Genomic DNA, 285,285 nt, shown 5'->3' on the forward strand with positions numbered 1-285,285 from the left:
ACGTGTCACACAGGAGGGATGCGGCTTTGTCTGTGTACATCGGTACCCGGGGATATCTGTCTCTGTGTGTATACACACATCCAGATTTGTTTACAAGTGGCTACGCTGGAGTCACTGTCATCCATATTTGAGGGTTTTTTCCCCATGGTATGTGTCAGGAGCGTAAGGAGGAAGGCCCTTCGTCTTCCTCCCCGCCGTCCCTGAGACAGGGCTGTGGCCGTTTCTGAGCTCCGGAGAACAGTAGGGTGAAGCAGCCGAAGGTGCTTCCCTCCTTCCCCACCAGCAATATCCCCGTGAATCCGCTTCATACAGCTATATTCTGATTCGAGCTCCCTCTGAGTCGGGCTTTGGAAAAACAGTGGTTGTAGCACTCCAATGACATTGTCTTTCTGCCTCTGGGCCGGCAAGACTTCACTGACTTTTTAATTATTATTATTTCAGCCTGGGCTCTAATTGTTTAGATTTTTAAAATATACAGTGAGAGTCCCCTTGTCTGAGCATTTCCAAGGACTGTCTCTCCTCGTCCTGGCAGCTGGATAGATCCCAGACCGATCCCTGAACCTCTTCCAGGCACGAAATTGTGCAAGGACAGAGGAAGCAGGCAGAGCGCGCATCCCTCCGAGCTTCCTTCCTCATCCTCCTCGGACCCCTCTGCCCTGCTCAAACCCAAAAACCCCACCCTTTATACTGCTTATGGGGGGTCATTTCTGTTAAAACCAGCTCTGCTTTTGCAGAAGAGTTGCAGCCGTAAAACGAGGCAATCTCTGTCAACCTTCTCCCGGAGGGGTAGCGTTATAGTAAAGTAATAGCAACGACCTAGCTGGAGCTTATGTGGGGGTGGTTCATAGGGAGATGCCAAGGACTTCGGGAGAAGCAAGTGCCACCAGCGCCTGGGTGAGAGCAGGGAGTCGAGGCACGGCGGAGGGAAGACGGATGCCATCGGTTCGGGGGTCGGGAGGTGAAAAGCATGGTGATTTCCCCCGTTAGGCTGAATCCAGCCCAAGATCTAAGCAGAGGCAGGGAAACAAATCATTGGCACGGAAGACAGAAAGGGATGAAAAAATGGTAGCTGCTGGAAGGAAGGTCTCTGTCTGCAGTGGCACCAGAGAGCAGGGCAGAGCTTGCTGCCTGGCTGGTAACAGTGTAAATGGAGAAAGAGATAGGTTTTGCCAGCAAGCAGGAGAAAGGGCTGTAAGAGAGCTGCCTTCCTAATGAGCGCATCTAACGTTGTAAAGGGTTTCAGCATTTTATGCTCTTCAAGAGACGACTATCAGCAAGAAGGAAAAAATAATACGTAAGTTTAGCAAAAAATGCAGCCATCAGAAACTGTTCGTTACACTCTGGTAAACATCCCCGCATGGTGAAATTGTTGGTGGAGGCTGAAGGCAGGGCAAGAAAACGCATCTTCTACTATGTGCATCTCTCTAATTAACGAATCTGACAAACTGAAAGGTCTTTTATCTGGTTCCCGCGACTTCTTTTTTCTTCTTCTTCTTCTTTTTCCCTCTCCTTTAAAAACAACAATCCTCCTGTCTTTATTTTTAACCCGCTAAAGATATTTGAAACGGGAAAGCATACGGTTTAAATATGCAGAATAACAGAGGTGACACGTTATCTAGGACTTATCTTAAAGTACATCACCAAGTACAGCCCTTTCCCCCTTTTTTTTTTAGGCATTGCATATTCTGATGTTGAAATACACATCATTTTTGACAGCTTCGGAGTTACAAAACCAAAGAAACTTGTAGGTGTCATGTGTCAGGAATAATTTTTCTTCTCCCCCCCGTTACAGCCCGTAGATTTAATGTTGTTCTTTCTATTCATTGTTTGTGCTATTAAAATAACATCTAAATCAAATTATTCAGTATTTATGCCCGATGGCCTGTGGACCGCTGCCCTCAGCTTCCTCAGTGTCATCAGCTTTCGGTCGAAATATTCAAATGCACATCCAGAAGAAGGAGACACATTAACCTCAAAGTTTCTGTCTCACTCTATGACTCTCATACAGAGAGTCATAAACAAACGGGTGGAGGAAGGGCACACTTCAGGCACACGCATACAGGAGGGTTTGCTCTTCCAAAACTAGAAGGAAAGAATCCATCCGTGTTTGATTATTTCCATCAGGGTTTGACATTTGGCGGGGCCGTTTGTTCTTTTTGATAAGCTGATTTCCTTAAGTTATTTGCGGAATGAGCTCGTCTTAAAATCGTGTTTGAATGAAGCTGCACTCAAAAGATCGGAGTCCAACTACCTCCCGCTTTTGTGTCACTGGGTTTGAACTTCAATTATGATGCTCACCGCATAGGTGTTTCTGCCTGAGAAAGGTGACGTGTCACCATTGTGTTTAACTCCGTGTTCCGAGGTATTTGAATTAAAAATCGAGTGTTTACATCCAGCTACGGCCGAGAAGAGGTTTTCAACGGCCTGTGTTAGCCAGACCAGCTCCCCGGGCTTTGAGGCTCACTCATGTACAGCAACTGCTTTTGAGGGGCTGCAGGATCGGATCCTCTGCAAGTGTAACACCACGTGGAAGAAATACTTAACTTTCAGCCATCCCTTATGAGCCTTCTGGGCAGCTTTTCCTCCGGAGACACAGGCTAGTCCCCGAGGTACCCGCACGCCCTTATACTGGGCACCCAAAGCTGCACCAAGCTGTCTGCGCCTGCCCGGGAGGAAACCTCCCCTACACCTGGCAGTGTTGCTTTGAGAAAGGGCAGCCCCATCCTACACCCTGGGAGTCCCGTAGCCCCTGTGTTGAGATTTTTCCACTGATGCCGTACCTTGGAAAGACCAAAAACACCCAAAAAACCACAAAAGAAAATAAACAGCCTCTTTTCTTTCTTAAACTCCGAGAGAGCAAAAATACGCCTGTCCCCTGAGATGAGCTCCCAGCAGGTGAAATGTCTGGATTTTCGTCACGGCACACCTGAAGCTGGTCACAGCCATCCCAGCTCCCCGTATCCCTCAATTCCGATGCCTGTGAGCCGTACCGGCGCTCCTCTCGCCATCTCAGCGCCGGAGGAGAAGCCGGCCAGGTACCGCGGCTGCCGCGGCCCCAGCATGGGATGTGATGGGATGGGATGAGATAGTATATGATGGAGGCAGTCGAAATCTGGGGCGAGAAGATGGCAGTTTCTCCAAACACCCTTTGGGATCCCTCAAAACTGGATGGAAAAAGAAATTTCACCCATAGCAAACCCACCCGGGGAAATATAGACACGGGAATATAGCGCGGCAGTGATGTCTTTTCTCTCCTCGGTTATATGGTTTTCCCTCACTCACATACTTCTGGGTTGGAGACAAACCGTTTGCTACCAGACTGAGGGAGGCGGCGAAGCTTCCCTTCGGAAAACCGCCTCTCAAGCGTGATCCGGCAAAGATGCAACTAATTAATTGGCTTCTCTGTTTTCCGCTCATTTCTCTCCGGTAATGTCAGGGGCTTATCCGGGGAAGATGCCTTTGGGGGGGTGTCTCCTCGGGCCAGGCTCCGCCGTGAACATCGGGAAGCCGCAGCCCCTCTCCCGCCTGCCGGGTTGCTTTAAGGTTATCCGATACCTTCGCCAAGTCGTGCAGAAAACCCTGTTCCCGAGGTCCCACGGGACCACGTCAAGCAAGCAAATACGTGCTCTTAATTGTATTTGAGTTAATAAAAGCGACACAACAGGTTTACAAAGGCAGGAGGCTCAGGCTGAAGGTGGAGGAGATGCTCTCCAGGGGAGGGGGGTAGAGCAGGGGTTTTTTTGAGTGCAAACCTGAAGAGTGGGAAAAGGAGAAGTCCCGGGGAGGTGTGCACAGCCCCTGTGCAAGGTTGGGGTGGAACCGGAGCGTCCCCGGTGTCCTGCGGAGGCGGCCGCGGGCTTTGCTCATTTTGCGGCGCATTCTTTCCTCTGGAGGGACCAAGAGCTCAGCGCAAAATCCTACACCTTCGGGGCAGACTCGCTTTCTCCAGATGTTTAAGGTTCAGAGGAGTCCCCCGAGGCACCCAGAGGTGCAGATGCAAGTAGAGAAGGCTCCTGCCCTGAGCTGGATGAGAGCCTTGACTTCTCAGGACGCCTTTCATCGACCACAATGGCTTTTATGAATTACTATGTCTAAAATGACGTATTTTATTAAACAACATTTGCAAAGGGGCAAGAGAGAAATAAAACTCTCCCTGCGAGGAGCAGGCTATTGCAGAGCTCTTCCTCGTGTCGCCGCGGAGGTCCCCATCGCAGTCACCCTCCCGCTGTGATCCCGCAGCCGTGACTCTGCTCAGCGCTGGCATTTGCCGAGTCCTGAGGGCGGGTTTCGGGGAGAAGGGGGACAATCTTCTAAATACCCTTCCAAAGGGGCTGAATCTCCAGGAGAAAAAGCCCTCCCTGATGGGATACATGCCCTATGTGAGTGGAGGGACAGCTGGTGTCTGAACTGCAGGGCTCCCAGAGGCTGAAGGACAAGTTTTCCACCCCTCACCTCATCCTGGACCGGCTGTGCTGCTCAGGATCCGAGCCCTGACACCTGGGCTAAGGCCACCCCCTTCATGGAAACCCTGAGCCATGGGTGTGGAGGATGCATTGCCAGCTGATCAGAGCAAAAAGACCCCAACCCCACAAACCCAGACACTCAAACTAACTTAACACTGACTCGATGCTCTATCCTGCATATGTTCCCACTGCCTGTGTTTTACTGAGAGGAGATGGGCTTAAATACCAAAGTGCTCATGCCCCAGAAAGGAAAACCCCTTGAAAAAACAGGCCACAGTGTGTGGGAACACTAGTGGTTTTTAGAAATGATTTTAAGTGCAGGTTGGTAGGAGGTGGCTGGAAGCATCTTCCTGAAGCAGCAACCCTCACCAAGGAGTTCTCACAACAGAGCTGATGCATTTAATAACGCCTCTGCCTCTTGTCATTTACCCTCATGTTGTAAACTGAACCATTCTAAAGTCTTTCCCTCAGCTAATGAAATGATCCTGAATGTCTTTTATACAGAAATATTAAGTGATTGCCTTTGCAAGGGCCTCTGTGTGTGTGTGTGTGCACTGGGGGGTGTGTGCGTGGGGGTGCTTCAAAGAAAACAATTCTCCAATGTAAATCCTTTGCCCCTGAAACTGTCAATCAAGAACAACAGGATCCTTATGTTCAAATATATGCTACTGAGCAGCTGATTTTTTTGTTTCACATGTATAAACATGATCTGTGGATAACCATTATTTGTGGATACTTCCCACTGGTTTGACGTGGGGTCACGTCCAAGGGTCACCACTCCTCCAACCCCACCTCCCTCGTAGCAAAACATCGCCTAAAAGACCACCATTATTGGGGAAAAAAATATCAGACAACTGTCACATTACCTAACTTAGTGAAATCATAACAAAGGCTTCCATTAGAAGTGACATAACATAAGCTGGAAGGGGTTTTCAATTCCACTTACACTTATTTCCCCTGTTCCTTCCCTTGAACATCTCACGTTCTCGGCATGTTTTGTGGAAGCTTGATTAAAGTCAGGAGATCTGGTTTTGTACCACTCATTCGTTCCCTGAGGGGATATTAAACAGAAGATGGCAAACAGGAATGCTTATTGTCAGATCTGTGAGAAGATAGGCACTGTTTACAGTTATTAGATGAATATGTAAACACATAACCCCCCCCTCCCCAAGAGTATTAGGAAAGGGCTAAAGGAAATGTTGTCTTTTGAACAAATAACCTGCATTTGCATCGTGCTTCCATCATTTTAAATGCTATTTATAATACATGGATTGGAAGAAGCATATATTTTGAAGGGAAAAAACCCAACCCCTATCCAAGTATCCTGTGTATATTTATATCTAGAGATGGGCTACTAAGTATATTCAATATGTTTGTGATGGCTTTTATTAGGGGGGCAGAGGGGGAAGAGATCAGCCAGAGCTGACAGATAATTTCATCTCACAAACACGACAAAGTATAATTTTACCTGCAGGTTCTTGGCTCCAATTTTTTCATCCTCTGTCTGGATGTCCCTCAGAGCAGCAGCCAGGTCGTGGGCTGAGCAGGAGACACGGGCACACACACACAGAGCAGCGTTGCACATCTGCTTCATGAAATCTTCGTTTGCCTGTTTTGACAGAAAGGCACAAGGGAGGACATGGTAAATCAAGTGATCCTCCACACAGCTCCTGCAAAAGAAATGCTGCAAAGCAATGTCAAGGGGAAAAGCTCTGCCCTGTCTGTCCCCCACATGCTACTGACCAGGAAAGCACCTCCTAGCTGGGCCTCCAGGGAGAAGAAGCTGTGGCAGCATCCTCTGAGAAGCACAGGACACCACACATGGGCATCAGTTCTCCTGTCTCCACAGCAGCCACAGGACTCCCAGCTTGGCAATGGGCAGCCTCAGCATGCCACAGCAGAGAGCAGCCTTTGCCCCTTTGCTCAAGGGATGCTGCAGGGCTGGGAAGGACCCTCCCCAGCACTGGAGCGCCATGCCACAGGGAGGATCTCCATCCAGCACAGCAGCATGTCCCTTTGTAGGGCGTTAGGAGGGTGGCTGAGCAGGGCAATGTGCATCCCAGGGTGTCTTTGCTTCTCTCTGGGTCTATGGGGCAGGGAAGGTTTGCTCCTGCATCGCTCTGGTACTGATGTGCTCTGCTGCTGTATTGTGAAATGGGGTCATGCATTACGAGGCCCGTCCTGCCAAGGAAAAAGGCAGCCTGGGAGTGGGGCTGGCAAGACCCTGCAGTGCCAGATGCTCCCAGTCCAGCAGTGTTAGACAGCCTCTGTGGTGCCAGGTGCAGGGCAAGCAGAGATGTCCCCTGTGCCCAGTGTGCAGTGTGGCAAAGGTATTTATCACAGCTATGGCAAGTCTCCTGCCCAGCCCCTGCTAATTATTTTCTGCCCCAGTGCAGCATGCAGAAACAGAAATCACCAATGTGAGGAAACAAAACACAGGTAGCAAAGCAGAGCAAGAAAAAGGCAAGGGGACAGGTAGAGAAGGATGGTGAAACAAAGAGACGCCTGCCTGACATGATAAGCAGCGGCATGAGGTCTGCTGCTATTTCGGTTACTCTAGGATGTTCAGCGAGGCAATGACAGGCTTCTGTGTTGTAAAGCAGCTTTTGTCTCTGCTGGCTCCTGGGTGCTGTGCTAAGCTGGGTGGGATGCAGTTGTAGATGGCTGTGATCCAGACACACATGCTAGAAATCTAGTTGCCCTCTTTGTAGCTGTGACCTTTGAAATAGCGGAATAAGGATTTTCTTGTTTGAGTTTGCACACGCTCGGCAAATTCTGCAAGGTCTGGAGGGCTTTGTGGAGAAAGGTGTCAGGTTAGAGAGCCTCCACAGAAGAAAGGGAAAGTAAAGGAAACACAGAGAGGATCTGCAAGTTCTTTCTTCCCAGTCTCACCCCTCATCCTCACATTCTTACTTATAAATGGGGTCTCAATCCTAGACTCTCACTGATGTGTCAAGAAAGGTGCCTCATTCCTTCAGCAAAGCCATTTAGAAACACTATTGTCTCCATCCTATCCCATGCATTTCCCCAATCCACTTCATAGTTATCCTCATGCATCTCCAGCATTTTAGCTACACCATCAACAGCAGAGTCCTGTAGGACTGGGTCCAAAATGCCTTTAAGGAGTACTTGGTCAGCCTGAGGACAAGCATTGGATGTTCCTCACTGGTCCTGATACATAGAAGTACTTGATCTACTGCTTCCAGTCCCAAGTCCTTGCCAGTTTCAAGGCAAATCTCAAACAAAGCACTCATTGTATGCTACAGGAACAGTGAGGAATATTCACAGACCATCTTTGTCATAACAAAATTGAGATAGCTCATGCAGTTCAACGAGGACAAGTGCAGAGTCCTGCAGCTGGGAAGGAACAACCCCATGCACCAGGACAGGCTGGGGTTTGAACTGCTGAAGAGCAGCTCTGCAGAGAGACACCTGGGATTGCTGGTTGATAATAAACTGATCATGAGCCAGCAATGTGCCCTCGTGGCCAAGAAGGCCAATGGCAGCCTGGGATGCATCAAGAAGAGTGTGGCCAAGGGAGGTTCTGCTCCCCCTCTATTCTGCCCTGCTGAGGCCTCATCTGGAGTCCTGTGTCCAGTTCTGGGCTCCCCAGCTCAAGAAGGACAGGGAAGTGCTGGAGAGAGGCCAGCACAGGGCCACCAAGATGATCAGGGGACTGGAACATCTTCCTGATGAGGAAAGGCTGCGGGACCTGAGGCTGTTTAGTCTGGAGAAGAGGAGACTGAGGGGGGATCTTATTAACATTTATAAATATCTAAAGGGTGGGTGTCAGGAGGTTGGGGCAGCACTTTTTTCTATAGTAGCCAGCAACAGGACAAGGGGTGATGGGATGAAGCTGGAACACAAAAAGTTCCACTTAAACATAAGGAAAATCTCTGTCAGTGTTTGAGTGAGGGAGCCCTGGCCCAGGCTGCCCAGGGAGGGTGTGGAGGCTTCTTCCTTGGAGGTCTTCAAGACCCTTCTGTACACATTCCCATGTGACCTGATCTAGGTGACCCTGCCTCTGCAGAGGGGTTGGACTGGATGATCTCTAAAGCTCCCTTTCAACCCTACCATTCTGTGATTCTGTGACAGCATTCAGCATCCTCTACACAAACACATACATGTATTTGTGTACATGTATACACACCTGCATACTTCTAGGCTCATCTTTGCCTAACACAGTACCAAATATATTCATATACATATGTATATGAATGTGTGAATAACCCAAGAGATACTCAGAACTACAGTCATTACGTTCTTGGTGATTTTCTTGTTAAACATGCAAAAAGCTCCTATGTTAAGTTTTGCTGAATGGAATGGAGCTGCTCTCTTGCTTACTGGTGACACTGGTTTTCACTGCCCTGCAGAATATTCACTTCTGGCTCTGCAGGCAGCCTCTCAGCACAGGCTAACAAAGCTGTGGGAGATGTTGGAAATGGTGGACAGGAGATGGAGAGAGTTTGCCCACTGTGAGGAGAATATCCAGGGAGCAAGCAGGCTGCTCTTCACATGACATACTTAAATGTCAGAACAAATACATTTTATCAGACCATGCAAAAAATAGTCCTCATGTGCTCATAGGTCTTGCCAACCATTAGCACCAAGCACAGCCTTTCCAGCAGGGTAAAGCAGGAGTCCTACCTCACCTTGCCAAGGATCAGCCCTGTGGGACTGCTTCTTGCTGCCACTATCACTGCAGACAGATTTGCTTTAATGCAAACATCCCTTCCACTGCATCCATGCTGGCACACCACACACCAGCTCCACGTGCCAGGGCCCCAAGGACACCCACAGCCCTGGCTGTCCTTGCTCACCCTCTGGGACTCCCCTCACCCTGCTCACAGCCCAGGACACCATCTCAGTCCTTTGGGGCTTCCAGGCACTGCTATGTGCTGCCAAATGGAGTTAATGAGCCCCCTCTCCAAATCTGGAGCGGGGCTTTAGCCAGGATGTGATAGGAAATTAGATACTTGGCCTCTTGCAGCTTCAGTCTCTGCAGCCTTGCTCATCTTTAAGCACACACTGCCAGACCTGCCAGATGTCAGGCAGGTTTGCATGGCTGGGAGGTGATGGCTGGTATTCAGATAGATTCCTTCAGACTTTTTTAGATGCATCATTTTTGCTGCAAAATTCAGGTGTGTACCTCCCCTAGCGACAGTGCTGCTTGAAGAAACAAAAGCACTGCCTCTCCCTCCATGGCTCCTGCCTGGATGCAGCCTTCCCAGCAGTGCATGGATTAATGCACCTCAGATCCTGCTCTGAAGCTGTGATATGTCACCACAGGAAAGAGAAGCCTAAGAAAGCTTGCAAGGGCTTCAGGCCTAGGTTCATCCAGTTAAGCTTGGGGAAAAAATGACCTCCAGATTCTCTCTCCAATGAGGAAAATTGCAGTGTGGTGTGAGCAGAGCCCTGAAACCTCAGGAATGAGTAAGGTAAAGATGGAGATGGGGCCAGCAGTTATTGAGACCACTGATCTATGGCCCTAACTGGGACCTTAGTGGGAGCAGACCAGTACTGCATTTAGACAGCAATGGTTTCACACCGAATGAAGGCACATTTAGGTTGGGCATAAGGGAGGAGCTGTCTACAGTGAGGGTGGCAAAACAGGTTGGCCGGAGAAGCGGTGGGTGCCCCGTCATTTTCACTGTGTTGGTCACGGCTTTGAGCGAGCTGATGAAGGGAAAGACGTCCCCGCTCACGGCAGGGCGAGTGGAACTTCCACTCGGGGCCACCGAGACACCGCCGCTCCCAGCAGGGCGGCTGCACCGGGCGCTCTGTCAAGGCTCCAACCGCCCCGCGGCCGAGGGCAGGCTCGCACCGGCGGCGGGGTCTGCGGCGGCCGCCACGCTCCGTGCCCCCGCGCCTCAGGGCCCCAGGGGCCGGCTGTGCTCCAGGAGCCGGGCGAGGGCTGTCCGGAGGCGGCGGCGCGGCGGTCCCGGGCGCGGGCGGGCGGGCGGAACGCGAGCGCAGGGGAACGGCCGCCAGCGCGGCGTGTTGCCGGCCGGCGGCGGCGGCGGCGGGCGCGGGGCGGGGGCGGCGGGCGCCTCCTTCCTGCTGCCGGCGCGGGGGCGGCGGCGCTGGCGCGGCGGGGCCGGGGCGAAGCGGGCCCGGGCGCCTCCTCCTCAGCTCCCCATGGCCGGCAACTTCTGGCAGAGCTCGCACTAGTGGGTGCCGCGGCCGCGGGGAGCGGGGCGAGGGGGCCGCGGGTCGCCGCCGCGCTTTGTCCATTCATTGCCGCGGCGGGGCACGGCACGGCACGGCAGCGCCGGGGCCTGCGGGAGCCGGGCAGGGCTGAGAGAGTGCCGCCGCCGTGCAGCCGGCCTCGCCTCACCCCGCCGGGGCTTCCGAGGGGCCCGGGCTCTCCGGGAGACGAGCCGCGTCCCGGCGCCCGTGCCCGCCCAGCCCGGGGCTCAGGGGTGCGGGCACGTCCGTCCCAGGGCGCGATATGTTTATCGCCGGCGGTACGGCAGCCCAGGGCTGAAAATACCTTGTTGGGATGGCCGTGAGGTGCTAAATATAAACGTCAGCCTCGCTGCTGACCGGCAGCACCCAAGAGCCACACAGCCGGTGTAGTTTACAGCAGGTAAAGGCTAATCTTAGTCTCTGCCAGGGAGTGTGTTTGGAGTTGTCCAGCTTTGAACACGCTCGTTTGCTTTAGAAGGGTCTGTGTGGCGGGGTTAAGGGTCAGCAGCCTCCTCACCTGTGGTGCAGGAGACACGAGGTGCAGCCTTGACAAAGGGTTGCTCAAACTGTTTTCTCTTCCTCTAGCTTACAATGGATTTTAGATAAACAAGATCTGTTGAAGGAACGCCAGAAGGACTTGAAGTTTCTGACTGAAGAGGAGTATTGGAAACTGCAGATATTTTTTACTAATGGTAAAACTGTTTCATTTCTCCTTCTGCTGTAAAAACCTGTACAGCATTTGCCATGTCTCAGTGCTAGTTTGAGTTGGGCAGGGAGTGGGATGATTTCATTGTGGTATTCTGTCTAGTTTCACAACCTGCTTTAACAAACAGCTGGAATATGAATAGGTTTGACCTTTGCTTGTTGCTTGTTGGTGTTAACATAGTTTGTGGAGAACTTACAGGCAAATTAGCTGTGTATACAACACTTCAATCTGTGTCTGGACAAAACAGTACATTTTGCTACTTTCAAATACCTAAAAAAGGGCAGGAGCAAGCAGAATCTGCTAAGCCAGTACATTAACGGTTCAATGTCAAGCAATAACATTCAAGCTGAGATTTTGCTGGGCTTTTAGACTGTGGTATTTTTAGCTGATCTGTGCATTCCTATGAAACAAGCAAAGTGGAGGAAGTTGTTATTTGTGTTCAGTTACATCCTTTGAAAGCTGCACCACAGCCTGTGTCTCGCCTTGTGACTGCAGCTGGCACTGGGTGGCTCTCAGATTGTCTACAAGTTTCTGAGAGCTGTTGGCAGGCAGCCTGTTCTCCCAAAGAGTTTGAGCCTTGTCTGTGAAGTTATCTAAGACTTACTTGATCCTGCAAAGCATTTAACCATATGAATGGCCACACTGGTGTGGATCAGATTATGCAGGCACTTAAAACTCCTTTCTGTTCAATTGTTCAGGGTTTAAAAAATGAAATCACCTCAAGCAAAGGCTGTTGATAAGCAGTGATTTGTTTGCAGACAGCTCTTTAAATATCTTCCACAACAGTCCATTGAAGTACTGGATGCTTATTCAGCTATCTGGACAGACTTGAGACAGAGAAATCACATTCCCAAAGGCCACTGGAAGATCTTATGTCAGTGCTGGAATGAAATCTGTGAAAGATACTTATGTCAGCTTCTCCCTTAGCTTAGCTGTTTTGATAGTAACTGCCTGTGCTGCAGTTGTCATTGCTGTGGGTGCATCTGTGTTATGGCTTACACAGCATCAGGAAATCAAGCTAGCAATGGCTTACTTATCCCATCAGTTCTTGAAGTTCTTGGAGATTGAAGCAAAATGCCATAGCTTCTTAACTCAGAAAGAGAAAAGGGGCTACTGGTATTTCCAGGACTGTAATTGTGTGCTAATTTTCACTGCTATTAATCTGACTTGTGCAATAACACTTTGTTTTCAGACGTTTCAGTTCAGTATTTTTCTCATATAAACAAAGATTTAGAGAGTAGATGAGGTGGTTCCAGTTTGTGGTTCTCAGGCTCCTTTTCCTTGGCATTCTTTTCCTCTCCTGAAAGTACAGTTGTGTGACCTGGGGCAGCTGGAGAGCAGCTCTGCCAGCATCTCCCTTGTGTGTGTACGAGCACAGCCTACCCTGAAGCAGAGAGCAGCACTGGGCTTTCAGCCCTTCTGGAGTAAAGAGAAGCACCTTCATGGAGAGGGCAGTCAGGGGCTGCTCTGTACCAGTGGTGGGAGCTCAGGCAGAGATCTTGCCACGTTCAAACCCTTGATAGATGTTGTATCATCGCCTGCCTCTGCTGCTTTGTGTTCATAGAGCCTCCCACTCTTCTCTCCCACCTCCTGCATTACCTGAGTAGGGGTATGTAAATCTTGAGTACAGCTTGTCACACTTGTCTCCCTGAGAGGTGGTGGTTTCCTAAAGCAACCCAAAGATTGCCTGGAGAGAGGCTGCTTCCTGCTGCTTCCTAAGTGGAAAACAAGTGCAGTAGATCACCAAGTGATTGTATGGCCACACACAACTACTCAGGATGCTGAGTACAGTAGAGAAGGAGAACTCTCCTCTTCTAAAACACTTCAAAGGGAGGAGACTGATGTTGGTTTTTCTCTTTGGATCACCAAGTCTTTGTTTGAAAAGCACATTAATTGATTTCCTTTTCTGATGTAGAAGCTGCAATGTTTGTGTTAGAGGCTACTCAGGATACTGAGATGTAAGCATTTTTTATGTAAACTTAACCACTGAAACCATTCCTTTTGTGAACATAAATGGAATAAACAACCCAGCAGTTTCTTTAAAAAGATTTTACAAATTAATTACAACTATTGGACTCTTTTTTTTTTCCCCAGCATATACAAGCTTCCATTTCATTAGGTCTCTCTAGGCTCTGGTCCATTTTTTTTCCCTAAACCACACTTGATGTTTCTCTGACAGCAGATGGCCCAACCGTTCCTCCAAACCCCATGGGAGTGAGAAACATATTTGTGGAATTCTGTTTAGCTTAATATTTGATTTCTTCTTTTTTTTTTTCCTGATGCCCTGGTAGTAAGACAGCTTTGCAGCCCCATGGTCAAATCCAAGGGAAGAATTCTTTCAAATCTCCCCAAATACACTGATAAATGTTGTAATATTTGTACAGACCTTGCATGCTGGGCTTAACCTTTCTGGCAGTATTGCTTGTCCTACTGCCTGTTACTGGTAAGCTACCCTTAATTTGGCATTCTTCTCCTTAGGAAAAGAGGGATATGACTTAATGTTGCTTTGAGTCATTATAGTGGGTGACAAATTAGTTACCTGCAGGGAGGGGGGAAAAAGAAGAGTTGCCAGTCATCAGTGCAGTTCAAGGTGGTTTCCTCCTTTTCTCCTACGTTCAGCCCTTTTCTAGCAGCAAAGTCCTTGATATTTGTGTGTTTAAAAGTGCTGGGATGCTCATAGAAACCGAGAGTAGTGTATACTCTGACTATTCCCATGGGGTTCAGGGTAAGAACATGGGGGGGAAAAAAACCCCTTTGCTTGCAGAGCGCTTAAGTAGAGGCTAAGAATTCAATGATGACTGATAACAGGGTAGTTTGCTTTTTCCCATCAGTGGTTGCCATCTTGGTCTTGCTTGTATGTGTTTTAAATATATACTTAAGCAGATGTGAAGTTATTGGTTTGGATGATTCTGGTGAGGAAAGGTAAAAAAGAAGGGAGAGTCTTAACACAGGCAAGCCTTGCTCAGAGTGACAGCCGTGAAGAAGTACGGGGAAAAAAGAACAAGTAACAACCTTATGTTTCACTGTGCCATTCTCTGTATCCAACCCCTGCTCTTAATCCCAGCTTGATGCATCTAATTTGCTTGGCACCTTTCCTTTGCCTGGGAGGCCAAACAAGAGCTACCTGCACAGATGACACCAGGGTTGTTTCTTGGCCAACTGGCAGAGGCCCACCGTGATGGAGCAGCTGACTGCATGCTCTGGTCTCCCACCCCTTCTCCCTAGACTAAATATGTCATTTTTTTTAACACCTGCCGTCTCTGCCAAATTTCATGACCATGTTTGTGTTGGCAGCTTTAGTTGTTTGAATACAAAAACCCCCAAACCCTATCCATTTCTGCGTGGCACTAGAAAGCCATAGACTGACTTTTGAAGTGTTTGGATTCGTTTTGCTCTGAAGTGAAACACTCAAGCTTTACCCTCCTGAGATTTGTGTTATCATCTTCTTAAAGGTCCTGCTCACTTGGTACACAATGAAGTTAAGTTACCTTTCCCTTTTTGAAGGTGTTCACAGGCTTCAGGATGCTGCTTCTTCACCTGTAGGTTTACAGCAACACGTTGTCTCACCAGAAGAACGTATCTGAACTCAGGTTGAAGACTGTGCTGCCGCTCCCAGCACTAGTCACGCTTTGGGATCCTTTGGTGTCATACTGTAAAGACTCAACTCAAGCTTGTGTTCATTTTTCTTCTTTTTAAGTTATCCAGGCTTTAGGTGAACATCTGAAATTAAGACAACAAGTTATTGCCACTGCTACAGTCTACTTCAAGAGATTCTATGCCAGGTAGGACCATTTACTATGATGGTATGAGACTGAAAGATTTGCTAGGCACATTTTGGTAGCCCTTTTTAAAATGCAGTATTAAAAACAGTGCCACTTTTTTTTGTTGTTTTCTGGATGGTGTAAAGCTTTTATGCTGATAAAGTTAACTTAAGCTTTGCTTTTTCAAAAGGAAGTGTGGTGCTCTTGATAGCTTAATCGTTCAACGTGTGTGAAACAACGCATTACAATTCTGTTGTAACGTTTCAGATATTCCCTAAAAAGTATAGATCCAGTATTAATGGCTCCTACCTGTGTGTTTTTGGCATCCAAAGTAGAGGTATGAAGTATTCAAATTTTTTAATGTAAAATGATGTGATGTGTGAGAGAGAGAGAAAAGAAAAAAGACCGTTTAGGGCGTTACAGTTTTGTGTCATTCTCGATGCTTTAGGACTTGAAACCTTCTCTTTTATTTTTTTCTGGTAGAGATTTCTGTAACATTTAAGAAAAGGAAACAGAGAAGGCCTTCAAACATGTTTAGTATTTGATCTTTCTCAGTTTGGTCTGAATTACTAACCTCTGAAAATCAGAGAGAGTATTTTAAATGGCCGTTTCCCTCTGATCACTGTTTACATACACACTATATCTTAAGTTGTGCAGTGTCTCCTTTCTGGTGTTGTTTTTCCTTGTATATGTTTACTCAAACTTTAGAAGGTAGTTTGAGTTTTGTTTTCTCCTGACTCTCCTTTTCCCTTTCATATAGTGAGGGATCCTCAGAGTTTACCACATTTTGGTGACCTGAATTAAAGCTATATTGTAGCTCATACACTGTCTCTGAGAAATTCTCCCAAGGGACTGACCCATTAGAGATAGTGGTGAGAAAGCTCCACATCTCCATCCATTAGAAATCCACTTTGCACGTGCCCAAGAGTTAGCACCAGCTGGGTGCTGCTCTTAGTACTCTGGAATACAAGGAGTTTTTCAGCTGCTTGAGAAGCATCCGAGTAATGGGGAAGAAAAATCCAATTGGCCAATTGATAGCTCAGCACTGATGAATTTTACAAGAGGTACTCAAATACCTAGTGGATGGTAGAAACAGTGCTGCTAAGCCAGTGTCTGCATGTGGTGCTGTTATCTGTACAAATACAGTGACACCTTTCAGTGTTTGGAGGAGATGAAGGAGAGAGATTCGGAGTATTGGAGAGCAAATATTTCTACCAGTCTGTTAATTAAGCCTTTAAGAAAATACAGACATAGAGTGAATATGCAGAGATGTATCTTACGTTTCAGAACAATTAGGGGAAGCCTGGTTAGCCTTCCTTATGCTAAAGCTTCTGCAGCTTTAGAGGGCAGCTAGAGCAGTAATGCTTCAGCTATACACTTCTCTGAAAGAATGCTGTATACAGAAGTTTTTCAGCTTGCTGTCAGCAGAAGAGCTGAAGCTTCATGGGAACAAAAAAAAAAAGTAGCTAATGACAGGTGTCTAAAGGCAGTTTTCTCTCCAAGTGGATTAAGGAAAGATACCATATCTTCTTGAAGCCCTCTTGTCTGTTTTCTATAGAGAGTGTGATCCAACTGAGCTTCTGTAGCTTTGGTACCTTTCATAAATGTCTACAATTCCTCACAGCTCAAACAATGTAGCTAATGAATGATAAAACTCTTACCCAAGAGTTTAACCTGTTCACCTTAAGGGGAAAAAAAATAAGGACCAGAAATAAAATGGGGTGTGGGGGGGAAATACTGCATAAAGCCCAGTGTAGTAAGATGCCATTGTTTTAATGTGATAACACTCTGAGGTTATGGTATTTCAGGTGGTTCACCTCATTTACAATTGTTTTTCTTCAGGAATTTGGTGTTGTTTCAAATACAAGGTTGATTTCTGCTGCTACTTCTGTATGTAAGTATTGGTGGTGTTCATTATATTGTAGTTGGGTGTCTCTGGTGGGAAATGAGACATTGTCTTTGTGGGGTTTTTCATGTAATTCTTTTTAAAAGGTACCTCTTAAGTCATGGGAGGGATCTTGTGAGTTGACTGCTAGGAGCCAGTTGACTGCTAGGAGCCAGTTGACTGCTAGGAGCCAGTTGACTGCTAGGAGCCGGTTAAAGCCATTTAGAGCCAATGATTTCTGTTTCTAAATACAGAAACAGAATGGTCCTTTCTCTATTACTTCTGGTTGATTCTACTTGGGACTTATGCCAAACATAAAAAAAACCAAAGTGATAAACTGTTGAGGTTTATAAAGAGTCTCGAGTGGCAAACTGGCTTCTGAACTACTCAAAGATAGAACTGGAAACTTAGGGCTTGTCTGTTTTTGTAACAGATGAGGCTCCAGAGATGTACCTGGTTTGTAGAATTTTTGGTAGGCTGTGTAACTTCTAATTATTTTAATCCATTTTTCCTCCATTATAAAATTAGTCTTTGCACATGGTACCTAATTCTAAAGATACATTTTGTAACCTGTATATTGTTCACAAATAAATGCAATAAAGTCACAGCATAGTTACTTAATTTTCTCTCTTTGCTACTTGCCACTTTCTTGTAACTTGCTTCTCATCCTTCAAGGCTTTAAAGTGATGGCTTCCTTAGCTGAACATTAGAATTTGACCCAGAAGGTCCAGCTGCTCTCAGCAGGCAATTCCTGGCTGTGCTCGTCAAAATGTAGGTCAGGGCTTTCAAAATCCCTCTTAGCTGTTGAGGGGACAGGTGACTGGCTGCATCTGTAGCCTCCACAAACAGTAAGTGTATGAGTCTATAGGGCTGGCTGTGTGACAGTTGCACCACCAGGAACTGAAATGCATCTTCAGTGCCAGCATGACCAAAAGCAGTGCTGGATTTAGCAGTAAGAGTAGTTATTTTTGCATGGGTGGCATCTGAAAGCAGAGATCAGCGTGGCAGTGAGAAGCTTCAGTGGTTTTTGGTAAATATGCAGTAGCTGATTTTACTTGGACTTCTAGTCCTGAGCTGTGCTGCTTCTGAAAATCCAAAGTCTCAGAATCCCACAGAAGAGTCATAGAATCATAGAATGGTAGGGTTGGAAGGGACCTCTAGAGATCATCCAGTCCAAACCCCTGCAGAAGCAGGGTCACCTAGATCAGGTCACACAGGAATGTGTCCAGGTGGGTCTTGAAGCCCTCCAAGGAAGGAGCCTCCACACCCTCCCTGGGCAGCCTGGGCCAGGGCTCCCTCACTGAAACACTGAAATAGTTTTTCCTTATATTTCAATGGAACTTTTTGTGTTCCAGCTTCTTTCCATCACCCCTTGTCCTGTTGCTAGATACTATAGAAGAAAGGGATGTCCCAGCCCCCTGACACCCACCCTTTAGATATTGTCAATATTAATGAGATCCCCCCTCAGTTTCCTCTTCTCCAGACTAAACAGTCCCAGTTCCCCCCCAGGTTTTTCAGATGGAGAAGCCCTGCCTGCATTTCATGGAAGTAGGGACAAAAAGCAACAGGTGTTCTCCCAGCATCTATGTCTGTTATGCTACGTGGTCTTCTTTACCAGAGTTACTTCAGTAGCATGCAGCAATTTTTTGGAAGGCCTTCATACAAAGGGCAGAAAAAGATGAGGTGAGGCAAGTAAAAGAAAGCTAACAAAAGGAGTGCCTAGAGTAATAGTGCTCAGTTAAAAACACTCTGGTTGCTTTCAGTTAGGTAGAACTATTAAGCTAGTAACACATTTCCTTTGCAAGGAAGACAATCTCAGATTGGTTTCTGGCAACCTCTTCAAAAGCTTTTCACTCTGTTTCCACAGCTCACTAAAAGGACAGCTCCATATTGTTGTGTCTGCAGCTTGCTTTGTGGCAAAAATGTTTTGTTTCCCTATCTTCCCACTCAAAAGTGGTTTGTTTTTTTACTATATAGCTCTTCAGTTTGCATGCTTCTTGAGAAACTGCTTTTATTCATCTGACAAGGGGCAATGGGTATAAACTGGAACACAAGAGGTTCCACAGAAACAGAAGGAAGAATTTCTTCCCTGTTGAGGTGAGGGAGCACTGGCAGGGGCTGCCCAGATGGGCTGTGGAGTCTCCTTCTCTGGAGACATTCCAACCCAGCTGGATGAGTTCCTGTGTGCCCTACTCTAGGTGGTGCTGCTCTGGCAGGGGGGTTGCACTGGATGAGCTTTCCAGGTCCTTTCCAGCCCTTGAGATTCTGTGATTCTCTTTCTTGAAATAATTAAAACTTTCCAATCAGTATCCTAGTCTGACTGCCATCAATTCATAATACACTGTCTGTGGTTAATATAAGGAATATTGTCCACTTCCAGGTTGTTAAAGGTTACAGTGTGCCATTTGTACCTGTTGTCTTGTAAAATGTATGAGGATAATTAGGTGTCTAAATCAGGGATCATCATAAGCTAGAACACTGAGGATACATTTGAACATTCTCTTGGAGGCAGCTGTCTTAAATCATACCATGTGCCTAAGCAGGTGTGTGTCTCAAGGAGAGAAACACCCTTGGAGTGTCTGATAATTCAGTGCTTAGGACACTGATGTGCAATGTGGTGAATTGACTTCTTTCTTTGAATTTGAGTCTGTTTTTTATGCAATCAATAGAAAGAGAAAGGAGAGTATTAATGACATCATTTTTAACACCCTGCTCTCTCTTTACTGTAGTGAAAACTAGGTTTTCGTATGCCTTTCCTAAGGAGTTTCCTTATAGGATGAACCATGTAAGTATGCTGTTTGAAATACACCCTTGTGAAATCAATGGAAAGAGAAATCATTGTTACTAGGAAGTCTTGTCTTTTAAGTTCATACTTATATATCAGGTTGCTCACAAATAGTTTTGGCTGGATTATCAGGGAAGTTAGTTTTATAAGCAGTAAATGTTTTATAACCTCCTTCCCTTAAGTTGTTGTCAGGAATGCTAAGAAGAGAACTATGATGCTAAAAGAGATTTAGCTTCTCTTTGGAATGTTTTTGTTCACAAATGCATTGCTCCAGGGAAGGTAAATAGCCCTTGCACCTACCTGGGATGCTTCCAAGCTTGCACCCAGGAGCAGCTGGCTTACAGAAAGCAGTTTTATGTTTGCCTGTGAAATGTAATGGCTGTTGAAAACTCCTTTTCATTTATTATTGACATTTTAGATTCACCAGTGGGGGTTATTTTGCATGAAACCGGTTTTGACCCATGTAGCATTTTGAAAGTTAACCAGGTCCAATTGGTCTTGGGTTGGCTGTGACAAGTGCTAACTTTCTGTTGGTTTGCTTTTCACCTAATCTAGAAGGTCAGATGATACATCAGAATGTAACATATCTGAGACCTTCCAACAAAAGTGCACTGCTGTTTTACAGATAAAGGCAAATGGCAATCTATTTGAGAGGATTGCTTTCTTACAGCCAAAGCAGTCCTTTCCTTGATACCACTAACACGTCACTCTATGGAAAATGAGGGTTGATTTAGTTCCTACCATTGCCCAGAATATTTCATATGGAGTTAACTCTGAAAATACTGTAGAAGGCCATTTTTCATGTTAGTGGCCTGAGGAAGAGGCTCTGATTCCACAAATTCTCTGTTCCTGTTGAGTGTTTACACCCTGGGAACAGTTTGCTGCTGCCAGGTGTTGTAACAAGTCAGACAAGCACTGCTGATGAAATAATCTTCCCTAGTAAACTTGATCCAAACTGTGGAAGTGCATTTCATAGAATCATAGAATGGTAGGGGTTGGATCCATTTCATGTATCACAACCAGAGTGAAGTTCTAATGGTGGTAAGCCAACAACTAACAACAGTTTGGGGTGTTTTGGGGGTTTTGTGGTGTCATACGAAATGCACTTAGGGCTGTTGGAAATAGGTGTTAAGAACTCCTGTGTGTTCATGATGTTAAACTGGGTGCCAGTTAATTCTGCTGCTGTTTAACCATCATTTTACTTCTTTGCAGATACTAGAATGTGAATTCTATCTCTTAGAATTAATGGTAGGTGGGATTTTTTTTTCTGTTTGGTGGGTTTTTTCAGTTCCCTTTTTACCAATGAAGAACAGTTGGAGTTTTGTGCCATGAGATATGCATTAAACTGTCTCTCTTTTTCGCTCCAGTTTTAGAATGATGTCCATGCAGGTCTAACATTTACATTTTCAGCAGAGTGCTTGTCATTAATGTGCTGCCGTTTAGTCAGTGAGGATGTTCTCACCTTGCATCAAAGCTGGGCTTCTCAGCAGAAAGAGGGCAGACTGTGGGAGCAGTGGGGCCAGGAGGAGTGGGTATGGCTCTTTATCTGAGTGTTTAAAGCAGTGTTGGGAAAGGTGAATCATAGAATGGTAGGGGTTGGAAGGGACCTTCAGAGATCATCTAGTCCACCCCCCCCCTGCAGAAACAGGTCCACCTAGAGGCATTAGTTCTGTTTATAAAAGGAAGGTAACTGCACACAAGTCCTGATGCAGAGACTAGGGTGTCAGTGTACTTATTTCCCCAGGTGAATGGCCAGTCAAGAGCATAGAGAGTTGTATTCTTTCTATGCTATTCTTTCTATGCCTCCTTCTTGCTTGTAAGAATCCGGAGAACATGTGTTGCAGCTTCAGCAGAAGGTGTGGGTAACATCCTGCTAGTCTATAACCTGATAATTAAGTCTTCCAGAAAATGAGATGAGGGCTTGAATCCTGTGAAGAAGAAACTGAATTCAGGGCCTCCCATCTTCTGAGATGGTGCTGTAACTGTGAAGCTGTTGGGTGAAAGAAGTGCAATGGTGACATTTTCTTCCAGGCACTTTCAAAGAAAAGAGCTGTACCTGCTTTTTGTAAGGGGAGCTATCCTATTGCTGTGTTTTCTAGGGCAGCTGAAAGGATGCAGCCCAGGCTGCTTAGAGGGCTTGGGTAAAGGGATGCTTAATTTATGCATATTGGTTGGAGATGGTGGCTCACCAAGCTGTCTGTGCCAGAGTAGTTCTGCTCAAATGCAGAGAAGAGGAGACAGAAACCAAGGAGGAGCCTTGTGAGTTCTCAGTTGAACACATTTTAGGAACAGGACACAGAAGAGGTCAAATCAAAGTCTTTTTGTCTCGATGCAGGCTACAGTTGTTACAACACCTTCTTAGATACTCTGCATTTAGTCCTTGATACCTCTGCTATACATGGCAGTAACCCTTGAGTTGTGCCTCCAGGAGTTTTATCATGGATAACTGCATTTACAAGAGGTTAAATTTCAGGTATTGTTATTTTTCCAGTGTGGTATGTGTAACAGATGTGCCTCACTTCAGAGTTCAACACATGCAACTTAACATGGCTTTTCCCTATAGTACCCACACAGTTGGCTGCTTTCAGCGAGGGGGTTTGTTTACACCAACCTGGGCCTGAAAAGATTTGAGCACTGTATTTTCTCCTTTAGCTCTGTTTTTTTTGTCTCTCCAAACCAGTGTCAGTTCTTTTGGCATGCTTTCCATGTATGGTATTTAGTGACAGACTGCTTTCTTGCAGTGTTTTCTGTTTCCAAGTGGGAATTCCGGGTTTGTAAGCAAATGAGGTTTCAGTGTGCTGCAGATGTGGCTTTCTCTGTCTCTAAGGGGAAGGACATGAACAGACTGGCAACCATGCTGTGTAATGGTATTCTAGAGAGAGCACTGCCCTCATTAAAGCAGGGTTAGGTGTCAGATACTGCTTCAAAAAAATAATCAGTGGTTGAGCTGTAAACCAAATCTTTTTAATGTGAACTGACAACACATTCTGCATTGTAATCTTTTACCCTGTTGACATTTTCCCTAGGACTGCTGTTTGATAGTGTATCATCCTTATAGACCTTTGCTCCAATATGTGCAAGATATGGGCCAAGAAGACATGCTGCTACCTCTTGCATGGTAATGAAGATGAACATTAGTGCTTCCTTTCAGCAAGGAAACAAGTGTCTAACAGTTATGCCTCAAAGGTGGTTAAGCAAAAGCAGGCTTAGCCATATTTGAATACAAAGGGTGACCTAGTTAACCTCTGCAGTGACGTGTCCCCAACTTAGTTTGTTCTGTCTTTGACACTAATGATTTTGCTTTGCAGTGCTCTCATTTTTATGTTTAGACTAATAGTACATTTTAGACTCTAATAGTACATTTTTTTATACTACTAAATGATGACTAGAAGTAATTCTTTTTCTATCAACATTGCCTTTCTGTTGCATCTTGTTATAAGAGGTAGGAGCAACGTACAGGGATTTTTAGCTATGTTAGCAGAACTCTTACCCTTGAGCTGTTTTTCAAATGCAGACAGACAGTAAAAGTACTACTTTCATGCTTGCTCTTAATTATTTGTGAAACAGGGATAATGCACACATCAACACGGGCTGTTTAGTCTGGAGAAGAGGAGATTGAGGGGTGATCTTATTAACATTTATAAATATCTAAAGGGTGGGTGTCAGGAGGTTGGGACATCCCTTTTTTCTATAGTAGCTAGCAACAGGACAAGGGGTGATGAGGTGAAGCTGGAACACAAAAAGTTCCATTTAAACATAAGAAAAACCTATTTCACTGTTCAGGTGAGGGAGCCCTGGCCCTGGCTGCCCAGAGGGGTTGTGGAGTCTCCTTCCCTGGAGGTCTTCAAGACCCACCTGGACATGTTCCTGTGTGACCTGATGTAGGTGACCCTGCTTCTACAGGGGGGTTGGACTGGATGATCTCTAGAGGTCCCTTCCAACCCTACCATTCTATGAACACCCTCTGCAGAAAGACATTTATGGGACTATAGTAGTGCTTCCAATACAGTCGTAAAGGTGAATAGGACGATGCTCACAAGTTCTTTCTCGCACAGGAGGATAGTGAATGACACATATAGAACTGATCTTTGTCTGCTGTATCCTCCTTTCATGATAGCTCTAGGTAAGTAACACAAGCAATGTCTCTTGTCACATTTAAATGGATGTATTGGGTGCAATTTCCCATTAACAAGCATTCCTTAGATTGCCCTCCTGCGTTGCTTCAGTTTGTTTCATGCAGCACTGACAGTGTAGCCTTGCAGCTTCAAAAGTCTTGAAGAAAAGTCAGATAATGCATCCCTCATTTTCTCTGTTGAACTGGATAGTCTTTATGAAAAACAGGATGTTTCCAAGTGGATCTTTGTTCAACATCCTTGTCACCTGATCTTTGCAGCTTGCCTACATGTGGCCTGTGTTGTCCAGCAGAAGGATGCAAGGCAGTGGTTTGCTGAGCTGTCTGTTGATATGGAAAAGGTACTCACTCTGGTTTTAATTCCTTGGTTAGACATGGTAGTCATGGTTATAAAACTGCTCTCTCTGATGTCTGCACTGATGTGAACTTCATGCAGTGATCAGTTGAAATTAGGTAGATCCCTCGGGGAGGGAGACAAGGTGGGGTCCTTTAGTTATTGAAGGCCAAGACAGGACCGTTGCATAACAGCAGTGTTGCTGGTGCTGCCATTTGTAGATGGAAATATAAAAGCAATATCCTTTGAATTTGTTTGCCAGAAGCAGCGTTCCCAGTGGTTTTCATCATTCAAGACAGCCAGCACGAGTTTGACTTTTAAGCTGTAGTGCTCGTGATTTTCTGATTCACCTTTCAGCATCGTGCCTATATACTGTTATTGTTCTCTCCCTATAAATGTACTCTAGGTGGTCCTGCTCTGGCAGTGGGGTTGCACTGGATGATCTTTCCAGGTTCCTTCCAACTCTTAAGATTCTGTGATTCTGTAGTATAGCAGTGTCAAATGTTCTTGACACTCAGGATGATCAGGACCATGACCTCAGTTGATGTTAAAAGAGGAGACACCAAGATAATTCAGTTTAGTTCCCTGCTATCACAAGTTTTATGTTGAATATTCCCCTTCATAAATTCCTCAGGTTCCAAAGTGCAGTTTTCTCATACCAGTAACAATCTTCACTGAGTCCTTTTTAGGTTGACTTCTTTGTTCAGCTCCAGCAAACAAGCCAAACTAGTAGTCCTACTCCTTACCACACTGATTTGCTCTACACATCTTTTACAGTCTATCTTTTTTGAGACTGAGTGGCCAGAATTAAAGAGCATATTACAGATGAGTCATCCCACTGTCCTCTGTGCCCTTGGTATTACCCTTTATCCCACTGATGATGTCCTGAGGTTCTATTTGTATTCCAGGATTCATCTTGAGATTTCAGCACGGCCCGGATGCTGTGCTGCGTCACGAGCTCTGCCAGTTATGCTGTCATGCATATAAAAGCAGGGTGTGAATAAATTGGCAGCAGAGGAGAACCAACCTGTATTTGACAGATAAGGTTCTCATAAGCTTGATACTGAACATGTTTGAATGCTTAACATGACACTGATACAATCTAAGCTTGACTTTTTTTGCATTAACACCATGGACCTTGTAGCCAACCAGGACTTTAGTTTGTAGCACTTAGTCTAAGTCCATCTGATAAAAAGAAGAAGTCTATTTCATTAATGTAGAGAATGATGAATCAAATGATGAACCAAATGTCATTTGTGTTTTTAATATGGAACAGTGCACTAGAAATTTAATAGGAAATTGAGGTAGTGCAGGTGTAGTAGATAGAACATGCCCAAACTGGCAGAGAATGCTTATGCTTCCAGAAGTGCAATATCAAAGTTTAATGATTATATGTCTGTAAGAACATATATAGAATATATAGAAAAGAATATACAACCATAAGAGAGGGAAATGGTCTAGTGGTTGATAGGGCTGGGACAAAGGCTGGACTCAGTGAGCTTAAAGGGCTCTTCAGCTGAAACAATTCTGTGATTCTATGATTTAGACACTCCTTGGCTCTTTGTTTCTTGGAAGGAAAAGATTCAGGCAAGTGTTAGAATCACAGAATTGTTTTGTCTGGAAGAGACCTTATAAGATTCAGTCCAGCCTTTACCATTCTGTACTCTTGTTTGAGTTTTTTCCCCCTACACTGTGCCTCTGATGTGTATAGAACATTGATAATCATCAGGTACTGTATTGGTAATCCATGCTGATGGAGCTGCAGTTATGCTGCTAGGTGTCTGTGTTTTCCCAGCAGCACAGTTTTAAGCTGTGGTGGCAGTTGCAAATAAAGGACTAAAAAGCTATTGAGCTTGCAGTGAAGAAGTGATACCCACAGTTGAATGGGAGAGGAAGCACATTCAGTTCAGGCTTCCATTCACAATGAAATAAAAAACCCTAATTACAGAAATGGGTGATTGCCAGACCAGATGAAATGTGAGACAGCCCTGTTTATAATATGAAAACCGTGCTGCTTCATTTCAGTTTGGAACACGTTTAATTAATTACACACTTAAACCGACTGTGACAAAGATAGAAATCACTATTGTGTCTGACCTCAGCGTCTCTTTTCTTTCTAATCAGATTTTAGAAATAATCAGGGTTATTCTGAAGCTGTATGAGCAGTGGAAGAACTTTGATGAGAGGAAAGAAATGGCTACTATTCTTAGTAAAATGCCTAAACCAAAACCACCTCCAAACAGGTACTGTGCTTCCTTAATACACCTTTCAGATGGAAGAACTGGATTACTATGTTAAGAATGACTAAATGTTTTAATCTGAGGTATAGCAGATGTTTTTGTAATGCAGACCTTTCTGTTAGGAGCAGCCAGTGTGACTGTTCAGGACGTAGTGTGCAGTAGAACATGCCCTGTGTTACGGAGAGGGTTGATGTGATTTGAGCATGATCTGCCTGGGCCGGATCCGTTGGAACTGGGCCTGCTTGATGTCCTGTTTAATTACTGTGATTCAGTGTCACTGCTGGGAATCTGCTCATGTAAATTCTTGGGCACATGCTGGTGCAATGTGAACTTTGTAGCCAGTTCAGCAGGCAGCTGCATGAGGATAGATTATTACCCACAGAAATAGACTGAAGTTCCTCACACACGCTGAGAACACCGCAGAGCATCTCAACCTATTAGTGTGGACGTTGAGTTTTCCTTCAAAGGGTTTTTACTACTTTCATAACACCGTATCTTTTAAAAGAAAAAAAGACAATAATGTGATGCTTCTCTTTGAAGACACATGTTTGTGTTTGTTTTTTTTCCAAACAGCGAAGGAGAACAGGGTCCAAATGGCAGCCAGAACTCTAGTTACAGCCAATCTTAAGACATTCCAAAGAATTTCTTTACGGACCACTTTTGACTCAAGACATCCTGGGATCTTTCCTGTGTTCATGAGATGGACAGAAGCTTTTAGTAACATCTTTGACAAAGAACTTGAAGAATAAATAGCTTGTTTGTGTCAAGCATTTGGAAAGCTTTTTATCTGAAACTGCATCATTTTCTCTGACGCTGGAGCAAACGTACTGAGGTTGGGGGTTTTTCAGTGTGAAGAATCAAACCTTAAACCAAACTGCAAAATATTAACACTGTCCACACTCAAACCAAATAGCCCATTATTGGTTTTGTTTGCTAGGAGAAAATTGTAACTTGCCATTGAAGTGCTTTTAAAGCAGCACCAACCTGAAGCCCAAATGTAACTGTATTAACCATTCGTGTGGTCCTTGTTTTGGTTGTGACTGAAGGATGATGGTGCAAGTGTATGTAAAATCAATTCATTACCATGAGCTCTGTTGATTGGTTTTTTTTAAAATACAATAAATACAGATTCTATAACAAGTCACACAGCAGTTCTTCAGAACCAAAACCCTTCAAAGAGCCTGCAAACGACTCTGTTACATGAAAGCTGCAGGAAAGACATTGAATTAATTTCTTTTGGATTAGAGAAACGCTGTTTAGTTCATTAGATGTACTTGGATGTTTTTGCCATGAAGTGTAGTAGCCCAGCTTACCAGAGAAGTGCAATATGTATAGTGATTCTGCAGTTTTCTTAAACATTTCAAGTGTTAGGAATGAAAAAAACCCCACCATACTATTTTTTTGGCAAGTTAATGTACTGTCTAATACAATTGGAATATTTCACAGTCAGTTACAAGTCTGCATATGTTTATTATGGTGGTTTCTGGGTTTTTCTCTGTGTGTGTGCTAAAGACATGCACAGTTCACCTGCCTTCAGTGTTAGTGTGAATTTGTTTGGTTCATTAGAGCGTTTGTTTAAGAGGATCAAGCTTTTGTACTGGCTACTTTGAATTGTGATGTTAGGAACAAATGGGATTCCTTGGTTAACTAATGTTCTGGATTAAAATGAGATTCCTTCAAACAAAAGGCCAGATCCTGTGTTCCTTACTCAGGCAGATATCCCACTGAAGTCAGGAATTGGCCTGAATAGATTTTTTTCCTCCATTTTTAGGTAACTTTGATTAAGTTCTGTACCACTTCATTCTGAATGACAATGCCAGCTTGCCCGAGGATAACATTTGAATGACAAAGTGCTGTAACATTGTTCCACTGGTCTGATACATTGGCTTTCTGATGTGTCTTGGTTCAAAAAACTGGCCATTTCAAACCTCCCCGTTTTGGCAAATAGCTGTCTTTGTAATTGGCTGGTCATTTGGTGAAATGTAACTGCAGTGTGTTTGTATGGAGCCTGTTATGCCACTAGCATTTCTTTCTGGTCAGCTCATTTTTGTAAAACATGAGGGAAATAAGCCCAAATCAGTCTGGGGAGATAGAAAATACATACATTTTAGTCTCTGTTACTTATTTGTTGCCATTTGATCCATACCTTTTCCAGACACTCGATTGATGAAGTGGAATTTGGCTATTTGCCTTTGTTTCTTGAAGTCTAAAATGTGTTATTTGTAATGTGGACTTGGGGAGTAGAAATAAATCAATGCAACTTGTCCACTGTGTGGAGTTCTTACACAGTTCTTTAGGTACACATCAGTCTTTTCATATACACCACATCATCTGTTAAGAAAGCTCTATTGAAATGATGGATTTTACCATACTAAGGAAGAATTGTGGCTGGAGTGATTAAGTTTTCTTGCAGCTCAAGACAAGAACCTTTGCAGACTTTACTTCACTGAAGTTAACTAAAGAGCTAAAATACCAGTGAATTCTTGCTGGTAAATAGAAATATCTTAAGCTGTTTCTCTACTGAGGATGTGAGGATAGTTTTACCACCTGATTCTAGTGTAAACAGGGAAAGACAATGAAGTGCAGTTAAAGGATGGCAAAAAGTCAAAGTGGTGTCAGTCACCAAAAGAAAGATGTAAACTGGAGCAACAGGAAAAGAACATGAATGAATTCAGCTGCTTTGCTGAAAAAAAAAAAAAAAATCACCTTTACTGTGCTTCATTTCAAAGGAAAGAAGTTGTAGAAATGAGGTATCTTGTTAAAAGTAGCTGAAAGCCTTGAGATTATAGGTTTACAGGTGACAGTAGAGTCTCAAAGCAAACACAGGTCTCTATGCCAAAAAGACAGAAGGAAAAATCTAGAAGGAAGCAAATGGAACTGCATCAAGCAAGCTATTTAACTCAAAAACCCATCATTTGAAAAGCAAGTTACATCCACAAAAGGAAGACACCGAAAGGATCATGAACTTTGATGGGATACACAGAGTTTGAGAAAAAGCCTTGCAAAAAAAACCTGTCAAGACTAATTAAAACTAGATCTACCCTGACTAATAAAACCAAAAGAAGCATGCAGCAGCTTTCCTATCCAAGAAGTAATAATCCAGAACTCTTCAGCTCAGAAAAGATAGCAGAGGTCTGGAAAAAATCATGATTGAAACCCACATGGATGAGTTCTTGTGTGACCTACTTTAGGTGGTCCTGCTCTGGCAGGGGGGTTGCACTGGATGAGCTTTCGAGGTCCTTTCCAGCCCTTAGGAATCTGTGATTAATTCATTAGTTAAACTAAACATGTATTTTGGAAATGTGTCTAAATTCTAGTTCTTTAGTTGTTTGGGGTTTTTTTATCAGTTGGAAGTAAAGTATAAAAAGCCAATGATGCTCTGAAGAAAAATGCACTTGTTATGTCAGCTACACTACAGGGTCTCCAACTAGCAAAGACAAGAGAAACCCCTGTGAGATACACCCTTAGGGCAGCCCAGCTAACACGTCTGGCTGTGCCAACTACAGGAGCTCTCCTCTAGAAGCAAATGACTGCAGAGACTGTGGCAGTTAGTAGAAGTGAAATTCTATTAAGATTAGCTTTTCTTCTCTGTTCTCTAAATTTGAAAGGGTGCATTTTGTAGGTAATTCCTTTTCCCAGACATCCTGCGGAGTCCTGAATTTCTGTGCTAGGATGGACATTTTTTATCCACCTTTGCTAGTTCCCCTGAACTCCAAACAACATTAAAAAGCAGACAAAAAACCCCCCAAACCTGTTAAAATTATGACTCTGCAAGTTTATAGGTGAGGGTGGGATAGGTCTGGTTTTTAAAGACCTACAGATTAATGTACATAGAAGGAGGGAGTTCAGTAACTTCCTTGGTCACTGCAAATTTTCCAGCCTAATTCCATTCCACTCTCTGTAATAACTTCAAATATTGACAAGTTCTCAACTCAGCCCTGAGTTGCTGAAGGAACAGAAGTTATTGACTGAATGCTACAGCATTTTTTGTGCTCAGCAATAAAAAATGGATATACTTTTAAAGTAAGGACTCACACATTTTGAACAGCAAGTATTCCAACATCAGGTCTGTTTCCTTCTGTGTTTCCTGACCACTAGTGAAGGTTTTGTCTTACAAACATGTAGTACAAACCTAGAAGTCTGCACTCCATTTCTACTCTTTGATAACACAGCAACTGTTTTAGAACTCCAGCTACACAAGTAGTATAACAAAGGGCAGTTATCTGAATTCCATGAGACTATCTGCAGTTTAATTATTCTAAACAAACTATCCAAACACAATTATTTGGGATAGTTTTATTTGTCCTGTCATCATCATTTTAAACATAAACTACATCATACAAAAACCTCAGTGAACTTAATAAGTGCTTAGGTTCTCTTCACATACTTTCACCAAAAACATAGCCCAAAGTTAAGGTTGAACAAATGTAATGTCCTCTGTCCATGCCATAGACTTTGAGAATACTTTAAAACAAACAGTTGATCTGCATGGCTGTTTGAATGTCTGTTTACCTGAGAAAACAGGAGTGGCCTGTGTTCTCCAAGTGGAAAGCACACAGTTTGAATGATAAAACCTAAAAATCATCCTGAAGCCTTGCTAGGGCAAGGGTTGGGGTAATCATCTTCATTTTTTCTCTGGAGGTTCATGTTTTACCCAGTCCTCAAAGCCACCAGCATATTGCTGAACTCTGAAAATATGCAGAAGACACAATGTTAAGAAGGACTACAAAATCAGAGGAAAAAAAACCCCAAACATACAGAAGTTCTCACTTGTACCTTGCTCCAATGAGCCAGATTGACATTTCTTGTACTCTAATACTGCCTGCTTCCACGTAGTGTGCTCTGTAACTCTTTTCTTCCAAATGACACAATGCTGGCAATCAAACATCAAGTAATAGCAGCTGGATCAATGAAACAGTTTACCACTTCTCTAAGAGAGAACAGACTCACTGTGGTGGGAGATTTAGATGTTATTATGTCTAATAATTCAGATGTCATCAAATCAATGCAGCACACTGACCTTCCTCACAAACCTACGTGCTCTGACGCAGGCCAGCACAAAACTAAACTCTGGAAAACAAAACCCACCAGGCAAAACAATTTTGATTGCTTCAGTTAGGCAGCATGAAAAAAACAGGTAAGGGAAGATATTTTACACTTACTAAAACAACATATTTATAAAACTAGAATGTGGTTCCATAACTTCTCTAGAATTAGCATGGATATTGCAGCTTATGGATTGCAGTTCATCAAAAACTTGAGCAAGCAACCAGTTTTTAAAATGCCATCTGCAGTCTTCAAGCCAATGAGGCACCTTCTAGCATGAGTGTAACAATTCTGCCAACCAAGTGCTGGTTTTGTTTTCACTTAGATCAGGTCACACAGGAACACATCCAGGTGGGTTTTGAACACCTCCAGCGGAGGAGCTTCCACACCCTCCCTGCTTTACTCACAGCAAACAACACAAAACTTCACCTAAAGCAAAAACATCCAGTGAACTGTAGAGGTAGAACTGCAATTTAACAACACTGAGTGTGGTTTCATAAACTATTTCATCTCAAATTGTGTTTCTACCAGCATAAGGAGTTCACTTTTCCAGTCACCCTGTGTCTCAGCACTAGTGCTTGTGAAACTCTGTAAGGAAGCAACATCTCAGCAAGAGAGCCCTGTGAGGTAGGACACTTGAGTGGCAGCATGGCGTTGCAACAGATTCTATGTGCGGATCTGCTGAGGGGTTTTTTCACTTGATGATTGCTGGAACACCCAACGGTGTCTTTCAAGGTTCAGTGGAGACAAGAGAAGGTGTCTAACTCGAAATACTCATTTTGTTCATATTCCACATTTACATTATTACCATTGCTCACAAGAAGCTGAGTATGAGTTCTGCTTCATGGGGGGAGGCCACATTAATCCCATCCTTATACAAGTCCTACCTGCAGAAACCCAGGGACCTGGCAAAACCGAGTGCTTGTTTACTTCTTGTTCCTGCCAAACAGGAGAAAACCACAGGGTCCGACTTGGATGGCATCTTTTGATTGTACTGCTCCTTGAATTCCATTGGGTTCATCTGTAGAGCTTCCACTAATTCACCCACTGGAAAATACAGGGGAAAAAAACCTCTCACTGTCTATCCACAGAAAAGTTTACATGGTGAGGCTTCTCATTCCTCTGGGTAAAAGTTTAGCTTCACAACACACCAGCAGCTGACTAGCACAACTCATCTTTGCTCAGTCACCGCTGCTTGTCCCCAACCTTGCCCATCAAGCAAAGGTGAACACCCCACATCTCCAGGCTGCAGTAACTCACGCGGTATGTTGATAGACGCTGGGATTCTTCCAGATCTGTCGACCTCCCACCTCTCCCGCACGTCTATGTGGAGGACGTTAGTCTTCTTCAAGTCTTTGAGCTCTTGGTAGGAAAGGCTCGGCGCCTCACCGGCGCTGAGGCTGCGGCTGACGGCGCCCGCGGCCCCGGGACCTGGCAGAGGAGCGCAGCCCGTCAGCCCCGAGCAGGCTCCCGCTCGCCCGGCCTCTCGTCCCTAATAACGTTTAACACATTCATATGGGGCTGCACCTGGGTGCCGGCCAACCTCCCCCCGCCGCCCGCCTCCGGACAGGCCCGGGTACCGGCCAACCAACCCCCGCCGCTCGCCTCCGGACAGGCCCGGGTACCGGCCAACCGCCGCCCGCCTCCGGACACGCCCGGGTACCGGCCAACCTCCCCCCGCCGCCCGCCTCCGGACAGGCCCGGGTACCGGCCAACCAACCCCCGCCGCCCGCCTCCGGACAGGCCCGGCTACCGGCCAACCTCCCCCCGCCGCCCGCCTCCGGACAGGCCCGGCTACCGGCCAACCGCCGCCCGCCTCCGGACAGGCCCGGGTACCGGCCAACCTCCCCCCGCCGCCCGCCTCCGGACAGGCCCGGGTACCGGCCAACCTCGCCCCGCCGCCCGCCTCCGGACAGGCCCGGCTACCGGCCAACCTCCCCCCGCCGCCCGCCTCCGGACAGGCCCGGCTACCGGCCAACCTTCCCCCGCCGCCCGCCTCCGGACAGGCCCAGGTACCGGCCAACCGCCGCCCGCCTCCGGACAGGCCCGGGTACCGGCCAACCTCCCCCCGCCGCCCGCCTCCGGACAGGCCCGGGTACCGGCCAACCTCGCCCCGCCTCCGGACACGCCCGGGTACCGGCCAACCTCGCCCCGCGCCTCACCGGGTGCCGCCGCCCGCCGCCAGCCGCCGCTCGCCGCCCGCAGGGCTCCCCTCAGCCCGCCTCCGAACATGGCGGCCGCCCGGCCCAGGCCGTCCCGCCACTCGCCGACAGCCTCCCAGCCTCGGCCACGGCCTCGGCGGCGAGGGAGGAGGCGGCTCCCCCGGAGGCACCGCCCTCTCCTCAGAGCGGGGCCCGAGGCCGTGAGCCGGCGCTGGAGGCTCGGGGAGCACCGCCGGACTGGGGTAAAAACCAAGCTTTTCATTTCTTTCCTTCCCTCGTGAATCCCTCAGGTCTCTGACAATGTCCGTACAGGACAACCAAGCCCAGCCCACATGGCGTTACGACGGGTGGGTCCTGCTTGACCAACTTATCTCCTATGACAAGGTGATTCGCTTAGTGGCTGAGGGAAAAGCTGTGGATGTGATCCTCCTGGACTTCAGTAAGGCCTTCGACACAGTCTCCCACAGCATCCTCCTGAAGAAACTGGCTGCCCATGGCTTGGATGGACCTGCTCTGAGATGGGTGGGAAAATGGCTGGATGGCCAGGCCCTGAGATTCATAGTGAATGGAGCTAAATCCAGTTGTTGGCCGGTCACCAGTTGGTGTTCCCCAGAGCTCAGTGCTGGGGCCTGTTCTGTTTAACGTCTTCAATGATCTGGATGAGGGGATCGAGCGTACCCTCAGTACAGGAGCATAGATCTGCTTGAGGGCAGGAAGGCTCTTCAGAGGCATGTGGACAGGCTGGTGTGAGGTTTAACAAAGCCAAGCACCAGATCCTGCCCTTGGACCACAACAACCCCAGGCAGAGCTACAGGCTTGGGGCAGAGGGGCTGGAAAAAGGCCTGGGAGTGTTAATCGACAGCAGCTGAACATGAGGCAGCAGCGTGCCCAGGTGGCCAAGCAGGCCAAGGGCATCCTGGCCTGGATGTGACCAGCAGGGCCAAGGAAGTGATTGTCCCCCTGTACTCAGTGCTGATGAGGCTGCACCTCAAATACTGTGTCCAGTTCTGGGCCCCTCACTACAAGAAGGACGTTGAGGTGCTGGAGCGTGTCCAGAGATGGGCAACAAAGCTGATGAAGGGTCTGGAGAACAAGTGTGATGAGGAGCAGCTGAGGGAGCTGGGGATGTTTAGCCTGGAGGATGCTGAGAGAAGACATGGTCACTGTCTTACAACTACCTGAAAGAGAGTTGTAGTGAGGTGGAGGTTGATCTCTCCAGTAAAGAATAATAGGACATGAGGAAATGGGCTCAAGTTGCACCAGGGGAGGTTTAGATTGGACATTAGGAAGAACTTTTTCACCCAGAGGGTTATGAAGCATTGGAAGGGGCTGCCCAGGGAGCTGGTGGAGTCACCATCCCTGGAGATATTCAACAGACACATAGATGAGGTGCTGAGAGACATGGTTTAGTTTAGTGATGGGCCTGGCAGTGTGAGGTGACTGATTGGACTTGGTGATCTTGAAAGTCTTTTCCAACCAAAACAACTCTGTGATTCGAGGATTCTAATTTACGAGTCAGTGTTGTTAAAAGTATTGGAATGCTCACATTTATGTCTCGGCATCACATGCAGCCAGGGAGAGCATCCCCTTGGTTCAGAGAAGGCCTGGATTTCACCACAGCTAAAAGCTGAGTGTTCATGGCAGATAAGGCACTGCCACACAATGCACCCACTGGCATCAGAGGGTTAGGCAGCTGCTGCCTTCAGTTCCTAGACATCCGGCAACTGATGCTTTGTCTGGGCAGGGTGACTTCCACAACTGAGAAGCCTTAAGGTACCAAAGGCTGGGGGACTGAAAAGGGATGAGGAATTTTTATGCCAAATCCACTCAAAATAATTCCAAAACAACCCCCTTGGTATTACACCTGAGGACAAAGGCTCATTTTAGCCCTGGTCTGCACCGCTTCCACCCTTGGTACTGTACCCTTACAGTCACAGGCACCATAGTCCAAGGGTAATAACTGCACTTCTTGTTTCAATACACTTTGATTTTGAAAGCTGTCAGTTTTCCAGCCCCAAGGACTGATAGCCAAGACACGTTTTAAGTGCAGAAATTAGAGTGTCTCTGTTAAACCAATTTTAAATCAATACTCCATATTTACTATGTACCTTTGTAGATACATTATGAACCAGCAGTTCCAGTCGTTGAGGCAAGCATGCTGGATCTTTTCTCGTTGTAAAAGGTGCTTTTTTTGAGGAGCATGTACGTTCCTTATGAGGAAAGGCTGCAGGAACTGGGGCTGTTCAGTCTGGAGGAGAGGAGACTGAGGGGGGATCTTATTAATATTGACAAATATCTAAAGGGTGGGTGTCAGGAGGTTGGAGCAGCATTTTTTTTCTGTTATATCCAGTGACAGGACAAGGGGTGATGGGATGAAGCTGGAACACAAAAAGTTCCACTTAAACATAAGGAAAAACTGTTTCAGTGAGGGAGCCCTGGCCCAGGCTGCCCAGGGAGGGTGTGGAGGCTCCTTCCTTGGAGGTCTTCAAGATCCACCTGGTCATGTTCCTGTGTGACCTGATTCTAGGTTGAGCTGCTTTTGCAGGGAGGTTGGACTGGATGATCTTTAGAGGTCCCTTCCAACCCCCACCATTCTGTGATTTTATGTTGTCAAGATTTTAGTAACAAGAGTTTTCCTTCTCAAAATGAGAACAAAATACTTCTCAGTATTGCAAAGTGTGACAAATTGAACTTGGCACATATAACTGGTTCACTAGCTGCCCTTCTGCCAGCCTCTCCATATGGCCTCCTTGACAGGCATTTGCAAATTGTCTCTTTGAAGCAGTGTGTCTATGTATGAGTCCAAGTTGTATGCCTTATCCATTTTCAACAAGGTATGGGTTGAGCATACTGATGCTAGAAATTACCTTTTGAAGTACAATTTACTGTGTATTTTGTCTGTAACACAGTTACTCTCCATTTATTGCATATGTAAGGACCATAAAATGTGCCATGTGGAGACTCAGGATACTTGCTGTATGAAATGCATATTCACTGAAGTTGTATCTTATAAAGTAGGCTTTTAATTTGACCCTGGATCATACAGACAGTCAGACAGACAAAGAGAGAATACAGTAGGTTGCTTGCAGAAATAGGAATGATCCACTAGCCATCTTGTGAAAGACAGACTTTGAAGTCAGAGGGGATCAAGCTTGGCAAACTCCCCCTAGTCAGCGAAAAGGTGAGGAGCAGCACATTCATGTGTCCTCTGATCTTCGTGGCCCTGTCATCCAGCACTTGCTCAGCTCCCCCTCAGCAGCTTTCCTCAGTTCACCTATTGGGACTGTCTCTCCATTTCACTCTCTCTCCATTTCTGCACAGCTTCCCACCCTCATCCCCGGTGCCATCATTTCCCAGCTGATTACCCAGCTACATTTAACCTTGCACATTCCTTATCCTCATCTTCTCATTTGACTGAAACTCTCATTGATTAAAGAAATGGCTCACAGACCTAGGCTTTCATCAAGTCTTACCGCCTTCCTGATATGTTTTTGTTACTGTATCTTTATTTCTGACTGTCATCTGGGGGTTTTTTTGTCTCCACAAACTTTTCAGCCTTCTTCACCATGCTTTACTATTTGCTCTTGGCCTTCCTTCTCTCTCTTTTCTTTCATGCTTCTGAGTGCTGATGCTCTTAATATTTCTTTGCCCTTGAATCTGCTTTTTCTCTCACTAGTAAATCCCAGACATGATTCAGTCTCAAAACTGTCCTTTTTTTTTTGGCTCTGCTTTTGCATTGTTGATTTCTTCTGGAGGAAAGCTGGGGACCTGGCTGATTTCTGTGACAAATCTGTTCTCCTAACACACAACCCTAATCTATATGCCATTTTCTCCAACATAACAAGGAACCTCTGCATGAAGCCTGCTGTCCTCACTCTTTGCACAGAATTCAAACCATTTCCTTTGGGAAACATTTTCTCACCTCCTGTTTTCCACTTCCTTTGCATGCATTCCCTTTTGCCAGTGCCCTGATGTTCCACATGGCTCTGTTCTCCTCTCCTGTGCAAATGAATGGATTTCCCTTGCTGGAGGAGTTTCCAACAGGGCTTCTCCTGCTTAGTTATCAGGTTCAAACTGGACCCCTTTGCTTTCCAAACTCCTTCCCAGAGGAGTCCAGGTGTGGCTGGATCCAGTCTTAGCCCTGACTGTAAAGAAGAGTTGAGGCTCTGGGTTCTGGCACAGTCAGTTTATCATGGCTCAAGATGGATCCCTTCTTATGAGAGGGGTCCTGAACCAAGAAATCCCTGGGTTATTATACCCTTACAATCAAACTTTCTTCTTGTGACAGCTTCAATAGTAATATTTGAGTCTAGGTTCTCCCTCTCCAGATGGTTTCTGTTGCTTATCTCAGTTGTTTTTTGCTCTTATCTTGGAGAACTCTCAGTTTTATGTAGACACAATACCATCTTACTTTCACTTGGGCCTTGTCAGTGTCACTGGTCTTTTGTTAACTTCAGGTAGGATGATTTCCTCTCCCTTCTTCTAGTTAATGCTGTTTAGAACCAGACCACTTTCAGTGCTCTGTCACCCTGAAGTTTGTGGCCTCAGGCCTCAAATGACTGTTCAGCTTTTGCAAAATTCATTCTAAAATGTTACAACCAAGTTATTTTCATTTCCAATACCCTTCACATCACACCATCCTCCTTCCACACATATTCACTTTTCCTTCCTTTTAATCTAGTTATTGCTCTTGAGGTGCTATCATTCTTTAATCTCTCCTGTGCAGAGGATGAAGGACCCACTTCTCAATGCAATTTTTTTCAGATTATTCTCCCTTGTTCTTTCTCCCTTTCACAGACTCTATGAACACGGTGTTCACAGCCCATGTCTGAAGCTCCTCTGTTACACTGCAGATCTTTGTGCTCAGTTGTCACTATTGTCCTTGAAATGCCTAAAGAATTCCTCCTACCCAATAAAACCTGTTACCTAGGCAAACCTGTTAGCCTGCTCCCTCTGTGCACAAACCCACTGCAGGGGTTCCAGGCCTTTCAGCATGACCTCACCAAATTCAGATGTTAAGATAACCCCTTCATCAAGTTTTTAGCCAGGCCTGTGGTGACAGAATGAGAGGTAACGGTTTATGAACTGAAAAAGGGTAGATTTAGGTTGGGCATAAGGAAGAAATTGTTTAAGTAAGGGTGGTGAGATATTGAACCATGTTTCCCAGCCCAGAGAAGCTGTAGGTTACAGTCAGTACTTTAAGGAACCTGGTCTAGTGAAAGATATCCCTCCCTGCCCATGGCAGGAGGGCTGCACCAGATGATCTTTAAAGGTCTCTTCCAACCCAAACCGTTCTGAGGCTTCGTGCGGTTCTTTGCAGCTCCTTCCCTTTGCGTCGAGTTCCTGAGGTGCCCCGCTGCCAGACCCGCCGCTCCCTGCTATCTCTCGGCGAGCCCCGGGCCGCTCCTGCCCTGCCAGCAGCCCCGGGCAGCCCTGCTCCCCCCAGCCCCCTACCCGGGACACGCATTTTGTCCTCGAACCGGCCCCATCCCCGCCCCGATCCCACCGCCTTGCCTGCCCCCGCCGCGGCCGCTCCCTCCCGGCCGTCCCGGGGCCCGCACAGAGCCGTCCGCGCTGGGGCTGGGCCCGAGCCTGAGGCGGGGAGCGGCGCGGCTCGGCCGGGGGCGGGCCGCGCCGGGCGGAGCGGGCCTGGCTGCGGCCCAGCTTCCTCCGCCGCTTCCTGCCGCCGCGCCCGTCTGCCTGCGCCCGCCGGGGCTCCGTGAGTGCCGGCCGCTCGGGGCGGGGAAGGGGGAGGCCGCCGGCCGCGCTCGGAGCATGCCGTGTCCGCCGCGGGCTGCTCCCGCGGAGCCGCCGAGTGTCGGCGCCGCCGCTGCAGGGCCGGGCCGGGCCGGGCCGATCTGCCCCGCCATGGCGGCGGCCGGGCCTGCGGCCTGCGGAGCTGCGTCCCGGGGCCGCGTCGTCCCGCGGCTGCCGCGCAGGTGCAGGCGGGCGGGGCGCGGGGAAGGGTGCGGCGCTGGGGCCGGGCATGGGGCTCTGCCTGGGGACGGGCGGGACGCCTTCCTCGCTGCCGGGGACGCTCGGGGCTGCCCACCGCGCTGCTCCCGCCGTGGGCCGCACCGAATAGGGCTCGCGTGGGCTCATTGTGTGTAGCTGCCGACGAGCTTCTGATGCCGACCGTTGTCGGCCTAAAAGAGGTTAGCCGTTAAGTGACATGAAAACGGCAGCACGGCACCGTTTTGTGACCTGCTGTAAGTTCCGTGGTCTGTTAAATGACAGGCAGTAGCGTTGCCTTTGGTCGGGCTTAAACATAAGCTCTCTTCACTTCGCATCAGGCAAGTTAGCATGCGAGCGCGGTTATGAAATGGTCTTGCAGTTCTGCGTCAAGGGGCTGGCGTGATTATTCCTGCCCTGCTCCGACAGCGTGGCATATGGCAGCCTGGTGATGGCACGGCCAGCCTGCTGCCGCTGCCGCTGCCGCGTGAAGGCAGGCGCTGGGCTCCCCACACCAGGCGTTTCCGCAGGCGTCGCGTGTGGCTGCCGCTCACGCTGCTGCACCGCGACCTGAAGCTTCGTTTGCAGCGAACGCGGACTGGTCCGTGGATGACAACCTAGTGGCAGTCCTCACGATTCATCGGAGACGTTGTAATTTTAGAGCCATAACTGCAACTCTGCGCATTGTGTTTCAGTTAATGTTTTGGTTCTCTGTTTCCTGTATCTTTTTTAGAGCTTTGTTCAGCCTTTTGCTAGCGATGTCCATCACTTTAGGACTTTGTCCTGCTCTTAGAATCACAGAATGGTGGAGTTGGAAGGGACCTTTAGAGATCATCCTGTCCACCCCCACTGCTAAGCAAGTGTACTTTGATCAGGTCACACAGGAACGTGTCCAGGGCGGTTTTAAAGACTTCCAGAGAAGGAGATTCCATACCCTCCCTGGGCAGCCTGGGCCAGGGCTCCCTTATCCTTACAGGAAAGAAGTTTTTCTGTATGTTTAAGTGGAACTTTTTGTGTTCCACCTTCTTTCCATTACCCCTTGTCTTGTCATTGGACACTGCAGAAAAAAGTGTTGCCCCAACCTCCTGAGATCCACCCCTCAGGTACTTGAAAGGTTGATGAGGTTACTGCTTAGTCTTCTGTAGGCTAAACAGCCCCAGTTCCCACAGCATTTCCTCATATGAGAGATGTTTTAGCCCCTTGATTATTTTACTAGCCTCTATCCAGCAGTTCCTCTTGAGCTGGGGAGCCCAGAACTGGACACAGGACTCCAGATGAGGCCTCAGCAGGGCAGAGGAGAGGGGAAGCAGAACCTCCCTTGACCTGCTGCCCACACTCTTCTTGATGCACCCCAGGCTGCCACTGGCCTTCTTGCCCACAAGGGCACATTGCTGGCTCATATTTAGTTTATTGTCAACCAGGACATCTAGGTCCCTCTCCACAGAGCTGCTGTCCAGCAGGTCAATCCCAGCCGGTATTTACCTTGCTATAGATACGCTGCTGCTTGCATGATTAAACAGAGTATACACAACAGCATATTAAACACAGATGCAGAAGACTAAAGATGTCAATAACATAGAAGCAGGAGGCAAAGACTCCATTTGTAGCACTATATTCTTGTTAGAAGTCACTTTCAGCTGTATTTTCCAGTTACCTTAAATAATCCTCTCATACAAGCATGTCAAGCAGAGTTGTGTTTGAAGGATTCTTTCCTCTCTCATTTTCTAGCTTTTTAAATGGAAGCATAGCAGTGGCACGAGCATTTGCCAGGTTGGTAGCAGAATAAGCCTTTGTGAAATTGCTGTGCAGTTTGATAAGGTTGTAAATATTTTGTCAGATTTCTCCATGAAATACTGAAAACCTGGTTCTCTGTAGTTGTGTTTCTGCAAGACTCACAGAAATGCAGCTAACGTCTCATGGGTTCTGTGGTGAGCATCAGTCGTTAATCAAGGACATGTTGTTCCACTTTAGACGTGTCATCAAAACAGACTGGGGCGGTTTGTGTGCAGGAAGAAAGTTGAATGAGATTTTTTGCTCTTGGTGGCAAGCCTTTGACTTTCAAAGAGCTCAAACTAGTTTTCTGTAGTACTTCACACTTTCATCTAGTTTACTTCCATTAATTAACTCCCACAACACTCTTCCAGAGTAGATGGAGAGTCATACTCAGCCATTGTCTTCACCTGCTCACCCCTTTAGCCAGGAATACAGCCTGAGTCTCAATGTGCTTAATGGGGTTGGATATGGTCAGATGTCCCCAAAATTTTCCATAAGACCTTTACTGTAAGATACTAGTAAAAATATGTCGTCAAAATACTACTCCTTTTACCTACTCAGTCCTTTAACTGACTTCAGTCATATACCCAGTTACAGGCTCTTTTCATTCTTTTTTCTGGAATCATCTGGTTCCTGTTTGTCCTTTGAAGTGATTTTTTTGTGGCAGGTGGATTTCAGTATGAAATCTGAGGGGGATTGTGCAGGATGCAAACATGAACGTTGACAGACCATGTTTAGATTCATAGAATGGTTTCAACTGGAAAAGCCCTTTAAGCTCATTGAGCCCAGCCTTTGTCCCAGCCCTATCAACCACTAGACCATTTTCCTCAGGGCAACATCCACCCACCTCTGAAACCCCTCCAGGGATGGTGACTCCAGCACCTCCCTGGGCAGCCTCTTCCAATGCCTCACAACCCTTGCAGCAAAGAAATTCCTCCTCACATCCAGCCAGAACCTCCCCTGGCACAACTTGAGGCCGTTTCCTCTTGTTGTGTTACTTGTTTTTAGGAAGAACAGACCCACCCCAGCCTGGCTACAGCTTCCTTTCAGGTAGTTGTAGAGAGTGAGAAGGTCTCCCCTGAGCCTTCTTTTCTCCAGGTTCAACAGCCTTAGATCCCTCAGATCTTTCTCATGTGAGACATGCTCCAAATCCTCTCCTAGCTTGGTAATCTGGATCTTTAGCTAGCATGAGCATCTTGATAAAGAGGATTAATAAAAGTGAGAAATGCTATGGGATTTTTCCTTTCCCTTGGAAAGTTGTGTCTAGTGGTGCATGCAAAGACTCCATCTCACTCTTTACTCAAAAAGTACATCAATGTCTCACCCTTTCAGGACTGTAACATAATGTCATGATTGGTGTTTGAGCTCCAGTGATGGTATAGGATGTGTGATGTGCCTTTGGGCAAGGAAATCTTGGAGATGACGCTTTCAGAATTTCAGATGACATTTTCCAGGGGAAGAAGTATTGCTGCCACTACCAGTCAGCAGTTCTGGTCCTTTTACTGCTCTAGCAGGCAACAGGGGCTTGTTTGCTGCAAAGGTTTGGGTGGCTGTCAGAGCGCTGAGCCCCCTGGCCTGCTGATGGCTGACACTGCCCAGTTGCTAACCGTGATGGATACGGTTCTTACCCTGATTGGGTGACATTTGATCTAGCAGGGAGCAAGCCAAAATGCCACAGGTAACGCTCAGAACAGATGTCCAAAATATATCAGCTTGCAGCTTACATCAAAACATGTAGCAATTCTGCAGGGGATGTGGCATTACTGACCTGTACAAGGCGCTTCTCTCTGTACTCTGATAGTTAAGAAGAAGCTCATAAAGGCCCTTCATAGATGTGCTACAGAGCATCTTGGCCTTTGGACTTCATCTGCACATCTGTGCTCACAGCCTTGCATTGGTGCAAAGCTGGGACAGTGTTCTTAGGCTACATGAGAGTGCTTTTTTCACCATATCAGAATCATAGAATGGTAGGGTTGGAAGGGACCTCTAAAGATCATCCAGCCCAACCCCTCTACCAAAGCAAGTCCACTTAGATCAGGTCACACAGTAACATGTTCTGGTGGGTTTTGAAAGCCTCCAGAGCAGGAGCCTCCACACCCATCTTGGGCAGCCTGGGCCAGGGCTCCCTCACTGAAACACTGACATAGTTTTTCCTTATGTTTCAATGGAACATTTTGTGTTCCAACTTCTTTCTACTACCCCTTGTCTTGTCACTGGATACAACAGAAAAAAGTGCTGCTCCAACTTCCTGACACCCACCATTTAGATACTTGTCAATATTAATAAGATCCCCCCTCAGTCTCCTCTTACCTAGACTAAAATTCAGTGCATGGTGTGCCTTTGCAGTGTGATGCAAGGGTTTGTGGGTTGGTTATTTTTTGCATTAGAAACATAAAATAGTATCATTTTAACTTGAAAGTTTGACTACAAGTGGTGAAGCATCTGGAATTTAGGGCACCTGAGTTGAATGGAGGGATTGAGATAAATGTTTATGCTGCAGGTTCTTTGAATTCAGGTGCTCACTGATGAAATCACAGAATTACAGCATTACAGAATCTTAATGGTTCGAAGGGACCTCGAAAGCTCATCCAGTGCAAACCCCCTGCCAGAGCAGGACTACCTAGAGTAGGTCACACAGGAACTCATCCACTAGTTTCACAGTTAATGGGGAGTCCTACTGAGAGAATCATACACATAGCCAAAACAATACCTGGAGACTATCTTAGACTCACTTGGCTGTGTTTCCTAGTGCAAGTATGCTTAGATGAGCTGATTGTTATTATACCATTTTTATCTTGTTGTTTCCATTCTTGTAATTCAACAGTGGTCGTCCTATTCAGTCAAGAAACTGGGATCTAGTGGTTGATAGGGCTGGGACAAAGGCTGGACTTGATGTTCTTAAAAGCCTCATCCAGCTGAAATGATTCTATGATTCTAAAAATGTTGTGATAGGCATTGCACAGATGAAAAGAAAAATGTGGTGCTTGCCTAAAAGAGCTGGCACTCAGATTTTAAGAGAAGGGAAAAAATGGCAGATGGAAGCAATGGTATGGTAGCAGTCAGCACAGCAGGTTGTTTCTAGCATAGTGATGATCTGGTTCAGGTGTCTGTTAAACATCATAGTGATGGTGCAGTGTGGCAAAACACACAGAGGTGGTACGTTTCAAAGTTCAGCAAGTGAGCTGTAGACATTGTAGGAAGGAGGGACTCAACTTTCAAGGAAGGAATGCAAGAAGCTGTGATTGGAGTAGGTTTTGAGACATCTAGATGGTGAATACATAGTTTGCTTCCCCACCTCTCTTGCTTAAGCATGCTGTGGAGTGACCTGTTTCATTTTGTTTTGGTAGTTCTTGTTTTTTTCCCTCAGGAAAAGTGAAGTCTAGCTCACACTAGCCTTATATCTTGTATTGTTCCTAGCTCTACCAACTTCCAGTAAAATACAACATAAAAAACCCCTCAAAGCAGTTATTTTAGGAACTACATCCATCTCTTTCTAGTTTCTAAATACACAGTTTATGAAGAGAGTGCATTTCTCCATTTAGAACTATGAGTGCTGTTATATATAGGACTATTTGAGGTGTACCTTACATTGAAAACAAGCTAGGCGTGCTTTAGATTTAACTTCAACAAATTTAGCATGTTGATGCTTGGCACTTTGTCAAAGTGGAAGCTTTTAAGATTAGGTAGACAGATCATTCTGCTGCTTTTGAAGTGATTTGCTCTTTCTAGAGAGGTGGAAATGAACGCTTGTAGCCAGAAGCTTTTGATCTTAATCAGCTTTTTATAGGCAGACTGGCATTAGGAGTCTTTCAAGAAGTAAAAAATACATGGCAAATAGCAAGTACTAATGATTACACTTCAAGCTCTTGTATGCTGAGCTCAAAGAATATCAACATGTTTGACAAGGACTAATTCTTAGTACTGCATTAGATGATTGTTTAAAAGAAAGGGATTTAGCTCTATTTCTTTTCCCCCATGAAATGGCATCATTTCTATGTCATTTTTACTGTGTACCAAATAGATATCAGTGGAGCTAACTCAACTGTTTCTACCACAAAAACCAGGGCATTTTCATTTGTCAGACTCGTTAGTCAAGTATCATTTGCACTGTGACTTGATTTTGTGTATATAGAATGAGAATCTTACAGTATTTCATTTTCCATCACAAAAAGAAACTTCCAAGCAAGGATTCTGCATAGGAAAACAGGGGGAGTCCCATCCCCTTTAGGATACTCCATGTTTGATGGACGTAGCTACAAGTCATTGATTGAGCATGCTCAAAAAACAAGAGAATGGGTTGGAAAGAGGCAATTCATGGAAACATTGCCATGATTTTTAATCTTCAGTGTATCAAGTTCATTAGTGTAAATTGTTCATTTCTCCTCTGCCTGCTTGTCCTGAATGGCTTGTGTCTATGGTCAACAGAAACCTACAGAATTTCTATCTTGTTTTTTTCTCAGCTATATTTTGTGTTTTCTTGGCTCTTTGTTTGGAGTTTTCATCCCAATTAAATCTCAATCTTTTATTTCTCCTAAACTGAAATATTTCTGAGAAGTAATTTCTGTAGCATCTCAGGTTTCTGCCTCCTTTATCTCAATTAAACCCAGTAATCAAATTACTGGTGTGAAGAAGTGCTGGTTGTGTTTTGTAACATTTTCTGTCCCGAAATCTACGGGAAAAAGGCAGATAGTACTGTGTATATACTGTGCTACTTGTATCATAGTAGCTTGTTGCTCTTAGCCTTTCCTACCACTTGTATGCTTTGCAAAATCAAGCACAAACCCCAGCTGGCTAAGTCCTTGATATGCTGTGGCTTTTCCAAGAGCTCACAGGTCAGTAAACATTGTCTGATGGATGCCTATCTCTATATGTGTTCATGAAAACTGACTAATCGAATGGTTATAGAATCATAGAATCATGGAGTGGTAAGGGTTGGAAGGGACCTTTAGAGATCATCCAGTCCAACCCCCCTGCAGAAGCAGGTTCACCTGGATCAAGTTGCATAGGAAAGTGTCCAGGCAGGTCTTGAAGAGCTCCAAGGAAGGAGCCTCCACACCCTCCCTGGGCAGCCTGGGCCAGGGCTCCCTCACCTGAAACAGTGAAATAGGTTTTTCTTATGTTTAAGTGGAACTTTTTGTGTTCCAGCTTCATCCCATCACCCCTTGTCTTGTCACTAGGTACAGTAGAAAAAAGTGCTGCCCCAACCTTCCAGACACCCACCATTTAGATATTTGTAAATGTTAATAAGATCACCCCTCAGTCTCCTCCAGACTAAACAGCCCCAGTTCCCGCAGCCTTTCCTCAGCAAGAAGATGCTCCAGTCCCTTGGTCATCTTGGTGGCCCTGTGCTGGCCTCTCTCCAGCACTTCCCTGTCCCTCTTGAGCTGAGGAGCCCAGAACTGGACACAGGACTCCAGATGAGGCCTCACCAGGGCAGAGCAGAGGGGGAGCAGAACCTCCATTGACCTGCTGGAGACACTCTTCTTGGTGCATCCCAGGCTGCCATTGGCTTCTTGGCCACGAGGGCACATTGCTGGCTCATATTTAGTTTATTATCAATCAGCACTCCCAGGTCTCTCTCTGCAGAACTGCTCTGCAGCAGTTCGACCCAGAGCCTGTCCTGGTGCATGGGGTTGTTCCTTCCAAGATGCAGGGCTCTGCACTTGTCCTTGTTGTTCCATGTTATCTGTTCTGCCTGCCCTTACTGAAAGAAGACTGGGTTGCTTGGTGGGTTCCCAAAACTGCAGTGTGAAGGCTGGCTTCTTGTGCCAATGTTCTTTTCTCTAATGCCATGTTGATTATGGTGGGCTAGAAAATGCCACATTGTCAGTTGTTGTGGACATAAGCTGATACTCTTTATTTTTCACATGTCCTGAAGGACCTTAGGCAGTGAGTTCAGCTTTGGGCTGATCCAGCTTGTATCACCTGGCCTATGGGCCACAGTATTTCACAGGCAGTAATGACATGCTTGTATTTCAGCTGGTTGGGCTCATAATTGTTCTTTGATGAAGTTACCCCAACAAACAAAATATACTGATATGAACATGACTTTTATTTGGGTGAAAGCTGTAGTTTGGACAGTCTTACATAATCTGTCTAAAGAATAAAACTTGTTATGCTGAAATGAACTCACAGATCATTTATGTCAACGTTGAATAACCTAAACACAACTATGTTCCTTTAGGGAGGACAATTTCGCTGCCTTTGCTATTGACTCTTTACATAATGTAGAATAAAATGATGGGTTTTCTAACAGCAGCTGGATCATGAGGAATGTCTCGATGGATCTTGTACTCAGTAAAGCAGCAGCATGACAAGTGCTGATGGGTAGTTTGACATGAAGCTTGAGTGTATAGGATAAGGTGTCAAGGCAGAAACACACCACTGGAGTTGTTTAGATCTGAAGTACCTTTTCACGTTCTGGGGATGCCATGGTGCATAGCTGTTGATGTACATTAGGCATGCTAACATTGGTTGAATATAAATAGTCAAGAGCTGGAATATTTAGATCTTTCTTACTGTGTGAAGATGATTTGTGAACCTACAAAATCAGCAAAGCTGAATTCAGTGACATTGTTCACTTGCATGCCTCAGCATTCGAGGCTTTATACCTTTAAGTATAAGGCATTTCAAACCTGTAATTTAAGAGCATTGTGGTGCTTGGTACAAACTGATTGCTATGTAAACATAGCATTCTTCAATAAATGAAGTGTATCTTGAGGAGATGTGAAGCTGCTGAGGCAAGGAGGCAGAAAAGAAACGTTTCTTTCATATTGCACAGAAATTTGGCTCATCCAAAGTAAATCTCTTATCTGATAGGTGAGTTAATGCAAAAAACCTCCAGCACTAGCAGTACATATGGCAGATGCAGAGATGCCTATCCAGATCTGTAGGAGCCTGGACCAGGAGCTCTGAGGTACAGATTGCCTGCTTCACCTCAGTGAAAGCTCTTTGGGTACCAGTGATGATGGTGCTCTGGTAGTGACATCAGTGACTGTTCTGCTGATTGGCTTAATAGATAAGAAAGGTGAGGGTGTATTGAGTTCAATGTACAGATCAAACCCCTTGTCTCTTGTTTTAGTAGTACAAAGGTCTAAATGCAAATACAGAGAAGATGAAAAAAATCAGGTAGAGAAACTTTTAGAACCTGGGCAAACTTGTCTACTTGATCAGTAGCAGCAACGGTATCTTTTGCTGTCCCCAAAAGGACATTTTAGAGGTTTCCAAGGCATAAATGAGGTGGCACAGTTGAGAATATTTGGTGCTGGTGGCTCAGGTGACATTATTAACCTGTTTGTGGCTCAGGGGTTTGCAGTATATGAATATTTGACTGGTTCAGAGTCATATGTTTTGTGTATGAAAACATACATTTGTTTTTATGAAGCACACTGTTAGAAGACAACATGTATAACCGAGCCTGGGAAGCTGTTGGTCTGACGCACAGCTGCGCTCCTTCAGTGAATTCACATCTGCAGTTTGATGAAAATCCACTCTGCTGAAATCTCTGAGGATATATTTTTTAAGTTTAGTGGCAAATATTTATCCTTTAATTCTGTTCCTTGTAGGACCCCTTGATTAATGTCCCAAATGTCCTGTGGGAGACTTCATCCGTATGGATTCTCTGGTGTTTAATAGAGGGATCAGCTCAGGCTCCAGCCTGTCCTCATTCACAGGAGAGGACAATTTCATGAGATTTTGAATACTTTTGTATTTTATGAAAGTGTTTGGAATTGCTCAAAAGCTTTTAGGAAATGTGCAAGGGTAAACGGTGACTGAAACTTTTCCTAAGGGAGATATTAAGGAAGAGCAGCTTTTATTTTCATCAAGTCTTTCTGGTAAGATATAGCTGGAACTCCGTAGTAGTTTACAGTAACAACAACAAAAATCTCAGTATCTCAAATATTTAACACAGCTGCCTGGAAGTGTGTGTGTCCCCTGTAGCTACAGATACACTTTGTAATGTCATGTAATGTAACAAACCCATCTTGCGGCGTTCCTAAGAGTTCATTCCTGACATATTCATACTCCTTGTTACACAACAGCTGACATTAGTCAAAGCCTAAAACTATGTTTGTGAGGTTTGAATGTGTGATTTGATCTCGTGCTTTCAGAGTTCAAACTCGTTACATTTGGTGACGTGTTTGGACAACACAGCAACTCCTGTTTTTCTTTCCTAGTAAGTAACAGATGCGGGTGAAAGATCCATCAAGAGCCAACCCCGAGAAACCAAAGAGAAGCAAAAGGCCTAACAGGCCACAGGATGAGGACTCTTCAGATGATATTTCAGGTAAATACATTAGGTGATGTTTGACCCTATATATATATAATCACAGATTCATAGAATGGTAGGAGTTGGAAGGGACCTTTAGAGATCATCCAGTCCAACCCCCCTGCAGAAGCAGGGTCACCTAGATCAGGTCATACAGGAACATGTCCAGGTTGGTCTTGAAGACCTCCAAGGAAAGATCCTCCACACCCTCCCTGGGCAGCCTGGGTCAGGGCTCCCTCACTGAAACAGTTTTTTCTTATGTTTAAATGGAACTGTTTGTGTTCCAGCTTCATCCCATCACCCCTTGTCCTGTTGCTAGCTACTGTAGAAAAAAGGGATGGCCCAACCTCCTGACACCCATCATTTAGATACGAAAGTACTATGTGGTACAATGTACTAGGTAGTACAAGGAAAGTACTAAAGACAACAGGGAAAAGTTAAGGCAGGGAAAATCTAAGTATGAGGAAATGTATTTCATTTTTACCATGAAGATGACCAAACAAAAGCCTGGCTTTCTAGTGAGGTGGTGAAACCTCTGTCCTTGAAGATATTCCATGCTCAACTGAACAAATTTGTCAGCAGCCAGCTCTGAGTTTGTATTTGACCTTGCTATGAATGAGAGTTTGGACAAGATGGCCTTCAGATGTGCCTTCAAACCTAGTTTATTCTGTGATCTTACAGTGGAATTTGTGCAAAAATATGACAGAAAAGAACAGTTGTTGATATTCATGTTTAGAACAGGCAGTTATAGTACAGATGCACGGGGCTTTGCAAATCTTTCTTTATGGATAGGAAAAGAGGTAACTGCCTGTGTTTTTACATGCAAAAATAGATTTGTGTAGTATTTTAGTGCTGATAAAGAAAAAAAACCCAACCAAACAAACAAAAAAAAACCCCAGGGAACTGAAGTCTGTACAAAAGTAGTGCTTCATACTTTTGTACAAAGTAGCTTATCTGTTTTTAAGAGGTGACATTTATGGGCTTAAAAAGGATTTTTGTTACCATAGAATCATAGAATGGTAGGGTTGGAAGGGACCTTTAGAGCTCATCCAGTCCAACCCCCCTGCTCAAGCAGGTTCACCTAGATCAGATCACATAGGAACGTGTCCAGGTGGGTCTTGAAGACCTCCAAGGAAGGAGCCTCCACACCCTCCCTGGGCAGCCTGGGCCAGGGCTCCCTCACTGAAACACTTAAATAGCTTTTCCTTCTGTTTAAATGGAACTTTTTGTGTTCGAGCTTCATCCCATCACCCCTTGTCTTGTCACTAGGTACAGTAGAAAAAAGGGATGTCCCAACCTCCTGACACCCACCCTTTAGATATTTGTAAATGTTAATAAGATCTCCCCTCAGTCTCCTCTTCTCCAGACTAAACAGCCCCAGTTCCTGCAGCCTTTCCTCATGTGAAAGATGCTCCAGTCCCCTGATCATGTTGCTTATGGAAAGACCAAAATAGATCCTTCATAAAATTCAGTCTATGAGGAACAACTGGTTGTTTATTTCCTATTTTAACTCTTGTTGATTTTTCCCCCCTAATTCTGGACTTGTTAAAGATTCTCCTCTTTGAATAAACACTCACTCTCTATCCTAACTATGATTTTTAATGGATGAAGGTGAGTATGTGGCATTTTCCCCAGGCTTAACCTGCCAACACGTGAGCCAGGCAGTGGATGTGCATCATGTGAAGAGAGCCGTAGCTCAGAGCGTCTGGTCCATATGTGCAGAATGTCTGAAGGAGAGGCGGATGAGTGACGGTGAGCCCGTGGCACCTTCAGACATATGGCTGTGTCTCAAATGTGGGGCTCAGGTAAGCACATGTTGGAAATATACTGAGATAAGACTGGTGTAGGCTCTGTTTGGCATCTCACTATCTTCAGCGAAGCAGTGTGACCTAAGTGCTTAGTTGTGAGAGTCTGTGCTTCAGTGTCTTCAGTGGAGTAGGATGTGGCCATATGTTCTTCTTGCCTGGTTTTAAGCAGCATTTTGGGTTAATGTTCTGTGTTGTGTTGTGGTTTGGCATCACAAGTAGTAAGTGACAGTCCTGCCTTTTCTGTCTTCTTCATCTGCATGTTCTTGCCACTTCTGGAGGACTGGCTTTTGGAGCTGTATGGTTGCAAAATGCATCCATTCAGCTGGTTCATCTGGCAAAAGATCCCACAAATACATGAGTGAAAAACTAGATATGGATATTGCTGAATCAACTTATGCTATGAACACTCAATTGCTAGATTGCTATCAGTAGGTGGAGAGAGGCTCTCCTCCTCCTCAACTCTGCCCTTGTGAGACCACATCTGGAATATTGTGTCCAGTTCTGGGCCCCTCGGTTCCAGAAGGACTGGGAGCTGCTGGAGAGAGTTCAGTGCAGGGACACCAAGATGATGAAGGGAGTGGAGCATCTCTTTTCTGATGAAAGGCTGAGGGAGCTGGCACGCTTTAGCTTGGAGAAGCTAAATGAGGGGTGACCTCATTCATGTTCACAAATACATAAAGGGTGGGTGTCAAGAGGATGTAGCCAGGCTGATTAAACAGCCCCAGTTCCTGCAGCCTTTCCTCGTATGAAAGATGTTCCAGTGCCCTGATCATCTTGGTGGCCCTGTGCTGGCCTCTCTCCAGCACTTCCCTGTCCCTCTTGAGCTGAGGAGCCCAGAACTGGACACAGGACTCCAGATGAGGCCTCAGCAGGGTAGAGGAGAGGGGGAGTAGAACCTCCCTTGACCTGCTGCCCACACTCTTCTTGATGCATCCCAGGCTGCCATTGGCCTTCTTGGCCACGAGGGCACATTGCTGGCTCATGGTCAGTTTATTGTCAACCAGCACTCCCAGGTCTCTCTCTGCAGAGGTGCTCCCCAACAGGTCAATCCCCAGCCTGTGCTGGTGCATGGGGTTGTTCCTTCCCAGCTGCAGGACTCTGCACTTGCCCTTGTTGAACCTCAGGAGGTTCCTCTGTGCCCAACTCTCCAGCTGGTCGAGATCCCACTGAATGGCAGCACAGCCTCTGGGGAATCAGCCAGTGCTCCCAGTTTGATGCCAGCAGGGAACTTGCTGAGGGTCACTCTGTCCCCTCATCCAGGTGGTTGATGAAGATGTTATTTTTAAAGTGAATGGATATAATTTTAATACTGAATTAGAAAGAATGTTAAACCACCTCAGTCCTTGAGAATGCTGGATAGGTATTTAGGTCACTGTAGCTTCTTGTCTAATTTGGAAAAGTAACATTGTTGTAGTTTATTTATTACTAATACAGTCTTTCTTTTCCTACAGTCTTCCCATTTTAGCCCTTACTGTGTTGGTGTTTCCATTTTTAGGGATGTAGTAAGAACTCAGAAGGTCAGCATTCTCTGAAACACTTCCAAACAGCACGCACAGAACCCCATTGCATCGTCATCAACCTCAGCACGTGGATCATATGGTAAGTATGCAGGTGTTTGTGTATCCTTGTATGTAAGGACTACTCATAATGTAAAGCAGTGTCTTCTCAGGGTACAGAATGACAAGTAAAGTGAATATACAGAGGAAAGGCAGGGTTTTTGGAGAGAAAATTAGATTGTCTTTAGGGCTGTCAGAGGAGTCATGAATCAATACTGAGATAGAAATTTGGATCCCTCGTGTTCTGTAGTGAGTTGGCTGGTTATAGTTGTTTGTCCTGCTTAGAATCATACAATGGTTTCAACTGGAAGAGCCCTTTAAGCTCATGGAGTGCAGCCTTTGTCCCAGCCCTATCAACCACTAGACCATTTCCCTCAGTGCAACATCCACCCAGCTCTGAAACCCCTCCTGCACCAGGTGACTCCAGCATCTCCCTGGGCAGCTCTTTCCAATGCCTCACAACCCTTGCAGCAAAGAAATTCCTCCTCACATCCAGCCTGAACCTCCCCTGCTGCAACTTGAGGCTGTTTCCTCTTGTTCTATTGCTTGTTCCTAGGGAGAACAGACCCACCCCAGCCTGGCTGCAGCTTCCTATCAACCACCAGCCCATGTCCCTCAGTGCAACACCCACCCAGCTCTGAAACCCCTCCAGGGAAGGTGACTGTCTCCATATGATTATTTTCAGGGCTATAAACTGAGTTACTGAAATCTATATGTATCACAGTAAATTAGGACTAATCTATAGATGAGTTTTATTCCTCTTTTTGGTATTAAAAATTGAAACTTAAACTGAAGTACTGTGTGTGAGGTTGTTCAAGAGGTTTATTGGAGCTGGGAGGTGCATCCAGATACCCTGAATTCCAGTTCCTTTCTTCTTTTGTTTAGGTGTTACGAATGTGATGAAGAACTGTCAACACATTGCAACAAAAAGGTTTTGGCTCAAATAGTTGATTTTCTTCAGAAGTATGGTTCCAGGGCTGAACCAAGTAAGTTTACACACACAGTTTTGTCTGGAGACATTTGATCTACCGTCTCGAAAAATTTAGAGTTTCAGATTCCGAGTCGTGTTAAACAGTTGAAAAACTTTGTATGATGCTGATATCATGCAATTTGTAATTGCACAATTACTTGGGCAAGTAATGCCTGTCAAAAGTATCTTCTTTTTCCTTTTCAGTGGTATGATTACATTTAAAAAATGTTTGGGACACTTCAGGACCATTTTTCCAAATTTTATCTTTAATCAAGCGTGTTGATTTTAGAGAAGATGTCACCAGAAATGAATTGCCCTTTATATTAATAAACAAAAGCTATATAGAAGCATAAATGAGTTTAATTTTCCCTGTGTGGATGTGTTACCTCTCAGTATTTTTCTGATGTGGATTTGTTTTTCACAATTGATTTTAAGTCGGTTCTCTAGTAGCCTGTTGTTGGATGCAACACTTTCAGTTCATTTTTGTTGCTGGGTTTTAATTGATAGAATGCTCATTTGTATAAATAGAGATTATGTTAGGAGCATGTATCTTCTCAATGTATGTAATAATAGATAGAAGTTTGTACATATAGTCATCAACTGTCTCCTCTTAATAATGTTTGGTGTTATTCATCCCTACTGCAACACACTCGGCAGCATTTCTGGCTTGTGACTTTGTGTGTTGAGTGCCAGATTTTCTTCACAAATCTCATTTTAAGTCAACTTTTAAAGCAATTGGTTGCAATTTTTAGCAAGGATAATCAACTTGTTATAGGTAAGAATGGAGAAGGATTGCCTTACTGAATTCTACCAGGTATTCTTCCAGCTCCACGTGCATAAATCCTCCTGGTTTTAAGAGATGTGACATATTTTTTAAGGGGAAAAGTGATGGGCCACTGAGAAATACATATTTTATGTTTTGATCCAGTCACAAGTTGTATGTTAAGTTATTTAATTGTCTGAAATGGAAAAATTGCTACTTTTTGCAGCTTTTCACTTGTAGCAATGAAAACACCGTACCTGATTTCACTTCTGTTCACAGTGTCAGTTTGGAGTGTACGTGTAATCATAGGATCACAGAATGGTAGGGGTTGGAAGGGACCTTTAGAGATCATCCAGTCCAAACCCCTGCAGAAGCAGGGTCACCTAGATCAGGTTGCATAGGAATATGACCTGGCGGGTCTTGAACACCTCCAAGGAAGGAGCCTCCACACCCTCCCTGGGCAGCCTGGGCCAGGGCTCCCTCACTGAAACACTGACAGAGTTTTTTCTTATGTTTAAGTGGAACTTTTTGTGTTCCAGCTTCATCCCATCACCCATTGTCCTGTTGCTAGCTACTATAGAAAAAAGGGATGTCCCAACCTCCTGACACCCACCCTTTAGATATTTATAAATGTTAATGAGATCTCCCCTCAGTCTCCTCTTCTCCAGACTAAACAGCCCCAGTTCCTGCAGCCTTTCCTCATATGAAAGATGTTCCAGTCCCCTGATCATCTTGATGGCCCTGTGCTGGCCTCTCTCCAGCACTTCCCTGTCCCTCTTGAGCTGAGGAGCCCAGAACTGGACACAGGACTCCAGATGAGGCCTCACCAGGGCAGAGTAGAGGGGGAGCAGAATCTCCCTCAACCCACTGCCCACACTCTTCTTGATGCATCCCAGGCTGCCATTTAGCCTTCTTGGCCACGAGGGCACATTGCTGGCTCATGGTTAGTTTATTACCAACCAGCACTCCCATGTCTCTCTCTGCAGAGCTGCTCTTCATCAGTTCGACTCCCAGCCTGTGCTGGTGCATGGGGTTGCCTCTGGGGAATCAGCCAGTGCTCCCAGTTTGGTGCCATCAGGGAACTTGCTGAGGGTTCACTCTGTCCCCTCATCCAGGTCGTTGATGAAGGTCAACAACCTGGAATAAATGGGTGTTGCAGCTTGCTTGCAGATGAAAGGGCTGTAGTCTTTGTTTCAGTTAATTTAGTGGAAACAATTGCATTCCCTTTTTGTACTGCTGGGTAAGACTTTCTGACCAACTCCTGCCTCATGGTTTAGATCCTTAAGTTTGTGAAACTTCAAACATATCTGATGTTTTCAGAGGATGGGGATTAAATTGTGAGGTGTCTTCGATTAAGCAACTGAAATTCCTAAGTTAACTCCAGAAAAATAAGTTTAAGATAAGCCCAGGATTTGTTAAAAATTAGGTGTTTATAGCAGAGCAAGGCAGAATCTGTTTCTGCTGTAGATATTTGTGTTTCATTTTGATGCTGTTTTGAAAATGGTTCTGTTTCATTTAAGTATTTGCCTGATGTAACTGAAAATTCTTTTCTATAACTGGAAACAAAACCATATTGGTTTTGTTAAGGACATAAACATTGGGGTTTTTACCCTCCTGTTTGATGTAAAGCAGTTTTCCTTCTGAAACCAGGCATTGACATGAAAAACTAGCTATCATCCTACTTCGGTTTGTGGTCATGGATTTTGCAGTAGCAGTGCAATGATTTGACCCTGCTTGCTTTGGTGCCTTGGAAAAGGAGGTTCACAGTGGTAACCTAAAAGGTAGAGTTGGGTGCCAGCTGTGCTGTCAGCCAAGCAGTGTTATGGGCAGCATGAGGGTCCTCCTGGAGGGCTGTAGGAGGTACAGGACAGTAGGAGTCTTCTTCTCTGGAGACATTCCAACCCAGCTGGACGAGCTCCTGTGTGCCCTACTCTAGGTGGTGCTGCTCTGGCAGGGGGGTTGCACTGGATGAGCTTTCCAGGTCCCTTCCAACCCTTAAGATTCTATGATTCTATGAATCAGTGACAGATGAAGGAATGTGCTTTCCCAGTATCTCAGGCTGCATGTTACTAGTCTGCACAGTTCCTCTTCATCTTTGAGGCCTGGCTTTGAGCGCACAAACAGCCACGCTGTCGACCTTCAGAGCTGAGGAAGTCATGTGCATGCCTTGCAGGGTGGCCACCTCCACAGCAAGAGATCTCCTGTGGAAGTTGCTCCCTCAGGGCAGTCATCTCTCCCTCTCTGTGCCAGGAAAGGGCTGAGGCTCAAGTGCATTCAGAAAGTATTCACTCAAAAAGTGTGTGTGTATGCTTCCAGTCATGTGTTAAAGGTGGAAACCTGTGACCCTCTCTGTGTGGCAGTTGGGATCCTGTTCTTGAGAGCTCTGTGAACGTTGTTGCAAAGATGAGCTGGATTTCCTTACCTGTTAAGGAAAGGAGGAGAAAGGTGCTTCCCTGGCATGATCTGATACTTAGGGCTCCTTACTGTAAGAGATTGAGAAACAGCTGTGTATTGATCAATAAGTGGTGTAGGTGGTCTTGCTCTGGCAGTGGGGATTGAACTGGATCGTCTTTTGAGGTCACTTCTAACCTTTAAGATTCTGTGTGCATGAGAGGGAATTCCCAAGCAGACTTGGCATTCTTGTTTCACTTTGCTAAACATAACAGCAACGTCTTTTCTGTATTATGTCAAATACTTGGGCTGACATCCTTGGTACTTCCCCTAAAGAAATGCAACTTAAGTAAGATTTTTACTGCCTATAAGGCTTTTTAGACAATACAATCTGGAATCAAAATGTAATTAACGTTGTCCACAGCACAAAGGACATGAAGTACAATCATGGAAATTATTTCTAGTGTTGATAATTTAGCTGTAAATTAATTTATCTGTAAGTTAATTTACAGTGTAGCCTTTTCTTTCACATTACAGTGATATTTGCAGTGTGACTGTCATCCTTTAAATTATTAGTTGGCTTAGATTTCTGTTTAATATATTCAGACATTAAAACCAGAGATTAAATAAATGCAAAATAACTTGTGAGAAACAAGTAAAGCTGAAAGCTCACATTTCTCACTTCAAATTAAATCCTATGCATTTTTCCCATTGCTTTTCTGTTTTTCCCTAGAGAAGCAGCCAAAGTGAAGGCTCAGAATTTTCATATCAGAACGTGTCACCGTGACAACAGTTTGTCTTACCTCTGCATCTCTTTCTGTTGTAACAACTAATGGGCATGGTGCATCATTAAAATTCAGCCATCTTTGCGTAGAGATTTCTGTAGGAGTTGAGTATCAACGTGGATATAAGTAACAGATGAGGGATGCTAGGGTTGCTTTTTGTTGTTCTCAAATGTGCAGGAGTCATTTAAAGGTAAAAGAATCATCTTAAACACATGAGGGAGGGCTATATAGATTTCCTAATTAATGCATCTTGGAAAACAAACAAAAGCAAAATGCTTGTCATTTGGTACTAATGTGGTGGAATAGTGTGGCAGCAGGATCCCTGCCTTTCACTCAGCCTCTCGTAAAGACTCAGCTTCACTTGAGCTGTAAAAATGTGCAAATTACATTACTACTACATGACTGACTTTTGTAATTACATTAAGCAATTGAGATAAATCCCAGTGCTGGGTTCCCAAAAGAATGCTTGCAGCTGTGTGATTTTCACATCTGATCCTATGGGTTGTTGTACCCAGCAATGCCTGCCTTTTTTTTTTCCCCCCATAGAGGAGTCTGTTTGGTTAAGAGGTCATGTTGGGCACAAGATGGAAGAATAAAGAAAGATTGCTTTCTAGAGTATACCACCCAGAAATTTGTTTTGTGGAAAGGGTTAGCAGGCCATGATGATTTTCACAGAAAGGCAGGTGCAGTATTGTCCTCGTGGCACACTTGTGAGCTTCACATGGCCATAATGCACATGTAGTACACAGAAACCATGCTGAGACGTTGCAGTCTGTGTGTCTGCTCATTTGCTGGAGAAAATAAATTGTTTTGCAGCCTTAAAATGAATATTACACATATTTTCCTTTACAAAAGCCAAATTAGAGATAAGATTGTGTACCTATTCTTTTCATAGCACAGTTAATTAAAGTGGTTTGTGTGGTGATAAAATGGACAGCCATAGTATTTCCTCACAAATTTTGTAGTTAACTTTATTGTTGATAAGCTCAAGCAGAGGAATGAGATGTTAGTGCTAAGTTCAGCTGGCCAGATTTGCCAACAGATCAAAGTTACAAACTTGATTTCTATTTTAATGGACGTAACTGATGTAAAATAAGGATTAAAACTCCTGTAATTTAACAATACAAGTAATAGATATTAACAAATCATATAACTTATGCATTCCTATGTGCATGTTAGCACTTGGCAAAGGATTGTACTGAAAAAAATAATGTATTATAGATGGTTTCAGCTGGAAGAGCCCTTTAAGCTCATGGAGTGCAGCCTTTGTCCCAGCCCTATCAACCACCAGCCCATTTCCCTCAGTGCAACATCCATCCAGTTCTGAAATCCCTCCAGGGACAGTGACTCCAGCATCTCCCTGGGCAGCTCCTTCCAATGCCTCACAACCCTGTCAGCAAAGAAATTCCTCCTCACATCCAGCCTGAACCTCCCCTGCTGCAACTTGAGGCCGTTTCCTCTTGTTGCATTGCTTGTTCCTAGGGAGAACAGACCCACCCCAGCCTGGCTACAGCTTCCTTTCAGGTAGTTGTAGAGAGTGAGAAGGTCTCCCCTGAGCCTTCTTTTCTCCAGGCTCAACAGCCCCCAATCCCTCAGCCCTTCCTCACATGAGATGTGCTCCAAATCCTTTCCTAGCTTGGCAGCTGCCTCTGGATCCTCTCCAGCACCTCCATGTCCTTCTTGTAGAGAGGGGCCCAGAACTGGACACAGTATTGGAGGTGCAGCCTCACCAAAGCCGAGTCCAGGGGAGCGATCACCTCCCTGCTCCTGCTGAGCTTGGAGAATGAAAACTAGTGCTTGAATAGCTTGCTCTTTCACACTCTGCAGACATGTTTTATAGTTTGTAACATTCTGGTATGATCAGAGGAATAAAACTGGAGTTAGTATTCTGGTAGGATTGTGACAATGCAAGAGAAGCTGAGCTTTTAAAACTGTTTTTCTAAGGGTTAGATTCCCATTGTTGTACAGTGTTGGAACAAACCCTCTGAATCCTTTAAATAAAAAAGGAATGCCAGACAATTTAGTAGCATTTCAAAATAACAGCATGATGAGAACTTTGTAAAAGAAAGGTAGTTTATTCACCTTGCTTTTATTGTGAAGACCTTCGACTTGAAGTACCAGAGTTGTATTCAATAGAAGAGGCTTGACCTTGGAATAAAAGTGCATATTCCCAGAACCCTCCATTGTAATGAATAAAAAAAATGTTGCATTGAAAAGATGAGCAAAAATGCTCACTGCCCTGGCTCAAAGAAAAGCTGGATGTCCTTTATCTTTTTGCTTGCATACCATCTGCACCCCTCGGCACAACTCAGTTTCAGCACGGGCAGTAAAGAGGTCCGTGTGCTCTGCAGATGTTTGAAACACTGGGAAAGCAATAACTGTTCTGAGTGTCTTTGGCAAGTGGATGTGTCAGCAGCATGTGTGTTTGTACACCTTGTCCAGTGACTTACTCTGATTCACAGACTGAACCATTGTCTATGGTAATGTTGGGCTTAGGAATCTCAGTCACATACCCATGAGGCCAGTGCTTTGCAGCTGTGGGACAAAACCATGTTCCCTGCCTCTGTAAAGCTGATGAGACACAGTCCTTTTGCCTGTGGGTCTGGCAGGAGGAGGTGTGCTAGCATGGGAGAGAGCCTGGAGGCATCAGAAAGCTTTGGTGAGCATGAAGGCTGTGCCTGTACACAAATGCAGCTGTGAACAGCTGAAGGAATGAGTGCTGGAGGTGGGTATCACAGTGGGACCAGAGGCAGGTGCTGACCTGGTGCCTAGGAAGAGATGGTCAGTAAGACAGGTGGTCAGTGAGGTGTGGTGAGCTGGACAGAGAGCTGGGCAATGAGTACTTGTGTTTCTGCAGCCAGGTATGATTTATTAAGGGGAAAGGAGGTTGTGATCATCAAGGAAATGAGGTTGTGGTGACCAAGGCACAACTTGGGTGAGAGTTTTCCCTGTGTGACTGGATTAGAAAGGCCACATCTGCAACAAAACTGCAGGAGTGTGACAGAGAGGCACAGTCTGAATGTATGAGCCCCAGAACAGTCACAGTTGGATATATTGTCCCTATCCCCCTGGTTGAGGGTCACCATGTCAGCTCTTTAAAAGATGTAATAATCAACTATGGGCAGAAATCAATCCATGAACTTAATTACTTTTGTGCTTTTCCCCCACCTTGCTCTCATGAACATTACCAAGGCCCTTTATAACAGGTATTACTACATGCAGACAGATGTCTTGGACTAGTTCTTTTCTCCTATTTGGCCAGGAGCTGAAGGCCCTTGTGGAGAGCAGCAGATGACAACCACTTTGATGGAATCCATCTGTTGGAATGCTTGTGTCCACAGTAGCTTAAAAGTCACTTTTCATATCCAAAAGCAGGCCTGTTAAAACATCACAAGGTTGCAAGACTGAGTCCTCAAGAGGCTGAAACAGTTGAGTGCAAGTTCACTTTAAAAAATTACATATTAGCCTTTTGATTAATAACATGCTTGTAGCCTTGGGTTAATCTTGCAGAAGGCCCCTCCAGCCCCAATCTGTAGAAGTATTAGCTATCACAGTCATTACCAGCATCTTCTATTAAGACTGACCAAGTCTTCACATGTCAACTACACATTCAGCTTGGGGCTTGTCTGTCAGTTATCACTGAGCTGGGGACACTGAGTGGAGTTGAATTGAAAAACTGCAGTCCTTCCTCTGGCTCTGTGGATGTCCTTAAAAATATCTGCATGGAATAAGGGAGGCAGCAGAGAATGTTTGTGGTGGCAAAGCAATGCTTTTCTCTCCAGACTTTTTCCCAAAGACAAACCGCCCCCGCCCCCGGTAAACATCCTTGTGAGTTGTGTTTGTAAAATTACTCAAAAGCAAGAAGGCAGTAATGAAAACCTGAATAAAACCAGCTTCCTAGACTTCAGTGACAACATACAAACCTTTCCTTATTTTACTACTCCTTCTCCTTATCCCTGTACTAATTATCCAGCTTTGTGACAGTCGGATGCCTGGTTCTCATTCATTCATTGTGGTTTATAATTGTGTATTCACCCAGCTCTCATCTCAAAGCTGGATACTTTGGCTTTCTTTCCCCCTCCCTTAAATAATGCATATGTAAGGTTCAGCAAATGGAACCTTGCTACTTGTGTGAAGCTGCCATTTAACCATGAAGTGAAATGCTTTTATCGAGTTTGCCCTGCAGATACGGTCTGCTGTGGCAGTGCTGTCCATATTTGGTGGCTGTGCAAGGAGAGCCAGGTGGTGCTGCAAAGCATAGCACAGTGAAGCGTGGACAGATCTAGGTTTGACATTTGTCATCCTGTACTGCTGAAGGGAAGAGAAAAATCTGCTTTTCCATATGCTTATGCTTTAATTTTTGCCTGCAGTTTTGTCCAGATGGCCTTGTGAACATTGTTTACTTTAAGATGCTGTCCCAGATGTTTTTGAATGCCGATGGATAAATGCAACAACTGTGGTACACTAATACACAAATTATTTACACAATTTTGGCTTCCCCCTCCCACTTTTTAACCATCTCTTCTCCCCAGCAGTACTCTGTATGGCACACTTCTGAGGGGAACAAGGCTCCACTTAATAAATTTCTGAGTCTGAACAGAGCCTTGGAGTTGCAGACACGTGGATCTTCCCTTCTGCTGTGATTCTTTTGGAGCCCTGCGTGGGTGGATGAGTCTCAGACACTGTAGCCCATTTTAAACATATCAAGTCAGGTGTTGCTGCAGGTCGCCTGTAAAACAGTGTTTCAGGAAGTGAGCAGCTCCCAAGCTGCTTGTCGTTCGTTGTGTTGAAAACCACTTGGGTTTTCAAGGAGAATTTGGCCTCTATCTTTGCCCTTGTCTTGATTTTCCACATGAATGGAAAGGAGTGTATTTTAAAGCTGTGTAAGCAATATTACCAAGATCATTTATATATATATATATATATATATTTAAGCAGCAAAGCATCTCTAACTGCATTTTGACACAGGTACAATTTGGAAATGCAGTTATACCTTGATAGCACTATAGGTTGCAGTCAGACCGTGCCAGAAGCTTGTTGTGTCTGTTGCCAGAGACAGGAGACATTTTAATGACTTCTTTTTCTTTAATTACATGTTTCCATCCTCTAAGCACGAAGCTACCTTGGAGTGTATGCAGAGGAACCTTTTGGCATGAGCATTTCATTAACGTAAATAGGTCTCTGTTAAGTTGTTCCTTGAGAACACTTTAATGAGACTTCAATGTGAAACTCATTAGAACAAATATCTGAATTCATCTGTCAAGACAGAGATTGCAGCATCGTGGTCCTTGGCATCTATTAAGTCCATAAGTCATTTACATTGACGTGCATTGTTAATCGATATTTAAGACACTGCAGATGTCAGTAATGTTCATATTTAGTCCTGTAACCATGACAGTATGAAAGTTGCTAGTAGAATTCGAGGCTAAATATTGTTATCTCAAGTCTTTCCCTTACCTCTAGGCTACAAGTTAATGACTGTCTAACTTTGCTGCCCCTCATCTATTTGAATAATAAGGGCAACAGGGAAATACATGGCTGTTGTACTGGTAGCGCATTTCCAGCGCACTTCGGTCAAAGTTTTGTGTTTGAAATGAAACAGTAGCACTCAGTGTATTTGGGTTGTGTTAGCAATTCCTCAGGCTATGACAAGGGAAGGTGTGTCAAGAAGCAAATGTGTAAGGTTTGGGGAAGCTGGTGATAACTCCAGGGTGGCCATTGACTGAGTCGTAGGAGGGAATTGAAACAGAGTGTGGCAATGCATAAAAATTCACAGCATTCAGGTGGTAACTTTTCATAGAATCATAGAATGGTAGGGTTGGAAGGGACCTTTAGAGATAATCCAGTCCAACCCCCTGCAGAAGCAGGTTCACCTAGATCAGGTCACATAGGAACGTGTCCAGGCAGGTCTTGAAGAGCTCCAAGGAAGGAGCCTCCAAAACCGCTCTGGGCAGCCTGTGCCAGGGCTCCCTCACTGAAACAGTGAAAGAGTTTTTTCTTATATTTAGGTGGAACTTTTGGTTTCCAGCTTCATCCCATCACCCCTTGTCCTGTTACTATCTACTATAGAAAAAAGGGATGTCCCAACCTCCTGACACCCACCCTTTAGATATTTATAAATGTTAATAAGATCTCCCCTCAGTCTCCTCTTCTCCAGACTAAACAGCCCCAGTTCCCGCAGCCTTTCCTCATATGAAAGATGTTCCATTCCCCTGATGCTCCATTCCCCCTCTAACTTTTAGTTACCTCTCTTCAAATGCACCAAAAAGCAGCCTTTGTGTGGTGTTTCTAGTGTGTCTAAAGTACACCTTAACTGTGTATTGTTAATAAACTAGGAGACCCCATTTTACTCTCTTGGTTGGGTAACTGAAGAAGCTGCAGTCTTATGAGACAGTATGATTACACTGAGAGGTTTGGTTGGGTATGTGTAATTGTTGGGAGGGTATTTTTTTCCCCAGGGGTTTAACTGCTGATGTCATCTCTTTTTTTAAAGATGCTATCTTTCTACCTGTGTTAAAAATGATAAATGTAATCCATGGAAGGACTGAATTGGTTTATGCAATTGTATAGTAACATTAATCTGTAGTTTAATTTCAGGTTCATCAAAAATCATACGTCTCCGTGAAGAAAACAGTGAAACAGGTGAAATACTGAAAGGAAAAAGTTCTGGTAATGGTGCATCAGTTCCAGTTAAAGGAATAAACAATTTAGGAAACACATGCTTTTTTAATGCTGTTATGCAGGTAAGATGGAAAGACCATACAGCTTTCTCTTAACAGATGTGAGAAATGCTTCATCTGTGTAAACTGTGGGCTTCAGAAAAGGTTCTGACTGTTACCAGTCTCCACTCTGCTTTATGAAAGTCCATTTCAAATTCCTTTTCCTCCTTGCTATTCAAGCAATGTTTCCTGTTGTAACAAAAAATAATTCCTGGATCAGTAGCATTTTTCACAGTAGTGAGACAAATGAAAATGTCAAGTGTTTTACACACTGCAGGTGTGTGTGGGCTGGACTGGAGCATATGCTTTTATTTGTAGTTCAGCATTAGGCAGTCATGAGTAATGCACAGTATTTACCATACTGGTGGGTGTGAAAAGGGCTGTTTTATGCATAACATTAATGTCTACACAGTGCATTGTGATGATTTTAAGCCCCTACAATGGATACACTTATAAAAGTACTTTTATTGATTATGGGTGGGTTTTTTTCCTGACCAGCATAAGAGGAATGAGCTGTGCTAATACACTTTTATTGATGTTGAGTGTATAGCTAATCCAACATCCTCAAAAAAAAAGCAGCAGCCTTAGCAGGTTTCATATTGAACCATCCTATTACTTGTCAGTTGTGCAGAGACATCTGTGTATCTGCAGCCAGGAGTGAACAAATGAGAGGAAACTGCTGCAGAAGTGATCTGAGCTGGTTCCTTTACCTTGTGTTGGTGGTGATTACAGTACTCAGTAAATAGTACATTTGTGAGGAGCAGAATTACTGCAAATTGTTCTCTGTCCACATTTACTGTGAGGTGAGGGAGCCCTCGAACAGGCTGCCCAGGGAGGATGTGGAGGCTCCTTCCTTGGAGGTCTTCAAGGACACATTGCTGTGTGACCTGATCTAGGTGAACCTGCTTCTGCAGGGGGGTTAAACTGGATGATCTCTAAAGGTCCCTTCCAACCCCTATCATTCTGTGATTTAGGACACTGTAGAAAGTGAAGTCATCTGCAAAGTTAACCAAAATTAAAGCAACAAAGCTGAGTTGTTTCCTCTCCTAAATTCAGAGAGGTAATACTTTTCAGTGTGCAAAGCTCTTGTGCTTCTTGGGGCATGATGATTGCAGAGTTGAAAAGAAACAAGTGACTTCAGATCCTAATATCCTCACCATAAAAGAAACCTCAACCCAAATGAACAGATCTTGGTGTTCCACAAAAATAACAAAGTTATTAGTAGGAAACTATTTTGGAATTACAGAAACAGAAGCAGAGAGGATTTTAGAAACAATCTGAAATCAATGATCTTGGCTCTTCTAAGGGTGATACCTACTTTTGCTAGTGGTCTGATATAAACCTCAGTTTTACATCATGAAATAGATTTGGTTTTATCTATCCCTGCAGCTAGAATTTCTGACTAAAGAAAAATGTAATAGTTGAAAGGTCAGCATGTGTTTCTTGGGTATATATATTTTTTTTTTTCTTTAAGAACTTGGCACAGACTCATGTCCTAAATGATCTGATGTATGAGATGAAGGAGAAAGGAACCAAGCTAAAAATCTGTCATACTTCGGACTCGCAGTGGGTAAGTATGCAGTGAGAAATACAAATGTGGGGAAACGTGGGAAGAAGCTGGAGGATGGGAAATCACATCACCATTAAAGACACGCTCTTACTGTCCTGTTCCTTTTGATTTGGAGTTGTTGAGCCCATTTATGATATCTGTGAACTCACTGCTTTTACAAAAGTGATTACTGAGCCCTGGAGGAGGATGAATAACCACTTCCTTTCACATTTTGTGACACTGAAGTAGCAAATAATGCCTGACCTTAGGAAAGAGTGAGTGGCTTATTTTTGTTTCCCATTTTACTTCTTCAGGATGAATATATGATACAGGAAATAGTATCTTTGACTCTAGAAAATGTTCATGAAATATTTTATTCTAGCCTGTCGCAGACTTTAATTGAAGAGACTTGTAACATTCATCCAGAGGACTGAACTGAGAGAAGCAAAATTTCAGTGAGGACCAAGTTTATTGTCCTCAAGCTCACTGCAAGCATATGGGAGACTCCTGTGGTTATTATCAAAAGAGTATGCTGCTGTTCCTGGTAGTGTTGTGGAGACTTGGGGTTTGTAATTTGTTGTTGGCAATAAAGGCAACACCCCTTTCTCTGCTAGCTAAAGAAAGCAGTTTACAGAGGACTATTTTTTCTCCTTCTTCTGATGTTGATTTTGAGCTTTCTGGTGGCAGTGAGGGTTGAAATCATCATCTGAAATGATGAAGATTTCTGTATGTTTCCATTGGTGATGTTCATAGTTTCTTCAGGCAAGAACACTGTGAAATTCCCTGCCTTGCTGTCTGTGTTTCCTCCAGTGGCAATTCTGAGCAGAAGCATGTTTCACTAAGTTATCCTGAGCCACAGTCGAGATCTAGAGCTTGTTTGTGCCCAGAGGCTTAGAAAGCCAGGGGTACATTGGCTTATGCTTGATACAAAACTTGCACAGCCATAAGGTTGCAAGACTTTAATGACAATGTTTACAGTGTAAATAAGAACAAAGTGAAGACTCTTTTCTGGTCTTTGTATGTCAACCCAGAATTGAAGGGCTGTAATAATCTAACTAAATGTAGAAACTCCCAGCTTCCCACTTGGTAAAGGGAGCTTTTCCATCTTTTAATAGTATATGTAAAGCAAATACTTTGTGTATATCCATAGTGTTTATGTTTTGTGTGGATCTGCCTTTGGGTTGAGGCAGCCTCTCTCATTGTTTGTCCAGCAGGTGTATCTCTTTTTGTGAGAGTCAGGCCAGCTAGTAGGAAGCACTGTTCCTGGAGGAACAGGGTACATTTCTGTGACTTTCAGATGTGTAGAACTGTTAGTGTGCAACTTACAGGTCAGAGAAGCTGACCACCCTGTTCCTAAGGTTGAGTAGACAGCCTGCTACTGAGCCCTGTCTTATGCTGGCCCACAGAGCACGTTGCCCACATCATCTTTTCAACATGCAGTCTCAGTGACTAAAGCTGGTAATACATCAGGTAGTCTGGTTTTGTCAGAATCAGAATGCCTCATTGACATGCCTATTTCCAAAAGTAGTGATTACCAAGCAATTTGCTTGACAAGAGTTATTTGTTCTTGCAGCTATTATTGCTTAAATAGTAAGCTTTCTCTTCAACTGTTCCAATCATGTGGGTGACAGCAACGTTTAAGAAACCACTCAAAACACTTTTAAAGAGTGAAAGTTACATTGTTCATTGTCATAAATGTACCAACTAGAATTAAGTCTTATCTGAAATCTGATGTGCAATTCACCTTTGCTTTGAAGGATCCTTTGGTGGTAAACCTCTCCAGCCCAGGACCTTTGACTTCAGCGATGTTCTTGTTCCTTCACAGCATGAGGGAGGCTGGAAAAGGGCCTCTTTCTCCCAAAGTGCTATTCAGCCAGCTTTGTCAAAAGTATGTATTGCCACTATCTTTTACTTATTTATGTGGGTTTTATTTCTGGTGATATGTTTCTGGTGATAAATGTGCCATGTCTGTTGTCCTTTCTGTTTTTTGCCAGCTGATAGAAAAAAAGCCTTTCTCATGTCCTGAAGGTGTTTAAGAGATGGTTGGATGTTGGTCTACTGGTTGATAGGGCTGAGATATAGGCTGGAATCGATACGCTTAAAGGTCTCTTCCAGCTGAAACAATTCTGTGATTGTATGATACTGCATTTCAAAGTTGCAGGGCTCCTTGTTACGCTCCAGGGTTGTTCTCTGCTTTTCATGAAAACGTGTGGTGCAGTGCATAATCACTAACTTCCAATAAACTTTGAACTGAGTGTGAGGGGGCAAAAGGAGGCATGGTAAAATGGAAGAAAATTGAATTACCTTTGAGGAACCACAGAATGCTAAGGGTTGGAAGGGACCTGGAAAGCTCATTCAGTGCAACCCTCCTGCCAGAGCAGCACCACCTAGAGTAGGGCACACAGGGACTCATCCAGCTGGGTTGGAATGTCTCCAGAGAAGGAGACTCCACAGCCCATCTGGGCAGCCCCTGCCAGTGCTCCCTCACCTCAACAGCGAATAAACTTTTCCTTGTGTTTCTTTGGAAGCTCTTCTGTTCCAGTTTGTCCCAACTGCCCCTTGTCCTATCATTGGCCATCACTGAGAAAAAGCCCAACTCCATCCTCCTCACACCCACCCTTTATGGATTTGTAACCATGAATGAGGTCACCCCTCAGTCTCCTCCAAGCTACAGAGCCCCAGCTCCCTCAGCCTTTCATCAGAAAGGAGATGCTCCACTCCACCATCTTGGTGTGCCTGCACTGAACTCTCTCCAGCAGCTCCCTTTCCTTCTGGAACTGAGGAGCCCAGAACTGGACACAATATTCCAGATGTGGTCTCACGAGGGCAGAGTAGATGATGCTGCTGCACAGTGGTATGTAGGTATTTTGAAAGAAAGGGTAAGTTTTTAAAACCTAGGAAGAAAAAAAAAGCTTTTAAAAGCTTTTAAACCTCTGCTGTGATGTCTGACCTTGGCATCAATTCAAAATTAAAAAGGGTCTAACAAGTAAGGACTTGAAGCAGTACTGAAATGGCATATGGCTCCAGATTGCAAAGAGCTTACAAGCCCTAAAGAAACTCTTGTTTCTTGGCATGGAAAATGTTTACAGTGGTGCCTTGTAGGTGCCTTCAATTATGATGGAAACAGTGTAGCTTTTTAAAACACCTGCGGAAGACCTATTTAAAAGTTGATACAAACATTTTAAAATAGCCTTGAGGAGTAAAAGAAGCCATAGAGGCAGAGTGACTGGAGGATGATGCAGCTGAGTCTCACCTTGGAAAGGATTAATAATGCATGTTCGTTTATTTGCATGCAGTTTTAAGCATTCTGGAGCAAAAGAGTTAGGAGGAAAGTTGGAGCCTCCTACCATGGAGTTCCAGGGCAAACCTCGCTGTGCAAGCATGGCTTGAAAGTATGGGATAAACAAACAAAAGCTTTTAGACTAGAACAGGAACAACTTATTTCTACTAAAGAAATCGTTCATTACTTTTTTCTTCATGTTAAAAATTCAGAAACTTAGAATATTGTATCTGGTTCTGTTGTACCTGGCCTCCTTTTGATTCTTCTGAGCTGTAAAAGGAAGTGTGTATAAGATGTCCTTAGAGCCATTTTGAGTCAGACAGGGGGGTTCTCTCTTTAGCATTATTTACCTGGAAGAAAAAGATATTGTTCTCTCACTCCTCCTTCTGTTTTGGAGCTGATTCAAAAGTGTGATTATAAGAACAAAATTTGACTGAGAAATGGAAGGGAAATGACTGAGTAAGAATAGTAGTTTTTTCTCTCTGTAAGTGTTAAGAAGGGAAAAGATGGCACAAAACATGTTTGGAAGCCCACCTTAGGAAACTCTTTGTCAAATAATCAAGAGGCAGTGCACTACATATGACATTGTATTTTCCAAGTGACAACTGTGAGAGTGAGGGAGCCCTGGCACAGGCTGCCCAGGGAGGGTGTGGAGGCTCCTTCCTTGGAGGGCTTCAAGACCTGCTTGGACACGTTCCTGTGTGACCTGATCTAGGTGGGATCTGTCCAACCTGCAGGGGGGTTGCACTGGATGATTCCTAAAGGTCCCTTCCAACCCCTACCATTCTGAGATTCTGTGATTTTATGAATACTTTTTCTTTGTCCATTCTCTGGGCAATGTCACATTATAAGTGACTTTGTTGGATGATTTTTTTTTGGGCAACAAAGTGTTTTTCAGACCACTTTGATTGTGTTGACTGTTTGAGGAGTACTTAGTCATACTGTTAGAACATGATTGCAAATTGCACAGATAGTATGGGATGAACTTGTCTGTGATGCCAAGAGTTGGACTCAGTGACCCAGGAATTGTCTTCACAGTCCCAGGCTTAACATAACATTGTTTTGGGTAGTTGCTTGTAGCTTGCAAAACAGGGGGACACACACTGGGTGGTCATGCAGAATGTAGGTGTTCTGCATAGTACAGTCACTTCCAAATCACAATCACAGAATCCCAAGGGCTGGAAGGGACCTGGAAAGCTCATCCAGTGCAACCCCCCTGCCAGAGCAGGACCACCTAGAGTAGGGCACACAGGAACTCATCCAGCTGGGTTGGAATGTCTCTAAAAATCCTTCTCGACTTCTTAGAGATGTGAAAGGTGGAAGTGCTGGAGCTGTCAGCAGATGATGGTATGATGCTGTTCCTTATATTCTTAGATCTATCTGCTTGTCAGGACTGTTACAGTATGCTGTCTAGCCAAAAAGTAACACAGCAGTTTCCCAATAATTCTTTTCTCATGTGTAACAGAGGGCTGATACCTTAAAAGTGGTTACTTTTCCCTCATGACACAATTGGATTCAGGAGCTTGGGACATCCCATTTTTCTATAGTAGCTAGAAACAGGACAAGGGGTGATGGGATGAAGCTGGAACACAAAAAGTTCCATTTAAACATAAGGAAGAACTATTTTACTGTGAGATGAGGGAGCCTTGGCCCAGGCTGCCCAGGGAGGGTGTGGAGGCTCCTTCCTTGGAGATCTTCAAGACCCACCTGGACACGTTCCTGTGTGACCTGATCTAGGTGACCCTGCTTCTGCAGGGGTGTTGGACTGCATGATCTCTAAAGGTCCCTTCCAACCCTACCATTCTATGATTCTGTGATTATATATATAAATTTTGATTAAATTAGTATTGATGAGTTTGGGTGCTCTTCAGTTTTTAATCTCCTAGCTGAATGGTGACATATTTGCATGTTAGATCGGTTGGTACAAGATAAATGTCAAGCTGTATAATTTAGCACCTGACACTTGCCCTCATTTCCAGGTCAGTGCTGGAGTAACTTCTGAATTTAATATCTGGAGCTGCTTTTCTTGATCAGAGGATCCAGAGGCAGGCTAGCAAGCTAGAAAGGGATTTAGAGCACAGCTCAAATAGGGAAGGGCTGAGGGATCTGAGGCTGTTTAGCCTGGAGAAAAGAAGGCTCAGGGGAGACCTTCTCACTCTCTAAAACTACCTGAAAGGAAGCTGTAGCCAGGCAGGGGTGGGTCTGTTCTCCCTGGGAACAAGCAATAGAACAAGAGGAGACAGCCTCAAGCTGCAGCAGGGGAGGTTCAGGCTGATTGTGAGGAGGAATTTCTTTGCTGCAAGGGCTGTCAGGCATTGGAAGGGGCTGCCCAGGGGGATGCTGGAGTCACAGTCCCTGGAGGGGTTTCAGAGCTGGGTGGATGTTGCACTGAGAGAAATGGGCTGGTGGTTGATAGGGCTGGGACAGAGGCTGCACTCCGTGAGCTTGAAGGGCTGAAATCATTCTGTGTCCTTGTTGGAGTCTACCTACTTCAGATGTTGCAGTGTGTAGGAATTTGTTCACTTTTGAATTGGGCATCCTTATTCCAAAACTGAGAAGTACTCAGTGAAAGAAGAGCTAAGAAGGCAAGGAAGGAATTGCTAAAAAGGAGGGAATGAAGGCACATAGGAATGCAGTTAGGTGTGGGCACAGAGCCTGTAAAGAAAGGGAGCAGGTGCTGCTCTCTCAGGGCACTGGATGGGATCCTAAAACCTGCAAGTGGACGAGAGACTCTGCCAGTGGATGGACATTTGCTGCTCAAAAGCAATGAGAGAACTGGGACACCGTGCTTTCACATGCAAACTGCTTCTTTAAGAGTCTGAGGAGATCATGGTGGGAAGCTTCTCTCTTTTTTTGTACCAAAGGGTATTGTGGTGCTTTTTTTTAAGTGAAATAACAAAAGCAAAAAATGATAGTGAGTGTTAATTTTATCAAGTGGTGGGGTAGCCAGGTTGAGGAAGGGGAGAAGAGGAGAAGAAATGGATGAGTCTTTCTCTAGCAACTGTTTAGCGTCTGGTACTAATTCATCCACTGTTAATTTTGTTAGTGTTGCAGCTGTCAGATGTTTTGTGAGGACAGATTGTGAGCATAGCTACAGGGCCCTTCTGTTGGTTTTCCACTGTGCTGAATATCAGGACTGCAGACTTCTGACTTATCTGGAGACTTAGTGACTAATGCTACACTGATGTATTAAGAAGACATACAGTTTATTTCCTTTATTTGTTATGATTGAATAATTTTATTAGTGGAAGAAAGCTTAGATTTGTGTAGCAAGTAAATGTTGCAGCATATAATGTGACTGCTTCAAACCTTCCCCAAGTAATTATTTATAGGGGTATTATATTACTATGAACATGGAGGAAGAAAACCTAACCAAGATTTTATTGGTGGTCACAAAATATACATAGTTCTTCCCTCCCCAAAGAGTATTCATCCTTCCTTCTTAGGTGCTGAGAGTAGAACCCAGGACAGAGTTGGGACTGACAGAACAGAGGTCATGCACAGTTAGGACTATGGATTAGTTTTGGAGGAAAACCTCAGTAATGTGTGGAATATTCCACCTCTGAGAAGAAAGGCTGAGAGAAACTGAGGTAATGTTGCAAAGGATTCAAGGAGTGAAGAGTAGAGGATTTTTCTCATTAATTAGGAGTCTTTTTGAGCCTTTTAAAATGATGTTATTGTAGAGAAAAAGAGACATTTAGGAAAGATCTCCCGCTTGCTTATTTCTCCCAATTGACCATTCAAAGGTAATGGCAGCAGAACACACAGCTGATGTTTCCTTGAGCAGTTGTGTAGAGTTGTTTTTGGGTCCCTGTCATACCTCCATGTGCCTTGCTGACAGTGCTGTGTCCTGTGCAGGAGCTCTCTGGCAGAGGAGATTGCATCTTCTCCGTGTAGCAGCAGAGGGATTGCATGTCTTGGTTTCAGTCAGCTTTGTCAGAGTTTCCCTTATTTTAGGAGTAAGTTAAGAAAGCTGGGTGGATGAGGTTTCTGAGTGCAAAGGAGATGAATTACATATATAAGTGATGTGCATTGGCAGGAGCCATCTGCACTTGTTGCTGAGTTTTGGTGTTCACTTCTTCCACTCAGAGGAAAGACTCATGCAGCATTTTGGACAACACAAATGTTTGCAATGTGTGAGGCATTGGTGAGCTATGTAAGCAATGCTTGTAGGTATAGTGAAGTAGAAACCCAGTGGTGTCATTAGTTACATTGCAGGTGTTTCCTCAGTAGCAACGTTCCCATTAACCAGAATAGAGCATTAAAGCCAGTTGGGAGTTTTAGGGAGAGGTAGCAAAAACAGGAAGCCTTCACACCAAGAGAGACTTGAATATTGGGAGTTTAGGCAGGAGAGGACACGAAAAGAAGGCATGACAGCAAGAGTGGACAGTAAATGATAGAAGATAAATGAGCTGTGCTTAACTGCTCTCACAAGAGTACAAGGAGCTCTTTGAAACTGAAAGACAACAGATTTAGAGCTGGGAGCTAAAAAAAGGGGGGTTTTTACCATTTTATAGAGTTAACCTGTGGAAGTTGCTGTCACAGAGCACTGTTGAAAATCTTGTCAGGTCTTAAAGGAAGAAAGAAGAATTAGATGTCCATATAAAGGGAAAACTTTTTATATAGGGATGCAAGACCTCGTGCATAAAGGTCTTTGTTTGGCTATGAGCTGGTAGTAAGAAATTTCCCTAGACAGATATTTCCATTGCTTGTTAAAAAGAGCCATGTTTTCTCTCTCATGGTTAAGTGGGAAATGGCTTTTGTAGCATGTCAGCTGTTCTGTCCATTCAGAACTGCCTCTAACAAGTGCTTTTTGCTCATGTACCAGAGGTCTGGTGCACTGCAAGAAAGAGATGGTGCAAACCTTTTCATTCTAGCTCTTCCATAGTGACAGTGAATAGATATTTGATGGTTTCACTAGGAAAGCTAAGTGGAAAGGTGATGTCTGTTATAAATTGGCCCTTTTTTCTGGGTAACTTTCATTGGAAATTGATGAGCCTTGAATGATGAACATCTTCCTTATGATGAATATGTTATATCCTTAAGATGAATATATTCCTTGTGAGGAAAGGCTGTGGGAACTGGGGCTGCTTAGTCTGGAGAAGAGGAGACTGAAGGGGGATCTCATTAATACTTACAAGTATATATGTGGTGGGTGTCAGGAGGTTGGGGCATCACTTTTTTCTGTTGTATCTAGCAACAGGACAAGGGGTGATGGGATGAAGCTGGAACACAAGAAGTTCCATTTAAACATCAGACAAAACTGTCAGTGTTTCAGTGAGGGAGTCTTGGCCCAGGCTGCCCAGGGAGGGTGTGGAGGCTCCTTCCTTGGAGGTCTTCAAGACCCACCTGGACACGTTCCTGTGTGACCTGATCTAGGTGGGTCCTGTTTCTGCAGGGGAGTTGGACTGGATGATCTCTAAAGGTCCCTTCCAATCCACACTATTCTGTGACTCTATGATTCATCTGCAGATAAGCCAAATTTCTTCTCTTAAACATGAAACATTTTATTTCTCTGTGGTGTTTTGTGATATTAAAGGGATTCTTCTGCATTTTCCCCTACTGCAAAAAAAGATCAAATAATGTGCTCTATTTTCTATTTTCAAGCACTTACTGTTCTCTCCAAAGTTTTCCAAGGTATTAGTCTAGGTATTCAGTCATACTGAAAGGATGATTTTGGAGAGAGTTTTTATTAGAGACAGTAAAGGGATGGCACTTCTGTGCAGTATGATTGAATGACTACAAATGCATTCCCGTTATGCTTTTGAAGCACAGCTTAATTTCCCTCAGATTAGTGTAAGACAGGAATTAAAGATGTTGATGCTTAGAGAACTGGGGTATTTTTTCCTTTAAAAAATCGTGTGTAGGTTTTGTTGTTAAAACAAAATAGAAGGAAGCAGAGCATCATGAAAAATATGTCTTTAACTGACAGTTGAGCAATTATAACCGGCCTCCAGATGAGAAACGAGAGGCTAGATGAGTAGTACGTGTGTAGATGTCACAGTTGTCCTTCACCACTTATGGCCATTAGCAGGAGTTCAACCTGTTCTGTCATTACCCTGCTGACACTGTACAACAGGTTGTATCGCATTGGCACTGGCTTCCATATGTCAGCACATCTGTGAGCGGTCAACTCAACCAACCATCTTCAAGGCCCCCACTTTTGCCAAGGATCTTGCTTGAAGCATATTTTCAAGGAGACAAGAGTGCACATCTTTTAGTTGTCAGATTTCTGTGTATCAGCATGAATTAATCCCTTTTCCTCCCCCCAATAGTGGCTTAGGAATGTAGGAAGCTCCCAGTAAATGCATTGTGTGGTATGTGAAATTACCTCCTGTTTTTTACTGTTGGTTTTTGGATTACTTTTGTGCCTTCCCCCCAAAAAAGTAATGCAGGAGTCTCAAATGTTTTTCCACAGAACATGAGATAATTAGGATTATATCCAACATTACATAGCATGCTAGGTGCATGAAGGTCAGATTAACTGTGTATCAAGCAGTGTTAACAATGCCATCATTTTTCACTCCAAGTAAATGACTCAAACCTTGCATAGCCACCTTTGCAAATCACTTTCCCAGCAATCACACTTTTAAGGTGGTAGCTGCTACAGTCCCACCATCCTTATTCCCATCATCTATGATCCTTTTTGCCATTAAAATTCAAGCATGTAGATTTATGTGAGTTTGGGAGATATTTAGTACAAGCACAGAGAAGCCAAAATAATCTTGTCCTCATAGGTGCACTGCATGCTGGCAAAATGGAACACTAAGAGCCATGAAAAACTGCCATCACAGATCATAGAATGGGAGGGGCTGGAAGGGACCTTTAGAGATCATCCAGTCCAACCACTCTGCTAAAGCAGGTCAACCTAGATCAGGTCACACAGGAACGTGGGTCTTGTTCCTCGCTTTCATTTAAGCCAATAAAACTGTGTTTAGGTATAAGGGTAAACTATTTTCCCTTAAAGTTACACTGCAAACCATAAACAGTCATGAAAATTACTTATTGGGCTTTTTTTCTGATTTGTGCTGAAGATCAAGCTTCAACAATATGGGAACAACCCCCTGCACCAGGACAGGCCGGGGGTCGAACTGCTGAAGAGCAGCTCTGCAGAGAGAGACCTGGGAGTGCTGGTTGATAATAAGCTAAATATGAACCAGCAATGTGCCCTCGTGGCCAAGAAGCCAATGGCAGCCTGGGATGCAGCAAGAGTGTGGGCAGCAGGTCAAGGGAGGTTCTGCTCCCCCTCTGCTCTGCCCTGGTGGGGCCTCATCTGGAGTCCTGTGTCCAGTTCTGGGCTCCTCAGCTCAAGAGGGACAGGGAAGTGCTGGAGAGAGGCCAGCACAGGGCCACCAAGATGATCAGGGAACTGGAGAAGAGGAGACTGAGGGGGGATGTCATTACTACTTTCAAATATTTAAAAGGTAGCATGTCAGCTCAGGTGGAGGCTCCTTCCTTGGAAGTCTTTTAAGACCCATCTGGACACGTTCCTGTGGGACCTGATTTAGGTGGGACCTGCTTTGGCAGAGGAATTGGACTTTGATGATCTCTAGAGGTCCCTTCTGACCCCCACCATTCTGTGATTCTATAGTTAACTAACTAGATTTCTCAGATTGAACTAATGTCAGTATCTGGGTTTAAAAAAAGGTTTATTTGGCATTCCTGTCCATTCAATGAAAGAAACAAAGAGAAAAATGTTTTAGCACATTAAAAAGTGCAACTGTGCATGCCTGGAAACACATGTGTGCAGGCACAGTTATTTATTTTTTCATGTATACTGAGTGTTTTATTGGATCCAAAATACAGGTTCTGTGCTTTTCAGAACGTGTTTGGGGTTTATAACCAAATCAATTTGCAATAAAACTTTTTAATAGGAGCAAAAAATGACATTTTAATACTCTGAACCCAAAGTAATTGTGAAGAGAACTATTTCAAGTTTGAATTACTTGATTTTTGGTTTTAATTTGAAATTTATTGTTTAGGTTGACCTTCAGATACAAACAAGAAGTCATTTAAATGAATGCTTAAAAAAACACATCATGCTTAAATGACTTTAGGTTTATAGTAAGCCTCAGAGCAGAGCAACATGAAATCTGTTTTAACTAGGGATATTGTCAACCTTGTTTCAAAAAGTAGGAAGTACAAATGTGAAAGTGTTGTATGTATAAATGGGGAACATGTTATTTTGCATATGCAGGTCTAGATTTATTCCATTTAATTTTAGGCACTGACCTTAGATACCTTGTGACCTTAGATCCTTCTCCAGTTACATCCCAAAGTGCTTCCAGTGAGCACTTCAAAACTGAGACCCTTGTATCACTGTCCTGCATGTAGCCCAGGGCTGCTGTGCCCTAACTTGACATCTTGCCCAGGTTTAAGTTTTAAGTTGCATGTCTGATCTATTTTCGCCTTTCATTTCTCCCATCCATAAACACAAACTTCCAAGGCAAACCTGAGCAGCTTTAGTGTATGAGAGGGAAGGGCACCTCACCTTCAGGAGCCATAGAACAGCTGAGGGCTGTGTCTGGGCAAATAAGATTGTGCCTGGAGAAAATACTGATATGAATGTAGAGCTCAGAGTACTGCATAAACAGAGCACATAATCTGAGGCTGAAAATGAAAACTGCATCTGGAATATTGTGTCTAGTTCTGGGCCCCTCAGTTCAAGGACAGGGAGCTGCTGGAGAGAATTCAGCACAGGGCCACCAAGATGATGGAGTGGAGCATCTCACTTCTGATGAAAAGCTGAGAGAGCTGGGACTCTTTAGCTTGGAGAAGAGGAGACTGAGGGGTGACCTCATTCGTGTTTACAGATACTTAAAGGGTGGGTGTCAGGAGGATGAAGCCAGACTGTTCTCAGGGATGGCCAATGATAGGACGAGAGGCAGTGGGTACAAGCTGGAACAGAAGAGGTTCCAAAGAAACACAAGGAAAATCTTCTTCCCTGTTGAGGTGAGGGAGCACTGGCAGGGGCTGCCCAGATGGGCTGTGGAGTCTCCTTCTCTGGAGACATTCCAACCCAGCTGGACAAGTTCCTGTGTGCCCTACTCTAGGTGGTCCTGCTCTGGCAGGGGGAGTGGGCTGGATGAGCTTTCCAGGTCCCTTCCAACTCTGAAGATTCTGTGATTCTGTGAAATTCCATTTTAGATGAATGGGTCCAAGACTGTAGCTAAAAAGCTGAAGTGTAACTTGCCTGCAAAGACAGATGTGATTTGGCCTGTGCCTTATAGTTAGTGAGAATGGAGATGTGTTAATAGTGAATATTTATGCAGTCTCATTTGGGGTTTAATGAAACTGGAGATCTAAATTGTTTGTGAGAAACCTTCTAGCTATGGTTATCTTAGTAAGGGTAACACCTGAAGCATCTGTCCACGTACTCCCATCCACAGTGCTTGCTGTTTGATGCACAGCCTTGAGACTTGCATTTCAACATGATCATTTTTTCCAGTTCAGATTGTAGTGCTGTTTCTGGTTTCCTGCATATGAACTGATTTATGCACTTTTGAGATTTCTTCTTGGGGGAGAGAAGGGTGATATAGCAGGAGGCAGGTTCAGCACTTTGAAAATCTTCTTTCCTTCTCTTCCATGAGGTTGGGGCTGTTTGGTGTTACAGAAATACTGATGTAATTAGCAAAGAGCTGCTAATATGGATGTAACTCTCTTGGTAAAGCTATATTTTAGTCAAATCATACCCAGTAGGGTCAAAAAGCCATCCAGGTTAAAGTGCAGCCTTGTTGATGTAATTGCTGCCACACCAGGAGCTTCCTAAAGGCCCATGAGGTCCAGATGGGACTGTACCTGTTTGTGCTCTGTCATTGTGCCCCAAATCATTCCATGATTCTATTCTATTCAACAAGAGTCTGATGTAGATGTCGTCTCATTAAGAACCTCTATGAAATGACAGAATGGTAGGGGTTGGAAGAGACCTTTAGAGAACATCTAGTCCAACCTCCCTGCTAAAGCTCTTTCCTCTTATTCCTTACTGCTTCTTTCATAGGGCTCCTCGATTTAAGGGGTTCCAGCAGCAGGACAGCCAGGAGCTCCTGCACTATCTGTTGGATGCAATGAGGATCGAAGAAACAAAGGTAACACTTTTGTGTGTGTTTTTAAAGAACTTACTGGACTGTGTGGTGAACTACTAGTCATTGCTTCTGTGCTCTTCATGTTCCCAATGCTTTAAAATGTACTTAGTGAAGTAAAACCAGCTATTTTTGTTATCTATAGAAAAAAAATTGTGGCTTATCTGAAAGAAAATTTAGTTATGTACATGTTGATATGTTAACTTTTCTGTTTGGAAGGGGAGTTTCAGTCAGCAGTAGGAAGAGTATGGTGAAGTACATCATGGTAACTTCAGAAATTGGAATTGTTTGCCGTTATTTAAAAAAAAATAGAAAAGAGAACTTGTAGGGAGTCAAGAAAGTAGAAGTAGGACCTCTGATTTAAGTGACAAAGTGCATCTTAAAGCTTTGGGACAGAAATTAGCAGAAATTAACTGTGGGACCTGCCCACAGCTTTCATGGAAATCTAGTTCCATGAAAAAAAAAAGAAGAAAGAAAATCTTGCAGTTTTTATATCTCTTGAAAGTGTGAAGAGCTGCTTAAAATCTACATCTAAGTATGCTAAGTATATAAGCAGCTGATACTATGTTAAAACTGTCCCTGTGTAGGACTTTTTTGGTTTCTTTTCCTTCCTTATTTCTGCCTCCTGCATTGTTAAAGGCAAGAGGCTGTGTGTTTGAGTGCTTGAACTATTTTGAACATGTCAGATTTCGTCTGCCTGACTTTGTCTTGGACCTTTCTTTTCAGATGATGTTTTGGGAAGTAACCTTGTCTAAGTTTCTTAAAAGGAGGGCCTTAAATCTCATACTGACCAGAGTGCTTCCCCTTCCTTCTCATTTAGTGTTGTGGTTAATGTCGTGATCTTTAACTGAATTATCTTGCAGATAAACTGTGTCAAAGCCTAGTTTCTGGCAGTAGAGCTGAACAAATCCCCATCCTACCAGAATATTAATATATATCGGTCTTGTCAGCAGTATAATTGATCATAAGCAGAACTGAAGTAGCGGGAGAAGCATTGACATTGTCACACTCACAAAATTACATGTTGAACAGAGGCATCTGACTTCAGTTAGAAAATAGTTATCATGTTTTTGCAGTAAACTGTTATTTTCTTCACTGATTTTCGTGTACTAGAAGGTAGAAACTATCTTTGCTGAATAAATGAGGATTCACCAGAAGTGGGGTGATTATGACTAAAATTCTCCAATAAGTGCTTGTGCTTTCCCCTCAAGTCAGTCTCCTGTTTCACCAGAGAATGTGTCACCACTATAATAACATGCATTTGTATTTGCCTTTTGAGTCGTTGAATTGTTTATTAGAGAGCAGTGACAGCTACAGTAGCTACTGCAAAAGAGTAAAGGGGAGAGTTTAAAGTGACCTTTTGGGCATTATTTCTGCTGCCCCATCACCAGGCCGAGAGGCTGGTCCTACCCTGCCCTGCAATCACACCCCTCAGCTGCCCTAAGGGTGCATTACTGCAGACACACTTCTGTCACCAACAGTACTAGTAAAAGCTCTCTCTGGGTTTTAATTACCCCGTGTTTTGAGGCTGTAGACAATGTGACAAATGACAAGCACAGGGGACACAGGCCTGAGTGGCTGACTAGGCCTAGTGCCTGGGGACAGCCTGTGACAACATGGCTGCCACCAGAACCCTGGAGCTAGGCCTGCAGACACTAACCTTTCACTTTCCCACTGCCTTTAAACTTTAAGAGTGAACAGTCATGCTGACAGCCTTGCTGAACATGGCCATCCCACTGCTTCCCTATCCCTACTGGGATTAACTGTTTTTAACCCCTGAAAGTTTTGATGAGAAATACATATGACAGATGCCAATAGGAACTAACAAAACACCCATTCCGCTGTTGCCTCTTCCCTGTGGTTTTATATCTCACAGAAAGGCTTTCCAACACCAGTCTCAAACCTTTTCCTGTCCACATTAAAAGTGCATATGCACACAAGTGGATTTTTGAAGATAAAAGCTTATCAATAGTCCAATAGAGATGACAAAGCGTCTGCCCGTTCGCAGCAATGTGGGACGGAGATGGTTTCACACCGGGGCCTGAAGTGGCTGAACCCTGCTGCTAATTGATTAATGTCTGCTGCCATTGTCCACAGCCCCCTCTGTCCATTCAAAGACTATGTCTTTCTTTGACCTAAATAAATGGTTCAACGAGCTAATCCCAACAAAAGGGTTGCTTATGGCCCTAAACCCATTTATGGTGCTCAACTTTGTGAATTACCTATTGATTAGTCCTTTTAGTATAATTGTTGGCTTTAAGATGAAAAAAGCTGAGCTCGGGGCAGAGGGAGTTAATTCATGAGCCAGGTCACATACTCATAAGGTAGGAGTATGACTTGGTCTGATGGGTGCCTGAACTGGAAACTGAAGTTCCGATGCTGTCTGTCATCCTAATGCTTTTGTAACATGTGGCTCGAAAGTGTATTTTCTGCCTGAAAACAACAGCTAATTACTTCCTGTCAGGACATAGAGATTTGGGTTACTTGCAGAAGGTTTGGTGTCGCCATTTGTCTGCAGAATGGTATTATGCTCTTTGCAGTAACAAAGGAGACTCCTACCTGTTAGAGTTTGTGGATTAGAGAATGAGAAGGATTGAGAGTACATTTGACAGGAAAAAGGGAAGCAGGCTGGAGTGTTCCCTGTCAGGACACCTGGTTTATTTTCCTGCTTCCTTCCCTGCAACACGTTGGGATGTTGGGCTGAGCTGCATTTTGTAGCAGCCTGTACGGTTCTGCTGCCAGGGAATACAACATCTCCTTATCCAAGCTCAACTGAGAAGTAACCTCCTGTATTGAGCTGCAAATGTTGGTGACATTTATATGGATTTGTAAAAGGTTTTGTATCACTCCTAAGGTTTTCTAACATAAATCTGACATATGCAGTGTGAGGAATAAACAGGAGTAATAAATACTTCCCAAACACAGTCACTTGAAGTCTGAAGTCTAAAAGACCTTTAGCTGCTTACAAGTATTTTGTATTGTAGTCAATCAGTATTGGTCCATTCTTCACAGAACCACTGAATCGTTAGGCTTGGAAAAGATCTTTAAGATGGAGTCCAACCTCTCACCTCACAGACCCAGGCCCATCACTAAACTAAACCATGTCCCTCAGCACCTCATCTGTGTCTCTGTTGGATATCTCCAGGGATTGTGACTCCACCAGCTCCCTGGGCAGCCCCTTCCAATGCTCCATAACCCTCTGGGTGAAAAAGTACTTCCTCAAGTCCAATCTAAACCTCCCCTGGTGCAACTTGAGCCCATCTCCTCATATTCTATCATTCACACTATAGAAGGGACAGGACCCTACCTCACTACAAGTCCCCTTCAGGTAGTTGCAGAGAGTGACCATGTCTCCTCTCAGTCTCCTCTTCTCCAGGCTAAACACCCCCAGCTCCCTCAGCGACTCCTCATCAGACTTCTGCTCTAAACCCTTCACCAGTGCCCATCTCTGGACACACTCCAGCACCTCAATGTCCTGTCTGTAGTGAGGGGCCCAGAACTGGACACAGTGTTTGAGGTGCAGCCTCACCAGCACCGAGTACAGAGGAACAATCACTGCCCTGGCCCTGCTGGTCACACTATTTCTGATCCAGGCCAGGATGCCCTTGGCCTTCTTGGCCACCTGAGCACACTGATGGCTCTTGTTAGCCACTGTTGATTAACACTCCCAGGCCCTTTTCTGCCTAGCAGCTTTCCAGCCCCTTTGCCCCAAGCCTATATAGTGTTGACTGGGGTTACAGGATCTGGCCTTGTTGAACCTCATATAATTACCCTCAGCCCATTGCTCAGTCTGTCCAGGTCCCTCTGAAGACCCTCCTTGACCTCAAGCAGATCTAGTCTCCTGCCCAGCTTGGTGTCATCAACAAATTTACTGAAGGTGCACTCTGTCCCCTCACCCAGATCATTGAAGATGTTAAACAGAACAGGTCCCAGCACTGAGCTCTGGGGAACCGGCCAATAACTGGATTTAGCTCCATTCACTGTGACTCTCTGGGCCTGACCATCCAGCCATTTTCCCACCCATCTCAGAGTAGGGCCATCCTTCAGTACACTTTCCCTTCCCCTCAACAGTGGAAGAAATGCATGGCATTTGTTCACTGAAAATCTCATAGTTCCTTGCTAACTTATTGAGTGCCCTACGATGACTAATTTTTTGAGGGAAGGAAATTCTTGGATCATCGCCCACTGAGGTTAATGTCACATAGTTCTGATGCTGTTTACTGAATAACAATAGTAGATTTAAAATACTAAACTGTGCTTCTTTTATGGAAATATGAGGAGATAAATCTACCCATATGTTTATAGTTTTTAGAATGTTTACATAGTCATTAATTGTTTCACTTTTAATTATAGCGGATACAAACCGGTATCTTAAAAGCATTTAACAATCCAACTACTAAGACAGCAGATGAAGAAACCAGAAGAAAAGTCAAAGGTATGCAACTCTTTATTGAAAACGTTTCAAACAGCACAAGTTTTTAAATGCCTTCCAAACTGGCTGTTGCAAACAGCAGGCCCCAAGTACTGTAGTGACGTGCTTTTGTGATGTATTATTTCAGTGCCACCTAGTGCCTGTCTAAAGTAGAGAGAGCTTAGCATGTGCTGCCTTCCCTCTTTGTACCCAGGATAAAGGTTACCCCTGTGTTAAGAATGCTTCTTTTAGTGATAGATAGGTTTTCATTTTGTTTTCTAAAACAGCCTGCTGCATCTTCAGGTTGGTTACAGTGATTGTATCACTCAAGGGAGGCTGCTGTCCATAAATAAAACTGATTCCTGTCAGTTTACTGATACTGCAAGCCTTTCAAATATGATTACAAAGCCAAGATCAGAAGCTCTTGCAAAAGAAGGCACTTTTTTTTTTCAAACCAGGAGTTTTTTACTTGGGGTGGAGGGTTTCTTGTGTCTATGTTTGTTTATGCAAAAGTTCGAATTTGGGGGGATTTTGTTTTCATTAAAGCCTTCATAAAGATGAAACTGTTCCGAAAGTCACCCTTCTGCAACAGCTGAAGCATAGAGATGTATTAGAACAGGCTTTTGTCTTATTTCCTAGTGTTTTTATACTTTCAAAAACCATTTAGAAAGGGTGACAACCTCTCTGCTACTCTCGTGTTTATATCAAGGCAATACAATATTATGCCTTCAAAAGAAAACTGAGGTCCTCAAGACCCACCTGGACATGTTCCTGTGTGACCTGATCTAGGTGACCCTACTTCTGCAGGGGGGTTGGACTGGATGATCTCTAAAGGTCCCTTCCAACCCTACCATTCTATGATTCTATGATTGTATTGAAAAGGCTTCTTCCTCAGAGATACAGTGATATTATTCTGTTACAGTCACTGGGGAAGGGAAGGAATAAAGGGAACCATCTCACTACAGTATTTTAAAGTGTTGTGTAGTATATGATATATTACTGTGTTCAAAATGTTTTGAATGTGTTTAAAAAGTATGCTTTTGTTAAATAGAAAGACTTTTGTTGTGCTTATAGTGTGGCATTGGATCTGTTCTTTTTTCACATTTAAAAAAAGGCAATGTTTTTTCAGCATATGGAAGAGAGGGTGTGAAGATGAACTTCATAGATAGGATCTTTGTTGGTGAATTGACTAGCACTGTCATGTGTGAGGAATGTGAAAATGTAGGTATTCTGGAACTTGGTTTGATGTGGAATAGATCACATACTGGTTTGATTACGTTGTCTCAGAAGTATAAAATTGTTGCCGACAATTTTATACTTATTTGTTTGTTTGTAAAAAAAATCACAAGACTTTCTTGAAAAGTTTCTCATTTCAATTGATTTATTCCTTCTTTAAAGCATTATCCTCCCAAACCTAAGAAGAAGGGTCCTTTGAATTCAAAAAGGATTCAAGTACTGAGCTTGATTGTGTGTCTAACTTAAGGCTGGAGGTTCCAAATTGTGTAATTATCTGTGGTACAACCCAATTTTGTTTGATATTTTTTAAACACTTCCCTATGTGAAGACACAAATCCTCCTGCCTGCTATTCTGTGATACACCTGAAAATTGGGAATTACTTGCTTTGAATTAACATGAGTGGGGAAATGCTGAAGTTAATTCTTTTAACTGACGTGTTTTTGGTAATTAACGTAACAACCTTAATGAACGGCCTGTTCCTGTCATAATTAATATTACTGACATTTCATCATAAATGCTTTCCATGATCCTTATCATTTGCTTTAACTTTAGAAGAGAAAAATCCTATTTGCATGACTAATTGAATGTTACATTTGTGTTTAGTCTAAAACATTATCTTCCATATTGTAGTGATTAAGTAAATCAATCAGGCTGAATATTTAAGCACAGTCCTGCAGCACCAGGTAAACTTCCCTGTGTGTGATGTGCAGATTACACCTCAGTGTCCTACCAGCATCAATGAAGAACTTTTGACTATATATAAACCAGAGGTTGTATGTATTTTGTGTGTCTCATTCAGTTTTGCTGGAGCCTTGCATTCTGCCTGCACAGAACTCAGGACTTTGTTACCTGCAGCCCTTTGAGGAAGGGCTCAGCGTTCATTTTCCTTTGCTTGCATTGGCAAAAGTACTTTGAAGTCGTTTGGTTCATGCAAACTCACTCTTCAGAGGAGGCCCTATTTGAACATCACTCATCAAGCAGTCAGTCAGCATAGTTACAGTAGTTTTGATCTGATTTATTGCTTTACTAGAACCTAAACTATGCTGAGTCCCTCACACAGCAGGTAAAAACAAGCCTGCAGTCAGTATCAAGTGTTCCAGGTGGAAGACAGGGTCACAAACAGAAAAGGGCTGTGATGGCAGTAAGATGGCACAACTGTGTTCAGTAACTTACATATACAATATGATTATCTTTTTCTTTGTTAAGGCTTTGTTTTTCACAGACCTTCCTTCCAGAGGTAAGATAAGTCAGCAGGACTCTAGAATGGTAAGGGAGTGAGCTTAAGTAACAGGCTGGGATGAGATATTGTAGCCAGAAAGATAGATGGAAAGTGCTGAGTGAGAATGTCTTTAGTCACCCTTTGCCAGATATTTCCAGCCTCTGCTTAGATTTTACATGGCAAAGTGAAACTGCAGTACAGAACAGAAGGTCAGGGTTTTTGAGTCCCCTTTCCCCCAGTAATTGGATTTATGTTAACAATTACTAGTGTATGTTACAGTGTGAAAACTTCTAACAAAGCCTGACAGTCTCTTCCGAGAGCGTCATGTTAGAACCTGTCATCTAACTGTCATTAACCAGCCCTTGCTGCTTAACAGTGTACAAGGTCAAGGGTCCAGTATCAGGAAACTCTCAAACATGGCTTTCAGCACAATTGTGCCATCTAGAAGGCCCACATGACTTGAAAATCTGTCTGGAGCTCAGGGAAACTGTGTATCACACTGCTTCTAGGAGGCTGTTTGGTGCCTTGCTCTTCATGTGTGTGAGTTGGCATTTTGTGCAGTGTCAGAAAGAAAAGCAGAGCTAACAAAATCATTAAAACCAAAAAGTTTGTGGGAAGTTCTTCATTGTAGTTTGATACATCTTGTAACCAATTAACTTCTTGTGTAGTTTCTGGTAATAGTTTCATTTTAAAAAGGAGCTATGTGCTTCAATCATACCACGTTCTTTGCATGTAATATGCCTTTTCTCTTTTTTCTTCAAGATCTCAACAGTAAAAGAACCTTTCATTGATCTTTCACTTCCTATTATAGAGGAGAGGGTAAGAAACAGAATAAGTGATCAACTCTTGCTTCCAGAGAATTGTTTATACATTCCTTTATGAAGATGTTCATGTGTATGCACACAGTTTTGATCCCAAGCCTAAAAGTGTGTGCTTGCCTATAAATACATGTACTGTCACACAGTTAGATTTGAGCACCTAGAGAACCTGAGTGCCTTGGGCTGGGGGATGAGACAGTGTAAAAATGGATAGTCTTTGAATAGATTTATTCTGGGGGTTTGGGGCATTTAACAGAAGGCCTCCATTAGCTGCAGTGGAACTGTGTTCTTTTGAAGGCATAGACTCTAGTTTTGCAGGACTTGGGGGTTTCATTTGAGAATGGAGGGAGTGGGTTGGGAGTGGTTCTTCTCCCATCCCGAATACATTCACATATATCAAAGGGAGAGTATTTAATGTCATATTTCATTCTGTATTAAATGCACTCTTCTTCAAACAGCAGATTTGCTCATAATATGTTCTTCATCTTCATTGCTGCAGTGCAGATGCCTGTGGAAGTTAAAGCTTTAAGAGCATTTTGGGTGTCTGGGCCCCTGTTCTTCCTGACTCATACGTGTAACACGGGAACTTCATGGCTTCTGTTTGAGAGAGAGATCTGCTGGCTTTTAGCAATGGCTGCACTTATATGAAGCCATGCATTACTTTCTGATCCTCTCTTTCCTGTACAGCCTAGACATGCTGCTGCCATCCATGTGATTGATGAGAGATGTGTGGCAGCTCCTTCATCACATCACAAGGCTCTCAGACTGCACCAGAGACTGATTTATGGGGAGCTGTGTCCCCTTTGATAACCTCACATCTGATACAGCTGTGCATGTGCTTACACAACACTAGAACAGATTCTTTTTGTATGTATTCTGTACTGGAATTCGGTATCATTCTTATTTCTTGTGGCTCTCAGTTGATCCTTCAAAGGTGTCAACAGTGAGTTTATGATAGTAAAACCCCACAATTCAGGAGCCAGCTAACTGGATTTATGTAGGTTACTGTATTCTGAAGGAAAGGGGAAAAACCCCACCTACATGCCTCTTTTGTGTAGGTAATAAAGAGATAGAAAATTGGCTTATTTCCTTCCCTAATTTCCTGTCTGATTTCTTAGGTTGCAAAGCCTGTGCCTTTGGGAAGAACAGGTAAAGGTAAAAGTGTACAAGAGGCAGATCTTGGTCAGTATAACTGTTCTTCTATCACTGCACTGAATAATCAACCCAAAATTGTCAAGAAACATGCTTTAACAAAAGATAAGGTAAGAACTTAAAATACTGACACTACCTAATCACCTTGAGTTTATTCTGAAGTTTCTAGGCCTACAAGGGTGGGAATTTTGATGCCCATCAACAAGAGCCTTATTCTGTACACATGGCTGACATTAGACTTGTTTTAAAATACATAGGTGTCCTAGTGGCATTTTTCGGGTTACAAGAACTGCAACGCTGGCTAAGAGAACAAACAAGTCTGTGTTGGTGCCATCTAAGGGATTAGTTGGCAATGGGGACAACAAAAATAGTACAGCTAGCAGAGGCTCTTGGAGACTGAGAGCATGATTTATGTGATACACTCAGCCTTTAGCGAGAGGCCAGCACAGGGCCACAAGATGATCAGGGGACTGGAGCAACTTCCTTATGAGGAAAGGCTGCGGGAACTGGGGCTGTTTAGTCTGGAGAGGAGGAGACTGAGGGGGGATCTCATTGATATTGACAAGTGTTTGAAAGGTGGATGTCGAGGGGATGGGGCAACAAATAATGGATTGTGCTAGGCTGCTATATTTGCAGAACTCTTTGCTGCCATCAGAAAGAACTGTATGAGGAAGCTGCAGCGGAGAGACACTGAACTGAGCTTCCCAGCCCCTGGGCTGCTGAATCACAGAATCAAACAACGGTAGGGGCTGGAAGGGACCTTTAGAGATCATGCAGTCCAACGCCCCTGCCAGAGCAAGTCTCACCTAGTTCAGGTCACACAGACACTTGTCCAGGTGGGTTTGAAAACCTCTAGTGAAGGAGCCTCCACACCTTCCCTGGGCAGCCTGGGCCAGGGCTCCCTCACTCTTACAGGAAAGAAGTTTTTCCCTAAGTTTAAGTGGAACTCCTTGTGTTCCAGCTTCTTTCCATTACCCCTTGTCCTGTCACTGGACACTACAGAAAAAAGTTCTGCCCCAAGCTCTTGATGTCCACCTTTCAAAGACTTGTAAATATTAATGACATTCCCCCTCAGTCTCCTCCAGATTAAACAGCCCCAGGTCCCACAGCCTGTCCTCATCAGGAAGATGTTCCAGTCCCCTGATCATCTTGGTGGCCCTGTGCTGGCCTCACTCCAGCACTTCCCTGTCCCTCTTGAGCTGAGGAGCCCAGAACTGGACACAGGACTCCAGATGAGGCCTCAGCAGGGCAGAGCAGAGGGGGAGCAGAACCTCCCTTGACCTGCTGCCCACACTCTTCTTGCTGCATCCCAGGCTGCCATTGGCTTCTTGGCCACGAGGGCACATTGCTGGCTCATGGTCAGTTTATTATCAACCAGCACTCCCAGGTCTCTCTGCAGAGCTGCTCTCCAGCAGTTCAGCCCCCAGCCTGTGCTGGTGCATGGGGTTGTTCCTTCCCAGCTGCAGGACTCTGCACTTGTCCTTGTTGAACCTCAGGAGGTTCCTCTGTGCCCAACTCTGCAGCTGGTCGAGATCTTGGTCAATAAAAATAAGATAATGGGTTTAATTTGCCTTGATTTGGTCACATTTTAAGAGATGAGTCTGTTTCCTGTTTCTCCCCTGTGCTATGGAAACAACTTCTCCATAATTTACAGAATCAGTTGAACCAGGAGCGACGGCTCACCAGAAAAGCTTCGTGCAACGAAGAAGAAAGAAGCCTGGTTATCATGCAGGAAAAAACCAAGAAGCTTGAGCTGGCAGGTAGCTCTGGCATCCTGCACCCCAAAGACACGGGTGCAGACTGCGCTGTGAACGGCAGCCAGACGGAGGGCAGCGAGAAGGAAGCCGCCAGCCGCTCTGAGAGCAGCTTTGATGCAGACAGCGAGGCCTCGGAAAGCGAAAGCGCTCCGAAGCAAATGGCTCTCGCCCCTTGCAGCAAGACGGCAGCTTTGCGCGTCAGCCGCGTCAGCGTGAAAGTGCCGCACGGCAGGCCGAGTGACGGTCACGAGGAGACCATTTCCAGTGCCATGGCTAAAGTCAGCTTCTGCGATACTATCAAGGAAGAGAAGAAACCCAGCCGTGGAGATCCAGCACTGGGTTTATCAAATAACTCCGTGTTCTCAGACAAATCCCCGCTGTCCCAAACCCCTCAACATGCTTTCCAGACGCTTTCCCAGAGCTACATAACTAGCTCGAAGGAATGCTCTGTTCAGTCCTGCCTTTACCAGTTCACCTCTGTAGAGCTGCTGATGGGGAACAACAAGCTTTTGTGTGAGAGCTGCACGGAAAGGAAACAGAAGTATCAGAAGAAAAGCAATTCCACAGGTAAAGTGCTTGGATCTGGCTGGGTGCTATGAAACTGCATCTGGGAACTGGCTGGACTCAAAGGCTGGGCTCGATGATCTTAAAGGTCTCTTCCAGCTGAAACGATTGTGAGTCTAATTGTGATTCTAACTGGTGTGCTCGCTGCTGTTCCATTGCTCCGGCCTGGGCCTCCCTCTTGTGGCTAAATAGAAAATGTCTCCCTGAGCACAACTTGCAACAAGTTCAGACTTCATCCTGCAAAGGCAGCAAGGCTGCAAGTCACAGAATCTCAAGGGCTGGAAGGGACCTGGAAAGCTCATCCAGTGCAACCCCCCTGCCAGAGCAGCACCACCTAGAGTAGGGCACACAGGAACTCATCCAGCTGGGTTGGAATGTCTCCAGAGAAGATGTTAGAACATAATTATAGATGTCAATTAGAATTTACTTGGCCATAAACCAAACAGGTGCATTGTTTGAAATTCATCTGTGCTGCTGCTGCTGTTCTTTACAGTCCAGCTTTGAACTCATTGCTGTCATATTCAGCTCTAGCAACCTGCATACTCAGCAGTGTAGTGAATTGTGTAAGAGGGGCAAAGAAAGACAGTTCTAATGAAGAGGGAAAGGAAACTGACACAGATCTGTAAGAAAGGCCGTGACAAGGGAACTGCCTTCCTGTGACTGCGTTTTCCTCAGTGTTTGTGTAGCCCAAGCACACCATTGGGGTTCACAGAGTAAGAAAAGCAATTTCAATATCATGAAAGAGAAGCTTTTAAAGGGTCTGGAGAGTTTGTTTTTGATGTATAGTAATTCAGAAGGATAAAAAAAAGTAGGCCTCCTGATTGTAGGTAAAATACAAAGGGAGGTCTTACAGGAACAAAGAATTAACCTGTTTGCTGTGCATTTATAGCTATTTGGAAGGATACAAATTAAGCATGAATTAATTCAGGGAAATTCCTCTAAAAGCAGTATTTTATAATCATTCTCTTACCATTGTTGGACTGGGAGTAAGTGCTGTATAAAGAATATTTTGGTTCCATGGGCACAGTGAAAAATGGAGAAGGAAAAGCACAACTGGTCATTATCAATGGTTTCCTTCTAAACCAAAAGATTTAAGAAGCCACCTACTTCTATTTGCAGCGCCCCCTTCTACCTCAAATGAAATCTTTTCCTTTGGACACGTGGTGAACTAGTAAATGAGTCATTTTTGTAAGTGAAAAAACAAGTACTGCTGGCACCTTCCCTTTTACTGTGTGAGGAACCACTGAGCTGCTCTTGCTAAGAGCCCTGGGTTCAATTCCCTCCGCACCACAGTTAGAGTCCACATATCCCAATCCTGTGTGCTCAGCCAGCAGCTTACAAGGCATCCTGAAGCAGACACCACCCCTCAGATCTTAAACACAAAGCATGCAGTCATTGAGAAAGAAGTGAAGAGTGGAAAAACAACCTCTATGTCAGTGATGGGGACATTAGCACAGATAAAGCAAGCAGTGCCTTCTGTTTCTTGCTCATTCCTTTATTCCAGGTAAGATGGTTTTAAGGGGAAGGTTGAGTGCTGCAGTAACAGACAATGCAGGGAACTCAGTGTGCAAGCTGACCTAGGTAGCTTAGATGCTTCCACCTTCTGATGATTTGCAGAGGACAGGCTCAGACAATGCTCAGCTTTGGCAGATGGTGTTTATTAGAAACCAGACAAATGACAATCTTTTTCTGTTACTCCACAAAACATCCTTTGCATTCCATTGCCCCACAAAGCCATTGCAATGTGCATCTAGTCTGTCAGCCCTTTGCAAAACACTTCAGTGCTGTGTGTCTCTCTCCACTTTACAAATGATTTTGATATTCATAAATACAGAAAAGAAAATGGAAGGTGTCTACACAAACGCTCGGAAGCAGTTGCTGATTTCTTCAGTTCCTGCTATTCTTATTCTTCATCTGAAAAGATTTCACCAGGTAAAAAGCCAAAACCCTCTGGTATGTTCTTCTGCCCTGCTGGTGGACAAGAAGCAGTTCTTTACTGGTTGTGTGGTTGGGCTGGAGAGGATCCAGAGCTGGGCACCAAGCTAGGAAAGGATTTGGAGCATGTCTCATGTGAGGAAGGGCTGAGGGATCTGGGGCTGTTGAGCCTGGAGAAAAGAAGGCTCAGGGGAGACCTTCTCATTGTCTACAGCTACCTGAAAGGAAGCTGTAGCCAGGCTGCGGTGGGTCTGTTCTCCCTAGGAACAAGCAATAGAACAAGAGGAAACAGCCTCAAGTTGCAGCAGGGGAGGTTCAGGCTGGATGTGAGGAGGAATTTCTTTGCTGACAGGGTTGTGAGGCATTGGCAGGGGCTGCCCAGGGAGGTGCTGGAGTCACTGTCCCTGGAGGGGTTTCAGAGAGGGGTGGATGTTGCCCTGAGGGAAATGGGCTGGTGGTTGATAGGGCTGGGACAAAGGTTGGACTCCATGAGCTTAAAGGGCTCTTCCAGCTGAAACCATTCTATGATTCTATTTGCTTATCACAGGGACAGCTCGTAGAAGCTTTCTCTGAAACGTGCTCATGTGCTTTGGGCTGTCTAATACAGTCATAGTGAATTGAGCCATTCAGGTGTATCCAGGGAAACCTCTTACGTGTGCAGCAGGCACTGTATTGAAAACCTTACAAAGAGTGGTTAAATCAGTGACAGTCTTATTCTGGGGTTTGGTTTAACAGTCTAGTAATACCCTTTAGCTTTAAAAAGCCTCCTAGTAAAAATATTGATTTTACAGTGTTTTTTTTCCCCTCTTTTCTCTTGAAGGCTGGTCTGAGCCTACGGAAAGTAAATAGGCATGTGGACTTCCCTCTCATTTTAGACCTAGCACCCTTTTGTGCTGCATCCTGCAAGGTACTCATGCAAAATCTCTGTTTTTACTGTACTTGAGCACAAGTTAAACTGGAATGATGATGATGATGATGAAGATGATGATGGTGAATTGATGATGATGGTGATGTTTATTATACAGGCTGCCCAGGGAGCTGGTGGAGTCACCATCCCTTGAGCTATTCAACAGACACACAGATGAGGTGCTGAGGGACGTGGGTTAGTTTAGTGATGGGCCTGGCAGTGTGAGGTGAGGGGTTGGACTCGATCTTAAAGGTCTTTTCCAACCAGAATGATTCTCTGATTCCCTCCTTTCCTAGAGAAACCACAGAGTGAATATTTCTAGAGAGCATCCCGAGATTGGCATTGTGACTGGCTGAAATGTCATTCATATCGTCATGGATGTAAATTAACATTAGTTAAGCTATGGTGCCTTGATAGTGTATCTGAGAGCATTAAGGGCAAGTATTGCTGCTCTGTCCTAACTGAATTCCAAGTAAGACTATTGACTATTTTCAGATGTATTTCAGCCCTGGCAATGCCGTAGATGTCTGTTTGTTTCCTTTGAAGGACTACTGGTGATGAACTAGCTGAAATAACTTGTAAAATTGATTGTGAAATAATTTCTCCTTGTTTCCTGTGTTTCTGGGAGTGCAGAATGTTACAGATGGTGCAAGAGTGCTGTATAGCCTTTATGGAATAGTGGAGCACAGCGGGTCAATGAGAGGCGGTCATTACGCAGCGTATGTGAAAGTCAGGACATCCTCCAAGAAATTACTAGAGCACATTTCTGCCACTAAAAACGTCCTGGGTATGTACAAACAGAACCTCCTTTCTCTGTGAGTAAAACCAAAAGCAACCACTGACTGCAGCTCCTCATCCTTCAGGGCATTTGCAGCAAATGCTTGGTTTAGCTCAGAGTATTCTGGAATTTTTAAGGCAACATGATCTATTTTTTTTCTGTTCCATTCAGTTCTGTTCCTGCTGCAGGATGAGCCCCACACAGAGCTCAGTGAATGTGGTGGTTTGGCCCTGGCTGGGTGCCATGTGCCCACTAAGTCATAATATCTCCCCAACTCCTAAACTGGACAGGGGAGAGAGAACTATGACGAGAGGTTTGTGAGTGGAGATAAGGGCAGGGAGATGGCTCAGCAGTTAGTGTCACAGGCAAAACAGACTCAGCTTGAGGAGAAATGGTTTGATTTATTAATGAACCATCAGAACAGGGAGATGAGAAATAAAACCAAATCTAAAAACACCTCCCCCCAGCCCTCCCTCTGCCCAGGACTCTCCTTCTTCCCCCCACAGTGGCTCAGGGGATGGGGGTTGTGGTCAGTTCATTACAGATGGACTTTGCCACTGCTGCTTCTCAGGGAGAGGCCTCCTCACAGTCCCACTGCTGCACTGTGGGGTCCCTCCCACGGGAGACAGTCCCTCACCAACTGCTCCAGCGTGGCTCCTTCCCATGGGCTGCAGCTCCTCACCAACTGCTCCAGCCTGGGGCCTGCCATGGGGCAGCTCCTCACACCCTGCCCCAGCGTGGGTCACCCACAGGAGAACAGTCCTTCAGGGACAGACTGCTCCAGCCTGGGGCCCTCACAGGGTCACAAGTCCTGACAGCAAACCTGCTCTGGCCTGGGCTCCTCTCTCCCCACGGGCTCCCAGGTCCTGCCAGGAGCTTGCTCCAGGATGAGCTTCCCATGGAGTCACAGCCTCCTTCAGGCATCCACCCGCTCCAGCGTGGGCTCCTCCACGGGCTGCCAGTGGGTCTGTGCTCCCTCATGGCCTCCATGGGCTGCAGGGGCACAGCTGCCTCACCATGGGCTGCACCACAGGGCACAGGGGAGTGTTTCTCCCAGGGCCTGGGCACCTCCTCCTTCTGCACTGACCTTGGTGTGTGTGGAGATGTTCTCACATTCTCACTCCCTGTTGCTGCTGCAGTTCAGCAACTGACCAGCAACTTCTTCCCCTTCTCCAGTAGGTGACTCACAGAGGTGTTACCTCAGTCACTAATTGGCCAGGCCTGGGTCAGCTGTGGGTCCATCTTAGAATTGACTGGCCCCAGCCCTATCAGCTAAAGGGGAAGCTTCAGAGTTATTCTTGTGGGCTGGAAGCTTCTCTTCCTTTTATAAATACCCACTTGTATTTGTTTGATGACGATGCAAAAGACAAGAAACAACATCTTTTGCTTTTGCATTTCAGGTTTAAAAGAAGCCATGGGAGCATCGGGAGGACAGTGGGTGTATGTCAGTGATGCCCACGTTCAGATGGTTCCAGAATCCAGAGTACTAAATGCACAAGCATATCTACTTTTTTATGAAAGATTATTATTATAATTGTCAGCAGTTTAATTTAAAATATGGTAGTGGTTATTTAGTTAATCTTATTTAAAGCTGCAGTGGTAAGAGTACCTGTAAATACCGTGCCTTTATCTTGTAGAGAATTCATCCTGTGTTGACTCTGAAGTTCAGTCAAGCTATTACAAATACCTGAATGGTTCTCTTAAAGTATGCACTTTGCCAAACATTTACAGTTCCTGGATTCATTCAACTACAGTACCATTAGAATGTAAGACAATGTCCTATCCTACTGAGCCCTGCAGAATGTTTGGGTTTAACAAAGGTAAGCTTTCACCCATAGCTCTGCAACAGTTGAGAATAAAGATACCCGTAGCATTAAGTGCCTGGATTTGCTGGTGTACACTAATATAGAGTATTTCAACCTCTTGTGATCTAGTCCAAATCCTTCCCACTGCTGGGCTGGATGTCAGCTGTTAAGATTTCTGCAAACTAAGAACCTGTCAGGTCGTGTGGCTTCCACACATGGTAATGGGCAAGCACAGTGCTTCCTGCGTGGGTCAGCTGTACCTACTCCTGTTTTCATACACATACATCCTCGGTGTGCAGATGTGTATCCTCTGATCCACAGAGAGATACATGTATACACGTGTGTGTGTGTATATAAGTGCACCATCAATCCATCACTACATAATCACTGTACCTACTAGGAAACAGATTGCAAATACTCTGCGTTTAGTCAGTTTTCAGATGATGACAATGTACTGCTTACAAGCTTGTGGATGGATACATGTAACAGGGAAAGCCTGTTACCTCTGATTCAAACATCAACTTGTTTATCCTGAATGCTTTTCTCACAGGAGTAATAAACTATACATTATTTTTGCACTGTGTGTGAGAGTTGGACAGTAAATGATGAGTTTTGTCCCTTGATACACGTCTGGACTTTCCTTTGTCATCCGTGGAGGACGGCAGGTGGCCTTGTGGCAGAACTTGTGTTTTCATCCTGTTCCAGTGCCCCAATTGCAATTGTTCCTCTGGTAATTTCTCAGTTCTGTCCCAGAGAGTAACAGATACATTTTAAGGCTAAAAGCTAAACATTATTTTGAAGCATAGTGGCAGTTCAATACAAATCACTTCTCTAACAGTCCCATCCTGTCCAACTTGCTCTTCAGTAGAGGAAAGACCATGATCATTTATGCATACCATTTTGATTTACGGCTTCTTGGTGAAAAAACAGGCTGTCCCTAAGTCCTGTCTATTCCACATGTTGGCACACCTACTTGCACGACTTTCCTATTGTCTAGTTCTGTTTCAGAGCTTCATCCCACCTGCATTTGCTCTTTTGCTACAGAAAATAGCAAAATCTGCCACAGCTGTGTTTGCTCAAGCTGATGAGGTGGGTTTTAAAGCCACAGCACTTGTACATACTTGATGGGATTGGTAGACCACACAGCTGACTGTCATGACAGGATGAGTCCCTGGGTGTGCAGGACTTAATTTTCCAAAGGAAAACTCATCTGTTTAGGTCAAAGTTAGGCTCTGAGTTCTGGCCAATGAAATGATTTTTTCCCTACACCAATTAAAATTGTCTGAGTCTACCCAAAAGTAGTGAAATTAAGAGAAACCAAGCAGTCAGCTTCAGCCATCTGTATTTCAACTAAACACATCTTGACCTGAGCCTGCAGTAAGAAAAAATCATGTCTAGACTAGAGTTAGTTAAAACATATTAATTCTCTTTTACCTTAACTTCCCATACTCTTCATCCACTTACACACAGAATGGTAGGGTTGGAAGGGGCCTCTAAAGATCATCCAGTCCAAACCCCCTGCTCAAGCAGGTCCGACCTAGATCAAGTCACACAGGAATGTGCCCAGGTGGGTTTGGAAACCTCCCAAGAAGGAGCCTCCACACCTCCCTGGGCAGCCTGGGCCAGGGCTCCCTCACTGAAACACTGACAGAGTTTTTCATTGTGTTTAAATAGAACTTTCTGTGTTCCAGCTTCTTTCTGTTACCCCTTGTCCTGTCACTGGACACAACATAAAAGTGCTGCCCCAACCTTCTGACACCCACCATTTAGGTATTTGTCAATATTCATGAGATTCCCCCTTCATTCTCCTCCAGACTAAACAGCCACAGTTGCCACAGCCTTTACTCAGCAGGAAGATGCTCCAGTCCCCTGATGATCTTGGTGGCCCTGTGCTGGCCTCTCTCCAGCACTTCCCTGCCCCTCTTGAGCTGGGGAGCCCAGAACTGGACACAGGACTCCAGATGAGGCCTCAGCAGGGCAGAGGAGAGGGGAGCAGAACCTCCCTTGACCTGCTGCCCACACTCTTCTTGATGCATCCCAGGCTGCCATTGGCCTTCTTTATCTCATGATAAAAGAAATTACGGATGTTTCAGGTATTCACATCATATGACACTAAAGGAATGAAGGGCAGTGATGACAGCAGTTAAGCTCCTCCAGTGCAACCCCCCTGCCAGAGCAGGGCCACCTAGAGTAGGGCACACAGGAACTCATCCAGCTGGGTTGGAATGTGTCCAGAGAAGGAGCCTCCACAGCCCATCTGGGCAGCCCCTGCCAGTGCTCCCTCACCTCAACAGGGAACAAATTTTTCCTTGTGTTTCTTTGGAACCTCTTCTGTTCCAGCTGGTACCTGTTGATCCTTGTCCTATGACTGGACATCAACCTCTGTTCCACAAAAAGCAATGCAACTGCTAAGACCTTGCCTACAGAATCACCACGACATCCATACAGGCAGAGCTAGTCACCAAGAACCATTTCCGTACATTAAATACAACGATAACTGAAATCTGGCCATTCTGCATAACCTGCTGCATTGTCTTGCCAATGGTCCAGACGCTGACCTGACCCAGTGACCGAGGATGCCGCCGCCCTGCTGCTACACACCGCCCGAGTTGCTCACACCCTTCAGAGCTGTGGCACTGCCCGGAGCCACATCCACTCAGCCGACGCGCTTCACACGCTTCTTCACCCAGACTCCGCCTTCCGCGCCGCACGCTCGGCTCGTAGCCCCTGAGCAGCCCGGGAGTCCCCTCACACCGGCGGCGGGAAGGCTCCTGAGGCCGCGTGGGCCGAGCCAACCGGAGTGCGTGTGGCTGCCCTCAACAAAGATGGCGGCGGCGGCGGCCCCGGCCCGCCGCTTCCCGCCCGCCCCCACGCCGTCCCTAAACAAAGATGGTGGCCAGAGGCGTTCGCGTGTGCCAGGCGGGGGTCACCGCCGTGACGCGTTACACTTCCGGGTGAGCGCCAGCCGGCGCCATATTGTCTTGTTCGTGAAGACGAGGGGCGAAAGAGGGGAGAGAGCGGCGGCGCGGCGGCGGCGCCTGCGGCGGGAGGCGGGGGCGAGTGTAAGTAGCGGGGCACGCTGCGCTCGCCAGCGCTCCCGGGGGGCCGCCGGGTGTCCAGCTGACCCCATCCTCCCCTTCCCTCCTCCCCGCTCAGCCGGGCCGAGCCGGCGGCCGTTGGGGTGGGTGGTGGGGGAGAGGCCCGCGGCGGGAGCTTCTGTCCGGGCACGAGGGGGAGGCGGGCGGCCGGGGCGGCGGAGCGAGGCGAGGGACTCCCGGAGCCGCGCGCCCACCCTCGCCGCCCGGGCGGCCCCCGCGGCTGCGCATGCGCGGCGGGGGCGCGGGGGGCCGAGCGCGGCCGGCCGCGGGGAGCCCGCGGGACCCCGTCCCGCCCAGCGCGCGTGCGCCGCCGCCCGGCCGCGGGCACGGCCCCGGTGGCCGCCGTTAGCTGCCAGCGCGCATGCCCCGCCGCGGGCCCGGGCCCGGCATCCCGGCCCGGGGACGTGCCGCCGCAGCCGCCCTCGGCCCCGCGGGGCGAGCGGAGAGGCCCCTGAGGAGCGCACGTAAGCGAGCCGGGCCGGGCTGAGGGAAGGAGGGGGCGGGGAGCGGCAGCTGGCCCCGGACGTGCTGAAGGAACGCGGCGCGTTGCTGGTAAAGCAACACCCCTGGCTGTCCTGGGGAAAATATCAACTTGGCTAGCCAGTAACCTTGTTAGGAAGCAACATGTGTGCCAGAATCTGGTAGCTGTGTCAGCGGCCTGGGTGCTGCAGAGAAAATGTCCCTGTGGAGTACTTGTGCTGTTTCATACAATCATAGGATGGTAGGGTTGGAAGGGACCTTTAGAGATCATCCAGTCCATCCCCCCTGTAGAAGCAGGTCCTGCCTAGATCAGGTCACACAGGAACGTGTCCAGGCGGGTTTGAAAACCTCCAGAGAAGGAGCCTCCACACCCTCCCTGGGCAGCCTGGGCCAGGGCTCCCTCACTGAAACACTGAAACAGTTTCCCCTTATGTTTCAACGGAACTTTTTGTGTTCCAGCTTCATCCCTTGTCCTGTCCCTAGATACAACAGAAAAAAGGGATGCCCCATCCTCCTGACATCTACCATGGGTTTCGAGGCCATTCTCATGAGTTTATTCCACTGGAGGGCTCTAGAGAACTAAACAAACCACACAGTAACATTCGTGAGATACCTGAACCTGGTTCAGTAGCTTGGCAAATGCAGGATGTTATTAAATGGATCCTTAAACAGGTCCCAGGTTTTTGTATTAAGCACTTGTCCACACTGATTCTCTGTACTTTTTTTAGACAATCCCACAAAATTCAGTGTTGAACTAAACTTGGATGGGGTGTAACTAGGCTTTGCAGTTAAGAAGGCCTCAAAAGAGGGCCTCAGAGGATTGGAACACCTGTGAAGAAAGGCTGAGAGAGCAGGAGTTACTCAGTATTCAGAGTGCTCTGGGTAGACCTTATTGTGGCCTTTCAATATATAAAGGGGGCTTATAAGTAAGATGGGGAAAAACTGATGATTAGGGCCTGTAATAACAGGACAGAGAGCAAAGATTTTAAACTGAGAGTAGCTTTAGACTGGACTTAAACAAATTTTTTTAGGATAAGAGTAGTGAGACACTAGGACAGAGAGGCTGTGGATGCCCCATTCGTGGAAGTGTTCAAGAACAGCTTGGTCATGGCATGGAGCAACCTGGTCTAGTGAAAAATGTCCCTTTCCTTTGCAGTGGGGATTAGACTAGGTGGTGTTTGAAGGTCCCTTCCAACCCAGACCGTTGGATGATTCTACAAGGTGCTGGCCCAGCTGAAATTCACCAAGTTTCTGAAGCAAATAGCAGAGTATTTAGCCACTTTGGTTGGTTGTTTCTTCACAGAATATCAAGGGTTGGAAGGGACCTGGAAAGCTCATCCAGTGCAACCCCCCTGCCAGAGCAGGACCACCTAGAGTAGGTCACACAGGAACTGATCCAGCTCGGTTGGCATGTCTCCAAAGGAGACTCCACAGCCCATCTGGGCAGCCCCTGCCAGTGCTCCCTCACCTCAACAGGGAAGAAGTTTGTCCTTGTGTTTCTTTGGAACCTCTTCTGTTCCAGCTTGTACCCATTACCCCTTGTCCTATCATTGGCCATTACTGAGAACAGCCTGGCTCCATCCTCCTCACACCCACCCTTTATGAATCTGTAAACATGAATGAGGTCACCCCTCAGTCTCCTCCAAGCTACAGAGCCCCAGTTCCCTCAGCCTTTCATCACAAGGGAGATGCTCCACTCCATCATCTTGGTGGCCCTGTGCTGAATTCTCTCCAGCAGCTCCCTGTCCTTCTGGAACTGAGGGGCCCAGAACTGGACACAATGTTCCAGATGTCGTCTCATGAGGGTAGAGGAGAGGGGGAGCAGAACCTCTCTCCACCTACTGCCCACAGCCCTTCTAATACATCCCAGGATGCCATTGACATTCTTGGGCATGAGGGCACGTTGCTGGCTCATGCTCTTCCTGCTGCCCACCAGCACTCCCAGGTTCCTTTCCCCTGTACTACTCTCTTAGAGAAAGGAAGGATTAGAAATAGGAGTCCAGTGCAGCTGAACAACTGTATTGTGTGTAGGAGTAAGAAACCCCTTTTGAACCTTGAGAGGTGATGGGTGGTGCACCTACTCTTGACCTGATCACACGCAGAACTGGGAGCCTTGGCTTTGTCCAGGGACAAGTTACTGGCATTACTGGCAATTCAATGACAAATCAGAAGACAAGCTCCTCATCTTTCATTTTTCTCAGGCACCAGCAAACCTGGTATCATCTCTACTCTTGTGCCATTACAAGATGTCCTGTATTGTCTGTGTGAGATGCCACGTGCAAACTGCTGCTCTGAGAGAATGGTTTCTCCACTTTTGGTGCTCAGAGGTGGCGCAGGGCTGAAGAGAATTTAGCACAGTTGGCCAATTCTGTAGTTGATGACTTGCCTTATAACCTGTAGTAGTTGAGAGGAGTATTAACCATGTTTGATATTCAGTTAATTGCAGGATTATGCAGAGATATTGTGGAGGCAGGAGTGTCCAGTCTCCTTTTCATGACTGACGTACATGATTGTTGTAAATCTGTCTTTGGCAACAAAGAACAGCATGGGTGGGTTTTATTAACTGTTCTTTCATCACCAGCTGCTCTCTCTTCCTTAACTGCTAACTGTATTTATCACTGGGGGGAATACCTGCTCATGAGTGACAAGGAATAAATAACTGTTTATTTAATCATTGGCCCTGATCGTGCAGAGCACATTCTTCAAGCAGGATGGACAGTCCCCTTGAGGAAAAAAAGTACTCCCTGTTACATGGCTAATTGAAAATCCAGCAGCAGATCTTCTAGGGCAATGATACAGACCAGAAATAACCAGATCATACTCTCTTATTTTCCCCAAACCCAACAGAGTTTTGACTCAAGCTGTCAAAACATCTGATGATGTTTCTGTGGTGGTAAATGTTTTAGCAGGGATTTTGATACTTTGTGATAATCAAAGCATGTGTTTGTCTTCAAAATGCCCCTCCAAAAAAGTAAGTTACACCAGACTTGACAGTATTTGGTCCTTTTAAAAAGAGCTGACTTCAACTTAGTGGATGTATGGATTGAGGTTTGAAATCACAGACCTTGGAAGCTCCTCTGCCTGGATGACTCACTGAAGAAATTTACAGAGTTTGGTTAGGTTTTTGGGTTTGATTTACTTTAATTTGGCTTGTGTTCAGTCTACTTCATCTTGGTAGCACTGTAAATATTAGTCAGACATGCTGAAGTGTGAGCCAGGTTCTGGAAAACTTTGTAGATACTGATCAAGCTGGTTTCTTCAGTTCTTTTTCTGCTTCTGTGATTTGGATCTTGCTTGTGCGTTTGGAAAAAGCCTGTGGGCTTCAGTCTGAGAAACAACAGTTCTGGTGGTAAAAAAATGCAGTGGAGTAACTGCAGTTGACTTCCAGCATTCTAGTGATAGACAGCTGTGGATTGTCTGAAAGGCTTTTGGATATTTTTTTGCCTGGACATCTTGCTGACAGATCCCAGCAGACACATTGGTGTAGCTTCTAGCTCTCAGGAAAAGATGTGTAGTATCTGGGCGTGAAATAGTGGCTGCAACCAAATGGGCAACAGGTACAAACTGGAACAGAAGAGGTTCCACAGAAACACAAGGAAAAGCTTCTTCAGTGTGAGGGTGAGGGAGCACTAGAAGGGGTTGCCCAGATGGGCTGTGGAGTCTCCTTCTCTGGAGACATTCCAACCCAGCTGGACGAGTTCCTGTGTGCCCTACTCTAGGTGGTCCTGCTCTGGCAGGGGGGTTGCACTGGATGAGCTTTCCAGGTCCCTGGAGATTTCAAGCCCTTGAGATTCTGTGTGATGGCCTAAGTGATATGTAGAAGTCATTGGCCAGCTAAAATTGGGATGGATGAAACAGCAGTCAAGGCAGTTATTTCAAATTTTATTCTCCTCATTTATTGCAAACTTAACTTACCCCATAAATATTCCCTTGCCTGATGAGCAGATGAGTATAATAAGTGTTAATTTTCCCAAAGGAAATGGAAGCTGGGATGTTTGTCTGAGTGGTGGTACACATTTGTTCTGACTCTGTGTAGATGTGTTTCTGCGGCCCTTCTATAGTGACTCCTGGACAAGTTCCTGTGTGCCCTGCTCTAGGTGGTCCTGCTCTGGCAGGGAGGCTGGACTGGATGAGCTTTTGAGGCCCCTTCCAACCCCTAAGATTCTGTGATTCCTGCATGGATGCATAAGTTGCAGGGCTTTTCCATACTCCCAGATGTTTTCAGCTGCAGAGATATTCTGATTTACCTGGCTCTCCAAGATTGAGACCACCAGCTGATGGTTCTTGTGGTACCCTTTCTGCATTAAATTTTTTTTGGTAGAGGGGGCTTCTCCAGGTCTGTGAGGCCATTTTTCCTTTGCATCTCTGTGTTGGGTCACACCTGTTGTATACAGATGGTTACAGTAAAATATTCACTGTGTCACTAGAATAAATAGTGGACAAAGTCATGGAAGAAGTGCTCACTTTACGTTTCCTTCCACTTTGGAGTATATTGAGGTAGATAATCTTGCATGCAGTCTGTGTCCTTTATTGACTTTGGACTCCAGCTCAGTTGGATGTCAGCAACACTGTGAATGAGCTGTTCTGTGTGATTCCTTTGGAGAAACAGGTGAACTCCTGGAGTTATAACCCTAGAGTATTTATCCAGTAGTCCTTCCAGCCTCATCAATGATGGCTGTGCTATGATGACCCCGATAAAGCAAAAGCACAGTGAGAGAAAGGGGTGAGAGAGGGTGGGGAGAAGAGCTCTAAAGCACCACTGTTCAGCTTGAACTCGTGATGCTGTTGGTCTGATTCCTGTCTTTCTATGAACTACTTTGCTCTGGGTGTTGGGAATGTATGGTTAGAGTTATCATGTTTGCAGATGAACGCTTCTACAAAATCTGTCAGGGAAATTAACCATAAACATTCAGTTGCTGTGCTGAAAACTCAGTCAATATCAACTATGTTGCATGGAAGGAAAAGATGTCACATTAGAACAAGGTGCTTGCACAGAAGATCAGTAGATCAGGCTGTTGATTTTGAGGATCTCTGCCTCTGAGATGTGTCCATTTCATTTAGGTCCATCTTGAGAGCCTAATACTATATGGGACAGGGAAGCTCTGTCCACTGTTTTTGAGGTCCTCTGTCTTTGAGGTCCTTCTCGAGGTGCAGTGTGGGTGACTCCCTGCAGCTCAGGAATTTGACAAAAAGCATCAGAGACTGCTGTAGCTTTGCTGCTTGTGTTGTCTTGAGCTCATGCCTGAAGATTACCTAGATAATGACACTGATTGTTTAATATTAATTTGTTTTGAAAACAGTACGTGCAGTTTCTTACTCACCAGGACTCCTACTTCTTGTGATACTTCCCTTTAGCTGTAGCCCTAAAGACAGTCAAAATAGTCATGACTCCAATGGCAGGTTGTCTTAGAGGAGGTGAAACATCTGTCTTTTTAACCTAGATATCTGAGCTGTTAATGGAATGTCTTCTCTGAAGCCTGAGGTCCAAAGACTGTCTGTGTAGGAGTTCTCAGTGTGCATGACAGCCTGCGGTTTCAACTTCTTTGTTTAATTAAATAAGGAATACTTCTTTGCTAAAATGCAATGCCTGTTTGGAAGGCCTGCAAGACAAGATCTTTAGTCACCAGAAAAACTTATGCAGCTGTGTATTAGAGCTCAGATTGGAAGTAAAACTTGTCTCACATCACATATGGATGTGCCGTTCAGGGATGATGAGTAACGTTATCAGAAAGGTGATGCAACAGTCTCCCTTCTGCATCAGGAAGCAGTTGATTGTTGGCTCTTGTTCTCTAGGCTCCAGAGTATTCTGTCTACCTGTCTACAGTGTTGAATAAACCAGACTGCCAGAATGTATCCTGGAGATCTGGGCAGCTGATGTTGAGGGCTGATGTAGGAGTTCCCAACCTTGATGTCTTTGCATCATGATATGTGTGCTGCTTTCCTCCTAAGGATGTCTCGAGTCCTAGGCTGTCTCCCAATATCTTGGAGTTGAGGTAATCTTGCTTCTAACAAATACCCTATTTAATTTCATCTTCCAAAGAATACTTGTTTTTCATTTCCAAGATATTTCACTTCTGCAAATTTCCTGGGAGAAGCCATTCAGAATCTCCACATCTCATCTGCAGAGGGTGTGTCTATTTAAGGCATTCTGTGTAGTTTGGATGCTGTGGATCATTCATACTGGGGAGAGGCATATTGTCACAATGACAGAAGATTTTTATAAGGAGCAAGGAAGAATCTGATAGATGTACTCATCTGGCCAGTTAGGTGTGATTAGGTACCTGCCTGATGCATTTCTTTGTGCTTCTTGTCTTGGACTACCTGCATGAATATTCAGATTATCTATTATCAAGTTTTTATTTAGAGGTAGGTCTTGCTTATCTTTCCGTTGGAAATGTCTTGGTATTTTTCAGTCTACTCAATAAGCATGTAAGGAAGATGACAAGTGAGTTTTGTCTTTTGGCATTCACAGGACTGAGCCTCACTCCCCAAGACCACTTCTGTCCATTGTTGAGTGGTCCGAGCGTAGTTACCTCTGCACAAGTGCTGTTGAACAGGGTAACAGAGTTTTATGAGCTTACACTATGAAACTGCTGAGGGAGAGTTGTCTGAGGAGTCTGAGCAAGTCTGTTAAAGCTCATGTTCTGTTGGTGTCCTTGCCTAAAACATGGGCCCAGCTTTGACATCAGTGAGCACCTAACTACGGGCGCCTTCACCAAGCACTGTGCAGTTGGCACATCAACAGGAAAACAGGCTCTGCTTGAGAGTGGCATTCCTCATGGTGTGGAAGTGTAGCAGTTGCTCCAAGTTGACTGTGTTTTGGGGGAGTCTCCCAGAGTTAAAGGTGAGCATAGGAATTAGCACTCAAAATGCTGATTACTGGGTAAGTAGCTTTTAATTGTGTAATTTACAGTGTGTGTGGTGTGTCTGGACACATCATACAATCATATCAGAAGATACCTTGTTTTGTGGATAGACAGGAGATGCCTTTTTTACCTGACAGAACACATTAACACTGGTGTATAATTTATAGCTGAGATGTACATCACAATTGAGAAGAGTGGAAAGGTACCATTTAAAATATCTGTTCTTTCTCTGTCTTAGCCTAGTTTTTTGTTGGGTAAAACATTAAAATATAGCAGAGGTTGACCCCAGTTTTGACTTTTTTCTGGGTGCTGTTGTCTCTTAGAGGTGGCTGTCTGGGGATCAAGGTAAGTCCTACCAATGCCACTATGTCAGCTTCTGTCACCAGCAGAGAAGCTTTCACCAGCAATCCCCTCAAAGGTGGCAAGTTTTGTTACTAGTCATTTGCTGTCATAAAATCTTCAGCAGATCCTGCCTTTGAATAAAGTTCCAGCAGGTTCAGCATTTGGTTAAGAATCTTCTTATCAACCATGCAACAGCACATATTTCAGAACACATCTGCTCTGAGAAACCAGGAAAATTTTCAGCTACCACATTAAATAATCTGACATGTAACTGAAGTGAAATGTGAATCGAAGGGGTGTTTTCCTCATGTGATTGTGTTTCTGTATAAAACAAAAAGAACCCTGAATTGGCTTCTGTTTCTTCATTGGTAAACAGATTTTTAATAGATTCAGATTTCCTGTTCTGTGATCAGACATCAGGGAACAGCTCTACAACGGCCAATAGATGTTCTATTGTTTGTGCTTGCAAGTGAGAGAGAGAGCAAGCAGAGGGCTATATGTGATTGTAATGAAGGATAAAACAGCCAAGTAAAAGAACTTTAACCCCTCATCTTAAGGGACAGTGCTATCTGCATTTTCTTTTGCAAGTAGGCATCTGCAGAATGGATCCATTCCTGAAGCTGTTTGCTTTTCAAAACCAGTTGTACACACTTGGTGACACTTGAACATGAGGAGAAACTTCTTTACTGTTGAGGTGAGGGAGTTCTGGCCCGGGCTGGCCAGAGAGGGTATGGAGGCTCCTTCTCTGGAGGTTCCCAAACCTGTCTGGACACATTCCTGTGCCCCCTGATTGAGGTGGACCTGCTTTGGCAGGGAGGTTGGACTAGATGATCTCTAGAGGTATCTTCCAACTCCTACCTTTCTGTGATTCTATGGTTCTGTGACATTCTAACCAGAGTGTCTTAACGGCTTCTCGGTTGATGCACCCCTCTGTTAGGAAGCAGGTGTCCTGCAAGTGGTTGAATTTACTAGGATGTTAGCCTGTGTCCATCTTCCTCTTTCAGTGGAAAACAAAGCTTGTTCCACTGCAATTTGGGTGGTGGGAAGGATGCTTAGAGCTGTCTGTCCGTTGTGTTAGGTGAAGCCTATTTCTTTCAGGCAATGCTGATTTGGGAACATCCTAAGGAATCAAAACTTGTTTATAATTTATGTTACAGCATCTTAAGTTAATTTTGGCACATTTTAATTAGGTGAGCAAGGACTTTGATACCCTTTTCTCCTTTATTACTACTTGATGTGTCTCAAAAGTGATATTTGCTTGTCACCTAGACTGGTACAAGAGGTTTCAGCTGTTTCAAGCCTTTGAGTTACTGATGTGGTGAGGGGGATGCATTGTTTGTTGGTCTGAGGTGTGGCTTCCCTTCACTCTCAGTATTGGTGGTGAATCCCTTGCAGTAAATTTAAAATTGCTGAGAACAGATGACATTTTCTTGGTGGTATGTTCTCACTTCTTTTAGAAGTAGTTTGTGCTCTTTCCAGTTTATAGCACTGAGGTTAAAAGTGTTGTTTTGGTAACTCTCACATGTGGCTGGTTCATTATTGTAGGACTTGCCTCGGTCTGGTTTGACATCTTTAAAATAGCATCCCTGGCAATTATAAATGTCAGTGGTGTCTGGTGGGGTGATACTGTTGAAAAATTCCTGTATACACTTCTTGGCAATGTTTCACCAGCAGTATACCAAGTTACGTGACTTTGATGTAAAAAAGAGTAACATCAAATAGCCTCCATGTAATTTAATAGATGTGTCTCTAAGTTGTATTTAGTTATCTTTTAGAATATGATGGTTAAAAAAAAGAGCTAAAGCCATTTTGCCTCTGAAACTAAAACAGATGAAACAACTAAACACTGCAATGCCTGGTAAAAGTGAGACAATAAACCACCATTAAATGCCTGCAGCCTTCCTGTAGTAAGTGAGAAAGGTTTACATCAAATACATTAAGTTTTTTATGTTTGCCTTGTACCAACACTTGGAAAAGGTGCAGGAAACTAACTAGGGAGCAAAAAAGGCAGGGAAGTGTGTTCCTCAGAAAGTAAGGGTGTCCTCTTGGAGAAGAGGAGACTGAGGGGTGACCTCATTCATGTTTACAAACACATGAAGGGTGAGTGTCAGGAGGATGGAGCCAGGCTGTTCTCAGTGATGGCCAGTGCTAGGACAAGGGGCAATGGGTACAAGCTGGATCAGAAGAGGTTCCAAAGAAGGAAAAACCTGTTCCCTGTTGAGGTGAGGGAGCACTGGCAGGGGCTGCCCAGATGGGCTGTGGAGTCTCCTTCTCTGGAGACATTCCAACCCAGCTGGATGAGTTCCTGTGTGCCCTAGTCTAGGTGGTGCTGCTCTGGCAGGGGGTTGGACTGGATGAGCTTTCGAGATCCCTTCCAACTCTTAGGATTCTATGATTCTACTTTAGGTCACCATATAGATGGAGGCCCTAGAACAAACTTCTTCACTGGCTCTGAATAATGCATATTGAAATACATCATTTTGTTTTCAGTACTAAAAGAATTTGAATACGTGTGATACCCTCTTTTAGACAGTGTGACTTAAGGTTAGCCTTACAAAGATTGTAAGGTCACAGAATCACAACATGGTAGGGGTTGGAAGGGACCTTTAGAGATCTACCAGTCCAACACCCCTGCAGAAGCAGGTCCCAGCTAGATCAGGTCACACAGGAACGTGTCCAGGCAGGTCTTGAAGACCTCCAAGGAAGGAGCCTCCACACCCTCCCTGGGCAGCCTGGGCCAGGGCTCCCTCACCTCACAGTAAAATAGTTCTTCCTTATACTTCAATGGAACTTTTTGTGTTCCAGCTTCTTTCCATTACCCTTTGTCCTATCACTGGATACAACAGAAAAAAGCGTGATCCCCCCTCAGTCTCCTCCAGACTAAACAGCCCCAGGTCCCACAGCCTTTCCTCATATGAAAGATGCTCCAGTCCCCTGATCATCTTGGTGTCCCTGTACTGGCCTCTCTGCAGCACTTCCCTGTCCCTCTTGTGCTGGGGAGCCCAGAACTAGACACAGGACTCCAGATGAGGCCTCAGCAGGGCAGAGTAGGCTATTTTTCCTTCCATATCTAGTTCTTATTTCTGCCAAAAAAAAGACACAACAATGAAGATTAGTTGAAATCAATTAAATGAATAAAATTGTCATACAGGGCAATTGTCCCAATATTTGGAACTGTGCTTTTGCTTACACAGTCCTGTGAAGAAAGTGATGTAATTGCTTAAGTATTTGTGTAGTCCATAGAAAGTTTTTACAGTGAATTTGGTAATAAATCTGGGAACTAGGAAGCCAGCTTGATTTATAGTTGCCAACCTATGAGAAGAAACATTTCTTCAGGAAAACAGGGAAAGTACTAAATGCAGAAGGGAATTAATGCTTTCAAATACAGATTACAAACTAAAATTAGCAGTTTCAAGTGAGAGTGATTTTTAAATGTCTTCTTTGGGTGGCATAAATTGATTTGACCAAACATTAAAGATCTTCAAGCTTGTACACAGTTGTTGCTGCCGTGTCACACTGTTGTGGATCAAAATAGAAATCAGCTCCATGTCTTGACCTCTTGCCTTGCACTTTTCCACCTGATTTCTCTCCCAGAGATAGCAATAATAAGGTGAAATAATCTCTCTGGGGAAGGTTGAAAACTCTCAGCCATATTATATTGCAGAGTGATAGAAGAGCAGCTCTGTATGCTAAGAACTAAAACATGCCTGGGTTTCTTACTCTGGCCCTGAAGCCAGCTGGCACTGAGTGAAAGGCTCTGACCTTCCAAACCAGAAGGGGCATGCTGGGTCCCAGGTCTGTGCTGACACCTGAAACCTGGAGGACTGCTTGGTGGCATGGATCTGGAGTCCTTAGGAGCAGGGACTTGGCCTTAGAGCCCTAGGGCATGCAGTGCTGCTGCTGCCACCTAACATCACTGCTTCTGTCTCTTGTTCACCTTTTCATATGCCAGTAGAGCTGCAGAATAATTTATCTCCCCCTCTCCCTAAAAAAAGTCGAATCAGTTTATTTGAACACCTGTAAAATGTTAAAATCAGGGGAGATCTGGAGACATTTGTTACCTTTGACCTTCTGGTCCAAACTGGTGCTTTAGTTTGTTCAGAGTGAAGATGAAGGCCTGAGAGTAAAGGACCAAAGGCTAGAATACTGAGCATCCTTTCCCAAGCAGAATCCATGAGAAACAGATAAGCATTTGAACAGCTACAGAAGTTTATTACAAGCTAGTTATGTAAGCTGGAACATGTAAAACATAAAAGGCAGAATGCCCAAGATTTTAGGACAGAGACAGAAGTAGTTCAGTACAACATATCTCATCTAATAAGTGAAAACTGTGTGTATGACTTTCCAATTCAGCAGAATTTGTAAAAGTCCCCTTAATATTGTTCCACTTGTGTAAGAGAAAGGGATATTTAACTGTTAGAAAATGTGGGTGAGAGGTTTTCTGGCACTCAGTGAAATGCAAATCTGCCTCTGACATTCCTGGTGAAACTATTTCATCTTTCCCTGAGTTTGTTTTAGTGAGATTTTACTTCCTCCCAGCTATTATGTATTCAGGTAAAAAAAAAGTGCTACCAGAATACGTTTTTCTTATTGCTCTTGTGATTGACCAGCCAGGATCAAAGGGAGCAGCACTGTGAGGCTGTGCAGTGCTTTGAAGGCGAGTGGTTATCTCCAACCACAACTGTTACAACTTTGCTCTAAGTTGCAAACAAGTTTATTCTGACAATTGAAAGAATATGGATTCTGGATGGGAAGATGAGCTATGAGGAGGAAGAAACAGTTCACAGAATCATAGAATGGTAGGGTTGGAAGGGACCTTTAAAGATCATCCAGTCCAACCCCCCTACAGAAGCAGGGTCACCTAGATCAGGTCACACAGGAACATGTCCAGGTGGGTCTTGAAGCTCTCCAAGGAAGGAGCCTCCTCACCCTCCCTGGGCAGCCTGGGCCAGGGCTCCCTCACTGAAACACTGAAACAGTTTGTTCTTATGTTTAAGTGGAACTTTTTGTATTCCAGCTCTTTTTCTTGTTTTAGGGTGAAAATAGTATGTGAGGTTACTTCTTCATATTTAATGTATGAAATACATGTATGTGAATACTCAGAGAGGATGGTATGGCAGAGCCAGCTCAAGTGTTGCATGAAGTGCATTGTTAGTCACTCTTTTGCTCAAATGGTGTAGGAAAGTTAATTTCCTAGGTACAGATCAAAATGTAAAGGGCAGTGTTCTGTGCCCTACACTAGGTGGTCCTGCTCTGGCAGGGGGTTGCACAGTATGATCTCTCAAGGTGCCTTCCAGCCCTGAATGTTCTGTGATTCTGTGGTTGGCTATCATAAAGATGTAGTTGAAATGGGGAAAAAAAAACCGCCTTGTATTTAATTTGGCAAGAAAAGATAGTGAACAAAGATGATGGAGTGGAGCATCTTCCATCTGCTCAACGGCTGAGGGAGCTGGGCCTATTTGACTTGGTGGAGACTGAGGGGTGATCTCATTCATTTTTACAGATACATAAAGGATGGGTGTCAGGAGGATGGAGCCAGGCTGTTCTCAGGGATGGCCAATGGTAGGACAAGGGTACAAGCTGGAACAGAAGAGGTTCCAAAGAAACACAAGGAAAAACTTGTTCTCTGAGGTGAGGGAGCACTGGCAGGGGCTGCCCAGATGGGCTGTGGAGTCTCCTTCTCTGGAGACATTCCAACCCAGCTGGATGAGTTCCTGTGTGACCTACTCTTGGTGGTCCTGCTCTGGCAGGGGGGTTGCACTGGGTGAGCTTTCCAGGTCCCTTCCAGCCCTCGAGATTCTGGTGTTCTGTGAAAATGGCGCAGTATGTTTTGCTTGGCACTCCCCACTGCTCCCAAAGTTGCTCTGATGTTTTTTAAAGCCTCCCCTCAAAAATGCATTTGCAGCTGGAGTTTTTCTGAGTATAATTTTTGTACTGGTGTGAATGTCAGTGGTCTCAAAGCAAAGGTGATCTACACTTTCTCAGATTAAGACCAGAATTGGACAGGAGTATGTAAAATCCAAGCATGGGTTGATCTCTGCATGACCCCAGCCCCCATGGTGTTATGGACAGCTTTTTGTGTTGGACATTTTTGCAGCATGATGCTTTCTTCCTATGCAGTTATTTGTATGACTATGTAAGCACTAAGCACAAGATCTCTTTGCAAGCAGGCTGCTCTCTAATTGCTCTTGGATCTGCTGAAACCCGTCTGTGTGTGTGGGGCTACGTGTGCTCCGCTCAGTAAGAATGGTTGGGGTTGTGTTCCTGGCTGGCCACCCGAGTGGCACTGGCTGCTTGGAGCTGGTTTCCTCTGAAGGGCTGGGCTGTATTCATCCTATTCTGTGTCATACTTGGCTGTGAGCCACAGCTAGGTCTCGTGTACTGCTCGTGTGACATCAGGGATTGATTTTTCTCTGTTTCAAGTTTAGAGTGAACCAGCCTACATGGGAGTTGTTTCTAAGTATAGCATAAAATCCAGGATTGTGTGTTGAATGATGTGAAGATACATTCATTGAGAGGAGAAAGCCTGTTGAGAAGTTGTTAACAGTCTAGATGGGACAGAGGGAGTTGCATTCAGTGCAATGTTACTCATACTGCTGCTGGGAACAGTTTCTGGAGGCAGATGTTCTCAAAACTGTGCCCAGGCTTTTGTTTTCAGAAAAGCTGTTTGAAGCAGTGTGGGTGGCTGCTTTCTGATCCTCCACGTGTTGCAGGTGTACCCAGGAGAAACAAATGAGCAGAGGGAACTGCCATTAGAGACATACCAACCTGGTGTACTTACATGCCTCATCACATTCTTGAAAACTGGCCAAAAAATGACCTGGTCCTGGAGCTTCATTTAAAGCAGGTTTAAATGGAGCTCACATGCCCTCAGGTCCTAGGGCTGCTGCTGTCTGCTCAGTGAGGATACGTGGCACCAAAAAGTGGTGGTTGTGATTAAAGGACCTGTGCAGTTATACAGTGATGTATGGGGTTTTTTTTCTTCCTCACATTTGAAGGCATATGATATTTAGGGATGCTAATGAATTGGGCAGTGCATAAAATGCATGTGGGCACCCTCTTGTGCCTGTGCAGTTCTCCAGTGCAATTGTTAAAGACATGTTCTACTGTTTGGTGATGTTCCTTTGTCTTGCTTAACAGCCTTGCATGACACTTGTATAGAAAAATACACATCATTTCCCAAAGAAACAGGCAAGGATATCAAGACTTTTCTATTTTGATGTACTTTAAATTACATTTATTGTCAAATATCTGAGTTCTTGCCTTACAAACTTGTCATATCAGTCCTTGAACATCATTTTCTAGTTAATCTCTTTTCAGAAAATACAGAGAAAACATACTAGGCTGCTGAAATCTTACAGTAAGAATTACTGTAAGATATTGCTCTAAAGGATGAACCATTTCCTCCAGCTTAAACTATTAAGCCAGCGTTGCTTCAGCTTGCTTTGCAGGGCTTAACTGTATCTGCAGTTATGTAAGTTTCAGTTATGTGATGTTTCATGGGCATCTATTTAAACATACAACTATTATTTTTAGTTGAAATATAGACTATATAAAGACTTAAAAGATGTGGGATCAAGGTGGACAACCTTGGCAGCAATGGCCTTTGAACCAACAGCAGTGGATGCAGTCATTTCAGCACCAGCAAGATCCAAGTAAGTATATAGAAAGTTTTGTGGATTCATCATGTTTTGTCTTAATCTCTTGTCATTTGAAGTTTGGAGTCTTTGTTACAGAGCATGACTGACAGTTGCTCTTTTTCTTTTTGTAGCTGCTTTCCAGATAGTACCTTTATGATGCTTTTCTGAACTAGAGAAAAGTAGGAAAGGATTCAAAATGGTTTGAGATAGTTAATATTTAATATGCAAAATTCAGGCAAGCAACCTGAGTTATCTTGGACCAACATTTACTGGTCACACAGATCAAGACTTAGACCTCGTGTACTTTTGCAGAATCTATATCCCTATCAGTTCTTTAGCCAAGATGAATCTTTTATTCATTAAAATCTCTGTGTCATTCAGTGCTTGTGTGGCAGAAGTACTAAATGCAGAGGTATGCACAGAAGTCAGTGGAAGATCAGAATGATTGTTGGTTTAGGTTATAGCAGTGATGATTGTGATGTTTTTGTTTGCATTGATTTTCCCCCACCAAAACCCCCTCAGTTTTAAACAATAGAAAACAATATCCCTTCAGTTGAGAGTGAGGTGACAACAATTCAAAGTATCAGAGAGAGAAATGAGTGGAGAGTAGAGGCACATGTTTAATACTCCAGCAGAGCGATCAGGCACACCGGTTTTACATTGTTTTCTGTCACTTCAGCTTCTGTAACTTCACTAGAGAGATTTCCTGACTTGATAATGAGCAAGAGACATACTGATGGCCTCATCTGAGGCTGCAATTTATTTACTTACTGGTAGGAATGGTAGCAGAGAATTAAGAAGAGGGGCAAGAACTGAAACATAAACTAGCATTCCAGAAATGAGGAATGTTGCCTGTTTCTCTTGAGCCATGAGACATGTAATTGAGAAACAGCATTACATTTCAGAGGTGTGAACACTAACCTTTTACGTTTCCTCTGTTCATTTCAGGCCAGATTGACTGGGCTGCATTAGCTCAAGCATGGATTGCTCAGCGAGAAGCTTCAGGGCAACAGAGTGTGGTGGAACAGCAAGGAATGATGCCAAACGGACAGGAGATTTCAGGAATAGAGTCTGGTCCAAACAACCATAATAACTTTCAGGGGGATCCCAACTTCAATAGAATGTGGCAGCCAGGTTTGTTTTCCTCCCATTCCTTTCTGGTTTGTTCATGTAATGAAACTTCCTTTTAGTCAGACATTTTTGGGTGTGGCTGTGGCCTGGCCCTCAGGTTTTAAGATGCAAAACTACCAGTAGGATCAACTAATGAACAATGGCAGCTGCTACTTTCCACTCAGATGTTCCACAAAATGAGTAGCAGTAGAGACACAAAGATCTGATAACACAACTGAGTAGTCTGTAGAGTAAAAGTGAATAGTTTTATAATATACATATGTAAAAGATGTATTCTGCCCTTGAATGTTGTAGAAAGGTAAAGTGTAAATCCCAGTTACATATTTTATTTCCCTGGATCTTATTCTTACGTGTTTTGTTGCTTCTCTCACTGCTTTGGAAAGAGCAGCAGTGGAGGCAGCAGGATGCCTCAGAATTAAAGAGTATGTGTTGCCCTTCTTGACTTCACTGTAACTGGCAGGTGCAGGCTTTAGTTGGCTTTAGAATCTTGAAAAGGGAGATGCAGAAAATTCAGTGTGTAAGATACATTTTTATTGCAGGTTTCATATAGGTAGTATTTGCCCTTTTTGACTGGCATGGCTGATTGTGACCTGCATAATTCTCAGTTAAAGCTGGTTGCACATTTCTGTTACTGTCACTTATTTTCAGTTCTTCATAACTTCCCAAAACCTTCATGTTTTTCCAAAATGTGTCTTCTTTTTAAAACTTTGTAGAAAAACACTGGCAATGAACATGGGGCAGAGATTGGATGCAGAATCACAGAATCGTTACAGTTGGGTCCAACCCCTCACCTCACAGAGCCAGGCCCATCACTAATCTAAACCACGTCCCTCAGCACCTCATCTGTGTGTCTGTTGAATATCTCCAGGGATGGTGACACCACCAGCTCCCTGGGCAGCCCCTTCCAATACTCCATAACCCTCTGGGTGAAGAAGTTCTTCCTCAAGTCCAATCTAAACCTCCCCTGGTGCAACTTGAGCCCATCTCCTCATATTCTATCATTCACACTATAGAAGGGACTGGACCCTACCTCACTACAAGTCGCCTTCAGGCAGTTGTAGAGGGTGATCATGTCTCCTCTCAGCCTCCTCTTCTCTAGATTAAACATCCCCAGCTCCCTCAGCCACTCCTCATCACACTTGTTCTCCAGACCCTTCACCAGCTTTGTTGCCCATCTCTGGACACACTCCAGCACCTCAATGTCCTTCCTGTAGTGAAGGTCCCAGAACTGGACACAGGATGTGAGGTGCAGCCTCACCAGCACCGAGTACAAGGAACAGGTTCTTTCCGTCTGGGCAGCTTTCCAGCCCCTCTGCCCCAAGCCTGTATCTCTGCCTGGGCTTGGTGTGGCCCAAGTGCAGACCCTGGCACTTGGCCTTGTTAAGCCTCATACAACTGGCCTCAACCCATCACTCCAGCCTTCCTGCCCTCAAACAGGTCTGTGCATCTGCCTAGCTTGGTGTTGTCTGCAAACTGACTGAGGGTGCAACTCAATTTTCTGCTAAGAAATGTTTCTGAAGTTGTTTTGTGAAAGATTTGTTATGTTACCACACTACAATGCAGTTTGAAATGTGTGAGAGAGAATTAGTGAGACTGTGTGCGTGCCTTCTGTTGTGGTGAAACTGCACTTTAATGCTTGATTCTGCTAGTGATGGAAAGAATAACACCTCCAGTTTTCACTGTGACTATTCAGATTTGTTGAAGTGCTACATTTAATGAAAATAGGCTTAAAATACCATTGGCATTTTTGTATGAGCTTGGCAATAGGGAGGTAGCCATGAGCTTTCACTGAAGTTTCACCCACATGCCCTGGATCAGAGGCTATTCTAGCCACCTGTAAGCATTTTAACTTTACTGGGTGGCAGTACAGAGAGTGTATTCTGGCTGTATTTCTGACTAGTAAATAGGGGATTTTCACATAATTGCTGTGTTACTGTTGGACAACTTTATATTTCATGTGGTCTTGTGGCAGTGAGCTCTTCCTCTTGTGCTTTTTCATCTGTGACATGGAAGAGAGTAACACCTTAAGTGGTAGCTTTTGCAAACAGGCACAGAACAGTAAAGATGAGTAAGCCATTTCACTGGTAGTTACAGATGTTTGATGCCCAAGCTCACTCAGAAAACACAGAACAGGAAAACATCTTAGATCTAGGAGTGACAATAATGTAAAACCTTTTGTTAGCAGGAAACAATGTGCCAGTGCATTTTGTTGTCACTGGGCATGTATCATTTGAAGAACATGTTGTTTACCCAGTTTGAGACACTGCTGATGCAGATACGACCCAGCCTCCCTTAATTTAGGCAGTGTCAAGAACAAGTTAGAAAGCTGTGTTAACCTTTTTTTTAGTTGCTGCAGTAGTTGATCCAATTGTGATGCTGGTGGGAAGGACAGTAAACATGAGAAAAGTGGACAGAGTCATTGAAGGGCTGGGTGGAAAGTAGGAAATAACCTGAGGAGCTAGGTGGTGATTCTGTTACTGGTGAAAATTACCAGGTGGTTCTGTCCCAGTCTATAAATATCTGTATAGTGAACACAGTCTTTAGGTTCCTAAGATAAAGCTTGTGGCCACCTGAGCTATTAATTCATTCCTTAAACCAATTTTACTCACTGAGGGAATTGTAACTTGTGTTTTAGGGCTTATGACTGTAGCTTCTGCTAGGACTTCTGCTGCATATTGGAGAATGCAAGGAGTCATCAGTTAACAAGACACAAGTCTTTGGAGAGCCAGGTTTCAGTGGCTGTGCTGCTCACAAAACCATTTGCTTACCTCATAATAGGTCTTTGAAGTCCGTTAAGCAAAGGAATGATATCGCTTATTCTTTTGCCAGTCGTGAGCAGCTCTTTAACAGCTTATACAGTTTGTAAGTGCTGTGGTGGACTCAGCATCACTGGAAATGTTTAAAAATAAATTTACAGTGTGTCTGCATCTGTCCAGTTCTGCCCTCCCTCTCCTCCCCGTGTTTTAGTTCAGCTACAGGTATTTGTATTTCCTTCGCTTAGCTGAAGAAATGATCGAGGCGGTATAATACAGTCTATAGATGGATAGCTCTTCTTAACTATAACCTGTGTTGCTTTGAGGGACTTTGTGATAAATACAAGAACACTGAGTGATTGATGACTCATAGAAATCATCCTAACTTGGCACTGAATTGTATTCTACATCCTTAACAGAATGGGGAATGCCTCACCAACCCCCTCACCCACCTCCAGACCAGCAGTGGATGCCTTCAACTCCAGGTCAAATGGAAATTGTTCCTCCATCTGAAGACAGCAACAGTCAGGACAGTGGGGAATTTACTCCTGACAACAGGCATATATTTAACCAGAACAATCACAACTTTGGGGGACCTCCTGATAACTTTGCAATGGGGCCAGTGAACCAGTTTGACTATCAGGTGAAACATATTTGTTGCTTTAATATTGTAGACGTGCAGAGTCCCTTCCGTGGATGTGTTCCTCTAATATCACCTCGTGGCGACTCTCATCCTTCAGTTCTGCAGACATCTACACAATCTCTTATCTGCTAAGATGCATTTTTACCAAATACTTTGCAAAAGAGACTTTGTAGAGCTTTCAGTTCTCTTCTGAGATGAAAAGGGGTGTTTTTTTCTATGCTAGTAATGAGCAATGGCTGTTGTCTACAATATCAAAATGAATCACTGTTCCAGTATATAAATTAAGAACATGTAGGGTTGTGATTAAAAAAAACCAACAGGAAGAGGTAAAAAGAAAAAGAAACTGAGACCATATACTTAAATCTGCTAGGTAATGCACCATAGGGAACAGCCCTGTGTTTGCAGGGAGATAGACTGGATGAGCCATTGATCTTTTCCATATCTATCTACTGTGATTCTTTGAATAAACCATGACATTTCTTAAAAATCCACTTTTTTCTTCATTCTGCCATATAACTTGCATAGCATAATGAGTCTGTAGGTCATTTTAGCACTGGAAGAGCGAGCAGGGACCATTGCACAAATCTTTGAAGCACAGAGAAGTTTTGGATCTGCCCCCTGTTTTTTGCTCTCAAAACTCTTGCTATAAATGACAAACAGTGCCTGTTAACACACCCTAACCTCCTATTCATAAACCAGCTCAAGGGAAGACAGGCAGAAGCACGTTTCTATCTTCTGGCCTGCTTTTCCCTGTTACTAAGTTCTCCTGTTCAGCAATATTCTTAGGAAGTGAACCAATGATTTTCAAATACACTAGTTGCTTATCATTTCCTGCCTTCTCTATTGTGGGACCAACTCTTACAGTTAATTTCTCTAAATACTACAAAGAAAAGCTTGTCTTGCAGTGAATTCCAGAGAACTGCTTGACCTGAAATTGTAGGGGAAGAGTTGCTTCCAGCACTAGTGACTTAAATAGTCAATAGAGTATCATAAACAAATATCACATGCTGTAACTTTCTTCCTAAACACTCCCCTCTTAAATAGTTTCATTAAGGGTTTCTGGGCAGCAAATACTAAACCAAAAAAGCTCTCATATATGCCTCAGGACTTTTGGATTGTATACAGCTTGCTCAGAACCCAGGGTCAGTGCTAAACTTGTGTAGTTTCACATTGAATGTTTGGCTCAGCCATACTAGTACCATCCATGAATGATTACTGGAAAGTGCACAGTGCAAAAACAAACAAAAGCTTCAACTTTTCTGTCCCCATGTTGTAGCGGCAAGGAAAGATTGATAACATAGCTAGGCTTTGAAACCTTAGTTTTGTGTATTCTTCATTTAGCTGCATGCTCTGCTGGTAGGCTGACAAGGAACTGCTGGAGGTAGTGGTGGTTATAGGGCTTAATGTTTAGCACAGTGCAAAAAGAGATTGACTGAAGCCCTTTCAGCTTCATTAGAATCTCTGCCTAAATCTAAGATTACTCATTAAATATTTAAGGAAAACTTGTTTCTTGGGAACCCCAGAAAAAAGAAGTGGAGAGATCTCAGTAACATAGAAATCATGGATTCCTGCTTGCATGGATTGCTGTAGACCAGGTTGCACACATGCTGTGTTTAGTGTTACCATGTGAAGAAAAATAAACTGCATTACTCTTTCAGCATGGGGCTGCTTTTGGTCCACCTCAAGGTGGATTTCATCCACCTTATTGGCAGCCAGGACCACCAGGGCCGCCAGGTCCATCAGCACCTCCTGCACCTCCTCAAAATCGAAGGGAAAGACCCTCATTCAGAGACCGCCAGCGTTCACCTATTGCGATGCCTGTGAAGCAGGAGCCTCCACAGATTGGTACATGTTAACAACTCCTTAATGACAAAAAACCATAAAAGCAGTGAAAAGCTGTCTTTTTAAAAATAGATTGCAAAATGTGAAAGTGGAAAAGAAGGGAAAGAACAAGCTGTTACAAACATTTCTTTTCCCCACGATCAAATGTGTGGCTTGTTTAGATTGGGCTGGAGGGTTTGCCACTTTGGTTTTGATTTCACTGGGGCTTTGCTCGGGTTTTTTTTGTTGGGGGGAGGGGAAGGGGGTTTTTTTCCATCTTACAGAGCTTGTAAACCTTGCTTATGTAGATGCTGTGAAGCGTAGAACTCTGCCTGCCTGGATTCGTGAGGGCCTGGAAAAGATGGAACGAGAAAAACAGAAGAAATTGGAGAAAGAGAGGATGGAGCAGCAACGTTCACAGATGTCTAAAAAGGAAAAAAAGGAAAATGAGGAGGCTGAAGAAGGGGATGGACCACGGTTACCTCAAAAAAGTAAATTTGTAAGTAGAAGGGTTTGCTTTTTGCTGAGGTTTGTATTTCCTGAAAGGTATCAACTTTGTGGTCTCTTCAAAAGAGAGACTGCATATTCCTGGTTCTCTCTTTGTTGCTGGAAGTAAGGCTAAACTGCTGCTTTGTTGATATTTACTCAGTGTTTTAAGCTTTTTAGTGTCTGAGAGGTAAAAATACATTGTTTGATGTTTAGTGGCAAAGAGACAATGATGAAATTGGGCTTCTTTTCTCTGTTTTGTTAACATACAAAGACAATGAGTGTTTGAATTGTAAATGAGCAGCTGAAGGTACCTGTATTTGCTAAACAGACAATTTAGAAAGCCTCACGTTGCCATCACTTGAGCAGTTAACACATTCGAAGTTCTGAGTGTCTGGCAGTGAACTGACAACTGTATTTCCTTACCTCTTGTGTTTGTTAGAAGAGGAGAAAAGAAAGAGAGTTTTATGGTAACTGTGGTACAGATTTCAGAACAGAGCGAGTCAAGGTGACCGGCGGAAATAGAAACTTATGAGCTTGACATCTTGAGTTTTTCCTGAAGTGTTATGATGCTGTTTTTGCAGGACAGTGATGAGGAAGAAGAAGATGCTGAAAACACAGAAGCTGTAAGCATTGGGAAAATCAGCAGGAGTCCATCCCCAGCTCCTCAAGAGGAGCAAAGTGAACCAGAAATGACAGAGGAAGAAAAGGAATATCAAATGGTATTAATAATGAAGCTCTCGTTAAGTGTTTCTGTCTGTTTCCTCATCTTTTTTGGACATACCTAAGTAAAACACTTCTTCCTCTGCCTGCTACTGCCAGTAGCAGTGCAGTACACATCCTGCAGTAATGCAAGGTTGTATTTGCTTGTCTCTTTAAAAGGCTGTCTTTCTCATATAGACACAACAGTAAAAGAACGTCATGACTGTGATCTTTACATTGATGGATGTTAATTCCACAGTTTTGCTTTAACTTGTCAAATTTCACACAATGGTGGGGGTTTGAAGGGACCTCTAGAAATCATCCAGTCCAACCCCCCTGCAGAAGCAGAGTCACCTAGATCAGGTCACACAGGAACCTGTCCAGGTGGGGCTCGAAGACCTCCAAGGAAGGAGCCTCCACACCCTCCCTGGGCAGCCTGGGCCAGGGCTCCCTCACCTCAACAGCAAAGAAGTTTTTCCTTAAGTGTAACTTTTTGTCTACCAGATTCTGTCCGTTACCCCTTGTCCTGTCACTGGACACCACAGAAAAAAAGTGTTGCCCAATCCTCTTGACGTGCACCTTTTTTCACTCCACACCCTCCCTGGGCAGCCTGGGCCAGGGCTCCCTCATGTGAAACACTGACATAGTTCTGCCGTATGTTTGAATGAAACTTTTTGTGTTCCAGCTTCATCCCGTCACCCCTTGTCCTGTTGCTGGCTACTATAGAAACAAGGGATGTCCCAACCTCCTGACACCCACCCTTTAGATATTTGTAAATGTTAATGAGATCCCCCCTCAGTCTCCTCTTCTCCAGACTAAACAGCCCCAGGTCCCGCAGCCTTTCCTCATCAGGAAGATGCTCCAGTGCCCTGATCATCTTCATGGCCCTGTGCTGGGCTCTCTCCAGCACTTCCCTGTCCCTCTTGAGCTGAGGAGCCCAGAACTGGACACAGGACTCCAGATGAGGCCTCAGCAGGGCAGAGTAGAGGGGGAGCAGAACCTCCCTTGACCTGCTGCCCACACTCTTCTTGATGCATCCCAGGCTGCCATTGGCTTCTTGCCCACGAGGGCACATTGCTGGCTCAGTGTATAAGTAAGCTGTGACAATATTTGCAGGACTGGGGTCAGTGAGACAGCACACTAGACAGAAACATGGTCTTTATTTTCTGAAAAGAATAAATGGGATCAATCTCTGTACCTTGATTTGCACATTCATTCTGGGTATCAATTTGGACAGGAGGCATCCTTGCCGTGGATAGCTGTGTGTAATTCACACAGACACACTTCACAGTCCAATTACAAAGTGTCTTGAAAGTTTTGAAATCAGATCAAATGTAAACAGCTTCCAAATTTGTTTTTTTAGTCTTATCTGTTGAGAGAATCAAGAAATAAAACACACAGGAGACTGCTTTCAGAGCCGTCCAAAGAACTGAAATCATTTGGGTATCATTTGAATGCTGCATTTAACCCGAGAGATTTTGGCCTTTAATTCACATATACATACATACAATTTTCTTCAGATGATGCTGACAAAAATGCTGCTGACAGAGATTCTCTTAGATGTCACAAACGAAGAGATTTATTACGTGGCCAAAGATGTTCACCGTAAAGCAACTAAAGGTATGCTGCCTCTCTCTTCCTTCCTTCTTTTGTTTTCTTCCTCTTTTTAGTTCCTTCTGTGAATATTTTATATTTGCATGTCTCTAGAACATTTAACCTCCATAGTTATCCCCAACCCCTCTCCCCCCAAGAACAATTCCAGTATAATGCATCCAGCTTGGTAGAGTTCCAATCCAGTAGCCATGTACTGTTGTCCTGTGCAGTGTATTGTGAGTTACTTCAGTTATTCCATTGCTTCCATACAGTTCATTTTAGTTTAATGGGTACCCGTTGTTGTCAATGGCTCTTGAGCTGTAGCTGTTTCTTAATGCTCTCATCTTTATCTCAAGTCCTTAGCTGTTCAGAAGTGAAAAGAAAGAGACTACCTTTGGGTCCTCAGTTAGTCATTTGTTTGCTTTCACTTTTAACGTGTATTGTAACTGAGTTAATCTAAATACGTAAATGCTGACCTGCAGATGCCGTAACTTGGGAAGTGATTTATGAGCATTTATTTGTTGTTTCTGTTCACTGTTAATTTGCAGTTAAATTCTAAACTCTTGGTGGTCAGAAAAAGAAATCTAGGAAGTGGTTTTTCAATGGATGATGCGTTTTTAATGTTTCTTCTCTCCCTCCAAAGAACAGCAATAGTAGTAGATTTAACAATACCGTAGACTCATGACTATGAAATCGTGGCTATTTGTGTTAACATGTTGTTCCTGTTGTTGATGTGATACAAAGCTCCTGCAAAACAGCTGGCACAGTCCAGTGCACTGGCTTCCCTCACTGGACTCGGTAAGTATGTTCCTTATTTTTGAGAGGGCTTAAAAGGGGGAGTTTCACTCTTGCCATGCATTTTCTAGAAATTGCATTTTGAACCTAGGTTTTAATTGCCCTGGGAGTTGTGGATCACTTGCCCATAACTTGATCATTATCAGCACCTTTGTTTGTTCCACAGGTGATCGTACTGATATAAAAGTGGGATGGTTTTTTTGGAGTAAAGGACTAGTCAGTGTGAGGTAGTGGATGAGAATCTTGCCCCAATTTTGAAAAGACATTAAAAACTGTAGATACATTTAACCTTTCAGAGTGTGATTGTTTCGGAAACACGCTGCAGCCTTCAGACAGAGGAGTACTGTTCGGTGTGGTTTTTCTGGTTTGATCCCTCCAGACAAGGAGGGAAGGTTGATAGAGGAGTAATGTGAAAGTCTATATGTAAAAGCATTGTAGGATTTGGAGTTACTGTTGTATTGAAAAGCTCCATAAGCACAGAGGCTCCCATATCACAAATTGCCAGAAACAACACAGGAAAAGAGATTGAGATTCCAGCTTGTGGCACAACAGGAAAAGATCTTTCCCAGCATGCTTTTTATCATCCAAAACGTACCACAGCAGTGTCAGTGATGAGCTCTGTGTCCCTTACGTGGAATTGGGATGAATTAGCCCAAGTGTTTTCATCACGAGTATTCACAAGAACTGACAGCAAAATAAACCTCCACGCCACATGTTTAGGTTTACTTGACCTTCCTTAGAGGCCCAGTAGTTTGTAATATCTCTAGGGGAGAAGGAAGTCCATTTCTGCTCCGTCTCCATCCCTGTGAAAGCGCAGTGTTGTGTAAATCGGTGTAGGAGCCATTGGCACGCTCAGAACGTCTGCAGCCTCGGACTGCGGAGGCGACTGAAGTCGTTTCACAGGTGTCTTCTGGGAAAGGTCCCGGGGCGTTGTGCCCGGCTGGCGCTGCAGAGCCAGGCACTCTGACCATCTCCACAGGGAGCTTTGTTTTGTTTTGCCCTTCCATACAATGGGAAAAGTACCGCTGTTCCAGGAGGAATAGAACCAGACAGTGAGCATCAATGCAGATATGGGGGCCTCGATCACAGCAGTCAAACAACATTGGCACTTACCAGAATAAAGTGACTTCTTCAGAGAAGAGGAAGTGAAGGAAGGGCAATGTTACTCTCCTCTTTGCCCCACAGAAATATTAAGAACAAAGCTTAATCTTTCCTCGTGATAGACTGGACTTTATGCACGCAGGTGGACTGGGTGGTTATGGATCAGGAGACAGTGAAGATGAGAGGAGTGACAGAGGCTCTGAATCATCTGATACTGATGAGGAGGAATTAAGACACAGAATCAGGCAAAAACAGGAAGCTTTTTGGAGAAAAGAGAGAGAACAGCAACTACTACTAGAAAAACAGCTAGAAGGTAAGTGGTGTGATTTCTTCTTGCTGTGCTGCTGTGTATGGGGTTTGCTCCTCGGTGTGTGTAAATTGGTGGGAGAGAAAATGCAATTCAAGGCAGAAAATACAAGGCCAGACTATGAAATAACATTGTTCAGTCCAGAAGTTTGAACAAGAAAGGTGTTTGAGCTGTTTGATAAAAGGGGGTTTGCTGCTTCGCTTTCTAATAAGAAAACAAAACAAATCAGTGTAGTGTTTTCCATAAAGGATTCTACTTCAGTCTTAAAAGAGCAGGTGTATGCATATATGTATATAATACAGATAGTGTGCTGTATGGGGATAAATTTCACCTCAGAATCATAGAAGAGCCCTTTAAGCTCATGGAGTGCAGCCTTTGTCCCAGCCCTATCAACCACCAGCCCATTTCCCTCAGTGCAACATCCACCCAGCTCTGAAACCCCTCCAGGGACAGTGACTCCAGCACCTCCCTGGGCAGCCCCTGCCAATGCCTCACAACCCTTGCAGCAAAGAAATTCCTCCTCACATCCAGCCTGAACCTCCCCTACTGCAACTTGAGGCCGTTTCCTCTTGTTCTATTGCTTGTTCCTAGGGAGAACAGACCCACCCCAGCCTGGCTACAGCTTCCTTTCAGGTAGTTGTAGAGAACAAGAAGGCCTCCCCTGAGCCTTCTTTTCTCTAGGCACCTTTGTGCACCAGACTGCAGTTGATCTGAACCCTATTCCTTAAAAGTTGTGTACTTTTAAGTGTGTCTGAAGTGTGTTTCACCTGCCAGACTTGTATTCCTCCTCCATATCTTTTGGGACGCAAAGGAGGAGGCTGCAGTCTCTCTGTTGTCTGAGAGACCTCGTAGCTGAGGTTTCTTTCCATGTGCTGCGTCTTCCTAACTGGAGTTTTATATATAGTACTGGGTAAAAATTATTGAACCCAGTCAGTTCACACTTAGCCTCTGAAAAGGCTGCAGGCTTTATTTAAAAAAATAGGTCTATGATTTACTTCTGCTTCTCTGTACAAGGTAAGGTTTGTCCTTTTCATAGAATCATAAAATGGTAGGGATTGGAAGGGACCTTTAGAGATCATCCGGTCCAACCCCCCCTGCAGGAGCAAGGTCACCTAGATCAGGTCACACAGACACATGTCCAGGCAGGTCTTGAAGACCTCTAGAGCAGGAGCCTCCACATCCTCCCTGGGCAGATCTCCCCACAGTCTCCTCTTCTCCAGACTAAACAGCTCCAGTTCCCACAGCCTTTCCTCATATGAAAGATGTTCCAGTGCCCTGACCATCTTGGTGGCCCTGTGCTGGCCTCTCTCCAGCACTTCCCTGTCCCTCTTGAGCTGAGGAGCCCAGAACTGGACACAGGACTCCAGATGAGGCCTCCCTCACCAGGGCAGAATAGAGGGGGAGCCAGACTCTTCTCAGTGATGTCTAATGATAGGACAAGGGGCAACGGGTACAAGCTGGAACAGAAGAGGTTCCAAAGAAACACAAGGACAAACTTGTTCCCTGGTGAGATGAGGGAGCACTGGCAGGGGCTGCCCAGATGGGCTGTGGAGTCTCCTTCTCTGGAGACATTCCAACCCAGCTGGATGAGTTCCTGTGTGCCCTACTCTAGGTGGTCCTGCTCTGGCAGGGGGGTTCCACTGGCTGAGCTTTCCAGGTCCCTTCCAGCCCTTGTGTTTCTGTGACTGCTGTGTTGTTACAAGCTAAATGCATTTTTCTTCCATTCACTTCTCTTTTTTCTTTCCCCAGAAGAAAAGCTACAAAACGAAAAGGTTTCAAAAGAGATGAATGACTTTCTCAACAAAGAACAGAACAGTAACTCAGCATCACAGGAGGCAAAAGAAATGGAAGCAGATATAGCTCATCACGAAAAGAAAAGATCTCCAAATTCGATGCCACCCGATGTAGAGCTCAAAAAGGAGGGTAAAGAGAGGGCAGGAAGGAGCGGGTCGAGAAGCTCTAGCAGCGGTAGCAGCAGCAGCAATAGCAGGAGCAGCAGCAGTAGCAGCACTGTGTCTAGTTCATCCTATAGCAGTAGCTCGGGCAGCAGTCGCAGCTCTTCGCCTTCTTCCTCTCCTAAAAGGAAGAAGAGACACAGTCGCAGTAGGACGCCCTCGCATAAGGTCAGGCGCAGCAGGAGCAGGAGCTTCTCGCACAGGAACAGGAGAGAGAGGAGCAGGGAGAAAATAAGGGAGAGGAGAAGATCTAGTCGGAATCGCAGCGGGGAGAGAGGGGAGAGGCGAAGGAACCCGAGTCCCTCGAGAGAGAGGAGCTGGGACAGACGTAGGAGCAGTAGCCGTTCGAGAGACAGGCGAGCCAACCGCGCCAGCCGCAGCAGGAGCAGGGAGAGGCGCAAGGCGGAGGAGCAGCAGCAGCGTAGGAGCCCCACGGGAAACAGGCACAAGCACAAAGGCGAGGGTAAAGATCCAGAAAGGAAGAAGGAGCAGGGCGGAGGTGTAGATAAAGACAGGAAAAAGAACAGAGAGAGAGATCAGGAAAAAAGGAAAGATAAGCCCAAAAAGGAGGAAAAAGAAAGTAAGGCTGGCAATCACGACGACAGTAGGTTAAAGAGAAAAAGAGACAGCGAAAGAACTTTCTCTCGCGGTGAATCCATCTGCGTGAAAATAATCAGGCAGGATTCCAGACAAGAAAGCAAAAAAATCACTACCAAAGAGAGCAAAAAACGGTCAGGCTCCGAATCTAGTGCAAGGAGTAGTTCGGAATCGCCAGGCAGCAGCAAAGAGAAGAAGGCTAAGAAATCCAAGCACGTCCGGTCATGCTCCGCGGAGAAATCCCAAAGGTCTGGTAAGAAGGCAAGCCGCAAACACAAGTCTAAGTCACGATCAAGGTAGTATACTTTTAAAGTATTCTGTCTGACTTCTCTTTTTGGGTTGTTGATTTGGTTTTTTTTTGGCTGTTTGACCTTCATGTGTACAGCGTAGGAACCTTATTTCTTTGTAAAGAAAGTACGGTATTAAAGTCCGTTTGGTTTCGGCCTTAGGCAAAAAGTAACTTTGGAGAAAAGTCTTTGTCTTTCCTTTTGTATTAAAGCAAGCTGTTAATTACTAAAGTGTTGTGTGGGTTTGGGGGCTCTTGTGTTTTATCCAATTAACTTTTCCCCTCCCCCTCCTCTCCTTTATTTTTCAGATCGACGACTCCTCTTCGTCGTAAACGCTGAGGAAATTATGGCACCAGTGCTATGACATTTACCAATTCCATGAGTTATAAAGGGCTTGTCTCATTATAGAGGCACATTGTGGCTACGTAGGTGAAACCAGAATCCTTTTTTTTTTATCTGTAAATAGGTGTATTTTGGTTTTTTCCCAAATGCTGCTCAGAATTCAATACCTGAATAGGATTTCTTTGTATTACCTTTTTTTTCCCCTCCCCCCCAAGGATGGTAGTGCTTATTGAGAATATAAACCAGGCCATTCTCTTTCAGCTGTAATGTTCTTACAATTACTATTGAATGTACTGTGATGTCAATAAAGCTCTTTAGTTCGGTTTTTTTTTTTGTTTAAAGTTCTTGGCACCTGGATCTTGTGTTGAGTTGTTGAAAGTGCTTCTTTTTCAGAACAAAACAGGAAAGGAAAAGGCAGCTGTTTTGGGTAACACATTTTTAAAGTACTTGAGACAGATCTTAACGGGAAACACTTGTCATATAATGTCATCCATGGACGTGATGAGAACTAATCTGTTGGAGGAGATGTGGAAGAACAAAGGAAAGACATCTGCCAGCAGGTCAAGGGAGGTTCTGCTCCCCCTCTACTCTGCCCTGCTTCACCTCAACAGGGAAGAAGCTTTTCCTTGTGTTTCTTTGGAACCTCTTCTGTTCCAGCTTGTACCCATTGCCCCTTGTCCTATCATTGGACATCACTGAGAAGAGTCTGGCTCCCTCTCTCCTCTGCCCTGGTGAGGCTTCATCAGGAGTCCTGTGTCTAGTTCTGGGCTCCCCAGCTCAAGAGGGACAGGGAAGTGCTGGAGAGAGGCCAGCACAGGGCCACCAAGATGATCAGGGGACTGGAGCATCTTCCTTATGAGGAAAGGCTGCGGGACCTGGGGCTGTTTAGTCTGGAGAAGAGGAGACTGAAGGGAGATCTTATTAACATTTATAAATATCTAAAGAGTGGGTGTCAGGAGGTTGGGACATCGCTTGTTTCTATAGTAGCCAGCAACAGGACAAGGGGTGATGGGATGAAGCTAGAACACAAAAAGTTCCACTTAAACATAAGAACAAACTGTTTCAGTGTTTCAGTGAGGGAGCCCTGGCACAGGCTGCCCAGGGAGGGTGTGGAGGCTCCTTCCTTGGAGGTCTTCAAGACCCGCCTGGACATGTTCCTGTGTGACCTGATCTAGGTGAACCTGCTTCTGCAGTGGGGTTGGACTGGATGGTGTCTAAAGGTCCCTTCCAACCCTACCATTCTATGGTAATAGATTTCCAATAAGCTTTTTATTTGGGCTAGCAAGCATGCTGTGTGTGTAAAGATATGGGTCACTGCAATAGCAGCTACACTGAAACAGACTGAACCCCATTAGGAATCTATCACTAACTGAGCTGCTCCAAGTGTTGAGCTCTGGAACTACAATTCACAGGGAACTTTCTGGATGTTCAGGGATATTCCAGGAAGAAACACTGGGTATTTTTGCTGTTTTAATGGAATCTATGTATAAATGGCACTCAGTACACATTAGAAAACTGACAACAGGTCAGCTTGACTTTTTGGCACATGCATTGAATGTGTAGTAAACATTGAAAGCTGGTTATTTTTGTTAGTGTTACGGGATTTGTGATTGCTGTAAAGCTAATGCTTTGACCAGGCAGAAACATAAGTCAGTTTTGAGTTCAGTATTTCATAGAATCACAGAATGGTAGGGGTTGGAAGGGACCTTTAGAGATACCTAGTCCAACCCCCCTGCAGAAGCAGGTCCCACCTAGATCAGGTACTCAGGTATACACAGTATCACTGTGAAGTGAACAGGGTCACTGATTACCTCTTTCTTCTGGAAATGAAGTATTGCTGTTAATAAGGAGAGAGGGAAACAACAGTAGTTAAAAAAACAGCTACAACCCAACCCCCACCAGTACACAACAGGCCAGTGGCTGTTCCAGAAGAGCATTAATTCAGGAAGAGATTGGAGACCTGTGCCTAGAAGATCTGGGGTGGTACCAGTTGTGAAAAAGATGAAAGGCTTCACATCAAAGGGAGATCTCTTTGATGGTTGTATCTTCTCAGATCTCATTAGTAGTGACAAATATCTAAATGGTGCATGTCACGAGGTTGGGGCAGCACTTTTTTCTGCTGTACCCAGTGACAGGACAAGAGGTAATGGAAAGAAGCTGGAACACAAAAAGTTCCACTGAAACATAAGGAAAAACTCTGTCAGTGTTTCAGTGAGGGAGCCCTGGCCCAGGCTGCCCAGGGAGGGTGTGGAGGCTCCAAACCCAGCTGGACACGTTCCTGTGTGACCCGATCTAGGTGGGACCTGCTTTGGCAGGGGGGTTGGACTGGATGATCTCTAAAGTTCTCTTCCAACCCTACCATTCTGTGATGCTATGAAGACATGCATGTTTATCAAAACCTCATTCCAGATAAATTAATGAGTTATAAATAACATATTCCCCCCTCCAGTTAAGTGCTTTTACATAGAGTAAGCAGTCACACCTATTAGCAAGGCAAGGCATCGTTTGCAACACACTGCTTTTACTTGCATTGGTGTGGATCAACAGCGTGTTGATCCAATCTCAGTGGCTGGGTAAAAGGGAGGATTTGTTTAGCAAAGCAGGTAGCAGGACAGTTGAGATGTCTTAGAACGATGTCTGCAGAGAAGGAGAGGAACTAGAGTGAAGTTCAACACCAGCTATTGAGGAATACAGTTGCTGTGATGCATTGAAGTTGCTTTTCAGTTCAGATTTTATATTCTCTGTCTAATCATTAACAAAGACTGTATGAAAAGCTTTCTATACTCTGCCAACAACTGGAATTCTGTCACTTCCTGTAAATATGAGAAGTATTTTTTTGGCACAAATGCACTTCTATGGGTAGTGGCTGTATGCCAATAAAAAGAGCATACAATCTGTCTTTAACTGTTTCAGAAATCTTACTAAACAGCACAGCAGTGATTAAAAATGCCTTGGTCCTCCGTCAGCTTCACGTACAGCATGTTTCCTCGTCTTTCACTGACTCCTTTATGAATGTTTTTCAATGTAAAGGCTAAAATGATGTCCAGTCTTTCGTTCCATACACCTGAAGTGATCTTGAATCAAAACACATGCAGGTATGTATGTATAAAAATGGGAATGTGTTGCATTGTGATCATACTCGGCTTTGCTGAGGCTGCACCTCGAATCCTGTGCCCAGTTTTGGGCTCCTCTCTACAAGAAGGTCACTGAGATGCTGGAGAGGATCCAGAGGCAGCTGCCAAGCTAGGAAAGGATTTGGAGCATTCTCATGTGAGGAAGGGCTGAGGGATCTGGGGCTGTTGAGCCTGGAGAAAAGAAGGCTCAGGTGAGACCTTCTCACTGTCTACAACTACCTGAAAGGAAGCTGTAGCCAGGCTGGGGTGGGTCTGTTCTCCCTAGGAACAAGCAATAGAACAAGAGGAAACAGCCTCAAGTTGCAGCAGGGGAGGTTCAGGCTGGTTGTGAGGAGGAATTTCTTTGCTGCCAGGGTTGTGAGGCATTGGCAGGGGCTGCCCAGGGAGGTGCTGGAGTCCCCATCCCTGGAGGGGTTTCAGAGCTGGGTGGATGTTGCACTGAGGGAAGTGGTCTAGTGGTTAATAGGACTGGGAGAAAGGCTGCACTCCCATGAGCTTAAAGGGCTCTTCCAGCTGAAATGATTCTGTGATCTTGGTAAATTGGGATTGCTGCTCTAGTCCTTTTCACAGCACTGCGAGAACATTCCTGTGCAGTGCAGGAGAGCAAGGGGGGTGGGTTTGAGCAGGCAGCAACGTGGCATTTGGAGGCAATTCCCTTGACATTTCATTACTTTTAATAAGTAGAGGATGATGTGGGATCGGGTGAGAAATGGTTTCCATGCCAAGTGTTTGGAAGGTGAACACAACAAACTCAAAAGTGGATGTGCACTCCAAGGTAGGCATTAACCCTCTGTGAGAACAAGAACTGGTTGTGGCCATGCCTGGGCCAGAAAAGGAGGAATTGCTCAAATGTTCTCACTCTACAAACTGAGTAACTACACACTTGCAATATGGGATAACGTGGTTTGGAAAGACCTGTTGTTATTGGTGTGTTTGAGGCCCTGTCTTGGGGGAGAGGTGAGAGCAGGCTGCTGCTTTTAACTGCTGTTAGCTTAAAGGCTGTGTTTAGTAGTGGACAAAATGGAACAGCTACCTCTAGTTTGAAACCAGCTTAAGTAAAATACTTGCCAGCGTGTGTGTATTTAATTGCTTGATGCTACATATCTTAAAGCAACAAACAAAAGCAGTGATAAGGGTTGACTCGCTCCAGATCTTGTGTTGGCTTTGCTAAATAAAGGTAGTAATGTGCATAAGTAATGTGCAGAAGCAGCCTCTGAAGGCAGGCTTAGTTTTGTGTCTCTCAGGGAGACTATGTGTCTTAGCATAAAGCATTTCTTTGAGCCTTGCTTCTTTCAGTAGCTTAAAAGTGTTATTAATGACTCCTAAGTCCACTGCACTGAGCTTTGCTGAGTGGAAAGTAGGTGAACAGAGGAGCAGTGCACACACACACACACTAAGCAGGTTTGCTGTCTAGTTGCTGACAAAACAAACTTCTTTGAGACTGTTTTAAATGGCTAGATGGGTGATACTGTACTTACAGGACACCTGCAAGTGGGCAGATCTCAAGCAATGAGGGTTGTAGGCCGGTTGATAAAACAGACTGGCGTTAAATAGAGGGAGGAGTCGGTCAGAGGCTGATGGCAGTGCTGCAGAGCTCCTGCTGCCTGGGGCTGCACTGAGCCGTGCTCCTGCCTGCCCATGCCTTGGATCCCCTGCCAGGACGGCACAGCCAGCTCTGCCTGCATAGTGACTCCCAGCCAGCCTTGCTTGTCATGGGACCTTCTCATGAGACCTGCAGCTCAAACATGCCAAAACCTGCCAAAGGGAGAAAGAACTGCTGCCAGCGCTGCTCGCAGCAGAGTGGGGATTCAAACCCCAAGCTCAGGGCCGTGGACAGGCAGCTTTGTCCCTCTCGGGTCACAGCTGTGATACAGCAACCTCTGCAGCAGGCAGCAGCTTGGCTGCTTCCCAAGAGGGAGCGTGGTCATGTTGGAGGGCAAGAGCTCCATGCCACAGGTATCCAGTGCAGGCTGTTGCTTCTGTCTCATATCCCAGAATCGAGGAGTCTCATAATTCGGGCCCTCCCCTGCAAGCCCAGTGTGGTATCTGGCGATAACAGCGCTCCCAGGCGCCAGGAAGCAGCGGGGGGACGGTGCGGGTCGGCGTTCGGGTGGTGCGGGCAGGGAGGCTGCCGGGGCTGCGGCCGATGGAGCGGCTGGAGCTGCCTGCGGTGCCGCGTCACAACCCGCAACTTCTTGGGAAAGAACTTAGAAGGATCAATGTTGTAAATAAGGATCTGCAGAGTTTCGCCCTCGGCCGGGCCCGGGGAGGAGCGGCCGCCAGACCCGGGGCCCCGCAGCGCCTGACGCCGCAGCAGCCGCAGCCTCGGCCGGGCCCGGGGAGGAGCGGCCGCCAGACCCGGGGCCCCGCAGCGCCTGACGCCGCAGCAGCCGCAGCCTCGGCCGGGGCCGGGCCGCGGGCAGAGCCGGGGCAGGCGAGGCCGCGGCGCCGGGCGGAACCAAGGTTCCCGGCGCTGCGAGCGGAAGGGAGCGGAGCGGAAGGGAGCGGAGGAGGCGGGACGCGGCGATGTGGGGCGGCGGCGGCGGCGGCGCGGCCCGGGCCCTCACCCGCGGGCTCGGGCGCCGGGCTGCGGGCGGTGAGCAGGCGCGCTCCCGGGCCGCGCGGGGACGGGGCTGGCGGCGGGGCCCGGAAAACCTCCCCCCGCGTTCGGCCCCGGGCACGGCCGCGGCTCGTCGGCACGGAGGAGGTGGCTGCAGGCCGGGCCCCGCTGGTCTGACGGAGCGCTCAGCGTTGCGGTGCCCTGCGGGGCGGGAGCGAGGGGCTGCGGGCCGCGCCTGGGGCTGCCGGGCTGCACGTCCCAGGACGGTGTCCTTGGCCTGTCTCTGCTCCTTCTGTCCGTGAGCTGTTCTCACTGACATTTCCTGAGCAGTTCGTACCGTGCCGAGTACGAGTGTGCAGCTGGATATTGCTTATTCTGGTATATAGAGTCACAGAACGGTTTCAGCTGGAAGAGCCCTTTAAGCTCACGGAGTCCAACCTTTGTCCCAGCCCTATCAACCACCAGCCCATTTCCCTCAGGGCAACATCCACCCACCTCTGAAACTCCTCCAGGGACAAGCAGTGGTGTAATGACACAGGAACTGAGTGTGTGTGTGTGTAAGGATTTGCAGCCTGCAGTCAGAGCAAGTGTTTTGGTGACATTCTCACCAACTGAAACGTTTCAGCTGCATAAAAAGATCTGTTTTATCCAGGCTCTGAAAGGTGTCACGGCACAGTTTCAGGAGCACTGGGGCAGTGAGCAAGCATCTGCTCTTTAATCCCTGTGCCCTCCCGAAGCACGCTAGCGGGCAAATGTGCAAAGCCTGGTGTGGTTTGTATTGGTTTTCTGTTAAACTAGGAGTTTGCCTGCCAGCTATCATAAAGCTGATGTTTTACTGTGAGGGAGGGAACCCTGGCCCAGGCTGCCCAGGGAGGGTGTGGAGGCTCCTTCCTTGGAGGGCTTCAAGACCCTTCTGTACATGTTCCTGTGTGACCTGATCTAGGTGAACCTGCTTCTGCAGGGAGGTTGGACTGGATGATCTCTAAAGGTCCCTTCCAACCCTATGCTTCTGTGATTCCCATTCAGTTGCCTTTCATTTGTTTATGCTGATCTGTCTTTTCAGACAGGCCTGAGACGTACCCTTCAGAACTGCAGCTGGGAAACATGGCTGAAATCCAGGAGTACTCTGCCTGACACTCCAACTGCAATAAAAAGCAGCATGTAAGTGCTGTATTTAACATCTTCCTGTTATTAATCAAGTGTTACTAGAGTCTCTAAAGGATCTTTGTGGCTGTTTAGTCTTTAGAAGAGGAGATTGAGGGGGGATCTTATTAACATCTATAAATATCTATAGGGTAGGTGTCAGGAGGTTGGGACATCCCTTTTTTCCATAGTAGATAGTAACAGGACAAGGGGTGATGGGATGAAGCTGGAACACAAAAAGTTCCACTTAAATATAAGGAAAAACTCTGTCAGTGTTTCAGTGAGGGAGCCCTGGCCCAGGCTGCCCAGGGAGGGTGTGGAGGCTCCTTCCTTGGAGGTCTTCAAGACCCACCTGGACATGTTCCTGTGTGACCTGATCTAGGTGACCCTGCTTCTGCAGGGGGGTTGGACTGGATGATCTCTAAAGGTCCCTTCCAACCCTACCATTCTATCATCCTATGATTCTATAATCTGTTTTCTCCTGCAGAACCTTTTTTTCTCCTCATTTTTCAACTGACATGCAATACAAAATGTACTGGTTTCATGACACTGAGCTTTATTTAGGCTCGCTGTGAAGAGACTTCTCAGCACTTCACACTCATCAGTGGATTCCACAGAAATGAGGAAGTTCCAGCTCCTTGCACATAAATGGTGGGATGAAGAAGGAGAATTTTCAGCCCTTCATTCTATGAATGATATTAGAGTGCCATTTATTAGGTATGGGTTTTAAGACATTTAACACAGGTAATGATTTCTGCATAACCTCAGAATACATTTGAAAAGAAAAGCAATTGCCAGTACTTAAGATATATTGTATCTACTAAACCACCTCATGTGTTTGACCTTAATCACATCACGTTTTCTTTCAGAGATACTCTGTTGAGCATGAGTAGTAATTATCATCTGGGAAGCCCACTTTCTGGAGTGAAGATTCTTGACGTTGGCTGTGGTGGCGGATTGCTGAGTGAGGTAAGAAATCCTGTGCTCTGGTTTCATTTCTTGCAAAGCCTAACAAGGATTTGAGTTGTTTTACTGTTACACTGCTTAATTTCTCATCTTCCAAGGAAGAGCTCCTCTCCTCTCCTCTCCTCTCCTCTCCTCTCCTCTCCTCTCCTCTCCTCTCCTCTCCTCTCCTCTCCTCTCCTCTCCTCTCCTCTCCTCTCCTCTCCTCTCCTCTCCTCTCCTCTCCTCTCCTCTCCTCTCCTCTCCTCTCCTCTCCTCTCCTCTCCTCTCCTCTCCTCTCCTCTCCTCTCCTCTCCTCAGTAGTTACTGACTGTGCCTTCCACAAACCCCACAGAATATTTGGTGAGCATAGTGGTGGTGGCTGACAGAAAAGGAGGGAGTTGGTAATGAGAAGTGGAACCCTGTGGCCACACAGGCTCTGAAGAGTGCTGTGTCCTGTCAGTAGACTGAGGATGGTTTGCAAATTTAGGATTACAGATCTGTCTGCCTTAATCTGGGAACTTCAGCAGCACCTGGGACGAGATGTTACAAGGGGACCCGAAGCTCTCCCTGTGAGAGCCCACTCTCCGTCAAGGCTGGCCAAACTGGGGTGCTGCAACACCTTCTCAGGCTGAACAACTGGTGAATTTCAGGTTGGAATAACATACATGTGGTCATGTTCTGCAGCCTGTTTCAGTTTCAAAAGAGGTGATAGCTGAGGTGTTAACCTGTGAGTAAGAAGACACTGGAGAGGCTTGAGTGACAGCCAGGCCTGATGCTATCCTAGTAAACATCAGTGTTTAGTTCTCAGCAGTGAGAAAGTCCCAGAGATAATCATATATTAAGTAACCATTAAAAAGATATGAGGATTTACCATTACAGCTGGATGTTGAAGAAAGCAATGACAGTAATTAAATAGAGCATTTTCCCCCCTTCCTTTAAGTACTCTGTTGATTCTCCCCCTTTGCTTTTCCTCTCTCAGAGGGTAACGGTGGAGGACAACCTTTATTTGGTGTAACAAAATGGGTTCAGAGCAGTTTGTTCTAAAAGTTCCAATGTGTATATTCCACTAGATGGTTTTTCCTTAAGAAGATTAACCCCATCCCCCCACATCTAAGGATCCCTCTTGCTTTAATAAACACTTGCAGGCACTGCCTCCTTCCCTGACAGACGCTTTCTGCGGCGCGTGGGCACGTTGCAAAGCTGCAGACAGCTTTAAGGAAATTGTTTTCAGGCAGAGAATAAATGATAGTCTGTACTCTTAGCCTTTAGGTAGGCTGGGAGCTTCAGTTACTGGAATTGATCCTCTGGAGGACAACATCAGAACAGCAGATCAGCACAAGTCATTTGATCCAGTCCTGGCCGAGAGAATACAGTACAAGTCCAGTTCACTGGAGGAGATTGTGGAAGAGTCGATGGAAACCTTTGATGTAATTGTAGCTTCTGAAGTAGTGGAGCATGTGGCTGACCTTGAAACCTTTATCAAGTGTTGCTCTCAGGTGTTAAAGGTAAAGAGACATTTTTGCTTTCGTTATTGGGAATATTTATTGTCTTTTATTATTAAGACTTCCATTGGGAGGAATGTGCAAACATCTACATCTGCATCCACTTCTCCACCTTGAAGTCTGGACCATGCTCTGGAGGTGCCTTCCCTTCTCCTCCATGATACAATTACACCTCCCCTACTTCAATAACCAAAGTTAGGAGAAGTTTATTTCCCCAGCCCTGCCTTAGGAAAGTGTTAATGGCATTACCTGGCATTGCTGTGTTGCTTTTACATCAGGACCTTTAGACATCTGGTTGCACCTGGTTTCATTCAGGTGAGAGGAAACATGGCAGGGCTGCTGCTGGTTGTTGGACAGCTGTGACTCAGGCTGCCTTGAAACAGGCTGTAACGATGTTCCTGACTCACAAGAGTCTGTTCCAGCTCTGGTTGCTTTTCAAGGGCCATAGTTAGGCTTGGAGATAATCAGGTGGAGTTTTATTCCTCTTGATGTTACTGTATTTGTGAAGGAGGGTGGTAGGCCCAGTATCCAAGCAGCAGCTTTCATCTCCTGGTTGAGATGTTGAAAGGTTTCGTCTCTGATGGCCAGAAAAGTAAGTGTAGATTATTTGAATGGGACATTTAACTGATTTTTAGCCTGCTGGGGACAGGAATTATCCTTTATTTCTACCGAACAGTCTCTTAAGTACTTAGAATTCATTTCTGGCTTTGTTTCTTGACCCTGTCATCACCACAAGCAGCATGGCATTCAGCAGCTTCAAAACATGGGCAGTATTGCGCATTTTACTCTGGTCTTAATGAAACAATAGGGTTTCTTCTTTACAGTAGGTTTTGTGTATAACTTAATACAGTCTTGTTCAACATTTTCATCAACCACCTGGATGAGGGGACAGAGTGTACCCTCAGCAGGTTCCCTGCTGGCACCAAACTGGGAGCACTGGCTGATTCCCCAGAGGCTGTGCTGCCATTCAGCGGGATCTCGACCGGCTGCAGAGTTGGGCACAGAGGAACCTCATGAGGTTCAACAAGGACAAGGGCAGAGTCCTGCAGCTGGGGAGGAACAACCCCCTGCACCAGGACAGGCTGGGGGTTGAACTGCTGGGGAGCAGCTCTGCAGAGAGAGACCTGAGAGTGCTGGTTGATAATAAACTGCCCATGAGCCAGCAATGTGCCCTCGTGGGCAAGAAGCCAATGGCAGCCTGGGATGCATCAAGAAGAGTGTGGGCAGCAGGTCAAGGGAGGTTCTGCTCCCCCTCTACTCTGCCCTGGTGAGGCCTCATCTGGAGTCCTGTGTCCAGTTCTGGGCTCCTCAGCTCAAGAGGGACAGGGAAGTGCTGGAGAGAGGCCAGCACAGGGCCACCAAGATGATCAGGGGACTGGAACATCTTTGATATGAGGAAAGGCTGCGGGACCTGGGGCTGTTTAGTCTGGAGAAGAGGAGACTGAGGGGGGATCTCATTAACATTTATAAATATCTAAAGGGTGGGTGTCAGGAGGCTGGGGCAGCACTTTTTTCTATAGTAGCTAGCAACAGGACAAGGGGTGATGGGATGAAGCTGGAACACAAAAAGTTCCATTGAAACATAAGGAAAAACTCTTGTCAGTGTTTGAGTGAGGGAGCCCTGGCCCAGGCTGCCCAGGGAGGGTGTGGAGGCTCCTTCCTTGGAGGTCTTCAAGACCCACCTGGACACGTTCCTGTGTGACCTGATCTAGGTGACCCTGCTTCTGCAGGGGGGTTGGACTGGATGATCTCTAAAGGTCCCTTCCAACCCCTACCATTCTGTGATTCTATGAATACCTTTTCTTTGTCCATTCTCTGGGCAATGTCACACTGTAAGTGACTTTGTTAGATGATTTTTTGGGGGTGGTAAAGTGGTTTTCAGATCATCTTGTGTTGACTGTTTGAGGACTACTTAGTCATACTGTTAGAACATGATCATCTTCATGGTATTTAAATGACATACTTCTAAATACCCATGCTGGGATGAAATTAGTTCACAGTCCTGCAGCATGTAGACTTGTAGACAGACAAAATTATGTGTCTTAATGAGATTCAATTAGAAATGTTTTAAGAATTGGTTAAATGTCTTTCTAATTGAGTGTTTTCATATTTTAATTAGCCTGAAGGTTCTTTATTCATTACTACAATCAACAAAACACAGTTGTCCTATGTGCTGGGAATTGTGGTTGCAGAAAAACTCTTGGGCATTGTACCAGAAGGAACACATGAGTGGGAGAAGTTTGTTCCCCCTGAAGAGCTGGAGCACCTCCTGGAATCAAGTAAGTTCCAAGCCAGGTGATGGGAGTACAGAGAGATGCCCGTGGGGTTCCTGTAGAGATGGCAAGGGGATGGAAGCTAGGTGGGGTGAGTGCTGCAGCAATGCACAGCTTTGCCTGAGACAAGTGTCATTTGTGGATTTAACATAACATAAATGACCTAAGAATGCAGAGAGTATTCAAACAAAGTCACTGTGACAGATGCCCTGCGTTTTACAGCCAGAATGAGAGCTCCAAGGTTCTGCTGTCTGAGGGTGTGCTCTGAAGTGCTTCATGTGCTCCAGGGCAGGGTGGAGGGAGTGAATAACTGTGTTGACACTCCAGACCTGCACTGCTGCCACTGTGTTCTTTGTCATCTTCCCCTTGGGAGAAGGTGTTTTTATTTGTGGTTGCTGTTCCATGTTCTTCGCTCATATTGTATTACTGAGAGATTTCTTTAAAAACATGTGAAGATGAAAGCCAACCACAAACTCCTTGGTCAGTTCTTCAACAACTGGATGATGCTGAGATGAAGGAATAAGTAAATTCAAAGAATGGTAGGGTTGGAAGGGACCTCTAAAGATCATCCAGCCCAACCCCCCTGCTCAAGCAGGTCCCACCTAGATCAAGTCACACAGGAACATGTCCAGGTGGGTTTGAAAGCCTCGAGAGCAGGAGCCTCCCTGGGCAGCCTGGGCCAGGGCTCCCTCACCTCACACTGACAGAGTTCTTCCTTATGTTTCAATGGAATTTTTTGTGTCCCAGCTTCTTTCCATCACCCCTTGTCCTATCACTGGATACAACAAAGTGCTGCCCCAACCTCCTGACACCCACCATTGCCCTGGTTTGTTTGCTCTTAAGCACTGAGCTGGGAAGAGTTCTGCCCATTGTGCCCCTTCCCTGCAGGTGTATTCAAACCCCCTCACCAAATATTTCACTTTGCTTCAGTTCACTGCAAAGAAGCTGAAGTGTGAAGCTGTTCTCTTGGCAAGACCTTCTCCTGGCACTTTGCAGTGATGCCTTAAGGATCGTCACTCATAGCAGCACATGCTGGTGGTTCTTCCCATCCTTCCTTCAAAAGGAGGAGCAGGTGGAGTGATCTGTTTTGGTGGGGTGTTTGTTTTGTGCCTTGCCCCGTGTCTCCTGCTGGGACAGATCCATGCGGTGAGCTGAGAGCTGTGCCGAGGGAGTGCAAAGTCCCTCTTTGCTTGCACTGAGTCCTTGATGGCTTTCTGCTGCCTCTTGCTTTATATTTTTGGATTGCTAAGGGGAAGGTGCAGAATCCTTTCAAAGGTGTGCTCAGGTTTTGCCTTTGAAGCACGTGGTGTAAGCCTGAAGAGTTGTCTCCACCTACAGAAGACATTAGTGGTGCTGCAGGCGTGGCGTGGGGAGGTTGGTGTTTCTGGCACAGCTCTGTGCAGGTGGCTCAGCAGGGCTGCCTGGTGCCACTGCTGGTGACTGACAGGGGCCAGCTTGGGAAGCACAGCCCCCAAGCTCACAGGAGGGAGCCTGGGAAGCACAGCCCCCCAGCCCACTGGAAGGAGCCTGGGAAGCAAAGGTCCCCAGCTCACAGGAGGGAGCCTGGGAAGCAAAGGCCCCCAGCTCACAGGAGGGAGCCTGGGAAGCAAAGGTCCCCAGCTCACAGGAAGGAGCCTGTTTCAGACTGGCTGTTCTAAAGGGTTTTTGATGTCACAGTGAGTTGGAGAAGAGGAAACTGAGGGGTGACCTCGTTCATGTTTACAGATACATAAAGGGTGGGTGTCAGTGGGCTGGAGCCAGGCTGTTCTCAGTGATGGACAATGACAGGACAAGGGGCAATGGGTACAAACTGGAATAGAAGAGGTTCCAAGGAAACATAAGGACAAACTTCTTCAGTGTGAGGTGAGGGAGCACTGGCAGGTGCTGCCCAGATGGGCTGTGGAGTCTCCTTCTCTGGAGACGTTCCAGCCCAGCTGGATGAGTTCCTGTGTGCCCCACTCTAGGTGGTCCTGCTCTGGCACAGGGGTTGCACTGGCTGAGCTTTCCAAGTCCCTTCCAACCCTCAAGACTGTGATTCAATGAGTTAGGATGTTTAAGAACATTCAGTTGCTTGATGGCTTCTTTCTTTTCTAGATGGCTTTTCGGTCAAGGCTGTGAATGGGATGTTGTACAATCCCCTGTGGGGGTCGTGGAGCTGGACAGAAAGCACGAGTGTGAACTACGCAGTGCACGCCGTGAGACGCGGGGCGCAGGGCGAGCCGGGCCAGGGGCAGCCCTCAGCCCACACTGCCCCGTGACACAGGCCATCAGAAGAGGAGGTTTTACCCAGATGGACATCATAAAACCTTTTTCAGCAAGGAGTTTGCTGTTTGCATTGCTGGTGTTGGTTTTGGCCAAGTAGGTTAGGACTGTCTCAGAACAAAGCCAAAGGCCCCTTATCTCAGGAAAGGAGCAAAGTCTTTTGATAAGAAAATAGTTTCCAGTTGCTGGACAGGGAAATGCAGATAACTCATGTCATTAGCTTGGAGGAAGCTCTTCTATGTGTTGGCATTTTCAGTCCTACCAGGAAAACTCAGCTCTCCATAGGATAATAGCTTAAATGTAGACCAATTTAAAACCATAATGACAGATGAGAAATGTCTTCAGTGAGTTAAAGATACATGGAACACTTCAAACCTCTTGTTTCTATATTATGCTTTCTCCCTCAGAGGAGTTAAAACAAGGAGCAGCAAACCTCCTGTGTGGGGTGATGCTGTTTGTGCTGATGTGAGCTAAGTGTGCAGTGGAAGAAGAGTCTCCTAGACCAGTCAGAAGCCTCTTCACCGTAAAGGTACTTGTAGCTCTGCCTGTTGTTTCAACTTTCTCCCTCTGCCCAAAGAATGCCCAGAAAAACAATACATTATCAGTCTGCCCTAGAACTGAGGTGCCATACCTACTCAGTCTTAAAGTCCTAGGACAAGGACAAAGGTGTTGATTGGCAATGAAATAGGACTTTCTAAATAAAATGTCACACCTGTGTGTCCATGGCTTTATCTCTTCCCTTCTCTCTCTTCTTCAGTGTGTGTACAAGCAGAGAAGGGGCCTGGCAGTGTTTGCAGGGATGAAAATGAAACAGTTTTGTGTGTTACTTGTGCATTTCTCCCACTGTAGAGGTTTGGTGGGTTTCTTGCTGCTTTGCTGTATCTGCATGTTGCCATGGGATCCAAGTTTCATGACAGATCTGGTGATGCCTGGGGAGAACAGAGTCCATTGACAATGGAGATAATAGTAAATCACAGGTATTGAGACTAAAAAGGATGGTCTGGTGTCATCACTTCCATGACAGCACCTTCTGCTTTACAGTATTGGGGCTGTAGTGGGAAGAGTCGTCATCATGTAAGAACTTCAGTGATGGGGAAACCACTGCGTTGGTAAGTGTATTGTTCCAAAAGTTCATCAGGTGAAGTGAGCTAACTTCAGATCCCAGGCAGTGATGTCTCAACTCCTTCATTTAGAGACATGGGTTAGTGGTGAGATTGGCAGTGCTGGGTTAGTGGTTGAACTCAGTGATCTTAAAGGTCCTTTCCAAGCAAAACAATTGTATGAGGTGAGGGACTGCTCTGTCAGCTGCAGTCTTCAGTTGTCACCCCTTAATTTTTCCCTTAGATATCTGGACAGAGAATATCTCTATGGCTGTTACAGCCACAGTTTCTGAGTGGCAAAGCTCATTTCTGAAGCTAATGCTGTGTGCAGGAGGAACACCACCATCCTCTTCCTGCCTGACCTGCTGCAGAGGAACCTCTGCTCCCTTGGTCATGTGTGCAACGTGACATATAGCATCCAGGAGAGGAGTGACACTGGGAAAAGCATGGAGCCAGAGCAGAACACCAGCACTCTTTGTTCCTTTAAATCCAGCCTGTGGCTTGAGTGAGTTCCCCTAACCAAGTTACCAGCCTCAATCTGCTTCATTTCAGCTGTGTGACTATTTCAAACGTGACCAACAGTGAAAGGAGCAGGACCTTGAAGAGCACTGAGACCTGGGCAGATTGCTGGGGTAGCCCACTAGAGACATCCCCCAAGGGGGACAGTCCCCCCTTCACCTATTGTCTTTGAGACCCATTGAGTGAAGTAAAAGGTAGGTAAAACTGGGATAGAACAGCTGATGCTCATTAGGTTTAAAAGCCCTTGATCCAGATGTTTGTGTGACCAGCTGTTATCCTGGCTTTCTCCTCCTCCTCCCAATTGCTTGTTGCTTGCTTGTAGTTTTTCATTGAATTGTAAGCTGCCTGAGGAAGGGACTGTGTGGGGTTTTGTTCACTGCTAGTTCTGTTGCTCTTAGCACAAGGAGCCTTTGATGCTGCCCAGCAGGTTGCCCAGATGGTTCTCTGCCCAGGCTTGCAAGAAGCCTTATGTACCAGATTAACTATGGCTGGCATTTAAGCAACAAGCTCATGGAGCTGGTTGTCCATGGATAGCCCTGGCACCTGACCTTTGCTTCCTACATGTGTGTAGGAGCCCTGTGAGTCTGGGAGAGTTGAGTGAGCAGTGTGGGCAAAGGAGCAGGGACTGCTGGAGCAGGCCTTTAGGACCCATGTTATGTGTCCAGCTGTCTCCATGTGCTCCATCCTCAGTCTCTAGCCCTCAGTTTTCCTCTCATGGTGGAGTATCACAGAACCTTAAGGGGGCTGGAAGCTCATCCAGTGCAACCCCCTGACAGAGCAGGTCACACAGGAACTCATCCAGCTGGGTTGGAATGTCTCCAGAGAAGGAGACTCCACAGCCCCTCTGGGCAGCCCCTGCCAGTGCTCCCTCACCTCAACAAGGATGGAATTCTTCCTTGTGTGTCTTTGGGACCTATATTACCATGTATTTGTGCTGCAGAAACCTTCTTAGGAGCTGTGCCTACAAAACCACTCAACTTTCATGCTTTTCTTAGCCCAGCTGCTGTGGAAATTCAGTAGGTGCTACTGAAATGGACAGAATTGCAGTCAATCAAATCTTTTCCTGTTGCAAGTTGCTGATGAGCAGGGGCCCAGAGCTTTGGTGTGTACAGGAACAGTGGTGGCAGGAGGTGTAAAAGGCAAATGTTACAGCACCAGGCACAGAGCTGGGACTAGGGGTGAGGCAAGAGATGATTCTTGCCTTGAGACTGGGGGGAAAAAGCCATGTTTGAGGCTTGCTGTTTTCCAACCACTGTGTTTATTTCTGGTTCTAGTCTCCCATTCCCACACATTTGCTTCTGCAACACAGCAAATGAGAGACAGGGGGCTGATCTGGACAGAAAAAACCCAACAGAGCAAACAGGGTTGTTCTGGGTGGTCTCAGCTATTCAGCTCTGTTGTGGCTCCTGATGTTGTCTCATGTCTCCTCCATTGCTCCACACACTCCCAATCCCAGCCCCTGGCTGACACTGATGCTTGTCCAAGTTGTAATGTGACTTGTGCTTTCCTCCTTGGAGTGCTGGTGCTGGTTGTGCTGTTTGGGGAGCTGCATTTTGCCACAGAGGTCAGCAGTGGGAGCGTGTGGCCCAGGAGAACAGCCCCTCAAGGGGCAGTAGGCTTTTAGGTTGGCTCAACCTGTCTTTTGGAACAGCACTTTCAGGTCATAATTCAAATGGTTAACTGCACTCCAGCCTGATGGGAGTGGTGTGAGAGCCTCAGAGGAGATTTGCATTTCATTTCCTTTAGGAAAAAGAAGCTAGAACTTGTAAGCTTCCATGCTGTCCTGTTAAACTGATTTGTTGCCCATTGCTCCTTGGTGGTCCAGTGACAGTCCATGGCCAGTTTTGCAGGACTTTGCAACTGTTATTACATGTTTCTACACACACCCTGTGTCAAGTTTCTAGGCAATGGCATAAAGCAGGGAGAGAGTAGTGAGAAAGGAAATGTGTAGTGGCTGTGGGTAGAGATAAGGAAAAGGACTCTTGTAGAAAGTTGTTCTGAAAATGGCTTCTCAAGTTCTCTCATTCTGCTGAAATCTCAGCTTTAGTGAACAAAAAGCAGCTTGTTTTGCACACACTTCTAAGGAGTGCTTGAGAGAAGTAAGCACGTGCAGTTGAGAGGTTCAGAAGTCAAAAGAGTCAACTTCTGTGTTTAGCCAGCCTGACAAAGCAGATTGGAGGAGAAAAAGGGAGGCAGGACATGAAGTCACCATGTGAGTGTTGATAGTGTAGTTGCAGGGGTTGGAGAGGTATCCAGGCATGGGGGACTGAAAAGCCAAACGTTGTGGGAGGAAGAAGAGCGATGCCTGGAAGAGAAATGTGATTCTGCTGGAGGTGAGAGAGGTGAAGCAAAGGTATGGAGGGAGGGCAGTCAGGTTCCAGTGTGCCTTTGAAGAGGAACTGATTGATGGTTGGGAGAGTGGCTCTGCCAGACTGAAGCATAAGACTTCAGCTATTCACAGCCTCCCACTTGCTTTTGCATGTGTCCTGGTTTAGGCTCAGCTGGGAACAAAGGACCACCATGAGTACCTTGTCTCCTCACTGAGCTCAGAAGGAAAGGTGGGCTTCTCTCACTTCAGACTGAATGTTGGTCACTTGGTAATGTGTCAGCAGCTGCCAGCTCCTTCATTCATGGTGCTCCCCATGTTCATGTTGAGGATCTCACACCCTACTGCATGCAGGTGTATTCCCCCTGTACCTCTTTGCATCCCATTCCTTTGTATCAGGAACATAAGCTGGAGCAAACCACCTTCACCATCTTGTTATAGGGAAAATGCAAAAGCCCAGCTGGCCCTGTCACCTCCCCTCTGAAGTTCTCCAGCTCCTTTCCAGCCTCTGCTGGCCTTGAGCTTCCCAGGGAGGAGGAAGGCTTGGTGCACCATCCATCATCCTCCAGCACCTCTCAAGCAGACTTGGTGGTTTGTTCAGCTCTGTGCTGTCTCAGAACAACTTTTCATGCTTCCATCTCGGTGTGAGGTTTGTTGGATTGTCTCCTGCTTCCTGACAGGGGACTGGACAGTAGTTCTTTGAATGTCATGCACTGTCTTGCCATCAGAACCACACTTCTGCCCCTTCTCTGATGGGAAGCAGAAGGCTGCTTCTGTAACCCTTTCACAGTCAGAGTCTATGCTAACAGTGGACTTCATTTGTATTGGCACATGCCCCATTTTCTTGAAGCAATACAAACTGATGACATGTTTTATTCCAGCCAGAGGAGCTGGGATTTCACCTGGGCTGTAAAATCACCTGACCTGGCTTGACTTACATGTGCATTAATTGCACAGCCATCCCTCACTGTGTTAAGAATTCAGCTTATATACTTTGATCTGTGCTGCATTGTGCTTTTATCCCCCCATGGAGACACTCCAGCAATAGAATCAATATTCACTTTTTCTAAATAACAGGGTTGGGGAGGGGTTTTTTTCCTGCTTAAAAGGACTATGAAGACCATTAGTGTTCCATTAATAAACCTGAAACGTCTGCTGCATCCTCATGAGATGTGTTAACTTCAAAACAAAACCCCAAACCTAAAATAGCTTGGAGATGGAACTGCTCATAGTGCCTTGGACAGTAGTTGTGTTATTAACATTTGCCATGATACAATCATACAACGGTAGGGTTGGAAGGGAGAGATCATCCAGTCCAACCCCCTTGCAGAAGCAGGTCCCACCTAGATCAGGTCACACAGGAACGTGTCCAGGTGGGTCTTGAAGACCTCCAAGGAAGGAGCCTCCACACCCTCCCTGGGCAGCCTGGGCCAGGGCTCCCTCACTGAAACACTGACACAGTTTTTCCTTTTTGTGTTCTAGCTTCATCCCCTTGTCCTGTCACTAGATACCATTGAAAAAAGTGCTGCCCCAACCTCCTGACACCCACCATTTAGATATTTGTCAATATTAATAAGATCTCCCCTCAGTCTCCTCTTCTCCAGACTAAACAGCCCCAGTTCCCGCAGCCTTTCCTCATAAGGAAGATGCTCCAGTCCCCTGATCATCTTGGTGGCCCTGTGCTGGCCTCTCTCCAGCAGTTCCCTGTCCCTCTTGAGCTGAGGAGGCCAGAACTGGACACAAGACTCCAGATGAGGCCTCAGCAGGGCAGACTAGAGGGGGAGCAGAACCTCCCTTGACCTGCTGCCCACACTCTTCTTGATGCATCCCAGGCTGCCATTGGCTTCTTGCCCACGAGGGCACATTGCTGGCTCATGGTCAGTTTATTATCAACCAGCACTCCCAGGTCTCTCTCTGCAGAGCTGCTCTCCAGCAGGTCACCCCCAGCCTGTCCTGGTGCATGGGGTTGTTCCTTCCCAGCTGCAGGACTCTGCCCTTGTCCTTGTTGAACCTCATGAGGTTCCTCTGTGCCGAACTCTGCAGCTGGTCGAGATCCCGCTGAATGGCAGCACAGCCTCTGGGGAATCAGCCAGTGCTCCCAGTTTGGTGCCAGCAGGGAACTTGCTGAGGGTACACTCTGTCCCCTCATCCAGGTGGTTGATGAAGATGTTGCACAAGACTGGCCCCAGAACCCATCCCTGTGGAACTCCACTGGCCACAGGCCTCCAACTCGACTCTGTGCCATTGATCACCCCTCTCTGGGCTCTGTCATTCAGCCAGCTCAAGGAGATACAGGAAAAGATACAGAAAAAAAAGATGTGCTGTTGATTCTCCTGCATTAGAATAAGCACATCCAACCTGAAGTCACACAGAAATGAAAGTAACCAAAACCTACAAGCAAAAGGAGACCTTGGAAGAATGTATCCAGCTCACAGAAAGAAGTGGCAAGGCTAGATGTACCCTGAGGGGCTGTCCTCTGAGGAAGCAAAGCAGGCAGCCTTGGGGGTTTATTTCCAGCTGCTGGAGTGGCAGCCCAGTGCCTGGCTTCCCCTGCTCCACCTTGGAAAGTTATGTTTGACAAAACTGATGGGACTTGCCTACCTCAGAGCCCTGGGGGATCTGCCCTGCAGGGTGCTCCCCGCCCTGTTCCCCAGATGTAGCTGAGAGGGTCAGTCCCACAGCCCTCAAGCACCTGCCAGTGCCCCAGGAACACTGACCGGTGTCTCTGCCACAGCAGGGATGTTAAAAGCAGACAAGCTCACTCTGGTTCTTGCTAAAGAAAGCAGCACCAGATTTCAATGTCAGAGAAGGGCCCTGATGTTTGGTAGCCTCATCCAACTTCTCGAAGGTGCAAAGCTCTTGGACACTGGAGTGGTTCCCTGATCATCATCTTGTCCAGAGGCCTCTGCTCTGCAGGCAGGAAAAACAACCCACTGAATCACCACAACAGCATTCTCTGGTAAGAAGATTCCTGCCAAAGCTGCCTACAAAAGGTGGCTGCTGAGGAGAAATGTGTGTGTGGAGGATGAGATCTGGCACAGCCTCCTCCAGCTGCTGACAAAAGTTCCAATAACAAATGTAAGAGGTTCCAAAGAAACAGGAGGAAGAATTCCTTCCCTGTTGAGGTGAGGGAGCACTGGCAGGGGCTGCCAGATGGGCTGTGGAGGCTCCTTCTCTGGAGACATTCCAAACCCACCTGGATGAGTTCCTGTGTGCCCTACTCTAGGTGGTGCTGCTCTGGCAGAAGGGTTGCAGTGGCTGAGCTTTTGAGGTCCCTTCCAACCCTTGACATTCTATGATTCTCAGCCATTCTCCTTTCTGTGAGATGAAAGCACAGCCTTGGCCTCAGCAACACAGCCTCTGGAAGGAGTTCTCCCTGTTTCCATCCCTTCTCATTCTCCCACTGCCTTCAGCTGGGAGTTGATTTGCAGGCAAATGTGTCAGGCCAAAATGCTCTCCTCTTCATGTCTTGTGGTCTTCCTGCTCTGGATTGGCAGGGTTTGTGCTTGCTGTTGGCACATTGCTCTGTTCTGCAGAGTCCTCAGCAACTAGCACTTTTCTCTCTTTCATTACCACCTTAAGCTAGTTGCTAGCTAATCTAGCTGATCTAAGGTTCAGGCTGGATGTGAGGAGGAACTTGTCTGCTGCAAGGGTTGTGAGGCATTGGCAGGGGCTGCCCAGGGAGGTGCTGGAGTCACTGTCCCTGGAGGGGTTTCAGAGCTGGGTGGATGTTGCACTGAGGGAAATGGGTTGGTGGTTGATAGAGCTGGGACAAAGGCTGCACTCCATGAGCTTGAAGGGCTCTTCCAGCTGAAACCATTCTATGATATAACATCTGAAGACCATCTATGTCCTTTGAAAAGAGTACTTCCACCAGCAGAAAGCTGGGGGATTCATGCAAAGCCTCTTTTTGGTGGAAGCAAGGAACCCCAAGTTACTTAGAATCACAGAATCGTTATGGTTGGAAAAAACCTTTAAGATCATGGAGTCCAACCCCTCACCCCACACTGCCAGGCCCATCACTAAACATTCAAGGCAGTCTCAGAACTTGCCTTTGTTTACCAGCAAGTGCAAAGTAAACTCCGGGGAACTGCTGGAATTGCACTTAATGTGGACTTAGATAGAGGTAGTTCTGTCTAGCACAGAAAGGGTTAAGAGTCTGGCTGGTTTGTGTTTCCTGTGTATTTGTACCTTTGCATGTCCTTAAAGTTATCTTTAACCCCTTTTCTAAACCCAGACTGTTTCATGTATATGAAACTGAGGCTGCCCAGGGAGATCATTAATATTACAGCAAACCCAATCCTGGCAGCAGTCAGCCAGTACTTCAGAAGCATCTTGGTGAGCCTGCCAGCGATGAAAAAGCCTTTATCCACCCTCATAAGCTCATCTCTCCCCACAAACCCCTGTTTTATGTCTTCTGCAGACGCTGGCTCAGTAAGTTTGGGCTATTTCAAAGAGAAGGGAGGTGTTTCTGTCCCATGGGAGGATGTCTCGCCAGCACATGAAACCAGAGTGTGGCCTGAGCATGGGGTGGCACTTGGGCAGGGGACAGCTGGGTGCCATGCACATAAAAACAACCTGTACCCATCCCCAGAGCTGCTAAAAGCTCTGTGCTGCCCAAGCTCTGGCAGCTTGGGAGAGAACAGTGGTGAGTAGGAGTCATGGGTGACATCAGCACAGGCCACAGCTGGAAAATGGGCGGCCCTGTTTCCTGAAGGCCCAGGGGAGATTTGGGGATGATCAAACCCAGTTGGCAGCAGTACAGGAAAGTAAAACATGGCTGAGGCATCCAGTGTTGAGCCCTGGTTTTTCAAAAGCTTAGTTTGTGTGAGCTTCAACAAGGCCAAGTGCTGGGTCCTGCACTGGGGCCACACCAACCACAGGCAGAGCTACAGGCTACAGACCCTTCCAGCCCTTGAGATTCTGTGAATACTTGCTGGCAGGAGACTTTGAGACCTCAAGGAAGAGAGGTTGGCAGAGCACTGCTGGCAAGTCCGGTGTGAGAGCCAGACACGAGGGTACAGAGCTTGTGTGTTATCCAAGTTCTTCATGTGCTGTTGTTAAACAGCCAGATACCACGTTGGGATCTGCACCTTTTAAATGGTCAAGTCTAGTCAGTGCCACATGGGTCATAATCAGCCTTTTAATGTTTAGCTTGTGAGCAGGACAGCAAGGCTGCCAGGGTGTCTGAAGGGACCTGCATCCCACATACCGCAAGGCACATGGGCTGTGCTGCTGAGGCTTCCCATACACACATCGCTGTGTGCTGGACCCTCACAGCCCCAGAGCAGGAGCAACACAGTGTAAGGTGCTTCTCCAGTCTCCCTGCTGAACACATTAAACATCTAACTAGAACAGTGCTCCAGGGACCCTGAGGCAATCAGTTTGCCTTACAGTCTCCTTTGCACCTGTACAGCACCTTTGAGGGTGAGGGAGCCCTGGCCCAGGCTGCCCAGGAAGGGTGTGGAGGCTCCTGCTCTGGAGGTCTTCAAAACCCACTTGGACACGTCCCTGTGTGACATGATCTAGGTGGGACCTGCTTTGGCAGGGGGGCTGGACTGGATGATCTCTAAAGGTCCCTTCCAACCCCTACCATTCTGTGATTCTATGATTCATGCCAGCAAAGACACAAGCCAGGCTGCCAAAACACAGCATTGACTTTTGGAGCATGAATTTCAGCCACACTTCCCTCAAAACACCAGGCTGGCCTGACTTATCCACACAGCAAGTGGGACATGAATGATTGACTCTCTTCTATCCCTCACGTGTCTTCCCTGTTTGTGCTGGGCACTGATTCAGAACACAGGATTTAGGATAGCTCATTTGCCTCTGAAAGTGAATCAGTGGCAGCAGCTGGGATGTGGATGCCCAGGACCTTTCTCTGCCCTTACAGAAGCTTAGATCCCATCTGTAACTGGATCCCTCTTATCAGTGAGGCAGCAAGCAATTCCCTTGCAGTAGCAAAAGCTGAGACCAGCTACCAGGCTGTGTCAGTTCAGATTTATTAGGCTGACTGTCACTTGAAACAAATCTTCAGCCTGAGATTTGAAGAGCTGTAGAGGAGAAAAAAAGCACCACTTTTCTTCCTTGTCTCTTCATTGTTGTGGAAGCTTATCAACACGTCATGCTGCAAATGATCAGCTGTGGCATGCAGCAGCTGCTGCTCTCACCTTCCACTCTTACTTCATTAACCTGTAGCATGGAGAGGCCCAAAAGCTGTGAAGAAGGTTCTCTGCCAGCACCTCGCTAAGGATGAGACACAGGAATGAGATATACCAGGTGCCTGGGACCTCTCTGATCCCATTAATTACTGAGAGCAGGGCATGGGCACAGTTATCAAACACAAGCTATGGGCCCTTGCACTGTAGCCTGTGGTTACTGAATACCTGAAAACACTTAAAAGTGAGGGATAAGACAAAATGCTGCAAGGAGCTAAAGTGTCAGAGCACACCAGCCTTCCTGGTGAGAGCAGGCAGGAGGTGGAGACTGCTGCTCTCACTGACAAGCTGACCACAAAGCTGGCTGCACTTGGATCTGAATTCCATGGATTCACTCAGGGCTTTCCTCATCTTCCTCCTTTGTCTCATACTCTGAGGTAAAGTGCCTACAAAGCCCTGATCACCCATCCTGTCTATCCCTTACCAGACACTGGAAGTTGCTCCATTTGTGTGAAGAATCCAGTCACTCCTGTTGCCCCTAAAGGTGCCACAAGATGATCTTGTTTGTGGGAGCTGTTGGGGAGTAGCTGTGTGTACATGGCAGCATTTGATGTAGGGCTAAATATTTGGGTGGTGGTATTAATCAGAAAACAAAGGGCATTGTTGGTGCTTTAGAGTCAGTGAGACGTGCCAAGGTTCTGTTTAGTCTGGAGGAGACTGAGGGGGGATCTCAGTGACAAATATCTAAAGGGTGGGTGTCAGGAGGTTGGGGCAGCACTTTCAATGTATCAAGGGGTGATGGGATGAAGCTGGAACACAGAAAGTTCCATTGAAGCATAAAGAAAACCTGTTTCAGTGTGAGGTGAGGGAGCCCTGGCCCAGGCTGCCCAGAAGGATTGTGGAGGCTCCTTCCTTGGAGGTCTTCAAGACCCGCCTGGACACGTTCCTGTGTGACCTGATCTAGGTGACCCTGCCTCTGCAGGGGGGTTGGACTGGATGATCTCTAAAGCTCCTTCCAACCATTCTATGACGATTCTATGACCCTCAGCGCTGCGACCTCGTGTTTTGAAGTCCCTTCGCTTCCCTTTCTGCCTGTGAATGCGCTCTCCTCCATCACCTCACTGCCGCGGGGTGTCAGGGGCTGAGACACGCGTGTAGCTGCGGTCAGGCGCCGAGGGAGGATGCGCGTCCCATTACGGGCTAAGACACGCTGTCTCGGCCGGGGAGCTGCGCGGCGACGCGGGAACGGCCTCAGGTGCGAAGCGCGGCCGGCAGCAGCACGGCTTTTCGCCCTCACACCCAGACAGCAGCCCCGGGCCCGGCAGAGCAACGCCGAACCGGAGCGCGACAGTGTCCGCGGGGTCCTGCGCAGGGCCAGGCCCGGCCCACCCCCTCCCCTCCGCGCCGCCCCGCGCAGCCGCGCACCGCGGGCTGAGGGCGCCGCTGGAGCCGCCCAGCGCGGCGCGGCCATCCCCGCTACCGCGGCCGGGCAGGGCAGGGGCGGCGCGGCGGGGGATGCGGGGCCCGGGCGCAGCATGCTGTGGGGAGTGGGCCTGGCCGCGCCCCGCTCCTGCGTGGCGGACCTGAGCCGCAACCGCAGCCTGTCGCTGGGGTGGTGCGCGGGGCCCGACGAGCCGCCGCCCGCTTTCTATGGGGGCGAGATCGTCGCGTTCCCGCTGGCGGGCGGCGGCGCGGGCGGCACCATGGCGGCGCTGGGCTCCGACTCCTGGTGGAAGAAGACGCTGTACCTGACGGGCGGCGCGCTGCTGGCCGCCGCCGCCTACCTGCTCCACGAGCTGCTGGCCATACGGTGAGGAGCGGGGGGCTGCGGGCGGCCGGGGGGCTGCGGCGGGCCGGGCGCTGCCGCTGAGGAGGAGCGCTGGAGGCGAAGGGCGCCCTGGGCGCGGGGCTGGCTGAGGGCGCCGAGGCCTGAGGGGCTGGTTTCTCTCCTTCACCTTGTTTCTGCCGTTTACACGCCCCCTCCCCCGCTTTTTATGTTCCTTCTTTTATTTCTCATCCCTTTGTTTTCCTCGTTGACCCTTTGCGGCAAGGCACGAGGTGGCTCTGGAGAGGCGCTTTGCGCTCTCCGACACAAGTGGCCCAGGGCTGGTGCTGCCCTGGGCCGGGGAAGATGCCGCCCAGGGCCGGGGGGTGCATGTGGAGCCGGGGAAGATGCTGCCCAGGGCCGGGGGGTGCATGTGGAGCCGGGGAAGATGCTGCCCAGGGCCGGGGGGTGCATGTGGAGCCGAGGAAGATGCTGCCCAGGGCCTGGGGGTGCATCATCTGGAGCCGGGGAAGATGCTGCCCAGGGCCGGGGGGTGCATGTGGAGCCGGGGAAGATGCTGCCCAGGGCCGGGGGGTGCATCATCTGGAGCCGGGGAAGATGCCACCCGGGGCCGGGGGGTGCATGTGGAGCCGAGGAAGATGCTGCCCAGGGCCGGGGGGTGCATGTGGAGCCGGGGAAGATGCTGCCCAGGGCCGGGGGGTGCATGTGGAGCCGGGGAAGATGCTGCCCAGGGCCGGGGGGTGCATGTGGAGCCGGGGAAGATGCTGCCCAGGGCCGGGGGGTGCATGTGGAGCCGGGGAAGATGCTGCCCAGGGCCGGGGTGCTGCCTGCCGCGGCGGGCTGGGCGTCTCGCTGCCGCTGGATACTGTCGAATCCAAAACCTGCAGCAGCCCCTGAAGGGAGGATGCGTGTGTTGCTTCTCCTTTGTGTATTGAACGTACCGGTGAATCATAGAATCGTTGCGGTTGGGAAAAGACCTTTAGGATCATCGAGTCATGCTCCTGTTTGTTTTCACTGTGATTTTTTTTCCTTTGTGTTTGTTTTTTTTTTTGCTTCGGTTTTCAATATTACTTTAAGTTCTGTTTTCTTTTCGACAGTAAAGAGGAAGAGCTTGATTCCAAGGATGCTATCATACTGCATCAGTTCTCAAGGCCTAAGAATGGTGTTCCAAGTTTATCTCCCTTCTGTCTGAAAATGGAAACTTACTTAAGGATGGCTGATTTACCCTATCAGGTACATTGTGCATTTTTCCTTTACGTTGCAGGTTGCTATTTGATGTCTCATGTGATTATAGGCATGCCATCTTCCCCCTCCCATCTGTCTTGCCCAGGGAGAAATAAACATACACCTACAATTAGGTGGGTACACCGACACTTTTATGTCTCCAGTTAAATTTGGTGTATAATCTTTAAAGATAGGACTTGAATAGGATTGGTCTGGAACAGATTTAGCTAGTGAAGCTAAGTGGATGTTAGAAACAAACTTGGCTGGAAATACTGAAGTGGAAGTAGTCTGGAGTTTATATAATCATGGAATGGAAGGGATCTTTAGAGATCATCCAGTCCAACACCCGTGCAGAAGCAGGGTCATCTAGATCAGGTCACACAGGAACATGTCCAGGTAGGTCTTGAAGACCTCCAAGGAAGGAGCCTCCACACCCTCCCTGGGCAGCCTGGGCCAGGGCTCACTCACTGAAACACTGAAACAGTGTTTTCTTACATTGAAGTGGAACTTTTTGTGTTTCAGTTTCATCCCATCACCCCTTGTCCTGTTTCTAGCTACTAAATAATACCCCAAAACTAAAGTGTGATTATTATTTCTCTATGAATTCCGGCATGCTAAAGAGATCAAGATTAGGCAGCTGCAGGTCCTTATTTTCCTGGAGTCTCTGGAGCTCTCCTGGGAGGACATGCTTGCCTTTTGCTTCACCTTGCATCACCAGTGCTTCCCCTCCAGTGAAGGGAAACGGGATTGCTTGTAGAGAGCAGAATGCTGCTCCTTAATTGTGTCTGAGTGCATCCCGTGCCATCTCGCTGCAGGGGATGAAGCCCAGAGCTGCTCTGGTGAATGAACTGAGGGAGCAGGAATGTGAATCTCTCAGTCTGGCCTGTTATTGTCAAGATTTAGTTGTGATACTATGAGTCTGGTGTGTCCTTCGTGGTCTCAGCAGGCTGGACAGCATGCAGGCTCTCTGCAACATGGGATGGCTTTCTCTTCCCCTCTCTCTCTCTTCCCCTCTCTCTCTCTTCCCCTCTCTCTCTCTTCCCCTCTCTCTCTCTTCCCCTTCCTTTCTCTTCCAGGCTGGAGATGTAGCAACACTCTTAACTCTTTAAAAGCCTGAGTTTACTGTGCATTATGTTACAATTCAATGATACTACAGTCAGGTACTTCAGAGGGAGATTTCTATCCCACGGGATGTATTTTCCTCATGGTAGGTTTATAGAACCTGCAAGATACTGGAGTTCTACAAATGTCACTGGAACAGGAGGTCTTAGTGCACATTGCTTCTCCACCCTGAGTAATTGGGTTAGAAATTGCTGTTTCTAACAGCAGTTGATGGGGTTCAGAGGTCTGGGATGGTCAAAGTTGCTGCAGTAGAAAAGATGGTTGTGATGGGATGTTACTTCTAAAAGACAGCACTGCCCATTGGTGTGGTTCAGGATGGAGTCCTTTAGAAAGCTGATGCAGAGTAGAAGTGAGTCACTCAGCTTTTTGGAGAGAATGGGATTTCTAGAGGGTTATGCTCCCCTTTTTTGGTACTGAAGGTCAGCTTTGCTTTTTGGTGTTGCACTCCTCTGTGTCCCTACTTGTGAGCTGTCAGGAGGAGGAAGGTATGGATGCTGCCATAGGGTTAAGTGACAGGGAAGCAGGAGGCAGTGCTGTTCTGAGCAGGGAGTCACAAAGTTTCCTATATGCAAACTACTTGGAAACTTTCATTTTGTTCCATTCTGGCTCTGTTAGCTGTGGGACACTGTAGGTGAAAGAGACATGGCTGAGTATGTAGGGGAGGTAAGGCCAGACACAGGAGGAAGCAACTTTTGCTTTAGTAGCATGTGAGAACTGGAATTGACAGAATCCTAAAGGTTGGAAGTGACCTTGAAAGCTCATCCAGTGCAACCCCCCTGCAGAAGCAGGTTCACCTAGATCAAGTCACACAAGAACATGTCCAGGAAGGTCTTGAAGACCTCTAAGGAAGGAGCCTCCACACCCTCCCTGGGCAGCCTGGGCCAGGGCTCCCTCACTGAGACATTGAAACAGTTTGTTCTTATGTTTAAATGGAACTTTTTGTGTTCCAGCTTCATCCCATCACCCCTTGTCCTGTTGCTGGCTACTATAGAAACAAGGGCTGTCCCAACCTCCTGACACACACCCGTTAGATATTTGTAAATGTTAATAAGATCCCCCCTCAGTCTCCTCCAGACTAAACAGCCCCAGGTCCCGCAGCCTTTCCTCGTATGAAAGATGCTCCAGTCCCCTGACCATCTTGGTGGCCCTGTGCTGGCCTCTCTCCAGCACTTCCCTGTCCCTCTTGAGCTGAGGAGCCCAGAACTGGACACAGGACTCCAGATGAGGCCTCAGCAGGGCAGAGTAGAGGGGGAGCAGAACCTCCCTTGACCTGCTGCCCACACTCTTCTTGATGCATCCCAGGCTGCCATTGGCCTTCTTGGCCTTGAGGGCACATTGCTGGCTCATGGTCAGTTTATTATCAACCAGCACTCCCAGGTCTCTCTCTGCAGAGCTGCTCTTCAGGTCACCCCCAGCCTGTGCTGGTGCAGGGGGTTGTTCCTTCCCAGAGTTCTCCATCAAAAATAATTAGGGCAGCTCCACTCTGCCAGGCCTGTCATAGTACCTTCTGTCAAGTAGCTTCCTGCTAAAGCTTGCTTTGAAACAGCCCACTGTGGGTGCTTGTGGCTGTCTTCTGGATATCCCTCCTGATTCTCTCATGAATATGGAGAGCAGAGCATTTATGTAATCTGATAAGTAATTAGCACAGTAGAAACACGCTGTTTTCAGGCCAGGTCTGTGAAGATCAGGTGGCCTCCTTGGGAAGAGACATGAAGAAAAGTAAAAGCATCATCAGCAGTAATTGAAAATGTGGAACCTGATTTCTTCTGGCTAATACTATAAAACTACCCCAGAAGTACCATTCTGTTTATGAATTCCTCTATAAATGAGGTTCTGGGGAGCTCTTGTTATTGTTCTGTGCAGGCTGCAGCTCAGTTAAACGTACTGTGAGGGACGAGGGGATATTTGGGTCGGTTAGTTGTTTTTAATGATAACACTGTGGCTTTTTTTCTCCTGCTCTGCAGCTGGGACAATTTTTAAGTGGGAAATTGATAAATATTTGATGACAATTAGTAGCAGTCTTGAGGATTCTGAGCTTTCAAGCCTAAAAATACCCATTTGAGAACAGTGGATGCAAGAACAGTAAAACAGATTTGTCAAGAGACTTAAGGTTTCCTCAGGTCACTCAGCAATGTTTCCCATGTTTTATTGCTTTGGTGACAAATCAGGAAAGTGCTGAGAAGGCTTTTAGATAAACCAGTTTTCCTATAAGATCTTTAGCTTTCCTTTGTGGTTTTGAGAGTGTAACATCAATGTACTACTAACAGGTTTGTATGGGATATATATGTGGCTGACAAATGTGCAGCTAAATGGTAACAGGTTGCCCTTTATTTTCCTGGGTTGCAAATCACTGAATCTTAAGGGCTGGAAGGGGCCTGGAAAGCTCATCCAGTGCAACCCCCCTGCCAGAGCAGCACCACCTAGAGTAGGGCACACAGGAACTCGTCCAGCTGGGTTGGAATGTCTCCAGAGAAGGAGACTCCACAGCCCATCTAGGCAGGGACTGCAGTAATTGCAATAGGTAATAAACACATCTGCAAGTCTAGTGGCTTCTGCAAAACATCAGTGGTTGTGCTCAATGAGGGAAATTCATACTGAGAGGGCTTAACGAAGATTAAGGCAGCAGTGCTCAGTGATGTATAGATGCACCATGCAGTTCCAGGAGAAGCTCATGATCCTGTGGGATATTCATAATGACAAATGACATTTAAAGTGATATTAAAATGAGCTGACAGGATGGGAGCCACAAGGAAGGAAGAGGGCAAGAGAGGATCAAAATCAAACACCTGGTCACAGTTTGGAAGCCAGCAGTTTCTCTTGTGTGTGGCTGTCAGATGAGACACACAATTTCTGATCCCCGTGCTTCACTTCCAGCTGTAAAACGGGGAAAATAGGTTGCTGCTTCAGCATGAGTGCTGCACTGAGCAGATAAGCCAGTATTCAGTGATGCACTAATACTGGACTGGTACTGGGCTCCTGGAGACCCAACTGTAACAAGTGTGTCTGTACATAGATGAGATTTCTAGGTTCTGCAGTTCATAGAATCACAGATTAGGGGTTAAAAGGGACCTTTAGAGGTCATCTAGTCCAACTCCCCTGCCAGAGCAGATCCACCTAGTTGCAGAAGCACATGCAAAGGCAGATTTCCCTCCTGGTCGTTGAGGGAATGAGATACTTTTCCTTATACACTTTTGACTGTGTGTGTTTTATCCTTAGAGCTAATGCAGCTATCTCAAGTACTGAATTGATCTTCATCAAGTCCTTTTAACATGAAAAGTGCTGCTCTGTGCAAGAGCCAAATTTAATTGGGAGGCCCAGGATTAGAAGCTTGTGTACAACAACAGATGCAAACTTCTGAGAGACCTGAGCATCTCCAGTTCTTAAATAACCCACATCCTTAATATTAGGTCACATGGCATCCACCTCCCAGGACCTGGAAATAATCTTATCTGAATCACAAGATCTCAAGGGTTGGACCTCAAAGCTCATCCAGTGCAACCTCTCTGCCTAAGCAGGACCACCTAGAGTAGGGCACACAGGGACTCATCCAGCTGGGCTTGAACATTTCCAGAGGAGACTCCACACCCCATTATAGCTCTGATTGAACAGCTACCACTACTGTATGAATGGAAAACACCCCAACTAGCTTGATAATGTTACTTTAAAAAGACAGAAGAATATTTTAAGCCTTTATTCTCATTGAAACAGAACCTAAAGGGACTTTTTTTTGCCTGTCTCTCTGTTTACTTGCTTTGTTTTCTCCTCTCAGAACTATTTTGATGGAAAACTTTCCCCTCAGGGGAAAATGCCTTGGATTGAATACAATCACAAGAAAGTATCTGGCACCGAGTTCATTATTGACTTTTTGGAAGAGAAGCTTGGAGTGAATTTAAATAAGCACCTGGGTCCACATGAAAGAGCTGTTTCCAGAGCTGTGACAAAAATGGTGGAGGAGCATTTGTACTGGTAAGCTTGCATGGTGAAGCTTCTTGTGCTGTTAGACCTGTCCTTGTTCTCATGCCTTGATGTCAGGCCTTGTTTTCTCTTGCAGAAAGCTTGGAGTACCCAGTTAGTAACTCTCTTCACCCTAGCAAACTGCTACTGCTCTCTGTTTGTGCCAGTGTGAGCTGGGGTTAACTCCTCTGAGAGTTGTGGTGCTGTGCAGGGAAGGGAAGGAGTCTTTGCCTGCAGCTTTGCAGAAGGGAGCAGCAGTGGGTTGTTTGTGAGCTGTTTCACATGACCTCTGGATAGAAACAGATTTGTTAATAAAGAGCAAAAACAAAACCCCAAAGGTGATGATAAATTTGTAGTTTGGGGATAAGGGGAGCAAATCCAGCAGCTGGTGTGAAGCCAGGGGATTCTTACAGTTGCTGGTGTTAATTATCTGTGTGTGTGGTTCCAGTATGGATTACTGCCTTTCCTATGACACTGGGTACAGCTGTTTACATGTAGTGTTGGCAACACTGCCAGTTGACAGGACACAGCTTTAGTCACAGTATCCTGAGAAGCTGAAGTGTGGATTTAAATGGAAAACATGAATATAACCTTGCTGACACCTTTGAAAAGAATACCTGTGGTTCTCCTCTACTCCCTCTTTACATTTCAGTCCTTTTTAAGTGCTCTTTCCAGTCTGGATTCATAGAAGTAGCAGGTGGATGTGACACCTTGGGTGCTGCATTGGCTGCCTCAGGGCATGCAAAGCTTTTTCCCCCAGTGCTCCATCTCCTTGCCTTAGTGCTGTACTTTTTGCCTTATGTCCATAGATTTAAGTGCTTGAAATGTAACATTACTGATGACAGGCCAGTTACAAATTGTGCTTTCCTCTGTGAAGCTCTTTTCTGTCCATCCAGGCTCCTTCCCAGCTGACATAGGACTGCTGGGCATTACACAGGGGAGCATGTGGGACAAGTATTGCAGAGCATTGCACCACTTCACATGGGTCCTTGAACCTGCTGGCTTCCCACTAGAAGCTTAGGGTTTGTTCATGGTGTCCCCAAGTCTCACAGTGAGGAACTCTTAACAGTGGCTGCCTTTCTGCAGCATGAAGTTTAGAAAATGAAGCCTCCAAAGCAGTGACAGAAGATGTGATCTCTACTGTCTCATTGCCAGCAGCATGCAGAGTAGTTTGATCATAAATAAGTGATCCTGTGGTACAGTTATTGAACAAAAGAAGCAAGGTACATCCTGTGGTGTGCCATCTCTGGACAGAGCTAATCCTGGGTGCTCAGCATTTCCTCCTGAAACATTTAGCTTTTGCTGAGGTAATGGCTCATCTTCACCAATTAGTGGCTCTTACAGCTGGAAAGTGCTGCTCTGGCTGGAGTTGAGAGCAATGCAGAGCTGTTGTGAACCTCTAGGCACTCTGCCCCAGGCCATGGTGCCTGGCAGGGGTCAGGCAGTAAGACAATAAGTGAATGAGTACCTGTTTTCTTGCTGTGATTAGAGCACATCTCTGAGATGCACCAGGCTGATTTCGAGCTGACACTGGAGCTTCTGTCTGCAGAGAATGTCAGAATTGTTAGGCTCTGGTCAGCAGGGGAGAGATGGGAGAGGGATTTTGTGGCTCTCCCCCCAAGTCCTGGCTGTGGTGCAGACCTCTGTCGTCTGCTCTGGGCTTACCTTGGGTCACCTGTGCTGCCTGCAGTGACCCACAGGCCCTCAGAAACCAGCTGGGCACCCACAGCCACCCTCAGGATCACAGAGTCACGGAATGGTAGGGGTTGGAAGGGAACGCTAGAGATCATCTATTCCAACTCCTCTGTTCAAGCAGGTCCACAGGAAGGTGTGCAGGAGGGTTTGGAAAACCTCCAGAGAGGAGCCTCCACACCCTCCCTGGGCAGCCTGGGCCAGGGCTCCCTCACTGAAACAGAAAAGAAGGTTTTCTTTTAAGTGGAACTTTTGTCCATCACCACTTTTCCTCTCAGTAGACACCATGGAAAAAGGTGCCACCCCATCCCCTTGAAAAACACCTTGCAAATACTTGTAAGTATTAATGAGATCTCCCCTCAGTCTCCTCTTCTCCAGACTAAACAGCCCCAGGTCCCACAGCCTTTCCTCATAAGGAAGATGTTCCAGTCCCCTGATCATCTTGGTGGCCCTGTGCTGGCCTCTCTCCAGCACTTCCCTGTCCCTCTTCAGCTGAGGAGCCCAGAACTGGACACAGGACTCCAGATGAGGCCTCAGCAGGGCAGAGGAGAGGGGGAGAAGAACCTCCCTTGACCTGCTGCCCACACTCTTCTTGATGCATCCCAGGCTGCCATTGGCCTTCTTGCCCACAAGGGCACATTGCTGGCTTCTGTTTAGCTTATTATCAACCAGCACTCCCAGGTCTCTCTCTGCAGAGCTGCTCTCCAGCAGGTCAATCCCCCAGCCTGTGCTGGTGCATGGGGTTGTTCCTTCCCAGCTGCAGGACTCTGCCCTTGTCCTTGTTGAACCTCAGGAGGTTCCTCTGTGCCCAACTCTCCAGCTGGCTGGGATCTGTCTGGTGCGTGGTGCTTTCGGTATGTGCAGCCTGTGGGTGGGATCATCCCTGTGTGTCAGATGAGTTGAGGACATCTGATGCTCAAGCCCTTGTGGTGCTGGTGCTGAAGAAGCCAGTCAGGTCCTGGTGCCTGGAGGGCTTAGCAGGTGCTGTCAGGTGCTCACTACCACTTTAATCTCAGGAGAAGGGATCTCAGGTGGGTTACACTAATGTGCTTAGTGAGAACCTAAAGCCTTGAATATGCAGCTTAACCAAACTAACCCACTAGATTGGTTTAGCTGCCTTGTCACACAGAGCCTTAGTGATTTGTGAGTGTGTGTGTGTGTCTATAAACACTCATCCATAGTCTTTGTCTTTCAAGAAGATTATATGTGATGAGTGCTTGAAGTACAGGAAAAGCATGATATGGGAATGCAAATGAACCTGGCTTTGGCTGGTGTTCAGATTTACCATGTATTAAACATAATGTACAGTGTAAATATGTATAAATAGAGTCAATTGCAAGAGTGCTGTCTCTCCTGCCATTAACAGTCATGAGGCTCGAGTGCCAGTGCTGGCTTAGAAGTCAGTTGGTTTGGGAAGTTGCACAGCAGGTGGAGTTTCTACAGCTGATTGTGGAATGAGTTTGTTACAATCCTTTTGTGTGTCAAGAAATTCCAGCTTGCACAGGTTCAGATAGGAAAAATAACCCCTGGTTCACAGCCTTGTGAACACCTCCCCCCTGCCTTGATGTTCAGACAGTTTAGGGGGTAATCAGGCAAGCTGCTGTGGATGAGTCACTTCCTCCATCTCCTCTCCTGATTTATGTATTCAGGCCAAAGCTGCTGTTACATTTAGCCTTCAGATTTGCTTCAGCCCTGCAGCACTGGTCTGTAACGCTTTCCTGGTTTATTTCTGTGCTAAGATTTGTGCAGATGTGCTGTCACAAATGGAAATGGTGTGTGTGTTTCCCAGAAGGCTCAATTCAGGCCAATATTGTACTGTAAATACTAACTGTGGTTTGAAATGCAGTTATGCTGAAGTAGGTTATGTAGGCTCTCTGATTTCTGGCTTTTTCTAACCTTTTGTAATGCTGATAAGGGGCAATGGATACAAACTGGGACATAAGAGGTTCCAAAGAAACACAGGGAAAAGCCTATTCATTGTGAGGGTGAGGGAGCACTGTCAGGGGCTGCCCAGATGGGCTGTGGAGTCTCCTTCTCTGGAGACATTCCAACCCAGCTGGATGAGTTCCTGTGCCCTGCTCTAGGTGGTGCTGCTCTGGCAGGGGGAGTGGGCTGGATGAGCTTTTGAGGTCTCTTCCAACCCTTGTGATTCTGTGAAATGCAGAAGAGCATGTTTTGGTAGGAAGCACAGATTAATGAGCCTTGGAATAGACTTAACAAAGTGCTCATAAAGCCAGTTTTAAAAGTGACTGTGTCTGCATCTGAGCTTACTTCTTCCTTGGCTTTTGCATGCTCAGAGCCATAGAATCATAGAATGGTAGGGTTGGAAGGGACCTTTAGAGATCATCCAGTCCAACCCCCCTGCAGAAGCAGGTTCAGAATGAAGCTCTGGTTGTTTATTTAGCTGCCAAGCAGATACCCAAGCCTGTGCTTGGCACTTCAGCCTAAGCAGGGTTCCCTAAATCCTGTGCAGTTCTGCTCTTCCTTCACTGCTGCCCCGATGATCAAACACTTGATCTGACTTCCATCCCTTACAGACCCAAAGACTTTCTTCCTCAGAGCAAGAGAGTGCTAGGGAAATGTGCAATGTGCTTTTTGCTTTGAAGTGTAGGCTAATTAGCTTTGTGTGAAACCTTGTTCATCCTGTCTCCTGAAATTAAATCCACCATGGTTGTGGTTGATGGTTCTTGGTGCGGTGCCCACCACTGGTGTGTTTGGAGGGAACAACAGTGATATAGTCTTGTGTGACAGAGGGGCTTCTATAAAATGCTGCAACAGTCTCTCCTCTCTTTCTGTTTTCTTTTGGCTTCTTTTTCTTCTTGTGGCCAGGCCTGTTGTCCTAAAGCAGCGAAGCTGTATTGCAGAGTTGCTGGGTGAAGCCGGTCAGTACTGGGGTGGGAGGGTCTTTGCAGTGAGACATGTTTTTCTTACATCGTTCAACTACTAAATAGTAACTTACAGATACAGGTAGCAGTTGTAATTATTTCCCAGTGTTTGCATCAAGATCAGAGTTTTTCTTCCTGTTCAGAGCTATACCTGTCCAAGGGACCTTGTCCTTTCCCAGGCCAGGGAAACACCACCACTGACACACTCAGCTCTGTGGAGTGCCCTTATGCTTTCAGCCTGGACTTCTTTCTTTCCTTAAATCCTGACTGACCTTGGTTCCAAGAGCAAGGCAGTCTTGCACCATGTCCCCTAGCCAAAGTGAATACATCTGGAGCTTCAGCAAAGTTTACTCCTGGGCTTGCTGCCTTCAGCATCTCCTTTTTGTGCTGGTGCCTCTTGCTGAGTCTGGCTTTGTTTCAAGCTCCGCTGTGTCAAAACCAGCCCAACGACTCAAGTTGGTCCATGCATTTGGAAGAACTTGACCTGTGCAGAACACCCCCATTCAAAGGGTGATATTGAAGCATGTGAAATGTTAGCAGGATTTTTTTTTGGTCATGTTAATACAGTGCAGGAGGTTGTGGAGAAACCTGTTGAGGATAAAAGCCATCAGAAACACAGCAGGCACGTTTATGTTTGCTGCTGATGTATTTGCAACAAAACAAATGACAGAGCCCAGAGGGAGGTGATGAATGGCACAGAGTCGAGTTGGAGGCCTGTGGCCAGTGGAGTTCCACAGGGATGGGTTCTGGGGCCAGTCTTGTTCAACATCTTCATCAGCCACCTGGATGAGGGGACAGAGTGACCCTCAGCAAGTTCCCTGCTGGCACCAAACTGGGAGCACTGGCTGATTCCCCAGAGGCTGTGCTGCCATTCAGCGGGATCTCGACCGGCTGCAGAGTTGGGCACAGAGGAACCTCCTGAGGTTCAACAAGGACAAGGGCAGAGTCCTGCAGCTGGGAAGGAACAACCCCATGCACCAGCACAGGCTGGGGGTGACCTGCTGGAGAGCAGCTCTGCAGAGAGAGACCTGGGAGTGCTGGTTGATAATAAACTGACCATGAGCCAGCAATGTGCCCTCGTGGGCAAGAAGCCAATGGCAGCCTGGGATGCATCAAGAAGAGTGTGGGCAGCAGGTCAAGGGAGGTTCTGCTCCCCCTCTCTACTCTGCCCTGGTGAGGCCTCATCTGGAGTCCTGTGTCCAGTTCTGGGCTCCTCAGCTCAAGAGGGACAGGGAAGTGCTGGAGAGAGGCCAGCACAGGGCCACCAAGATGATCAGGGGACTGGAGCATCTTTGATATGAGGAAAGGCTGCGGGACCTGGGGCTGTTTAGTCTGGAGGAGATTGAGGGTGGGTATCATGAGGTTGGGACATCCCTTTTTTCTATAGTAGCTAGCAACAGGAGAAGGGGTGATGGGATGAAGCTGGAACACAAAAAGTTCCACTTTTTGATGGAGCCCTGGCCCAGGCTGCCCAGGGAGGGTGTGGAGGCTCCTTCCTTGGAGGTCTTCAAGACCTGCCTGGACACGTTCCTGTGTGACCTGATGTAGGTGACCCTGCTTCTGCAGGTGGGTTGGACTGGATGATCTCCAAAGGTCCCTTTCAACCCCCACCGGTCTATGAGTCTTTGCAGGGTGGTGATGAGCTCTCTGGGTATTGCACTGCTCCAACTTTTGGTTCTTTTCCCCATCCTTCCAGGACTTTAGCTTACTGCCAGTGGGTGGAAAACCTTCACGAGACACAGAAGATGGTTTCCCTTTTCGGCCCCTTCAGCGACCTGCTGACGTGGATCTTCTGCCACCTGACCAAAGGGATTGTGAAGCGGGAGATGTACGGCCACGGCATCGGCCGCTTCTCCGAGGAGGAGATGTACAGGCTGATGGAGAAGGACATGCGCACTCTGGCAGGCCTGCTGGGTAACGTACGGCCGCTGGCGCGCCTCCCGCTCTGCCAGGCCTCCCTGGCACCTCGGGCTTCACACCGCTCCTCTGTCTGGGCAGCAGGTAGAGGCTGTGCTGCTGCTGTCAGTCAGTGCCAGCCTCGCTCTGGCAGGGACAGTGTTTCTTTCGTTGCTGTTTGCTACCAGTTTGAGGCCACACCTCGAATCCTGTGTCCAGTTCTGGGCCCCTCACTACAGGAAGGGCATTGAGGTGCTGGAGCATGTCCAGAGATGGGCAACAAAGCTGGTGAAGGATCTGGAGAACAAGTGTGATGAGGAGTGGCTGAGGGAGCTGGGGGTGTTTAGCCTGGAGAAGAGGAGGCTGAGAGGAGACATGGTCACTCTCTACAGCTATGTGAAGGGGACTTGTAGTGAGGTGGAGGTCGGTCTCTTCTCTCCAGTAACAAATAATAGGACATGAGGAAATGGGCTCAAGTTCCACAAGGAGAGGTTTAGATTGAACTTTTTCACCCAGAGGGTTATGAAGCATTGGAAGGGGCTGCCCAGGGAGCTGGTGGAGTCACCATCCCTGGAGATATCCAACAGACACACAGATGAGGTGCTGAGGGACATGGGTTAGTTCAGTGATGGCCCTGGCTCTGTGAGGTGAGAGGTTGGACTCGATCTTACACATCTTTTCCAACTGTATTGATCCTGGGATTCAGTTTGTACCTCCAGAGGGATAAGTGGCTGTCTTTTCAGAGCACTGTGTGTGTAACTAGAGGAACAGAATGTGGCCTGTGATTTTTGGAAGAGCATCTTGCTGTGTGAATTTAGGGATATGTAATGTTTGGTTCTGCAAATTACTCTGTCTATTTATATTTTAGGAGGTCTGAGTTTTTCCTTCATGGGACTTGTGGCTCTTTGGCAGGTTGTTATGAGGCTGCCATTTGAAAACCCATTGCACTTGTTGTTTTGATGGGCTGGACTTTGTTGTATTTGGTTAGTGTTGGTAACTTTATTCTTAGCTGCTAGTAGGACATGAGTCTGTGTTGTCAAAGTAGGTGGTTTCAGGCTTCTTGGCTGTCATGGTTGGATCCCACTGAGTTAGTCTTAAGGTTGATTTCATTTAGCTAGAACCACCTGAGCCTCATTTTTGTTATATAGCTCTACACTGGAGCTGTCTGTAGTGTTGCTTCCCATGATCTTCTGTCTCTCACACACAAGGAACCAAGACAGATGGAACCTGTGTGGCTGCTTTGTTCCCTGCTATGATAGCTTTAAGGAGGTGTCTGAGTGGAGGGCGGGAGAGATGCCTCCCTGCCTGGCATAGCACATGCTCTGCATAGGGAAGTGTGGAGAAGGTGGAGGGAGCAAGGGGAGGAGAGTCTGGCAGAAGGCAGAAACTTGCTGAGAAAGGGAAGGAAGAGAGATTGCTTCTGCACTTCCAAGGTGTTTTGGAAAGGAATATGAAGAAGATCTAGATGAGGCTGTGCAGATTTTCCTGTGACCTTTTCTGAAGTAGATCAGCCAAGTGGCTGGATTGGGAGCAAGATGAGAGACAAACATGTGATGCATGGGCACAATGAGTAAGGGGGAGATTTGTTGAGAGCTTCTCTTCTATCAATACTTTCTCATGGTGCATTTTGTTTGTTAACAAAAAAAGTTAAACTATTCTAGTACCTCTTCAAAGAAAATCAGGTTTTTGGAGCTTAATTCTGTGTCATAGCTTCGAGATTGAGCCTGTGTGGTTTCTGTATGTTAAGAGAGGAGTGAGGTTGGGACGGGAGCTGGAGCAAGTTCAACCTCTGACTCAGCAGAGCCCCCTGGCTCTGGCGAGACAGGGCTGAACAGAGAGAGCAGCAGGGCATGTGTTTGTGCTAGTCATCCCTGTCTGCCAGGAGCAGGCTTACCCTTAGGGAGAAAACTCAAATAACAAGTCAGTTGGTTTCCTTTTTATGAAGTCTGCATCCTTCTGTCTCTGGAGTCTATATTGACACTCAGACTTGTAAAGTTTTGAGTTCAAAGAGGTCATGAAATGATCTAGACAGATCTCTGTCAAATCAGACTGCTTACTTGCTCTCTTGAGGCCTGAGTTCTTTTGTTCCTGGCTGAAGCATGCCTTTCTAAAAGGCACCCACTTGAAATGATGAGTTTTCAGCAGGTGGAGGTGCCACCACTTTCATCAGTAACGGGTGGCAGATGTTTATCACCATCAAAACCTGCTCAAAATCTGACCCGTTTTAAATCAGGGTCTATCTGCTTCCAGCCTGCAGGCAGCTGCTCCTCCTAGTTCTTTCTCCCTGCCTGGGTTGTCATCCTGTGAAGGTGAATGCTATAATCACCCAGTCTTTTGGTGTCTCACAGGTTTTGATGGTGGAGCAAGTCACTGGAAATCCTCAAGGATAAGGTGGTGATACCTGTGTTATCAGCAGAGGTTTTATTTCCACCTTATTTATGAGACTGTTGTGTCTTGTGTACTTCAGAAAGCCTTAATGGGCCATCTGTTGTATTCCTGTTGTTTCACTACATTAACAGCTGAATATTGTGCTTTTTTCTTTCCATCTTCCATGTTGGATTTAGTCAATGTACAGTTGCAGTTATGTGACTCGTGGTATTTGCCCTTTTGGTTCTTCTTGCATTTGTCTGCTTTCTACAAGTGCCTTGGTTTATGTTCATGAACACCAGCCTGCCTGGCTTTTCTCCAGCCAGTTGTTTATGCATGGGGTGGTAACTCTGACCTCTAGGAGCTGGGATGAGAATTTCCAGCCTGAGTGGAGGCTGTTGTGTTTGAGAAGGAGAAGGCAATCAGTCAGTCAGCCTCTTGCCTGCACAGAAATCTCTTCTGAGATTCCCCCTCCCTGAAAACATGCCCGTGGGTGTTCCCAGTTGTCTGTTAATTAGAGGGCCATCTTAAGAGCTTAAAAATGCCCATCATGCACAACAGCTGCACCTAATAGCAAACTGGAGCTGTCAAGTCATAAGGCACATCAGGTTAATTTAATGCTCTCCATTTTTTAACACAGTTCATATGGGAACAAGAATTCCAAGATCTACTTCCAGAGCATGATAACTTAGCAGCTGCCAGGTCTTGTGACACTCATTTTGACACCCTTCAGTCACACCTTGGGTGCTCTGTTTTTTAACCTTCTTTCTCATTTTGGAGAATCATTTTGTTCCTTCTCCCATGTACTTATTGCCCTAGCAGGTTCCTCCAGATCTCTTACACATGTGGGAACTGAACTAATCCTCCTGTGATGCATCAGCCTGCCCCATCTTACTCTTTGTCCTGCAGTCTGGAAACCACAGCTGTGATTTCATTGTGTTGCAGTAGTTTCTTGTTGCCTGCTGGTACTTGAGGGAAGTGGGGGGGGGATGTGGGAACTGGGCATCTGTACTAGCAATGTATAAAAACACAGCTTTTAGTAATTACTGCAGAGGTGCAAGTGAGTGAGCAGTGCTCACACATCTGATGGTGCCCTCTCAGCTGTCTGCCTGCTAAAGGCTTTTGGGTGAATGGGGGTTTTGAGCAGGGAGTTGCAGGGCAACAGCTACCAGACCTGACTTTGGGAAAGCATTTGTTGGTTTGTGGAGGGCAGGGGTTACACAGAGCTGAAACAGAAGGTGGGACTAACCTGAGCCTCTAATGGTAGTTGGAATGGCCTGCCAGCAGCCTGTGTGGGCTGTACGTGCTGCTGTGGAAGGGTGCAGGTCTCAGATCTTTCTCTTGGTGTGGTTTCCTGACTCAGTGCTGGAACAGGTGCTTTTTAATCCTCTGGTGCATGCATTTATAAATGGCTGAGCTGTGTGCTGTCAAATCTCTGGGCAGTACCAGTTTGATCTGAGTGCAGTGTGACCAGGCAATTGCATTGCTGTGGGGTTAGCCAAGGGCTGCAGAGAGGTGTTTGATGTTATGGGGAACAGCCATAATGTGGCAGCTTGGATGCAACAGGCACAAAACTAGACACTGGGAGATGGTGTCTGGTCTGGCAGAAAGTCCTCTGGAAAAATGCTGCCCTGGAAATTTTGGGAACAGATTAGAACTGATAGAAGGAAATGTACTTGGAGGCTGTGTTATGAGGTGCAGAGTGGCCTAAAACCATATTTATAACTCTGTGGGACCACAGCTCTGTTTACTCTTCTTCCCCTTTGTTTCCACACACCCTTCCAACTTTTTCAAGTTCCCTGCTGGCACCAAACTGGGAGCACTGGCTGATTCCCCAGAGGCTGTGCTGCCATTCAGCGGGATCTCGACCGGCTGCAGAGTTGGGCACAGAGGAACCTCCTGAGGTTCAACAAGGACAAGGGCAGGGTCCTGCATCTGGGAAGGAACAACCCCATGCACCAGGACAGGCTGGGGATTGACCTGCTGGAGAGCAGCTCTGCAGAGAGAGACCTGGGAGTGCTGATTGATAATAAACTGACCATGAGCCAGCAATGTGCCCTCGTGGCCAAGAAGCCAATGGCAGCCTGGGATGCATCAAGAAGAGTGTGGGCAGCAGGTCAAGGGAGGTTCTGCTCCCCCTCTGCTCTGCCCTGCTGAGGCCTCATCTGGAGTCCTGTGTCCAGTTCTGGGCTCCTCAGCTCAAGAGGGACAGGGAAGTGCTGGAGAGAGGCCAGCACAGGGCCACCAGGATGTTCAGGGGACTGGAACATCTTTCATACAAGGAAAGGCTGCGGGACCTGGGGCTGTTTAGTCTGGAGAAGAGACTGAGAGGGATCTCATTAATATTTACAAGTATTTTAAGTATGTCAAGGGGATGAGACATCACTTTTTCTTTTGCATCCAGTGCCAGGACAAGGGGTAATGGACAAAAGCTGGAACACAAACAGTTCCAGTGAAACATAAGGAAGCTACTTTTTCACATGCAGGTGTTATGCCACTGCTTGCAGAAGAGTGGGCTGATTCAGCCCTCACTCACTGCCTGCCTTAGTTGTAGCAAGATGGAAATGGCAGGATTGCTTCTCAGCACAACATTGTTATGGATCGAGGCTCAGACCTGGTTGTGTGGTGCTAAATTCTCTGTGTTGGCATGTAACTGTGGTTTGGGGACCAATTTTTTGAGCTGTGTTTGAGATAGATCAATACTAGGCATCACATAAATACTGCAAAGACACAACACTCCCCCTATATGTGGTTTTCAAACAGTAGATTGATGCAGCCATGAAAGAGCTGAGGGAAGTTACCTCTGTGTTGAAATTACATCTGTCAGGCTAGAGGAGGTTGTTGTTTGTGGTTATTCCTGAGCACTGCTTTGCTGCACAGGGGGATGACAGCACCCCTTGTACTTTGCAATTTGATGCATTTCACTACTGGACAGTTTTTCTCAACTCATTCAATAACCCTGTCATTTAATAACCTGCTGAATTACAGGCAGCTTACCTCAGGCAGAGGAGGAATGTCCTGGGGAGATGGGTTAACTGCATTTGGAGAATTCAGTTATGTGCCTCATGTCACAGACTTGTGACCTGATCTAGATGGCCTTGCTTTAGCAAGGGGGTTGGACTAGATGCTCTCTAAAGGTCCCTTCCAACCCCTACCAGTCTGTGTGTGTAACAGTTTGGGCCAGGGCAGGGACAGTGTAACCATCCAGCCCGACCTCTGCGATACCACGTGTCTCACCTGCCTGCCCTATGTGTGCTCTTTGCTCCAGGTCTTGTTGCTTTTGATGAGGCAACAGGTTTATACTGGATGTTTCTGTGCAAATGGTGGCTTTGAAACCTGATTTTCTTCCCTGTTTTAGGTAGTTTGTTTGTGCTGTGGTGCTTAGCACCATTGTGGCATTAGGATGCCCAGAGAAGTAAGCAGGACAGTGGTTGGAGCAGACATCTGTCTCCTCTGGACCAGGCCAATGCCAAGCAGCTGCTGTTTGACTTGCCTGCCTGCCCATGTGCCTGATGTGCCTCTCTCTGGTCCCTCCAAGGTGGAAACCAGTGTTTAGGGATGAGAGCACTGCACTGGCATTGTGTGAGGGGCTATTTACTCCTGCCCATGGCTGTGTCTTCCTGGAGATGCAGGTTTCTGAGTGGTTACCACCAGTCTGACTGGGAGAGGAAAGCTTTGGGTACAACCTCATTTTATCTGTGTGACCAGATGAGTAACCTGACACTGGATCTGCACACACAGGAGATACAGGGTGACCATCTTCCTTCAGCAAGTGCATCAATGGCTTTGAGCTGTGGTTGAAAGATTTTGGGTCTGCACCAAAGCAGGAGGTTGTGCTTTCAGGCACCTGCTGGCTGCTGAGAGGACTTGGAATGCACAAGTAGTGCAGTGTGTGTGCACTGCCAGCTGTGATGAGCAGAGAGGGTTACGTGGCCAGTGGTGGCTCTAATTGGCCAAGTTATAGAAGTGCACCCTTCTATAAAGTTTGCAGATGACACCAAGCTGGGTGGAAGTGTTGATCTGCCTGAGGGCAGGGAAGCTCTACAGAGAGATCTAGACAGGCTGGATGGCTGGGCCAAGGCCAGTGCCATGAGTTTCAATAGGGCCAAGAATGGGTCCTGCCCACAGCAACCCCCAGCAGTGCTACAGGCTTGGGGAGGAGTGGCTGGAAAGCTGCCAGGCACAGAGGGACCTGGCAGTGTTGGTTGACAGCAGCTGAACATGAGCCAGCAGTGTGCCCAGATGGCCAAAAAGGCCAAGGGCATCCTGGCCTGGATCAGGATCAGTGTTGTCAGCAGGAGCAGGGAGGTGCAACTCGAATCCTGTGTCCAGTTCTGGGCCCCTCTCTACAAGAAGGTCACTGAGGTGCTGGAGATGATCCAGAGGCAGCTACCAAGCTAGGAAAGGATTTGGAGCATGTCTCATGTGAGGAAGGGTTGAGGGATCTGGGGCTCTTGAGCCTGGAGAAAAGAAGGCTCAGGGGAGACCTTCTCGCTCTCTACAACTACCTGAAAGGAAGCTGTAGCCAGGCTGGGGTGGGTCTGTTCTCCCTAGGAACAAGCAATAGAACAAGAGGAAACAGCCTCAAGTTGCAGCAGGGGAGGTTCAGGCTGGATGTGAGGAGGAATTTCTTTGCTGCCAGGGTTGTGAGGCATTGGCAGGGGCTGCCCAGGGAGGTGCTGGAGTCACTGTCCCTGGAGGGGTTTCAGAGCTGGGTGGATGTTGCATTGAGGGAAATGGGCTGGTGGTTGATAGGGCTGGGACAGGTGCTGCACTCCACGAGCTTAAAGGGCTCTTCCACCAGAAACCATTCTATGATTCTAAGTGGTGAGCAGAGGGAAAGCTGCAGCAATGGATTTCACCTACTGAAGCCTAGCAACAGCTTTTGAACCATATTCAACATGAAATCCCTGCCTTTGAGCTAGTGAACCTTGGCAGCTAAAATCATTTCCATTAACAAAACCCCAGAAACCATCAAACTAAAGGTGTAACCGGGGAAAATGCTTTTGTTAATAAAACACTGAGAAGTGCCATGCAGTTGAAGTGTTTGCTGCTGTACTTACAGGTGACAAGAAGTACATTATGGGACCAAACGTTTCCACTGTTGATGCCACTGTCTTCGGGCATCTGGCACAGGCAATGTGGACGCTGCCAGGGACTCGACCAGAGAGACTTATCAAAGGTGAGAAAGCTGAAGTGATGAAGAGCTCATGGTGGCATTTGCCATGTTTCAATTTGGAGGATCTTGTGAGGACATTTGAAGTGCAGCAGCACTTTAGCTTTTGGTGTGGCATTTGTGTCCTGTAACGCTGTTTTTTCCTCCTAACAGTCTTGGGGGTTTTTTTCCTCTTTAATGTTCTGCAGAGTAATTGTTTTTACTCCTCTACTTGATCTTTTCCCTGTTTAACACAGTGAACACTGAATGCCTCTAAGGAGTGAATGCTGGGTAGAATATGAGAAGACAGAAACACAACCATGAGCCAGACTCTGCTCAACTGAGTGGTTTCATTAATGGCAGGATGGCAAGTGCTGTTGTCCCACTGAAGTTACTGCTGATGCTGGGAAGGAGGAAGGCCTGCCTGACTTTGGACACACTTCTCTTCCCTCCACACAAGTTTACTTTCTGGTTCTCTTGTTGGGTGTAGGCACATGGAAGTGTCTGCATCCTATTTCCAGAATAAAACCTCGCAGTGTGGGAAGAGCTAAGGAGGAGAAGGATGTGAAATGGATGTAATCTGACTTGTAGGTCGATTCTGTGCAAGAGAGAGCTGCCAAAGAAACAGTCAGGAGGCACAGACTTACTCATTATTAAAACTCTGAGGGAAGACTACTTGAGGTGAGGGCATGAGTGTTGTCTATCATAGAATGAATCACAGAATGGTAGGGGTTGGAAGGGAACTTTAGAGATCATCCAGTCCAACCCCCCTGCCAAAGCAGGTCCCACCTAGATCAGGTCTGTACAGTTCCTGCCCTTGGTGTCTGGTGAATCATGGATAAAACTCTGAAGGGTCCACGGCTTTCAAGAGGGAACACTGTTGAATAGTTTGTCTCTGAAAACAAGCAGCTGGTAGTAGATGTGAATACCCAAGAGGTATGATGGTTCTGTGCACCCATCCACAGGTTTCACACGCATATTCCCTTAAATATACCATGATTTCTTTGTTCTTCGAAGCTGGTTGTGATTTCCTCTGTAAGGCAGGAGGTACTGAGGGCAGGGACAGCGGCGCTGAGCCAGCGAGCTGCACAGCTGGTGGATGTGGATTTCTCCTGCAGGACAACGCTGCCATCTGCTGGGAGGAAACCCAAAGGCACCCGGTTTAGTTTGGGGCTTCACAAACCAGGTTTACTGCAAAATAAGCAAGACTTTTGCTATGATAAAGCTTAACAGTATCACTACCTTGGCTTTACTTCTGCAGAGTTTGAATTTGGGATAGTTATTTTGCCAAGTGCCTTTATGTTCATTCCCCTGTAACCCTTGTCCTTGTTTGTAGGTTCCTAATAGGTGTTGTAAGTTACAGACAGAGCTACTGAGAGGATTGATGGCATCCTGCCTTTTTGAAACCTCATTTGGAAAGGAACCTGCACTGTTTGTTTCCAAACCCTGCTGAGGTGTTTGTGCATGAGCAGGTCAGTCAGTGTTCTGCAGTGGATGTGTTTACCTGAGTCTGTGTGTTGTTGTTGCAGGTGAGCTGATTAACCTCGCAATGTATTGTGAGAGAATAAGGAGGAAATTCTGGCCAGAGTGGCACCATGATGATGATAACACCCTGTATGAATCTGAGGAAAGCAGTGAAGCCAGCAAGACTTACTCCCCCTTGCAGGACTTCAGTTTTTATTCAAGGACAGAAACGTTTGATGAGGAAGGGAACAGTATTTCTCAGACCCCTGACACAGATTACACCGGACACTCGCTCTTTGATTCGGACGTGGACATGGATGAGTACAGAGATCACGAACAGTACAAGTGATGTGTACAAGCATCTCCCACACAAGCTATTTCTTGGGATCAGTCTGATGTTCTTTTTTTCCTTCAGGTCAAGAAGAGGTTTATACAGCTTTGGAAGAGACCCTTGTGTTTGCCTCAGCTGTCATATGCTAGCTGGACTGTTTCAGTCAGGCTGGTTTGATGTAACTGTTCAGGTGGAGCCAAGGTAAATGGTTCTTTAAAACAAAGATGGGTCCAGAAGGCAACAGGACCTTGGAATCTGCATTTTTCTTTCTCACATTCAAAACCAAATCCTGCAAGCAGGTGGGACAGACCTTGGGGAAGTGGAGCATTTGCCAGAGCTGGTTTGTGGCGATATCTTATTTTTATAGGAACGCTTCAAGGACAGAAATGGAAGACTGGTGCACCTTTGCCATGGGGGAAAATGAGTGCTGTATTGATCTGGCAGAGTCTCAGAGGGATTTTGTTTGATAGCAGCCAATACTCTGCATGCAGATGTTCTTACAGTGCCTGCAGGAAAGAGCTCCCCCCAGTTCTTTCAGACAGTCAAGGCAGGCAGGAGGAAAGCATTTCTACAGAAAGGAACTTCTGAGTGTTTCTTCTTCTTTGCAGAAGACTGAAGTCACTGCTCTAGAATATTCTCACCCAGGAGGGAAATGTCAGATTTAATGTATAATCTCCCAACACTCATCTGCAATGTCTGTTGGCCAAACTTTTCCTGTGGTTTCAAGTGATTGTTATTACTATGTGTTTACTTCCTGCCATTGGCTGTTGTCTGCTGTTTCTAGGCAAGGCTAAAGAGTTGGGATCCAAACCCATGAAGCTTGCACAGTGATTTTGGGTATTTCTAGGCATGGGATGCTGTGTAAACGCAAAATGTTGGCCCAGGCAACAAAATGGTTTAGAGCTGCCTAGGAAGATGCTTTGGTGGGTGCTGAGCACTGTGCTGGCTTACAGTGCACAGTCCCTAAAGCCCTGATGCACAGGAGGTGGTTGGGGTGGGACAGCTTTGTCAGCACTGCCTGTGGGCACTTCCAGGAGCTGGAATTGATCTTTCAGGCATCTTTGCTAGCACATCTGTGAATCTGGAGCCCCAGATCCTGTGTGATTGCACAGGTGCTGACATACTTTGTGTCTGTGGCTCCCTGAGTGCAGGTGACTCCACTGGATTCGCTCACCCTCTGAAGGTGAGTGTGTGCCATGACTGGTTGGTCTGAAGTAGAGATAAAAGTATGTAGAACACATAGACAGCTGTGGTGTTTGTAAACAGACATATAAAATCACATATTTCCCTGCAGCCTTTGGTGGTCCATTGAAAAATACTGTGATAGTGGCTTTCTCAGTGAGTGAGTGAGGTGAGTCAGGATCCCTCAGCAAGTTTCTTACAGTGTGTTGGTTGTGCTGGATGTTGTGGGAGCACACAGGGCAGACAGCTGCTTTAGGATGTTAGTTGTTGGTAATCCCAGTAGTCTGGAGCTTGAAATAACTGCAGCTTTCAAATCATAGAGTTACAGAATGGTTGGAAAGAGCTTCTAAAGATCATCTAATCCAACCCCCCACTAAAGCAGATCCCACCTAGACAAGGTCACGCAGGAACGTGTCCAGGTGGGTTTGGAAACCTCTCGAGAAGGAGCCTTCACACCCTCCCTGGGCAGCCTGGGCTCCTTCACCCTCACAGTGAAGAAGTTTTTCCTTTACCTGAAACACTGCCAAGGGTTGGGTACTGCCTTTGTTTCCAGGAACTACAATTAGTCTGCTCCTTGTTTGGCAAATGGGAGTTTGAAGCAAGCCCCGAGTTTCCAGTAGGGTTTAGATTGGAAGAAGTCTGTTGTTTGTTTTTCATGTGGTGGCTGACTGTGTAACACTCTGCCCTGTCAGAAGGGATTTGTTTACCCCTGTTGGACTCAGTGGCTGTGTCAGCAGAGCTCCCTGTTACCATGGATGCTGGGATGTATAGGTCCTACACAGATCCCACAGATGAGGTGCTTGAGTTAAAAACCAGCCCCGATGTTTCAGGTCTGGAGGACTGTTTCCATCCAGTTATAACACTGCAAGTCACACATTTGGATCTTTAAAACCTTGGCAATGTCCCTTCAGATCTATATTCTCTTTAAAGAATATATTGCCTGCAATATCTCTGCAGCAACAGCTCAGGCACAGATTTCCTTTTGTCAGTGATGGCTGCTCAAGTGTTTGTGACAGTTCCATACTGTTTGCACTGAGAGGGCTGCATCTGTCAGATGCTAAAGCCTTACCAAATATTGCCTGCTGGAAAAGTGTGTGATGTGCAGATTTATGCAAGGCAGCTCCCCAAGTGAGATTTCTGTGGCAGGGGATGGATTCAAATGAGCCTTGTCCTTAGGTGTTTGAATAAGAATTTGGGTCTGTTTTCTGACAAGTGGCTGCTCAGCCTCCCACCTCCTCCCAGTAGTGCAACTCAGCATGGGATTGAAATAAAGCAAGTTTTGCTTGCTCAGTGCAGGGTTCCAGTGGCTGGCCCAGCTGCTGGTGTACAGAATTTGATACCCATAGTGTAGGTGTGAGTTGTGCTTGTGTGTGCCAGCTCCTGGGATCTGGAGAAGCACTAGTGCTGAATCCTGAGGGCCAAGAGGCCTTTGAATGACTGCAGTGGCTCTGTGGCAGTTCAGTGGTGCTCCAGGGATTTGCTTAGTGCTGAGTGGACAGCACTAGGGGCTTGTTTTGGCAGCTCTGGCTCTGGTGAGGCTGTCAGTGTGTTCTCATCTCCTGCCTGTGCTGCAGAGCTGCCTGTCTTGCTGACAAAGGGCAAGGAGCAGGCATCTGTGTGGGTTTCAGCTCTTTCTGGAGGATAGCATGAGCACAGCTTTGAGCTTCCTGGAGGAGGTGGGCTGTGGTGTTCAGCTGGTGTCCTGTCAGGAGAAGAGGGTTCTTCTGTACTGCATGGGTACAGTGACTCTAGTCTGTGCAGCTTTGCCTCACAGAATCATTACAGTTGGAAAAGACCTTTAAGATCAAGTCCAACCTCACAGAGCCAGGCCATCACTAAACTAACCCATGTCCCTCAGCACCTCATCTGTGTGTCTGTTGAATATCTCCAGGGATGGTGACTCCACCAGCTCCCTGGGCAGCCCCTTCCAATGCTTCATAACCCTCTGGGTGAAAAAGTTGTTCCTCAAGTCCAATCTAAACCTCCCCTGGTGCAACTTGAACCCATTTCCTCATGTCCTATCATTCATTACTGGAGAGATCAACCTCCACCTCACTACAACTCCCCTTTAGGTAGCTTTAGAGAGTGATCATGTCTCCTCTCAGCCTCTTCTTCTCCAGGCTAAATGGGAGGCAACATGAATCTGTCTCGGTGCTCTTGGGCAGTGCTGCTACTGATGGCCATTGAGGAGGGTTTCTTTTGCCTGCCTTATCTATGGAAGTACCCTAACATGAAGTGCTTCTCAGCAGAGGTTTCTGCAGTTTCCTGAGGAGTCTGAACAAGAAATAGAATGTCTGTGTACAGCACAGGAATGTCAGTCAAGGAAAACACTCAGTATGTCACTACAGTGCTAGTAGTACCACGTCCTGGTTGCCCCACTTGCAGATCATTAGAATCATAGAATCACAGAGTGGCAGGGTTGGAAGGGACCTTTAGAGATCATCCAGTCCAACCCCCCTGCAGAAGCAGGTTCACCTAGATCAGGTCACACAGGAACATGGCCAGGTGGGTCTTGAAGACCTCCAAGGAAGGAGCCTCCACACCCTCCCTGGGCAGCCTGGGCCAGGGCTCCCTCACTGAAACACTAAAACAGTTTTCTCTTATGTTTAAGTGGAGCTTTTTGTGTTCCAGCTTCATCCCATCACCCCTTGTCCTGTTGCTATCTACTATAGAAAAGAGGGATATCCCAACCTCCTGACACCCACCCTCAATCTCCTCCAGACTAAACAGCCCCAGGTCCCGCAGCCTTTCCTCATATCAAAGATGCTCCAGTCCCCTGATCATCTTGGTGGCCCTGTGCTGGCCTCTCTCCAGCACTTCCCTGTCCCTCTTGAGCTGAGGAGCCCAGAACTGGACACAGGACTCCAGATGAGGCCTCACCAGGGCAGAGTAGAGGGGGAGCAGAACCTCCCTTGACCTGCTGCCCACACTCTTCTTGATGCCCCCAGGCTGCCATTGGCCTCCTTGGCCACGAGGGCACATTGCTGGCTCATGGTCAGTTTATTATCAGCCAGCACTCCCAGGTCTCTCTCTGCAGAGCTGCTCTCCAGCAGGTCAATCCCCAGCCTGTCCTGGTGCATGGGGTTGTTCCTCCCCAGCTGCAGGACTCTGCCCTTGTCCTTGTTGAACCTCAGCAGGTTCCTCTGTGCCCAACTCTCCAGCCGGTCGAGATCCCGCTGAATGGCAGCACAGCCTCTGGGGAATCAGCCAGTGCTCCCAGTTTGGTGCCAGCAGGGAACTTGCTGAGGGTCACTCTGTCCCCTCATCCAGGTGGCTGATGAAGATGTTGAACAAGACTGGCCCCATTAAGGTCAGAAGAGGTCGTTAATGGGCATTGGGTCTAACTTATGCAAAAAGAGGATTGTAGGGCTTCATCTCATGATTTCCACGTGGAGTTCACCACACTAAAGGTGACACAGAGCACATGCTTCCAAAAGGCTTCAACTTCTGCAGCAGCAGTACAGTCCTGCCCCATCTGAAGCCTCTGACCAGGGCACTGTTTGCTTCAGCGGGGCCGGAGTTCCTGCTCGTGCTTCCAGGTGATTACTCTTCTTATTCCTCTAATTATCAAGTTTACCTTATTTGGGGCAGGAAGGCAAACAAGATGTGGCTGTTGTTGGGTTTGGTGGTTTTTTTAAGCTCTCTAAACAAAACCTGATGCTGCTTTTTTAAGCTTTGCTGGTTGTGTTGATACTCTCACGGGGCACGATGTTTGCTTGTGTTCTTCCCTCACCTCTTAGTTTGTTCTCCTGGCTAAACTTTCCTCCAATGTACAGGTTTTTGTTACAATACTTGGAAGAATGCAAGGCCCAAAGCTTTAATCATTGGGGTGTGCAATCCAGCAGGGCTCAAGCGTGTGTAGCTGGGTACAGGGGGAGGGATATATCCAGCTAGGTTTAACTAACACAACCAAGCAGCACATTGCTAAGTGAGGACTCTGATGCTGTAGCTGCATTGTGTTGTTCTGTCTGTGAACCTACATGAGACATACATTATTTTAGCACTGTTACTACTAGTTTATAAAGCCATATCTAAAGCTGTACACTGACTTGTAACATAACTTTAAATTGTGCTCTGTGTTGCTCCATGTGTATATATAGATATGAGACTCTGTATATTTTGTCTTTATGCTTTATGTCCTTGGTGTGTAAATTATAACTGATGGATCTCCAATAACCTCTCTGGTTCATGTCCTTATTCTGAATGTGTCTGTGCTTGCTGTAGAGCTATGAACTGGGTTCTCTTACATGAGAGAGCAGGGAGTGCCTGAAACTTCAGTGGCTAGTGAGTTAAATCCTCATCTCCTCTGGCAAATACTTTAACCCCTGACATTATTTGGATGGAGTGTGGTGGTTCAGCCCTGGCTGGGTGCCAGGTGCCCACCAAGTCATTCTGTCACTCCCTGGACTGGGGAGAGAGAAATACAGTGAGAAGTTTGTGAGTGGGAAATAAGGGCAGGGAGATGGCTCAGCAGTTAGTGTCACAGGCAAAACAGACTCAGCTTGGGGAGAAATGGTTTGATTTATTAATGAACCATCAGAATAGGGAGATGAGAAATAAAACTGAATCTTAAAACACCTCCCCCCAGCTCTCCCTCTGCCCAGGACTCTCCTTCCTTCCCCCACAGCGGCTCAGGGGATGGGGGTTGTGGTCAGTTCATCACAGATGGACTCTGCCGCTGCTGCTTCTCAGGGAGAGGCCTCCTCACACTGCCACTGCTGCACTGTGGGGTCCCTCCCACGGGAGACAGTCCCTCACCAACTGCTCCAGCGTGGCTCCTTCCCATGGGCTGCAGCTCCTCACCAACTGCTCCAGCCTGGGGCCTGCCATGGGGCAGCTCCTCACACCCTGCCCCAGCGTGGGTCACCCACAGGAGAACAGTCCTTCAGGGACAGACTGCTCCAGCCTGGGGCCCTCACAGGGTCACAAGTCCTGACAGCAAACCTGCTCTGGCCTGGGCTCCTCTCTCCCCACGGGCTGCCTGGTCCTGCCAGGAGCTTGCTCCAGGATGAGCTTCCCATGGAGTCACAGCCTCCTTCAGGCATCCACCCGCTCCAGCGTGGGCTCCTCCACGGGCTGCCAGTGGGTCTGTGCTCCCTCATGGCCTCCATGGGCTGCAGGGGCACAGCTGCCTCACCATGGGCTGCACCACAGGGCACAGGGGAGTGTTTCTACCAGGGCCTGGGCACCTCCTCCCCTCCTTCTCCACTGGCCTTGGTGCGTGTGGAGATGTTCTCACATTCTCACTCCCTGTTGCTGCTGCAGTTCAGCAACTGCCCTGCAGCTCCCTCCCCTTCTCCAGTACATGAATCACAGAGGTGTTACCTCAGTCACTAATTGGCCAGGCCTGGGTCAGCTGTGGGTCCATCTTAGAACTGACTGGCATGAGCCCTGTCAGCTACAGGGGAAGCTTCTGGCAGCTCTTTGTTTAAAGAAGCCACCCCTGTACCTCCGCTCGCTACCAAAAACCTGGCCCAGGCAAAAGCACTACATGGGGCCACCATCACTGCTCATCTCTTCCCCTGCAGGAAGGATTTCAGAGCCAGTACAAGAGGAAGGACAACACTTAAACTTGGGCTTGAGGGGTGGCCTCTGCTCCCCTCTCTGTCTTTTGAACAGCTGCTACCACCATGAAAAGAAATAATCCTGAGAAGGCAACTCTGTGAGGAGTGTGTGAGCTTTAAGGCCTTTGCCCAAAGCTCTGTGCTGGCTAGTTCAATGTTACGGTAAGAGTTTGGGAAGCTTTCAGGCAGTGTGAGTCCTCAGGCAGCCTTGGCACTCTGCCCTGGATGTGGCAGAGATGGGAGCTATGGCCTTGCTGGAAGAAATGCAGGGCAACAAGTGATAAAGGTGCAAGACCATGCCCAAGTGCCTTCAGTCCTTGCAGGGGATGGACATCAAGTCCCACCTGGTCAGTGATGGTGCCAATGTTGTAGGCCCACTTCACCTGCCTCAAGGTTAAAACAAAATAGGCCAAGTCAGGTGCAACCCTGTAGCAGCAGTGTGAGCAGATTTTTAGCTCCTTTCATTGCCTTACAGTGTTACGGTTGATGTTTACAGACTTTTCCTCCATGAAGGCTGGCAATGTCAAGGCATGTAATAAAGGTGGGAAGTCAGCACCATGCACCTGGGTTGAAACACAGGACTTGAAACATTCCATGCTGCAAGCTCAGAAGCACTGGCAGCCAAAACTGAGAGCCCTGCCAGGGTCAGGTCTCTCTCTGTTCCACTGAACTTCTGTCTTAGTGAAACACTCACAAACCTGTTTTATCTGCCAGACCCCAAAGCCTTAAGTTATGGCACGAGAGGAATGTTCAGGATGCTGTGTGGTGGTTCTGGAACATGTGCAGCTGCTTCTTAGAGCCTTGCTGGCAGGAGTTTGGTCAGTGAGGGGAGCTGGGGGTAAGCCTGATCTTCACCTCAGAGAGCACTGCTGGAAAGGTGAGGGTGTTGGCATTTTCCTTGTGAGGAGCTGGAGGCTGCTGCTCTGACAGGGAACTGCACAAACAAAATCCCTGGAAAGCTCTTCAGCCAGATCCTGGGGGGGAAACACTGACCCTGCTCTTTGCAGGGGGGTTGGACTAGAGCATCTTTGAAGATCCCTTCAAAGCCCACCCCTTCTCTGATTCCAGTCTTGCTCCTTTTCCAGTGCAGTGGTTAATAGCAGCTGATAAGAAGTCTCTGCCAGCTCTGTCCCCACGCTGATGTCTGTTGTGAGACGGTGTCAGTTGCCCAAGGTAGGTGCCTGGTACCTCCTGAGACACCTGGGACACCTTGTGCAGAGCTGGCTGGAAGGATCCAGGGCAGAACTCAGACCAATAGTGGCAGCTGGAGACCAGACAGAGTCTCTTATGGCATCTAAAATGATGGCTAACCAGGCAACTGAGTCCCCTGTGCTTAACCACTTCAGAGGGAAAATGAAAGAAGGTGGCTGTGGTGCTCTTGCAACTGATGTTACTCAGTGTTAAAATGCAATACTTATCCTGGGGATTCTTCACCACAGAGTGAAAAAGCAGCACAATTATCACTTTGAAGGTGTCCCTGTCTTGGTGGAGGAAGAGGAGCACAGCCTATCAACTGTCTTGTCTGGGTCTTCAGTCTCTTTCTCCTGTCATCCTTCTCTCAGAGGCGGCTTGAGAAAAAATAGAGTGAAAGCATTCAAAAGGCCTAAAAGGCCAAAGCAGCCAAAAGGGCAAAAAGCAAAAGCTAAAAAGCTCTATCTCCCTCTCCCTCAGGACTTTTACACCCCAAACTTCCCTGTCTCCTCCCTGGGGTGACGTGATTTAGGTGGAGAGTTGAGGAACAGGGTCGTATGTGTTTTAGCATGTGCTGCTTTTTGCTCATTGTCATTTTTAGGAGTGTCAAAGGGGTGTTAACTTTAATGTTCATTTTAGGGTTAATGAAGCAGTTCTCTCACTCTGGGCAACTGTGGCCTTGCTGAAAATGCTTGAAAGCTGGTTTTTATTTTGCTCAATCCCATGATTTGTAGCCCAAATAGGACCTAAGTCTTCCTCCTTCAGGCTGGTGTCTCAGGCCTGCACCTCTCAGGTCTGTGCCAGAGTTAAGCAGGTTACTGGCAGTTTTAACCCTTGGCTTGTGATCCCCACAGCAGGGCCTAAAAAAATCTGGGGGGCATGAGTCCTTGTGTGCAATGTTTAGACCACCTACCATTAGGTTAACAGTCCCAGAGAAAAAGTGGTGAAACAAGAGGAGAGAAAGGCTGATGTTTCGGTATTTGGCTCTGTATTTGCCCTGGTCAGGCCTCATCTGGCCTGAGCAGGGGAGTTGGACCCAATGATCTTTAGAGGTCCCTTCCAACCCCTACCATTCTGGTGAAGGGGGAAGAGACATTTAACATTATTTAAACATTATTTAAACATAAGAAAAAACTATTTCAGTATGAGATGAGAAAGCCCTGGCCCAGGCTGCCCAGGGAGGGTGTGGAGGCTCCTTCCTTGGAGCTCTTCAAGACCCACCTGGACACGTTCCTATGTGACCTGATCTAGGTGACCCTGCTTCTGCAGAGGGGTTGGACTGGATGATCTCTAAAGGTCCCTTCCAACCCTACCATTCTATGATTCAATGACTGGTGAATTAATGATGAGCTGGTGGTGATTTCATTTGAAGTGTGACCTGCCCCCCCAAGCCTTATTTACTGTGCAGGATTCAGCCCCTCCAAGGGGAAGCAGAATGACTGATTTCCTCATGAGCTTCTCTGTGATGGTCATTACCATGGTTTCTATGTGCTTAAAAAAGGCAAACAAGTTTATTTTCACAACATTCCTGTTGAGAGGAAGTAATAGACAAAGGCTGAAAAGAATGTTGTCAAGAGCCTTGAAACAAAGAAGTTTGATGTAGGAAGGGCCAGTGGATGGACTCACAGTAAGGAAAGACATAAACAAGCAACAGACATCAAAGGTCTGCAGATGAACTTGCTGTGGGTTAAAGGGTCTTAGAGAAGAGCTCTAGGATGGAAGTGGAGGGTCTAAAATAGATCCTTGATTGTTGAAACAGGAAGGAGATGATTTAAAAGAGAAATGTGACACAGAATGAATAAGGTTTGGAGAGAGGAGGCATGAGCTGTCACCAAGCAGAGGCTTTTTTCCTGTCCTTCACAGCAACATCTGCAGTGCCTGGGGGTGTGTAGCCAAAGGAGCTGCATTTTCTCTGCCCAGGTGGGAAGGCTTGGAGGTTGGGCCACACTTCACCCTCATTTTAAAGGCAACATTTCTTTGAGAGCCACCTGAAGCCCAGTTATTATCTAATAAGCCTTGATTTATCAACTACTTCTACACAGAGAGAAGTTGCTGTAATTTCCCATGCAGTGATTCACTGTGACAAGGAAAGCCAGAATTATTCAGCATGCAGGCTTCACTACGTGAGAACATGGCTCTTGTTGGTGAGGGTTCTCAGCACCTCTCCTAATCTGTGAATGCAGCATCACAGAAATAGCCAGTGAAGCAGGGAAAGGGGTTTGCTCCCAAGAGCATCCAAAGTGCTCAGAGGTGGAGCAACGTGCTTGCTGTGGCTTGGGAAACAAGGGGCTGATCATAGGAAAGGTTCCCCCTACCCTACCCTAGCCTTTCTCTGCACCCACCTCTATTTTTGGTCCTGCTGCTGAAGACCACCTGTGATTCATTGTCACACCATGATCCAGAAGGGAAAAATGCAAAAGGATCTCTGTGGAAGCAGTTGGCCATCCCATGTGTGCCTCTCTTATGTCTGAAGAAGCAGGAGGGTGAGGTTTGTGCTTCTTCTGAGTTGTGCAAGCAGAGAACAGCCCATGCTCTAACTCTTACAGCTCCAGAAAACTTTCCTGTAGTAGTTCAGCTGTACTGCTACACATTTTAAAGCTGGATCTGTACCTGGTTTTCTTTTGGCTTAGTGCCATCTGAGTAGTAAACATTCTCCCAGCTATCTTCTGAAAGCCAAGGCCAGCCCTGCTATCCCCATTAAAATAAGTCAAAAGGTGACAGTTACTTCAATGTCCATGTCCTAGCAATTGTGGATTGGGAAGTGCCTGGATTTCATTGTAGCTCATAACCAATTGCCAAAACCCTGCAGAATACCAAGGGGTAGTAGAATTTTCAGGATGGTAAGAAGAATTTCTCACTGCTGTTAAGTATTGTGAGTGAATTTATGTGCTTGGTGCTGTGGGGCCAAAAGCAAAGCTTAACTGAAGAGGGGAAAATGTAACTAAACCTAATGAGGCTGCACCTCAAATCCTGTGTCCAGTTCTGGGCCCATCACTACAAGAAGGACATTGAGGTGCTGGAGGGTGTCCAGAGATGGGCAACAAAGCTGGTGAAGGGTCTGGAGAACAAGTGTGATGGGGAGTGGCTGAGGGAGCTGGAGGTGTTTAGCCTGGAGAAGAGGAGGCTGAGAGGAGACATGATCACTCCCTACAGCTACCTGAAAGGAGATTGTGGTGAGGTGGAGTTTGGCCTCTTTTTTTGAAGTGACAAGTGATAGGGCAAGAGGAAATGGGCTCAAGTTGCACCAGGGGAGGTTTGGATTGGATGTTAGGAAGAACTTTTTCACCCAGAGGGTTATGAAGCATTGGAAGGGGCTGCCCAGGGAGCTGGTGGAGTCACCATCCCTGGAGATATCCAACAGACACACAGATGAGGTGCTGAGGGACATGGGTTAGTTTAGTGATGAGCCTGGCTCTGTGAGGTGAGGGGTTGGACTTGATGACCTTAAAGGTCTTTTGCAACCATAATGATTCTCTGACTGTATGATTTATATTGCTGTGGGTAAGTCTGGAACTCACCTGGGACATCAGAGTGAACAGCAATCTTTTTAAAGCCTGCTTAATGCAGTGATTCCCAATATCAAATCCCTTAGATAAATAGTTAAAGATGTCTTCAGTCTTTTTACTGAAAGCCATGAAAATATCAGTCCTTTTACAATGAGCCTAACAAAAAGATGACAAACAAGGACAAAAGGTGTGATTGCTAACTGAGATCAGTGGTTTTGGGGCTGGCTAGCAAGATGGCTAAAAGTCAAGTGCTTATGATTTGTTTTGTCTGTTGGTATGTATTTTTTCACTCTGTAGAGAGATTTCAGAGAGCTTTGCCTGAGCCAGACAGCACCAGGCAAACAGCAGAAAGGACCCTATCTATGACAGACACTTGCTGGCAAACAGCTACAGCTGATAGGGCGAAAAGAGCAAGTGCTTGAACTAATGGGGTAAACAAGAAGCTTTTGATCAGAGGAAGGCAGAGAAGATGGGCAGTTATTTTACACATGCAAACCTAATGGTTGTTAAGTGAAGCTTTAAAATTCTACCTAGTATAATGTAAAAACTTGATGGGGAGGCAGAGGGATGAGATCCATTGTATTGAACACTGTGATACCTGCCACAGAGATTGAGTGGCTGCAGCACAGCAGGTTCCCCACTCACCAAGGCTGTCTCAAACAGTTTGCTTTATTGCAATGATGCTTCAGTCTGCCTCCAAACAGTTGATGCTGGCAAAAAGGCCAGGTAGATCTTGTGACAAACTTTTACCAGGCTCCCAGGCTTGGTGGCATCTTGGGTGGCTTCTATCTGATTATCTTAATATTGAGCATTTTCCATGCTAAGAAGGTGAGAAACTTTTGGATTTGCTGCTGTTGTTTGGGGTTTCTTTTTAGCAGAAGGAGGAAACAGTGTGGTAGGGTCTGTGACAGCTTTGACTTGTACAAATGGAATTGCTCACTGGTCTCATTGAACTGTAAGTCAGGAAGTTCATTTGTCCTCTAAATGAAACAGTTTCTCAGCTCTACAGGCAATCTTTTGGTGGGATGAGGAAGTAGAAACTGATGTGAGCAAAGAAGTGCTAACTGGAACACTTTAATGTGCAGGTGAACGTGTTTATAATACCAGCTCTGGTTACAAATATCAATGGCTACATTTCATGGATATGGCTTGGAGGAGACATGAGTCACTTCTTTTGGCTTGAGTGCTTCCCTGCAGCCTGCTAGATGCTGCCCTCCCTGTATGCACTGTGCCACACAACAACACTGAAGCAGAACGAGCTGTCCTGCAGGTTTTCTGCTTATGTGTCTTATTAAACTTTCAGGACACAGGGATGCTTCAAAGTAAAAATATTCTTAGGGAAATGAGTTTGAGGCAGCCCCAGCCCTAGCAGCATCCTCACACCCTGCCCTTTATCTGATTCCCTGCTGCTGGGAGGTGCTAGGGCCAGTTATTAGCTGCACATCCCCAAACTTCTGTGCTGGGGTTAAAGGGACACTTTGAGCGTCAATCACCCTGATTTTGATCTGGTGTGACAAGGCCCCGAATAAGGAAAAGCCCAACAAAGTCCCAGTTTATCTGTTTTTTCCTTCTCCCTCTGTGTGTAATCTCCATCAAACAGAAGTGCTCTTTCTAGCTGTAATCTAAGCCTATGTGCCTCCATTGCCAAGCTGAGGGGAGCTCATGTCATCAGGCTGTTGCACACGTAAGCAAATGAAGCTGTTTAAAGTAAGTAAATGGTTTTTTCTCTTTGGCATGTGAATGAAATGAAACAGATATAAGTGATTGACTGACACAGAGATGTCAGACCCCCTCAGATGCCCCCCTCCAGGCCCACTTTAGTCAGCATTTTCTTCCAGGCATATTCAGAAGAGTGTTAGTTTCTGTTTATCCAGAGCTCTAAACCAGAGTAGGATGTCTGCAATTTAAAGTGCTGATCCTCCCCCTCCTTTAACCTCCCCATCCTGATCTAGGTGGGACCTGCTTCTGCAGGGGGGGTTGGACCAGATGATGTCTAAAGGTCCCTTCCAACCCCTACCATTCTATGAGTCTATGATTCTATGATCCTAAGCATGTGTTGTGGTTTAAACCCAGATGGGAACAAAGCACCGTGCAGCTGCTCTCTCAGTCCTTTCCCCCTCCCTGCAGTGGGATGGGGGAGAGAAAAGATAACAAAGGGCTTGTGGATTGAGATAAGGACAGGGAGGGATCCCTCACCAGTTATGGTCATGGGCAAAACAGACTCGACTTGGGGGAGAAAAAAATCACAGCAAAATCCCCACCAATCAAAAATGGAAGGAGGTGATGAGAAATGCAACCAGAGCTTAAAAACATCCCCCTTGCCCCCATCCCTGAGCCCAGGCTCATCTCTGCTCATAATGACCTCCCTGCAGTGGCACACGGAACAAGGAATTAGGATTATGGTCAGTTTATCAGGGATTGTGTCTGCTGCTCCTTCTTCCTCAGGGCAGGTCTCCTCACACTCTTCCCCTGCTCCAATGTGGGATCCTTCCCATGGGAGACAGTCCACAAGCTTCCCCAACATGAATCCTTCCCATGGGCTGTAGCTCCTCCTGAACTGCTCCAATGTGGGTCCCTTAGAATGGTAGGGGTTGGAAGGGACCTTTAGAGATCAGCTGGTCCAATCCCTCTTCCCCATCCCATTGCCCCTCATCCCACTCCCTCCTTCTGCTGCAGTTTCCCCCCTTCTTAAATACATTATTGCAGAGGAACCGGATTGGTTTGGCCTTGGACTGAGATGAATCTGACTTGGAGCCAGGGAAACTTTGAGCAGCTTCTTATCCCCTCCCCTGCTACCAAAAAAACACCACAGAAACCCAATGCATTGGGGTAGAGCCAGACAGTTTAACATTCAAGCCAAATGAATCATTCCACAAGCTTTCATGGACATGAATTACATCATCTAAAGCAGATCTACACTGAAACACCCAGTGCTCCTTACTTGGTCCTTCATCTCAGGAGCCATCTATGAGGAAGCAGAAACAAACCACCCACTTTGCATTCAGCAAAGCATCTTTATGGAGGACTGAAGTTGGGCTTCTGCCTTATTTGCCTTCAGTTTGCTTCTGCAGTTCAGCCTCCTCCTGGTCATTCTGAGGAGTGTCCAGCAGGGCTGGCTGCTCCTGCGTGCAGTGATGTGCACCCTCCTGTTCCTGCAGTCTGCTGGCTCACTAGGAGAGGATTCACCAGTGAGTGTTTCAACCATAAATGTTCTTCTTTCCTTTCCTGAGGAAAAAATGGATTCTGAAGAGATCTCCTGGAAGAAGCTGCAAAGAAAGGACCTTGACTTCTTTCTTCAAGGGGTTGCCGTGTGGCACTGATGTTGATTTTGGTTATGTGTTGTTACTAGAAGACAGATGTGAGATGTCCCATCTTATCTTCCCAAACTGATACATCAGAGAAACGTGCATAATTCTGTTGTTTATGCCCTGCCAGCTGCAGGGAAGGTCCATGTTGCATCTTGGATCATTTCCCTGCAGACACTCCTTCCATTCTTGCCTTGATGGTGATGCTGTGGTGTTGCCTGGATCCTGACCCCTCATGGTGACAAATCTACCTCCTTACTTCCTCCCCTTTCCAATTCCTGAGCACATACTCTCCCTTCTGTGGTGTCTGGATGTAGCTGGCTGAGTGTACTTGCTATGCTGTGCTGAAACAAATACCCCCAGGCTTCACTGTGTGTCCTCAACCTCGATATCTCCTCTGTGTTCTGGTGGAGAGGAAACCAGGGCCCTTCCTTCTTTTTCCACATCAGCTACTTTCTGTATTTAAAGAGAGAGCTGTATTTAAATAGAAAGACTTGTACATTCTTCAAGATTCCTTTTCCATCCCCTTGCCTGGGGGTTTCCCCACAACAGCTCACAGGGTGGTTGTGATGGGTTTGGGCAGAACGGGGCATCTCTCTGCCAGATTCCTCTGCCAATGGATGGGGTGGCTGCCTGGCACCCTGCATTGGCAGGGACAGCTGCACCAGAGAAGCTGGACCTTAATTATCACACCTTCACTCAGCAACCCTTCCTTCATCTGCCCTTCAGCACTCACCTCCCTGCTTCCAGAGCATTGTTTTTGTGAAAGCACAATGCACCCTCACTGTGTCACAGAAACACAGAATCACACAATGGTAGGGGTTGGAAGGGACTTTTAGAGATCATCTAGTTCAACCCCCCTGCTAAAGCAGGTCTCACCTAGATCAGGTCACACAGGAACGTGTCCAGGTGGGTCTTGAAGACCTTGAGACCAGGAGCCTCCACACCCTCCCTGGGCAGCCTGGGCCAGGGCTCCCTCACTCAAACAGGAAAGAAGATTTCCCTTATGTTTTTCCTTAAGTGGAACTGTTTGTTTTGTCCATCACCCCTTGTCCTGTCACTGGATACAACAGAAAAATATGCTGCCCCAACCTCCTGACACCCATTGAGATATTTGTCACTATTAATGAGATCTCCCCTCAGTCTCCTCTTCTCCAGACTAAACAGCCCCAGGTCCTGCAGCCTTTCCTCATCAGGAAGATGCTCCAGTCCCCTGATCATCTTGGTGGCCCTGTGCTGGCCTCTCTCCAGCACTTCCCTGTCCCTCTTGAGCTGAGGAGACCAGAACTGGACACAGGACTCCAGATGAGGCCTCAGCAGGGCAGAGCAGAGGGGGAGCTGAACCTCCCTTGAGCTGCTGCTCTTCTTGATGCATCATGTGCCATGTGGTGTAACATAACCATTGGTATATTACTGATGGGTTAAACAGCTCAAGCAAACTGCAGAACTTCTGTAGCCAGTTTTTGATGTAGGAACACGAAGCATCTCTTAAAGCTCAACCATGCATGCATTGGCCACGAAGACACTGCATGTCAAAATCATGGCTGTATCAAAAGCCACAAAATGATGAAGCCAATGCCCTCAACAATCCCAATCCTGCCTCTCTGGCAGCAGCACAGGAAAAGGAGTGTCTTTGCCATCCTCTCTCCATCCGATCCAGGAATTTTTCAGGGACTCTTGCATTGTGTTAAGGAACAATACAGGGTTAATCCCAAAGAATCCTCTTGCTACAAGCAAGAGTTATCATTGACTGTGTCACAAGAATGCACTGGTGTGTGTATCTAAAAACTGTAAGAAAGCTAGTGACACGTTATCCTTCCCCCTGCTACTTAAATTGCACGTGTAACACACCTTCTGGCTTTGAACGATTAACATCCTACTACTATTTGAGTTAAAAAGGCTCTTTCAGCCACCAGCCAAGCCTTAAGTGCTGGGGAAAGACAAAGACCATCTACTCATTTGGCAAATGTGTTTGAATGGACTTGGAGACTGCTGCCAATGGCTTGGGAGGTGCTTTTCCCACAGCCACAGGAGGGCAGTGGATGACTTGGATATGTGCTTCCTTACTAGGGTTGTTTTATCTGCTTTTATAATCGTTTCGTTTCCCTTCCACCGGGCTCCTATCTTGTCAAGGAATAAAAATCTGACTGTGATGCGAGGAAGGGGATTTGATTTTCATTTCCCTCTGTGGGTTTAGCACATTTTCTTCATCTTCTTGTTAGTTCAGCTTATCACCTGAGTGTGGAGAGCGTGGGTGATACCATCCCCCTGCTACTGCATGCAGGGCAAGAGGGGAGCAGGGGAAACGTGTTTGTGCAACTCCCATGTTTACACAACTTTCAAGGTCAGGGCTTCTTCCCAAGAAAAGAATAAGAGAGCCCACAAACAGTTTAATGGTTGTCTGTGGTGCTCACCAGTCGTCCTAGATGCACTCTGAATTTTTCCCTCTTGGAGGACACGTTCCTGTGTGACCTGATCTAGGTGACCCTGCTTCTGCAGGGGGGTTGGACTGGATGAGCTCTAAAGGTCCCTTCCAACCCTACCATTCTATGATTCTATATTCCATGTTCAGCACAGGCTTCAGCCCACTAGCACTTCAATAAAAGGATAGCTCTGGACCCTCCTGTAGGTTGCTAATGGGCTGGTGTGTCTTTTTGCCTTAGCTTTTGGCTAAGCTAGCAAAGGGTAGGAGTTGTCATTGTAATGGGAATGAAACACTTTTGGCGAAGACAAATGCAAACAGGTCACCTCGTGATCACTGTTAGGGGCCAGAAGGTCTCTGGGATGGACAAAAGACAACTGAAAATATCAGGGCAAGCTCTCCAGACTGACCCTGTAGCCTCATCAAAGGTATAGAAGTTGGCAAATGCTCAGGATCAGAGAAAGTCCAGCTTAGGAGCAAGCAGAAACAGACACATACCGACTGGAGAAGTGCCCCACAGACACCCAATGCGAGTTGTACAGTGAGGTTTGAAACGTTTGGAAGCCACTCAGGGAGAACAAAGGCTGTTTCTGTGGCACACTGAGTGTGGGGAGGAGAAGAGAGCATCCACAGCCTGCCAAGGCAGTATGAAATATATGCCTGTGTCTCAATATGCCAGAAGCTTCTGGGCTTTATTCCCAGAACTCCCACTGCCGGGTATGACCTTGTGCTAGTCACCCACGCTTGCCGTGCCTCAGTTTCCCCTGTCACAAAGTAGGGACAAAGGTACAGCTGTCAAGGAGATGATTTTGCAACTTCTTGGTGCTGGGGAGAGGGTGTCTGCTGGTATTTGAGTAATACCAGCTCTCCAGCATTCTGGAGCTCTTTGATATTCACTGTAGAGTAGCCAGTCTCGCTGTCCAGGCATTGCAGGAGCAGGAGGCTGCAGCAGAGGCAAAACTCTTGTTTCCCCAAGTACAAGCTCCATCAGCTAATTGCAGAACATCCCCTTGTATCTGACAAGGTAGGAGCTGTACAACTTGTGCCAAAGGAGTTTTGAGTGTGTGTAACAGTCAGCATGTAGATGTGCTGGCCAGATGCACACGGGTAGGTTATTGACCCCCTCCTTTCAGCTGCCAGGTTTTGGCTGGCCACCAGTTCCCCATGCAAGGCTCAGCCTTGCCCACGCTGACAGGAGAGGATGCCTGCAAGGTACTGGGAAAGCCAAAGGAGCCTGACCCTTAAACCATGAAGGGCAAGTGAGAAAGCAGGGGATGGCTGATGAAAATCCTCTCTTTGGGCAGCCTGATGCTTGCAGGGTCAGACTCCACACGCCCGCTGTGAACGGATTGGACTCGCTGTGTAGGTACATTCGTGATTTAGCTCTCAGTGGTTTCTCAGGGGTTGACAACCCTGCCTTGTTTTGCATGGGATTACAGCCTCCCAGGTCAGAATACATTCCTTTCAGCTGAAGGCTTGGATTACAGCACAGCTGAAGTTGCATGTAAACTTCAAGCAGCAGCATCTCTCTGTATTCGTGATGCTTTCACTGTTCACCTATCTCAGACTGAGCCTCCAGGCTCATACCCATCAGCAGCGTGTGCACAAGCCTACACACAGCCCACCAGCAACTCCTTTTTGGGGGTGGCAGGGAGAACATTGCTGTTTTTACATCCTTCTTCTCTTTTCTGATTGGTTTCCTCAATACTCAGGGCAAGAAGTTTGTTACCAGCAGACAAAGTAAGCTCCAAGGGACTTTTTAAAACGCCACAGGGAAGGAATTCAGAACCCACATCTGCAGAGATGCTTGTTCATGTTACATGTTACCTCCCTCCAAACAGAGAATGCAGCATGGGGGGCTGTGTGTGTGTGTGCTTCCAATCTTGAGTATTGCATACTGTCAGCTGGTTCTTTGTGACCTACCTGCCAATAAATAGACATTTCCTTGCTTTTTGTGTTTGTATTTTCATATACTTGCATATAAAAGTATACTTTAATATATTTTCACATACTTCTATATTTCTTTATGCTTTTTTTTTCCCCTAATGTACTTTTGATTTTTAAATCTCCAGCATCTCAACAATCAGCTCCTTGCCATGAGGTCTTGGCAACCCACTTGGCCTCCAAGTTCTCTATTTATAAGTTAGGAACAATACCCTCTGATTTTTTCCTCTTCTGAGTAAAAGTACACAGAAAACTCTGAGTTTCCCTTGTCCTGAGATAAAGTGAGACATATAAATGCCTCCAGTAGGGATGTTTTGCTTTTGAGTTCTGAGCAAAGTGTAAGGACATAAAGAGGTGGTGCTGTGTAGAAGGCTGGGAACTTGCCATGGTGCATAAAGGTCCCACCTGGAACATACCTACAGAGTTACTATTGAAGGATTACTGATGCTTCTCTTGTAGAGAAGCATTTTTTGCTGCTTGGGATGGGAGTTATTGCCTTTGGTTGATAGGCCTGTGTCAGGTGAAGGTGGAGGGAAGCAGTACACAGAAAGAGCAGCCCCAATCCATAATGACTTTCATCCTTTTCCCTGTAAATCAATTCATGTTCACATCAGATCTCAAGTGAGTTAGGACAGTCACTTGGACTGTGGGACATGATACCCTTCTGGTTCCTCCCCTGATTCCAAATTGAGCTAGATTCAAGTGTTTTCCACCAGACTGCTGTGTGGTCTGTAATGGTGTGTTCCCAGCTTCTTCTACCAAAGCTGTTTCACTTTGCACAAGAGCTCTGTAGGTCCTTCAACAAGTTTGAGGCAGTGATGTGCTCTCCACAGCTGTAGGTTCAGAAGGAGGACAAAGAAAGTGGGCTGCAGGTTCAGTCTCATCTACCCTCCCAAAAGAGAAGCATAGCCAACCCCATAACAAACACACCCCAAGCTCCATCAGTGCCTTCAGCCTCTCCCAGGCTGAGCAGTGGAAGTGGGTGGTGGAAGAGAGTGACATGAGCTTACCAAGATCTGCACTAAAAAAAAGTTTTGAGCCAAGTCTGGTTTTGTTGCTGTTGTTATTTTTAAGCCACTAAACAAACAAGAAATATTAATGACATCAGTAATCCCTCCTGGACATATGCCTGGTCATTAACTTCTCTTATTTTCCTAAGCAAAGGCAACAGCATCACATTGTATTGATGTTTTTTTCAAGAAGATATCACTAACAACTAATCCTCTTAAGGAAGTGCAAGTGGCTGGAGGCAATGCTTGGGGCTAAAAAACACAAAGTGGACTCAAAACCAAAACAACTGCTACCCTCCATGCTGCTCTGCTGCTGGGCCACCATCAGAATACTAATACAAAGGTGGTCTGGTTAGCCAGGCACCAGCTCACAAAACAAAAGCTTTTGACCCTTTTTTGGTTGAAGAAAGCTGTGTTTGATGAGTGAATACCATCACAGCTTATAAAGGGTAGAGGATAAATCAGGTGGCAGATAATTATAGTGTCAAAGCAGTAGATTGAGTCCATCCCTGCTGCATGCCAGTGGAATTCTGATACGTTGGACCACATTGATTCAGTGTTTTCACCTGCTACATCAGCCTCAGTTCATCTTCCAGCAAACCTGGGGCTTGCTGGTTCCCAGTGGGCTTTCTAAAGTTGTTTCAAGGTGTGTTGCCGAGCTTGATTCATAGAATCATAGAACGGTAGAGGTTGGAAGGGACCTTTAGAGATCATCCAGTCCAACCCCCCTGCAGAAGCAGGTTCCACCTAGATCAGGTCACACAGGAACGTGTCCAGGTGGGTCTTGAAGAGCTCCAAGGAAGGAGCCTCCACAACCCCTCTTGGCAGCCTGTGCCAGGGCTCCCTCACTGAAACACTGACAGAGTTTTTTCTTATGTTTAAGTGGAACTTCTTGTGTTCCAGCTTCAATCCCATCACCCCTTGTCCTGTTGCTGGCTACTATAGAAAAAAGGGATGTCCCAGCCTCCTGACACCCACCCTTTAGACACTGATTGCTCTGCAGGAGCTCAGTTTTAATGGACCAAATTTATAATGCCACTGAAAACTCTGTGCTTTGCAGTCTCTGTGTCTTGCAGGAGAAGAGGGTTCTGAGGAGAGATCTCTCCTTATGCAGAAATAGGCCCTGCTGACTATTACAGCTTCCTGAACAGCCACAGATGCATCTCAAGAGCCTGGTGATAAGCTTTACAGGTGAAAGCTGCAGAGGAAGAGAAGGGATCAAGTTTTCTGTTATCTTGGATTGATATTCATCACCAAGCCCATTTCAAGTGAAGACTGCATTTAACCTTCCTGTTTTTAAGCAGTTTTGGTTATGCTCCCCAGTACTTCAGTGCCACTGTTTGCTGACAGGCCAGAGCTGCAGGCAAAGTGCTTTGTTGCTGGTGCTGGGGGCTTTCTCAAATTGTTGTTTAGGTAATTGGACAGTCTTAGGCTCCTCTGGGCTGTTTGCTCAGATGTGGTATCTAAAAGCTACTCTCATCACCTGTTTTTTTCCCCCTCCCTTTTGCAACATTCCATTTGATTGTAAACCAAAAACCATCCTCATCTCCTAGACCTTCTGATCCTGCTCTGTCAGATTCATTTCTCACTGTGTAGTTAGTCCTGGGGCTTCTTCACTGCATCCCTTAATTTTTGTTCAAAAGAACCAAACTACCCAGCCTGAGAAAGCTGCCTCACCTTCACCTTGTTTTTTCCCCCTTTGGTTATTGTGGTGGTTTGATCCTGGCTGGATGCCAGGTGCCCACCAAAGCTGCTCTATCACTCCTCTACTCAGGTGGATAGGGTGGGGAAAGTATAACAAAAGGCTCATGGATTGAGCTAAGGACAAGGAGAGATCACTCAGCAAATACTGTTATGGGCAAAACAGACTGGACTTGAGGAAAGGTGAATTATCAGTCCAAATCAAATCAGAACAGGATAATGAGAAGTAAAACCTCTTCTTAAAACACCTTCCCCTCACCCCTCCCTTCTGCCTGGGCTCAGCTACACTCCCAAATTCTCTCTCTCCTTCCCTCTCCAGTGGCACAGGGGATGGAGAATGGGGGATGCAGTAGATTCATTACATTTGTACCTGCTGCTTCTTCCTCCTCTGCATAAGAGGACTCCTCATGCTCTTCCCCTGCTCCAGTGTGGGTTCTCTCCCATGAGAGACAGTTCTCCATGAACTTCTCCAACATGAGCCCTTCCCACAGACTGTAGTTCTTCATGAACTGCTCCAGCTTGGGTCCCTTCCATGGGGAGAACAGTCCTTCAGGAATAGATTGCTCTGGGGTGGATCCCTCACTGGGTCACAAGTCTTGACAGCAATCCTGCTCTGGCCTGGGCTCCTCTCTCCCCATTGTGCTCCCAGGTCCTGCCAGGAGCTTGCTCCAGGATGAGCTTCCCATGGAGTCACAGCCTCCTTCAGGCATCCACCTGCCCTGGCGTGGGCTCCTCCATGGGCTGCCAGTGGGTCTGTGCTCCCTCATGGCCTCCATGGGCTGCAGGTGGATCTCAGCTCCTCTGTGGTCCTTCATGGGCTGCAGGTGAATCTCTGCTCCCTTGTGACCTCCATGGCTGCAGGGTCAGGGCCTCATCATGGGCTGCACCACAGGCTACAGGGTGCTTTGCTCTGGCACCTGCAGCTCCTCCTCCCTCTCCTTCCTCACCGACCTTGGTGTCTGCAGAGTTGTTGCTCTCCCACTCTCACTTCTCTCTCTCTGGCTGCAGTTGCATAGTGACCTTTTCTCCTTCTTAAGCCTGCTCTTGCAGAGCCACTGCCACTGCTGGGCTCAGCCTTGGCAGGTCCATCTTGTAGCATTGGCCTCATTGGTCACCGGGGAAACTTCTAGCAGCTCCTCACAGAAGCCACCTCTGTAAGTACCCCAAGTCCCAACACCTTGCCATGCAAACCTAGTACACTTATCAAACTGCACCATTCCTCAAATGCTCTCCTCTCCTCAGGGAGATGGATGACACATATTTGTCCCAGGAAAGGAGACAAAAAGTTCTGTAAGTGTAGCTTAAGAGCGTCTAACATCTGTGTCCAGTCACCTTGATGAATCTGATTGCCATTGTTTTCACTCTAATGGTGTTCAGTGAATATTTTTCCCCCCTCTTTCCAGTGCAGGGGAACTAAATTCCCTAATAAGTCTGTAAAATTGTTTGTTCATAATTGAACAAACCCTTTCCTCAAGCCATGGGGTTATCAGGGCTGAGTGAGCTGCCCAGGAGCCTGGAGTGCAGCTGGGAGGGTGTGCAGGAGATGTGGCAGGATGGGGTGATGGAAGAGACTCCATCTGCAGGGCCTCTCTATTATGTCTTCTGCAGAGGTTGGAAAGTGAATAGTGAGCAAACCAGAAAATGCTGAACAAGACATTTAAATGACTGTGTATTTACAAGCAGCCACACCTGTGTGGTCCCTTCTTAAGGCTCTGTCCAGCCAGAGTCACCCAGCCTCTGATTCTCAGAGCAGCAAAACATGTGGTGAAAAATGGAATCCATGGGCATTGACTCCAAACACAGTAACTGCTACACAAATGATGGCTGTCCAACAAAACAGGCATCACAGGTCTTGCCTAGCACTGAATAGTTGATGCTTAAGTCAGGACTGAGGTGGTTCCCAAACAATCAGAGAGGGAAAAGGTTCCTCCAGAGGGCAATATCCCATTGAAGACATGACACTGCACATATAGACACTCCCAGAAGTATCAGTTTTATTGAATATGCCCAGAAAAAACTGTTGTGTGGACTGTTTGATTGTGTGCAAGTGCATTAGACACGGCTGTCAAACCAGCTGATGGGATACCTCGCATCCCTCCAGTCAACCCCATGCTCTGGGAAGCATCAGATCTGGTATATGAGTGTGGGGCTGTCACTGGGAGTGTGTGGAGCTGTGTTGATGTATGTGGTTGACAGAAAAGGTTGGGTGCTACAATGGTGAACTATAAGCAGAAAACAGCAATCCCTGTATCCAGTTTCTTGGGCACTGAAAGAGAAAAGATGGTGGTAAAGCAATTAAGGACCATATTGTAAAACACAGGCATAAGACAGCTTTAGAGTCATACTCACTAACTCCTGAACACTTACTTTACTTTCTCATTTATTAATATAACAATTATACAAATGGCACAGCCTTAGATGCTGGCAGATGCCTCCTGTTCTCTTTCCACTGAGGCAGTGGCTGTTGGCACTTGCTAAGCATCATGATAGCATTTTAGTAAGTGTAATCTAGGGCAGACAGTGTGATGACACTGGAAGAGCTGCTCTGTAGGAGCTTCTGGACTAAATACTTCTTGCTTGGCCAGTTGTGGCTGTGGGCATGCTGGTCCTGTGTGTGGGGAAGGCAGCTGTTAGTAAGAGCCCAGTGGCAACACACAGATGGGCTTGTGTTGTTATATTTTTAAACTAGGAGTGGATTTATTTCTTTGTTTTGTTTTCTGGTTGCTTCTTCCCCCATTTCTTGTTGTTATTCCTGGAGTTCACATTGCACTCAACCCTTTTGCCTCTGCTAGATCTGGTTGGAGTTTCCACCAGAGCAGAACTTGGGCTGAACTTTTGAGGCCAATAGTCAAGTTGGTGGCACTGGCTATGAGAATTATGAGCTTCTTTCCTTGGTCCCATCACAGAGAGATAAATCAGTCCTTATACGTTATGGAGGCAATTCTATGAGCTAATGATCAGGTTTTCCTACACAAATGGTAACAGCTAAGCTTTTTATTTCCAGCCAGGACAAATCTGACACAGGCACTGGCCAGGGCAATAATGATTGTCAGTTCCTGTTACACCTTTAAAAGTTGAATAATAATATATGTCGCACTTGCAGTGTTTTAGTGGCAGTCAAAGTAGCCAAAGAGCTGAACAAGCAGCATTGCATTTCATACTCATTTCTGTCGAGCAGGTGTTCACAACTGCCATCCCTACCTACATTCCTGCAATGCAACCAAGCTCTGAGGAGCAACAGGAGTGAGTTTGTGGCTCAGGCATATCCGTGCAGTAACGCAGCTCTCGGCTTTCCGTGCTGGAGTGACATCCCACCTGTCTGCCTCTCATGGCTGCTCATCTTTCCCTTTCTCCTTTCAGTGGGGGTTTAATGGGGTAGTGGGGAAACATTTTCCTTTCTGCATGCAATTTTCTTTCCTTGCAGTGAGTGCAGGTACAGGGGTTGTTAGGCTGTGTCTTCCTGTAGTTTGCAGCAGAAGGCAGAGCTATGTGTACGTTGGAGTCTTCCTAGCTAAAAAAGCTGGTGGCCAAGCTCATCTCTGGAGAAGTTACTGTTGGGGTTTGGACCACTGCAATGTCAACTGCTGCAAGCTCCTGCTTTGCTCAGCATCTCTTTGAGTCCATTGCACACTGACCACCTGGGTTCACTCTGTGCTGGGGTCACAATCTTTTCCTTCTCTGCCTCCTGGAAGGAGAAGATGACATTAAACAAAAGGAGGATGAAGTGAAGTACATCTGACCTAACTCAGCTGGTTTGAAGAACATCTGTCTTAGAGGTAGTTCCATTATGGCTCCTGGATATCTACACTGGAATTAGATCACAATGGCTCCCTTTGGAATCCAAGAACAGATGTCTCCAAAGAGCACTTTGTAACATCCTCAGACAGACACCCAAACCAGGTGGCAATGAATCACCTCTTGAGACTTCTGCATCCTCCCATCGAGAATTAACAAACCATAAATCAACAAGGTCAGCCTTTACCATCTTTTCAGCCCTGAAAGTTAAAGCAGAGAGATCCTCTTGTCAGTCTGCTAATTTCTCTTTCAAGATGTGGATCTTCCCTTGTTACATAATTATACCCTGTCTCCTGACACCATCCAGGCTGCACTTTTTCTGTCTTGGAGGTAGGTCAGTGATATTATTTTGTTGTTAAGATTTTAAGGCCAAGCATAATTGCATGTTTTGCTCTTATATGTGTGTAACTGTAATCAATTTACACTCTGCAAGAGCCAGGCTTAAGACATGTAATTATGAATAGCTTAGTGCACTGACTGTGGTGCCTACAGTCATAAAACCAAAGTGAGAAACACTTCCACCTACTGCAGAGGGTTTGCCCTATTAAGTCCTACCTCTATGAGCAGGTCATGCTTCTCTCTCTCCCTTTCTCCTTTGGTAGGAATGTTAGAATTTGTTCTGTGTCACTGTAAAGCAAAAGAAACCAGACTCAGGTTGTATTTTTTGGACCTTGTGTTTACAGAAAACAAAATGAGTGGTGTAATAATACATCATACTGGGAGAAGCATGGCAAAAATAACACCTCAGCAGTCACAGACTCAAGTACCAGGAAGCAGAAACACAATCACATGTTATTGACCCACATGTTATTTCCTTGTTTGGATGGAAATTTTCATGATATACAGGGAGAAAAATCAGCTACTCTATGCCATGCCCTGAAACAATGGAGGAGGGTGGATGTGTCAAGTTGGGCACAGAGCAGAGCTCAGGTAGGAAGTACAGGGAGCCCACTGAAAACCAAGAGCAGTGGGAAAAAGCTCATTGACTTGAGAGAAGAAATTGTGCCAAAAAGCTCACTATGGTCAGTCAGATTTTGTTAAGATGATTTATAAAAGAAAACAAGCTACTTAAAAGATTGTAATGTGGACAGTGATGACCTCTATTCTTGGTGAGTACAAGGTAGCTTAAATGATTCCATCTAGTACAGTTCACAGAATCACAGAATCTCAAGGGCTGGAAGGGACCTGCAAAGCTCATCCAGTGCAACCCCCCTGCCAGAGCAGCACCACCTAGAGCAGGGCACACAGGAACTCCTCCAGCTGGGTTGGAATGTCTCCAGAGAAGGAGACTCCACAGCCCATCTGGGCAGCCCCTGCCAGTGCTCCCTCACCTCAACAGGGAACCAGTTTTTCCATGTGCTTCTTTGGAACCTCTTCTGTTCCAGTTTGTACCCATTGCCCCTTGTCCTATTGTTGGCCATCACTGAGAAAAGCCTAGTTCCAGCCTCCTGACACCCACCCTTTATGTGTTTGTAAACATGAATGAGGTCACCCCTCAGTCTCCTCCAAGCAGAAGAGCCCCAGCTCCCTCAGCCTTTCATCACAAGGAAGATGTTCCACTCCATCATCTTGGTGTCCCTGTGTTGAACTCTCTCCAGCAGCTCCCTGTCCTTCTGGAACTGAGGGGCCAGAACTGGAAAGAATCATTTAATCTGATAAATGGTGCTGGGATCTCAGTTCAGTCTAACCAAGAAAATAATCGAGCTAGCCTAAGAGCTCAGTGAAAGGATTGAAAGGTTGGCCATGCAGAGTGGGGCTGAATTCTGAACACATCACAGATACCTGACATGTCATGGAGACATAAATCACAAAACGTGGCATCATCCTGAATTCTGGTCTGGGCTCTGTTTCCCTTGTCTCAGAGAGAAGTGCAAAGCAGAAGCTGCCATCTCAGTAGCAGAGGTGGCTGTAAAAATAGGAGGTGCTTCCATCTTGAGTTATGGTTGAAATGACTAAGACTGCTTAGTTCAGAATGAAGGAAGTGGGAACATATTGGAAGAATATATAACACTGAAAACTGAGACAGTGTATATACATTCTACTGACACCAGGTGAAGTGAGTATCTGAACCAAAAAAGCACTGTTGCTACTTAAAACCCAAAGAACACAGTGCAACATAAACCCATGAAGCTCATGGTAGCTGGATATCATAGAGCTCCACATGGTTAGCAGGATTAAAAGCAGATTTACTATTAGGGCAATTACAGATAACTGGAAGTCCACAGTCACATTAGACAGGATGAAAAATGCAAAAGGGGTATAAACCTTTTTTGCTTCAGTGACTATGGAAGTCATTCAAGAGACAAGGGTTAAGCAGGCATTTCCTCCAAGAGCAAGTTTCTCCTTAATTGTCTGTGTGAAGACTCGCATCTCTCTTTAAGCCATCTGTCACTGGACATTGCCAAACTTGGGGATACCTAATCAAAACTGGTGAATGTGTCAACTGGGTGGCTTTCAGGACTGAAATAGAGACAGCAGTTGCATAAAACGCAGATTGCTTGTAAGCCCGGTCAGAAACTAATTTGTTTAAGGGAGGTAGAGGAAAGAATTCAATGAACCACACAAAAATCTAAGAGGTGGCAAGAAAAGGACAGGAAACATGATGCTGGGGGATAAGAAAAGGGAAGAGAACTCTTTTACTGGGAAGAGTGTGAAGTGGAAGAGGTGTAGAGCTGGAAGTGAGGAAACTTGCCTCTTGATTCCCACCCTGCCCAGGGTACTGTGAACATGCCTGTAAATAAAAAGGATCCAAAGAGACAGCTGATTGTATCATCAATTTTAACTACTCCTAGTTGACAGAATATAGGCTGATTGAATAACTTCTGGTGTGTTTTGCTCTCTCTTATTCCCTCTCTCCTATCACTAGCCCACTGCCTTCAGCGTGTCTATACTAACCTTCTCCTAAGCTCCATTAAACAATGTCTACTTTCATTTTATTGTCATTTTAAAGGTAAAATTGTATTCTTCCCAGGGCAGAGAACTGTGAAAGCATCTCTTGTAGGGCCTTTCACATTTTCCTCTAGTGCTACAGAGCTGTTTGTGTTTTTGAATAGTGTTAAAGATGACGAGGATGGCGAAATGTGGCCTGCATCTGGATCAAGGGACAGTCAGAAGTGGTTCATCACTCCTGTGAGAGTTCATTTGCCTGCCACAAACTGGCCCACAGGAATATTTCTGGAGAGGTGAGCTTTGCCTGATCATAAAAAGTCTGCTGACCTACTCCTATAGCATGAATAACTGCACCCTCTTGTATAACTGGCAACATTAAGAGTGCTAAGTGAAATGATTAGGAAGGAATCAGATTTCACCAACACACCATGCTCTTAACTTTGAGGATTGGATTCATACCTCTTCCCCTCTCCTGGATAGTCACCACTCGGCTGTGTTTCTGCTGGGAGATGTGGGCAAGCATCTGCCTTGGCAGCTCCTGCCAGCCTGACTCTGGCAGGGTGTCAGCAGAGCCCCAGGGATAAAGCATGGCATCTTCAGCCTAGCTGGCCTTCAGCATTCCAGCAAATGTGCAGTGAGATGTGAGGCCGTGGCACTGAGTTTTGGACCAGGTGCCTCTGGTGCCTGGAACTGGGGTTTTCCAGGGCTGGAGCTAGCAGTGAGCTGCCAGGCACAGAGGAAACGAATCATTCTTGTCCCACAAATTAATGAAGATTGATCCTCTCCTCCCAGATCTCTTAAAGAAGCATCAGGACCATATTTACGGGAGAGCTGCCACTCAAACTGCCTGAGTATAAGGACGTGGTTCTGTGGTGGGTCACGTAGGGTCAGTGGGAGAGTGTCATCTTTGCTGGGTCAGTGTGAAACTGAAAGAGAAAAATCCCTGACCATCTGGCAGGATGCAGCTGGCACCTGTGCTAGTTGAAGATCTCTGCTTGCAGGGCAAGGGAGAACAGTGTGTACAGTTCCCAGATAACCCCAGGGAAAAATACTCCAGTCAGGTGTTCCAGCATCAACTGGGACTGATTTGTGCATATCACATGTTTGACAACCATCCCCTGCCTTAAAGAAAAAAGGAAAGAAAAAGAAAAAGGGGAGAAGAAAACCCATGGGAAGGCAGAGGGGGTTGGACTAGATGACCTCTAAAGGTCCCTTCCAACCCTACCATTCTATGAATCTATGAAATATGGGCTGCTGAGATGTCACTTGGACTTAGGTGTGTGTGAAATGTAGTGTGGTACTCTATAGGTCACTTGTAGGGGTGAAAAACTGGCAAGTTAAATCATGTGATGGATCCAGTCACGTGCACTGGATGGTGCAAGAGCCATGCCTTGAAACATGTCAGGTTGCAGGCCAGGGCAGGAGGACCCCACAGGAGATTCCTCCTTGTGCCATGCACTAGTGCTGCATCTGTGTGAGATGGGCAGTGAGGGGACTGGCACAAGCACCTCTGCCTGGAAGGTGTTTCAGTAAAGTGGGAATGAAGAGACACCAGCTGAATAAGTTCTGTAGGTGTCCAAAGAACAAGTGACCTCAAGATCCTGCTTGGCCATGGGTTTGTGATCTTTTCTACTCTACAGCTGATCTCTGAGTATCTGACTCCATTTGGCCAGGGGAATCAGCTGTCCTTGGGTCCAGTTCTGGTGCTTTTTCTCTGGCACAATGTCCCTGTGACTTTTCTGTAGGTCTCCAAAACACGTGTACACCTCTCACAGAGAGTATCCACTTCTCCTGCACTCCCCTAGATTCACTAGACAACCTCCACAGCCCCATTTCTCAGCACAGATTCCATGTTATACTGGAGTTTACCTCCCCAGCTCTTCCCACCTTAAATGCTGAGGTGCACCAGTTGTTCTGCTGGTACCTCATCATGTGCCAGCATTAGCCTGGGATTTGCTTTCATGGGCTTTGGGGAAGAGGTGTGATGACAGGGTGGACAGTGAGAACAGAACAATTTGACATAAGACATCTGAAACAGGGACTGACATCACAGGTCTTTGCAGCCTTTAAGCTGCAGCTATAACTAGTCCATACTCCTCTTTGGAGCATCTACTGGGAAAACCAGGTCCCAGATGATGTTTGATATGCCAACTATTCCTGCAACCTGATATAAACACAGATCTCTTTTTCCCACATGATCATTAATTTCCATACATCAACATAACCAATAATAAAGACTAAAGGGAGAGAAAGGTTTTAGTCAGCTAAAATGTACAGGAGGAGGAAGTTAGTGCAAAGAGAGGGGAGTTGCAAGGCATGAAGACATCAGGATGCCTACTGGGAATCACAGAATCACAGAATCTTAAGGGCTGAAAGGAACCTCAAAAGCTCATCCAGTGCAACCCCCCTGCCAGAGCAGCACCACCTAGAGCAGGTCACACAGGAACTCATCCAGCTGGGTTGGAATGTCTTCAGAGGAGACTCCATAGCCCATCTGGGCAGCCCCTGCCAGTGCTCCCTCACCTCAACAGGGAACAAGTTCTTCCTTGTATTTCTTTCGAACCTCTTGTATTCCAGTTTATACTCATTGCCCCTTGTCCTGTCATTGGCCATCACTGAGCACAGCCTGGCTCCATCCTCCTGACATCCATCCTTTATGTGTTTGTAAACATGAATGAGGTCACCCCTCAGTCTCCTAAAGGGCTAAAGAGCCCCAGCTCTCTCAGCCTTTCATCACAAAGGAGATGCTTCACTCCCTCCAGCATCTCTGTGGCCCTGCACTGAACTCTCTCCAGCAACTCCCTGCCCTTGAACTGAGGGGCCCAGAACTGGACACAATATTCCAGATGGGGTCTCACAGGGGCAGAGCAGAGGGGGAGCAGAACCTCTCTCCACCTACTGCCCACAGCCCTTCTTGTCCACCCCAGGCTGCCATTGTCCTTCTTGGCCACAGGGGCACATTGCTGGCTCATGCTCATCCTGCTGCCCACCAGCACCCCCAGCTCCCTTTCCCCTGTACTGCTCTCTAACCGTTCATTCCCCAGCCTGTGCTGGTACATGGGGTGATTCTTTCCCAGAACAGAGGACAGAAGCACCACTGTGGATGAAGATGTGCTGGGAGATTTCTAAACATGCTCAACTGAAGCTGTTTCAGAGAGGGAACAGATCCAGTCTCTTAAGCTAGGCTGTAAGGTGGATTCTCCCTGTCTTAGCACTCTTTTGGCAATTGTAACATTTGTGTTTATCCTCACTTCCCAAACGCTGTGCAATCTGAAGACTTTGAGGTGTCACACGGGACGGCTGACACAGAAACAGCTCATGTGCCGACATCATGGAGAGAGAGATTTAGCATTTTTGTCACATTCTCCTCAAAATGTCACATGAACAAACAATTTCTGTGTTATTATTGTTTCCCCCAGCAGCACTCGATGGGATATCCTGGTGCTCCACATCTTTTTTCACCTTGCCATCCTTCTGTGGAGTAGAGAGATGAGAAGGGTGGGAGCCATGTGACACTGAATGATTTTCTATGTGTTTAAACCAGTCCTCTGCTTTTCACACTGTGGTACTACAGACTAATTGCTGCTTCTAGTAGTAGCAGACAATTCTGATTAATACAAAGTGAGTTCCTAATCCATTAATTTTGATTCTGTTCTACTGATGATAAACAAATGTGTAACTTGGCATTAAAAACTAGAGGCAGCCTGGATGTTCAGAAGATTATAACCTTGCCAATATTCAGAGCATGTGGCCAGGGTTACCTTGTCTTACAGCCTAATGGAGGTGCATACCATACATAACCTGCTCTGACTGTATGGTGAAGCTCCTCCTGGCTGATGCTGTAAGGTAGAGTGGAAGAGTTAAGCTCAATGGTGCACACAGGACTCATAAGGTAGGACTGCAGAATGAAGAAACTGATGCTTGGTGACTGGGACTGGCCAAAACCTTTCCTTTCTACTCATTCTCTTCCAATGGGGAATTGTCAATTTAATGGGGAAAAAAAAGGGTTTTTTCTTGAAGTTGTTGCATGTAAAACAAATCCTGTAAACTGCTTTTCTTTTGGCAGGCAGCTGGAAACAAAGGTTTCTAGATATCTCAGCTAAACTGTGGCCAAGGAGGCCAATGGCAGCCTGGGATGCATCAAGAAGAGTGTGGGCAGCAGGTCAAGGGAGGTTCTGCTCCCCCTCTGCTCTGCCCTGGTGAGGCCTCATCTGGAGTCCTGTGTCCAGTTCTGGGCTCCTCAGCTCAAGAGGGACAGGGAAGTGCTGGAGAGAGGCCAGCACAGGGCCACCAAGGTGATCAGGGGACTGGAGCATCTTTCATATGAGGAAAGGCTGTGGGACCTGGGGCTGTTTAGTCTGGAGGAGACAGGGGGAATGGACAAGGGGTAATGGACAAAAGCTGGAACATAAAAATTTCATTGAAACACAAGAAAAAGCTCTGTCAGTGTTTCAGGTGAGGGAGCCCTGGCCCAGGCTGCCCAGGGAGGGTGTGGAGGCTCCTTCCTTGGAGGTCTTCAAGACCCGCCTGGACACGTTCCTGTGTGCCCCCTGATGGAGGGGAACCTGCATCTGTGGGGATTTAACTCGATGATCTTTAGAGGTCCCTTCCAACCCTGCCAGTCTGTGATTCTGTGAAAATTTCAAACTTCTGGAACCAAAGCTCCCACTGTCCAATCAGCTCCCCATGTGCCTGTCCCTCCTGACTCTTGGAACAGCTCCACGGTAGGTCAAGCGGGACAGCTTAGGACAGGCCGTGTTTTGCAGCTGCCCTTTCATCTGGATGTGCGATGCAAAGTCTGACAAGTTGTGCTTCCATATCACTTTGCTTTTTTCTTTTCTTTTTTGCCATGTCACACTCATGCCTTGGTCAAACTCTGCCTGCTTAAGTTATTAGCATTGTAAACTCTCATTATGTTCAGCTTGCACTTCATATGTCATTGGCCTCCAGCTGCTGGTGCTAGCCCCGGAGAAGATGACTTGACCCTAGGTGGAGAGGAGGAGCCTTAAGGGAGACCTTTGGAGTGAGACAGCCTGGGAAGATGTCCAAGGACATGCATGTGTAAAGAGCAGCTGTGAAAGGTAGGAGTTGCACACAGAGCCATGCCCTACCACTCAGATTAGCAATTTCCTTATCGTTTCACGCTTGTCTACAGTATCAGCCGAGATCACATTGACGTGGTAGCATGAGCAGGCCATTAATGCATTAGCTGCTGTGTGATACCAGCATTTTCTGAGCAAAACCAGAGTGTGTGATGGGTGCCAGCCCAGTGCTGTGCCTTATGTTGATAATTCAAGGGAGGGACACGTTTCACTTGAGAAAAAATAGTGCTTGAGAACAAGCCATTTCTCCAAGGGGACAGGAGTTTGACTGCATCAACAGCCAAGAATGGCCAAGGATTTTTACTGCAAAAGAGATCACAGAATCACAGAAGCTTAAGGGTTGGAAGGGACCTCCAAAGACCATCTAGTCCAACCCCCCTGCCTAAGCAGACATGTTTCTTTTACTCAGAAGTCATTACAGACTATGGAAGAGGAAATTTGTATGGAGTGAATGTACATGGAAAGATCAGGAAAGCACAGCTCCAAAGGGTACCTTGAGAGACAGAAAACAAATGCATCCCAGGAGGTAGGAAGTAATGAGGGAAAGAAGTTAGGAGCAGCAGAAGAGCTAAGAAATGCTTTGGTCAAGGCATGGTGAAAAATCTGTTCATAACAGGGGAAAAATATGGGCAGGGGAGGGAAAGCAGATAGGCCAATAGTAAGGCAATATGAGGCACTTTCACTCCAAGTTTTCCCTGAGAGCTGAGCTGGAGAAGTTGTTGTTTTCTGTTATCCTTAGCACTGTTGTACAGTTTTCAGCAGCAAAATGGCTACTGGAGATCTCCCTGGAGCGGGCTTCTTTGCAGTAGAGGATGGTCCAGAGTTGAACAGCTTGGTGAGGTACTTTGGGGGATTTTCAGGAGCACAGTGCAGAGTCTGTGGGGAACAGAAGAAGGGAGCGCTTCTGCTACTGGTAAGACACAGTGAATTTGCAGCCATTTATGGCAACTGGGGAAAGAGACAGATCTCATGTTCCTCCCAACAGTAAGTTAGACCCATAGGTGATATGCTAAAGATACTTTAGCACTACCTTCTTTTCCATTTCTTTCAGTTTGGCAGACTAGGCTTCAGAATATGTTTATAGCTCTGGTAGTAATAAAGTGTCTGTGACATAGTAACCAAGAGGCAGAAAGTAGCTATAGTGGGGAAACTTTGAAGCAACCCCTTTCCTAAGGAAACCTTTTCAAAGTGGGAGAACAGAGAGCCAATGAATGCATCCTGAAGTCTGGGTAGAGGGCTTGCACCTGGAAGACTATCTCTAGGTAATGTTTCTTACATTGCATACACACACACATGCCCAGTTGTTGTGATGTGTACACATTTATAACTCACATGTGTGGTACCTGCTGTTTAAGCACGTGGAGTTTCTTGTTAGGATTGCAATTTCTAGGAAAAAAACACCCCCCAAAACAACAAAGCAGCTGACCAAAATGCCAACATCCTCTAAATAAAACCTGTTAAAACCAGAGACGGATGAAGATCCGAAACGCCCAAAGGCCAGAATGACTTAGGAACGTGGCTGCTGCCTTCCCTCTGTACTGGGCTTTGCTTTCTGAGTGAGAGGCCGTTCCCAGTCTTCAGAAGAGGCTGAAGGAGGACTGCAGTGCTCTGAGGCCCTGGGGAGGGGAGGACAAGGGTTGTATCGTTGCTAATTGTGCGAACAGCGGAGTTTTGAACCACCACGGCATTTCAGGTTACACAATACAGCGGAATGGGACGGGATTGAAAAGGCCACAGATAAAATCAAACGCGAGGGAAGGATGAGAACACGTCCTTTCTTCTAGCCATGACTATTTTGTTGTGTCTGTTATCTACCCCTGTAATTAGGACGGCATTCAGAAAAGGCGAACAAAGTTGGTATTCTTTTCATAACCCCCAAATCTTTGCATTGCTGCATGAAACTTTTGGCTTCAGCTTTTCCCTGTTCATTAACCATGCCAAAATTTTTAATCTAACACCACTGTTAAAGAGTGGCAGGCTTCCAGGGAAATATATCAGCCAGGCTTATTAATTTCATGCCAAGTGCTGGAGGCGTGAATGTAGAGAACGCTGTTTGAGTTTGGATAATAGGAATCAGGCAGCTTAAAGGCAGGGGATAAAGATCAGGAGCCCTGTGTCTCAAGAGGAGGAGCAGGTGCAGGCTGCAAGCAAGGCCTTCAGGCCCAAAGGGGCAGCCAATGCTTAAAACAATCTGCAAGGCCTCTTTTTTTTTTTTCTTGGGGTGGGAGGTGGGTGGGTTTTTTTTGCCTTTTTTTCTTCTCTTTTTGTTAATTTGGCATGTGCCTCTCACAGCTTAACAGACCGCTGCTCCACAAAGAGTGGTAAACAGAGACAGGGAAATTAAAAAGGGAAGTCCCATGACAGACAAAAACAAATTAGGGCAAACAAATTACACAGAGTCAACAAATAAACAAGGGAACATCTGTGAATATATTTCTGGGGGTTTGTTTATTTATTTATTTCTTCCTTTTCCCCTGGATTCTGTGAGCAACCTGAGAAACAGTAGAGGGATGGATGAAATTTAATTGGGGAACTAAGCTTCTCCTCCTCTCCCCCGACCCCTCCTTCTCTGGGAAGGTTGAGTTGCAGCAGGGGATACCTGAGGATACCTAGGGACCTCTTGGAAGGAGCACGTGTCATATCCTCCCTGATTCTCAGCCTGGTCCTGATCCTATTCTTGCAGCCCCACAGGAGCAGGGGCAGCAGCCCAGGCACCCCATACCTGCAGTGGGATGGGTTGAGGCTCCAAGAGGGGTTTCCCTTTCCCTGATGTTAAGGCTGAGTCTGTGTCACACAGGGGAGCCAGTATTTTGTCCTCCAACTCTTCGATACATCACTTGTAATATTCATATGCATGTATGTATGTACAGCTATATCTAAATAGAAATGTAAATGTAAGCATACATATATATATAATAGAATCACAGAATGGTAGGGGTTGGAAGGGACTTTTAGAGATCATTTAGTCCAACCCCTCTGCTCAAGTAGGTCCCACCTAGATCAGGTCACACAGGAACGTGTCCAGGTGGGTCTTGAAGACCTCCAAGAATGAGCCTCCACAACCCCTCTGGGCAGCCTGTTCCACTGCTCCATCACCCTCTGTCACCCATATATACTACACACGTTTTTATATAGAGGGATATAGAAACCCATGGCTATGATAATGCACAGATCCTAAGCATTTTGGGTTTCCTCTTCTGGGAGGTTTTGCTGGGATGCCTCAGGATGTGAGATGATAGAATTACAAACCTGAACTTGGGTGTAAATTCTGAGGTAAGTTCTTCAGAAACACATCTAATGAATCAAACCAACCAAACAGAAGCCCCCAAACAGCTGTATTTACCTTTTATGCATACACTATCAGAAAAAGACATCGACTTACTAGTGGTTGTGGGGATGTAGAAACAAATTAAACAGGGGAAAAAATTGAATGTAGCAAACAAATTGTTTGTTTTGGCTTCTGGAAAGTTATGGATATTGTTTCTTTTCTTTAGGAAAGTTCACAGCAAGGATCTGAAATCAGAGAAATCTGTGCAAGGGATCTCAGAGTCCACCCGAGAGCACAAGTGTTTCCTTTCTCTCTGCACCTTCACATGGCTCTGAATAATTTTGCTTCCTCCTCTTATATCATTTACACTAAAAGATGCTTTCAAAGGAGATTGTTCTGTGGATGAGCACCCAGAAGAGAGTGTTCAAGTCTGCTATGCAGCCCCTAATTTACCCCCTGCAAGACAAGCTTTAGTCATAGCACTGCATCATATTTTTCCCACGGGGCTGTGGCCTTATTCCATACATGGAAGGGGCAATACTTACTTAACAGGCAACTATTCAGCACTTTGTTTTTGACTTATTCTGTGTGTGGTCTCTGTGTACTATTCAAACTCAGCTCTGCAGGCAGAAGTTGTTAATTTTCCTGGGGTTTTGCTGCATTGTCCACCAGTGGGGTTTTGCGGTGCTTCAGAAACCTTGTTTTGTTTTCATGGCTCTCCAGGGAGAGTGGTGATGGTGTGACAGTGCTGTTGCTGCCTTTCAGATGACGAGTGGAGGCAAGGAGGAGCTGCAAATAGACTTCTTTGAGGTAGTCACTTTGAAATGCATGGGACCTGGGTTTTATTTTCCCCAGCTGTTTGCATTTATATTTAAGCACACAACTATAATGTAATAATGTACACAGTTACTGCTGACACACCTTTTCTTGCAAATCCCTCCCCACCGCTCTGTGAGTTTCTAATCTCCAGCTACTTTGCTCTGTTTGTGCCAGTTTTTGTTTCAGCTTTGTTTTCCCATCTTGGTTCACAGCACACTGCAGTGTGGCTGTTGCTCTAGCCTTATTTGCCTCCCTAACTCTTGGCTCCTCCTTAGTTCCTTGACACCATTCACTCTTTCCATAGTTTTTGACAGGTAAAGCTTTTTCCCCTTTGTCCTTGAAGTATTACACGGAAACATCACAGAAAACACAGGAAAACCAAGTCTCATCTTGCTATAGACCCCAGTTACAAGACTGAAGGAAGTCTCCACGTTGTATCAATGCAGCATCATGTCCTACACATGGGAAATTCATCCCAAGGCAGAGGTCTTGCTCAGGTGAGTAAGCCATAGCAGTAGATTTGGGCAGTGACAGTTGGGCGAGCATTTCCCAATCACCAGTTTTGCTTCTGATGTAACTGACATCAATGAAAAAGGTCCAGCTAAGTAGCATCAGTGAAAAGTGAAGAATTTTCCTGTTTCTGGTGATTTTAGAATTATGGAATCATAGAATTGTTTTGGTTGGAAAAGCTCATTGAGATCATCAAGTCCAACCACTAGTCTCACACTTCCAAGCTCATCACTAACCCATGGCACGTCCATGGCTTTGCAATATCTCCAGGGATGGGAACTCCCTCACCTCCCTGGGCAATCTGGGACAGGAGCTGACAACCCTCTGAGTGAAAAAGAGCTTCCTAATCTCCAATCTAAACCTTCCTTGGAGCAATTTGAGGCCATTTCCTCTTGTGCTGTCACTTCTAACTTGGGAGAAGAGACCAACACACTGACCTTCCACCCTGCACTGCTCCCCCAGCCACAATCTTGTAGAATCACAGAATCATTACAGTTGGAAAAGACCTTTATCATTAAATCCAACCCCTCACCTCACAGAGCCAGGCCCATCACTGAACTAAACCATGTCCCTCAGCACCTCATCTGTGTGTCTGTTGAATATCTCCAGGGATGGTGACTCCACCACCCCCCTGGGCAGCCTGTTCCTGGGTAGCCCCTTAGGGATGGATCTACAATTGTGTTACTTGATCATCAGTCTTCTGGGCATTTGAAGGCATCCATAACTGTCCTGACTAAAGCAATAAAAAGTAAATAGATTCAAGACTAGCCAAAAGCTGAAGCAGAAAGCACAGGGCATGGAGAGAAGATAGTTCCTGCCTTACAGCCTGTCGCTGGAACTTTCCCCATAGATTTGGACGCTTAGCTGCTCAACTTTCAAGAGCAATATTTAAATGCAAAAGCTGGGAAGGAAGTTAGAATTCAGCTTGCTCTGAGTAAAACGCATTTATCTGAAAGGAAAATCACATTTTTGAAATGCACTTTCTGCCTCACAGCTTTCATGTGGCTTGGTATGCAGATCAAACCGAGTAGGTGCTGGGTAAACATGATCAGTAAAGGTTCATATCAGACCGATGCACACCAGTCTGGTGGCTTGCAGTGTTATCCAGGCTGGTTATACCGTGAAGAGAGAGGAAGGGAGATGAGGCAGTGAACACTGTGACTTTCTTTCTCTGTGATCTGGTTGGCTTGGCCAGGTGCTGTAACAGAAATGCTGGAAAAGTTGAAGAAACTTTTCTTGTCTGAGACTTGCTGAGGAAAGGAGCTGTGGGAAGAGGAGAAGTTAGACTCTGTGCATACCAGCACACTCCAGGCATTTATGCTCCTGCACAGTCCTGAAGGCAAGAATGAGAAGTTTCATTAGGTAAAATAAAAGAGTCATCCAGAAGCTTAGTGTAGACTTTCAATTGAAAGTTTTAAATGTCAGGGCTTTGTACTACCAGTGCTGACTGTTAGAAAGCTTGACTAGGCTCCCTTTATTTTTTTCTCATCCTTCCATATGATTGCAGATAAACACATCCCAGAAGCTTAGTGAGATTCACTGGTTGGTCCTACACAAGTCCAAGTGGAGAACAAGGTGAATTTGTCTTTGAGAAGCCTTGTTCCTTGCCCAAACGGTGCCTTATCTCCTTGGGAACATTGCAAAATCCTCCTCTGTCTCAAGAAAGACATGGAAAGATGTTTTTTGCCATCACACAGTTGCAAGGCTCTTTCTGTCTCACCCAGATGAGGCACGTTCCCAGTGCCTGGTGCATACTGGGATGTCAACTAGTGCAAGTTGACTGAGGGTTCATCCTCATGGATGGGCTTTGGAGAGCATGTGGGCTGGCTGGGCAATCCTTTGGTATGGAGAGCCCTTACCTAGCCTCTGCCAAGAAAACTCTTCATCAAACAGTGAAGACACACTTTGCACCTTCCATTTACTCCCAGTTACTGGAGGTGACTGTAATGCCCATCTGTGCCTCCTTATGTAGCTGCAACAACTTGCTCTTCAAATTAGGCCTCATTCATCCACACACACGTGGTCTGCTGGTTATGTTTTCCTTTACCTACACTTCACCAGTGCAGAATATAGATAATCTCCCCTGTCTGCTATAAGAAACACATTTCCCTTGCAAGGGCTGCTACAACTCTGAGTTAGAACTGTCACTATCACTTGAGAAGAGAGAACTCTGTGCTTGATACCTGCTTTCTGTTGGCTTTATTTGCAGCGTATGTACCTTTAACATTCAGATCTGAGTCCTGTTTATTTTCTTCTGAGGACCACAGGGTTCACCTGAGGCATCTTTGCAAACTGATTTAAAGTGTGAATGATGAAGCAGGAGGCACTGTGTCTCTCTCACAATTACAGGAGCCTACTAGAGTCTGTATGTACTGGGCACACGTGTTCATCTGATTTTGGGAAGTGTCTATATGTTTTTGGGTTGCAAAGAAAAGGGTTAATTGCACCAAGGCCACCTTTAAAGCAAATTACCTAACTTCCAAGACTGAAAAATTGGACCATAACCAGCTAACCTGAAGCTTCAAATGCTGGACTTTAAGTGCTGTAGTGTTATCTCCATGACTGGTTTCAGTATCTTTTCCCCCTCAAAAATACTTGAACACATTTTGTTCAAATTTCTTCTCTTTCCCTTAATTTCTGGGCAATTTCAGGAACTTCAAAAGCTAAATAACAACTGTTACAAGCATGTCCCATATAACCTAGGGATGATGTTATCTTGTGTCACCTATGGTTTCCAAGTCTATCAAGCACTGCAGTGTCAGTTACAGTGGAATGGGGTGGAGGTATTACCTGCTCAAAGGGAGCATAAAACCTCCAGTAGTATTAAGGGAGACAGCAAAAAGTCACGAGTCTTTCTCTCTGGATACCTATGAAAACTCTCCTTCCAGCATACAGCAGTGTGCTGGGAGACAGACAAATAACTTCACATATCAGACAGTGCCAAAACCTGTCTTTCTAATGCACAGCTGTGAAATGAATGCCACACATTCTCCTCACAGTCATACCTCAGCTGTCTACAATGCACAGTTTATCTTTCCAGCTTCTCTCATCTTCTCCAGTCATCAGTGGCAGGAGGTTGTGGGAGGGAATGGAAGGATAGCAACAGAGATCATGGGCATGAGAGCTTTGGGAAGGAGGTAAATCCCATTGCAGAAGAGAGGCTCAGTCTCAGGATAGAGTGGGATGGCTGGCAGGGCCCAGTGGTTTGTGGAGGATATGGGGTTGGCTCATTGAATGTAGAAACAGCTGGAACTCTGCATAGAATCACCATGATGTATTTTAAAGAGGACTTCAGACTGAGGAGGAGAGATGTTTTATCGCAGATCTTGGCCTGTTCTGGCTCTTTTCTTTTAATCTCACTCTGGGATATTCTTTGGTGGCCCTTTGGAAAAGTACTTGATATTTCTCATCCCATCCAGTCAGTGGTGCTTGATAGGAGTCTGAGTGCCACATATATAAATATATACTATATATGTAGATGACTAGCCATGTATATCAGCTCATGGATGTGTAAAATGATTGCAATGGACTTGACACCTTGTTGTGGAGATTCATGAGCTTCTGAGGTTGCTACACAACCAAAGGTTTGCCACACTTCTCTACCTCTCCATCAGCAACGTGGCTTGGGGAGTAAGGAAGTACTCTCAGCCAGGAAAGGGATTGGATCTAGCTCTTAGCCACTCATTTTGACAGCAAACACCACTTCAAAGGCTGATTCCTAGAGTGGGTCATGAAGAAAGGCAAGGATTAAGCGTTCTCTGTACAACTTGGTGTAATCACACTCCTCCATTCCTTCACCTTTATTTTCAGCAACACATGCTTACAAGGAATAGTACAGTGGACCCTGTAAACGAGGGTTACTCTGATGTATGCACATGTGCTTTGAGTAACTTTCCTAAAAAGGGCTCTTTCTTTTGTTTAGCAACAGCAGGACACTTGTTACAGGACCGCAGCACCGACTTAAAACACAGGAAAGGTGGTGATGGTGTCTATCTCTCTGCATTGCTACAGATAACTAAGCTTCTTGCCTTCAAAATATAATGCAATGAAAGCATGACACTTGGTGTTTTAAATACCTTGAATGCCTCAGAAAGTAGATGAGCCTCTGCTGGCATTCAAAAATCCCATTACTGGCCAGTGTTGATCAACTCAAACCTATGTTTGGAAACCATTGAATCATAGGATGAAAGGGGTTGGAAGGAACCTTTAGAGATCATCCAGTCCAACCCCCCTGCAGAAGCAGGTCCCACCTAGATCAGGTCACACAGGAACGTGTCCAGAAGGGTCTTGAAGACCTTCAAGGAAGGAGACTCCACACCCTCCCTGGGCAGCCTGGGCCAGGGCTCCCTCACTCAAACACTGAAACAGTTTTTTCTTATGCTTAAATGAAACTGTTTGTGTTCCAGCTTCCATCCCATCACCCCTTGTCCTGTTGTCCTGTTGCTAGATGTGAAACCTTTAAGGCAACCTTCCTCTGCAAGATCCACCAAGAGCAGAAGCTTACTCCTTTTAAAAGAGAAAGCACCTTTTATGAGCTACTTTTGGAAAGATTAGAAAGCATCTTGACCACTCATTAAAGAAGATAAAATTGGATGAGAAAGTGGCCTCCATGGCAGTACACCCAGTCCTTAAGTGTTAAAAAAGATAACCGTGATGAAAGATTATTCTTAAATTAAATGGGTGGAGAAAGGGTTGTATAGGATGAAATGACACATAACTGGGGCTAATAAGGCCCGAATCATTCTAGTTTGATTCATTAAGCCCCTAAATTGCATATCAGTATGCTTTATTTTTGTCTAGATTCAGTGATAAATTCCAGTGTGAAGTACAATCTGTTCAGGAAAGATGTTTTACCTGGAAATTAATGTACAAATGGAGACTGGTGGGCAGAGGTTTTTATCAATCAGACCTTAAGCTCAATATCAGACTTAGGTAAAACTTAAGCCATATGGACACAGACATTTTCTGTGATTCATAGTTTGATTAGTTTAAGAAGAAAGATTAAAGCAGGGATGAATGACTATGTTAATGAAAGCTGATAGGTCTTGGAATGAGCTCAGTTACAATGTTGATCTCAGTGTCTCAAAAACGTACTGTCATTATCCAGGATTAGAGATTGTAAGCGAGAAAAAGTTTCTTTGTGTACAGAAATTTGTTCCCAAGCTCTCTTGGTTGTTGGATTACACTGAGGACCTCAACACCACTACCTATAAAGGAACATGAGATAGACATGAAGAAGAAAAGAAGAAGAAAACAAACAAGGAGGGGGGTTGGACTAGATGATCTCTAAAGGCTCCTTCCAACCCTACCAATCTGTGATTCTATGATTCTAAGCAAACCTTTTTGTGGAATTAATTGCAACATGTCTTTTTCTCCTTCAGCTTATGCTCACTCCATAAAGTTTGGTCTGATTTCAATGATTGTTATCAGAAGTGATTCTAGGCTACAAGTAAGAGTTGGTAGACTCCAGGTAATTTCTCTCTGTCTGCAAACTTGATAACTTGAAACTGTTTTCTTGCTGTCTCTTATTGTTACCATGAGACCACAGGGCCAGAGGAACCTCAGTGATGATACCCCCTCCCTCAGGACACAAGCCAGGCTCCCTGCCATGTCACTACACCCAAGCAGCTCCTATATTTTTTAGAAGCCTATCTAATTCTGAAATGTAAGCTTTGAGGAATCCACAAAACTTCACCTCTTGATTCTTTTAAGTGTTAATAATGCTAATTTCTAAAGAAATTGGTTTCTACTTTTCTCTCTGGCTTTGACTTCTATCTCCTGGATGTCTTTCTCTGTTGAATCAGAGCCACGCAGCACCAGAGATCACTTTCTCATGAAGGTGCCTGCTTACAACAGCCAAGCACTTCTTAGGTCTTTTTCTGGTTAAAACAGTATAACTGAGATTCTGGAGTCGACTTGAAGTTTTTCCCAGTGTTTCCAATTCCCACTTGCTCAGAGCCTCAGCATTCATGTGCCCATCGTCCTGGCTTTGCAGCTTCATGAGGTGCTGCTTCCATGGGCTTTGTAGCTCCAGGCAGGTGAACAACTGAATAGCCACCCACCTAACTATAATTGATATTTCTTCTGAGAGCAGCTAGGCAACACAGTAATGAAAGAGAGAGGCAAAAATCAGGATGTACTATGTACCTCATTCCTGCATATGTGTTGCAGCTGCTGAAGTGGAAATGGACAGTCTGCCAAACTGGCCACACCTGGTTCACTACAGGAGGTGTTCTGAAAGCTCAGGCTGGGTTAAATCCAAAATGAGGAGGAATATCCAAAGGTATTTCAGTTTCTCATTGAGTTAGTTTTGTGACAGTTTCTTTACATGCGTCACTACTCACGAGTTTGCTGCTCAAAGTGGAATCCTGCCACAGCTGAGGAAGTTTTATTTTGTGTTACAGTACCTGTTCTGCAAGGGCTGTGCAACGAGTGCACTAAAACAGCAGAGTCATCTTCCTGTGGGGAATTTTCCCCTTCTGTGTCTTCTCTTCTCCTTGTTGCTTCAAGGATGGCTACAGCTGAAAAAATAAAGTCTGGATCTCTTTTCTTTACAGGAGAGTTTGTAAATTCCAGCTGGGCATTTCTCAGTTTGCACTTGTCATCCTTTAAGCTAATTTTCAGTGCAACTGAAAGCCCACCATTACACTCCCCTTAATGTGGCTAACATATCCTTCCTCTACAGTTTTACTTCAGTGTTTGTCATCATCATAGAAAGCAAAAAATAGGGAGAAAACTAACTTTGCTTCTATGCACAAAATCAAACTGGGAGCACTGGCTGATTCCCCAGAGGCTGTGCTGCCATCCAGCGGGATCTTGACCAGCTGCAGAGTTGGGCACAGAGGAACCTCCTGAGGTTCAACAAGGACAAGGGCAGAGTCCTGCAGCTGGGGAGGAACAACTCCATGCACCAGGACAGGCTGGGGGTTGAACTGCTGGAGAGTAGCTCTGCAGAGAGAGACCTGGGAGTGCTGGTTGATAATAAACTGACCATGAGCCAGCAATGTGCCCTCGTGGCCAAGAAGGCCAATGGCAGCCTGGGATGCATCAAGAAGAGTGTGGGCAGCAGGTCAAGGGAGGTTCTGCTCCCCCTCTGCTCTGCCCTGGTGAGGCCTCATCTGGAGTCCTGTGTCCAGTTCTGGGCTCCTCAGCTCAAGAGGGACAGGGAAGTGCTGGAGAGAGGCCAGCACAGGGCCACCAAGATGATCAGGGGAATGGAACATCTTTCATAAGAGGAAAGGCAGGAGGGATTGGACTGGATGATCTCTAAAGGTCCCTTCCAACCCTACCATTCTATGATTCTATGATTTGACTCTTTAAATGATATGACTTGGAAATGTTTTCAAGCCTCCAATATTTTAGGTTATCAAAAAAGAAAAGAGGTCAGCTAAACAAACAGAAGTTGGAAGGAGTGAGATGAAAGAAGGTAAATCCACATATTTCCCTGTCTTCCATACCTCTGTAGTGATTAAACAGAAAACCCTTTAGCAACCAAGTTACATTTTCACTTTAAAAAATCTTCAGCAAAATATAACCTTGCAGCTGTAAACATATGTCTGAATAATTATTCTGGCTTTATATCAAAAAACCCACCTCTGCCAGAGCAGACAGATTTTAATTTAGCATTCCCCCCAGAGCTCTGGAGGGCAAGGTGGATGATTGAGAGGGCAAGGTGACTTGGCTTCAAGGGCTATCTTTATTTGCATGAATGAGTAACCGTAAAGCACAGAAAATATCTTTAAGTAAATTCCGCCTGTCACTGACAGTGATCTAAATGGAATTATAGGTGCATGAAACTCTCTTTTGCTAATATATATATATATATTTTCCTGAGAAATATCTCCCCCCAACCACTTTAAATTCATGCAAAAAAAAAAGGATGTGAGAACAAACCAAACATTATCAAAGAGCAACCGAGGAACACGACTAAACATGGCCACAAACCTTTCAAACAAATGGAATTTCACCACTTCTAAAGTAGGCTGGATGGAAGATGTTGCACCTATGAGCCTCTCATTTAAACTCCAAACAGCTTCTGCAGAGCCCATCACAGGTAAGTCTTCTCTGTAGTTATCTGCTAATGTAGCTCAAGGACATCTTGGAGAGGCCTCATCCCATGTGAGTGCCTAGTTAAACCTATTTTTCATACAATCACAGAATGGTAGGGGTTGGAAGGGACCTTTAGAGATCATCCAATCCAACCCCCCTGCAGAAGCAGGGTCACCTAGATCAGGTCACACAGGAACGTGTCCAGAAGGGTCTTGAAGACCTCCAAGGAAGGAGCCTCCACACCCTCCCTGGGCAGCCTGGGCCAGGGCTCCCTCACTGAAACACTGAAACTGTTTGTTCTTATGTTTAAGTGGAACTGCTTGTGTTCCAGCTTCATCCCATTACCACTTGTCCTGGGTTTTAAAGTTGATGAGGTTTCTGTACAGAGGAAAACAGCTGGGATTGTTCAGCCTGAATAAGAGGTAGAGTGTAAAGAAGGGAGGGTGTAAAGAAGCCAGCCACTTTTCAGTGGTAGCCAGTGACAGGAGCAGAGGCACACTAAAATGTAGGAGGCTCCTTCTGAAAAGCAGGAAAAACCTTTTTACCCTAAAGTTGTCTGAGCACTGCCCAGGTAGGTCATGATGTTTCCATCCTTGCAGGAATGACAAAACCCAACTGGATGTGACTCTGCTTATTACTATTTCCTTATCCCCTGCTCTGATAACTCTCTAGTTTAAGGGTGAGAAAGCCTTTCACTGGAAAGTTTTACCAGTGAGCAGGTCTCCAGGATGTGATATCATGGAATCATGGAATCATAGACTCATAGTATCATAGAATCACAGAATGGTAGGGGTTGGACGAGACCTTTAGAGATCATCCAGTCCAACCCACCTGCAGAAGTAGGTTCACCTAGATCAGGTCACACAGGAACGTGTCCAGATGGGTCTTGAAGACCTCCAAGGAAGGAGACTCTGCCAGTAACTGATACCTAAGGACTTTGCATAGAATAAGAAAAAGAAAATGAATGAAAGAAGACCTTCAGTGCCAGGGGTCTCTCACCCTCATGTCCTTTGACACAAGACTGATTTATGAATGAGATCTCCCTCTGTCTATATATGCATCAGTTGCTGAGATCTTATTGAAGAGAGCATGACAATTTGGCCATTTTTTATCTGAAACTTGCAAACGGAAGGAAGAGGAAGATTTTGTTGTAATCCTGAATATATGCTGCAGAGACTGACCCATGGGAATTGGCACCATCTACCTCAACGCAGCTGAGATGAAGCTGCTGTAGGACACCCAATACAAAGACACCCTCACCTTGACTTGCTGCCTTCTCAGTAAAGTTGATTGGCTTTCTGCAACCACTGTTGGAGAAGGAGGAAAAGCCCAGTGAGCAGAAATATTCTCAGAGCAATTCCCAGCTTCTCAGGGGAAACAAAGAAGTCAGCTAGAAGGGTGACAAGTTGGCAAGAGTAGAGCATCTTCCTTATGAGGAAAAGCTGCGGGAACTGGGTCTGTTTAGTCTGGAGTAGAGGAGACTGAGGGGGGATCTCATTAACATTTAGAAGTATCTAAATGGTGGGTGTCAGAAGGTTGGGGCAGCACTTTTTTCAATGGTATATAGCAATGGGGCAAGGGGTGATGGGATGAAGCTGAAACACGAAAAGTTCCATTGAAACATAAGGAAAAACTCTGTCAGTGAGTGAGGGAGCCCTGGCCCAGGCTGCCCAGGGAGGGTGTGGAGGCTCCTTTCTTGAATGCCTTCAAGACCCACCTGGACATGTTCCTGTGTGACCTGATCTAGGTGACCCTGCTTCTGCAGGGGGGTTGGACTGGACGATATTCAAAGGTCCCTTCCAACCCTACCATTCTATGATTCTAAGAGTGAAGAAACTACCTGAGAATTAAAGCCAGATAAGATTATGATAATTATTAAAGGCCAATTCCCAGAAAAAAATATGCATGGATAGCATTTATCACCACATGGAATAGCAAGACTAGGGTCTAGATGTACAAATAGCTGTAACCTCGCAGGTATTTTGCAGTGAGATTCGTTAGCCGGGTGATCTCGCTTTGACTGGAATCACTTTTTTTGCATAACAGCTCCTGGCTTCTTTTTGTTTGGTCTGCTGTGTTTAATAGCTTCCTAATTCCACTAGATTAATAAAAGAGAGATGTATTTAAAATCCACAAGAATTCATATTCAAAGCCTCTGCATTTTCACAATTTCTGCCACGCTCCGTCAGAGTTTGGGGTCATTTCAATGTTATCCTCCTCAGCTCTAGGAAATGTCACTCACAGTGGGAGAACACTGGGGAATACTGCTAAGGACTTGTCTACACGGGGAAATTTACTGGCAGGATGATGCTGGTGTAATATGAAAGTGGTATTTCATTGGCATTCACCATGTCGCTACTGATCGGGGAGATTTAAATGACACGGTAACTTTGAAAACCTCTATTTGATTATGATACAGAAAGCAATTGCATTTTTCTTTTGTGCCTGCCTCTTAAAACAAAAATGATTTTTTTACAAGGTGTTTATTGAGTTAAATGGAAGTGCAGCAAGCAAAGTTAATGATAAAAGATACGAGATCCTGAAATATGCTACTGGTAAGAGGAAGACCAGAAAAAGCAACAGCCCAGCCTTCAATGGTGAGAAAAAGCTAATAAGGGCAAAGTTTTTGATATTTCCTAGTGTTTCATGCAGGCTTAAATCATAGAATCATAGAATGGTAGGGGTTGGAAAGGACCTTTAGAGATCATCCAGTCCAACTCCTCTGCAGAAGCAGGGTCATCTACATCAGATTGCATGGGAAAGTGTCCAGGAGGGTCTTGAAGACCTCCAAGGAAGGAGCCTCCACACCCTCCCTGGGCAGACTCTGCCAGTAACTGATATCTAAGGACTCTGCATAGAATAAGAATGAAAACTGAGATATTTTGAAATGTCTGTACATGTCAGGGCTGTATTTGGATAGCTTGGGAGTTGCCTGAAGGAGCTGGAGAATCAGCAGAGCTTTGGGAAGGGGGTGTGCAGCTTCAGAAGAATGAGTGATGGCAAGCTTGGACACTTCTCTTAAAAAGAAAAGAGGAGATCCCAGGAATTAGACTAATTTTAACTTCTTGGACACACATACCAATGGACCAGCAATGTATAACCACCTAGATAAAACCAAAAAATACCCCAAAGGCAGTAATGGCCTCATCAAGAGTCAAATACATCAAGCCAAGGGAACTGGCTTTTGGGCAACACAGTGTTTGGGCTCTGAGGTGTCCAGAGCAATTCTCTTCCAATCAAAGTATGATACATCAACATGCTGAGGGTAATAAACCATCACTGCTTCGCCTTCCTTGTCACAGAATCACAGAATGGGAAGGGTTGGAAGGGACCTTTAGAGATCATCTAGTCCAACTGCCTTGCCAAAAACAGGCCCACCTAGATCAGGTCACACAGGAATATGTTTAGAAGGGTTTTGAAAGCCTCCTGAGAAGGAGCCTCCACACTCTCCCTGGGCAGCTTGGGCCAGTACATCTTCAACTGAAACACGAGTGACCTCAAGTGTCTTTTGCAATCTTGTGCATTTCCACTCTGAATACTAAATCAAACTTCTGTGTGTGTTTTAATAAACTGGTTTGAAACTGTTTTCTTTATCTCCAGAATAGCTTAAGTGAGTATTTCTAGGCTAACAGAAGAAAATGGAAAGTACCTGTTCTGGGTCACACATCGTGTTTATCGTATTAAGCTAGCTTCCTTAGTTTGTGCTTTTATGTGGCATTGTAAAATGTCAATTTGCCAACAAGATGATATGATAATTAAAATATACATCCATGCTCTGACCATGTAAATGTGTAACACAGTCAGTAAACATTTGCATTTAAATGAAACTCAAACACAAAGCGAAATCTGTACGTTCCAACTTAGATTCTTACATCAAAATGCTGGTTTTCTTTTAAAGGAAATTTCACTGAATTGCCCATGATTTCACCTGCACTTATTTGCAGTCAAAACATCCTTTTCCCTAAGCCATAAATTTCCTGACCATTTCTACTTCTAGTGGAGGTGAGTCATATGTATGGAGAGTTAGCCTTTTGTACCTTTTTAATAACAAAACCTGCATTTTAATCATATCCTTTGTATTCTTGTATTGATTAACTGGCTACACACTGTACTTAGTAAGCATTAAACGACTGTTTCCATTGCTTTGGTAGCTTCCTGGAATTGCTGAAGAACTCATTTGTACATACTGACTTTAATTTGGCTTTTTAATGTTAATGTTCATACTGGTTAATAAGCTGATTTCAAAAATACAGGCTGGGCACAGTTTCATTAAGGAAGAGCACATATGTTACAATAAATTAAGCTGTTTGGGTATTTCTTCCATGTCTGTGTGTATATATGGATGTGTGTGTTTGCAAATACTTAGGAAAAAAATAGCTCTTCTGTTTGAAATGCTAAAAACTGGAGAAAAAAGGGTCCTCAGGGAGCAGAAGAGAGACCCTGAATCCTGCAGCTCAATCTTACTCGCTCAGTAGTATCCAAGTAGTTTGTCTGTGGTGAAAGGGGCTTTCCCCCAAAATACAGATGTTCAGCATTCAGCAGGAATATATTTTCTCACAGTACCAGCTTTTGCTGCCTGATTTTCTCAAGGCAATTAAGAGCTGAGGTTGACAATAGGATCTGATAGGGGAAGGGAAGGATGTCTCCCTGGGTGCCTGGGAAAGCAGAAGGAAAACACCTTTCTTTTCTGATAGCACTGTCTATGTGTCCTCACATCACCAGCCCTGAATGAGAAAGAGTAAAGCAGAGCCAGGAGCACGACTTCATTGCAGCTGGTTTCTGAACTGATTTACAAGGAAACATGGTGAATTGCTTGCAAGAAATGCTAGTGCATTTAATAGTGATGAATTCCACTCAGGACCTTTTCTAGGAGTCCTTACACAAGCCACCTCCCTACTGACTTGATCTGAAGGATCAAATCCAGGGTATGGTCTGAGTAAAATTGTTTTTTTCTCTGGTTTCCCAGCAAAAAGTCAGTGAGTTTTAATAAAACTATTGCAAGTAAAAAGTTAAATCTGCAGTTAGAGTAGGCAGAAGAAATGGTTTCAAATTCAGAGCTGTCTAACTTCAAGAGGATTTGGCTTCTTAAACAGGAGAAAAGGAAAAAAAAATCCAATATTCTGCTTCTTTTGCAGTTTAGAGCTCTGCTCAAAGGCATGGCAAAGAATCCTTACCAGGAGACCTCTCAGGACCTCTGACTTTCTATTCCATTTAAGACCTTCAGTGGAAACCCTCAGGACACACATTTTGCGCTCTCTCAATCACCAACTCCCAGGAACAACATTATGTAGACGATGCCCTGAACTATGTTAGCAGCAGTATGCAAAAAAATGATGTGATTCAGCTTGTTTGGGCGAGGAAAGATACTGCAAAGTTACTGAGCAGTGGTGTTACAGGGTGATAACTCGGTGAAATTGAAGCATTTAATCCATGAAGGATAATTAATAGCACCACTGGATAGCGATTCTTGCTTTACTCGTGGTTCCAGATGGATTACACTTTGAAGGGCAGTAGGCATTTAAACAATGTGGATTAGCATTACACATCACTAAAATCTAAGCCTTAGATATGACAGACTGGGAAAAGTCTCCTAAGTAAACTTAATCATTGTTGTTGCTGTTATTAATGCTGTGAGCTAGATCTATAGTTAACCATCCCAAACTTTAGCAGGAATTTTGACTTAAGCAACCACTTATATTCCCCCTTGATAGGCTCTGTTATATTTGACCAATTCCAATGGTATAATGCCCATCATATCTATATATATCTATATATCCCTATATCCTGGTTTAACTTTTTACCTTAGATAAAAACCCACTGTACATAACCATATGCAAAGCTTTCTCTAAAGGGTTAAATAGCAAAGGATGACAATTGTTTCCCAGGGGTATTTCTTTATTTTGCTTCTAAAAAGTATTTATAAAGTGATCCCAACTGGCCAAAACCACACAGGTTTTCTTTGCATGTTATTCCATGTGTCACAGAGCCACTGGCAGTGTTTCAGTGGTAAGAGTTGTTGTCTAACTGGGAACGTCGAGATCTTGCAAAGGTGATGGGTAGCAAAGCCCTGCAAGTTCTGGGGGTGAGCTCTGTGACTTGATCTTCTCTCTTATAAGGTATCATGATGGAATCACAGGATAATTCAGGTTGGAAGAGATCTTGAGATGTCATTTAGTCCAGCCCCCTGCTTGAAGCACTAAAAGATATGAGACAATAACCTGTCTTCAAGCACAGGGAGGATGTCAAGAGGATGGAGCCAGGCTGTTCTCAGTGATGGCCAACGATAGGACAAGGGGCAACAGGTACAAGCTGGAACAGAAGAGGTTCCAAAGAAACACAAGGAAAAACTTGTTCCCTGTTGAGGTGAGGGAGCTCTGGAAGGGGCTGCCCAGATGGGCTGTGGAGTCTCCTTCTCTGGAGACATTCCAACCCAGCTGGATGAGTTCCTGTGTGACCTACTCTAGGTGGTGCTGCTCTGGCAGGGGGGTGGCACTGGCTGAGCTTTCAAAGTCCCTCCCAGCCCTTGAGATTCTGTGATTCTGTGAAATACAGAAGTGAAGCTCTCTTCTCTGTATTTCATTGCCTAAGACACTGGATTATTGTCAGTAACCTGACACAGGGTTTTGGCAAGTGGTTGTTTCACCACTGAGATCTCCAGGCTCATTGTAAATACTATCAGGGTGCTGAGCAACCACTGTAACTTTTTAATTGCTGGGGCCATGAGTCAGATTGAGGGCTGCCTCTCAGGTGGTGAAAGACTCCTTTAAACTGCACAAATCCCCTGTGCATGGGACACCTTTATGCTTCCTTTGAAAAGGCTCCTGATATCTAATGTGCAGACTTTGGGTTCCAGCACTTTGTTTTGATCCTTGCTCAGCATCTGTGTGGTGCCCATGTCAGAAAAGCTGAGAAGCCTTTCCTCACCCTGCTTTGTGTCTCATTTGAATGTGTACAGACCCCTTCATGGTCTTCTCCAGAGATGAACATTAGTGTCTAGGACTGTAGGGACAAGATAGGTTTTGATTTCCACCATATATTATCTCCCTTATGGATCCAAAGACTACACTGCTCTCTTTCTGCAATACCACTGCTGTGAGAGCCTCTGTAGAGGCATTTATTTGTCTTCAGTGGCTCTAAACCCCTTCCTGAGGTCTTGTGTTCCCAGGCACAGCCTGCTTTCCAGTCCTTGAGATATTACCTGAATTACACAGCATTCAGCTATCTCAAAATGCATGTTGCCAGCTCCTGCTCTCCTTGTTTACCACTCCACCAGTCTTCATGTCATTGGTGAGCTTTACAAGATTTCATTTTACCATCTGTGTTGCTGATAAAAGTTGAAAGAGGTTCCTGCCTGTGAGCCTTCACTTCTTGCAGTGACTCTCCTTCATATTTCCCTGCAAACACTAATGTTTAAGCCCTCTTATTAAGACCTGATACCTGCTCTGCTTGCCTTGGGTTCCTTCTAAAGGAGTTCAAGGCACAGCTTTACAGCAAAGGCAAAGCAAAGCTGTTTGGATTCTGAACCACAAACAGCAAGCTGCCCATAGTTGCAGAAACAAATACCTTTTAAGATGCAGAAGTGGAAATGTCTCTCTGCTGTGTTCACCTGTGCTCAGTGTTCTGCTGGGCTCCTTTTATGTCTGGTAGTATCCCTAAAGCTGTACAGTAAATTCCTTTTAATGATGGTTTGAAGTGGTTTATAACATCTAATACTTTATGAGAAACATCCAGACTAGAATACAAGCCTTGGCAGGTTAAAAAAAAGAGTAAAAAAGACAGAGCTTCTGAGTTCTGCTTTTCAGACTGCTTTGGAAACGTTTCTCCTACAGATGCACATTGTGGCTCTAAGGTCCTGAAACCTCTGCATTTACCTTCAAGGGACTCTTGACGTTTGCCAGAGCATCCTCATCACTGTCTAAGCTATTTCCTCTGGTCTCCCTGTAATGCTGAGGAGACAGGAGCACAGGGTAGGTAAATGCTTACTGGATTTGGTGCCACTGGCACAAGAGTGCCCTGCAGGCACTGGTTAGATGTCACCTGCTGGCATCTACACCCAGGGGAGACAGAGCACACTTCCCAGGCTCTGCTCACTGATGGGGTGGGAATTTCAGTTTGGCACTGACTGTGGTATGAGTCTGCACACAGACAGTTTGAGATTTGATGACAATAGACCTGCAGATATCACATCTCCCTGGATGAGATGCAGAATCCTCCCATCTACAGCTTGCTTCATCTCCTCAGCCTCCTCCCCAGCCTCATGGGTGTAACATCTCTGACTATTATAGAATCACAGAATGGTTTCAGATGGAAGAGCCCTTTAAGTTCATCGAGTGCAGCCTTTATCTCAGCCCTTTCAACCACTAGACCATTTCCCTAAGTGCAAGAATAGGAGTTAGGCTCAGCACCCTTTTGGGCTCTGGGCACCTCCCAGTCCCTGTGTATTCCTCCTTGCAGCCAGCTCAGGAAAGGAGGCAGATTCCTCTTGTTATCCCAGCTGTGCAGGCAGGGATGTGGCAGCTTGGGCTAAGAAGTCCTCCCAAGGGTTTGGTGTGTACCCACGTGCCTCAGGGTCTCATCCCAGCTCCTATCACATTGCAGGGGCCAGGAGGCCCTACCCCAAAGGGTCTTGGCTTGTGGGTACAGTGCTTTATCCTGACCTGGTTAGTACTGCAGTATTACTTGAATTCAGTGCTGCCCATAAATGCAGCTTTCCTTGCTGCTTATTTCAATGTGGGAAATGTTTCTTTTCATCCTCTACCATGTTGTTTTGCTGCATTCTTCTGAGCATCCCATCCCCTTTCAGAGCACACCAGCTCCTGAGGGTGGACTGAGCCTCCTCGTAAGCCCGACACTTCCAGCTACCCCCTGCACTCCCTGTGCTTGCTACCTGCACCCAAAAGCAAAGCTCATCCCCATGCTGAGGTGCCTCCTGGTTACCTAAAAAACCATGGACCCATGGCTTTGGCTGAGCAAGACCTGCCATACTGAAAGACCAAAACCCAGTGAGACCCAACAGCTTTCCTCAGATCCCTGCTTATCAGGGGAGGGATGGAGGCTTGGGCAGAACTAGGGTGCCAGCTAGGTGTGCTGTGAGGGAGCTGCACCCTCAGCCTCTGCCCTTTGGAGAGGGATGTGTGTGTGTGGCCATGCTGTAAGCCAAACATGTGCTCTGATAAGTCAGAGCTAACGTCACAGAACGGGGTTGCAGCCATGAGCTGCGTTCGGTCTAAAATGTAAATTCAGGATGTGGGAAGGGGAGAGGGGGAAATACACACACACACAAATATATATATATATGTACATTTAGATGTATTTTTTTTTTGGCTTGCATTCTTGCTTATCTCAAACCAGTTAAAAAGAAAAAAAACCCCCTCCAAGTTGCTATTGGACTTTGGATGAAGCAGAGACAGCATATTTTCCCTGTCTCTCCTGAAGCATCACACCCCACTTTGGGAACTTCATTTATATGCACATCATATGCAATCTGACTGACTCCTACTGTACCTTTGAACAGATCCAATCAGATACCCATATGCATGTAAATGAGGCTCCCAGAGCTGCGTTCTCGGCGCCGAGGAAGAGGAGCTAAAGAGCAGCCTCTTCTTGAAACTTGTTACGGTGACAATCTCATCCTGCAAAACACAATAAAGCCCTTTCCCCATCCCCCCCCTGCCAGCCCTACTCCCCAGCCCTTCCCTTTTCTCTCTGCCACACACATGTCAGGAGAATGGCCTGTAACTCACTTTTCCAGGCTGAGGTAATTTATTTAAACGTGGATTATTTGAAAACAACAACAAAAAAAGGACCTCACCAAAACACCCAACCTAAAAATGGGAAGGGATGCAGGGTTTGGTTTGAATCCCTGCTAACACAGAGGAAAGAATGCTCGTGTCACAACTCAGTGAGTGTAAAAATTAAAAAAGGCTGAGACTATTGTTTGAAAACAGGCAAAATAATTAAAATTATTATGGAATAATCACATATCACACAACAACCTCCCACTCTTCTGAGCAACAATCCAAAACAGCTCCTCCAAAGCAGGCCCAGGGGCAGAGGTTCTGTATATCATTCAAAGACCATCTGTCATTCAATTCCTGTAGCCCCTTTCCACTATTCTAAGGGCAGGCAGAAATTTAGTCCTGGCATTTCTTTCTCCATTTGCTAACAAACAGCAGTGATGGCAGATAAATATGGCAAACAATAGGCGTTTGTAATGAACTGGAAAGGGATATGGATTTTTGGAACCAGTACCAAGAAGTTCCCGGTCCTGTGTGATGCTCTGGGGACCCCCAAAGCCTGGTTCTGCCATGTGGCTGCACAGACAGACATCTGCAGGCTGTGTTAGGCTTTCAAGAATTCAGCCAACCTGCTAAGGGGCTGATTTAAATAAGATCCATTTTTGTTTTACTCAAAAAGACTGAAAGCTAATTCCATTCCAGGGTTGGATAAAAACAGGGGCACAAAAGGATCACGGGTACACAGCACAAGCAGAGCAGAGAGTCCTCTGTTCTAACAGTAATCTTGATTTGGTTTTGTTTTATACTCTGCTTTTCTCAACCCAACTCAGCATTTCCTATTGATCCTCAGAAGGAAAAGCAGCAATGGATCCTGCTCTTGTGCTGCTCTTTGGGAACTCATGCCTGTTAAATGCTGTTTAAGCCAACGCTCATTTTATCTTTATTTATTGTTTGGAGACTAAAAATGAAGTGTGATTGTGTGGAGCTGAAGCCCAGTGACAGAATTACTGCTGCACACCCCCCCTTGAATCGATACCCTTTCTTTTCACAAATTAACTCTGGGAAATACTCCGTTGCTGGGACTGGAATGATGCTAAAATGCTGCTGGAGAGGAAAGGGGGGTGCAGGGACATTGTGCCCAGGCCATGCCTCCTGGTGTTAACCTCCCCTTACCTCCATCCTGCCTCTGAGGAGCCACCTGGGCAACGAGAATGCCTGAGGTGACCCAATGTCACCTCACATGCAACAAAAGGAGAGGGAGGGAGAAATAGGAAAAGGCTGGGCTGTTGTAGATTCATGAGATGTGTGGACACTGCTCAGCACCCAGCCTAGCAGCAAGGAGCCTTGGTTTCCCTGGCTTGGTTACTTAGCTTGTGATGAAGCCATGCAAAAGGCTGCGTGGCCCTTGTTTGAGCACACAGCCTCTGAGATTAAGGTGGGTCATTGCCCAAAGAGAGTTTGGACTAGTCTGGTCATTGCTGGCTACCTAGTGCACCATGTCTGAGAAAAGTCATAGAATCATAGAATAGTAGGGTTGGAAGGGACCTTTAGCGATCACTCAGTCCAATCCCCCTGCAGAAGCAGGTTCACCTACATCAGGTCACACAGGAGCATGTGCAGGTGGGTCTTGAAGACCTCCAAGGAAGGAGCCTCCACACCCTCCCTGGGCAGCCTGTTCCACTTCTCCCTGAAGGCAGTTGTCAGGAAATCTGTAATACATTCCATCAGGCAGAGACTGGGATGTGATAGCCCGTGTCTTCATCATCTCAATGCCTGGTTGTGGCATCACACCCTATCTAGGAGCAAGATGGCATTCCTGTAGCAACATGAGTGGCACCAAGTGAGGTAGCCAGAGCAAGGCTTAAGCAGAGGCATAGGCAAAGCTGACCTGCCCTGGGTGGATGCATGGAGGAGGAGATGGCAGTGCTTTGGATAGCTGGGCTGGTCTCTTGCACCATTGCCCAGCCCAAGCATGGAAAGAGGAGCCCAACCTGACCCTGTGTGCCCTCAGGCATCGGAGAAAGAAATGGCCAAGTGAGGATTTGACCACTAGCAGCCTACATTAGTTGCCCTGTCCACCTATGCTAGGGCTGTTTCCACCATACCCATCACCCAGTGAACCCTTCAGTGGGGGCTCAGTTGCCTGCACCATCTCTGCCATAACCCCACATAGAAGACAAGAGCCAGCTGCAGCAGTCTGCCCTAGCTGGGGTGAACAGAAAAGCCTTGCAAAAGGAGGAGCTTTTGCAATGACTGCACTTTTGCAATAGCTTGCTTGCACATATACAGCCTTCTGCATGCTGGGAAGGGAGAGCCTGACTCTTTTGATGCTGCCTCTGTTTTTGGAAGTTGAGAAGTCTCAGACACCATTGGAAATGGTGGAAGAAGGGCATATGCTTACACAAATATAATCTGTGTCTAGTGTAAAACTGGGCTGGTTCCCAGTTTTAATACAGACCTTCAGCAAGCCTCTTAATAGCTCTTTTTTGATGTCTCTAACTATAAAGTATGGATAATACTTGACAACAGGTGTGCTATCAGGGTTAATTAATTGATATAATGTAATTAATGAAAACTTGAAAGCAAGGTGACATGAAATGCAAACTAGCACTAGAGCAATCAGTCACTTCTTCCAAGCTGATTGTCTTTGCTGGAAATAAAATGCCCCTCTTGAAGAGCATGTAGCTGCGTGTTTCAAAGTGGAAAATGATAAGCATTGTGTGTGTAGCTATATACTCTTAATATATCATTTTCTTAAGTCCTGATGACTTTGTTAGATGATTTGCAGATGATTAAGAGCAGACCATGGCCTCCAGACCTTTTCTATATTGCTTTTTCTAAGCCTTTGCCCAGGCCAAGTAAAAGCAAAGACTCATTGTTTCTCAGAGCTGAGACATGAGGGGGATACAGCTGACTGGAAAAGAATGTTTTAAGGCTGAATTTTACTGACTACTTTGCTTTTTACAGATGTCTTGGCCTGGAACTCGTATCTATACCGGTTAGACTGTTAGATCCTGAGAGAAGTCATTATCTGAAGAGTAAGGCTTTGTGTTTCTGTCAATAAGAGCTGTACACTGGGGAAAAGAGCTGTTGGCACCATAGGAAAAGGTCGTGTTAGACGTTTGGATTAGAAATCATGATTGAAGCCATGGAGGCTGTTGAAGAGAAGCCTGTTCAGATGGCATGTCTCCAGATAAATCTAGGCTTAGTGTGGAACGACTTTGGAGCAACATGCCAGTGGCACTGTCAAATGCACTTTCAACCACTCCCTACATCGCAGAGTTTCCTAATCATCATTTCACAAAACTATCTGGGTGTGACTATGGCTCCTCAATGAAATGAAAAGGAAGGAGAGGACTGCTCTGTCTCTGTGGCTACCCACCTGAGAGCTGCTGGTTTTCATGTAGACAACCTTGCAGGTACTTGGATGTAAACAGCAGGGTCTTTGGGTACTGGGCATAATATAAGCAGACCTATAAACCAACTTGTTTTTCCTTTTGTTTCTTACATTACTTTAAGAGAATAACAATGAGTTATTGCTACTTACCTATGCTAAATGAGCCAGAGATGAAACTTCAGGCTTCCTCCCCAATCCCCTGGGCCATCTAGATACCTCATGATCATTTTCAAAGGGTATAATTTACATGAGATTTTTTTTCCCTGCCTTGTGAGCCATAAATTTATAGGGAGCCCCTCTGAAAGACTTACTGCTTTTGTGAGGCCTCAGATGAAGTCAATCAAGCCAACTAGTATAAAAGCCAAACTCCCAATTAATTCTGTCCCTGAGGACCATGTTGTTTGCTGTTAGATCACAAGGTCTGTGGGGCACAAGCTATCTCTTTCCTTGGTGAAGAGGGTCTGGGTTGGATGGAGGGGGCTTATTTCAGTCCACAGCTTGAGTAGTATGTGTTCCCTCTAAGGAGGTGAACGTGGCTCTTGGTGTGTGTGTGTGTGTCATGCAAGCCCTTTGCCAGCAATAAATAAACAGCTGAGGGGTTGGTTTCCTTTCCTCCTCACTTGCTGCCTTCTCTACTTGCTACATTCAATTATTTTCGGAAGCTGCATAATAAACCAAAGTTGTACATTTCAGTGTTCCCAGGCCAGATTAGAGAGGATTAAGCATCAAGGGGTGGCAGCTGGTCAGTTTACTGCACATTTTTAATGTGGAAATGTTTCTAAATGAAAAAAAAAAACCCAAAGGAAGGTGGGAGATGGTAACAAACTCAGGCTCCTGCATCTGCTCCCCCAGAAAGCCGGTACCTCTGTGAGGACAGGGTGAAGGGCAGCGAGGATGGGTCGAAATCCCAGAGCTGGTGAAGGAAAGAGGCCAGGCTGAGGCATTCACAGCAGAGCTAAAGCTGGGATAGCTGAAGTCAGAGGCTGCAGGAGGCTCTGGTGAATGCCAGGGCTGTCAGGACGTTGGTGCTGAGTGTGGTGCTTGCAGGTGGCCATGGCAGCGGTGAGGGCCCGGGGCACCCTTCCCCAGGCCCTTGCTGCCACCACGGCACATGCGGCCTCCAAGCTCCCCCGCTCCCTGACCTCTCGTTGGAGACCGGCCACAGGAGTGTCAATTAGTGCTAATTGTGAGGGGTTTCGTTTGTCATGTGGCCACCTGTCCAGCAGGATCCAGGCTGAGACAGCCCTGCAGACCCTAATGAGCAGCTGTCAGCCCCCAGCCACGCTCCCTCTCCCGTGCCCAGGGCTGAGTCTGAACATGCTTCAAGGTGAAGCCGTACAGACCTGGTTCCTGGGAAAAATCTGTGTCATCCCTGTCATGTCTTCAGTGTAACCTAAATTTTAAGGGAACAGAAAGGTGTCTTTTTCTTCAGGTTTTATTTTTCCCTCTAATTAAATTACACCCACCTCTGTAATTCCGAGACGTGTATTAAAGAGTGTAATTAAATGGAAGCTCAAGTCGCTAATTAGAACAATTCTTGAAGGGAAACATTCTCCCAGCGACACCTGTGTAACCTCTATATGTGGTATAGAGGCAAAAGATGTGGTAACCCTTATGCAGGATTTTTTTGTGCAGTAAAAAAAGCAAGACAAAGAGGAAGGAAATTTCTGGGGTCAATGTGATTTCACTGCTGTGCTCTTCGCTGAAAGGCTTCGTCTGGCAGAGCATCTTCTGAACCACCCCAGCAGGGACACAGCCATTGATGTGTGGATTGAGGCTGGGAAACCTTGACATAAAATCCTGCAACGTGCTGAGGAGGGCTGAGGGGATGGATTTAGAGCTGTGGCCCCAGGTATGGTAATTCCCAGCACTCCTCCTTCTTTCCTCTTTCCAGTGAGGCTCCACTGCCTTTACATCTCCTCCTGGTTCTGCAAACATCCTTCAAATTGTTTTAAAGAAACCAGCTCTGTAACTGGTTCAAAATGTCTCTGCTTGTGTGTGTGTATAACAAGGTTCCCTGCTATCCAGTGTAAAGCTCCTGGTTCAGAGGAGAGCCACAGCAAAAGCCTGTAGCTGTGGCCCAGCTCAGGGGCTGGCAATACTGAGGTTTCCTATAATTGCTACTGTTAAGGGCATCTGAAACCCCTACCTAGTGACTCCCAGCTCCTGCTTCACAGCCACAGGGGTGAGAGGGGAGCTCTGGTGGACATGGCTCCTCCTGCCCTGCTTTCATGGTGCTCCTGGTGCCCTGAGGAGCTGAATGCACCTGAAAGGGGAGGCAGGAACTGGTCTGTAGTTCCCTCATGAAATTTTAGGGCATGTCTGATAACGCTGTTCCAGAAATGTGAAGGAAACTTTAGACAGTCAAATGAGGTAGAAATATCCGTGGATAAGCACGGACCAGACACTGACCTGACAGTCCCAGACACCAGGAACTGATCACCTTGGCAGAGGTGGCGATGACACACTGGGAAACTTGGCTTGCAGACAGGGGATACTGGCTGCATTTGTTATGCAGCCGGCTCACGGGGACCACGCTCACAGGGGAAGGGAAAAAAGGCATCTCTCTGCCTTTGTTTTCTTCCAACAGCATGCCAAGAATAGCTCTGCAGGGAGTGAGCAGGGAAAAGCTGATTACACCTTTTGATTGATGGTGCCTTACACTTTTAGAGAGATTTCATACAGGAGGGTGATTTACTTGTGCATCGGTTCTAGAGACAGGCCCAGAGCAAAGCCCTGGACTCAAATACTTCAAGCTTTTAGGAAATTTGGAAGGGGATCTGAATTTTCACCTACAAATTGCCTTGTACTGATTCCTCCTTTAACTGTGAATCTACTCCCTGCTTCTATTTCTTGCTCCCTAAGGCCCCCTCTTAACAAACCATCTCCAGAGTAATTCAGGATGCTGAAGCCATTGATCACTGCATAAACCTCACCAGGCTGAGCACACTCCCACCACAGATGATGTGCACTGCTTGGGCTGTGGCCATGCCTCTGGTTGGTGTGTAACTGTCCCAGACAGAGAAGCTATGCCCACGGTCTCTTACTCGCAGGAGTGAACATAAACAGGGCTGCAATTACTTTCTGGATGCATTTGTAAAGTGTCTTTGTCCTTGCCTTTCCTTTACTGTAAAATGCCAAATGATGCCAAATACCACAGAGTCAAGACAATTTGTAACAGCAGAGTCCAGGACAGTTCTTAAAATAGAGGGACAATGACATGCAAGCACCATATTATATGTAGAAGTACGTATTTGAGTATGTAGATTAAATATATCAGAGTGTAGATGTATGATTTACTGCTCCATCTAATATCTAATTATTGAAGTTAACCCTCTTATACTTAATAATTACTATAATGAGCTGACCAAAACCCCTTTCTTTTTCCAGCATGGAACCAAGTATTGAAATGAGTGTGGAAAATGATGTCTGAAAAATAATGGTAAAATCTGATGAAAGACAAAAGAGTTAAAGTGGGCAGTGTTTGCAGTCTTAACTACCATAGTTCCTGCCTTCCTCCAGCATAATCAATACAAGCCTTAAGGGTACTAATAGCAACACTTGTGCAGTAACTCCTGCAGTTGTTTAGCTGGATGGCAGTGCTTTCACACAATGCTCCCCACATGAATAGCAAGGAGGCTACACTGCAAACCCTTTATCTATGAATGCTGTAAGGCTGGTGAGATATCTTATCTACTCACCACATATTTTCTCCCCTTTTACTGCTGTGGCTTTTTCACTTCCCTTGCCAAACTCATCAAAGCATCAATGCCCCGCTGTCCTAGCACTAGCTGCACTTCTTGGTGGGTTTCTGGCATACCTAACCTTTCAGGAGCAAAAACTTGTGGGAATTTTGAAAGGGAGTAGTTTTATATCAGTTTTTGAAACGAAATGTATTGAATTTTGTGACCTACTTTTCTCCAACATTGCTGAGCATCCACATCTGAAGCTGATGGAAACCATGGTTGCTCAGAGACCTCAGATAAGCAGTCAAAATACAACATGGGCTGAAATTCTTCTTATTACAGGGATGCTAACTTATTCCCAAATTCAAATCTCTGCGAGCTGAAGCAAAGTCTGAGGAAGAAACTGTGTCTTATTCAGTTTAGGTGAGAACTTGGAAGGCTTGGTAGAAAAGCTACCTCCAGTAAGTTGAGGAGATTACTCTTTGGAGATTACTGACAGCCCACTGCTGAAAGAAAATTATGGGAAGGAAAATATGTCTAGAAATCCAAATCCTTCATATATAGTATTGCATCAGTAGTATGGCCCTGACTCAAGTGACTGGGACATGGCTACAAAAGTGGAGAAGAAGAGGATCCCTGCCCTGGACTGTGACATGCAGAAAAAGAGTCAGGAGAAGCATAGGTACAGACAGATGTAGGTCTGCAGGACCAGCAATACTGGTCATCAAGGAAAACAGTGGTGCCAGGAGAAGGGTAGGAAACTGGGTTTTGCTCTGCTACTTTTGAAGTGGAGATGAAAGAAGGAAAACAAAACTCTCAGTGGCTTTCACTTCCTGCACCAGGATCCTTGGAAACCAAACAGATCAGGGCAGGACTGAGAGAAGATTAAAGATCATTTGTCTATTGATGTCACCAAGCAAGAAGGAGACAGTTATGGGCAAAGGCTTTGGAGCAGTAAGAGGATGGAGTAGCCACAACACTCAGTGGATACTGACTGTAGACAGGAGAGTAGGGCACAGACTCTATGGAAGTCTTAGGAGGAAAGACGTGGAGATTGATCACTTACATCAAAAGACACAAAAATAAAGAAGGGATCTTGTAAATGTAGCTGTTGCAAAAACACTTTAGGTGAGGAAGGGGAGGAAAGCTTATTGCACTCCCTCTTCACTGTAAAGCGCTTCTTTTCCAAATTCATGTGCTTTCACATAGCTTACACATCCTTTAGGTTTTCTTTTACGAGCAAAGTCTTTGCACAGCTAGATATTTAAGGAAGAGGGACCCAATTACTCCCATGCCCACACTATGCAGATATTGCTGGAAACAGTGACAAGCGAAGGCATTTATCTACAGACAGACTGAGGCTTCCAACTCCAGAGTACAGAGGTCTTGGTCAGGCTTCTTTGAAAGCTGAGCTCAAGCAGCTCCATTTCCTCTTCTCTTTTCCATTTTTTCCTTCCTTGGGTTCATGTACTGTTCATGTACAGCTGAGCTGTGGCAAATTTTTCAACATTTGATATGGCATCAAGGGAAGAAACAGCTCTGTTGATGGAAAAATAACAGTCAGAAGAGAGAATTCTTTTCTTCTTCCTTTTTTTTTTGACTGAAAATACAATAAAAGCCTAGCCCTGGTGCAGGGCACTGTTGTTCAGCGTGTTTTCTGCTGTGAGATGACAAGTGTGGGGTGTGGGGGGTGGTGAGGATGGAGTTTCAGCTAATTCCATGAAACTATGCTGATTATCCGAGGTGTCAGATGTATATGTGTCAAGGAGCATCTGAGTCTTCGCTTCTTCTCAGATCATTTTTTTTTAAATCAGGGCGCCTGGGGCCCTTCTCATCAGCAAAAACAGGATGTAAGCCTTCCCCCCTTGAAGATGATTATCAGTTTTAGAAGAAGTACATTTGTATACTTTCAGAAGTCTACTTGAAATGTAACCAGGCAACTCATTTGGGGAAGGAGACAAATGTCAGCCCAAACTCAAGGCTGAACTGCAACACAGGCTTTACAAATTCTGCCTTTGAAAGTAAAGACAGCAGGGTCAGCTTTTTGGGTCAGGGAGGCTGGTACAAACCAGATTCACTGCTTACATTTACAGTGCACAAAAGGCAGTACATATAACTCTGCTGCCTGGGAAAGGCAGAAGTTTAAGTGGTAGATGATCTACTTGAGCCAGTGTTTCCTTGTAGGGTTCTGTGAGCTGCAATTTGGGTAGAGGGCCACAAAGACGAGTAAAGGAGTGGAGCATCTCCCTTCTGATGAAAGGCTGAGGGAGCTGGGGCTCTTCTACTTGGAGGAGACTGAGGAGTGACCTCATTCATGTTTACAGATACATAAAGGGTGGGTGTCAGGAGGATGGAGCCAGGCTGTGCTCAGTGATGGCCAATGATAGGACAGGGGCAACAGGTACAAGCTGGAACAGAAGAGTTTCCAAAGAAACATAAGGAAGAACTTGTTCCATGTGGAGGTGAGGGAGCACTGGAAGGGGCTGCCCAGATGGGCTGTGGACTCTCCTTCTCTGGAGACATTCCAACCCAGCTGGATGAGTTCCTGTGTGCCCTGCTCTAGGTGGTCCTGCTCTGGCAGGGGGGTTGCACTGGATGAGCTTTCCAGGTCCCTTCCAAACCTTGTGATTCTGTGATTCTAATATTATACTTTCCTGTCTCTTGGATGTATGACTCAGAGACTCTCACAGTTTCAGATGACCAAGTTGGGGAGGGCATAAACTCCATGTGAGTTTGAAAGTACGATTCCTACGTGTGCTGATGCCCACATCAGGTGTGGTTACAAGGGCACTGTTTCTTGCTATGCCCACTTTAAGACTCCTATTGAAGATGGGTTTCTCCGTAACTGCCAATTCAGGCAGGTCTGAGACCACTCTCCAAATACTCTGCCCTGAGCAGAGGGTGGTTGCAAGTACACTGACATTTGGAAATGCTCTGCACTCATTTCACACAGGTAAGTGACGATGCACGGCCCCATGCTCTCCCAGAAGCAGATGTTGCAGGCTACCTGTTGCAGCCAGGGACCAGTCGCTTGTGCTATCTGCAAAGAACACTTTTTCCTTGCTTCAATTCACCTTTGATGACTCTTGAAAGTTCTTATTTTCCCCTCTTAAGAAGCTTCTGCATGGGGAAGTAATAACTTCAACTCCAGCTGCTTGGAGCCAATTTCTTCAAGTTAATAAAATCTACCCAGAAACAGGTATCTGAAATGCCAAGGCTGCAACATCTTGCTACTAATGCACTTATAGAAGGGGGCATAAACAAGCCTGACCATTCCTTGTGCCTGTGCTCCTTCCCATCTCAGCCCACACAGGCCTAGGGGAGAGTGGGGCATTGCTCTGCTAGTGACAAACCAAAGCACTGCCTTCAAACCTCGTTCTTCGGAGCATCCAAGGCACTGTTGCTGCTCTTAACAAGGGAAAGTTGTCATTTTGGTTGTGTCCCTGCAGCAGGGCTTCTGTCACAGCCACCACTAGCCCCAATATCTTCAAGGAGGTCTGATCTGGAAGAAAGTTGTGTTGGAAGGTCTGTGTCTTCCCATGCTGCAGAGGTTTGTTGTGGCTTGTTTTATGTGACAGCTACCTTTATCCTGACTTGTCTTGTTTTGTCAGTATGTCTTTGTATGGAAAACTGTCAAATTTTCTTTGAAATGCTTTGGAGTACTCAAGATCATCCCCTATTTGAAGTTTCTTTCCTTGTTAGAGCAACTGCACCTTCTTGCTTACATTTTCTGCTCCCTCAAGGACTCCTATTTACAATCTATCTCTGGAATGATTCAGGATGCTGAAGCAATTGATCACTGTATAAATCTTCTCAGGCTTCACAGTACATGCAGTAAACATGTATGACCAAAAAACTCTGTTCTCCTGGCACCACAGAGTATTCCTTGTTTAGTTATTATTATTAGTGCTCAAGGACCTGGGTGCATTTGTTGGGTGATGCAAAAGGATGGGGGAATTTCGATGTGTGCCTCAAGAGCCAATGAATTAAATTGTATAATGTTAATTGCTATATAATCCTGCCACTGCTTGTCATCACTGCTGTGATTGTCATATACTATATCAATGCTATTACAGGAAGAATCACTTGTGTTAATGAAAACTGAACTTTGATAAAACCAAGAGAAACATGACAGTGATGGCACCAAAACTGACTTTAGCATGCAGCAAACCAGCATTGCACATCATCATCCTGCTGTGCCCAAGGTCACCCTTCCATGGCTCCAAACCACAGCCTGATCCTCCTCTGCCGACTGAGCAGACTTTGCACCACCCCTCCTGCCCAGAAAGGCTGTTGTAGTAAATAAAGCCCAAAGTCAACTGAATGAACTCAGCAGACATTTTATAGGAATGGCCCATAGACTGTGGGAAGCACAGCTCTGTGTTAAGAAACAAGAAAGGTGGTGGTGATTAATTGGGATGTACTCCTGGAAAGTCTGGGACCTCAGCATGATGTGAATGGTGAATATTGTCCTGGTTTCATCTAGGGTGGAGTTAATTTTCTGCCTAGAAGCTGGTGCAGTGCTGTGTTTTAGATTTAGAATGAGAATAACATTGATAACACCAATATTTTAGTGGTTGCTAAGTAGCACTTATCCTATATAAGGATTTTTCAGTTTCCCATGCTCTGCCAGGGAAGAGGTGCCCAAGAATCTGCAGGGAGCATGGCCAAGACAGCTGACCCCAACTAGCCAGAAGGATATTTCATACCATAGAATATCATGTTCAGCATATAAACTGGTGAGAGTTGGCTGGGAAGTGTCAATTGATTGTCTCCTTCCTTGGAGGTCTTCAAGACCCGCCTGGACATGTTCCTGTGTGACCTGGTCTAGGTGGGACTTGCTTCTGCAGCGGGGTTGGACTAGATGATGTCTAAAGGTCCCTTCCAACCCCACCATTCTGTGACTCTGTGATTCTGTGACTCTGTGATTCTGTGATTCTATGATTCTATGATTCTGTGATTCTGTGATTCTATGATTGATGCTTGGGCACAGGAACTGTCAGTGGATGATGAGCATTGTGCATCGCTTCTCTTTTCTTGGGTTTTATTAATCTCTTTTTTTTTGGTTATAATCCTTTTCATTATTAGGATTGTTATTAAAAATATTTATTAAATTGTATTTTATTTTAATGATTACACTGCTCTTAGCACAGCCCACAAGTTTTACCTCCTTGTTTCCAATTCTCCTCACCGTGCTACTGAGAGTGGGGAGGAGTGAGCCAGCAGCTGAGTGATGCAGAGTTGCTGGCTTGGGTTAAACAACAACAACAGCTCAGCTTTTATTAATGAAAAAATAAAGATAAAAGGAAAAAAGGCCAACAGAAAGGGTTTCCTGATATCATATCTTTCAGGCAAAAAATGGAAAGGAGGAATCTTACAGACTCAAGAGAGGTTAAACAAAGGGGAGCCCTAAATCCTTGTTTACAAATGTATTCCTGATTTTTAAATATCCATCATATTAGCATCATCATCATTTTACATTTAGATTAAAATGTGTATTCTTTAACATCTATTAATTACCAAACCAGTTTTAGTCAGTGATAATGCCTGGCTCCAGTTTGAAGGTGGAAATCCCACAGAATACCGTGGTACGTGGAGGATGGCACTGTGAAGTGGGTGCCATTGTTTGAACCCCATGCACCATGCCTCCATGTAGCTGTTGGGTTGCCCTGTGGCAAACTCAGGTGCCTTGGGGTTCAGCGTGCCCTCCTATGCACTGGGGTTTGTGCCCATGGGGACCAGGAGGCTGGGGAAGATGATGGAGAACAAGTGCACATCCCAGCTCCTCGTGTGGCAGATGTGGAAAGCAAAGCCTTCCCATGCCTTCCTGTGCCTGATAGTGTTGATGTAGTCACACTGACATCATCTTTCAGCCCAACACTAGGTGGTGATTTATTCCTTTACAGAAACATTGTAATTTTTGGATAAAACCTTATCTGTGCTGGCTACTGTCACAAGAAAATGAAGAAGGTGCCTTTCCAAATGGAAGATGAAGCAGATGTGCAGAACATGAGCGAACCAGGTAGGAACATTGCAACAGCAAGCAGTGAAATCAGTGCAAAACTCTCAGTGAGGGCACTGGGACTTGGATTTCCCTCGATGCTTTTCCTTTGGCTGTGGGAAAAGCCAGTGTGGCAGCAGCATTACAGGGTGATGTGCTGACGCACTGCATCAGAGCAGGAGTGGATTTTGAAACCCCTTCCCATACTGTAATCTATTTATAATTTAAATGACAAACTCTGGGGAGCAAGTACTGTGTCTTTTCATACAGCATTCAATATGCTAATGTGTTCAATAAAGAACAGGTACACTCACAGAAGTAAATGCACCCTTGTTTCTTTTAAACTTTGTCCTCAGGTTAGAGATACATTATCTATATATATATATATTCACAATTAATTGTTTGTTATAGGTCAATAAAAATGCCACTGTGGACTCATTTCACCCCAACACCTGGGACTTCTTCTTATTCATCTTTTTATATCCCTGCCCATCAGTCATTTTTTATCTCTCTGGTCAGCATCAGTGAACATGCCCCTGCTTAGTCATCTCCCAGGCACGATGACTACACTGGGATGTAGAGGTGAGAAAAACTCTCGACAGCAGTAAAACAATGATGGAGTGATTTACATTTTCATCCTCAGTCAGTCACGTCTGAAAATGTCTCTGGAAATTCTCAGGGATATAATATGCAGACAAACTTAGAAAGTCTCCCAGAGAACCCAGCCTTTTCTTCTGGGAAATTACAGCTTCTTTATCTGCCCAGGGAATCAAGGGAGGTATGGAATGGAAAAGTGTTCGTACAGCAAAGTGATGGTTTGAGATGAGCAATGCTGCTAGCAATAATGAAATGCCAGGGCTACATTTATACCTATAGAAATGTGTGTGTGTGTGTGTGTGAATCTGTGGGGGGCGAGGAGGAAAGAGAGAGAGTGAATTGTAAAAACACAATTAATTTCAGTAACCTCCATGGGTATGTTCCCCTGTGACTTATATTCCCAGACAACAAGGAGTATGCTACAGATTAGAGCTGTGTGTAATTTCCTGCCTTTGCATATGCCCCAAGCCCCCTGCACTATTGCATAGCTCCTCACCTTCCACAGAGCTCAGAGTCAAACCCTGCCAGTCTCTCCTTAGTATGTGCAGGCTCACAGTAAGGACCCTCATTTTCCACATCACTCCATCTGTGGTTCTTGCCTTCTGTTTCCTCTGTGTGACCACCCACTATGCTCCCTTTTCTTACCAGCTTCCTTCTCTTCCATTCCTCTCACAGCTGGTACTCCATCTCTAATCTTTCTCACATCTCTCTATGGCACTGCTTACATTAGCCAAAGCTCCTCAGTGGTGTTGAAGAAGTGATGCCTCTGTGCATCAGGTAACCTCGAGCAGCTTTCCCTCTCACTTCTCCAAAGCATCCTTCATTGGTATGACTCACTACCTGCACCTACTTCTTCCACACTAACCTACAGGGCCACTGAATGAACTAGCTGGCCGTGTGTGAAGGCATCTCCTTGTTCAGCAGGGAAATCCTTCTCCCTCACCTTTCCCACACCAGTGTCCTTAGCCTTGTTATTCCTCAGTTTAAATCCTAAGCCCATCAGACCAGGCAGCCTTGCCCCTGGGGTGTCTCTGGAGTACTACAGCAGACTTTTCCGACTACTTAGAGATTACCAATGAGGATATTTTTCTCCCTGCTCCCAGACATCATCCTAGCTCAGTAAAAATAGATGCTTACTGATTATATGAAATTAAAGCAGCCTCATGGGAAAGGCAGCCTGGAGCACCCCAAGCAGGGAAACCCCCTGCAGAGGCCCAATTTGAGCATTAGAAGGCGATAAGCGGGGAGATGCTGCGAGGAGCCACGTCGGTCTCCTGGTGCTTTTGTTGTTGTTGTCACAAAGTGGTGGAAAATATCCAGGCTTGCCAGTAAGTCAAGGAACAATCTCTCCCTATTATGCCAGCTCGAATGCTAAACCAGCTTACAGTCACACATCTGCATGATCCTAACCTCCCCTCATTACAGACACAGTGGGGATTTACTTGCACCACACTAGCTGCGTGGGGCCAATATTTTTATCCAGCAAAATCACATATTGTTACCTCCATATGTACAGTGGAAACAGCATGAGTAATGGAACCTTTAATCCTCATTTTTCAAAATTAGATTATAGTTTTACCTTTACTTTCTCTTAGTTTTTAAATCCCACCCCCCAATGCTGAGCATTGAAGATGCTGCTCTCCCTCTAATCACATTCTCTGGCAGCTCCAGTTGTGGCTGGCTTGAAGGGGTTGCCTGTGCAGATCCAGACCCCAGGATGCTGCCTGGATCACCTTCAGTCACCTTCCTCATGTCCCTTGAAGAATTAGTTTGATGGGGAGAGATAAAGTAAATGCCATATAACGTCAAATGAAATTAAAACCTATATGCAACAACAAAGATGGTACTAAGATGCATCCATCACGCCTCTCTATCTCTGCACTTGCAGATAAACAGAGAGATTTATAAGGCAGAAACTATTTCAGTGCTAAACCAAGGGCTGGCAAGATTGAATTAAGCCACACATATTTGTCAAAGGCTTTTCTGGATGTTGTTAAGGTCTGGCACAGCGTGGTCTCCCCTACCTCCTGCCACGCTCTGGAGTGAAACGTGTCATGCAGCATAAGGCAATGGATCCTGCCTTAAGGCATGAGGCAAAATCATGATGTGATCTGCTGGGCTGCATCAGGCCCCAATCACATCGCTGCAGCCGGCCTCTGTGCTCAGCAGCAGTGCCACGTGGTGTTCTTGAGGATCGCTTAGTAAATTCCACTTAATTGTCATAAAGTAATTATTCTGCAAGCTGCAGTCTGCTGGGAAGAGCTAAATATCCTTGTACAATCACAGCAGTGTAGTTAAAGTCACAATTAGACACCATTATTAGGTCCCCTGTAACGATGGCTGAGGAACGGCCTTTGGGTTGAAAATCGCCACATTTATGCTGAGAGGAGCAGAGAGTATTGGTGAAAACTTTGAAGACTCTGTGCCCTGTTGGTCTTGAATTAGATGTAAACAAAAGGCACCTGATTGAAGCACCTTCACTAGTAGGAATGTTGAGTTTTCACCCATTAATTACTATTATGTAAACTCCAACATCCAAGCTGCAAGGTGGGTGTGCAGCAAAGACCTGCAGACTCCTTTATGCTGACTACTTTACAAACAATGATGGTCCTTACTCTGAGTATCTTATTTCACAAACAAATGTAAGGATTTATAAGTTACAATGACTTTTTAGAGAAAGGTAAATACAGTACATGTCAAACAATCTCTCTCATTTCAGCGGGATCTCGACCGGCTGCAGAGTTGGGCAGAGAGGAACGTCATGAGGTTCAACAAGAACAAGGGCAGAGTCCTGCAGCTGGGAAGGAACAACCCCATGCACCAGGACAGGCTGGGGGTTGACCTGCTGAAGAGCAGCTCTGCAGAGAGACACCTGGGAGTGCTGGTTGATAATAAACTGACCATGAGCCAGCAATGTGCCCTCGTGGGCAAGAAGCCAATGGCAGCCTGGGATGCATCAAGAAGGGTGTGGGCAGCAGGTCAAGGGAGGTTCTGCTCCCCCTCTACTCTGCCCATGTGAGGCCTCATCTGGAGTCCTGTGTCCAGTTCTGGGCTCCTCAGCTCAAGAGGGACAGGGAAGTGCTGGAGAGAGGCCAGCACAGGGCCACCAAGATGATCAGGGGACTGGAGCATCTTTCATACGAGGAAAGGCTGCGGGACCTGGGGCTGTTTAGTCTGGAGAAGAGGAGACTGAGGGGTGATCTTATTAACATTTATAAACATCTAAATGGTGTGTGTCAGGAGGTTGGGACATCCCTCTTTTCTATAGTAGCTCGCAACAGGACCAGGGGTGATGGGATGAAGCTGGAACACAAAAAGTTCCATTTAAACATAAGAACAAACTGTTTCAGTGTTTCAGTGAGGGAGCCCTGGCTCAGGCTGCCCAGGGAGGATGTGGAGGCTCCTTATTGAGAGATTTTCAAACCCATCTGGACACGTTCCTGTGTGACTTGATCTAGGTGGGACCTGCTTCTGCAGGGGGTTGGACTGGATGATCTCTAAAGGTCCCTTCCAACCCCATCATTTGGTGATTCTGCGAAAAGACAGGTGCTGCCCATCAGATGCTCTTTGAGCCATCCAGCTCCTGTCCATTACCTTCAAGAAGATCTGTGTCCCTCACTGTCACTCACTGTGTCAGACCTTCTACAGCACAACGTGCTGACAGCCGACGTGTTGGACTTTTGCAAACTGCACCTTGTGCTCAAAGCCTGTGTGAGCATGCCTGTGAGTCTTCACTCCTCCCAGGAACTTTTGGGTGTTTGATTACTTCTTGGTGGCTGTCAAAGCCCTAGCAGTGGCAGCAGGCCAGGATCCCAACCTACCAAAGACTATCCTCTTTTTTCCCTTCTTTCACTCTTGTGCAATTCCCTCACACTCCCATATCCCTGCCGTGTTTCAGTCACCTTCCCAGAGCTCATCCCTTCCCAAAATATGTAGTGCAGTGAAGGCAGCCTCACTGCAAGCAAACGATTTCCCTTGCCTCCTAGCACAACTGAATGGTTGGGTCACAACAAAGCCCCCAAGTCTGCTCTATACCCTTAGCCTCCTGATTAGAGATGGCTAGAAAAAGCCTTTTTCTCCACGAGCTCTAGTTTTTCACCCAAGATCACACATGGGTCACTTCTGTGGGGTTTGTAAGCTGAGTGAATGCAAAAAAACCCAAAGGAAAGTTGCAGGGTTTGAGTGAGGAAGCCTCAGGAAAGCAGATTGAATATTTAATTTGCTCCATGAGACAATGAGAAGATCAAACACTTTAAACAGTCGATGTGTTGTGAAAACACATCGTGTCACAGCTGGGATGTGGATGGAGTCCTAATCACTCTTTTCCCTTCAGTGTCATTCCTCCTTTCTGTTTGCTGTGGCATGGTAGGGTTTGGAGTTTAATGTGCTGGTAATTGAAAGATGCTTCTCTCAATACATTTCATGACAGCTGTTCCAGAGAAAAAGTCCTATTGCATTTGAAATCATACATATATGAGGGAATGCCATGAATTCCTTGTATCCCAGCTTTGTCTCTTGATATATCACCCTTGAGTTTTGTTTACAGTGTCAGTTTTGTACTCATATCCTGCTTTTCTCCCCTTCCCTGTCTCTTCCCTCCCATTCTTTCTGCTTCTCACCATCTTTCCTTTCCCCTTTGAAGGCAGCACCCTACTAAGTTCAGTGAGCATGACCCACTCAGTATTATTCATGCAGGTGTCTTGCAGGACTTTTAGACATCCTTCTTGGAATGGAGTTCACTCTTGGGCAAAGGTTTCAGAGGAAGGTGACTTTATTACTCAAATGTGCTCTGCAGAATACAGATCAACTTCAGTGCTCCCCTCTGACCCTCTGTTCCTCTTCTAGCACTCCCAACACAGACACTTATCTTCATTAACCTGTTCAAATCACTCCAGGCTTGCAGCCTCGGTGGTCTATGAGTGTATGTCTTACTCTGTCCATGAGATGAGCTAAATGGGTAAGTTACTTTCTTTGGTCAAAAACATTCTCTTTTCTTAATGGAACAGTTTAATTATTCCTTCTCTCTCCTGGTCCTGGGGGACAGATTATTGAAAGCAGATGGGCACAGAAGCGTGCATACATTAAGGGGTGAGACTGGATGCAGCAGTTCTGAGGATGGGGAGGGCCAACAGCTGCCTGGTCACAGCCAGACAGCAGGGAAATTGCCTGTCCCTGCTGAACACTGTGGGTGTGATGGTGATCCTGCTTCAATGCTTTCACCCAGGAGCCTACAATGTCACACATGGGTGTGCATGAGATCCTGTGCAGCCTTGAAGACTTGGCTGAATGCATCAGACCCATGGAAATGTGCAACCACACAGGCACAGACCTCTTGAAAACTTATCTTTTCGCATCAGTCATGTTCTCCCTTCCTTATTCCTTTACCACAGCCTTTTAGAATCAGTGCTATTGCCATCTCTTTTGCTGCCATTTGTTTCTCTCCTTCCTGTGATCCCTCTGAAGGCACCTGGAAGGTGGCACTGCCTGCTCATGGCTGGGAAGTCAGAGCCCAGCCCAAGAGGGGAGACTTGGTGCAATGTTCTGCTTTGGTAAGTGGATTTTGGGTTGTGAGGAGTGAATAAACGTGCTATTATTGTTTGATGTTTAGTGGGAAATCCAGAACAACGATAGCTACAGACCTATCCCTGCCATGACAGGCTGGGCCTCTGCTGTTCTGGTCCTGGGACTAATGTGTCCTGCAAGTTTGGCAGGTTGTAGAATCATAGAATCAATCATTTCAGTTGGAAGAGCCCTTTAAGCTCATGGAGTGCAGCCTTTGTCCCAGCCCTATCAACCACCAGCCCATTTCCCTCAGGGCAACATCCACCTGGCTCTGAAACCCCTCCAGGGACAGTGACTCCAGCACCTCCCAGGGCAGCCCCTGCCAATGCCTCACAACCCTTGCAGCAAAGAAATTCCTCCTCACATCCAGCCTGAACCTCCCCTGCTGCAACTTGAGGCTGTTTCCTCTTGTTCTATTGCTTGTTCCTAGGGAGAACAGACCCACTCCAGCCTGGCTACAGCTTCCTTTCAGGTAGTTGTAGAGAGTGAGAAGGTCTCCCCTGAGCCTTCTTTTCTCCAGGCTCAACAGCCCCAGATCCCTCAGCCCTTCCTCACATGGGACATGTTCCAAATCCTTTCCTAGCTTGGTAGCCTATCTCTGGATCCTCTCCAGCACCTCCATGTCCTTCTTGTAGAAAGGGGCCCAGAACTGTACACAGGATTTGAAGTGCTGAGTACAGGGGAAAAAGGTGGGGAACTGTAAAGCATTCAGATGATTTAGGAACAGGAACTGCATTAAATGCATGGTTTATGTTTCCTGGTCCAAATGGATGCTATTTAACATTTGTTACCTTTTACAAAATACCTCCTTGGATGTATCATTGAACAATGGTGACAACCACAACTTGTGGGACACTGGTGTAGGTGCTATACGATGTGCATCAAGACAAATCCACCTCACAGTGTGTTTGTAACTAGAGACACCCACTGCAAAGTCTCAAAAGTAACTTCAGGCATTCTTCTGTCTTGAGGGGGGTGTCTTGGTTTTGGCTAGGACAGAGTTAATTTTCTTCCTGGCAGCTGGTACAGGGCTGTGTGTTGGTTTTGTGCTGAAAAACAGCATTGATAACAGGAATGTTTTGGTTACTGCTGAGCAGTGCTTGCACAGCTCACACTGCCCTGCCAGCTAGTAGGCTGGGAGTGCACAAGAAGATGAGAGAGAGCATGGCCAGGACAGCTCACTTGAGCTGGCCAGAGGGCTGTTCCATTCCACAGAACATTGTGCCTGGTATATAAACTGGGGGAATTGGTGGGAGAGGTGGATTGCTGCCTGATCAACGGTCAGTGAGTGGTGAGCAATTGCATTGGGCATCACTTGTTTTTCCTTGGCTTATATTTCTCTCTTTTTGTTATATTCCTTTCCCTTGCAATCATTATTAACATTATTTTTAAAGTGATTATTGCCATAATACCTCATTTGACTGCATTTTTGTTACCACATTGTTTTTATCTCAAACTACAGATTTTGTTCTCATTTCTCGTTCTTCTCCACATCCTACAAGGGAATGGGGAGGGGAGGAGAGAGTGAGTGGCTGTGTGGTGCTTTGTTACTGTCTGGGGTTAAGCTCTGACATTGGGGGCTCATCTATGGAGGCCTAACAGCTTGGTCACTTAGGGCTGCTTCAGTTCATCTCTATCAAAGTGCAATTGTGCTTTGAAAATGCAACTGTTGTACACATGATTCTATGACACCCAGAGCATCAATTGCATCGGTGAGGGGTGCCCAGAATGTTTTTCCAGGTTGTATCTCAGAAGCCCACTGTCTCCTTACTGAGTGCTGACATGTGAGATATGTGTTCCATGTCGTCCTGTGTGCTGTGACACAACGAATTCTTCAGCAGGAAACTCCTTGGGACAGAGGGGCCATGTTTCTTTTGTGTCTTAGTATATCACCTTATATCAGTTTCCCAGGCTGTGATGAGGACTGCAGCAAAAATACACCAAAAGAGCAAATACTCTAAGAGTTTCCTTGGGTCAGACAATAGCTGTGCTCTACAGCTAGTGAGCAAAGCTAAATACAGATTACAGGATCTAAAGGGTTAGAAGAAACCTTGAAAGATCACCCAGTCCAACCCCCCTGCCAAAGCAGATCCACCTAGTTGCAGAAGCACGTGTAAAGGCACATTTCCCTCCTGGTCAGTTTCCCCCCATGTCATTCCTGGAGGGAATGAAACACCTTTCCTTATACACTTGTGTTTGTGTGTGTTTTATCCTTAGAGCTAATTGTTGAGAATTGAGTTGGAGGCCTGTGGCCAGTGGAGTTCCACAGGGATGGGTTCTGGGACCAGTCTTGTTCAACATCTTTATCAACCACCTGGATGAGGGGACAGAGTGACCCTCAGCAAGTTCCCTGCTGGCACCAAACTGGGAGCACTGGCTGATTCCCCAGAGGCTGTGCTGCCATTCAGCGGGATCTCGACCAGCTGCAGAGTTGGGCACAGAGGAACCTCCTGAGGTTCAACAAGGACAAGGGCAGAGTCCTGCAGCTGGGAAGGAACAACCCCATGCACCAGCACAGGCTGGGGGTGACCTGCTGGAGAGCAGCTCTGTAGAGAGAGACCTGGGAGTGCTGGTTGATAATAAACTGACCATGAGCCAGCAATGTGCCCTCGTGGCCAAGAAGCCAATGGCAGCCTGGGATGCATCAAGAAGAGTGTGGGCAGCAGGTCAAGGGAGGTTCTGCTCCCCCTCTACTCTGCCGTGCTGAGGCCTCATCTGGAGTCCTGTGTCCAGTTCTGGGCTCCTCAGCTCAAGAGGGACAGGGAACTGCTGGAGAGAGGCCAGCACAGGGCCACCAAGATGATCAGGGGACTGGAGCATCTTTCATATGAGGAAAGACTGCGGGACCTGGGGCTGTTTAGTCTGGAGAAGAGGAGACTGAGGGGGGATCTTAATAACATTTATAAATATCTAAAGGGTGGGTGTCAGGAGGTTGGGACAGCACTTTTTTCTATAGTAGCTAGCAAGAGGACAAGGGGTGATGGGATGAAGCTGGAACACAAAAAGTTCCACTTAAATATAAGAAAAAGCTATTTCACTGTTTCAGGTGAGGGAGCCCTGGCCCAGGCTGCCCAGAGGGATTGTGAATTCTCTTTCCTTGGAGGTCTTGAAGACCCAGCTGGACACGTTCCTGTGTGACCTGATCTAGGTGACCCTACTTCTGCAGGGGGGTTGGACTGGATGATCTCTAAAGGTCTCTTCCAATCCTACCATTCTATGATACTATAATTCTAATGCAGCTATCTCAGGTACTGAATTCATCAAGTCCTTTTAACATGAAAAGTGCTGCTCTGTGCAAGAGCCAAATTTAATTGTGAGGTGCAGGATTAGAAGCTTGTGTACAACAACAGATGCAAACTTCTGAGAGACCTGAGCATCTCCAGCCCTTAAATAGCCCATATACTTAATATTAGGTCACATGGCATCCACCTCCCAGGACCTGGAAATAATTTTATCTGAATCAGAGGATCTGAAGGGTTGGAAGTGACCTCAAAGCTCATCCAGTGCAACCCCTCTGCCTGAGCAGGACCACCTAGAGTAGGGCATGCAGGGACTCATCCAGGTGGGTTTGGAGAAGCAGACTCCACAGCCCATCTGGGCATCCCCTTCCAGAGCTCCCTCACCCTCCCAGACTGTCAGCCCTCCTTTTATTTTTGTTATTTTGAGAGGATACCCCATGATGAGTAGTTTCATTAATCCTCCCACAGAGCTAGTTAGAAAACTTTGAAATAAAGTCAGCTGCTGGAAACCCTGTCTGGAGTCTGCACACTCTCATTTGCATTTCGATTTCTGTGATTTAACTGAAGGCACAGGTTGTCTCTGCCAAATATCCCTCTCCTACCGAGGGATATACAAGGTAGAACTGCCCAAAGCAGCCTGACTTATGAGGAGTGCCACGGCAACACAACCAATGCATCCCTAAACATTTAGTAATAAAAAATCTGTTGTTCTTTAGTCGCCAGGATTTAACAAGCCTAATCCCTAGGAGAGGTGATAAAAATTCATTAATCTAATTAAATACTTCTTATTGCCAAAGTGACTTTGTAGAGTAGCTTTGCTGAAGGATAAGTGCAAAGTAAAATGGAGTCCCAGCAGAGAAACAAACGTTAGACTTCAGCAAGCTGGTACACGCTTCATTAAACTCATAATTATCCTCTGTTTCTAAGTAGCTGATAATATTTAATGAGTATCCAAGATAATTTAAAGAAAATGTTTGCTAATGAGGAACAAACAGTGCTATGGAAAACTGATATCAGGGGTACCATAGCTGTGTATCTTACCTGTATCTTGTGTGCTCGTTTTTGTACAAGTGATTTAAATGTTCTTTTGAAACTCTTTTATTACAGGCTGGTGTTACTGGTTTCACTGAGATCCCCTGTGAAGTGTGAGGCATCTAGGGAGGAAAGGACATGCTGCAGAGCAGGTGATGCTGCAGGGGACCATGGGCAAAAGAAATATGAGGGGTCTGAGCACAAAGAAGGGAGCAAAGCCCCTCCAAGGACTGGGGTCCCTCAGTGATGTCAGGGGATGCAAATCAACCAGGACTTTCCTAAACATAACTTCTGGCTTCTAAATAGAGAGGGAATTTTGGCTGCTTGTGGACACCTTTGTGTGATCAGGGTAAATGCAGCACAGCCTGTGCAGTTTTTATCACTGTCTTTAACAGGAAAATAATGTGACTCCTGGCAGCTTACATACCCCCTGTCTGCAGGTGAAGCAGGACAGCCCTCTGAGCACCATCCGATTGCCTTCACAGAGACTGGTTTCTTCTTCCTTAGGGATATGTGACTTCCAACTCAGGAGATCCAGCACGCTGCTTCTTTGCCTTTGCATCACACAAAGTTGGAGCTCAACAGCTTTCTAGTGCAGATAAAGAAAGAGTTGCAATCTGTATTTAAAACATGGCAGAGAAGAAAACGGATTGGGCTGCAGCTAAGGTGGTGGGATGTAGGAAATCAATAAGTGACCAGAAGAGGGTGTGCATTGGAGAGCAAGCTGTGCCCTGACCCTTCATCCACCTCTTGTGAGCCCTTTGGTCCTGCTCTCTGCAGTAGCCTTCATCCTTGTGCCTACAGTGAGCTACAGTGACTCAAAACAGCATTGTCACACCACAGTGTTATTTATGGTACAGGTAGCCACCATAAGAGTCAGTGTAAAAAGGAAGAAGCTCTATTGCTCATGCCTTGCTCACAGTCTGATATTTCCCTTGTGATGGAAGTTATCCTGATTTATCACTAGTACATCCATTTCTGGGAGCTGGGATTACTTTTCCTAGCACCGTGTCTCTCCCTGCCTGATCGTTTTTCTGAGCCTGCCCAACTGAAGGGGCACAATCCTGCCTTGGTTGTGCCCACTTTGATCAGGACTCCCTGTATTCAAGGGATTTTGGGGTGAAGATGTGCCACTGAGCTCTGTAAAGTCACGACATGTCTTCCTGCAGTGTGTGGTGAGCTCTGATAGGAGCCAACGCTTGGAAACCAGATAGCAAACAGCAGAGCAGAAGCAGACATAAACATAAAACTAATGTCCATATTTCTCACTTTCATCATAGCAGGAAAATAGCCCCTTCTCCAAAATGCCTGCACATAGCCCTGTGTCCTGATGGGGGGTGTGTGTGTTATTGCAGGTATTCTGGTGCTGGAGTGAAAGGAGGTGGAGAGTGTGTGGATTAACAGACCACAGGCACGTGCCTCTTTTATGGCCATGATTATCTTTGTGAGGTGCTTAAATTCTGCAAGTGGAGCATCCTATAAATGGGTAGACAGATTAGATCAGATCTGCAGGTCTCAGCAATGGATTTTATACCTGCTTGGCTCACTTGGAGGCTGAGTTTCTCTTTAAATGCAGTATTGCTAGCTATTTCTTGTGCCCTTTATCAACTGGGTTTCCAACTGGCAGCCTCATAGAGCTTGATGCTCTGTCTTTGATCTCAGATAAATTTTTGTGTATAAAATAATATTTCACACCAGCTTTGCAAGCTGTTATGTTAATTCATTGGCCCTCTACTATCCTGGCTACTATAAACACTATAAACACAATGTAAGGAATGAGCAACACTCACACATGCACCCACTCCTGGTCCTGAAGAAAAATCCAGGGCAAACCTCTCATACAGGGGAAAGGCAGGATTTTGTTCCAGATCTCTATGTATCAGATTTTCAACTTTTATCTAATAGAAACCTGATTTCAGAGGGGCTGGAAAAAAGCCAGTGCTTGGGCCACAATGACTGTGCTACTGCTGCATCACAGTGCTTCACTGGAGCCGGGACTCTCGTTCAGATGCATTGGCAGAGTGCCTGGAGATGGCTTTTTTGTTGAGTTTGTTGGGTCTGGGAGTAGGATTTGGGTAAGATTACTCTTTTGCAATATTTGTCAGCCTTGCAACCAGCTGCTGGCTTGAAAGCAGGGGAAGTGTCACTCTGACAGCTGCCGTTCCAGCATTTGACAGCAGCATTGCAGATGTGGTTCCTATTCTGCTGCACAAGGGGTGCACAGGGATGAGAATGGTTTATGTACCTCCTTTTGGAGACAGGGAAAGAGTCATAAAATTGTTCTAGCCATTTACAAGCTGATTCCTTTCAAAATCCAGAGCAGTCTTCCTATTTAGCACCTTACAGCTGAACAGATATGTTGATGTGTTTACAGCTACCGTGAAGGGTAGACTTAAGTGAGCTTCAGAGCTCAGTGCAATGTAATGTCACTCTTGTGAAATGCAATTATTCCAGCTCTTGTTTTTAAATAGTTGTTTTTCTCAGTGTGAAAGCCAAATCACATAACAATGTTATTCATTAAGATGCAAGTTTTCTGTTCACAGCAAATTTCCTCTGATTTTAAAGGAGGAATCTATACAGCCAAACCTCTTAAAGGGTCTTAAAATCCTGGGAGGACTGCACAGAGGCCAAAACCCTCTCTAAGAAGTCATCACAGGGGAGTGAGGCTTTTCTTCTTCCATGTAGACATGTTTTAGAGCTTTCTGGTACACCTTGCAGGGGAGTTGGACTAGATGATCTCTAAAGGTCCCTTCCAACCCTTGCCATTCTATGATTCTATGGTCTTTTTTCTCTTTGCACCAAAGGTGGCATTGGTTTTAGTTAGGGAATACTGTGTATGTAACACTAAAATGAGTCTGTGATTACAGGCTTAGGGCTGCATCCTGACTGTTACTCTCAACTCAAAGTGTTTCAGTGAAGTTATTCTTGATGATCATGACTCTTGGCATGAAGTGTCTAAAAAGACAGAACTATCTCCTTGTCCTGTTGGAAGCTGCAGTCTGGTGAAGGGATGCTTGTAGGAGACTTCTCGAGGACTGTAGCATCTGGACAAGTGCAGAGCCCTGCAGCTGGGAAGGAACAACCCCCTGCACCAGCACAGGCTGGGGATTGAACTGCTGGAGAGCAGCTCTGCAGAGAGAGACCTGGGAGTGCTGGTTGGTAATAAACTGCCCATGAGCCAGCAATGTGCCCTCGTGGCCAAGAAGCCAATGGCAGCCTGGGATGCATCAAGAAGAGTGTGGGCAGCAGGTCAAGGGAGGTTCTGCTCCCCCTCTGCTCTGCCCTGGTGAGGCCTCATCTGGAGTCCTGTGTCCAGTTCTGGGCTCCTCAGCTCAAGAGGGACAGGGAAGTGCTGGAGAGAGGCCAGCACAGGGCCACCAAGATGATCAGGGGACTGGAACATCTTCCTTCTGAGGGAAGAGAGATTGAAGGGGGATCTCATTAACATTGACAAATATCTAAAGGGTGGGTGTCAGGAGGTTGGGGCAGCACTTTTTTCTATAGTATCTAGCAACAGGACAAAGGGTGATGGGATGAAGCTGGAACACAAAAAGTTCCACTTAAACATAAGAAAAACTGTTTCAGTGTTTGAGTGAGGGAGCCCTGGCCCAGGCTGCCCAGGGAGGGTGTGGAGGCTCCTTCCTTGGAGGTCTTCAAGACCCGCCTGGACACGTTCCTGTGTGACCTGATCTAGGTGAACCTGCTTTTGAAGGGCAGTTGGACTGGATGATCTCTAAAGGTCCCTTCCAACCCCTACCATTGTATGGGTCTATGATCTGTGATCTGTTCCACCCCTTTCTTATCCTACTAGCACTGACCAGGCTGGTGGGATGGGAGGGCTTTGTGTGTGCTCTGATGCACACTTCTGCTCTCATAGGAAAACAGCAGCAAAGAAAACTGAAGCAGGGAGTTTGTGAATATACAGATCAACAGAGAAACAAAAGAATTTCTGAGTGTTTTTCTATGCTGACATAAAAAAGCATAAAGCAGGGTTTCAACTCTTCCAGCCCAAAAATTGCACCCAAAATACCAGCAAGCTGGAATTTGATTACAGTGATGGAAACATGAGGAAAAAACAGCAGAATAGTGAGAAAAAAGTAGAAACTTCAGCTCAGCTGAGGAATAGATCCCTCTTCTTGTCTTGCAAATGAATTCTCATGCACTCTTCATAGTTCAGTATGTAACATTTGACTCCCACCATTGAGATTTCCTTATAAAACTACCAAAGTTTCAAAGGTAACCTCTAAAAGCAGCCATGGTTTCAGTAGGACAAGCTGAAGGGAAAGACTTTCTCCTGAATAATTTATCAACAGCACATATTAAGTATCCAGTGTACGCCAGGTGATTGCACTGAGATACTAGGTTTTCACACTAAGTAAACAAATAACTATAATGGAAAGCCAATTGATTAATGCTTAGCTAAGAGCACCTATGAGCAGTGGGCTTCAGTTCCAAAACCCAAGGGGGGTTTGGCAGGAAGAAGCTAGTGTGTCTTACCAGTAGCCAGAAGTTTGCAATGTTGGCTGAGAAGCCTCCAAAAAGGGGCACCATGTAAGGGCAGAGGAAAAGACAGAGGATGCTGATGCATGAGATGTTCTCAAGCTATTGAAAGATCAAGAGGAAAAGGGTGTGTGACTGTTTGTGTGTTAAGCACAGTGGCCAACTTGATTTCAGAACTCTGTCTCTGAAAGGTTTGAACATGAAGGAAATACATTGGTTGCGCCTGTGCCATGGGCAAGGGTAACGCTGCACAATGTGTTGTGCTTATGTGCCTTCTATAAAGTCTGCCTGTGTAAAGTCTTTGTGTAGCATAGGAGCTAGATTTAAAGACATTAAATTTACTTGGATGTCTTGTTTCCCCTCCTCTGTTTCCCTTCAGTCCTTTAAACCTCACTTTCCATTCAGACTTTTCTCTCATTGGCTGAAGGGATGAGGAGAGGGCACTGTATGAAATACCAGACCACGTTCAGGAGCCCAAACACTCTTCTCAGCCCTGCCACCAGCTCCCTGAGCAAGCCTGGACACATTAGGTGGCAAACCAGCCTCCCTGCTTGCAGCCTGGTGCCAGTGCCTCTGCACAGCATCCTGGGATCTTCTGGTGAGTGGCACCACATCAGCCCTGGATTTATTCCATCTGTTATTAATGATGACCCCAGAGGATGGAAAGGAAGCTGTCTGTGCTTCTCTTGTGGGTCACTGACATGCTAGTGAACTCTGTTTTCCAGCATCAGATGTCTGTGGCCAAAGCCCTGCTCAGTGTCCTCTCCCCAGCTGCATTGCAGAGCAGAGAGAGGATGGAGAGACTGGGGTGGAAGCAGAGAGCCTCCCTGCCTCGGACAGGGGTTCCTTCCTCGAGGGATGCTTGGTTCATGTGGGAAAGACTTACTTGTCTGTAGGCACAAGGGTTACTGCAAGAGCAGGCCTGAAGGCTTTGTAGTGCCAGCCATGCATTTCACACAGAAAGTGTGTTCCTATTGCTTAAAGAATCTAGAATAGGGGATGCACTCATTTTTGCATGCAGGACTTCATACCTATTAAGCCATGGGTAGAGCATGGCATTCCCTCAAATTGTTTGTAATTCAGCAGTTAAAATGATACGGTGTTGTAAGTTAAGCAATTATCAAGACCTCAGTTCCAAGGCACAGAGGTTCCAGGTTACAGCTCTCACGAGTTTTATTTACTTTAATTCATGTCAGCTCATTATCAACCTCATCAGGGAGCGAAGACTTAAAAGTAAGCCTGGATCAGTCATTATTCTAGGTACACACGTGTGGATTAAGGGTCCTTTCATCCGTACAGTTTGGGAGGGGGGATGGACATCTATATTGTTTCACTTTCCATTATTCAAATTTGCAAAATAATTTTTAAATGAGGCCATGGAGATCACTAATAACATCTCTGATATCAGAAGTAATTTGGTTTGTAACTCTCCATGATCAAATCAAGTAATCCTTTTATACCCAACCAAAATTACTTTGTCGGGTTCATGTGCTATCGCTAATAATTATCACCACAGTGTGTGTCTTTGAACCATTAGGCAATTTGTTACACACATTTTTATGATGAGGGTATTAGAACCAGAGATCTGATGCCTTCTTTTTTTTTTCCTGATGGATTCCCTGAAATGGCTTGTACCATGGACAACAGCAGCCATCCACTATTGAAATCTCCTGCAAACTACAAGTCAGTTTTCATGCCCAGGAAGAGGTCATGGTACGTTCATGACCCCAGCCTCCTCCTTTTGCTGCAGATATCTACTTGGTCTGGCTTAATTTTACTGACTTAGAATCATAGGATGGTAGGGGTTGGACCTTTAGAGATCATCTAGTCCAATCCCCCTGCAGAGGCAGGGTCACCTAGATCAGGTCACACAGGAACGTGTCCAGGTGAGTCTTGAAGACCTCCAAGGAAGGAGCTTCCACACCCTCCCTGGGCAGCCTGGGCCAGGGCTCCCTCACTGAAACACTGACATAGTTTTTCCTATATTTAAATGGAAGTTTTTGTGTCCCAGCTTCATCCCATCACCCCTTGTCCTGTTGCTCTTGGTAGGGATAATAACCAACTTCTCTTGGTAAGGATAATAACCAACTTTAAAAATCAGATTAGCTGATGCTTAACTGACCTTTATCATTTTCATTTTTACACATGTTGCCTCAAAGAAAGAACACAGAATTTCTAAACTACCATGGGAAAGTGTAAACTTCAGCTTTGGATCTCCTTTTTTTTTCTGGCAAAACTGTGGGCAGACTTTTTAGTCTTTAGAAAGTTATTTCTCTGTCCCTAGGGATCTCTTGCTGCACTAAATCTCACAGCTATGTTTCTCGTTTGGGGCATCATTCTGCACAGGTGGAGAAATATGATTCTGGTTTCTTCTAGAAAGCTTTAGTTTATTCAGATTTCAGCATAAAACATAGTAACTGTTGGTGTGCTAGTCAAAATGTCATAATTTACTAGCCCCATGCTAATGAATATCGAGGGGAAGACTCTTCATTTCCCCTTCCAGTCACAGGCTGATCCAGATCCTGTAAAATACAAACTATTTCCTAATTTTAACCACCAGATTCGTTTCGATGCAAGGCTGATGTCCCTACGTGCATTTGTGAGATGGATCTGTCATGGTGATACTGCACCTCACAAGTTTTCCATAAGTTCCCCTATTTTGGGGTCCCTCTGGGATTTTTGCAGCCTTCCAACAGTGTCTGAGCAAATCCTGCATGCTGAAGCCCGTGGGCAGCTGCATGCCTGTCTACCACTGGATTCTAGGTGCTAGATGCTTACCAGGATATTTAAGCCTTCTGCATGTTATAACAATGTAGGGCAAACAAGAGCAGCTATTATGTTGTACTTTAAGAAAGGATTAAAACCTCTTCCTAGGGGTAGGGAATTGCAGAGTTTGAGGGGCTGCCTGAGTCTGGCACCTGGCAGCTTTACCTTTGAGTTAAAGAAGAAAAGTGTCCTATTTAAAAGCAGATGTAAAAATGAGGCGAGTGGGAAGAGATCATTTCTCAGATAATCTGGAGTCAGGCCATTCAGACCTTAGCAGATTGTAACTGATAGCTTGGTTTTCACCAGGAAGAAAATGGGTGGCCAGCACAAAGTAATGAAATGCTGTATTACCATACAGTACCTTAGAAAGCTCCTCCATTGTGCAGTGAAAAGAACCCCTAAAGTTGCTTAATCAGATCAGCTTAAAAAGGAGAAAAGCTATAAAATAAAGCAAACTTTGCCAAGAGCCTTAAGATCCCAGGAAGAAACAGCACAGGGTGGCAAGTCAGAGTGATCTTCCTCTCAATTCCTTTGCTGTGGCTCTGAGAATCCTGCTGAGGGGGCAAGGCTCTGTTCTCCAGCTGTGTACTCATCCCAAAGTGCAGTTCTTGCCTGTGCTCAGTTGGACCGCTGCTGGATTTTATCCCTCTCATGACACAGCCATAGCAGGGAAGACAAGCAAGGTATAACACCTCCTGTAAAAGCTGTAGAGTCCTGTTGTATGAAAGAGCCTCAGCATCAGTGACCAGTGCTTGTTTTCCCTCACTTTTGGTGGAAAAGTATGTCAACAGACGTCAAGGTAAATTCTTCTCTTCCTTGCTTTCCTCCCCTCCCCCCTCAGCCCTCCTCCTTCAAGCCTGTCTTTGTGTCATCTCTTCAAAGTGCACTACCTGTAAAATATTGATTTGCAGCAGGCTGAGCTGCCAGGTTTAGATTTCTTTCTCACCAGCAGCAGTAATAAACTACTACAGACAGTGGAGGCTCAGCACCAGCCTCATCATTGCACCACAAGCACATCGCTCTGTCTTCCGCATGACTCGACATAATGAAACAAGGACCCAGAGGTATCTCAAAAGGAAGAAGGAACTGAGAAACAACTATGAAGGACATCAAAGGAGCCTAAGGAGGCTGTAAGATGAGGATGTAGCAAGTGCCACCCTAAACAGCAGTAACAGCAGCTCGGTTTATTCAAACTAACTTGTCAGAAAAAAAAACAATGGGATGAAACAAGCGGTGCCACCTGAGACTAGAAATGTAGAGTAAACAAACTCTCCCCTTCCTCTGTTCAGCTTAAAAACAAGCATACCACCCACTCTTAGCTACCTTCATAGTCTTTATCTTGTTGAAAAAGTTGTCAGGAGTGATTACAGGAAGGTAAAAAGACCCTCAATAGCTTATGGCAGTGCTATGAAAATTGTGCCTGGTGGGAACGGCGTACGCAGGATATGAAATGTGTTCCAGTTTGATCACAGGCAAGGCTTTCTTGCCTTGTGAGCTACACAAAGAGTAAGGCAGAGGTCTTGGTGTGAGCCAGGGACCCACGCTGGTGCTTACTCCTTTGGTGTGTGCTTGCTGGAGTGCTCGAAGACTCAACTAATAAAGCCAGACAAAGGACAGATGTGAAATGTTCGCTGGAAACAGTGAGGGTTTAGGGATATGTGCAGGGAAAAAAAAGCTGGAGTGGGATGTTATTTTCCTTAGGCTACTACACCTACTGTATTACTATTTTGCTGGGAAAAGTATGTCCATTTGCTTATATTTGTATTTTCCCTTGTGTGACTACGCTTATTCTAAACAGGCAAAGGAGAAAACGTCACATGAGCTTTTTTGGGTGGTTTTTTTTTGCTGCTACTGTTTCATATTTAAGAGTTTTGGTGAAGCAAAAGCAAGCAATCAATGCTAGTAAAGCAACGGGAGGAGGAGATGGCTCTAACTTTGCATTCTTGTTTAACTGAAGCTCTCAGAAGGTGATGGAGGCTGCAGCAATGAAGCTGTGAATGGCTGTGGCTCCCTACAGGCTTCACCGTTGGGATCTTACACCTCTGATACAGTCAGAATATATCTTTGAGTCCAGAATCATAGAATGGTAGGGATTGGAAGGGACCTTTCAAGATCATCTGGTTAATCCCCCTGTAGAAGCAGGTAATGGCAGTCCTGTAAGCTGCCATCTGCTCCCATCAACTTTCAGCATCACCATCCCTTGGGAGTCACTTCCAGTACAGGACTCAGATAAACCAAGGAGCCTCTGCCACAACGTGGTCAGTTGGTTGGAAACTTGGCTGTATCCAAACAGACACTAATACCTGAAGGGCTTTGGAAAGCACTGAGAGGAGGGATATCATAGATATCCCTGGGATATCACCCAGCTTTAGATATCCTCAGATGTCTGTGGCCAAGCCAGCTGCCCCAAGGCTGAGCTGATGAAAAAGAAGAGGCATTTCCAGAGTGAAGTGTTTATCTGCTGTCCAAAGGAAGTACCAGAAAGCTGTCACACACAATGACATTCCTGTAAAAGCCTGGCTTGGTGTAAAGCACACAGAAATTACAACTTCTGTGCTCAAAACAGTGAAGCTGACTTAAGGATATTCAGATTTGAGAAAGAGCACTTGTTAGGGGCTTATTTGCTTTCAAGTATTTTGCAGTTTCAGGGTGCTCTGAGATCATGTTTCCAGCTTCTCTCCATGACTATAAGCCCTGGAAAGGCACTTGTCACAAGCAAAGGCAGGTTTGCTAAGACCATCTGGGATCCCTTGGCCACATCTGCTGCAGTCACAGCTCCCTCACATCTGTCTCGTTACGTTGTGAGACAAATCACCCAGTCATGTTACCACTGATCCTTCTCATGTCCTGCAGCCATCGACTCTACCCTGAGTCCCTGAGCTTTGGGACTGGCTGTGTTGTCCTTGGCCAGCTGTATGTGTGCACCCACTGGGAAAATGAGGCCACACAACATCTGACAGCAGGGTCCACACTGTGTGTGACAGTAATTTGTGTCCCTCTTCTTTTCCCAGCCACAGATTCTCGTAGACCTTGTAGGAATACTGTATCTTTGCAAAATCTTTCCTCTTTGGCCAATGGGATCAGGAGTTGCTAAGAAGCAACACATATGCAAACATCACCTTATGAGCTGAGGCTCATACCAAAGACAAACTCACTCAGGTCTTGGGTTAAACACTTTTTTCCCCCCACAGAATTCAAGTCTCGATGATATAAATAAAGCCAAGAGGTGGAGGTGCTGCAGTTATAATTTGTGCCTGGCTTTGACTGGTACTGCTATGGATTTGGTGTTCAATGCAAAATGATTTAGTACCAGGTTTTGTCAAAGTTGCTGCTGCTGAGCAATGCAATAGAGCCACTTCTCTGCCTGGCTGAGTGGGTTTTTCTTGCTGCATCCACAGACCATTACTCAGAGGTGCAGCTTGTCACAGGGAAGGAAAGGTTGATGCTGTGGGAAATCATCCTCAGAGTGAGAGGTGAGGTGAGCAGGAGCTGCTGGGCTTGAGCAAGTGTCAGCACTGGTCCCCCTGTGACCCTGCCCCACTGCTCCTGCCTGCATGGTGATGTAGGAGGGCCTGGCTCACTGAGACATCCTTACCCATGTCCACTCTAGCTGCTTTCAATGCCCTGTTGGGAGCCAGGGACAGAAACAGACCCTGCCAGGTCACAATTGCCTTCAGATGGGCATGCAGTAGCATCCAAAAGCACAGTCTGTGCCACAAATGTGCTCATGGAGCCGCAGTGGATAAAGTGAGGCTGCAGACATTGTGTTTGTAGCTGTCTTATTTTGACAGCATTTTGGCTGAAACTTACCCCTGAGCTGAGGGCAGCTTAACACCTGGGTGCCCATTCCTATTTCTAACTGGGCCCTGGGTGAGTAGCTGTGTGCAAGTCTTGTGTCCACCCTGGGCACTGCAATTTCACAGAATCATAGAATGGTAGGGTTGGAAGGGACCTTTAGAGATCATACAGTCCAATCCCCCTGCCAAAGCAGGTTCCACCTAGATCAGGTCACATAGGAAAGTGTCCAGGTGGGTTTTGAAAACCCTGTGCCAGGGCTCCCTCACTCTTATAGGAAAGAAGCTTTTCCTTAAGTTTAAGTGGAGCTGTTTGTGTTCCAGCTTCTGTCCATTACCCCTTGTCCTGTCATTGGACCCTACAGAAAAAAAGTGTAGTCCCATCCTCTTGTCACACACCTTTTAAATACCCATAAGTGTTAATGAGGTCCCTCCTCAGTCTCCTCCAGGCTGAATAGTCCCAAACCCTGCAGCCTTTCCTCATAAGGAAGATAAATGTCACCACCCAGCACACTCCCAAAGGCACAGACTAGGTGGGGTGAACACAATACCTCTCCCTATCGCTTTCCTAATCTGCTTGTTACATGTTGTGCAGAAGGCTAACAGCAGCTAAAGCAATCAGGTGCAGATTTATTTGCTGGCATCACTTCCACAGAATATGTGGAAGGCAATGACTGTCTTCCAAAGGATGCTCTCCCTGTTTTCAGTGTGCCCTCCTTTACATCGTGGCTAGGAACTTGGCTCTTCACTTTGCATCAGGTTTGACGGTGAGCATGCTGCTGTCAGTCAGAGAAGGATGGCAGCACGGAGCAGCAAAACATGATGCTGCTGACAGTCCTCTGTGAAGCAGAGAGCTTGATGCAAACACTTCCCTCCCCTTTGCTCTCGGGCACAGTGCAATGTCTTGCCACTGGTGAGGTTTTGCAGAGACCTTTCTGGGGATGATGTAAATCACCGTGGTGCTCCCAGTCGTCTTCCTGTGGGGTAGGTGGGAAAGGGCAGTGCAAGTGCTGCTCTCTCCCTCCAGCAGACAGGACGAGGGTCAGGGAACGAGTGGTTAGCTCCTTCCTCACGTGGTAAGGGAGGCGGCAGAAGAGGCAGGAGAGGTGTCCCTGGGTGGGCTCACAACACACTGCTTATGTCTCTCCTCGAGGCTGCCCCTAAAGCAAGGATCTTTGTTCTGCCTGTGCCTCAGCCACCAGGAAGATCCTTGAGATTCAAGAGAAGCTGATAAACAACTGAAGATCTGATAGCTTGTTTTTAACCCTTTGCCTATACCATTCCCTTCTTGTCGGTGTGCCTGGGCTTTACCAAGTGGGATTGGAGATCCGGTGGATGTGTCGCATCTTCCCCCGAGAGGGGTAATTGCACCTCTTGAGTGTGTGTGGCACTGAAGATTTCTTGCATTTCCCTTTTGCCTTTATGATAAGATTGCAAGTCACTTTAAAATGAAAGAAAACAAATACTCGAGAAGCCTCTCTTAATAAAACAACTGAGCCAGAGTGAAGGGTTTCAAATAGAGATGCTGCCTGTTTAATTGCAGGCAACGTCAAAGGCACAGCGGTCTCTGCCTGTGGAGGATGGCTCAGGAGGATGTGTCAGGAGGTTGGGGCATCCCTTTTTCCTATGGTATCTAATAACAGGACAAGGAGTCATGGGATGAAGCTGGAACACAAAAAGTTCCATTTAAACATAAGGAAAAACTGTTTCAGTGTTTCAGTGAGGGAGCCCTGGCCCAGGCTGCCCAGGGAGGGTGTGGAGGCTCCTTCCTTGGAGGTCTTCAAGACCAACTGGGCATGTTCCTGTGTGACCTGATCTAGGTGACCCTGCTTCTGCAAGGGAGTTGGACTACATGATCTCTAAAGGTCCCTTCCAACCCTACCATTCTATGATTCTATGGCTGCTGCTGCCATCCCTTCCCAGCAGAAAACAGCCTTTATTTCTCCCCTTCATTCCTGCTTTCACCTCTCTGATTCCACAAAGACAAAGCTTAGTGAGCTATGGCTCTCTGTCATTTAAAAAAAAAACCCTAAGAAATCTCACAAAAGGAAAAGAAGAAAAAGACAGGTTCCAGTCTTTTCCTTTGAGGGTGTCTGACCATTTTCTTACTGCCCATTCTTCATTCCCTGCATCTTTACATAAGGCAGTACAGCATCTTTGAGAGATACTCCCCAGTCTGCCCTTCACTGCCTGATATTCAGGGATGTCCTCTTACTACTTTTGTAGCTGGGCAAAAGCATTGGCGTGGACATCTGGTGAGAATGCTTAGCCTGGATTTAGAGATCCCATGGTTTTGATGTAGCAAGTGTGAACAGACAAAGGGAATGGTAAATGCAGGCACAGAAGTGAGGGCTATTTGTCAATAGAAAAGCTGATAGGAAAAAGTAATAAAGAAAACTACTACCTATATAAGTTGTCTCTCAAACTTGTGCCTCTACATCAGTGTAAGATGCTGAAAGGTGCTGTAGAGAAATGAGTAGAAATTATTTCCCAACAGATCTGAAAGTTCATTGTGCTGTTGCCAGGTGGGTTTGGGAGCAGAATTTGGCCCAAAGTGCACTTCTGGCAGGAGGTTATCCCATGTGAAATGTTACACCTACAGAAGTAGGTGGTGAGGGAGCTGAGGATGTACTTGGTACCTCTCCCCTGGGGGACTTCTGCTGTTTCCCAAAGGGAGCATCCTGGGATGCAAGCACTGCCCTTCCTCATGGCAGTCAATCTGACTCTGGCTGCCTCATTCAACTCATGCTATTTCATATGCAGCATGTTTTTTTAGTGGGTTTGTTTGAGATTAAAAATCACCTACAGCCATTTTTATTTGTGCCTTGTAATCCTTAGTAACTCAAAATATTAGTAGACTCTGGAGGTCTTAAAAACTTGCCTGGACATGTTCCTGTGTGAACTGATCTAGGTGGGACCTGCTTTGGCAGGGGGGTTGGACTGGATGATCTCTAAAGGTCCCTTCCAACCCTACCATTCTGTGATTCTGTGATTCTATGATCACTTGCTTATTCTATCTGAGCCTCAAAAACATTGTGATAAGTATAATTCATTAACTGCCAGATAAACCAAACCTGTGACACTGATGCAAGATGTGAGGGACATTTAAATGATGTTTTAATTTTGAGGTAGTGAATGGGGAAAAAAAAAACCTGTAAAAAGAAAGCCTGAATCATTCATAGCACTCTTTTCTGTTTCTCTTCATGAGCTGTCCACAAACAGCTGAGAAAATAGTGACAGGGATGGCTAGTAAGGAACTAACTCTTCATGCCTCGACAACATGACATGGAACACATTTACCAAGCGTTCATACCCTTGATGTGTCAGAGGAGCCAGTTGGGTCTATAGCCTGTTGCTGTCATTTCATAGAATCATAGAATCACAGAATGGTAGGGTTGGAAGAGGCCTTTAGAGATCATCCAGTCCAACCCCCCTGCAGAAGCAGGGTCACCTAATCAGGTCACAAAGGAATGTGTCCAGGTGGGTCTTGAAGGCCTCCAAGGAAGGAGCCTCCACACCCTCCCTGGGCAGCCTGTTCCAGTGCTTTTTCTTTCAGTTCCATTGATCAGGGCTAGAAGATGTGTTTTGCCAAAGCTCTTATTTGCATACTACTTCTGTTCAGTCACTCTGTGGCTTGATTGGTGCTCACTTGCTTGCAGTTGGGTGCAAATACTCATACAGAGCAGCTTCTGTCTGCCAGCAGGACTTTTCATTTAATAAGGTTATCGCTGCAAACTCTTGCCAAAAAGCAGCTGTTAGAAGCCAAGTGTTTCTGCCTCAAATCACAGTGTTTTGGTGGGTGAGACTGGAATTTGTGTGAGCTTTTAGGTCAGCAGAGCTCAACGAATGGGGTGGCAGGCCTGAGAACCTGCAAATTCACTTGGTTATCTGAGGTTTAATCCAAATCTTTGTGCAATATTCTCCTGACTCTACTTGCAATGAAGAATAAAGACTAATGTTGCCTTGAGTTGTGTGAACCCAGCTTCTGGGCATGCCCAGGTCTCCCTTGCCAGGAGGACTTGTATGTGTCCCAGGTGCTGGTGAGCACTAAAAGCTGGGAGGAGCCCAATGCTTGGCACTGACATCTGATGGCAAGGCTCATGCAAGGGAACAGGAGACCAGCTCCTGCAGTAGCTGAATGTCCTCTAAAGAAGTTAAATCGCTCCCAAACAGAGATCTCTACTTTTCTGGTTGCAACAATGTGAAAAGCTAGGATCCAAGGCAGGAAGAGTGAAAGGAACACTTTGTTTCAGGACCATGGGGATGGTCCCAACCCAGGCACAGCAGTAAGAATGCAATGCAAGTCTGCTTGACCTGCAATTACTTGTTGCAGGTCAAAAAGCCTTCTTTTTCACAAATTGGTTTTTTTATACCTTGCTTTCTTTCCTTAAGAACTCATGGTTTTGTCCTAGAAAGAACAGTGTGCATCATCTTTCCCTCTTTCTTACCAGTTTATGGCAGACATTGAGCCTGCCTGATAAATTTAGACCTGATTCAGCTTCATATTTTAAAATCCTTTGTGTTTTTCCATGCAGGCCTCATGACTGCATGTCTTTTAAATCCATTCTTGGTTTCATGCTATAGACATCAAAATTTTGCTTGTGATTTAATTCAGACTCTCTGTTCCTCGCTCTCCTAAGTTATTAAAAGCTCAGCCATTCACCAGAGGTTTGTCTTTTGTGGAGCTTTTTGGTCGCAGCTTCCTTTCTCTCTGAGGGAAGGGTCTCAATGAAGAGCCATGATTTAAGAATTAATGCAAAGGCTTTTTGCAGAAAGCTCTTTTGATTTCCTATTTCCATATGAGAGCTTTTAAGGGATTTTTTTTTTGAGGGGGGAGAGGGGGAATCTTCTATTTTTGTTGGAATAGGATTTGACAACACACTTGGCAGAGCTGTCCAGATTATAGGGAAGAGTTAATCCTGACCATTAGAAGCAGAACATTTGGTCACCTATATTTTTTACTGGTTTGTTTCACAGGTGGTAACTCTTCCTCATTCTCATACTCTTCTTTTTTTGCATGAAAACAAGAAAGAAAAAAGCATGCAGATGATTTCTTAAATCCTGTACATCCCTTGTTCTTTTTTTTCCCTATTTGTTAACTCAGTCACAGCTTGTTCACGACTCTTCTGCAAACACAAAGGAGTTTGCAGAGGTGCCATGTATTTTTCCATAACCAACATCCTTCCCCAGCCTTTTCCAAAGTGCTTTTTGTACTGTTGATGTAACAGATGAATGAAAGCACTATGGATTGCACTGAGAGGTTTATCATTCCCTGTGCAGAACCGAGGCTGATAGCACTAATGCAAAGCTAACAGGCAAAGAGAAGTGACTAAAACATGAACAAGTGCTGGGGAGGAGCACACGAGAGGAAGAGAATTAGAAAGGTGAAAGCATGAAGTGTCATTTTAGGACAGTGAGGTAAAGTAGGAAGATGACCTGTACAGTTGCATGATATCAACCATCAAAAGCCAGCAACACATAATATTTGCCTTCCTTTTGGCAATGAAAAGAGCTTTATTTTTTCATTGGAGGTAGTTTTTCTTTTGCTTTTCTTGATGGGCTTTATTTACTTCAGAGTTTTTTCCCCCAGTACTGCCAGTATAATTAGAGAGCTGAAGTTGCACTTTTCTATCAGAATTAGTCTTTCTGAAAGAAGGGCTTTTACTGTTTCCATTCACCAGACATAAACTGAACCTGACAAAACCAAAAAGATGCTCATAGTGTGCTCTGAGCAAGCAGTGGGGAAGTGATACAGCAGTGCAGATCACACACCTTGCTCTGACTTCCACGTGTGTTCCTGCCCTTGGCTTCAGAAACCAAGTCATGGAGCTGAAATGTGTGTTTTGCAGATGTTGGAAGGGAAAGAGGTTCAGCTCTAGTAGTCACACTGATGTGGTGAGATGCTGCACACGGGAGACTAGGCACTTAAGGATGATTTGCTGAAGATCAGAACTCCAAGGAGCTTCCTGTAGCTCATGCTCAGTTCTGACTTTTAGTGTCTTGGTGGCTTGTGTGCTTTCAAGGGACAGTCTCAGAAGAAAACTGGGAGAATGATTTCCAGTGTTTCATGGGAAACATCCTCAATAATGCTGGTTTAATGGTCTTTCAAAGTAATCCAAGGTAAGTGAAATCTTATGGTCAGTTACTAAGAATGTCTGAGTGCTGGACAACTAGCACCTTTTTGATGAAAATGAGACCAAAAAAGACTGCTCATAAATGGCATTCAGGGCAGAATTGAGACTTCATGTTGCTAAACTCTGTGTTTCCTCAGGTGATTTTACATCTTGGTATATCAGGGAAAACTGTATTCCACTGCAGGACTTGCATTAACCTGACACCCTCATAGCTGATGAGCACTTGCAATGAATGCCAACAACCAGAGTTAAGGTTTCCTTGGTTGCCAACTGGAAATTGTCTTTAAACTTATGGAAAATAGCATAGGATCATAAAAAAATCAGCCCTTCTTGTTTGTGTAAGAGATTATAAAGCATATGAACAGGAGACCTTGGGCCTGACCAGCTCCCATATGTCATCAGGGGAGGTTTTGCCAGGAAGTGTTGAGAGAAACTAACACTGGAGAGCTGGGCTGCCTGACTTGCAGAGTAATACAATTCAACTTATAACTGGAACTGGTCTCTCTACAGTTACAACCTGCTGTTAGCTTCCTGAGCTTCCAACCTTAGCTCATTTTCCACCTTGCTTATTATGGTGCATGGTAGAGGTTGCTGACATTGAATTCATTTTGAGAGCACATTTCAGTGATGACACAGAGGGGAAGGGTGCCTGGCATGGGGGCAAGATGCTGGTAGTGAAGAGTGAAGCTGGATCCTCTCCCTCTTCTCCTTAAGATATGGTTCTTTTCACAGGCACACCCTGCCAGCATTGCAGTGTGCATTGTCTGTCTGGAGATCCTGCTACATTCAGGTGAGGATTCCCATCTTTTGAGCTAGATTGAAGCTGCCATCAGTCACTTTGATCAGCTGCCCAGTCTCACTAGGTGCCTGCAACAAAGAGCTGGATGCTGTGCATGTTTGCAGAGGTTCCCTGATGACACCTCCTGTTTTCCATGAGCTACAGAGGCCAAGATGGCTCTTTCCAACAGAGTGCTCACTGATACACAACTGAGTATTTTGGCAATCATATGGAAACCCTGCCCACAGGAAAGTGATTAATGTGGCTGGATCCTTCCTACAAACCTCCACTGGCCAAGGGCAGCAATTTGTAGAAGGTGATTTAGCAACAAAGTCTTAGATTTCAAAGTCTTCATCAATGACTTGGATGAGGAGACAGAGTGTACCCTCAGCAAGTTCCCTGCTGGCACCAAACTGGGAGCACTGGCTGATTCCCCAGAGGCTGTGCTGCCATTCAGCGGGATCTCGACCGGCTGCAGAGTTGGGCACAGAGGAACCTCCTGAGGTTCAACAAGGACAAGGGCAGAGTCCTGCAGCTGGGGAGGAACAACCCTCTGCACCAGGACAGGCTGGGGGTTGACTTGCTGGAGAGCAGCTCTGCAGAGAGAGACCTGGGAGTGCTGATTGATAATAAACTGCCCATGAGCCAGCAATGTGCCCTCGTGGGCAAGAAGCCAATGGCAGCCTGGGATGCATCAAGACGAGTGTGGGCAGCAGGTCAAGGGAGGTTCTGCTCCCCCTCTGCTCTGCCCTGGTGAGGCCTCATCTGGAGTCCTGTGTCCAGTTCTGGGTTCCTCAGCTCCAGAGGGACAGGGAAGTGCTGGAGAGAGGCCAGCACAGGGCCACCAAGATGATCAGGGGACTGGAGCATCTTTCATATGAGGAAAGGCTGCAGGACCTGGGGCTGTTTAGTCTGGAGAAGAGGAGACTGAGGGGGGATCTTATTAATATTTACAAATATCTAAATAGTGGATGTCAGGAGGTTGGGACATCCCTTTTTTCTATAGTATCTAGTGACAGGACAAGGGGTGATGGGATGAACCAAAAAGTTCCATTTAAATATAGGGAAAAACTGTTTCAGTGTTTCAGTGATGGAGCCCTGGCCCAGGCTGCCCAGGGAGGGTGTGGAGGCTCCTTCCTTGGAGGTCTTCAAGACCCACCTGGACACGTTCCTGTGTGACCTGATCTAGGTGAATCTGCTTCTGGAGGGCGGTTGGACTGGATGATCTCTAAAGGTCCCTTCCAACCCCTCCCATTCTATGATTCTATGATTCTATGATTTCTTAAAGCACTAAACAATTACCTAGAAGGCTTTCCCACAAGCTGCCAAACATCTAGTCGTTTCACCTGGATTATAATGAGCTATTGTTTGCTTGGCACTTTGGAAATGTAACATGCAAAACATGGTTCTAAAGGTCCCATTTTTCTAGTGGGAAGTGGGAAGCTGTGTTCTGGAGGTGCTAGAGATGCTGCCTGTAGGGCTTCCAGGCTGCTCCTGTCCAGCACCCCTGCTGCCAGCTGCTTCCAGGGAAAGAACCAAAGCCATCTATGGCTCCAGCTGATCCAGGAGAGTGCTTTAGTGCCTACCACTTCTTTCCTGTCTTTTAAGTGAGCTTTTTTTCCATTCTGCCTCAGCAACATGCAGTGTTCCTCTGGCATATTGATATAAAAGCTTTCAACTTCAGTGCTATTGACTGTAGATCTCAGAGAACTCTCAGAAACTGCCCTTAATTATTCAAAAGGAAATCTCTAATAAAAATAATAGCATGGTACCTGTGGCTAAAATGAGCAGTAGCAGCATGAGGAGGATTTGTCTTTTAAATTCATTGGAGCAGAATATTGACTTGGTGTGTCTATAAAGACCATCAAAGTCATCTGATGGAACAGCTCTGGGTTGTCCAGACACATTTTGATTTCTATGAAGCATCTGTAGAGGATTTTTTTGGTGTGTTTCTGAGGTTTAAAGAGAATGTAATGCTTGTGGAGCTGATGGCAGCAGTCACAGACTTCACCCCAGTTCACCTTCCTTGGCTATGTCTGTACTAGCAGCCAACGTGGCTTGGTAGGAGCATATACGTGAAGTGACTCAGCTGGTGCCAAACCCCTCTGTTCACTCTGTGCATGTTTTGAGGGTTTTCCTGGGTCTGATGCCATGGAGTGAATGCTCAAAGTGCTGGAGAAGATGAAGCATGTTCATCAAGTGCACGTCCTGTGGAGCAAACCCATGCTGGCCACGTGCTGTGGTGAAAGCCAGATCTATGTCTGAATGGACAGGTTGGTACAAACTCATCCTTGTGCCAAATCAGGGACAGATGCTACCTGCCATTTGTGTTTGTCTGTACATCCCCCTACCTCAGTTTCCCCCCTTTGCCTTGGGATGCCAATTCAGCGGCACAAAGGCTATCTAGGATGTGGTGTATTTCTGTCATGTCTTCTGGAAACACAAATATCTAAACCCTTATTAATGCAGAAAAGTGGAATTTAACATCACAGCACCAGGGCCTATCAGTAAAGGATGGTTACCAGAAGTATTGCAGCAAATGTGATTGGCAAAGGAGATATTAATTTGAAAGTGTTGCAATTACTTGTCAGTCTTAAAAGTCTTTCATCAGACTGACATGCAGTAAGACTGAATTAATATTCCTTCTATTAATGTCGTGATCTTTTGTAACATCAGATTTCCTCCAATTCATTGTTGCTTGTAAAACTCTAAGCATTACATCAGAAATTATCAGGGTGATGATATTATTTGATTAAAAGCCTTTTTAGGATACCATAATGATAATCTGTGATTATGTGTGGCTGTAAATGGAGAGGAAGTGAAAGCCTTTTGCTCAGAGGTTCACAATACAATAAGGGAACAATTACCTTTAGACTTGGCAGTTCTCAGCAGAGTATACATCTAAAAATTCGAAGCCAGTGGCCTTGGAGAACCTTTATGCATCTCTTGTGGACACTAAGCCACTTCCACAATGTGCTGCTGGTAAGGGCAGCGTGACTGGATCCTGCCTCAGTCTCTTGGGAATTGGTGGCAGTTGTCTCCTAATGAGAAAGGCACCGAAACTCAGCACCAATGTCACCGTGGAGTCCCCACTGAGAAAACGGCACCAACGGAGAAAAAAGTCCCTCCCTTGGTTAGGTGCATGAATATAAAGAGACTTATAATTGGATTTCCTTAAAGACTTGGAGAGCCTAACACTCTCACAACTCTTCACATTGAAAGGAAATTCTTTCAAATTCAGTTAGTTCTCCAGCCTACACTTTTTAGAAAGGTAAGATGTGCAGCTTCTGAAGGAAACCAGGAACAATGAGAGGAGCGGTATTTGCATTCACAAGTTATTCTGTGGTGGCACGTTGTCATCTTTTGTTGAAATATCACAACTTTCAAAAAAAAAGAGAAAAAAAAGGCTCCTTTGAAGCTAAAGAATTACATTTCATCTTGTTTTCTGAAAAGTTGCACTGAATACACACTTTGAAACGACAACGTGAGATGTGACTGCCCTTTAGCGTCGGTCTGTCACCTAAGGTGTCTGTGTTCAAATCAAGGTCGTCGTGTTTTCATAGTCCACATCAGTCTGTATCCAAACCACTGGCATCCCAACATCTGGCATGAAAGACTAAGACATATTCAGTTTGGGAGATGAACAAGAGTGAACTAATAAGGGCATTGGATTTAAATACCGATCTCTGCGATGAATGGTTCCTCAAGATCAAAGCTAAAATCAATGCAGGGCTATGTGCCATACAGAATTAATACTCCAACGAGATTGAAAAGAAGATGTTTTAAATGACTGAGGAATGTAGTGTTGAAAGACTTCTGGCTTGCTAATAAGTAGGAGGACACGGTCCCATAATTTTAAGACAAAGCAACCAGGAGAGAACTGTGAACCAAAAGACTTCTCTAGTCTAGAAACTTACTTTCTTTAGGCAAATTGAGAACTAATAGCAACAGCTGTGTACAACCAGACTTAAAATGGGTATTAAGGTTGTATCTGCATCAGGAGAGCACGCCAGCCACAAACAGGCATTCTGGGCCAGGGATAGAGTCAATTAAAGAAATGTGCATGACATTAACATCAAGTTCTCTGAAACACCTACATTCTGCAGGTTTTCACTCTGGGCTGCACTGACCACTAATGTAGGCACATCCAACAAACACTTGGATCTTTCAATAAAGAAGCCTGTAGTAGGGTTGTGTGGCCAAGTTTTGGTAGCAGCAGGGCTACAGGGATAACATCTTTAAAACAAAATCATAGAATCATAGAATTGTTATGGTTAGAAAAGACCTTTAAGATCATTGAGGCCAATCACTAATCTCACACTGCCAGGCTCATCACTAAATAAAGCTGCTAGAAGCTTCCTCTGCAGCTGATAGGGACAGCACTAGTTGGCTCTAAGATGGACCCACAGCTGACCAAGGTTGAGCCAATTAGTGATGGATGTAACTCTGCAATTTAAGTATTTTAGAAGGAGAAGAAGCTGCTGGGCAGTTGCCTAACTGCTGCAGAAGAAAGGAGTGAGAATGTGAGAACAACATCTTCAAAGATACCAAGGTCAGTGAAGAAGAAGGGGAGGAGGTGCTCCAGGTTCCCATGCAGCTTGTGGTGCAGCCCATGGTGAGGCAGCTGTGCCCCTGCAGCCCATGGAGGCCATGAGGGAGCACAGACCCACTGGCAGCCCGTGGAGGAGCCCACACAGCAGCGGGTGGATGCCTGAAGGAGGCTGTGACTCCATGGGAAGCTCATCCTGGAGCAAGCTCCTGGCAGGAGCTGGGAGCCCATGGGGAGAGAGGAGCCCAGGCCAGAGCAGGTTTGCTGTCAGGACCTGTGACCCTGTGAGGGCCCCAGGCTGGAGCAGTCTGTCCCTGAAGGACTGTTCTCCTGTGGGTGACCCACGCTGGGGCAGGGTGTGAGGAGCTGCCCCATGGCAGGCCCCAGGCTGGAGCAGTTGGTGAGGAGCTGCAGCCCATGGGAAGGAGCCACGCTGGAGCAGTTGGTGAGGGACTGTCTCCCGTGGGAGGGACCCCACAGTGCAGCAGTGGGAGTGTGAGGAGGCCTCTCCCTGAGAAGCAGCAGTGGCAAAGTCCATCTGTAATGAACTGACCACAACCCCCATCCCCTGAGCCGCTGTGGGGGAAGGAAGGAGAGTCCTGGGCAGAGGGAGGGGTGGGGGGAGGTGTTTTTAGATTCAGTTTTATTTCTCATCTCCCTGTTCTGATGGTTCATTAATAAATCAAACCATTTCTCCCTAAGTTGAGTCTGTTTTGCCTGTGATGGGAATTGCTGAGTGATCTCTCCCTATCCTTATGTTGTCCCACAAGCTTTTCATTGCATCTTTCTCTCCCCTGTCCATCTGAGGAGGGGCAATGAGGAGTGGCTTTGGTGGGCACCTGTCACATAGCCAGGGTTAAGCCATCACACAGCCCTGTGAATTGCTTTGTATATCCTAGATTTTAATGCACTCATTGACTCACTGCATTTTTGTCTTATTAACACCATGTTTTCACTCAGTTACTACTCTGCAGAGGTCTGGAGTCCAGGCCAAAACCTGCTGCTGACTTCTCCACAAGCCAGGCAGAAAGCTCAGCTTCTGTTCTGCCATGTCCCCATTAGCTAAAAGGAGAACTGTAAACTTTGGCAAACTCGAGGCCCATTTTATTAATCTGTGAAAAATGCTTTGTAGAATTTGAAAGTGAGATATATATATGGAATTTGGTTTTCTTCCTCATTAGTTTTTGGGCCAAATCTTGAACTCTTTACACAGGCAAAACCCAAGTCCAGAATACTTCTGAGAAGAAATAGGGACTGAGCCAGGATTTGCTGCAATGACTTTGACAGCTCTCTGGTTATGATGCCCAAATTGTGCACTGCTTTCCAAGAACGTGCCCAGCACCTGGCAGAAACCTGTGGTTTCAGGACTAACTTGCTCTTAAAGAGACATCAATTTTGCTTTAAGTGCTATTCCATTAAGAAGACTGGCAGCTGATGCTGTGACTTTATGCTAATCTGGAGCCTGGAAACTGAAAACATAGACTGCTCAGCAATTAGGAACCTGCACATCGATTAGGAGATCTGAATTTGATGTCTTGCCAGCTTTTCAGAGTAATCATGGGGTGAAATCTGTAAATGGGGACGTTAATCCCAGTTGGAGTTCTCTCACTTTGCTCTGGCTCATCTAAGCAATGGCTTCTGGTCCATCAGAGGCACCTCTGTCTCACAGAAAGAAAGATCTATCCCACTTGTTCTTCCAAGCAAAGAAAAAGAATCATCCTTTTGTAAGTGCTGATCATGTTTGCTTAGCTACTGATGGAGCTTGGCACTTTGGGCCAAGGACACCTTCCTCAGCCCATAGGTACCTCGAGCAAGGTCCATGCTTTTGTTCTGTTACTTTTCCCCAGTCTTTGCACATGGGCAGAGCATCCAGACGGCAGACTTTTGTCTGAGACCACTGGGGTGCCAAGCATTTCATTGCCCTTCTGTCCCAGCTGGGAACCCTTCGTCTCTCTGCATGTCAGTTCCTTACTTGCACAGTGGAGATAACGCTGCTTCCCCATTCCACTGGGATTTTGCAAACAGAAGTCTGTGAATACAGTCCTTGGGATTAACAGAAAGACTGTGATGATTGGGATCATATAAATACTCAGATAGATCTCTTAGGGAAACAGCTGGTAAAGGTATTGGGAGGGATTTAATTCCCCTCTGAGCAATTAAAATGAGAAAAGGCCATAGTTCTTACTTACAAAGTAAGTGAGGGAGAGTAAAACTGAACTGTGTTGGATTTTACTCTGCTTAAATGAGAAAACCTGCAGATTTTGTAATTAGGTAGTAGAATTCTCTGATACATTCAGTTGTTTTTACTACCCAATGGCTTACAAAATGGGAGTCATCTCTGAGACCTCTCGTAACGGGTTTAAAGAAACCCAGTGCCAATTAATATGAATGGCAAAGGTTGTACCCAAACAATCACAAACCTGGAACAGTGAGACTGTTAGCGCTGTCATTTCTGGAGAAATCAGTGCTGAAATCCCTGCAGCAGGACTTACTTGAGATTTAAGGAGGAATTACATAGAACTAGTGTTCCCATCTCTAAAGGTCAGCTGTGGAAACAGATGGTTAGCAGAAACTGCCTAAAAATGTTATTGCAGTGGATCCTGGAAATGAAGAGAGTTTTTAAACCAGTAAGCTCTTCTATATGATCTGGTGAGTCTGAGTCAAGAGACAAGATGTGCTTGCTGTGCTGAGACACTCTGAAAGCTCACAGCAGCTCCTCTCCTCCCATGAGATAGGGAGCAGGGCAGCTCGAGCAGCTGGCACCTCAACTCAGTCTCTGTGCACATTTTCTCTCTGTGGTAATGTCTCAGGTGAGCAGAGAAGTCCTGGTGATGGTTACTTGTGATTTGTGCCAGGTCCCAGCCCAGGTTGCCTCCGGGGCAGTTAATGCTGTGGAGCACAGACAGCACCAGCTGCTGGGACTCTCTCTATGTTCTCTTTATTTCTCACTGCACCCCTGGTTTTTGATTCTTATGCTTCCATAGCCTTTCATTCTGAAGCCTATTAGCTTGCATTTATTAGGGCTGAATTTTTGTTTTGCATAACCAACCTTTGCTATAATACAGCCGTTGTGCTCCTATCGAACCGACCTTAATTCCATCACTGCTGATTTGCTTGACCTCTGGGGAACTGTGGTGTGTGGCTAGTGCTCATTAAATGCTATCTGCAAACAGTTTAGCTTGCTGCTTGTGTCAGTCCTAAGCTTAGTGAGAGGGTAGGAGGACAGAGTTTGGAGACCACAAAGGAGTAGAGAGAGCTATTTTCAGGCACTGTGAAAAGCAAGAGTGCCATATCTAAAAAGAAGCTGTAGTGAGGTGAGAGTGAGTCTGTTCTCCCTATGAACAAGCAATAGAACAAGAGGAAACAGCCTCAAGTTGCAGCAGGGGAGGTTCAGGCTGGATGTGAGGAGGAATTTCTTTGCTGTAAGGGTTGTGAGGCATTGGCAGGGGCTGCCCAGGGAGGTGCTGGAGTCACTGTCCCTGGAGGGGTTTCAGAGCTGGGTGAGGGAAATGGTCTAGTGGTTGATAGCTCTGGGACAAAGGCTGTACTCCATGAGCTTAAAGGGCTCTTCCAGCCAAAATGATTCTATGATTCTATGACCCCACTGTAGGGACTGAATCTAGACAGTACACAGGGTTGACTAATTACCTATCTGTCTGATGCTGGGCACTGCACAGATGTGTACCATACCTCTCTCCAATCCCTCACAGCCAATGGCCCTTCCATCATACCAAGTCTTTCGTGATACTTCAGACACAGTTACTTTCAACTCCTCTACACAACTCTAACTCTTTTCACCTCAACTGCACACCTCTTGACAAATGCTCTTTAGTACTCATTTTCTTGCTAGAAATTATTGTACTGGTCTGTCACTGACTATGTTGCTCCTCTTGTCATACCTCCACTGGTTTCATCTTCTCTGTCACATCAAACATAACCATGTCATCTTGGTACATAAGGCTTTTCTCACCTATTCCCTCTTGTGAATTAAGTGTATGTATTATTCTGTCCAGTAAGCTCAGTTCCTAGGTCTGCCTACACTAGCAGCCCCCATTGCACAGTTGCCACACTTCTAAAAAGGATCTTCATGGTTTTCCTCGTATGAAGAAATGTAAATTCAATGAATTTACTTCCCTTTCTTTCTTACTTAAACAACTTGCTGTCTCTTGCTGTCTAGTTCAGACAGCTTGCTTTCTGATCTGCACTGGTAGCAAGCCTGGGCTGGAGTGATGGCTGCTGCTATCATAGAATCATTACTCTGGCTTCACTCACCCTGATTCTAGAGCATTATTGATGATCTTAGATGTATTGGCAGGTAGCATTTATCTCACATAACATAGACACCTAAAACTTGTTTTATCCTAAGTTCACAGGTAATGTGCCTGCTCTCTGGGGTTTCCTACTCTCCACCATATGGGCAGCCCATAGGGATCACTTCAAACACAGAAAACAAGATGTGGTGCCTGAGGGTGAGACAGAAGCATCCTAACTGCATTCCCTATCTTCCCTACTGCATCAGCTCCGTGATGATCAGGCAAGTTTTGGACTCTTCCACCTTTCTCCTGTGTCACAACCGCCCCTGGGGTGGTGAAGCTGTGTGGGAAGCTCTGAGAGAGTTTTGAGCATAGAAAGCAAGAGAGGTGGCTTTTGAAAGTGAGATGACAGGATTTTTCTGACTTCTTCCAAGACCCATTTACTACTTCTTTTTTTCAGAGTTCATATACATGCTAAACTTACAGACTGATTTAGTTTCAGTGATTGTTTGACAAACCCAACCAGTTAGATCCAACAATATTCTGGAGAATATATATCTCCCCTCACCTTCATTGGTAGTTTCTTCTCATCATTGTTTTCTTCATTTGCTATTTGGTAATAAAAATGAAGGTTGCATTGGAAGTTCACCTAAAAAGTCAGCCTTGTCTAGTTTCTATGATTTGCTCCCAGAGAGCCTGTTAATAAAGTGAACAGAACATGAGGTGGAAAGAGGAGAGGGTAGCTATGTGTGGCAGGCATCCGCAGAGAGCCTGAGGACGGCTGTGAGATGATGTTTGCAGTCCTCACATTCCAGCCACTGGTGGTTTTCTTCACATTGCAATAAACTTTTGTCAATAAGGATCAAGTGAACCCTAAGTTCAAGATTCAAGACTGTCAGCTCACAGCATATATATTACTCTTTGAAACTGAGATTACACTTACACTTTTTAATAATCACACTGTTACTTGAAATACCTTTTTGTTAACCTTAATATCCAATGGCAATTCACAGAACCACAGAATCTCAAGGGTTGGAAAGGACCTTGAAAGCTCATCCAGTGCAACCCCCCCAGCCAGAGCAGCACCACCTAGAGTAGGTCACACAGGAACTCATCCAGCTGGGTTGGAATGTCTCCAGAGAAGGAGCCTCCACAGCCCATCTGGGCAGCCCCTGCCAGTGCTCCCTCACCCCAACAGGGAAGAAGTTCTTCCTTGTGTTTCTTTGGAACCTCTTCTGTTCCAGCTTGTACACATTGCCCCTTGTCCTATCATTGGCCATCATAGAGTCTTAATGCCATTTGTATAATCAAAGACTGAAGTCTCACCTCACTGACTTTAGGGCACAGGTTTTTACCCTGAATATCAGTATCTAACATGGCCTCTGAGCATCTACTTCACCTGTGCCTACTGGACTGCAAAGCCCTGTGTGTCTCAGACCTCTTGTGAGATACAGTTCCTGACAATACCTTCATGCACAGGCAACCTGCCCTTTAAATCAATTAAAAAGAATGGGAAAAATGTATTGATTTATGTTTTGTGGAAATGAAAAATATTGGGATGAGTGTAAGTGGGGAAACTTCTGTCAGAGAGGATAATCAACCTTTACTGTAATTACAGTCCCAGAACAGCTGGCTGCATGTGGCACAAGGGGCTGAAATGATATGATGATGTTAGAGTAGGTAGGAAGCAGGCTTGGTAATTTCTGCTCCTACACTGTAGAAAATGCTGTCTTAGAGGAGAGCATAAGTGCATTTCATCTGTTTACTTTTAAAAATCTCTTTTCCTTTGGGTTAGGATCCACAGTTCCTTCCATCAACAACAGCAACTTCCCATGAATCCATTACATTTAAAAGCAGAACAGGTGTGAGGACTTAGTCACCATTTCAATGGTACCATCCCCTGCACAAGCTGGAACATACAGTTGCACAAATATCAGTTGACCTTTCATGTAGACAGGCCAACCAAAGGCAAGATAAGTTTTCTTAGACTCTGAAATTAGGCAAATAATGTTTCAAGAAGGTATCTTGTTCTGCCAGCAACTCTTTCCTGAGAGATTTTGCCTCATATTAAGCATGGCTCTCTAGG

At 45.9% G+C, this 285,285-nt stretch overlaps 6 protein-coding genes across 14 annotated transcripts; 5 read left to right on the forward strand and 1 right to left on the reverse strand.

Moving 5' to 3' along the window:
* Positions 1-10,539: 10,539 nt before the first annotated feature.
* On the forward strand, positions 10,540-28,750 carry CCNC (cyclin C). The gene is made up of 12 exons (XM_061991435.1): positions 10,540-10,633; positions 11,238-11,344; positions 15,056-15,140; positions 15,387-15,456; positions 16,962-17,013; positions 19,734-19,789; positions 21,002-21,037; positions 22,816-22,907; positions 23,845-23,912; positions 24,183-24,262; positions 26,380-26,498; positions 27,069-28,750. The coding sequence occupies exons 1-12, from the start codon at positions 10,602-10,604 to the stop codon at positions 27,121-27,123; spliced, it is 852 nt and encodes a 283-aa protein (XP_061847419.1). The 5' UTR covers positions 10,540-10,601; the 3' UTR covers positions 27,124-28,750.
* A 2,026-nt stretch (positions 28,751-30,776) lies between these two features.
* Positions 30,777-33,965, reverse strand: TSTD3 (thiosulfate sulfurtransferase like domain containing 3). The gene is made up of 4 exons (XM_061991436.1): positions 33,704-33,965; positions 32,802-32,972; positions 32,429-32,588; positions 30,777-31,183 (listed from the first exon to the last, which is right to left on the reverse strand). Exons 1-4 carry the CDS (start codon positions 33,963-33,965, stop codon positions 31,120-31,122), a joined length of 657 nt encoding a protein of 218 aa, XP_061847420.1. The 3' UTR covers positions 30,777-31,119.
* On the forward strand, positions 33,855-96,758 carry USP45 (ubiquitin specific peptidase 45). Of its 6 annotated transcripts, none has more exons than XM_061991429.1 (18): positions 33,855-33,945; positions 49,606-49,715; positions 51,309-51,502; positions 53,001-53,104; positions 53,947-54,047; positions 64,568-64,713; positions 66,164-66,259; positions 67,996-68,126; positions 79,516-79,603; positions 83,951-84,032; positions 85,138-85,229; positions 87,227-87,283; positions 88,401-88,544; positions 90,089-90,758; positions 92,590-92,687; positions 93,511-93,597; positions 94,231-94,384; positions 95,776-96,758. In XM_061991429.1, exons 2-18 carry the CDS (start codon positions 49,616-49,618, stop codon positions 95,907-95,909), a joined length of 2,478 nt encoding a protein of 825 aa, XP_061847413.1. In that variant the 5' UTR covers positions 33,855-33,945; positions 49,606-49,615; the 3' UTR covers positions 95,910-96,758. The 6 variants fall into 6 exon arrangements, with proteins under 6 accessions (XP_061847413.1, XP_061847412.1, XP_061847417.1 ...); XM_061991428.1 differs by lacking the exon at positions 33,855-33,945 and adding an exon at positions 39,338-39,422; XM_061991433.1 differs by lacking the exon at positions 33,855-33,945 and adding an exon at positions 39,338-39,422 and having other exon boundaries at positions 51,333-51,502.
* Positions 96,759-99,082: 2,324 nt separating this feature from the next.
* PNISR (PNN interacting serine and arginine rich protein) lies at positions 99,083-129,460 on the forward strand. Of its 2 annotated transcripts, none has more exons than XM_061989562.1 (12): positions 99,083-99,242; positions 114,503-114,621; positions 115,555-115,740; positions 118,910-119,133; positions 120,792-120,978; positions 121,263-121,453; positions 122,025-122,162; positions 123,663-123,762; positions 124,480-124,533; positions 125,774-125,944; positions 127,688-128,786; positions 129,086-129,460. In XM_061989562.1, the coding sequence occupies exons 2-12, from the start codon at positions 114,534-114,536 to the stop codon at positions 129,114-129,116; spliced, it is 2,469 nt and encodes an 822-aa protein (XP_061845546.1). In that variant the 5' UTR covers positions 99,083-99,242; positions 114,503-114,533; the 3' UTR covers positions 129,117-129,460. The 2 variants fall into 2 exon arrangements, with proteins under 2 accessions (XP_061845546.1, XP_061845547.1); XM_061989563.1 differs by having other exon boundaries at positions 127,688-128,743.
* A 5,338-nt stretch (positions 129,461-134,798) lies between these two features.
* On the forward strand, positions 134,799-143,655 carry COQ3 (coenzyme Q3, methyltransferase). Of its 3 annotated transcripts, none has more exons than XM_061989858.1 (7): positions 134,799-134,849; positions 135,881-135,974; positions 136,521-136,673; positions 136,826-136,925; positions 138,164-138,406; positions 140,523-140,682; positions 142,771-143,655. In XM_061989858.1, coding segments are annotated over exons 2-7 (822 nt in total). In that variant the 5' UTR covers positions 134,799-134,849; positions 135,881-135,972; the 3' UTR covers positions 142,935-143,655. The 3 variants fall into 3 exon arrangements, with proteins under 3 accessions (XP_061845842.1, XP_061845844.1, XP_061845843.1); XM_061989860.1 differs by lacking the exon at positions 134,799-134,849 and adding an exon at positions 135,144-135,158; XM_061989859.1 differs by lacking the exon at positions 134,799-134,849 and adding an exon at positions 135,148-135,191.
* A 10,893-nt stretch (positions 143,656-154,548) lies between these two features.
* On the forward strand, positions 154,549-180,919 carry FAXC (failed axon connections homolog, metaxin like GST domain containing). Its single transcript, XM_061989439.1, has 6 exons — positions 154,549-154,851; positions 155,925-156,060; positions 160,943-161,139; positions 167,401-167,618; positions 175,033-175,149; positions 176,652-180,919. The coding sequence occupies exons 1-6, from the start codon at positions 154,577-154,579 to the stop codon at positions 176,933-176,935; spliced, it is 1,227 nt and encodes a 408-aa protein (XP_061845423.1). The 5' UTR covers positions 154,549-154,576; the 3' UTR covers positions 176,936-180,919.
* The last annotated feature ends 104,366 nt before the right edge of the window (positions 180,920-285,285 follow it).

This window comes from Colius striatus, chromosome 2 (assembly GCF_028858725.1).
Source record: "Colius striatus isolate bColStr4 chromosome 2, bColStr4.1.hap1, whole genome shotgun sequence".
NCBI lineage: Eukaryota > Metazoa > Chordata > Aves > Coliiformes > Coliidae > Colius > Colius striatus.

Coding starts and splice junctions, on each gene's coding strand:
- CCNC (XM_061991435.1), top strand. CDS start 10,602: ATGGCCGGCAACTTCTGGCAGAGCTCGCACTA. Junction 15,457..16,961: donor TTTTGGCATCCAAAGTAGAG/GTATGAAGTATT, acceptor GTTTTTCTTCAG/GAATTTGGTGTTGTTTCAAA. Junction 23,913..24,182: donor TCCTTTCATGATAGCTCTAG/GTAAGTAACACA, acceptor TGATCTTTGCAG/CTTGCCTACATGTGGCCTGT.
- TSTD3 (XM_061991436.1), bottom strand. CDS start 33,965: ATGAAAAGCTTGGTTTTTACCCCAGTCCGGCGGTGCTCCCCGAGCCTC. Junction 32,973..33,703: donor GCGGCGGGCGGCGGCACCCG/GTGAGGCGCGGG, acceptor CTCCTCTGCCAG/GTCCCGGGGCCGCGGGCGCC. Junction 32,589..32,801: donor AGCGTCTATCAACATACCGC/GTGAGTTACTGC, acceptor TGTATTTTCCAG/TGGGTGAATTAGTGGAAGCT.
- USP45 (XM_061991429.1), top strand. CDS start 49,616: ATGCGGGTGAAAGATCCATCAAGAGCCAACCCCGAGAAACCAAAGAGA. Junction 79,604..83,950: donor TGAGGATCGAAGAAACAAAG/GTAACACTTTTG, acceptor TTTTAATTATAG/CGGATACAAACCGGTATCTT. Junction 94,385..95,775: donor TGCCACTAAAAACGTCCTGG/GTATGTACAAAC, acceptor TTTGCATTTCAG/GTTTAAAAGAAGCCATGGGA.
- PNISR (XM_061989562.1), top strand. CDS start 114,534: ATGTGGGATCAAGGTGGACAACCTTGGCAGCAATGGCCTTTGAACCAA. Junction 114,622..115,554: donor TCAGCACCAGCAAGATCCAA/GTAAGTATATAG, acceptor TGTTCATTTCAG/GCCAGATTGACTGGGCTGCA. Junction 124,534..125,773: donor GGCTTCCCTCACTGGACTCG/GTAAGTATGTTC, acceptor TTATGCACGCAG/GTGGACTGGGTGGTTATGGA.
- COQ3 (XM_061989858.1), top strand. Junction 136,926..138,163: donor GTGGCGGATTGCTGAGTGAG/GTAAGAAATCCT, acceptor CTGTACTCTTAG/CCTTTAGGTAGGCTGGGAGC. Junction 140,683..142,770: donor GGAGCACCTCCTGGAATCAA/GTAAGTTCCAAG, acceptor TTTCTTTTCTAG/ATGGCTTTTCGGTCAAGGCT.
- FAXC (XM_061989439.1), top strand. CDS start 154,577: ATGCTGTGGGGAGTGGGCCTGGCCGCGCCCCGCTCCTGCGTGGCGGAC. Junction 161,140..167,400: donor GTGGAGGAGCATTTGTACTG/GTAAGCTTGCAT, acceptor CCATCCTTCCAG/GACTTTAGCTTACTGCCAGT. Junction 175,150..176,651: donor ACCAGAGAGACTTATCAAAG/GTGAGAAAGCTG, acceptor TTGTTGTTGCAG/GTGAGCTGATTAACCTCGCA.